Raw genomic sequence first — 288,358 nt, 5'->3', positions numbered from 1 at the left:
AATTCCATATCATTACATTTTTATGTGTGTGCAACTGTTAGAACTGTGCTAGAAAACCATGTGATATAAGTTCAAAAGCATTTAAAATTTCAGTAGTTTGAAATTTTACATATTTTTTAACTTCCTCAAAAATGCTAAAACATCTTTGTTTTGTTTTTTTTGTTTTTTTTTTGGGGGGGGGGGGGGGGTGGCATATACTGTATGTATGTAGTTTGGGTATTGAGAAGATTTTTATTATTATTATTATTATTATTGCCAAGATATTTTTAACTCTGACTTTAGACCACTTCTGTAGAATGGTCTATATATAGTGTGTAAAGTCTCATTTTGAAGATATATATCCTATTAGGCAAAAATACAAACAAGCAAAATTAAACAAAATACATTTTAAATATTTATTTATATATTTGTTGTTTTTATATTTCTATAATACATTTAATTCAACACACACTATATATTATAAGCAACACATAATACATACTATATCATTATATATACAGTTATTGTGTTATAAGATGTTTTTGTAATTGTTGTGTTTTTCTGGACTGTCAGACCTGAGAATGTTAGGAATTCCCAAGGTAACGTAGTTTTCACCTGTATGTCTGCTATAGAAGTACCCTAGAGTACTAGAGGAGTGAGAAAGAGAGGAGAAGAGGAGCACAGCGTCTCTGTAAAGGGTTAACTGTAGACAGTAAGTGACTCCAGATGTGCTGTTATTATTAATACACCAGCCTGATGAATTGGAAGGTACAATTTCAGGCGCCAGCCAAGGAGGCCCCGCACACGCTCACCCTGCCACCCAGCCACTGCTAACCCACCTCCGAACACTCGCTCGCTCGCTCAGACTGACAGACAGAGACACGGACAGTTGCTGCTTAATTACAGCAAACCAGCCTAAACGGCCTTCCCAGGCAAATTAACAGCAAGACGGGGAGATCCGGATTTCAGACTAATTGAATTGTTCCAGCAATTTAAATTTATTGCACCATTTGCCATGCTAACAACAGACATTTAATCGGTTCACGTACACACACACACACACACACACACACACACACATTTATCTAAGAGAGAAAATGTTTTTATATAGAGCTTATTATGACTACAGACTAACCCCAGACTTAAAAACAACAAAAATACAAATTATTTAATAATAATAAAGAATCATTTTTACTTTCAAGGTCCCCGCCAAAGGGATGTTTTGCCAAAAAATACAGCATGGCACTAGTGATGATACAATGTAAGCCATTTTTGGATAAAAGCATGAAAAAATGTAAACAGCCAAATAAGTAACATGATGAAAGGCATTATTGCATTACCAGGTGTTTTTTTGTAAATACAATTATAAAACTTTTTAAATATTTTAAACCACATTTTATTTATAATAATTTTTTTTAAGTTAAAGTTTTACTAATTTTGTTATTTTGTCATTTTTATTCTTCTTCACCAATTAATGGCTAGCAAATTTCACAAATCACATAAAAATGACAAATAATACACTCAACAAAACAACATTTTGAAGTAAAAAGACTGACTTTGTAAACTGTAAAATAATTAACCTTTTTTATTCAAAACTATGAAAAATATATATTTTTATGTGTATATAGTGTTAGTACTTTTAGTGTTAAAGTTATTATTTTAGTACCTCAACTTAAACCAGTGTTATTTCTTTATCATTTAAATATTTTATATTTTAATATATTTCAAATTAGTTTTTATTTTAGATTTAGTGTTTTATTTTTAGTAATTTTGTTGTATTTGACTTTTTTGTTGTTTTTGTTTGTTTTTTTAATTTTGTGTGTGTCTATATATGTTTTTATACATTTTATTTCAGTTTCATTGTATTTTATTATATGGTGTTAAACTATATAGGATATATATAAAATGTTGCATTACCAACAAACTGTAACTGAATACTATTTTATTATAGTTAAAGTTTATTTCAAATAAAAAAATAATTACATAAAAAAATATATATTATATATTAAAGTATCATCATCCACGTTACAATTGCAGTACATTACAGTTTTCTCGCAGTAATGTAGCGCATGAAACTCCAGGACTCAAGGGGGTGATAGAGTTCAATTCTAGTCAATAAGCTAGATGTGTTATTATTATTATTATTCAGATAATTGACATAAACCTTATAACAAGTTTTGACCAAGTAAGATTCTCGTAAGTCACTCGATCGGAAAAGACAGCAGGCCACAGAAGACATCAGTTTGCGCAAATAAACAGTAATGCCTGTTACAGCAGTGAGAATGCAGTGCATACTTTCAGAAACGGTTGTGTTTGTGTGCTTGCATTAAGTAGGTTTTGGGTTGAATATAAAACAGTGAATGAGCTTAAAGCTTCCCGTCTCCTCTGGGTGTAGTGTGTGTGTGTTTGTGTATGTGTTTCATGTGGGCTGTGGTAATTGAGCAAGACCACAATAACAGTGTAGTGCACGTTTGATAAGGGTCAAGTTCCTAGAAAACAGAGGCTCCCTCTTTCACGTCTGTCTGTTTCTCTCTCTCCAAAGACACATATTACCATATAAAGAGTAGCAGAAGAGGACTGTTTATGTGTGTGTGTGTGTGTGTGTGTGTGTGTGGTAGTCCACAGCAGTGCAGGGGCACCAGGGGACATACATGTAACTTATATATATGCCCCATCTGAGAAGACAAGAAGAATGTAGAAAAAAAAATCACTAAAGAGAGCCATTTAATAGCTTCAACAAAGCACTTTAGCACTTTAAGTAATCTCACAAGTGTCTCCTGCGAAGTTACAAATAAGATATCAACTGTCCCGTAAACTGTGCTCAGATTTGCTTAGGAGTTTAGTTGTGACTTTAAAATTAGAAATTAAAAGATTTATCATACAGTAAGGGTACAGAGTTATAAAATTAATGTAAACGATGTACAAAAATAGTAAGTTAAAGAGTATCAATTTAACCTCCCTTCTGTATAGGAAAAACTTTTGCGATATTAAAGAGATCTCGTGTGATTTCTTTCAGATTTAAACTGGCTCACATTTTGACATAAACTTATTTTGGAAGGTTTATACTCAATTAAAATAAAATAATTAATTTTAAAGGTTCAAACTTATAAATAAATAAATAAACAAACAAACAAAATATTTTATGTGGTCAGTCCAAACTCCTCAATTACCTAGAAAATGCAAAATGTAAAAATGTTTAACTTACTCAATTACCTTAAAAGTTTATAAATAAATAAATAATAATAAAAATCAAATTTAATAGATTAAATAATTAAATAAAGACATGACTGCATTAAGTGTTCCAGGGACGAAAGAGGAAGCAGAAATTTCTTTCTATGGCTATTTCTACTGACTTAAACTTCCTGTGGAAGGTACAAACTGTGCTCAGATTTATAACTTTATAATTATAGACCAATCTCTAATCTCCCTTTTCTGTCCAAGATACTAGAAATGGTGGTATTCTCACAATTATATTTCTTCTTAGAGAAAAATGGTATTTGAGAATTTCCAGTCAGGATTTAGACTGTATCATAGTACTGAGCAGAGATGGGACCAAGTCACACATGTGCAAGTCTCAAGTAAGTCTCAAGTCTTAACCTTCAAGTCTCAAGTAAGTCCCAAGTATTTTTTTCTTGGGCAAGTCAAGTCAAGTCAAGTCACAAGCTATGTCAAGTCAAGTCCAAGTCAAGTCACCTTAATATTGTTATTTTACCTGCAGAATCTGATCTTAATAAAGTTAAAAGACAAGATATAAGTAACTGTCAGTAAATTAAAATAATTTGGATTTGCATTGTAAATACTCATGTTCAGTAAAATACATCATGGAATTAAACAAAATTGTAACTTCTTAAAATTATTTATTTTTCACTTCTGCCAACAGTTTTTGAAATGTTTTACATTTTCAACATTGAGTCCATAAAAAAAAATAACAGCTAAACATCCAACAGACTCCTCTCTGAACACCTCTCTCTCTCTCTCTCTCTCTCTCTCTCTCAAACACAGTTTACATACAACATTAAACTGTTACATTTCTCCTCTCTGTCTCTCTCTCTCTCTCTCTCTCTCTCTCTCTCTCAGAGTATAGAATATAAATATGACGTAATTTTAATTGTTTCATACTTTTTTTTTATGTACAGTACAGACCAAAAGTTTGGACTCACCTTCTCATTCAAAGAGTTTTCTTTATTTTCATGACTATGAAAATTGTAGATTCACACTGAAGGCATCAAAACTATGAATTAACACATGTGGAATTATATACATAACAAAAAAACTGTGAAACAACTGAAAATATGTCATATTCTAGGTTCCTCAAAGTAGCTACCTTTTGCTTTGATCACTGCTTTGCACACTCTTGGCATTCTCTTGATGAGCTTCAGGAGGTAGTCACCTGAAATGGTCTTCCAACAGTCTTGAAGGAGTTCCCTGAGAGATGCTTAGCACTTGTTGGCCCTTTTGCCTTCTGTCTGCGGTCCAGCTCACCCCTAAACCATCTGGATTGGGTTCAGGTCCGGTGACTGTGGAGGCCAGGTCATCTGGAGCAGCACCCCATCACTCTCCTTCTTGCTCAAATAGCCCTGGATGCCTTCAGTGTGACTCTACAATTTTCATAGTCATGAAAACAAAGAAAACTCTTTGAATGAGAAGGTGTGTCCAAACTTTTGGTTTGTACTGTACATAACAAAAAAGTATGAAACAACTTAAAATACGTCATATTTATATTCTGTACTGTGTGTATATATATATATATATATATATATATATATATATATATATATATATATATATATACACACACAGTACAGAATATAAATATGACGTATTTTAAGTTGTTTCGTGCACTTCTCATGATTGGGTAATCGCGGCAGCTACATTAGTTTTTCTGATTAATTGTTTTGCTCTATGAGAAAAACAAGGTAACAAAATATTCGGGGCTTATGCCCCCTTAGCCCAGCCCTAGCGCCGCCCCTGGAATGCGTTTTTTTGACGGCCTGCTAGCAGATCATTAGGGGCCGTTCACATCACGTATTTTGCGCGCGCAAGTTCTTTATTTCCAATGTAGGCGCGCGGTATGCGCGCTCATAATGGAAGCAACGCGCGCGCGTCGCACCGCATCGAGTTAAAAACATCTAAACTTTTCAGAATGCCGCAAGCGCACCGCAGGTCATGTGACACTAACTAACCAATCAGCTTAATCCTTTTCCCGTATCAATGTTGAGAGCTCAGCTAAGATGAAGGAACAGCTGTTCATAGCTGTATATGGATTGCCATTTTGAAACGAATTTAGTAGCAGAGCTACTGCGAGCGATTTTTAGTGCATCAAATCCATTTATACTTTGCTGAAATTTCCGCGTCTTCATTGAGAGAGAGCGTGTCATGGATGCTTAGCAACGACAGACGCCCCAGGAGCACTTCTGCCCGAGCGCTTTGGAAAGAAGGAGAAAGCGGCGCGACTAGCGTTTTCCACGCGTTTTTAGGCGCGAACTATTGAAGACAAAAGCGATGACCCTCGGTACCTCTCAGGCTGACATGTTGATGTGATGTGATATCTGATTTAAGTGGGCGTGGTGTGTCGTGTGTGTAAGGTAGAGAGGACATGACCGATGATAGTGTCCTGATCCAGTCACGACGCTATTCTCAGCCTGCGCTCCAGCTGAGTAATCAACTTTATTTAAAAAAATTAAAAAATAATTTATATCTTTTATATTCAAACTGAAAACATAATGTGATTAACACTCAAGTCATTCAAGTCATCGTGTCTCAAGTCAAGTCAAGTCTCGAGTCTTTAACTTCCAAGTCCGAGTCAAGTCTCAAGTCCTAAAAATAGCGACTCGAGTCGACTCGAGTCCAAGTCACCAAGTCACAAGTCCCCATGTCTGGTACTGAGACTGCTCTCCTTAGAGTTACAAATGACCTGCTCTTATCATCTGATCGTGGTTGTATCTCTCTTTTAGTTTTATTGGATCTTAGTGCTGCGTTTGACACAATTGAACAATAGACTTGAACACTTTGTTGGCATTAATGGAAGTGCATTAGCATGGTTTAAATCATACTTATATGACCGCCATCAGTTCGTAGCAGTGAATGAAGATGTATCATATCGATCACAAGTGCAGTATGGAGTACCTCAAGGCTCAGTAATAGGGCCGCTACTCTTCACGCTTTATATGTTACCCTTGGGAGATATCATCAGGAAACATGGTGTTAGCTTTCACTGTTATGCTGATGATACTCAACTCTATATTTCATCGCGGCCTGGTGAAACACACCAATTTGAAAAACTAATGGAATGCATAGTCGATATAAAAAACTGGATGACGAGTAGTTTCTAGTAGTGTTAATTATAGGACCTAAAAACTCTGCATGTAATAACCTAAAACACTGTCTAAGACTTGATGGTTGCTTTGTCAATTCTTCGTCATGTTAGGAACCTAGGTGCGTTATTTAATCGCAACCTTTCCTTAGAAAGCCACGTTTCTAGCATTTGTAAAACTGAATTTTTTCATCTCAAAAATATATCTAAATTACGGCCTATGCTCTCAATGTCAAATGCAGAAATGTTAATCCATGCATTTATGACCTCAAGGTTAGATTATTGTAATGCTTTATTGGGTGGTTGTTCTGCATGCTTAGTAAACAAACTACAGCTAGTCCAAAATGCAGCAGCAAGAGGTTTTACTAGAACCAGGAAGTATGACCATATTAGCCCGGTCCTGTCAACACTGCACTGGCTCCCTATCAAACATCGTATAGATTTTAAAATATTGCTAATTACTTATAAAGCCCTGAATGGTTTAGCACCTCAGTATTTGAATGAGCTCCTTTTACATTATACTCCTCTACGTCCGCTACGTTCTCAAAACTCAGGCAATTTGATAATACCTAGAATATCAAAATCAACAGCGGGCAGCAGATCCTTTTCCTATTTGGCGCCTAAACTCTGGAATAACCTACCTAACATTGTTCGGGAGGCAGACACACTCTTGCAGTTTAAATCTAGATTAAAGACCCATCTCTTTAACCTGGCTTACACATAACATACTAATATGCTTAAAAGATTTTTAGACTGCATTAATTAGGTAAACCGGAACCGGGAACACTTCCCATAACACCCGATGTACTTGCTACATCATTAGAAGAATGGCATCTACGCTACGCACCTAGAAAGAGACCAGGACTTTGCTGCAGGCTGGAATTGAACTACTGGTTTTATCTGGTCAGAGGAGAACTGGCCCCCCAACTGAGCCTGGTTTCTCCCGAAGTTTTTTTCTCCATTATCACCTCTAGGTTGCTTAGTTGGGGTCACTTCATCTACAGCGATATCGTTGACTTGATTGTAAATAAATGCACAGACACTATTTAAACTGAACAGAGATGACATCACTGAAGTCAATGATGAACTGCCTTTAACTATCATTTTGCATTATTGACACACTGTTTTCCAAATGAATGTTGTTCAGTGCTTTGACGGAATGTATTTTGTTTAAAGCGCTATACAAATAAAGGTGACTTGACTTGACTTGACCAAAAGTCAGAGATCTCAATAGGATCTAAGACATTTCTCATTAACTGATCTGAGCTGCTCTTCATGTTCATTTGAAATCTCAATACTCTTACTGGAAGGTGCCTAGTGTCTGATACAGGTCTGTTTTATTTATCCTCGGACATTTTACGAGAAACACATGAGACAAAACTGACACTCAGATGACAGATGACTCAATTAAGTCTCTCAGGCATGAAACAGCAGCCTCTGAGAAACACGTTTTTCCTCCGCTGAGAGACACAGAGAGCTGGAGGGAGAAGATCAGCATGAGAGCGAGCTTGAGGCGGACGGCTGCTGTGTAAATCCCTCAGGATGGCTGGTGCCTGGCTGGCCGGAGGATCGCTTGATCCCGCCGTACAGAGCGGGACGTCCCTCTCAGGTTGCCTACCTCCCCCTTAAAACACACACAAACATAGAGTGTGTCCTGCAGGAGTTCCTATCAAGCCTCAGTGTTGCTGTCTGACACACACACACACACACACACACACACACACACACACACACAGAGCAGCATGGAGCCCAACATCTCCACAAGACAACCAGAAGAATGCCTCCCTCCCTCCCTCTCTCCCTCTCTCTCTCTCTCTCGTCCCATTGTGAGACTGAAGTTCAGGGATACCAGACAAATTATGCTTAATGGGAATGATAGCTTTGGCCCCGCTGCCAAAAGTGCTAAGCGCAAACCACAGCAAGAAATATACACACGTGAAGAGAGGAGATAAATGACACTCGCTTAGGATGCAGGAATTCTCATCAGGAGACTCAAATGAGATCTATTCTAGGTTATTGTAGGCATCATTTGACCCTCAGCTTTCAGCTAAAATGCCTTATTAGAAATGAAAAGAGCCAAATGACACAGTACAGAGTTAAACGTGAGATAACAGTGACCTCTCCTCACCTCAACTCTCCTCTCTGCTCCTCTCCTGTTCTCTCCTCACCTTACCTCTCCTCACCTCTCCTCTCCTCTCCTCTGCTCTGCTCTCCTTTCCTCTCCTCTCACCTCTCCACTCCTCTCCTCTCCGCTCGTATTCTCTCCTCTCCTCACCTCATCTTACCTCTCCTCTCCTCTCTTCTACTCACCTCACCTCTCCTGTCCTCTCCTCATCTCTCCTCACCTCTCCTCTCCTTTCCTTTCCTTTCCTTTCCTCTCCTCATCTTACCTCTCCTCTTCTATCCTCTCCTCACCTCTCCTCTCCTCCCCTCTCCTCATCTCTCCTCACTTCTCCTCTCCTCTCCTCTCCTCTCCTCACCTTACCTCTCCTCACCTCTCCTCTCTTCACCTTACCTCTCCTCACCTCTCCTCTCTTCACCTTACCTCTCCTCACCTCTCCTCTCCTCACCTCTCCTCTCCTCTCCTCTCACCTCTCCTCACCTCTCCGCTCGTATTCTCTCCTCTCCTCACCTCATCTTACCTCTCCTCTCCTCTCTTCTACTCACCTCACCTCTCCTGTCCTCTCCTCATCTCTCCTCACCTCTCCTATCCTATCCTTTCCTTTCCTCTCCTCTCCTGTTCTCTCCTTTCTCTCCTCAGCTCACCTCTCCTCTCCTCTCCTATCCTTTCCTTTCCTTTCCTCTCCTCATCTTACCTCTCCTCTTCTATCCTCTCCTCACCTCTCCTCTCCTCCCCTCTCCTCATCTCTCCTTACCTGTCCTCTCCTCTCCTCTCCTCACCTCTCCTGTTCTCTCCTAGTCTCACCTCTCCTCTCCTCTCCTCATCTCTCCTCACCTGTCCTCTCCTCTCCTCTCCTGTTCTTCTCCTCTCCTCAGCTCACCTCTCCTCTCCTCTCCTCTCCTCTCACCTCTCCGCTCGTATTCTCTCCTCTCCTCACCTCATCTTACCTCTCCTCTCCTCTCTTCTACTCACCTCACCTCTCCTGTCCTCTCCTCATCTCTCCTCACCTCTCCTGTCCTCTCCTGTTCTCTCCTCAGCTCACCTCTCCTATCCTATCCTTTCCTTTCCTCTCCTCTCCTGTTCTCTCCTTTCTCTCCTCAGCTCACCTCTCCTCTCCTCTCCTATCCTTTCCTTTCCTTTCCTCTCCTCATCTTACCTCTCCTCTTCTATCCTCTCCTCACCTCTCCTCTCCTCCCCTCTCCTCATCTCTCCTTACCTGTCCTCTCCTCTCCTCTCCTCACCTCTCCTCTCCTGTTCTCTCCTAGTCTCACCTCTCCTCTCCTCTCCTCATCTCTCCTCACCTGTCCTCTCCTCTCCTCTCCTGTTCCTCTCCTCTCCTCAGCTCACCTCTCCTCTCCTCTCCTCACCTCATCTTACCTCTCCTCTCCTCTCCTATCCTCTCCTATCCTCTCCTCTCCTCTCCTCTCCTCTCCTTAGCTCACCTCTCCTCTCCTCTCCTCTCCTCTCCTCACCTCATCTTACCTCTCCTCTCCTCTCCTCTCCTCAGCTCACCTCTCCTCTCCTCTCCTCTCCTCTCCTCTCCTCTCCTCACCTCACCTCACCTCACCTCTCCTCTCCTCTCCTCACCTCATCTTACCTCTCCTCTCCTATCCTCTCCTCTCCTCTCCTCTCCTCATCTTACCTCTCCTCTCCTATCCTCTCCTCTCCTCCTCACCTCATCTTACCTCTCCTCTCCTCTCCTCACCTCTCCTCTCCTCTCCTCTCCTCTCCTCACCTCTCCTCTCCTCTCCTCTCCTCTCCTCTCCTCTCCTCTCCTCTCCTCATCTTACCTCTCCTCTCCTATCCTCTCCTCACCTCTCCTCTCCTCTCCTCTCCTCTCCTCATCTTACCTCTCCTCTCCTCTCCTCTCCCCTCCTCTCCTATCCTCTCCTCACCTCTCCTCTGCTCCCCTCTCCTCATCTGTCCTCTCCTCTCATCTCCTCACCTCACCTCTCCTAACCTCTCCTCACATCATCTCATCTCATCTCTCCTCACCTGTCCTCTCCTCTCCTGTTCTCTCCTCTCCCCAGCTCATCTCTCCTCTCCTATTCTTTCCTTTCCTTTCCTCTCCTCTCCTGTTCTCTCCTCTCCTCTCCTCTGCTCCCCTCTCCTCATCTCTCCTCACCTGTCCTCTCCTCTCCTCTCGTGTTCTCTCCTCTCCTCTCGTGTTCTCTCCTCTCCTCTCCTGTTCTCTCCTCTCCTCTCCTCTCCTCAGCTCACCTCTCCTCTCCTCTCCTATCCTTTCCTTTCCTCTCCTCTCCTCTCCTCTCCTCTCCTCTCCTCTCCTCTCCTCTCCTCAGCTCACCTCTCCTCTCCTCTCCTATCCTTTCCTCTCCTCTCCTCTCCTCTCCTCTCCTCAGCTCACCTCTCCTCTCCTCTCCTATCCTATCCTTTCCTTTCCTCTCCTCTCCTCTCCTCTCCTCTCCTCTCCTCTCCTCAGCTCACCTCTCCTCTCCTATCCTATCCTATCCTTTCCTTTCCTCTCCTCTCCTCTCCTCTCCTCTCCTCTCCTCTCCTCACCTCACCTCTCCTCTCCTCTGCTCCCCTCTCCTCATCTGTCCTCTCCTCTCCTCTCCTCACCTCTCCTCTCGTGTTCTCTCCTCTCCTCTCCTCAGCTCACCTCATCTCTCCTCACCTGTCCTCTCCTCTCCTCTCCTCTCCTCTCCTCTCCTCTCCTCTCCTCTCATCTCCTCAGCTCAGCTCTCCTCTCCTCTCCTCTCCTCTCCTCTCCTCTCCTCTCCTCTCCTCTCCTCTCATCTCCTCAGCTCAGCTCTCCTCTCCTCTACTCTCCTCTCCTCTCATCTCCTCAGCTCACCTCTTCTCTCCTCTCCTGACAGCCCGGTATGCGCTGCAACCTGAACTCCCTCAGGAATGAAAGCTCTGAAATCTACAGCCAGCGCTTCGGGATGTTTGGTGCCACGGGACGACCCTGTGCTTGACCTGCAGCTTCTCAGCCCATTTGGTCTAACAGAGGGATGAGGCAGGAAGACAAATTACTCAAGAGCAACCTCCAAAGTTTAGATTTGGACTCTTATAAACTAGACTCAAGGCTACAGTCCTGAAGTACAAACACACTTATGCTGGAAAAAAGGTGATATTTATAATTCTGTCATGTTAAAAAAGATTTCTACTTCAAGTAAATGCAGTTCTCTGATCATTAATAATATATATTTTTTTAACTTCTAAAGAAATTGCTTTATTTTTATTGACTTTTTTTTCTTTTCTTTTTAGAGATTTTTGAGGTTGTTTTAGTTTGAACCCACAAACATTGAAGATCAATGTTAGAGAACAATTTATTAACACTTGATTGTTAAACTACTTCAGTCAGCGGAAGTGAGAGAAATATTTTTATTAAATTTGAAATATGGATATTCTTACAGAAACTCATGGATTCGTAACTTTATTCTCACTGTTGCCACGGCCGTCATGTTGTAGAGAAACGGTTTCATTGTGAAAATAAAACTTCTGTGTTTGGTCTTCCAAAAGAGGACACAACTAGAAATCAGTGGTTAAGTTGTATTTACAACACTGTTCTAGAACAGTTGAACCCAAATATTCAGATGTGTGCAGCGCATGTTGCGGAGGACAAGGACAGTCTGGTGCTTCTGACTCACAGCCTGCAAATAATTTGCTCATATTTAAAGAATTTGCCACTGATGTAGAGTAGGCTTGTTGTAAAAGAGCTATTTATTTATAATCGTTGAATTATATATTACAAGATATTGCTTTCAAAATAAAGGTCTGCTTACAAGACTTTTTTTAAATGCCAAATATTGAGTACATCAGCCACTAGTATGTATGGATGAAATTTAAAGAGTCTTGCTGTCATTGAAGCATGTTAAAAGCTGTGGCCAGACTATTGTTCTGAAGTCTGTGTGCATGAAACTCTGCAAATAAAACAGCCTCTATATATATTTCCATCTCTTCAGCCTCTATTTTAAATCAACAGTGTCCTTCATCCTCTGTGCACTACAGGCTTTGATTTATAAAGGGCAGAAAACAGACTTTATGAGAGATTGAATTTTCCAGTCATAATCCTTCTGTACAATCCAGTGACTGTATTCCAGCAATCACACACACATCTGTTTTAACGCTCAGGCTGCCAGCTTTGACTGACAGAGCCGCTGGTACCAGGCAAAGCCATCAAACGCTCTGAGCCAGGCAGGGGACTATGAAAACGCTTCTGCTTAAAATATCACTGAGGCCTTTAAAATCAGCCAACGAATGGCGAGTTGGTGGCGATACCTGCACAGGTCAGTGAGCCGAACGGCGAACACGCCACGGACAGGAGTGCTAGCAGACTGTCCAAACGCTGGAGGTTATTTGAGAGGAGAGATGGACACTGAGGTGCGAGGAACAGCCAGCACTGACAGATTCAACCCAAACACTCGTCTTTAGCTCACAATGATGACCATTAGACATCACTGTCCATTAGACATCACCCGAATCCTCAGGGAAACCTCACTAAAATCACATTTTTCAATAGCGAGTGATCTAACCAAATTAACCAGCGTTAAATATAACATTTTGATTAAATTGTGAAGTATATTCCCAAATATGAAAAATTCATAATAGATAAAACTAACATTTTAGACAGTACACTAAATAAAATAAATAAATATATGTGCGTTTTATTATTATATATATATTTTATAATTTTGTTTCTAATACCTCACCATTACTAAACATCACCTCTAAACATTCCTAAAATTAAAATTAACATTTAATTTATAAAAATATAAAATAAATGAATCAAGAATAGTTTTAATAAATAACAGAAGGCTGCTTCACCAACACCAAAAATAAAATAAAATAAAATGATAAAAAAATAAAATAAAACTTAATAAAAAATTAAGTAAAAAAATAAATAAAATATAAATAAATAAATATTCCTGCTCAGATTTCTGACTTTGATATCTTGGAAAATCTGTCCAGAATTTGAAACATTTGACACATTTTAAATGTAAAAGGTTTTTTTTCCTGTTGAAAAAAAAAAAAAAAAATCTAAGAAGCAGGAGACCTTAAACCAAAAGTGTCTATTTAATCTCCACAGAATCTCAAAGAGAAACAACTGAGAGCCAAGACACTGTCTGATTTTTGTTTCTTATGATAGTGTAGTATTTCCAACAGACGTTTGCAAACATTACCCAGTAAGGAGACACTAAACCTCAGGTTTCTATAGGTATCCAATCGTCTCTGCCACCGTCTCTGAGCTCAACCCAAAACAAACAGCAGCAGACAGCCACACACATGGCATATGCGTGTTCAATAAACACACACACACACAGTTTGAGCACTCTATAAACTCATACACACACACTATACAGCCGTTTCATAAACACACTGAATATAAAGCCACTCGACCGCGAGTGTGAACGCAGACGGTGAGCCACAGCCATCTGATCCCTGGCCTTCCATAAACACCACAGAAACAAACCCAGGCAGAAGAGGAGCGCTGAACAAACCCACAGACATGCTGGGTAATTCTTTGTCTGATAGTGCTGAAGCTTCAGTTAATGCTAGCTGTTCATGTCGTAGCTTCATTCATCTCGAGTCTCAATTTAACCATGAGAGGTCCAGTCGAGTCAGTTAGTGAATATTTGTTTCTTGGACATTTTCTCCTGGTTTAATGTCATTAAAGGCCTCCAATGTTGAGCTTTCTTACTTCAGAACACTTAACATCTCAGTTATAGATATCTCAGATATAGATCAAATAACAAAGTAGAATCAGGTTTCTTCTAAAACTGAGACAATCATTCATATATTGTTAAGGAATTCACTGCCTATATTCACAAAATGACACTTTTGTATCTTAGTGCACCATTAGTAGCTAAATTAAATTACATATTAATTTAAATTAAATTAATTATTGTTGTTGTGTAAAGCGTTTTTGGGATAAGTGAAATCTGCTATAAATAATCAAATAATTTATATAAATAAAAACATTATTATTATTATTATTATTATTACAATTTAAATGTATGCACTTTATAGCAGACACTTTTATCCAAAGCGACTTACAGTTCATTCAGGCTATACATTTTTACCTATCATGGATTCCCGGGGAATCGAACCCCCAACCTTGCGCTTGATAACGCAGTGCTCTACCAATTGAGCTACAGGAACACTTATTTACACCTTTTACAGAATGAAAAGTTGCTTTAATGCTACAATCCATGATCCATGAAAAAAAAAATATTAAGAACTTCATTTTCAGATCTGTTACTTTAGAGACTCAAATCTTGCCACAGTTTGAATCATCTGATGGGAGACACGTATGAAATTATCCATTCAGTTAACAATCTCATCGCTATCGAGGAGAAACACCCAAGCTATCCATGAGATTGTTAGATTTTTACTTCTTGTGATAGCGCTCAAACACATTTCATCGCCATATTCAGATTTTCTTTTCAGCAGTTGTTTGTACACATGCCCCAGTGGATCTGATGAAGCTCGGTCTGAGTTTCACAGCCTGGCTCTTCTCAGCAAAGCTATGAAATCTCTCTCTTTCTCTCTCTTATTCTTATTCTCTCTTAGTCATTCATCCCGTCTGTCCCTTAAATATGTCGTGTGGCCTCTCCATTCCTCATCTGCTGCCAGAGCTTTTCAGCACTCAGGACCTGATGAAAACCATGAACCGCCAAGATATTTCTTTACTTCTCTATGCTTATGCTCCCCAATAAAAATCAGTTTGTACTGTTATGATACAAAATTTCTGATATTGCTTATGTATATTTATTTATTATTTTTCCAGATTTAGCATTCCATAATGTCCAGTTGAGTCACTTTGTGGGTTGATTGATTGATTGATTGATTTGAAGAAAAATACATTATTATTCTAATTCTTCTTATTATTATTATTAATTGTATTATTTACGAAATGGAAAACATTGAGAGGGCTCGCATGAAGATCAAGCCAAGCAAGTCCAGAAGCATCTCTATCATCAATGGGAAGCTGTCAGACCACCACTTCCAAATTGATGAGGAACCCACCCCAACTGTCTCCGAGAAGACAGTGAAGAGCTTAGGTCGTTGGTATGATGCTTCCCTTAAAGACAAAGAGCAAGTGGAGCAGCTTAGGAAGGAGGTAGCCAGTGGCCTGGAGAAGACTTTACGGCAAAGGGATGCTACACCTGCCCATTTCCAGTCTGATAGAGCAGTACAAGTGTGCCAAAGTCAAACTGGAGATGATGCTACTGGATTTTCGAACGATCCATTTGTAGCCCAAGCTGCCCCCATCTTGGCCACCGGGAGGAAATGGACGCAGCTGGCTGCAACGGAGCAGCCAAAGGCAGCACTCAGACACAAAGACATCGTGGGGCGAGTGCAGGAGGGGAGGAGTGGTATTGGACTTGGGGACAGTACACCAGTGTGGAGCAAGGCCTCTCCATCTCAGAAACGCAAGATGGTGGTCCAGGAGGTACGTCAGGAGGAGGAAGCAAGAATGTGCACCCAAGCTGTGGCTCAGGCAAAGCAAGGGCAGTGGATGGCATGGGAAGGAGTGGAGAAGAGGAAGATCTCCTGGAAAGAGCTGTGGGAGATGGAGGCATTCAGGGCAAGCTTTACCATCAGGGCTGCCTACGATGTCCTACTTTCTCCCGCAAATCTAAGACAATGGCATGCCAAAGACCCCACGTGCCTTTTATGCCCAAGTCTAGCAACACTAAAGCACATCTTAGTGGGATGCAAGACCAGCCTCACTCAAGGCTGTTACACCTGGCGGCACAACCAGGTGCTAAAGTGTCTTGCAGCAGTGTTGGAAAGTCCTTCCTCCCCTATCACCCCAGTGGCAGCAAACACCATTTGTTAGGGAGGGTGAGCATCAAGCCAACCTCACCACCATAAGATCAGACTCTGGTCAGCTGGGCAGAGCACGGGACTGGAAGCTGCTGGCAGACTTGAGCAAGAAACTCAGCTTCCCAGCTGAAATCAAAGCCACCAACCTGGGCCCAGACCTTGTTCTGTGATCAGCTTTGCTCAAGCTTGTCTACATTATCTAGCTCACCATGCCCTGGGAGGGTGCAGTGGAGGAGGCCTATGAATGGAAAAGGTTGAGGCATGCTGAACTTGCATCCAATGCGCAACAACAAGGCTGGAATGTGAAATTATGACCATTGGAAGTAGGCTGCTGAGGGTTCATAGCCACCTCAACATCCAGGCTACTCAGGGAGATGGGAGTGCGAGGAAAGGCCCACCGGGAAGCCAGTGGCTATGGGTGAGGAGAAAAGACTCCGCCTGGGTCTTCAAGTGAGTTGATGGCACCTAGGGAGTGAACCTGGGACGCTGGGATTCACTGCTAAACCCTCTGGAGGTGTCGTGGGCATATCAGCGAAACACCAAGGAATGAGGGCGCCCACTTGACAACCCAAAGGATGCCATCACTCAATGGACCATCCCACGGAGTCTCATCGGAGCCTCAATTATGCATTAAGGGATATCAACATCAAGTCCTATACAACAGATCTTCATAGTGCCTTTCACATAACTCAAAGATTATTTAATAATACAATTCATGATCAAGGAAAATTAAATAAAATTAAATTAAATAAAATAACAAATTATAACAATATTGACATTTCACTAAAGCATTAGAGTGTAACTGAAGATACACCAACTATACCCTATAAACTAATACATTAAATCTAGAATGGGCGTCTATGATGATTATGATGCTGCTGCTGCTGTCAAAGGGCGTCTCCTCAAACAATAATGCATTTGTGCCATAAACCACCTACTTGGGCTCACTTTTCCACTTGAGCCTAAAGCAAATCGTGAAACCAGATGATCAAAAATACAATGCATACAAGCTGACTAAATACTGATGGATCACAGGAACACAACAAGTGAGTCAGTGGTTTCCCCTATGCTGGCCGTCCAGTCAGATAAGAAATGGCCTTTCCTGCTTTGATTCATGCCCTGTTCACTTTGACCTACAGATGGACGTCTTTGCAGGTGAGTGATTGTGAGATCAAACCAGCCCGGTTGTTTTGTGTGAAAATGACACTGCAGAATACAGAAAATAATGGACATGTGATGTGTCGTGACCGCATCACCACCTCAGGTCTGCATTATTTTTCTTATAATGCAACGGATCGTCGTCAATTATTCCTTATTTAAAATGAGTGAAATGCCAATCAGCATTCAGGAACTATCCGTGTGACATTAATCAGTGATTAACATCAAAACAATTAGGCAAATGATCAATCACTGAATAACATTGAATAAAATCCTCTTCATTATTCTTTGTGGACAGAAGGCTTCCGATGTTTGTTTGCTTATTTAATTAGCATGTTTTGGGCCTCAATTGGTCGTCTACACATCTCAGTTAAGCTACAAAACAATTATTGTGAAAACCTCCATGCAGACGTGGTGTGTTTGTCCTTGAAAGCCACAGATAAGTGTGTGTAAATGATCTGAGCTGGAGTGTGATGATCTGAGAGGAGTCTCTAATGTATCTGAAGCAGGAACCTGATCCCAAATATGTTGATTTTGCCTAATACGCTTCATAAATAAAGGCCGCAGGATGGGGCTTATCCCTCTCCTTGGGGTTTATGGGTCTAATGGAGAAGCTGTTGGTGACTGGTCACGGTGCTTCATGGTCTGGCGCGGGGCTTTATTAACTACCGGACAGTTTACTGAATTCCAGTTCAGTTCACAGACAGCTTTACTGTTGGCTCCAACCGCAGTCACTCAATAACAAACAGCCACGCAGAGCTGTTTACAGTCTGAGTCTTTACTGGCCACCCTCATACAACACTGACCTCCATTCTGTCTCACTCTTAAACTTCCTTCACTTCCAGATTCAATACATTAAAGGAAAAGGTCCTCCCTAAAATTAAAATTCTGTTTTCATTCCCTGCCCCCTCATGTTCTTCCAAACCTGTATTCTATGTTTCCTCGTAAATCTGAGTTTATATCTCGTATTTGAATCTTAATATCAATTCAGAATTTAAATCTCGCAATTCTGAGTTTAAATCTCAGAATTCTCAGTTTATATCTCAGAATTCTGAGTTTAAATCGCAATTCTAAGTTCAGGTCGTGCAATTCCAAGTTTAAATCTCACAATTCTGAATTGAAATATCAACATGTTTAGTTTTTATCTTGCAACTTACTCAAAACAACAATTCTTAGATTAAATCTCTCGATTCTGAGTTTAAATCTCGCAATTCTCAATTTTTATCTCACAAATTTGGAGTTATTATCTCACAATTGTCCGTTTAAACCACAAAATTCTGAGTTTTCATTTTGCAATTCCTAATGTTTTTATCTTACAATTCTGAAAAAAAAGATAAAAAGACACAATTAACTTTACATTTTTTCTGTATTCTGTGGCAAAATAGCTTCCATAATTAGCAGTAATGTACTTAAAGTCTATGGGCAAAAACATGGTTTACAGTCAGAAATCACAACATTATAGCACTCATTTCTTATAAAATGTGTATTATTTGAGCTGTAAAATTGTTTACATTTTATTTTAGTTGTGGCACTACTGTTCTAGGTGATTTATCACTATATAAAATGGCCTTTTCTTGTAACAAGTTAGAGTTACCAGGTTGATTTAAAGTAGTTCAAGTAATTATGTGATTTTAATTCCCATTCTGTCTCGTCAGCATGCATAATATGGCTTTTAAAGTGCAGTTATCTAAACATTTATTCGACTGCGCAGGGTACTTACATTAAACGTACCTCACTTTAACCACAATTTAAATGAGGGATGAGTCAAAACTATTGAACTTTGTCTTATATTTCTCAAGGAAAGCATACAGTATGTGCACATAATCAAAACACTGTCTGTCTGTCTGTACATGGGCAAAATAAACAAGTGCAACCAACCACTATGACATGACACGACTCTGGGTGGGATTCAATATATTCATACCAACAAATGGAAAGTTCATCCAAAAATGTATATTCTGTCATCATTTACTCACTCATTAAAGGTGAGTGCATTATTAACTGACCAATGTCTTCTTGGAGCTTCTAAAAATATATAATTAAAATAAAATAAAATAAACATTAAAAATAAATTTAAATAATAAGAAAAATTAAATAATTCTTAATCTAAAAAAAAAAAAAAAAAAAATCTGTAGGATTTCTGACTTTATCAACAAAAATTTCAATAATAGTGTTTCACTCAACTGCTCCCTTTATCATAAATTTGAAGAAACAATTATTCACTTATCTTTATCTTGTAAATATTTAATCCAAAGTGTTTTGGATTGACTGTTCAAACTTTATGAAAACGAATTTATCCCCAAACCTTTGTATGGGTCTTGTAACAAGACCCCTTTCATATTAAGTTTATAACTAATTTATTGCTATTTCTTTCACATTTTCACATTCATATAGTGAAGTGAAGTGAGTGAAGTGACATTCAGCCAAGTATGGTGACCCATACTCAGAATTTGTGCTCTGCATTTAACCCATCCGAAATGCACACACACAGAGCAGTGAACACAAACACACACACTGTGAGCACACACCCGGAGCAGTGGGCAGCCATTTATGCTGCGGCGCCCGGGGAGCAGTTGGGGGTTCGATGCCTTGCTCAAGGGCACCTAAGTCGTGGTATTGAAGGTGGAGAGAGAACTGTACATGCACTCCCCCCACCCACAATTCCGTCCGGCCCGAGACTAGAACCCACAACCCTTCGATTGGGAGTCCAACCTTTCACTTTCATTTCTATAGCACTTAACACAATACAGACTGTCAAAACAGCTTCACAGAGATTAAAGAAAGAAAAAGATAAAACTGGAGCTACCCAAACACTCTTGATTATAATGACTATTAATGAATTATTGCATAATAATTTATGAGTCATTAATAGCGGACACATCAGTAATTTTGCAGTGTATGAAGTATGCATTTAACATATGCGCATTTATATGCATTGCTCAAAGGCTGCTTGTTCTCAATTATGTTTCATTGAAGTATCAACTCTGTCTCAGATGATTATTATCAGATGATGAGAAACATCTGAGACACACGAGACTCCTCTTTTTAATCTCATGGTGCTGTTGGAGAAACACTTGGGCTGTGAATGAGATTACAGTAGCGCGTTACAGTAGCAGTCGTCTGGTGTTTTCTCCGGCCACAGGAGTAATGATATAATGGAGCTATCAGGTCCCTGTGGGCTCCGTCCTCCAGTGTTTAGAGGACAGAGACGTTCTGCTGTAATCATTGGAAATAGTTGCAATCAGACGGAGTGTCAGCTCTTATATTCGCTTCCTTATTTTTTTTTTTTTTTTTTGAGACACAGGAGAAAATGAATCTAGTTGCACATCTCAAATGACAGATTAAAAAAAAAAATTGAGAAAAACACACTGGATATTCATAAAAAGCGAGAGACTCTGATGCCCCCTTCTGGAGGAATTCTACTTCCTTTGCTTCACACACACACACACACACAGTTATAGAGATGAAGTTGTTTTATTAAATAAGTCTATGGCTACAATAAGACACCAATGGTTCCTAGTGACTGGTACCCTTATGCATAAGTTTAAAATCTGTTGTAACTGAAAAAAAAAGAAGAAGAAAGAAACTGAGGAAAATACTTGATCAGAGCACCTGACAACAACCCTTAGTTTGCTGCCAAAGACAAAGATGACCTGATGAAAGGAGGAACAACATTTTACATGCAGATTATAAGGAAATTGCCTTCATGTCATGACACCTCGCCGAATGCCATTCTTGACCAAGATGAACATTAATAAAGGCAGACTTGAACATGCTAAAACGACCTGTGGACTTCTGGAAGATGTGACCTGACTGGGATGTTCTGGACCCATCAGCGGTATGATTGGTGCAGAAGAACACCATCAACATGGTCATAAACAATTTTTTCTCATTAATCCAGCACAAATCCAGACGGAGACGCAAATGAGTTACCTGCAGAAACACTTTGTTTGCACTCCTTTAAACTGGCACCAGATCCTGGACTCTCTTCGACGCCAGAGCGGTTAAGATTTCAACAATGCAAAGCATATGCTTATGAAAATAATTACCTAACCTCGAGTTCAGGGGCTTCTTAGGATGCAGACAGAGGGGCCAGACGCAGTGCCGTGTAACGTTTGCAATTATAACCTCCATCAAACCTCACTGCATGCATGGAGAAAAAGCCTATTCAGGATCAAGGATGCCTGTTCCCAGAGGCCTCTCTGTCTGTAATTGTAATCTATTCAGAATCACGAAAGCTGCAGACGGGAAGGTTTCTGAGCGGAGTGCCTGTTCAGACAGACGGGCACCTGGGAAATCAGAGGAGGTTTTTTTAGACAGACCAGGAGAAATGTATCGCTTTTTGAAGCTAATTAGTCCTGCATATGACCAATCAGAAGAAATACAACAGCTGGCCAAGAAATATATTTGCCTTGCACTGGTGAAGGACAGCCGGTGGAAAGAAGCGGTGGAGAGCCTGATGTTATTCAAGAGGGCCATTTCAGGGACCAGATGTGGGACAAATATAGATCCTCCATCTCAGTTTTATCTTCAGGTCCATTGTTTCCTCCAGCTCATATTCACTCACATGCATTAAGAGCTCGACCAAGAAAAACACTAACAAGGGTTGATCTCACAGAGCCTGTCAAGGTTACATTCAAGAAATTATATTTTACATTAAAGCTATTTTTAGCACCAAGTTTTGAGCTTTGACATTATTTTATAAGTGGTTGTTATGAAGTTGCTTGAGTATTTTGGCTGGTTGCAAGTTTTGATTAGTTTCTATTCAGTTGCTAAGGTATTCTGGACGGTCATTCGGGAGTTTTGACAGGTTGCTAAGGCATTGCTATGCAGTTGCCAAGGTTTCTGGATCTTTGTTAGTTGTTTCGTTGCTAGCGCATTGCTAAGCAGTTGCTAAGGTTTTCTGGGTGGTTGCTAAGGTTATATGACAGTTTGCTATGACATCATGTAGTCACCTAGGAATTTTGTAGATCTATTTATATTTAGTATTTAAATAAAACAGAATTTATGCTGCTGTTATTTATGATAATTAAAAAATAATAATAAGAGTAATATTTATGAGAATCACCTTGGAAGATAATTGTAAAAAAATACAAACAAATTCAAAAATACAAAAATCCTGCAAAATTACAGTAATCAGAATTTGATGATAAATGTGCTGGACAGTCATGAAAATAAACGTTGAAGATGTGAAACTCGTCATTGACGGTAAGGCAAACTGATTTATCAAATAAATGTACCCCAAAAAAACTCTAATAATGTACAAACGAAAAATATTTCAGCTAGTTGCCACATTTTTCATTTTTTATTTAACTTGTACTCAGATAGGTCGATAGATCGATCGATAGATAGATAGATAGATAGATAGATAGATAGATAGATAGATAGATAGACAAGCATTTATGTTCAGTATTTAACAATTCTTATAAAAATAAAACTGCATTCCAAGGCAAAATACCAGTTTATTGCATGAAAACATTTGCAGTAATGAACAGGTGGAAGAAGTATGTAAAGGCAATATTTTTCAATGTTCGGCACTGTGAGTTTAAGAGGTAGATGTCAATAAAACAACAGAACCAGAGGAAAACAATACAGCGAAAGACAATGAAAGCACAACGGAGTCAAATATGATCTCGATTTCTTACTAATAAAACCAGGTCTGTAAACACCAGCAGATAATGATGCCTGTATTGCACCAAACACATCATTCATTCACCACAACATTCAGATTCATGCAGTCCCATGTAATGTTACATTTAGCATATTTGAACTGAAGAAATCTGACATTTAATAGTCTTGATCACAAGACAGATTTTTCATATCAAAATTATATTTTAACAACCACATTTTTCTGTGCAAAGCATTAACATGTAAACGATTTTGATTTCAGACATGAATACAGGCATAATATTGTCCATGCAAATGCTCATAAATATATTTATATTTCCTAGCAATTGTCATACATGTGATTTATGCTGGATCCTGATCATGTGGTTTCTGTTTTAAAGTATCTGCAAAGTATCAGAAATATAATTGCATTCCCCAATATACAGCAAGTTACATTAACAGGTAAAAACTGCATTAAAATCAGTGTGAACTTCAGTGTCCTGTCCATCAAACAGCAGTTAACTTCACCAGCAGAGAGCGCTGGATCACTGTAATCCATCTGAACCAGTCTGCAGAGGCTCATGGGAAGGAGCAAGGACACATTCAGCACCAGTACATGCTAACATGTCTTATGATATATACAGTAAGTGCATGACTGTGTTTAGTTGTGTGTTCAGAGCTATATTATAACTATTCAGATCACATACTGCGGCCCTCTTGCTTCCTTGGACACTTAATACTTACTGCTTTGAAATGTTTTTTTTTTTTTTAAAGAAGCCTCTTCTGTTCACCAGGGCTGAATTTGTCTGATCTAAAATACAGTAAAAATTGTAAAATTATTAATATATATTACTTATTAAATAAGAGTATTCTATGTGGGAATATGTTAAAATGTAATTTATTCCTGTGATGCAAAGCTGCATATACCTACAACACAAGGAAAAACAAAACCAACAAATACCAAGAAACACACCCACCCATAACACTCCCTATTTATAGTGCACCTTACCTTTTGTGGAAAATAAATGAGGGACAGGTGAGCACAATTAGTCCAACTAAGGTAACAAGAGGATGTGGTAAAGAGGAAACAAGAAGGAGGGGCTAAAGGAACACATGGCCGAGAAAATAACTAACAAGGCCATGTGCTGACACTAGACACAAGAAACAAACATAAAACAAAGTGACAGTGGATAACCCTGACACCAGGTTTAACAAGGTATTTTATTTCCAGTGTGAATGAATCTTTATCCAACCATATTAAATCATTTTAGAGACATTGTGTGCTTCCAGTTTTGTGGCAGGATCCTTTTCTGTTCCAGCATGATACAGAGCGACATTCATGTAGTCTGGTGTGGAAGAACTTGTCTGACCTGCATTAAACAGTCCCTCCAGAAAATCGATCGCCTGATTTAATGCATAATCAGCCAAAGGCCGCATATTTATGCGGGGTCGCATTTTTACAAATACGCCGCTCTTTTGCCGCATAAATTGCCGATTTCAGAAAGCGAAATATGCGGGCTAGCATGATTTCAGAAACTCACATATATATTAGCAGAAAGTAGAAAAATGTTGCGTTTACTTCACACAAGTAAAGCGCCATTTCGCCCCTATTGCCATGGGAACCTTATGAAGTGATGTAATTACGTGACGTGAACACCATCTGCAAACCCCGCGGTGAAACCAGGGTGAAACTTGAAGCGCGCAAATCATTCTTATTTGCCCAAAAAAATAAGCGCAAAAGAACACGCGAAGCAGTTTCCAGATTTGTTCACGCACTTTCATCGCATAAAATTGCAAAAAAATTCTGCATATTCCGTCGCATTTTTTTAGAGAACGTTCCGCAAAATCAAGGATTTTTGCCCGCAACAATCACAAAAAAAAATCCGCGTTTTTCTGGAGGGACTGAATAAACCCAGACCTGAATCTCTACTGAACTCTTACTCTTATGGGAGCAACTCCCTCAGTCCAGGTCCAATATCTAACATCTAAACATCTTCCCACAAGAGTGGAGGCTAGTGAGGACAAACGCTTTTGCATGTAAATGCTGGGCGTCGTACACATTACATCTGTGCAATAACAGTTTCATATTATAAAACACTTGAGTTCAAAACAAACTAATGTTTAATAGATTTCAGTTGATATTTGAACAAAATTACTACAATGAAAACACAATAAGCTTTAACCGAAAATAATAATAATAATAATAATAATAATAATAACAAACATTTTATTTCAAATAATTGCAGAGGCAACATTTCTTATTTTCCAACTTTATGTACTAAAATAACTATAAATAAAACAGATTTTAAATTAATAAAAACAACAATAAAAAAATATATTAAACATTATGAACAAATAAACATAATAAGATAAAATAAAAAATAAAAAACATTATTAAAATTAAAACAAAATACAATCAAATTTAGCATAAATAAAATATGTATATACATAAAATGAAACTTATTTCCAATAATTGCAAAGGCAAAATTAAATTTAACTCAACGCACTAAATAACTGCAATTAAATAAAAATATTAAAACTTGGAAATATAATAATAATAATAATAATAATATCAGTGACAAAAACACAAAACGAAATTACTAAAACTATAAATAATTATACAAAAATAAAAAATAAATATTTAAAAAATAATTAAATTATTTTAGCTACTTGCCCAAAACAAAAAAACAAAAAACGGTTATAGTTTCTCAATATGCTCACAGGCATGTTTTCCCAGTTCTGAGTGGTTCACGGGTGTAACTAGCATGAAAAAGATGACATATTCACCAAACAAGGGTGGAGGCGAAGGCGTTTACGTGTGATTGTAATCACAGGCGATTCCTGACTGATGTAACACAAACCACATTTCACCGCTCTGGTGGTCTGACCCAATATTCATACCAGTGAATAAAAGAAAAAGCATGAAAAAAATTACACAACACAGAGACCAGTGAAATTACACATCAGCCGGGGAAAACTACAGAGAAAAGAGACACTGAACATGACAAGATGTTCAGAAGAAAGAACCAAACAAGTCCTGCAGTTTGACTGAAGAGTTTATTTGAAGAAAACCTAAAAACCATAAATGCCTGTTAGGTAATCGAGAGCTGGAGCTCAGATTGTGCTGCTGTGTGTATAAAGCAGGGTTTTGGTGGGGTTTCTGGAGAGTCAGTCACAAACAAACACCCAGAGGAAAAGCGCTCATCCATCAGGACTGCAGCACAAACGCATGAGACTCTTCACGAAAGATCAGCTCAAACACGTGCATGTCTGGAGCCAGAGATGTGTTTCTAATAAAACGCCACTCCACTCCACCCACGCGCACACATTCATGCTCCATTTGTGTTTACGGGAAATACACCACCCTAACACGTCACACCTCAAAAACTAGTTTTCTCAATTATACAGTTTCTCAACAAATGCACTCTCATGCAACGACAAAACAGGTCAAGTATAAGAAAAAACGGCTTGTTAGGATACATAATGCAATTTGAAAGATCACAAGTGACACAGAACAGATATTTTGGACAGCGAAAACATTTTCATGTCTTGAACCGGAGCACAAACATGGACCGAAGTGATTTTTAAAGATGGTTTAATAGCTCCCAGATCCAGAGAACAGATCGAGCTCCGCAGTGATTTCCAACGTTAACTTCATGTAAACGGTCATTTCACGAAATAAAACACTCATAACACTTCGGAGCAAAACTCCTTCTTTAGCCAGTTCAGACCATCTGTTAATAAACTGCAAAAACAACTCGGAAAGTTAATACTATCCCAACCACAAGCTCATTAACATGCAACCACCCATATTGACATATTTACTATATGCATTTATGTATCTATTAATTTCAGCTAGTTACAAAGGCAATTTTTTTTTATCTAAACTTAAATTGGAATAAAGATAATAAAAAAAAAATTATACACACACATACACATTCTAACTTCTAAAAGAAAACACACACAAACAAAAATACTTAAACTTTAAAATTACATTTGAAAAAAAAGAAAGAAAACAAAGTAAAAAAAAAATAGATTTAAATTAATAATGGACTGCTATGAAATACTTAAATAACACTACCTTGAATATGCATGCTGACGAAAAATGACAAAAGTAAAGGTTTATGCAAGTAAAACAAATGTTTTAAAGAATTCAACAAGTATTTATGCTGTTTTGATGTTGATTTGTTAGAAAGAAAGTGAAAATAGTTTGCAAAGAAGAACAGAGGGGACTTAAATAAATAAATGAGGATTTTTTTTTACACTCTAACTAGAAATCAGGGGAAATGCTTCATGTTAAAATGCTACAACTTGTATGTCGGCCCCTTTAAAAAGCTTCATCTTTTTTAATCAGTGCTCTCTCCCATCCCATTTTAATTACTAACACTCAACAGTAATCAGCTACTGAGCTTTAATGATGCCAAAAAAAGAGATGGAGATCAAAGTTCAAACCTGCTCAGTGGACAGAAATCTGATCCAGCTAAACTATGACACATTTAAGCCCAAATACCCGCATATCTGAATGCATTTGACCACCAGCAATGGAAGGAACTTCAATATACGAAAAAAAGAAGAAAAAAAAAGTTTAGAAATAATCAAGCCCTATATGATGCATTTCAACTGGGTGACAGTTTATTTGAGCTCCATAAAGCCAAATGTGGAAATTATGATAATGCATTCACATTTATTTTTAATTCTTTACCCATAACAAAAGCCCATTTGAGCTGTTCTGCTCTAGAAATGGGTGTATCATCAACTATAACCTCTTCTTCAACCGGAGGAATCTGTCTTAAAATGCTTTACGACTCAAACTGAGATACAAACTAACTAAACTCTGAGGCGTGATGGAAGTGCTGGGAATCAACAGATTGCATGTCATCTGGATTACATAATCAGACTGCAAAAATTAAGTACTTGTAATAAGATTATATTGCACTGTAAATTACTTGTAATCAGACTACTCTTACTTTTTATTTATTGCATGATAAAATATTACAATTAAACAGTCTGACTATATTTTCTTAAATGTGTAATGTAAGGGATTACGTTATTAACTAAACTTTTTGTCATGACATTTGGAATAAAAAACTTATTACACTTTGTAAGTAATCTACCCAGCACTGAATGATGATTTCATGAAGGTGCTTGGCTGTGAAAGATCAACACGTCCCACTAATAATTACCTTTGACAGGCGAGTCCCACTGTCTCCTGTAGTTCAGATCCATGTAAACATCTGCGCAGAGATCTGGAGCACAGCTGGCCAGAGAACCCAACACTTTGTACTCATACAAACCTGTATCCTGCAGAACATGACAAGAAAGACAAATGCATCACAAACACGAGCCAGATCACATCCAGACCCTGTAATGCTGATCAAGAATCATGATAGATGACACATGTGTGCGCTGTTATTGATGCACGAGAGAGGAAACCCAAAATCCCGATGCATGCAGACAGGATCTCTTGAATGCATCAGTCATGCTTGCTTTTGCTTATATGTTTTTGCTTATAAATCACTAACATCTGGATATTTAATGGGTGAGCATGGAAGACATTTCAATGTTTGCATGTTACTTATGTATTTTAGAAAATGCTATGCAACAGATGCATAACACATTGTGTTGAGTATTATATAACAGAAACGTTTTGCCCTGTCACTAGATTCAGCCATTTTATTATGTGCAAATTTTATAAACTTGTTTGTTCACTTACTTTTTCAACTTCAGCGAATATTTGTCAGAGTTCATTTATTTTAAAAAGCCAATTTCTGAAATGGAAAAAGGAAACCTGTCATTTAACAGCGCATAAAGCAGTAAGTCCATTATGAATTATAAAGTAATTAGAGGAAAACTGTGGAAGGATAAATGGGGATCAAAAAGTAATAAGTGGAATAATTCAGACACTTAAAAACATCAATCATAATTAATAACAGAATGATTAATAAAACAAGACGATTTGAAGAACTGGCAAAATACTAGATGTGTATGTTGATTCAAATCAACAACTGCTAGAGAAAACAGATGTACCTTTGGACTTTTGATTCAAAATATTACAAATTATTAAAATACATGGATTATGACAACATGTGACAACTAGCCCCGGCCTCCTGTAGTATGCATTTTATTTTATACAACACAACAATGTTTTTTAGTTAACTTTTCCTTTAATACAAGTAACAAATAAATTTAGCTGCAGTAGGTCTAGGTCTAGTTTGCAGTGAGTTTAAAGCTTACATAATATATAATTGTATTATATTGTAGGCTATATGTTGTTCAATATTATATAGAATAATATATGACCTTTGAGCAGTTAATAATCACAACCACTGCATTATCTTAGTTATGTTATGTTGGCCTGTGATGTTTATAGATTGTAAAGCCGACACCTCCTCGCTTTGCTGCACTGTTTTGACCGCGTGTTCTGTCACTCATGCTATATTAACCTTGTTATATAGTCTGTATATTTGGACGTCCATGGTCCCAGTGAAGAGCTCCCAGCCCCCCTCAGCTCGACCCACGCCTGCTGGTGCTCCTCGTCGCTGAAGAGCAGAGACATGTTGCTGCTTCCACGAGAGTCATGTGTGCGCGCGAGATGACGTCAGAGCGCAGCTGATCGCGCGCCACGTGCTCACTGCACGACTTAACACTTACATGATTTTGATAGGGAATCGATATTTTATTTCCGTATTTTATACATGTAGATATATGAGCATCCAGTGTAAGCTTTTGTCGTATATATAATATACAATATAATATATAATGTATGAAATATCTTATAATATATTTCTAATATATGCATTTCAAATTTACTAATCATTCCGTTTTTTTTTGTTTTTTTTGTTTTTTTTTTGTAAAATCAAAAAATGCAGAAAGTTTCCTGTAAGTGGTTGGTTTAAGTGTAGGTAGGGCAACATAAAATACGGTTTGTAAAAACCATTACGCCTATGTCCTCGCAGTTCACAAAAACAAACCTGTGTGTGTGTGTTGTACCACAATTAGGGCATAATGTACAGTAAACGTGCCATAATCTCAAAATAAACACTGATATATAAATTATTTAAAATATATATTTAACATTTTATTTTAGATTTATATATCAAGATGTATTTAGATTTTATTCTAGTCAGTATTTAATTAACTTTGTATGTGCATGCAGCATTTTCCCCCAAATTGTATTGTGAACATCTGTAAATTATATTAATTATATTTTGTTTTAACTATGTTGTAACTAAGAGATAATGTACAGTCAAGCAGTCATTATCTCAAAATAAACCCTGACAGAGTGAGCAGGACGCTGACACGAGGAACAGAGACGTTTGTCTCAGAGCAGTAGTGTATGAGCCACAGTTAGTAACCCAAAACTGTGATACTCGATATCTCCAGACCAGCTCAAATATTTATACTCCACCACATTCATAACAGGCCTGTTAATTCATCAGAAATGGACAGCGTGTGACAACAGTTGTGAGTTTCCAAAGAGGACAAACCATACTGTATATAAACTCAAGTATACACTATACTATACAGCCAAAAATGACGTTTAAACTAAAGAACATCAAAGATTGTGTCAAAGATTATCAAAGAACAGTTTGGTAAGATCTGCGTTGTATGAACTCAAGCATTTCCTCTAGTTCTGCAGAACTTGGAGCCAAATGACGAAACTCTCCGTGGTCCGTGCTGTCAGTCAGACAGATCCGAGCGATGACCCTCACCGTGTGCTGCATCTGAGCAAAGATTTCCTCCGGGAAGGAAGACTGTAGACAACACCCTGTATCACATTACAAGACAAAAAGAAGGATGCTCGAGTCACATGTGTGTGTTTGAGAGCAGAGGGCAAATCACAGACACATTCAAATGTACGTTCACAACACACATGAGTGTTTGTGTATCTATCATGTCAGATATTGAAAAGAATATTGCATGTGCATTAATATCAATAAATATTTTAATATGTCCTTTTAAATGCCATTTATTTTCATTTATTCTCCAATAAATGTAACTATACCTACAAAAGTTGCTTTGGCTAAAAGTGTCTTGCACGTAAATAAATGTAAATTTGATTAGAAAATGTTGGTTGTTCGGCTGCTTTTGTAAAAGTGTGAAATGCAGTTGATGTTGATTTGAATGCACTAAAACCAAAAACACACATCATCAGCCATCTTCATTTTGGGATGCTTTTAAAACACTATTAAAGGAGAAACATGTGCTGGATATGCAGATAATTATTTTCCAACACACTTTACTTTTTAAAGCTAAGCGTTTAAACATAGACGAGAAAAATATGGGAAAAATAAACTCAGTACAGTTATTTATAATAATGTAGTGTTGTGTCAAGAGCATGGTATTTATATTTAAAGCACAAACTTTAAAGGAAAAGTTCACCTAAAAATTGTTTTTTGATGTAATGTACTCACTCTCAGGCCATCCAAGATGGAGATGAGTTTGTTTCTTCATCAGATTTGGAGAAATGTAGCATTACATCACTTGCTCACCAGTGGATGCTCTGCAGTGAATGGGTGCCGTCAGAATGAGAGTCCAAACAGCTGATAAAAACATCACAATTATCCACAAGTAATCCACACCGCTCCAGTCCATCAGTTAATCAGTTTTTTGGGTGAACTATTTTTTTTATTTTATTTTTTTTGACCAAAATCAATATACTCAACCAGAGTGATATAGTTTTATTTGCTCTCAATAAACTTTATTTTGTGACCAGCCATAAGAATATATAATGAAAGAAGATTATATGGTTTGTAAAAGACTCCATGAGATGGTTAAACCTGCCGCTTACGCTCCTCCCCTGAGTTCAGACTGAAGCAGTGTTAGTTCACATGGAGGAGGAGAAACACAGACACACATCTAGTGAATGAGTGCCACACACACACACACTCACTCAGTCTCTCACAGGAGAGCTTCACCAGCGGACTGCGTTTGGAGTCTAACGGGACTTTCACTTCTTCAGTTTGCTGAACAGGATCTTTAGAGGACAGGATGGAAAACACGTGTGAGGTGAATGACTTGATCCCGCTCTCAAGTTACCTTCATGCATGCAGCAAACTCTCCATGCATCATTAATTCACTCACATTTAGGATTTTAATGAGTAACAATTAGTTTGTATATCTGTAAATGTGTTGCTCATGTATCTGCAGCCTTCTTGCATGCAGTTTCTGACATACACCATAAAAACATTGTAAATAAAGCTAGATTTTCACAAGAAAATACTATTTCAGTCTTTCTAGTTAAAAACTGCATTTTTAATTCAGTGTCATTTAACATTTCTTCATAATTATTAATGAAATCTACTAGCAATTCGATCGAAAGCTGTATCCAAACCATTTTGTTTCATTGTATAATTGGTGAACAAGTATCAAAAACACATTTTTACCATTTTAATGTAAATGCACTAAATACTAAATAATGATAAAAACAACATTTTAAGTGACCAAAATACAAGCTTTAACATTTATAGTCAATTTCTATTACTATATAAAATACATATACAATCCTGCACAAATGCATTTAAACATTTGACCTTTTTCAAAATCAGATTTAAATGTAAATATAATTATAAAAACTGTATTTTAAGTGAAAACTTTTTAAGACATTTTAAAATAAAGTAATTACTATAGCATTATGAACAAACAAAAAACGTACTACAGCACTGAAGTATTAGACTGATATTTTATGACTTTTTCTATTTTTATGAGAGCTGATTATAAGCAAGATTTCAACTTAATGCAATTTTCAGATTTTATAAATGAGTCGCCCAGTCTAATTGGATTTTATTGTATTTGTACTGTATCATTGTATTGTGTTTTTGTTATAAAGAAGCAACGTTTCCACTCTGGATAGCAGTTTTCTGAAAAGTGCATGTTCAGTATAGGCTAAAAACTAATATGCAATGATATCCATCTCTTTCTACCTTTTTTATAATATAATTTACTATATAAGTCATTTTAAATTCAATTCTATTAAGCTGGCTTTACTTAATATTTTATACCTTAAAAATTTAGTTAAAATTAGTAAACTGATGAGTCAAAGTAAAGCAAAAACATGCTCCCATGACTTATTTATCATATTGTGTTTGCAGTGTATTGGGTCACTGAAGAAGACCTAAATGGTGTAGTATTGAAGTGAATCTAAATGGCACATGAGGGTTGAAATCCAGGCCAAATGTTGCAGCTGTAACGTGTATGGGTCAGAGCGAAGAGAGTCGCGGGCGTTTGGCAGATCTGCTGAGTGTCTTAAGAAAAAGCCCCTTGAGAAATGGCTGTTAATTCATACGGCGCTCGTGTTTCGGGGGCCGGTCTGTAATGCCATACAGCGAGCTCTCCAGGGAATGTGGCACTCAGCCTGTGTCCGCGCTCATAGAGCAGATCCGTGCGGCTCTTCCCGTCTGAAAACCAAAACAACATCCTAGCATTTACTCGCTCACACATCGCTCTTCTCAAACATCGAGTTAGAGGTTTGTTTAGATCAGTCTTCGGTGTGTAACTCATCATACATCCCATAAACAAACAAACCTTAGCAACCAGCCTAGCAACACATACACACACACAAACACCCAGAGCACTCTAGCAACTATAGCAACTCGCTAGTGCCATAGCAATCACCCAGGCAGGGTTGTTTTTGTCAGTATTATTAATGTTGTTATAGTATTTATTGATATTTTGAATTAGCTTAGATTTCTTTATATTTTCATATTTTGGTAATTTTGTCATGGTTTTGTCTTGAAACTAAAAAGCAGTGTTTCTCTTTATCATGCCTCTGTAAATAAACGTGCTGTTTGTCCTCTAGGTGTGGAAACGGTGAGGAAACACAGTGAACCGACACAGTAGAGACTGCGGCTGATGCCCCAAAATACACGGACCCTGGACTCTGCGATGCCCTCCGAGCTGGTCAAAGACACCATGACCATCCCCGGAGCTCCCGAGCGAATGCTGCAAGAGAAAACCAACAACAACGAGCCTCCTCAACTGCAGCTGCTGGCCGTCACCATTCCCCTGGTCAACGAGGGGCAGCTGACGGCGGCCACCGGCGGAGCAGAGCTGTCCTGCTACCGCTGCACCGTGCCCTTCGGAGTGGTGGTCCTGATCGCGGGGATCGTGGTGACGGCTGTCGCGTACAGCTTCAACTCGCACGGCTCCACCATATCATACTTCGGACTGGTGCTGCTCTCGGCCGGGCTGGTGCTGCTTGTGCTGAGCGGGGTTTGCTGGAAGCTGCAGATGGAGAGAAAGAAAGAGAGGAGACGAGAGAGTCAGACAGCACTGATGGCCCATCAGAGGAGCATCTTCGCCTGATTCGACACGAGCACAAACTCAGTAACCTTCATGGTGAACAAGTCAATGCATCACATTTGAGATGACGTCCAGATGTTTTGCTACAGATTGTAAAAAAAAAAAAGATGGACGACTCATCTCTGCTTCCTTTCACTGTAGAAAAGTGAAGCCAGGATGTCCCGCTGTCATCGTGCGCCGCTGACGTCATTTGGAGCCCAAGTCTTGCACGAACGGCTCTGGGAATGAGCGCTCGGGACAGTTAACCGAGACAGACTCGCAGCTGCCTGCGTCCAGATGTTCAGACACAGCTGCACCGCAACAAAACGATCTGCTTGAAACAGCTCTCATGTCCTAGTGTGTACTCGCTCATGCAGCACTGTAGCTACTTCTCAAACACCGGGTTAGAGGTTTATGTCGATCGCTGACACTACAGTGTGAAACGCAACACAGAAAAACACTCAAAACACAACAAAGCAGTGTCATGGCAATCACCCAGAATGCACTTAGAACCACTTACAACAACAACACCCTAACAATTACTCAGAACGCCCTAGCAACAGCACAGCAATTCCCTAGCAACTGGAATGCAGCTCTTAATTAGTATTTTTTTGTCTTGTATTCCATTACCATTTATGCTTAAAACAAGGAAATGATCTGTCAATCAGCTAAAATAATTTTATTTTTCTAAACCAGACAACTGACAGATTTTAGTTTTTCCTTTATTTTAATTTTTTCGGTTTTAAGCAGAAACTCACTTAAACACTCTGGAATCTACCTGTAACACTCTAGCAACCACATAGCAACACCCTAACAACAACTTAGAACACTGTAGACACATCAAAGCAACACCCTGGCAACTAACCCTAGCAACCACATAGCATACGTTTTGGCTTCTAAAAAAAAAATAAAAAATTCTCTATATTCTTATTTTCCCTTTGAATTCATATTATTTATTTTTGTCACCCCACGGACAGATATGTTTCTCTTATTTTATGCATATATTCACTCTATTTTGTTACATTTTCCAGAAAACCAGATTTTATCATTTAACGTCTCAGACCTCAGATCTTAAACCTTAAAGTATTTCTTTTTTTCTGTGGAACAATGAGAATATGTTTTAAAGAAATATAACTGTCCATACAATGGAAGTCGATGGGAACCAAAACGGTTTGGAATTTTCAGATTTTTAAAAACTTTTTTGAAATTTCAGAAATTTTTTCCCCATTGACTTCCAATGTATTTTTTTGTCCATACAATGGAAGCCAATGGGAACAGAAACTGTATGGCTACCAATATTCTTCAAAATGTCTCTTTTTACTAGGGGTGCTCCGATCATGATCGGCCGATCGTTAATGCGCAACTCGTCAGTAAAGCTGGTTTTCTAATCAGCGGTTAATTCCATCAGGTGCCTGATTTCACATAGAGCAGCTGTTACTACACAGAAGCGTTGTTAACTGAGAAGAAGCGCCAATAAACGCTGAAAATGAAGTGGATTTGCGCATCTTCTCTATTAACAACGGCTCTGTGTAGTAACAGCTGCTCTATGTGAAATCACGCACCTGATGGAATTAACCGCTGATTAGAGAACCGGCTTTACTGATGAGATGCGCATAACGATCGGCCGATCGTGATCGGAGCACCCCTACTTTTTACATTCTGCAGCATAAAGAAAGTTTGTGATGACATGAATGTTCATTTTTGGCTGAACTATCCCTTTAATATCTTAAATTATTCTTTTTTAAGAATGTTTAGATATCTGTTATGGAAAACAAGACCAAAATGTACGGTTAGCTGGGACGTGGGCCAAGGGCGAAAGCATCACAATTAAGACAAGTAACCACTGTGCAAACCCCAGAGACGGGAAGTGCCATATTAATCCATGGCTGCTCCCTGTCTGGGTGAATTAATGGTACGACAGCTTTGAGACATAAAGGAAAAGGGAGGAAAATGAGGAAATGTAGAACAATGATTTATTCTTCATCAAGAGTGTCTTTCTGACACCCAGATACTTTATATGTCACTTTTGTGAATGTACGGTACTTATATCACTAATATTATGATATATAAACAACAATGGGATGGAAAACCAGACGTTATTATGTTCTTTTATCGAATTTGTTTTGTATTTCAGACTATGAGGACAGACGAAGATGCTCTTATTTGAGCATTGATTTATGACTGTGTTACAGTATGTGAAGATGACAGTATTATGTCATTTTTGTGTATTTAATCATGGAAATTGTGAATTATTGATTTCAGGTGCTTATTTTTTTTTTAATGAATGAAAACGCATCTTAACAATTCAGTTTATGCTTGTAATTGTCATTCCTTAAAATATGTCTGTGGAAATGTTATATCTGTTAGATGTTGACAGAACTATTTTTAATAAACGCCTGTGAAAATAAAAATGTTTTATATCAATGGTTTCAAAACTCATTTGAAATTCAGTTGTAGACTGTAAAACTTAATAGCAATTGATGTATTAAAGCTGAATACACAGTTATAGTTGAATTTTATTAAATGCTGAATTTTAAAACAAACTGTTATGCTTTAAGTTCTGACTGAATGAGTGGTGTTTGAGTCATTTCATGTCTGCAGCTGGTTTAGAGCAGGCTGGCTTTCATTATTTATCCATTTACTTGTGCTGTTTGTTTGAAGTCGTGCAGTTTGGGTTTGGTCGAAAGACGCCAACTGAATGCAAAGAGCTTTCTCGTGTAAGATGTTGCGATTAAAACTTTCAATACTGAATGGAAGGAAATGTTCCTTTCTTTCTTTTACAATGAGTTCTGCTCACTCCACGTCTGCACTGTGCATTGTGTTTATGTGAATGCAATCAGATGTGTCTAAACTTCAGTGCATATGTGGCTGAGAATTTGAAAGGCAGATTTTTTTTAATGACTTTAAGTCAGCTTGAAATCAAAACTGACTTTATTTACTTTGCTAGAGCACATTGCTAGTCTTGATGTAAACACTTAATCCATTCAAGTTAATCCGCTGAAAAAAAAACTGTTTGTCTTTGTAATCTTTAATCAAAATCTGAACATTTACTTCCACTCTGGAATGGCATTCCTTTTCTGTTGACATCAGTTTGACTGCTTGGGCAGTATATCCTTAAACACACCCCTCAAACCATATTAACAAGTGCCGGCCGTTCTATCTGTTGAGGGAATATTCAGCCATACTGTTCGTTGCTGTTTACATTCCTCCCTGCTCCAACACCAACAACAGGAGTGGGGCACTGAATTAACTGTACCAGCTCACCCTGATGATTTTTTTCTCATCTTGGCTGGGGATTTCAACCACACAGACTTGAGTGTGTTCCCAAAAATACACCAACACATTAACTTTCCAACACGAGGTAAAAACATTTTGGATTTTGTTTACACCATCCAGAAAGGAGCTTACAAGGACCTTTACAGACTACAAGCCCCCACCACTGACCCGTGACAGCAACATTTCCCTGCTGAAATGAGCGGAACATTACTGGGCATGTACTGAGAGACCGTCCACTCAGCACTCACACATCTAGAGAAAAAAGACTCATACGTCGGAATGCTGTTTATAGATTTCAGTTCAGCGTTCAGCACAATCATCCCTCAGCAGCTCATTAACAAACTGGTCCAGCTGGGGCTCAACACTTCGCTGTGCAACTGGCTGTTGGACTTTCTGACTGGAAGACTTCAGGCAGTACGGGTCGGCTGCAACACATCCAGCACCATCACACTGAACACTGGGGTCCCCCAAGGATGTGTGTTGAGCCCCCTCCTCTTCACTTTGCTGACTCATGACTGCACACCGTCAAACAAATCCAACCTCTTTATTTAGTTTGCGGATGATACGACTGTGGTGGGTCTCACTAGCAACAGACATGAGACAAACTACAGGAGCTAGGTGAGCCGCCTGGCCAGATGGTGCATTAACAACAATCTTTCTCTGAATGTGGAGAAGATGAAGGAGATTGTTGTTGACTTCAGGAGAGTACACACTCAGCATGCTCCTCTGACCATCAACAGAAGAGCAGCACCAAGTTCCTGGTGTGCACATCACAGAGGACCTCTCCTGGACCGACAACACTGCAGCACTGGACAATAAATCACAGCAGCATCTCTACTTCCTCCGCAAATGGAGAAAAGCCAGAGCCCCGTCCCCCATCATGTGCACCTTCTACAGAGGCACCATCGAGAGCATTCTGTCGAGCTGCATCACTGTGTGGTTATGGACTTTAAGATTGAGCTAGATTGAACATTGCTGTTTGCTAAGTCAAACATCATTATTACTAATGCCCAATAGGTGGAAAAATCTAAGTGTAAGTCAAATCCAATTAACTTTTACATTTTTTTTCTTTATTTTTTATTCAGCTTTTAGGAAATCCACACCTATAACACATACTCAAATATTAATGCACAAAGTTGTTAACCACTCAGAAAACCATACTAATACCCTGGAAATTACCATGAGCATCCTAGCACCTGCATAGCAACCAGTCAGAGCACCTTAGACACATCAAAGCAACACCCTGACAACACCCCTGAACACCCTAGCAACAACACAACAATGCAAATAAAACAACAAAACTATCAGCGCTGAATTAAGTCTCTATAGGTGATCGCTTGTGGCCTTGAACTGCTCACTTCAACATGACGGTTTAAAATAGATGGACTTAGAGATGTATTTATAGGTAGCATTTAAATTGCTATGCGTTTCCCTGACACCAGACACTACAACTCAACGGTTTGTTTGCGTCAGAGGAGCATCCACAACACACTTCATCAGATTTGATGGCCAACGTCCCTCACAACCGAGTGGACACACAACGGACAGCAGATACGTCCTGACACCTGACACAGAGATCAGATGTTTGAAGCCCAGTAAGATGTCGTCAGGAAGCTAGAGAAAGTCCTTTAGAGAGACAGAAATAGACACAAATGACACCAGTGTTATTTTATTAATGCTTACATACAATAGTTTATTCAAATTTTGAGATAGTTTTTATTATTCTATTTTTCAGTTTCATTTGAATTAAATTTTTAGTAATTTTTGTGTATTTTTGTCCTTCATATTATACATATTTAAAGCTAAACCATGTATAATTTAGCTGTTTTTTTATTAGATTTTGGGGAAATTGTAACATTAATTGTGAAATTTTTTCTCAGAATTGCGAGATAAAATTACAACTGTAAGATAATGGTAAGTCTATTTTCCTCATAATTGGACCTAATAACTCGCAATTGCAAGTTTATATCTCACATTTTTTAGCAAATAAGTCAGAATTGCAAGATATAAACTCAGAATTGACAGAAAAAAAGTAACAATTACAAGTTTATATCACACGATTCTGAGAAAAAAAGTTAGATGTAAAATGTTAGATTTGTTTGGATCATTAGATGTAAACTCGCAATTGTGAGAAAATATTTATTTTTATTTATTTATTTTTTATATCTATATTCAGTAGTGGAAACAAGTTACATTACAGATTTATTCCGTTATTTTTAAATAGAATTGTTTTCAGATTTATTTAATTATTTTAATATAGTTTTAGGTTACAATTACAATAAACAAAAAGGGAAGTGCAAAATTAATGCATACATTATTTAATTTATAATAGCATCCCTTAATAGTCTATATCAAGATTTATTTATTTATTATTTATTTTATTTTTTACTCTAGAGGAGAAACATGAAATATCATGATCTTCTTCTCAACTGAAACATTTAATGTGAAGCAATCAATATATTTAAGAGATCTCATTTGGGAGTTGTGTTTATAATGTATAATAGTATTTCCACATCTGTCCTGTTTAGATGTCTAATATAAATCTTCAGTACTTATCCTGCTTGATCTGTCCGCTGCTTTTGACACAGTTAACCTCCAGATTTTCCTATCAACCCTACTGGCAAAAGGCATCTCAGGATCCACACTTCAAGGGTTTGAGTCTTACCTATCAGATAGGTCCTTCAAAGTATCTTAGAGAAGTGAGGTGTTCAAGTCACAACATCTAACTACTGGGGTGCCTCAAGGCTCAGTTCTTGGACTACTTCTCTTCTCTGTCTACATGGCATCATTAGGTTCTGTCATTCAGAAACATGGCTTTTCATACCACTGCTATGCTGACGACACTCAACTCTACCTCTCATTCCTTCCTGATGATCCGACGGTAGCTACTCACATCTCAGCTTGTCTAACAGACATTTCTTCCTGGATGATGGACCATCACCTTCAACTCAACCTTGCCAAGACAGAACTGCTTGTGATTCCAGCAAACCCATCGTTCCATCACAATTTCACCTTCAAGTTAGGCACATCAACCATAACTCCTTCAAAAACAGCCAGAAGCCTTGGAGTTATGATTGATGATCAGCTGACTTTCTCAGACCACATTGCTAAAACTGTCCGATCCTGCAGATTTGCTTTATTCAACATCAAGAAGATCAAGCCCTTTCTTTGGGAACATGCTGCACAACTCCTTGTTCAAGCTCTTGTTCTGTTCAGGCTGGACTATTGCATTGCCCTCTTGGCAGGTCTTCCAGCCAATTCTATCAAACCTTTACAATTAATTTAGAACGCGGCAGCAAGATTAATTTTTTAATGAGCCGAAAAGAATACACGTCACACCTCTGTTTATCAATTTGCACTGGCTTCCAATAGCTGCTCGCATCAAATTCAATTTTTACAGACTTTTAAATTAAATGTTCCCTCCTGGTGGAAAGACCTCCCCAACTCAATCCGAGCAGCTGAGCCATCTTCAAGAATCGTGTAAAGACCTTTAACTCTAGCTTGCTCTATTCTTTTTTATTCTATCTGTTTTCTTTTTATTTATTTTATTATTTAAAATCCCATGCTACATGTACTGTGTTAACCTAACTGAGACTTGTTATAGCACTTATATATCATTGCTATTTTTGTTGTTTGTGATTGTTTCCACTGTCTTCATCTGTAAGTCGCTTTGGATAAAAGCGTCTGCTAAATGAATAAATGTAAATGTAATGTAATATCTCAAACTGTGCTCAGAAACCAAGTTCTCAACTATTTATCCTCAAATTCTCTACATTGAAAAATGCACCGATCTTTATTTCTCCTTAAAATGTTTATGAGACAAAGTTGATGCTTAAACAAACCACAATAATTCAACTGAGAAAAAGACACAAAAAGAGCCACATCTGAGTTGATCACAGATTGTAATCTCAAATTACAAAAAAAATACAAGAAAAAAAGTATTGCTAAAACAGAAAAAAAAAATAATATTAATAATAATAATAATAATGAAAAGAAACAATTATAATGTTGACTAACCACATCCGGTCAAGCTTTTGTGAATGTTCATTAAAAATATTATATTTGTGAAGCTACATTTAAAGCTCTGCCCTGTCCTCGTGTACTGTAGCCAAACCTTCAAGGCATTTAATAAACAAAAGGCAGAGACAAACGTGGTTTAACTCTAGCATCTCACTGTTTAATTTGATTAAACTGACTCAGTCCATCTCATAGGAGCAGCAGGGGGTTCCTAAAAACAAGCCAAGATCTCCCTCTCTTCTTCTGGTGAAATATCACTGCTGTGACCCCGTGGACTCAGATTTGGGGCCAGGATGAGGGGTGGCTCTGTGTTTGTGTCTCAGCTTTTTCTTGACATGGAGTGGCATCCCACAACATCACTTCCTCAAGCTATATCATCACCTTACATGAGGAATCAGCAGATCAAACAAGCTCTCTGCTGCCAGTAGGGGTGGCACGGTTCGCTGAAAAAAACGAGCCGTTCGGTTCACCACACACGCGCTGGGACCGCGGTTCAACTTAAATCAGCAACAATAAAAGAAATCACTCACTGCTCTTGATTAAAAACTCTTGTAACTTAAATGAAGATAATTCATCTTAAGATAAATAATCTTTAATTTATACGGTCCAATATGGAGTGCTGTTTTACATTCGAGTACTTTATTCAATTTCTGTACCTAAAATCTTATGCTAGACCTAAGAAAAAAAAAACTGAACATCACTGTTTATTGTTTGGATCTTTAGTCTATTGAATTTATTTGTGTTGTTGCTTGTAGTTGGATATAATATTATTATTCTTTTTTTATTAGAAAGTACAGTTTTTCCATAAACATAGCCGAACTGTACAGAAACTATGACTCTAAAACTGTGAAACAAACTGAACCGTGAAAAATTTGATCCGTGCCACCCCTAGCTGCCAGCTATCTATCAATAAAAACGAAATAAATTAGATGTAGTGCTCTTTTATTTTTATTGCCAGTAATGTGCCAATAATTGTCAATTAATGAATTTTAAGAGTAACATTTAATACGTAACTGAAATCCCCACTTCTTAGCCTGAGATATGAAAGAGCAAAGTTAATAAAACAACAGAGCAATGGTCACAACAGTGTGTGAATCATCTTTTTCCTTAGCTTTTATAGGTGTCTGTTTTGGGCTCTCATCTGACCACTGTCATCAGTAAAATGCAGTGAGAAAGACCTTTACAGAAAGAGCTTTTATTCAGGAATGAAATACACCATGCTGAATTCCCTACAGCGGCTCTGCCCTTTAAACACACAATAATGTGAATCCCTTCTTTGCGGGAATGCTTTTGCCTGTCCATTAGCTTGCGAAAAACGAAATGTTATCTGTCACAGCAAAGTATCACTCCCGCTGTTTCTGAGCTTCGATGCAACACGACAGCCAAGAAAAACAGCCTGACCCGAGTCTGAAATGCACAGAACTGAACGGGAGGTGTTTTAAAAGCTAATAGATCTTCTTTAGTGTCTCTCTGTGAGACAGGAAGGCCAATTAAGCCTGTGAAAACTCTGCCGTTTAGCTGCAGGGATGGAAGATCTCAGCGTGGGATCGCTGTACTTCCTGTGCCAGACGGTTCCTGGAAGTGACACGACTCTGAGCAAGCGTACATTCAGGAGGAATGCTGATTAAAACATGTATCACTGATCTGAGCAACGTTACTGTCATCCATTTCACTTCATTCAGGGTGACTCCCCGGTTTGCTTCCTCTCTTTGATTGTGAATAAAAGCCAAGAAGACAAAGAACAGGAAGGAAGGAAGGAATAAGAGAAAGTGAGGTTTTCATTATAGGTTTCAAAATAAACTTGAGGCCTTTGACTTCATAGACCTCTGAACTCTCTGAATCGCAATCACGGTGTTGCAACAGTGATTCAAAAGAAAAAGCTGGCAGAGCTTTTGTGTCTCTGGTTGAAAGTTGAGAAATCGTGTGAAACCCGATGGAAAGAAAAGTTACCAAAAGAGCTTAATCGTATTGGCGAGATGGTCATCATACTAAATGGATCCTCCCTCTCAGATGCTTCCCCAGCGGAAATGAGCCCAATCTCGCATGTTTTCCTCCCTAAAATCAGTGAATCCACAGTATTGCAACAGTCAAGCATAATCCCATACACCACAATGAATAATACACAGTGATTTCTCAACTTGCATCCAGAAACATTTGCAAAGACAAAATCACAAAGGTAAGCTGTTTTGCTGAAATGTTGCTCTATGTAAACTAGGCTCATTTTCAATGTGATATATTCATAAAAATATAGCGCTATGTGTCTAGTCCAACATACACTACCGTTATGGGATTTGAATAGTGGTTCTAGATTCATAGGTCAATTACTTTACTCATTAGAGATCATTTTATTCTACAACACGATAACACATATTCATTCCTCAAATGCGAATTTTGACACGATTGTGTGAATTTAAATGCAAGTTGCTAAAAAATAACTACAACTAGAACATGGAAGGACGGCAGTCTGAAGAATTAGACAACCATAGATGCCTTATATAGCACCTTGTTTGCAAACAAACAACCAGAATTCAGAAGTGACCCACAAAAATAAGCTAACTGCCAAAGAGAGAGATTTATAGCGGCACTCAGAAGAGAAAACCATGTCAAATTTATTGTCATTTCCACAGACGCTGTATTAGAAACAGAGCAGATCAGAGTAAATCTGAGCATCGTTAACTGCTTTATTTTATTTTATTTTATTTTTTTAATTTGATGCAAAAATAGTATATAACAAAGTGTTATAAATATACACTACTTTAAAAAGAAATACTAACTTTGCAGGATTTGCGATGCTGATGATCAGTCTGTGAAGACGGTCAATAAGAAGTGTTGCAAACTGTAAAACTATTAGCGCTACAACCCACTGTTTGTATGACAATGAATTAAAGCAATGGAATAAATACCAGTTTGCAATATCAAGCAGCAACTAACTTGACTGTTTTTGTAGAGATAACAGCCCAGATAGCAAGAACCTTTGGGCCATATGTGGCTGATAGCTGTCACATATGTGCCAAACTTTAGAATTTGAGAGAATTTTCTTTTGGATGACTATTTGTATTGAGGTTTATGGTCCAGATGATAGCACACAACTGAGAGTCATATGTGGTTTGCTATGTCACACCGTGGAATACGTTAACTCGTGGTTAACCTTCTTTTGTGTCTTTTCCTATTCTTATTGGTGGATTAATGAAAATGTGAATATCTTATTTTTTTTTCAGTTCATATGAGTGAATAAAACTTTGCCATAAATCATAACTTCTTTTCCTACTGTCCAATAATCACAATAATCTTGTGTTTTTTTTGTTGTTTTTTTTTTATAAGAAACAAAGTCTCATCTTTTGATAAGAAACAAAGTCTCATCTTTAAAATTATGTATATTTTATCGGGAAATTCAATCGATAAAGGAAGTGAATGATAATAAAAGGCTTGCACATTGAAATTACAAGCCCTTAAAGTAAGTGGGCTTACCTGAAAAATAATGTGGGTAAAAAGTGTGCGATTCATTCATAGTAGGTTTCCCCGTGCATGTGTTTTTAAGGAGAGGGATATGCATTGTGGAGTCATTGTTTGCTGAGCTGGAATGTGGTTGTTATGTTCAACAAAATACGTACAAACAGAACTTTCAGGTGAATGGTAGTTTACTCAAAGAATTCCTGCGGCAACAGAACGAAATACGGTATAACTGTAAAGAATGCGCATCAGCATGACTACATGACAGTATTACTACAACAGATACTAACAATGAAGAACTGGTTAGGAACCACAACATTTACCCCCTTCCCACCATAAGTATGAAACGTAGCTTCAGAGTCCTGGAAGTGTCCTTGTCCTTTAAGTTGTCATAGGGACAGTGTGCAGGACGTGTCCTTGTCCTCACAGGGCAAGTTGTCATAGGGGCATCTTCTGATTGTGGACTCTGATAGCATTCGGTAATCACTTCCCGTCCGGTGACTATATCAGGATCCAGGTTTAATGGCAGATGAATTGGGTCCATAGATTGGTTCCGGTTTGGGCACTCTTCGAAAGAAACGGGCATGCCAGCGGGATCCATTAGATAGCTAAAAATTGACTGGCCCAAGCTGCCGTTTGACCTGGAGAAGCTCAGACAGGAAAGAGCTCAATTTATTGCTGCGATTTATTGCTTACTCAATCCTGTACTCGTATCTTTGTGGGCTGAACATAATGCTTGCTGTCATATCTGGCTCTCATGTTGTGCTGGTGTTGATGAAACCGTGTCCTAATTGAAGTGTTAACTGGGAGCTGATGATGTGGATGCAGCCTGCTCAATGGTAATTTTAGTTCCCTGTTAAGCATGAGACAGGCAGGGGACACTCCAGTGGTTGGGTAGCACGATAATGCAAGAGGGTCTGGAAGAGAGCAGCCTTAAATGGGAAACCTTGGGCAAGGTCTGCACGTATGCCATTTTGCAGACTTTGAATCAATCTTTCCACACCATCATTAGCTTGAGGATGGTAGAAGGCAGTTTGTACATGGGCTACCAAAGCTCAGCACCTCTGCTTCAGTTTAACTATCCTCACATTACCCTTGTGTTCCATTGAGAGCACCCACCCCCTAAGGGACAGATGAATGACTGCCTGGTGCCCCCGGGCAATGCATGTCTCACCCCAACATGTCAGTTCTGCCCTGACTCGGGAGAAAGGTGTCGGGTCAGTGTTCACCCGAGCTGGCCAGCCGTTCTGAATGTAAGTGCTGAGGGTAATGAAGAGAGGGTCTGCTGCAGACTCTCACTTAAGATCTTCAAGAGACACTGCGGCCTGTACTGGCTCATACACTAACTTCACAAGGTCACTCTCTATATCTTACTATGGCTGCCTGGCTGTGCTAGTTGGCTCTGGAGCTAAAAATGACAGGGAATCTGCAACCACGTCGTCTTTTCCGGGAGTGAACACCAGCTGGTAGTTGTACTGATTCAACCTGTCAGCCAATCAGGCCAATGCTTCTCTCTCTTCCACTGAGTATTTCTGTTCTGCAGTACTCAGACCCCGTGAAACAAAAGCAATAGGCCTTTCAATGCCATCATGCAGCTGTGACAGGACAGCTCCGACTGCTACTGCTCATGCGTCACATGTAACCAGCATGGGGCGAAGAGATCAGAATGGATGCAAGCTGTCCAGCTGAGGCTGGCACTGGATGGTTGAGAATGGCCTCTAAGTTGGAATGCAATGGTGACGGCTGTAACTGTAGTTTATTGTAAGTGGCCATATTAAGCAATGACACTTTAGCTCCTGTGTCAGGAAGCAGTTTTTTCAGGTGCACATCACATGTAGAGAAAGTGACTTAGTGAAGACCAGCTGTATGAATAACTGCAGGTGAAGGCTGCAAACTGGACTTTGATCTGCAACACCTTGCAAAGTGGTTGAGCTTTTCACAATGTCTACACTTTTGGCCAATGGCTGAGCAGTCCGGGGAACTTTTTGCATGATGAAAGGAGCCACAGTTGCCACGTTTCCATCTTTGTTGACTCCAGGCTGTGTTTGCCGGATGATTGCAGCTGCAGGCTGGAACTCCTCCTCCATGACTTTATATTTGCAGGTACAGAGGTGACTTCAGTTTTAGCTGCATTAGTGTCTGCAATTTTAGATGCACACTATGAAGCTTCTTCAATTTGGAGTGCCAAAGTGAGAGCCTTATAATGTTATGTTCAACAAAAGACATACAAACAGAGCTTCGGGTAAATGCTAGTTTACTCAAAGAACCTCAGCAGCAACAGAACAGGATACGGTACAACTTTGAAGCATGCACATCAGCATGACTTCATGACAGTATTACTACAACAGATACTAACAATGAAGAACTGATTAGCAACCACAACGGTGGTAAGGCTGTTATGAAACAATGGGTTTTTGTTTTTTAATGATTTCCATCAATGCTGTCTCCATGTTGAGCAGTACTGTTCCTGTGTGGCCAAACAATCGGCAGCAAGCTATAATCACAAACCATCCGCTGGGACGCAGAGCTTTGGCTCTCTCTTTCTCTGATCGATCGAACTGTCCTTTTTAACCCGCTCACCCATTGCTTCAAAAGTCTCTCTCTCTCTCTCTCTCTCTCTCTCTCACACACACACACACACACACACACTTCCTAATTAAACCCAGGAGTGCAGAGCTCAGGCCCATCAGCCTTTGTTCAACTTTCCTCTTCAGGAGTTCTCTCAGATATGCAGAGCTGTATCCATCTGCCTCAGACAGACATATCTCACAATGCCACAAAGGAGGAAATACGTCAAGCCTCCTGCACGGGAAACCAAAGAGCGAATTTTGATTGAAAATGATACCATTCAAATTCCTAAATAGGAATGTGGTAGTTAAAACTGCGTTTGGAAGCAATGTATCATGGTCGACATCAGTTAAACCGTAACACCAGTGGTATGCACGCGAGCATGAGCTCTTGGACTCTTCTGAAAAGGGAGGCAGGATAACCAGCTCATTTTCATTTAAAGGGGACAAACACACACAAAAACATAGAGTTTTGGCTCATTCCCTAAAAGTGGCAATTTCAATAAGCTATAAAAAATTATCTGTGGGGTATTTTGAGATACAACTTCACATACACTCTCTGGGGACACCAGAGGACAATTTAAAATATTGGATCAATGCATTCTATGGCACCTTTAAGTTAAATTTAAATTTATAAAGCCATATGAGCTTTAAACAGTAGTTCTGAATGAAATCTCATATTACATCCACCCACGATCTCTTTACGAGATTACATCAGTGTCCTCTCTGATCTGGACTGGGACACACTATTGAAATAAAATCAAAGGTAGGTTTTTAGGCTTTTGTGACCACTAAATAACAAGGGGATTTCGGTTTTGGTCTGCAGTGCATGGAAAGTCATGGCTGTCACCGAGGTGTTTTTCCCAGTGTAAATGATGTGAATTGTTGAGATGGTTCATGCAGGAAGTGTGAGGGTGTGTCTCGCTCAGCAGCTGCGGAGGGCAGGAAGCATTTAACGGTGATGTCATGAGAGGTACAGTCATCACAGCGCTAAGTTTCCTTTTGTCTCACCTCGGCCTGCTGTGAGAGAAGCTCACAGTTCATCCCTCAACCTCCAGAGATGCATTAAAGTGCTGTGAGACGATGGTTGAGGGTCTGTTATGTGTTTAGTCACAGGAAGACTGGTGCATTGATGAACACACAACCATCAGATAATTTACTTCTTGTCTGAAACAGTTTTACAGTAAACTCTTGTGAACCCTCATGACTTAAACACATTTCACACAAAAATGTAAGATACATTTAAAGATGCTAAGGGCCATTTCATAGTCAACGCATCTGTACGCATACGCGTCCCCGAGGCTATGCATCGTTACGCTTCGGCCGCCATTATGCGTCGTTGCGTAGCCAAATGTGTCGTCCAAGTTTTTGATACGCGGCGCGCCGATTGACGCAATACTATGCGTTGTCGGTGGGGGGCGACATTGCAAGTATTGTACATTAATTCAAGTATATTGTGTTTACAGAAGAAGAAGGTTTGAATACAATGGTGGGTGAAGAGGAAAAATGATGCGAACTTATACGTATTCATCCACATTTATACGATAGTTCATCAGCAACAGAATACACTCCTCTTCAGTTGCCATTGTGATCTGAATATCACGCGACCCGACTCTACTAATATCACCCGACTCTACTACCCCCTGTTGCGTGAGTGGTGTATTGCATACACGCATCACCCGTGACGCTTGCGTTCACTGTTTAGACTATGAAAGGGAGCGCTTCGCTCGCGTCGCTCGCATTGCTTGCTCGTTGACTAGGAAACGGCCCTAACAAGTTACTAAGGAACTCCTAAAGAGACATTGATGGAAAAAATATGAGATGGGATTTAAAAAAAACAAAAAAAACATTTGCATTCTCTTACAAAACTTCTTGTTCTCTTTGTTTTCGGATGCAAAAGATTTTCATTCTCTCGCAAACTGCATTGCCCAAAGAAACCGCAATCAGTTTGCAAAACATTTGTATTATTCAACAAAACATTTGCGTATTTCACGAAAAATTGTGCACTATCTCACAAAACTATTATATTGTCCCAAGAAACTCTGCATTTGCTCACAAACATTTGCGTTCTCTTGCAAAAATATCGGGTTCCCTAGAGAAACGTTGCTGTTTCTCGCAAAACTATTGCATCTACCAATTAATTTCGTTTTTCTGGCAAAAGCACTGAAATATAGTTTTTCCTCTCACCTCATATTATTTCCATCAAAGCAGTTTTGGAAGTGAATGTAAAGTTTCACAGGGGAGCGTAATACTTTTGTGAGAAAATGCAATAGCCCTGAAATACAAATTTCCCTCTTCTTTTGTTTTAACCACTACCCCTCATCACTCCGTAGGTTACTGTAGGCCACAGTGGGAGTGGGAGTATATGAGATCGCAGGGCGTTATTGGACAGACTCTAAATTATCTGTGAACATCCCTGCCTCCTCCACCGAGGGACGAGCGTGAAAAGGGTTTCAGGTGGAGATTTTAAAGAGAGGGTGTAACCAGGGCAAAATGTGTGACCATCGTAAGACAACTGAAGTGATGTCTTTAGAAAACTGCTTTTATATTTTATGCCACATACACACCATACAGTAGTAAAAATATCTCAATTGTTTCTCTTAGACAGCAGTGAAATTAAATGAAATTTATTTTTTTGCCGAAATTGCTTAAATTAACTTGTAACACTTATTTTTAAATTATCTGAGCTGCTATCCACAACTGATTACTGGATGACAACTAACTCTTTTCTTTGTATATTTGATTAGAATATAAACTGATACCTAATCTAGTCTCAAACAAACAGAATTTCTGATTGCAAACTATAATATAAAATGCTGTATATATGAATTATATAATATTTGTGAACATGCGGTTATGTGTTTCTCAATGAAAACAGTGTGTACATTCTGACGTGCGCGTTGAATGTAGGCCGTATGGCAGTGGATATGGGCTCCCAAAAGCAACTATGGTAGCAAGTGCCATCATGACCAATAGAGTTCAATGGAACTAACGACCAAAGTAAGCCAACGATGCTTTTGGGAAACGCACCCCAGATCGGTCTGCTTTGTCCGCTCAGTCCCTGACAAGAGGAAATGTGGAGTCCAGGGAGGAGTCGTTTCCCACACCCAGAAGAAGGGCTTTCGGCTGGGCTAACACAAACACTGCAGCCCTCAGGAAGGAAAGGTCCCAGACTCTTCACAGACCCAGTGACGTCACAGGTTTGCGTTCACACACGAGCACAAACATACACTCATTTTGTTTGTGGAGTTTTTTGAGTCAAATAATTGCTCTGAATTAATATCCAAAATCACAGGTTGAGCTTACTTGAACAATGTCTTCTAACTGTATTTTGTTCGAGGAAAGTCTTTTGATTCACGATACACAAAATGAGTCATTTAGACAGTTTTGCAAACCAGTTTGACCGATTAAATGACAAGAACTGACTAGAATGCATGATTCTTTTGTAATACAGGACACGAGTCGTTCTATTGAGACTTTGCAGTCAAGTTTGACCGATTCATTGAAAGAATCGATTAGACCTCATTCACAAAATGAGTAATTAAGACCACTTTGCAAACCGACTGATTCATTAAGTGGAATCGACTAGGGCCCTGTCCCAAGTGGCACCCTAAACTCTCAAATAGCGGTTTTCCCTCCGAGTCTGCACTTTCTGGACCTAATACCGCTTTAACTGTTGGGTAGGAGTCTTTTGCAGAGCTCGCTCCAGTGCGGACTCAGCAGTAGTGCGGATCTATGGCACATAACGGCTGCAAAGGGGGCGCTCGTGAGCACTCTTTTGAATGCTAAAATTACGAATGGGACACAGTACTGTCTCGTGAACTTAACAGACACACGCACTAAGCACCTGTTGTAAGTCTGCAAGACTTAAAGTGCACATGAAGTGTTCCATTTGGGACAGGGCCTAGTATGAACAATGACAAAATGAGTCATCAGGGCTACTTTAGGTCGATTCACTGAACGAATCGACTAGACTGAATGATTCTTTTGTGATCCACGAAACAAGTTGTTCAGACCGTTGTCTGAGTTGTTTGACCTTTTCTATAAAAATAATGGATTATAACAAACAATTATTTTATGATTTGCGAAATGACCCTTCAGACCGCTCTACCAACTGATTTGACCAATTCAGTCAAAAGAATAACCTAGAACGAACGATTCTTTTGAGATTCACAAAGCAAATCTTTCTGACAATTTTGTGAACCGATTCACTGAAAAGAATCAACTAGAATGAATAATTATTTGCGATTTGGGAAATAAATCCTCCAAACCCATTTTTCATCAGTATATTTGTATACAGTAGAAATATAATTTTTGGATGAACCATATCTCTGATAGAAACATGAACATTTGTAAAAAAAAAATTTTTTTTTTTATTTTTTACTTGGGCCAATAATAATACAAAAAAAATTAAAATAAAAAATACCAACCGTATTAATATGATACAAATCAATTTTACTGACTTTGGTATTGTAAAACACTTTGTAAAATAGGCCTATATTTTATTTTGTTTATTCATAAACAGATGCATTCTGTACTGGAAGGTGTGTGTGAACATTCAGAGTATAATGTTCAGTCTCTCTCTCTCATAATCGAATAGGTCTCGCAACCCATGTCTAATGGACCCATCTCCACAGTTCAGAATGAATAGGCTCAGAGCAGTTCACACACACACACACACACACACACACACACACACACACACACACACACAGCTCTGTGCTTCTCTCCTACAGCCATGCCAGACTCTCAGGAAAAACACATACGGCTCTTTTCAGTTCATTTGGAAATCTCTGACAATTCATGTGTTTTTGGAAACTGAACAGAACTTTCCAAGCAAACTGTAGATGTGTTTGTGCTTTTCCTTCCAACGAAGCTTACAAATGTTAGTTTATTGGGTCTCAATGAGTGTGAAATTGGATTAAGCAAAAGAATTTCAGTCTGGTAAACCCCTGATATCAGTCTTTTTGGTTTATCGTCATTAATGACCAAATGTCCTCCGACGCAAACTGCTGCCAAAGACTTTGAGAAAGCCTGTCTTTGACCTCAAGGAAATAAAATGCTTTCTAAGGGTTTCAAGACACTTTCACATGATTCATGTCAACGTTCCCTGTGAACTCTAGGGTAAGAAAAAAGCACACACACATGCAAGTCAGATGTTGCAATTCAGTGTTCAATTTCAGTTCTGACCCATAATGCAGCTGCCCTTTCTGTGCACAGCCAATGATTGCTGCACAGTTTGTATGAAAAATATCATCATACTACACACATTTTATGCAAATTAGTAATCGTGTGACGGAATTTGTTCAGACTGCTTTGCAAACCGATTTGACTGATTCATTGAACGATTCTTTTGCGATTCAAAAAACAATTGTTTTGTGGTCCAAACTGACCGACTCATTGAAAAGAATCGATTCTTTTTTACGATTCACAAAACAACCAGAGCTTTGCAGTCTAATTTGCTAATTTATTGAAAATAATCGAATAGAGCTTCTTCTTTTTTTAATTCACAAACCGATTTTACAAGTAGCCTAATAATTGTAAAATGTCACTTTCATGAAAACAATCAGGGAACTGCGAGAGAGGAAAAATGTATTTGGCACAGTAGCACATGGATGCAGGAACAGGAATAAACGTGACAAACTCTTTATGCGACAGGACGCAGAATTGGGGTACTGACGTGGAAGAGAGGGCGGCTTGGTTTATGCATGTCAGTCAAAAATAAAGTCTGAATTCTGACATTATCAAACCTGATATCCTGGAGGCTGAAGGTAAAACATTCACCGTCTCTCTTTCTGGAGTTTGGCACCACAGACAGGATAGACTCCACCAGCACTTCTGAATACACAAACTGATATCGCATAAAACATTCCTGCTTATTCATTAAATAAATGTCTGACTGCCTGAAAAACAGCTTGTTATTCCAAAATGCATGCACAGATGTTGTGGTGCCGCCGTCTCTCAAGAGTTTTCACTTATCAGTTTGATAATGTCTGCTGAGTGAATGAAGGCAACAATCTGCTCTTCAGGCCGAGAGCCATCAGAGCTCCTCTATTTATTAACAGTCATTAGTGGTGCTCATAGTAAAGTTAGTGATGTGATTAAACCTCCAGTATTAAGAACTAAAGTATTAAAGTGTCATGTTCAGTGGCTTTTGCATCCAAAATAAATCCTACATTTCATGAACTCATTGTACTTTCACTGCAGCATCGTGAATAACACAAGATCTTAATTCTGTTTTAGAAGTGCTTGTATCTGCTCGAAGCTGATTCACGTGTTCTTCAGGACTGAGGCCCTGTGAGCTCTTCTGCCCTCTGCTGCTAAGACATTGTACTGAATGCAGTGCTGTCACGGTCAAAGATCTGCACGAATTACACCAGTTCTCATCTGTAAATTCATCTATTTATGTCTGTCTCTGGCTGTTTGTCAGATTTAAATTCAGATTTTGATTTGCTAGGCCTTGTATTGCTAAAACATCTGCACCATTAATGTCCCATTTATTTCCCCCGATGTAATTAGCAATAAGAGACTGATATGATTAACAGGGTGTGGTGTTTTATTTTATTATTATTATTATTATTTTTTGCATTTGTCCATTCATCACCATAACATTTAAAAAATCTAATTCAACTAAATTATTTGTATTTAAATTAAAATGACTAAAATTCACCAAAGTAGTCTGTTTTTCTACAGTGTTTTAAGCATTAGAATGTATCTTTGTCCCTAAACAGGAAACATTTAAAGTGATTAGATAATTTGATTGCTGCATGTTGGTTTGTGTGTGTGTGTGTGTGTGTGTTTTCTAATTATTTATTTACAGTGAATAGATTATTTGATTAATTTGTTTTAAGTGGTTTCTTTTCTTCCTTTTTTTGCATTTTAGACTTTTTTATAGTTTGTTATTTTTAGATTTCAGTGCCTTTTATACATGCATATATATATATATATATATATATATATATATATATATATATATATATATATATATATATATATATATATATATATATATATATATATTTATTAATTGCAATTTGGATGCATTTTAGTTTATGCTCAGGTTGTCTTACATTCTTTGTTTCTTTGCATCTTCAAGCCTTCAGATGCATTGTAGTTTAGGCTCAGTAAGGGTTAGGGTTATTTCTGTTGTTTTAGTTGAGGATGACAACATTGTCTCTCTCTGTCATACGCCTGATAGATTAACGTGAACGCAGCTAAAACAGATGGTTCAATCCCTCCTCACAATCAAGATTAGGATTACACAGGAGCCCTGTGCTGTATTACACACACACACACACACACACACACACACACACACACACACACACACACACACACACAGTCTGTGTGACTTAAAGACATTAAACACAGAAAACATCTCCATCAAACCCTAGATTTCAGGCTGCAATAATGTTTCGCTGGAGTCACTGGAAAACCAATTTTATACATTAATTTATGCATTTACAAATATATATATATGCATATGTGTACAGTGATTTAAGTGCATGTATGAAGTCAATTCTCAACAAGATTTCTGTACCAAAAAACAAAAACAAAACAAAAAAATCCAGTTCTTTTGAACTTTATATTTATCCAAGATTTATATATTATATAATATATATTTTTTTTCTTCACAAGAATATGAAGAAGCACAGCTGTTTTCAACATTGATAATAATCTGAAAGTTTCTTGAGCAGCAAATCATCATATCAGAATGATTTCTGAAGGATCATGTGACACTGAAGACTGGAGCAATGATGCTGAGAATACAGCTTTGATCACAGAAGTAAACTACTTTTTACAGTGTATTCAAATAGAAAACAGTTATTTTTAAATTGTGTCTGTTTTAAGATTTGTACTATTTCTGAATAAATAAATGCAGCCTTAAAAACATAAAGGTCTAATGGACCCCCAACCATTAGGTCTATGTGTATAAATCTGAATATGAGATATAGTTACTTTCAGACTGGACTCCTGATTTCTTCATCCAGTCTTGTTCTACATACTGAAGAAGCTAAATGTAAGACGTCTGCCGTTTATTAAAGTATTTTTAGACCCATACACTGTTTTTATCGTAAAACACCACCCTTTTGATCTTTCTTTGTCCGTTAAACACTGTATTATCAGGGCGCTGTTATGCACTATTTTTATTTTGTCCTAATATTCAACTCATCTGCAAATGCTTTGGCAGTACAAACGTGTTTGTGATGCCAATAAAACACATTAAAACTGAAACAGACATAAGCTGTAAATGCTCTAGCGATACAGATGTACGATTATTAGTCAATGTGCCAATAGAGCACTGAATTGATTCGGGAGACAGACAGACAGACAGACAGTGAAGGAGAGAGAGACAGAACGAGAGAGAGATTTGTGTCAACTAATCCCTCACAGGTCTATCTGTGCTGATATACAGCTCACACTCCTCACGTCTCAGTCCTTCACCGTCCCGCCGCCAACATGAGCTTCATCGCTGACGATGTGGAGATAGACCCGGTCACCCTCAACCTCATCATCCTGATCGCCAGCTATGTCATCCTCCTCCTCGTCTTCCTCATCTCCTGCATCCTCTACGACTGCCAGGGCAAGGACCCCACCAAGGAGTACGCACCCGACCCCGAGCCCAACATCAACACCGCTCCCATCCGGCTGGTGGTCATGCAGAGTTCACCCGCCAATGCCAGGTGGGACCAGAACAAGATGATGACCAGTTATGATCCTCCTGGTGCAGAGAAAAAGAGTACTTTGGTCTGACAGACTGGAAGGAGACGGACTGAGAACAGCTGCTCAACAGCACACGTTATCTTTTCTATGTACTGTACATACACAAAGTGTATCTATCATTTTATAACTTGCATAAAACATCTTTTTTATAACTCATAACTTCTGTGCGAGATTGAATCATGTCAGGATTGGATTAGCAGGAGAAACAGTGAGTACAACAACAACAAAAAACCATCTCAATATCTCATCTGTTTTTCTTGAACAGCTTTGAGATTCAGCGGAGAACAAGAGGAGGTTTGTTCTCGTTCTGGGAACCGCAATCTAACATTAGTGTGCACCTAAACGATTCTTTCAGGATTTAATGATTTGAACACTCAGGGAAATTTACGGTAAAGAAATGCAGCTTGCCAGATCTTTACCGTAAACTGTAGCAACATTTTAGGACTGTACTCAAATGTATGGTAAATTAGTCTTACGCTGGGGATTTTTCACTGTAAATTATAAAATGATTGTTCGCATTTACTTCCAAAATTCTGTACATTTTACAGTACTGTACTGTAAAATTACTTAAAGTGTTCCCTGTCAACTTACACTCACTTATACTAATGTTGATTGTTTTTAAGAAGTCAAGGACAAAACTTTCTTAAAATAATATGTATTGAACATCCTTATTGATATTTGGTGTACATTCTCTTAATTTTGAGAGAAAACATTTTTAAACAACATTCTTGGAATTATGTTATTTGTACTTGAATGTTCTAAGAAATGTTTTTGTAAGCTTTAAACAAACGTTAAAATAACGTTATACTTTGAGTAGAAATAAAATTAGGACTTAATTTTAAGAAACATTTTAGTCACTTTTGAATAACATTTTAATCACAAAACTTTTTAAAATTTATAAAAAAAAATTGTATATGTTGGGTGAAATAAAGTTAGTAGAACAATATAAGAAACGTTTAAATAACATTCGAATCATGACGAAAAAAATAATAACTATTCAAACGTCCTTATAATATAAAAAAGGTTTGAATAATGTTAGTAATTGATAAATAAAGTTAGCAGAACGCTGTAAGAAACATTTATGTAACGTTTAAGACTGGACATTTCAACCGCTATAGAAACGTTAAAACAATGTCCTCACATTTTTATAAACTAAATTTGGGAGGAACTTATTAGCCAATTAGCAGGTGATAACAATACAGTCTTTTACATTAAAACTACAAACATTCTTAGCTAACTGTTGACTGTTTCTGGAGAAACATCTGAGACAGATCTGGTGTTTAAATGTGATGTAACAGACAATGTCATTAAGTCTCCAGAGCTATAAGAGAGCAAAGAGTCTTTTTGTTTGACCCATGAATCAGTGAAATGGAGGTCAGACGTTTCTGTGCCGGTGATTGGTTTATGAACATCCTGCATCTATTCTGAGTTGACGGCTCACACGCATTGATCTCATTGGCTTGTGGATTAGATTATGCATCAGGAAACCACAGCTGAGGTTGTTTAGAGGTTAAACTGAAACTTTTCAATGTTTTTCTTTGGATGTGCCGTGAGGGTTTGACTCGCTGTTTTGTCACAGAGGTCTTGACCCCATTATAGCCGCTGAGCTTCTCGTCATGCTACTACGTACTTACTAGCTATTTTTATTCTTCGTTTTCTCAGAGGGGAGACACTTAAATGAATGCAGGACATATATTACAGGATTAGATATTTATAAACACCTAAGGCATAAAATACATTTTAGAGATGCAACTAATTGTTTGATTAATCAGTTGGTGGAATGAAACCACACTTTATGTTTTAAAATGAAAATCTTGTCCTACAAACAAAGTGAAGGCTATAAAATGAGTAAAAATCTAAATATAAGCAATACATTATATGCAAAAAAAAGCAATAATAAATTTTATAAAATATTTAAATCATAACAATTATAATACATTTAAAAATATATAATGGATTTATAAAAATTACCCAACTTAGTCGTTAGTCAACTTCTGCCAGTGCTGATTATTTATTGATTAGTTGCTGCAGCCATAATTAATTTAATATGTTTTTGTTTTGTTTTTCTTCAGTAGTAACACTGTACTGTTAAAAGGTTTGTTCAGTAAGATTTATTTTTTAATACATTGATACTTTTAATACATAAAAAAATTATGTACCACCGTTTTCACAAAAAGATATGAAGCAAATCAGCATATTATAATATTTTTCTATAGAGTGCTTTCTGAAGGATCACTGAAGACTGGAATATTGATGCTGAAAATTGAGCTTTGATCACAGGAATTAATTGTATTTTAACCGATTCACATAGAAAACACTTCTTTGAAATTGACTTCTTTCAAAAGCCAAAAACCTTTTTAATTTAAAAACCAACTTTTTTTTTTACCAACCTCAAACTTTTGAACGGTTGTATAACTAGTTAGGATACTATTAATGCAAATTATGGATAGCATGGGACACTTCGGTGTGTAGGCCCTTATGCATCATTTATTCAAATAAAGCATCATAAAAATGCTTGCCAGCTCACAGCAGTGTTGATTAGATATGATAATTTAACACAATCATATTGCTGTTGAACCATCATTGACACACACACACACACACACACACACACACACAGCATTAGCTCTGTTAGCTAGAATAGAGTTTTGATTGGTATTATTTCAATGCAAGGGAACCACTGACTGAAGACAGACCTGGGACAGAAATAGGCTCAAGAGAGCATGCTTGATGCGGGACGGTCCTGACAGGTTCTGTCAGTGTTGTCAGGGGACAGACAGAGAGGATTCTGGGAGGTCAGTGCTGTGTTTGGGGCTCCAGGTCTGTCAGCATGTTTGTCCCAGCTCTATTAACTGCTATCATCTCCTCTCAGGCGGCCTCTTCTGTTACGTCACCGCGGTTCACTCTTACAGTCCATGAAAGAGTAATGAGAGATGTTTCCCTCAGGGAACACGTCGGGGTGTACTTTCATTTTCTAGTCCCTCCATACCTTTATCACTAGACAAGGTGAAAACTATTGTTTGTTTGGTGACTTTATAATATGAAAATTAGGTATACGTTACCATTAGGGTATCTAACCAAGAAAAAAATGGTTTTAAACATTTATGATTTGCATATTTTGTAACTTGACACGATGGCGAAACATTCTTAGAACAGTCAGATTTATTTTTGTTAGCTGAGGAGTTAAGTAATTTTTAATAATGTTAGCACTGAAATGTTATTCATTGCATTTCTGAAATTTTAAGTCGTCTCACGATTTTAAATATTACTATATTTGTTTCAGAATATTCTGAGAACCATCAAATGTAACAATCCCATAATTGAAACAATTATAAAATGGGATGTTCCCTTAAATCGGATAGTTCACCCAAGAATGAAAATTCTGTCATCATTGCTCAATTGTTGACGGGAACCATAGTCTGGAAAAACATAGTCAGTGGCTACAGTCGACTGTTTGGTTACCAACAATCTCCAAAATATATTTTGTGTTTAGCGGAAGAAATATGCTTAAACAGGGTTGTAAAACTGTAAATTAAAGTATTTTCATTTTTTTGGGTGAACTATCCCTTTAATATTTGCATAATACAGTATAGAACATTTAACATATGGAACTTCTAGAACATTCAGAAGTAACATTTTGAAAACTATTAGAAAAACGTTCTTAGATCATACGTTTGTTGGCTCCGTATCTTAATGTTTGCAGACAGGAACAGAAGATTTGACTGTAAATACGTCATGAAAGATTACAAGGAGGAAGAGAAGGATCAGCTTTCCTGTTAGTGTCTTAGTGTAATTCCCCTGGTTTATCTATCCCTCTTTACTTCCTCGAGCCGCACTGGATTTATTCGAGCATCAAGAGCATGCTGCTATGTTTTGGAGCCGGGCTGTTTTGGTTTTGACTACCACGCAATTATTGCAATTTGCATAAACGCACATGCTCAATTCTATTTCTGGTGCATTGTGGGATGTAACTGTACCACAGGAAAGAACCGTTCTGATGAAGGGTTTAAATGCAGACATATGGCCACTGTCAGAATGGAGTGAGAACATTTTTCTAACGTTCCCATTGAGTTATGACAATTTTATTTCTGAATGTTCTCAGAGCATTAAAAAAAAAAAAAAAAAAAACGTAACTTAACTTTTATGTATAAAAAAAAAAAAAAAAAAACACACCGTAAAGGAACGTCCAACTACACCGTTACAGAAAAAAATGACCATGAACAAAGTATTTGTGTTTACTTTTTAAGAACATTATTAAAGACCATGATAACTTTGAATGCATGTTCAATTAAGAATGTTTGCGCATAACGTTAAGAGAACCTTTCTAGAGAACCTTTTTTGGTAAGGTTCTCTAAATGTTACAAACAAACATCGTTTTAGTTATATTGATAGGATATTTGTTCAAAGTTATCTGGTCTTTAATAATGTTCTCAAAATGTTAGCACAGGAACGTCGTTTGGAATGAGTTTCTGAAACAGTTTAGTTGGAGTAAAGTGGTTTTTTTTTTGGTTTTTTTATACATTACTCCTTATTTCAGATGGTTCAGAGAACATTCTAAAAGTGACATTCATGTTTGCTAAATTCTAAAATGGAACATTCCCTTAACGATGTCTCTAACATTCACATAACCAAACATTTTAGTTTTAAAAATGTCCTAGAACATTCAGACGTAACATTTTCATAACTTTAATAAAACATTCTTAGAACATATTTTTCTTAAGAGGTGATTAGACCTTCAGTCAGACAGGCAAATCAGTCTGCAGTGCAGTTAATAGATGTTGTTACATGTTGACATGGTTCTGAATTATTACCATATTAATATTCAACAAAGTTCTTGCATGGTATACAACAGTAGCCTACTTTAAGGAAAACTATGATTTATGCTTGCACCAAAGAAAAACAATTTGACAGCTTCTCTCAGAACAAGAAAACTTCATTTCTGAAGGATGTTTCAATACAATTTTTTTTTTTTCCTGGAAAAGCCACGGTGGCTCTTCAACCAAACACACTGTTTCACATTAATATTGTGCAAATTTGCTTTCAGCATTAGTTGCAACATGTATTCCATCACATATTGTGTGTGTGTGTGTGTGCGTGTGCGTGTGTGCGTGTGTGTTCTTGTTTTTGTGACATATCAGGACACAACTCTGTATAATGACATGGGTATGACACAAGTATTACATGTCCCCATTTTTCAATTTCTCCATTTTTTTTTTTTTTTTTTTTTGAGAGAAAGGCACTCATAGCAATGATGTCAATTTGATGATATCAGAAGATCATAGGCGTACACCTACAAAACGGCAGATGGAGGTCTATAGTATCACCTGGTAAACCACATGCTTTGAAAGTGGATGATTAGTATGTCCATATACCATAGTATTTACATGCTACCCTAGGCTACTTGATAGTATTGACTATTAAATGTGTCCTTGGACACCAAAGCGGTCAGTGATTACCACATGCAAATACCATGGAGGTACTCCAAGGTTGCACATGTCCAGACAGAACATTTGAGAAATAAAAAGTAGCCTAAAGCTGGTATGCTGCTCACGTCATTAAGTTTAGGTTACAGTTACACTTAATAGTTATAGTTTTTGTCATTTGTCAAAGGTAAGGCGTCATTTGTCCTTTTCAGTGTCACTTCTAAATAACAGGACACACTCCGACAAGTATGGAAACTCTTTCGACACCGTACGCCCCCCTCCATTGTTTCGTCGAACAAAGCCTTATCATTCCCGCCGATGATTGGTTGAGCGCATCGACCGCCTCACGCCAACCGCGATCCCATTGGCTGAAGGCCCCGTCAATCAAGTGTGCCGAGAAAAAAAAAAATCTTAAAATGTACAATTCCGGCTTTACACTCAGGCACAGAAAGAGAGAGGGATCGGGCGCGAGATGGGATGATGTGACAGGACGGACTCTTACGGATGATTTCGGGTGTATCTGAGCAGTTGTGGTGGCACGGAAGCGTTTCGTTTCGACCGGGGATTGATTTTTTTTGTGAATAGGGATTTCGTCGCAGGCCTCGGACATCTGATTCATATTCATCATCTGATCCATTTACTGTGTGTGTATTCGTGAATTAGCGAGATGAAGAGGGTTAATAGTTTCCAGAGGTGAGTGCAGAGGCGAACGGGTCCGATTGCGATGCTCTGTCTTGTCTCTCAGTTAGTGCTGGTTATATCTTTATTCATAGAGGATGTTTGGTCAGAAACCATGGCATGCTTCATCTTGTAAACTATATCCAGAGATCAGATCAGATGCATCTTTATTGATTTTGTGCCATGTTGAGATCAGACAGCTCACTGACATACAGGCACATCCTCCTGTGATGCTTTTATTTCAATGCATGATCTTTATTTATGTGTTCAGATCATGCATACATAGCAGAACATGCATTTTACTCACTCTGTATTCTGTATTTAGAGACCATACAGTGCAAATCAAGCCAATAAGGGTTTATTGTCTTTCTATTTGGCGATCAAACCATGCATAGATTACAAATCATGTGTTTGTTGGCTATATGTTGTATAATCACAGATCATACCATGAACTTTGTTTGGGATGCAGGAATCAGACTATGCACTGAGAACAAAGCTCGTCCTGTGACCTGATCTCTTTATGCAATAACAGATGTTATTCCTATGCCATTAGTTGTTATTCTCTTATAGATGCATGCTTTATTCATGGATCAAAACCTAAATTAAGTTCAAACATGCCCTGTGGTCTGATCATGCCAGAGAAATGCTCAGTTTAGAGCTCAGACGTTGCTTTGAAATCAGATTCTCTATGCAGTCTGATTGTGGTTTTCTGGTCTGATATCTGCTCTCCAAACAGCAGCAGTGTCAGAATTGGGACACAGGGAATGCAGCATGGATACGGATGCATGTTTGTTTTCAGTGAGCATGCACACCATGTTTGACATCAATGCTGCATCCTTGAGGAGTTTAGGACTGAAGTAACACAAACGAGGAAACAGAATATGAGCTCTCGTCCTCCGGCTGGTGTCCGTGTGCTGATGGAGATCCTCATCAGTGATAGAGGAAGATCTGGGACTAGTGCTATCTACGCTCATAAACACATGCCTATGTTTTCTGTACATATTTTCCATTTATATTTTAGACTGATACAGAAGAATAAATGACAGACACTGTCTCTTAACAAGCATTTAATTGAGTCTAGATTGTTATCATCACATAGAAATGTTGGAGTGTATATTTTTTGGAAATATATTTGTCATGAAAACTTTCTGATCTAATGCTTCTGCATAAAATTATTTAATTTGTTTATTTGTGGTCACTACATTAGTCCTATCATTCCATAATGGCGTTTAATATCAGGAACGTAGTATTATGGTGTCTATTAGTATTTCAAATAAATTCATTAATTTTAGTATGGATTTTTTCAGTTTTTTTCCCCCCAGTTTTTTTCAGCTTTAGTGTTTGTAATTTTAGTACTTTGGCAATTAACTGGAATATTTATATTATTATATTATATTTTTTTAGTTAACATTTTTGGTAGCACTTTAGAGTAGGGTCCAATTCACACTAATAACTAGTTGCTTATTAGCATGTCTATTATTAACATATTGGCTGTTTATTAGTGCTTATAAACTACATATAATGCATGGCATCCATAATCCTGCCCAATACCCTAAACTTAACAACTACCTTATAAACTATTAATAAGCAGCAAATAAGGAGTTAATTGAGGCAAAAGTCATAGTTAATGGTTAGTTAATAGTGAGAATTGGACCCTAAAATAAAGTGTGACCACTTTTTTTATGCTCTCAGTTAACATGCATTTTTACAAATAATTTGTTAAAGACAAATAACACTGGTCCAAGCATGCATCAGATGGAATTGGTTTGTTACTGAATAGGAATGCACTGTTTGTTGTGTTTCAGGTTTATGAACACCCGTGCAAGTGCAAACTGCCGTTACCGGCCCACGTGTTACGAGCACGCGGCCAACTGCTACACCCACGCGGTAACGAACCTTCACTCTTTAATGAACACAATCACAGAGATCCACCTGAATGCTCATTTGGAGTCGTGAAGATGTGACATTCCTAATGTTACGTATGAAACGCTTACCTCTGCAGCTGCTGATTGTGCCGGCGTTCGTGGGGATGGCTCTCTTACACCGGCTGTCAGATGACCGCTGGGAGCGGATCACGGCCTGGGTCTACGGCATGGGTCTGATCGCTCTGTTCCTCGTCTCCACGGTCTTTCACATCATTTCCTGGAAAAAGAGCCACATGCGGTGTGTTTGCGGTCGGACAGCATCACACAGAACTGTGGGAGTGACATTTAGATGCAGGACTGAATCATTAAATTACTGTACCATGAGTTTCACTGCATTACAGGAAGAGGTTATACAAAAATATGATTAAAATCAACTAATCCTCAGGCCATTCAAGATGTAGATGAGTCTGTTGAGAACCGATTTGGAGAAATGGAGAATTACATCACATGTTCATCAATGGATGCTCTGCAGTGAATGGGTGCCGTCAGAATGAGAGTCCAAACGGGAGACAACGGGAGATTAACTTTTTCCATTATGGACTCATATATTGGCCAGAAGCAATGGTTTAAAGTTAACAACTATAATAACAGAAGACATTAACTGATGGACTGGAGTGGTGTGGATTACTTGTGGATTATTGTGATGTTTTAATCAGCTGTTTGGACTCTCATTCTGACGGCACCCATTCACCACAGAGCATCCATTGATGAACAAGTGATGTAATGCTACATTGAAAACCATTTAGTTGTTCTTTAGTATTCATGAACCACTTCAAAGAAAGCATCCTTCGTGTTTGATTCTATAAATGTTCTATTGATGAACTCTAATATTCATATAAATATCATTTTCTGTGTATATGGCAGACAAGCTCTTTACATGAACACTGTCTGTGTGTTTTCAGGACCATGGAGCACTGCTTCCACATGTGTGACAGAGTCGTCATATACTTCTTCATCGCTGCCTCTTACACACCATGGTACGGTTCTTCACACATTTCTGTCATATTTAAATCACTTCAGAGAATTCCAAAATTAAATGCATATTTATATTTAAATTATCTTGTCTTATTGGACACCATAACACCATGTTTGGGATCAGTACGATTTTTCTTTTAAAATGTTTTTGACAGAAGTCTCTTCTGCTCACCAAGGCTGCATTTATTTGATCAAAAATACAGTCAAATTGTGAAATATTATTACAGTTTAAAATAACTGTTTTCTATGTGAACATCATGTAAAATGCAATTTATACCTGTGATCAAAGCTGAATTTTCAGCATCAATACTCCAGTCTTCAGTGTCATATTATTTGAAATATCATTATTTCATAAAATTATAAATGTCTTAACTGTCAATTTTGATATATTTAATGCATCCTTGCTGAATAAAAGTATCAAATTCTTTCAAGAAATATTGGAGCGTGTAAATGAGGTAAATGGTAAGCATTCAGTACTATGGTACTTTTTCTAATGTTATATATGCCATATAGTCTTTGCCTCTGTGTAATGTATAAGCTTCTGGATCCACAAGCGATGCATTTCCTCCCTTAATGTTTAACTGTATCTCCTATCTAACAATCTTGCACTTGCAGAAGTACAGTCGTGCATTCACACGAGTCATTTTTTTCTCTTTTCAGCATGTTTCTGTGAAGTTATTGGCCTGATAACACATTTTTTGCTAGCAGTTAAAAAACTGTCATCTGACGCGGCCGCAGCAGTTGCACGCTTTTCTCTGCGAGCGTGAATAATACAGCGAGCTTTAGAACTCAAGCACAGGAGTAAAGTGAGATTTAACCCTTGTTAAAGAGCATCTTTAATTAACTTTGGCCGCTTAGGGAAACCGTACAAAACCATGTGTAACATAGAAACATCTTCACGGTATTACCGGTAGTCAAATATATTTATGTAGCATTTTCACATAATACACAATTTTTCAGAAAATCATGATGTTGATTTGAAATCTTCATGCATTATAGTTGCATTATAGTTGGAAAGAACTGTGTAATAATATACTTTACATTTTGCAACGAAATGAGCAATTAAACAGATTTGGAGATTTGCTATATAGTAAATATGTACTCATGTATCCAACTTTATATTATATGTATGAATGCTTATATTAAGTATAAAGTATCTGCAATATTATGTGCAAGTAGGCTAATGATCTATATTGAAGTTAATTGAGATTTGATGTATAGCACACTACGCCTCTGAATGATTTACTACAATATTTCCCTGCATTTGTTCAAAGAATGCCATGGTTTGTGTCTGACACTTCATGAAGATCAGACTGTTTGGATGCTGTGCAGTGATAACGAATCAGACGTGGCTGGTTTTGTTGGATCAGCAGGGTGTGTGAGTGTGTGTGTGTGTGTTACGGTTACACACGTGATGAGCACTGATGAGGATGTGTTTTTGTCCCAGGCTCAATCTGCGGGAGCTCGGGCCTCTCGCCGCTCACATGCGCTGGTTCGTGTGGCTGATGGCGGCCGCCGGGACCATCTATGTGTTTAACTACCACGAAAAGTACGTTTGACTTCAACTTAATACCTTTATTATGCTAAATTGATCATTAACACACGCAAAGTGTTTTTTCTATGTACAACTAGACTAAGTTGAATTTGATAGTCTTAGTCACATGCAGTATAGCCACCCAAGAGACGACATGTGTATTTCAAACAAATTATTAAATATGAAAATTATAATTTGTATTATTTGTTAATAGTTTTTTTTTATACAATTATTATTAATATACAGAATATTAAAATAAATAAAAAATGCTTAAAAGTGTTATGTGCAACACTTTAATTATGGGCAAGACTGATAATCAAGATGCACAGAGTGTTACATTTTTTTGTTTGTTAAATGTACAACTTGTTATGGAAGCCCATTTCTGCCAATGAATAAAAATGTAACTGACTTTTCCCTCAAAATTCTTTTTTTCCCATAATTGCATGATAAAAACTCGCAATTGCAAGTAAAAAAAATCATAATTGCGAGATACTTTATAAACTCACAATTGGGAGATATAAAGTCAGAATTGCGATCAAAATTCTGAACTTTTTTTCTCATAATTGCATGATATCAACTCGCAAATTTCTCAAAATTGTGACTGTCTCGCAATTGCGAGTTTATATCACACAATTCTGACTGTTTCTCAGAATCGCAAGTTTGTATCTCACAATTATGAGTAACTCACAATTCCCAGTTTGTATCATGCAATTCTAAGAAAAAAAAGTCAGAATTGCAAGTTCGTATCGTGCAATTATTAGGAAAAATGTCTTGTACGGAAAATTGTTTGTTTAAAAAAACGTTTTCGTTTTTATTCAGTGGTGGAAACGGGCTTCAGTCGCTTGTGATTTATTTAAGATAAGTGAAGTTATTTTACATTTAAAAGTCACACACAGCCACCCAAGTTATATTAAAATAATTATTAAAATATAATTTGTATTATTTATATTTTTTTTTAAATAAAAATAAATAATAATAATTATTTTTATATTCAAATATTTACCAAATACTTGAAAGTTTTATTTGCAATATTGGTTTATACGTCCTTTAATATATACAATTATATATTATATTTATTTGTTTTCAAGGTTTATTGCAAATAAGTAATTTCTTAAAGTGTAAATGGGTAATTAAACACACAACAGACAATGAACTCAATTACTAATATTTACCTGTAGAACTTCCTCGTAAGTGAAAGAGATGTTTGATTGTCATCATTTATTTGTGCGATAATGAAGTGTGTGTTTGTGCAGATATAAGTTAGTGGAGCTGGCGTTTTATCTGACCATGGGCTTCTTTCCTGCGCTGGTGGTGACCTCAATGGTGAGTCTGTGAGCTCATTTCCTGTTGAGCTCATCAACTTAATCTGATCCATAAGGCCAGGTGCTAATTAGCAGACCCCTAATTAACCTGACCATTTAAAGCTCATGTAGGAGGTGTCACTGCGGGGGATGTAAATATCCTAATTATATTGCATTAAGCATTAACAAACGGCTGTAAATGGCTGAATTATGGATGTGAAGGAAACGAATTGTTTAGTCAGCATGATGTTTGACGACGCGAGAATGTTCCCCTGAATGAAATCTGCCCAGCTTCAGTCCTCAGGCTGTTCATGTTAACCTGTCACACCTGACACATCCATCATCACTGTGAGGGAGACGATCTGGGATTATCACCGTTTAGAGTCACATCAGGTGTTTCCTGTAACTGACACTCCTGATTAGAATAGATCAACACCTGCTTTGTGGCCAATTAAAAAAAAAAAAAAGTTTAGGTTGTGTTAGACATATACTACATTAATTGAGAACAATGTAACAAGAAATCTTAGTAGTCCTAAAACACAATAGATTTCAATAACTTTTTTGACTTCTGGGTGAAATATAATCCAGGCATGGTTTGACAGGTTTTGTGAGATTCATCCTTTCAAGTATAGTATAAATACAGCACCTGTGCACAGTATGCATTATACAATACAATTAAGGTTTGGTGTAGTAAGCACACAAGGGTGCTTTGAAATTCAAACACTATTGAACTAAAACACAATCTTTGCTTTGGATTCATATGGCTGTTGGACACACACACACACACACACACACACACACACACGTCCCCTGTCACAGACACTGAGGCCACCTTGTGGTTGGGAGCAGTAGTTACACTTGGTTGAAAACACTTAGGGGCACCAAATAAAACTCCCTGCATTCAAAACTCAAATTTTCCTTTGGCTTTTGGATTATTTCAGAAAATAAGCTCTGTGACCAACAAAATGTTTTTCACACTAAGAAAAAAAATGGTTCTATTAAGAACTGAACATGCAAAGGTTCTTTGGGGAACCAAAAATGGTTATTCTACGGCATCAGTGTTCCCTTTTAAGCCCTTGATGGATGATTTTTGTCTGCTGTCAATATGTCAAATGTGTAAAAACACAACATTATTCACTGATTTCCATGTCAGTGACTGTGTGTCGTTCGTGTTTTGATCAGAATAACACAGACGGCCTGTATGAGCTGGCGTTCGGAGGCTTGGTCTACTGCCTGGGTGTCGTCTTCTTCAAATCGGACGGCGTGATTCCATTCGCTCATGCCATCTGGCACATATTCGTGGCTCTCGCTGCTGCCATCCACTATTACGCCATCTATGAGTACCTGTACCACAGTCCCTCGCTGGAGGACATCAGGGATGCTTGAGCACCACGCCTGCCTCCTCTTCCTCTTTCCTTCTCCATCACCAGAACATCTCAGCCGGATGCTCCGAACACTCACAGTTTAACAGAACGACCATGCAATGTTTACGGTTTTTCTAACCAACTGGAAGCAGTCAAGTGTGTGTGTGTGTGTGTGTGTGTGTGTGTGTGTGTCAGTCCTGAATGCACATTTGCCACAGTTGCAACTAGACAGCAATGTTTGTGTGTTTTCCCATTTTCTTCAGTATTATGTAAATATATTCTGCTGGAAGCAGATGAATTGTGATTCTTTTTAATATGCATTCAGTCCCACACTCACACTCAGTAGCAGTTTCAAATCAACTGTAGTGAATTACTTTTCTTCAATCGTGCAACTTTTGGTATCGAATCTATATTTTTGCATCTCAACTCACTGGGTTTTTACTTCAGATGTGCGTCTAGTTGTTTTCTACGAATGCGCTGGTGGTTTTCTACACTCCTGGCGTCTCCTTCCCCCGTGTTTCTGCTCTTTCAGCTCTTTTTTTCTATGCTGCACTTTTCTAACAGGAAGAAGCTCGTCTCTTTGATACTCCATTTGTAGGCTGATGGTGGATCGAAACGATGTTGAACGCTTCTCTGCACAACAAGGCTTATGATGCTTTAGGATGGTTTTTCTCACCGCCTGAACCACCTTAAAGACACACTTTGTGATGCTTCTCGATTTCAGCACAATATTCAATGGGTTTTTGATTAAGAAGTGTTAACCAATGACATTAGAATTGTCATGAATGTCACAATGCAAAAAAAAAAAAAGGGTTTTAGTTTTGATTCGAAGTGAAATATGACTCTAAAATGATCTTTACAGATTCCTGAAATCCACTTGGATATTGACAGTGTAATATTGGCGAATGAAAGATTTCTTTTTCAGCCATGATCTCTCCTGCTGAACAAGACGCTCACTGTCCCATCATGCACATCAGCTGTATGCCGCAGGATCTTTCCTCGCTCCCAGGACCTTCACTGGGTTCAGCAGGAGACGCTGTGACACTGTGAATGCGTGGGTTTCCATCACACTTTGACTTTAACTTTGCACTGATATGATATGAATCAGGAATCTTACGTATTGAACTGTTTTCACTCCAAAGCTGAAGCTTTTGTTTTGTAATAATTTCACTGTGCTCAATAAATGTCTGTTTTTTCTTGTTGGAATATCCATAGTAACATTTTTCATCCTGTAATTGAAAAAGAAAGTTAGGATATGAAGCCAGTTTTCTACACACTTTTTTTTTTTTACCTTCAGGTCGGGAATGCGGGGTATTCTTTGATGAGATGTGTTTGGACCGCATGAACCGAGTTGTTTCAATCCGCTCTTGTACTTTGGGACAGACTTTTTTTTTCAAATCTTTCTGCATCTCGTTTTGACACATAATTCTGCAGTGACCTTCTGAAAATCCATCTACTTAACCCCCTCTTACGCTTCTGATGTTCTCATCGCACATCATTCTGGTGCTGAGGTCACTATAAAGACTAAAGGTGTCCAACCAACACTGGATAAGTGTCTAAAGTGTTCATAAACGCAAGCAGAAACTCGTGTGTTTGTTCATTTCATCTTGTGTTTCACTCCATGTTTTTTAAATTATTAAAGAAATGTACCATTTAGAAACAGATACTTTACCAAAGTAATCTAACTAAAAAAGTAATAATATAGTATAGAAATAAGTTTAGAATTTGTCATTTTTTTAAAAAATTTACACCCCCAGATTCCAGATTTTCGAATAATTGTATCCCGGCCAGATATTGTCTGATCCTAACAAACCATACATCGATGGAAATCTTTATTTTGCCTTATGGCTGGTTTTGTGGTCAGGGTCATGTTTAAACTTTAAAGGACTTCACTTTTAGGATGAAAATTCAGACATCATTTACTCACCCTCCACTTGTTCCAACCCTGAATGAGTTTCTTTCTTCTGTTGAACACAAAATAAAACATTTTGGGAAAATGTTGGTATCCGAACAGTTATTGAGCACAATTGACTTCCATAAGAATTTTTTTATTTCTACTATGGAAGTCAATCTTGTTCGTATAACAACATTTCTGAAAATATCTTCTTTGTGTTCAACAGTCAACAAACGAAGACATGATTTTCACTCTGGAAGTCAACTACTCGTTTAAACCTGCGTGGTATCGTCTGTGGTAATTCAAGGCACTGGACTAAACCGGTTCAGTTTGCTTATAGCTTCCTTTCAGGACTGAGGTAGTGAATTTTACCCAAAGAGACATATTTCCCACAATCTCACTGCTGTGTCCTTCCCTGGAATACAGGGATAACTGCAAATATGAGCCATTAGAATTACATCTAATGAATATAAGATGATCTGTATATGTAGTCTATTGTCTATTGCACCTAGCAAGGAGAGAAACACTGGTGAAACACTGAAAACTGGGCTGGGTCTTCCTCACGCCCTTGGGGAGGCATGTTTGGGGGTCATTATTCACAAGAAGCAGTTTGTCTTAACCCTGGATTTATTTCGGTTTTGTACAGATAGAAACAGTCTACACAGGGCTTTTTACACGCATCTCACATCTGCATTTAGACCACAAACAGACATGAGGGGAAATTAAAAGAAACAGCATCATTTCATCCCCATCAATCCTCAATAATACAGATCTGTGCACATCTCAACCGGGGCAGTCGAGGACTTTTACTGTCTGCAGTGAGGTCACCAGCGCATCAGACGCAACTTCTGACCTGAGATCTGCCATCCCGGCTTTAAACCCTGCATCTTTCAATAGAATAAACAGAAGAATATAATGATCTCAGATCAGAAAAACTTTTACAGGACCTTCGAGACCAACCCAGTGACACAACAAGACATGTTTTTAACATTCAACCAAGCCAAAGCTCTCGGAGCTGCCGCAGTAAACATTCAATATCAACACTCTGCTGTGAAAAACACTCTCATATTAACTAAAAAAAGCATAGCCTTTAGATTTCCATTCAAAGAACCAAGAGCAATACTGTAAAATGATCTGCAATGAAACCCATTACACAGCATCAAGAGTGTGAGTAAGATTGAGAAAATTTAGCTCCTTCCTATTGAAAAAAACTAAAGCAAAAACTACTGATGTACAGCAATATATAAATATTCAATCCTTATAATGAGTTATGGTTTGAGGTCCGGCTGCTAGCGTTTCCTGAGACAGAATACTAAAGGCTATCTGAATACAAGGGTGCAGAAGGTTTTTAATGCCCAAAATAGAGGACATGATGACGGGTTTCCATTTACTCCCCGTATTATACTTCATAATATATCAAAACACTACGTCACTTAGCTCTGAATAATAGATATATAAAGTATGCTATCATATATTTCTCTTGCACTACTCTGGATTTGTTGTGCCTTGAAAATATTCAGACAGTATTATATAGGAAAAATACTGTACAAAACAGCTTATAGAATAGATTTCATATTATATATATATATATAAACATTAAAACTCTGTTTTATCAATAAATCTGTGTGCTGTATCTTTTGGTCTGCAGTAAACAAATTGATTGGGTTTCAACCACAGTATTTGAGACAACACCGTCCTGCTCAACGAACGCCTCAAAACCTCCTAAAACACATTCGTTCCAGTCATACAGCCGACAGTCACGCCGAGCTGCAGAACAGAAGGAAAGAACAGAAATCACTACAAATATCGGTTTGTACGGGGTTAAAAACAAATGAAGATTTTAAAACATGCTCTGGGTAAAAATAAGAAAACAAAAAGACCAATTTACAATTAGCTTTAGGCTGCAGCTTTAAAACAATATTCATGCTGAAATATCCAATAAAACAATTAACAATCAGGAAAAATTACTATACAGCCATGACAATAAGAACAGCTATAACAATATTAGTTATTAACAGCTGAATATTTTTGAAAAAAAAAAAAATAGAAAAAAATAAAATAAAAAAAAGAGAAAAAGAGAAGAAAAAGTCCATAAATATATCAGGCAGATTATATTGTAGGTAGAAACATTGCCCCAGATCAGATTGTGAAACACGCATTAGTGCAGGCAGAGAAACAGACAAATAAAAAATATTCAGCATTTCTGGAGGGAAAGTTTCCGCACTACAGCAGAAATGATGGTGCTATGCACAGGCTTTGCAGAAACTTTAGCTTACATTTCATGTGTTTTGCCCTCTGAGGAGTTTCAGGCTTATTGCTCCTTGGACAAAGCAGGAAAGACGCAAAAAAAACTACGCTGGTGTTGGTTTAAAATTAATGATGAAATAAAACAAACAAAAACTCACAGAATAGGAAAAGAATGAAACAAACATCATGTTCTGACGCTAGCTAGTGTTATACACACTTCACAGAACGAAAGGTGTCGCTGTGTTACAGCTATATAACTAAAATACATTAATATACACATTATAAAGAAGCTCTAGCAACAGGAAGTGGGCGGGGCTTCTGAGAAGAGGGGGCGGGGCAAGCGGATGATTGACAGACAGGAGGGTGTGCGGCAAGGAAAATATTTATCAGTCCGTGTTACAGGTGTATAAAACACTCAAGAGAAACCCATTTCCAGACAAACGATCCATCGTTGTTGAAGGAATACATGGACAAACAAAACAAATAAAAGGAAAGAGAGAAAAGTGAATGTGCGAAAGTACACAAGGATTTTTTTTTTATGAACAAACTGGGTTTGTAAAGAGAAAAGTGTTAAGAGAAACATGAACAAAAAAGAGAGAGAATTCGCCGCTTCTTGAAGAGGTGCTGCAGAAGTCCCGTTTGTGTATGTGGGCAGGGTTTGTGGAGGTGGGAGGGGCTCACAGAGGGCCGTGCCGTGCCTCGTATTTGGCCAGAACGTTCTTACAGCGGCCGAGTTCCTTCCGCAGGTCGGCCACTTCCTGTCGGAGCGCCGTGTTCTCTTTCTCCAGGAATCCGGCGCGGATGGCGATCTGGTTCTCTTTCAGCCGGCGAGCATCACGGGAGCGTTTGGCCGCGATGTTGTTCTTTCTGCGCCGTACCCAATATCTGTCATCCTGCACGGTGATGGAGGGAGAAGCAAATGAGAAACTATTTATTCTCACAAAATTCTGTTCGGAATTTTCACTTACGCCAAAATTCCATTAAAAAATTCCTTTAAAAACAAACAATTTTAAACAGTACAGGAATTATGTGTTGTTGTTGTTTTTACATTTTGTGATATTTATGGACGGATGTACAATTATTGCCAACAGATAGTCACATGACTCACGAGTCACGATTAACTCTTATGATCATAGTTGTTTTCACTGATATTTTCTCTCAGGTTTTACTGAACTTTAATATCAATGCATTACATATTATATATTATCTAATACTAAACTGTTTTTTCAACCTATTAAAGTAGGTACTTGTGATTATGTTTGAGTTTTATTAAATAACGCACGTAAAGCAAGTACTTTTACAAAAGAATTATAGATAATACATCATTTAAATACATGCATAATGTATAGTAAATGTCAATTTATAAAATTAAGGAAATTAAATAAGAGAAAAAACTGATTAAAAATATAATAATTATAATCATAATAGTAAAAAATTAAATGGGGTTTATCAAATAATAATAATAATAATTCATATTTGTGCAACATTAATTAATATAGAAATAGAAAAAGTGCATAGCAAAATAATAATAATAATAATAGAAAATAGAAACAGAATACAACAAAAAAATTAAATAAAAAAATAAAAACAATAAAATAAAATTATTAGTAGTATTGCAAAAAATTATTTTATTTTACTTTTGTTACACAAACATTTGGAGACACACAATAACAATAATACTACTAATAATATGAAAATCTTGTTGTCATTACTATTATTATACAAAAAAAAAAAAAAAAAAAAGTCACTTTGCATGTTTTAAGCTAGATCTACTGTAAAACCCGAATTTCAATCTTCCCAAGGCCCTGAATCTGCTCTGCTCTGTGCTTTATGCTTCGGTGTTTGTCTTTACCTTCAAGTCCTCTGGAATGAAGACCTTGCGTGCTTTCTTGATCATGGGCTGTGGCTTCAGCTCCTCTGCTGAGAATTTGCGTTTGCGTGGGTCGAAGATTTCCTGTCCCGGGACACTGGAGAGGGCGAGGTCGGCGGGGTCGGGCTCGTACCCGATCGGAACCTGGATGGAGTCCGGATCTATTGGACTGGGCGTATCACGTGAAGGGAGAACTGAAGAAGGAGAAAGAAAGAGAAAATCTAAAGTAATGATAATATTGACTTATCTTCACTGCCTTCACATCACCATTTCAAGCATCTGATGCATGCTCATGCTCATCTGACAAAACACTCGACTAAGAAAACACTTGATAAGATTATTCAAACAAAAATATTAAATATTATGTTTAGATTTTTTCTACAGTATGTCTAATAATAAATAATATTAAATTCATTATAAAGAAATATTAATTCATTATTCATTATTATACATAATAAATGTGCAATACCATCTCCTGAGCACTAGAGGCAACATGAACCCACATCTCACACACACACTTACACATCTACATACAAAATATTACTAAATAATAATTAATAATGATCACTAAAGACAATGCTATGTCTTATATGTGCTTCAATGTGGCCTTTGCATGATTATCTTTGGTGTCAATTTTCTCTAGTTTATTGCTTGACCTGCTTTTATGTCTTTGTAATTTGTGCCTGCTTGTCTGTTTCAATTTTGTACCACCTTGTTTGTTTGTCTAAGCTCTTGCTTAAGCCTTGTATTAATTGCAATGTATTTATTGATGTATGCCAATTAATAACTGGCTGGGGACTACAGCTGGAAATTAGCCGTAGAGGCTAAAGCTGCTCTTTTGATTAAAAGAGGTTGTCCACATTACTATAAACCAATAAAGTAAAGTAAAGTAAAGTAAAGACGTAAAACACAGGAGCGAGTGAGTGTGTGTATGTGTGTGTGTGTGTGTGTATGTGTGTGTGTTCACTAGTGAGGGATTAGACGATCAAATTAAACTCTTGAGTGAATTAAAGGTCATTAGACAGGAGCGGAGAGCCACACGTCCACACACACAATCCTACACAATCGAACACACAATAACACAGCTGTCTGACTCTGAATCACACATACAGTTAAACAACAAGCTGCTTCTCCTTCATGAGCCACAGCAGCATTAATACAAGGAACTGTACAGAAACACACAGCAGGGGTCAAAGGTCACAGCTGTAAGCTATGAATGCTAAAGCCTGACCAAACTCTCTCTCTCTCTCTCTCTCTCTCTCTCTCTCTGTGTTTGTGTGTGTGTGTGTGTGTGTGTGTGTGTGTGTTTCACTGTCTGATTACAAACAAGTAGACAGTAAATCATGAACAAATGAATCTAAACTGACCCGACCAAGACCTGCTTTATGACGGTCAAACAGCCAACGTGACTCAGGATTTTTATTTATTTATTTTTTTCTGAGTGAGAAGTAATGATAGTATTGACTTATCTTCAAGGACTTTAAATTATCATTCATGTTCATGTTCATGAGATAAAACCCTACTGAGGATACATTTTTTTCCAAATAATTTATTGAATATATTTAGATTTAATAATAATGATAATAATAATAATAATAATAATAATAATAACAAATAGTAATTAATAAGAAGAAAAATTCAAGACAAAAAATTATAACAAAACATAATGAAGTATTAATAATAAATAAAATATAAATCAAATGTTTAATAATAATAATAGTAAATGTATATTTTTATATATATTTATATAATCTTTAATCATAGGAACACGTTTCATTATATTTTTATTATATAATATATAACATGCATATTTATTATTTTTGATATGATATTAACAATCACCATCATAACAATGATAGTATAATATAGTATAACTAGTATAATTATAAATGACTGTTTAGGTTCTATATGTAGGATAAGAAATATCCAAGACAAAAATAATATATATTACATTAAATATTATTCATGCATAATACGATTTTACAGAAATCAATAATAGTAATAATAATAATAAATTACAATAAAGTAATCTATAATTATAATAATACATATAATAATTTATTTATTCATTATTTACTATATATAAAACTATGTTAACGCTATTAATAATTATTAGTCATCATTTATGACCATTTATGACCATCTATCTTCAAATAGCAGATAGAATAAAGAGAACAAAGAGAAAAGATTAGATTAAATCAGGCTTTGATTAAACATCACTTTAATATTCTCGTAGTCAGTATTTTGACTATAAGAGTGTGTGTGTGTGTGTGTGTGTGTTTATACTCTGTATAACAGCTCTGACCTCCACACAGCACTGACTGAATAAACCTCTTATGAGTCTCTATTGGTTCATTTCCGTCTCTCTCTACCAATCACAGAGCCGGATTTTTCCTTGAGGGGCAGAGGTGAGGGGTGGAGGTCTACTGACCAATCACAGGCCTCTGTCCGGATCGGTGGGCGGAGTCTGAGCGCTGACACAGTGAAAGCATATGAGCGTGACCGTCCCGTGAACCCTGGCTTTCACTTCCCAGTGGACGACTGCAGGATGAAGAAGCCCTAACAAGCTCTATTCTAACCAGTGATAAGACACAAAACCAACATCTGCCATAAAATAAGCAGCTGTAAATACCTCAGAGTGATTAAAATATATATATGCACACATAAAAATGTCTGAATGTCATCGCATTTGATAAGCAAGTGGTGTTCATACAGAAAGAGCTCAAGCACACACACACACACACACACACACACACACACACACACACACACACACATACACACACACAAAGAAATGACTAATGTATTGTAATCTAAGCCTTGATGAGCAGAAGAGACTTGTCACTTTTGGATGTGCCAGGAGATTGTTTCTGACCCCTGTGTAAGTTTATTATCACAACTAACGTCACTATCTCAATTTATTCTGGTACTCAAAGCTGATGAATAACCTCCAGCCGTCTACTATCTACTGCTAACAGTACATAAAGAGATCTGTCACGCACATCGAGAGCAAAGTCCGCTGCTGACCGCCGCTCACACTGCAGACATTCACAGTCACAGAGCAAGCTCAAGACAATGGCTTTCAGAGCAGAAACCACAAACATTCACAGTTTTTTTGTTTCAATGCTGTGAATCTGATTTGAGGATGCAGAATAGTAACATGAAATGGAAAGAAGCTGAAATAGTTGCATGTTACTGCTCTGCTGTGAATGCAGTTTTAGTAATGCATTTATTTATGTGGTTTTAAATTCACTAACAATGCTCGTTCACACAGATATCAAAAAACAAATCTTGTAATTAGCTTTAGTTAATACATTTATTCAAAATGTCATAATATATTAAATATATAATTAGATACATATAATAATAAATAATGCTTTATAATAATATTACATGATAAAAATATATTAGAAATATAAAATATAATATAAGTTATCTGAAAACAATCCTTAATTTACAAAGTTTTTTTATTAATTTTTTTTACATATAATTTTATTTTTATTTTATAAACCAAAGGTTGAAGAAAAAATAAAAATAAATAACTTCATAATTTATTATATATGTATAATATGACATACTTATAATGTTATAAATCAAATGATTGTATATTGTAAAAAGATTTACTTTTAATATTTAAAAAAACTACAAAATATTATTCAGTTCTCTAAAAAAACTAAACAAAAACATTTGAAAAAAAAAAGTTTCAAAATTTACTTAATTTACAAAGATTATTTAAATTATATATATATATATATATAAAATGTAAAAGTAAAAAATAAAATGCCAAATGTAGGCCTATACTACATATTAGAGAATGGTTGGTCAAAGTTAATTATGCAGGTGATGAATTACTGTGAACTGCAATTCAGTAAATTATCTTGTAAGTTTAATTAATATGCAACTCAAGTAGCAAAAGGAGCCATTTCTAAAATTAAACTTAAACTAAATTAAACTTTTGCTCAACTCTGCAAAAGCACGGTGACACTGCAGCCTATATCTCAAAACACAAATTCAGTTGTGATTACACTTTATCTGTGCCTTTCTCTCTCGTTTTCCCCTCTGCAAGCCTGTGTGTTTTGGGAGCACGTGAATCAGCACGACAGGCAATGTGAGTCTCCGCTGAGAACAGAGTGTACTTCTGCCGGACAAAACACAGACAGGTGGGACGGGCGAGCGAGGGGCGGGGCCAATGACGCAGAGCCCAATCAGAACGCTGGAAAGGAATGGGAGGGGCGTGTCATGCCTCGACAAACTCTCTCTCTCACGGCCGCATGTGTTGATCACATGGCAGCGCACGCTGCTTTGAGAACGCGGTGGCTTCACGTGAAATGTGTGGAACGGAGCCTGAACCTCCAGTCTAGACAGAACACACACACACACACACCCACACCCACCCGAGACGCGCATACAGAAATGTAAACACGCACTGAAGACACAGAGTGAGGGGAATCTGAGGTGAGACTGAGCTCTGCATGCGCCGACGGTCATATGGGTGAAGGTTTTTCATTCCCACTTCAAGGGAATAAAAGTGTAGAGTCTAGTAACCCTGTGCCAGATTCTGCCGGTCGCGTCCACACAGTTCCCCTCACGTCGGCGTTAAAATAGTAGCCTACTGTCTAGGATTTACTAAAGCCTCACAGTGAAGAGAAATAGCGCTGAAAAGGCCTGGACACATTTATATTTCCCCCTGACCTTACCATTCATGCATTTGTAGGAGTTTCCCTTTCTGACGCAGAACTCAAATGAAATCAAAACGAGTGGATGAATATTCTTAAATTGGCTAAAATACCACACAAATCTAAATAAACGGAGATAAATGTTATAATTATACAATTAATAATGTTCATTTATTTTTTTTCCCAGTGCATACTATTCATTGACACACATATGCAATATTTAGAAAAACACTTAATAAATCCTGACACTTAAATTTTATTTTACACTCAACTTCTCTCTCAATATCAAAAATGTCAATACAATTAAATACAGAAATGTATTCCTATGCATAATAAATTAATCTCCTAACAGTATCCTGCCCAGTTTATATTTCACTATATGATAATTATATAAATGTGTGTACAAGTTATAGAATTATATTATAAATTATAAACATTTTCAGATTTTAAAGAAAACAAAGACAGCTAGGATGGAATATTTTATGACTATTTTCAAGATAATTAATCACCTTTTCCCTCCAAATTCTAAATTCTACAATAATAAGAATAATATAATAATAATAATAAAGGTTTAATTGTAAATTATGTATATACCATGGCAGTTGTGTTTTTAATTTATGCTAAAATTAATTTAAAAGTTAATTTAAGAAAGTAATGTTTCACTAATGGAGTAATGAGAATTTAAGGTGAAAATCCAATAATAAAAATAAAAATAAAAATAAACAAACAAGCACAAAAACAATGTTCATTATGCTCTATTTTCTTTACGCAAAATGCAATTATTTTTACTTTTTTTTTTACTTAGTGTGTTTGTTTGTCTTTCAAAGCTCGCCCATGCGTGCTCAAGTACCTCTGTTACTAACATGATGAACTGTCTGTTTGGAGTTTGGTGTGTCAATAGGAAGATGGTTACATTCGTGACTCTAGAGTTTCCACCTACATTAGCCATAAAACATATGTGATTTACTGCAATAACTACATTTACACAAATTAAAGACATAACACGTTGTTAGAAATTGGTCAGATTTCTCATGGCAGGTTTAATGGCTGTAGGAGTGAATTATGAGTCACTGGTTCATGAGGGAAATTATGATCAATGTGACAGGTGACTCTGACGGCTCCTCAGGTGCGTTTCGGCCAGAGCTGCCACTCATGTTTGGGCAGATGCATTCATAGTCTGAATAATAAAATGCACATCAAGCATGTGCTGCAAACACAACCACTAAATGTTGTTTTATAAAAAAAATTATTTCGTGATTTTAAATGCATTTTTTTTTCAGTGCCTGTCAGTGTGTAATGCATTATCACTCTGAACCGTATCCGCATGTGCAAATTGACTTTTGTTTTCATTGCAGAAGTGTCACAATGATAAAAAGCCCCCAATATAAGCAATGCATGAATGCAATTTATACAGAATGAATTTATACAATTGGTCATAATATATAATAAATATATTTAATATTAAATACATATACTATGATATAATAAATTCAAGTGTTGCGTATTAAACATTATCATACATTTAATTCTATATTAAGAATACATAATTATATATTTATATATATAAAAAATCACTTGTAATTTTTTAATATTAAAATATGTGTAATAATGACAAAATATTAATCAAATTCCGAAAGGCGGCAGAGATAAAGCTCCCAACACAGCTGAGAGCACAACATGATCCGCAAACACCTGACCACATGGACTTCAACCAAACACACTGCAGTCGCCACTGAGCCAAGTCCAAGGAATCTGACGAACGCTTCGAAACTCACACTTCTGTCACTCAAAACTCCACAACAGACGCTTGAGTTTGGGTTATTGTGATGTGAATCTTTAAAGGTCAATAGAGGTCAGACAGAAAACACTGGTGATTAACCAAATCAGAAGAAGATGAACTTAGCATACACAGAAATAAGCATTGATGGTTCCATGAAGAACTTTTAACATCCATGGAAACTTTTAATTCCACGGAAGTTTCTTTAGAATCTTAAAGTGTTCTAAAAACGGTTCTTTTTTAGAATTGTTCACCGAAAGGTTCTTTTTGGACCCTGACATGGATAGTGTATGAAAAAACTGCATTTTTTTAGGAGCATATGTGAACAGAAAGCACAGGTTAGATGCTTCCGGATGTCATTTCAAGGCTCGGGTCGGTACCTGCTCTGCTGGGACTCTGGAGGCAGCTCTGGCTCACGATCCCGGAGTGAACAGACGTGGCCGTCCGGTTACTGAGATCCACCACTGAAGGTGTAGGCGGGGCGGAGGGGGGCTGCTGCTGCTGCAGGGGCTGCTGGGAAGGCTGGCTCTGCTCGCTCCCAGGGTTGGCAGGAATATTGTTCTCCAACAGAAACTCCTCTAAGTCCATATACTCTAGCTGGAAGTTGTCCCCATCGTACGGCAGGGTCTTGTCCCACAGCGTTGGCCCCAAGAAGGCGGACTGAGGGGCACTGAGAGTGTTTACGTCCTCTTCCAACTTCTTCTCCTTCTCTTTGTTTTTCCCAAACCCTGGAGAAAAAAGGCAGAGGCATTATTGTCTCTGTCACACCCAGAAATGTACATTTTGTCATCATTTATGCATATTTGTGTTGTGTTGCATGCTGATTTTAATAAAAACAACACTATAATAAAGTCATTTATCACCATAATTTTAATAATAATAATAATAATAATGATAATAAAGTAAAGAGACTTTATATATTACACATTTGTGTTGTTCCAAAACTGTTCTTAATTTATACTGATTTTATTAAATAAATGACTTTATTAAATTAATTTTACACTGTGATGCAGTAATGAGAATTTGGAGAAAAAAATGTGCTTAATTGTCTTCATTTCACAATTAAAATAATCTTAATAAAATATTATTTTTAAGTAAATCAGTATTATTCTATTATTATTGTCATTATTATTATTATTATTATCAATTACACATTTGTGTTGTTCCAAACGTGCATTTAATTAATGCCCAATTTATGTAATATGTTTTTTTTTTTTTCGTTTGTTTTTCTTTCACCAGCTGTTACTTTTATTGTGCATTTTTGTGACTTTGTTTCTCAGCCATGGAAAAGAGTGGGAATTTCTCAACATTTCTCCAGAGAAGAAAGAAAGTAGTTTTGGAATGCCACGAGAGTGAAGAACGCGGGTGAATTAATCCAAAACCAAACCAACATATTGAATGTGCACACACACACAAAAAAAGGATATCTCGCCAATGCATGACCTGCTTACGTGCATCCAAAATAAAATATCCTTTTATTTATACTGTAAACGGATGATGAGGACTGAGGGAGCATAAAACAATCAGAGACTCTCAGTAGCGCCACCTGTAGGGAACTATGAGTACAAATCATCTCCACTGCGTGCGAACCTCGATCCAAAAGTCCAAATAAAGTCAGTATCGGTTGAGTAGACTCTACTTATCCTTCCTCTCAGCGAGCAGATGCTTTAATAATGTGCAAAACAATCATTTTACGCAGGTAACATCATGCATTTAGGCAAAATCTGCTGCTCAATGGATTTGTGTTTGCGCGTTAAATGAATGCAATGCAATGCAATGTAATGAAAACATCAACATAAACATAATAATAAACATAAACTTACACCTAAAATCACATCAGAATTCAAATCAATTATACATGACAGCATGTATGCATGAGCAGGTACTGAAAAACACCGTGACATGACGCGCGTTTATGTGCAGAATGTAATGAAAGCAAAGCGCGCACCGCGCCTGACAGCCAACAACTGATGCAGAAAACCATTTAAATCTTTCTAAACATTCACCCACATTTACCTTCATCGTGGTGAAAGGGCAGCTTCATGGGGTTCTCCAGCAGGGATTTCAGGACGCCGTGGGTCGGAGGTAGGAAAGTTGGGTTTATAGGAAGAGGTCGAGACATCTTCTCCATTGCGTAAAGGAGAGATCAGTCTTTCTGAAGAAACGAAATAAAAAAAATAAAAAAGCCAACTTATAAAAGTAAAACCTCTGCAGTGGGGTGTCGGAATATAGCCCTCAGCCTGTGCGCAGCACCGATGAGCGGCGGCTCTCCTCGCGCGTCCGTGAGCTCGGCTGGCTGGAACGCAAAAGCGCAAGTGCTTCGCAATTCCATGTGCGAAGCCTGACGTCCGTGACGTCAATGGACAGGCCGAGCTGTTGAATAGAGCCCCGGCCAATGAGAGCTTGAGGGGCGTAGTCTTCAATCATGCATCGACACATTGTTGCTCGTGCATGATTTCATTCTTTTTGCGTTTCAAGATTATTACATTGTAACCACTACAATGCATTTACCTTGTGTTTTTAATAAACATTAAATCATTAAATTGTGAGAAAAACGGAAAAATTAAAAACAATAGGATTTAATATCATTTAACGATTCGAATTATTTATGATATATAATTCCAACGTGAAAATGGATTAAACTGATAATAAATATCAATCGACTTTTACTTGTATACTTTGTGTTTTAATCATCATTATTATTACTATTATTATTATTATTATTATTATTATTATTATGTCATTTTAATAAAATGTATTTCCTAATATTATTTTATTATTAATTATTACTAATTAGGGTCAATTAATTTGTATTTAATTTTTGTTTTGGGTTCATTTTATTTTTTATTTATTTCCAGTTAGTAATTTTAGCCCTTTGACTTGAACTTATTTTTAAGCTTTTAGTTTTAGTTCACAATAACAACACTTTAAGAGAGTGGGTGTGTCCCAAAACCTAGTAATCTGGAACTCTCTGCCTACATAGGCAGCTCCCTGTGTTTTTGAAGGACAGCTACAGGATGCTTCGTCGAACATTGCAGATACATCTAGAAAGTACACTCAGTCAGTGCATAAAGTACAATTAGGAAATCAGTTGAATTGAATTCATTGTTTTACATGAAACCCTCCCGCTTTGTACTGTCTCTAAACACAAAATCATCTTCTTGGAATGTCCAGTGCTCCCTCACTACACAGTAACAGCCAGTGCTAGTAACCAACAGTCATCTTTCATCTGAACAAGAACGTGCGGACGTGTGATTGGTGGAGCGTTGCATGCGCGGAACAGAACATCCAATCACAGTGAAGTTGGTGCACAACACGCTGAATTAAGGAACATCTGAGCAGCGTTCAGCCCTCGGCTGGAACTGACCTACTTTTGTCCAATAGCAGCAGCCAGTCGGTGATTCCGGTGAGATCAGTGCGGGCCACGGCACATTGAATGTCATGTGTTCGTGATCCCTGTAGAGTGAGTCTGTGAAAACAGCTCCAGCTCTGACTTCATGTCTGCACATTTACACTGATGACCACACCAGTCAGTATCAGTACTATCATATAAATCAGCACTGATTGCCTATTTCAGTGGTTCTCAAACCTCTCGATGAAGTACCCCCAGCACTGCATGTTTTGTAAGTCTCCCTGTATCTGACACACACACTGTTTACTGTCTCAAGAGCTGATGAGTTGAATCAGGTGTGATAGATGAAGGAGATACAAAATGTTAAGGGCAGGAACTCCAGGACAGGTTTGAGAACCACTGGCCTATTGATTCCCTGGATATAAAGTTACAATTATACAGTTTAAAGTGAGTGGTTTAAGATTATTTAAATATATCTACTTCCAAGCAAGTTCAAAACATGCACAAGTGGATGGGGGTGTGCGCGTGCACCGGTAGGAGTGTGAAACAGCGAAAGAGAGACAGAGAGAGAGAGAGACATGCTTAGTAATGGTGGCTGTTGTGACAACGCGTTCATGAAAGTAGGACACACACACTCACACGAGAGAAAGAATGAGCAGTGACAGTAGAGAAGAACAGATGCCATGACAACTGCTGAGAGAACAGCACTCATCACCATCATCATCGTACAGCAGCTGTGATATCTCACTGTATACACTAAAGATCTATCTATCTATCTATCTATCTATCTATCTATCTATCTATCTATCTATCTATCTATCTATCTATCTATCTATCTATCTGTCTGTCTGTCTGTCTATCGTCTGTCTGTCTATCGTCTGTCTGTCTGTCTGTCTGTCTATCGTCTGTCTATCGTCTGTCTGTCTGTCTGTCGTCTGTCTGTCTATCATCTGTCTGTCGTCTGTCTGTCTGTCTGTCTGTCTGTCGTCTGTCTGTCTGTCTGTCTGTCTGTCTGTCTGTCTGTCTATTGTCTGTCTATCGTCTGTCTGTCTGTCTGTCTATCGTCTGTCTATCGTCTGTCTGTCTGTCTGTCGTCTGTCTGTCTATCATCTGTCTGTCGTCTGTCTGTCTGTCTGTCTGTCTATAGTCTGTCTGTCTGTCTATCGTCTGTCTGTCTGTCGTCTGTCTGTCTGTCGTCTGTCTGTCTGTCTGTCTGTTGTCTGTCTGTCTGTCTGTCGTCTGTCTGTCTGTCTGTCTGTCTGTCTGTCTGTTGTCTATCTGTCTGTCTGTCTGTCTGTCTGTCTATTGTCTATATGTCTGTCTGTCTGTCTGTCTGTCGTCTGAATGTCTATCGTCTGTCTGTCTATCGTCTGTCTGTCTGTCTATCGTCTGTCTGTCTGTCTGTCGTCTGTCTGTCTGTCGTCTGTCTGTCTGTCTGTCTGTCGTCTGTCTGTCTGTCTGTCTGTCTGTCTGTCTGTCGTCTGTCTGTCTATTGTCTATATGTCTGTCTGTCTGTCTGTCTATCGTCTATATGTCTGTCTGTCTGTCGTCTGAATGTCTATTGTCTGTCTGTCTATCGTCTGTCTGTCTATCGTCTGTCTGTCTATCGTCTGTCTATCTGTCTGTCTGTCTGTCTGTCTATCGTCTATCTGTCTGTCTATCTGTCTATCGTCTGTCTATCTTTCTGTCTGTCTGTCTGTCTGTCTGTCTGTCTGTATATCGTCGATCTGTCTGTTTGTCTATCTCTCTGTCTGTCTATCTGTCTGTCTATCGTCTGTCTGTCTATCGTTTGTCTGTCTATCGTCTGTCTATCTGTCTGTCTGTCTGTCTGTCTATCTATCTGTCTGTCTGTCTGTCTGTCGTCTGTCTATCTGTCTGTCTGTGTGTCTATCTATCTATCTATCTATCTATCTATCTATCTATCTATCTATCTATCTATCTATCTATCTATCTATCTATCTATGCGTCTGTCTGTCTGTCTATCTATCTATCTGTAACAACCGCACAAAGGTCAGGGGAGGCAGAGACCCGCACAATCAGATGGCAGTTTACACACGATTCTTTATTACTTGTTAAAACATGACACCATGTCATAAAACAGATTAACCCCCTTTTTAGCCAAAATTAGCAAACATGCAAAGCGGACGAGCTCACGTTAGACGAGGAGGATACACAGGAAATCTTCAAAGATCAGTTTATGAGTCCACCTAATCAGCTTCTCCAATCTCGGTATCATCTTAAACAGTTACATCGGTCACAAGCTCTCCTAGCCCAAAGTCGTATCCCTAACTGTCGAAACACATGTACCCCACCACTGACTGCCTATCTTCACCGTCGGAGATACTAATTATCCCGAGCAGCCATCTAGCGTTTCCCCATCAGTGAGAGCTCGCGGAATCTCTCTCGAATAGAACTCAAACCATCCTTAAATAATCATCATCATCTCCTCCCACATCAACTGTACACTTCAATTTAATTAAGCCACAACAATTCATTCAAATTAAGGGGCGTGTACATTAATAACACCTAAATTCCTATCTATCTATCATCTGTCTGTCTGTCTGTCTGTCTGTCTGTCTTTCTATCTATCTATCTATCTATCTATCTATCTATCTATCTATCTATCTATCTATCTATCTATCTATCTATCTATCTATCTATCTATCTATCTATCTATCTATCTATCTATTTATCTATCATTTGTCTGTCTATCGTCTGTCTATAAGCTGAATATATCTATCTATCAATCCGTACGTCCATCTGTCTGTCTGTCCTCCAAACAAATCTAAAATCAAATCGTTTTGATCTCTCACACAGAATGAGTGCTGATGCTTGTGGGGTAACAGCAGCACAGATGGCCGATCTCATCTGTTCCCTGTCCTAAGAAATAAAATACGATGTGAAAGAAGCAGATTTGCTGCTGAGACTGCAATTTTAGTGACACGTCACCTACATTCCCTCCAGTCTCTAAGACCCACCAAATGACAGATTTCACAATTAAAGAGATTCACCAGTCTGATAGGAGTCCAGTGAAGCACAGTTGCCTAGGAATGAAGGCTAGGGTTGTATCAGTACCAAGGTCTAAATATAGCGAGATGCACTGACGGGAGTCTGTATTGAATTAAAAGATGCCGTGTTGTGTTAAGCCCACTCACTCCACCCACAGGTACACGACCCTCACGCTGGAGCGAAAGGCTCTCAGTCTCAGCTCCTGTCTTCTCCACGTTCCTTTCCCCCCGTCACATCCTCCAGCAGCTACTGTATTCATCCTGAAGGTCTGCGTGAATCACCTAGAGGAAAAAAATATAAGAATTTCCAAATTTCTAGTGGGAGTTCTGTGAATTAATTCAAGCTGTGGGCTATTTCCAACACATACCACAGATATTTAAATTATAATTGGCCAACATGTATGTAATAAACCATAACTGGAGCAATAAAAATCTGTATCTTTCCTAAACAGCTGCTAAAATCTCACAAATAATACACAAACCTTTGGTTTTAGAAAATAATTAGCAATTTTATTCAGCAAGGATGCATTAACTTAATCAAAAGTGAAGGTAAAGAATTAATTAATGTTCCAAAGGATTTCAAATGTATCATGATTTCCACAAAAATATGAAGCAGCACAGCTGTTCCCGACTCCAAACTTTCAAGATAGTGGCTAATATATTATCAGTATTACAGTTTTGACAAAATAATCTGACATAATCATCCAAAATATTTCACAGAACAAGACATTCGAGTCTATATTACATGTATTAAGTGTTCGAAGGCAGGCAAAAATGAAAGATACCTGTGTGCATAAACTATATTCTTTGGTCATGTTTCACGTCAGACAACAGAAACCTGAGATCACATTATTATTAGCTGAGGAAGAGAAATGGAGATGAAAATGGAGATATTATAGGTGCTTCACACTGTCAGATACGATTTCATTCCAGTAAAGCCTCCCGTGTAAGTTTTAATTGCCTCCTTCCTCAACGCATAAAAAGATGCTTTGTATTTGTTATTGCATTGTTAATAAAATACTGGATTTTTATTAAGATTCCCCTTCATGTGCACAAACCACATTTAAATCAAATGTAGTTTCAAATGAATTAACTGTATAATAAATGTTTTATTATAGTCAGGGGAATCCTTCTGCCTCCACCTAAGCTCCACCCATTCAAAAATGGTTTTTTTTACTAACTTGTTCAGGATAAAAGATTTCACGTCTGGGCAGCAGGTTTATCGAGATGCTTTTTCTTAACCACCTCCTTGTTTGTGGTTCTTTTAGAGGTTTCCCAAGTAAAGCATTTCCTTCATTCAAGCTCTCCATTTCCTTCAACAAAACCGCTTTGTTCCCTGTAGATATTTCTGTTCAGTACCTTCCCTTCAGTTTACAGGTAAAGCCACTCTCACAGTTATAATACAGCTAATAAGTTCCTACTTTCTGACTCATGAAAACATGTTAAGCATTCGAAAGGAAAATACAACAAGCTGTTATGTCTGATCTGTCTCAGCTGTGAAATCCAAAGATAATGCTTATATGGATATACAGTACTTGGCACACACTTGGCAGTTTGTGGTCATGATGGTCATTTTCAGATTAATTAGTCTGTGGTTAGTAGTATGACATGCAAATGTGTAAAAAAGATAACTACATTAACCACTGGAATGGCAAGGTTCACTCTCATAGGTGATGCCAGTTTTCATGGGAATTATGAAGGAACTTGATGAGTTTGACTTGGAGGAGTTTGTTTCTTCATCAGATTTGGAGAAATGTAGCATTACATCACTTGCTCAGCAGTTGATCCTCTGCAGTGAATGGGTGCCGTCAGAATCAGAGTCCAAACAGCTGATAAAAACATCACAATAATCCACAAGTAATCCACACCACTCCAGTCCATCAGTTAACATATTGGGGACACCTTTTTAACTTTAAAACTGTTGCTTCCGGATTAAATACAAGTCCTCTATCCATAATATTGCTTTCTCCAGTGAAGAAATCATCTGTTCTGAATCAGGAGAGAAATATGCATTGCAACATTTACAAGCAAAAACAGACCTCAGCAAATATGTTGGTGTTTTTTTATTTATGTGAAAGGACAACAGGAGATGAACTTTACAGTTGAAATGTCTTAATAGTGTATTTGTTTATTATAAACGCTTTTCACTTCACAAGACATTAATTGATTGACTGGAGTGGTGTGCATTATTTGTGGATTATTGTATTTTTTTTAATCAGCTGTTTGCACTTTCATTCTGACGGCACCCATTCACTGCTGAGCACCCATTGGTGAACAAGCGATGGAACTCACAATTGTACAATCTACATATTGGATGGCATGAAGATTAAATCTTAATTTTTTAGGGTGAACTGTTCCTTTAAAATGAGAATGATTTGATGTTACTTGAGTGTGTGTGTGTATGTGTGTGTGTCATAAGCAACTGAGACTTGACTGTAGACAAATGATTGCTTTGTGTGTGAGTGCATCATGAGATTCTTGGACTTGCTATTTCTGCCTGATGCTTTATCAGCGTGAAGAGTGTTTTTGACCAATAGAAATACTCCAACATCACACACTGAATTGTGCAATTGCACATAAACAGTCATCAACACATATCTGGGCAAATGTTGAGTAAAGTACTACATTACTTTATTACATAATTTTGGTAAAATTCTTAGCAAAAATTCTTTCAGTTTCATTACTAGAACGTTCGTTTAAAGTAATCTGATCTTCAATAACATTCCAAAATCTACAAAGAATGTTTATGGAAGTTTTTTTTTTTTTTTTTTTTAAGCATTGCTACACAGTTTCAGATTGTTAGGAGAATATTCAAAAGCAACATTCCCATAATGTTTGCACAATTATGAAACGGAACATTCCAGTTAACTTAATGAAAATGTAAGCAAAACGTTCCTAGCTGGGTAAATGGTCATTGTGTGTTCGCATTCAGTTGTTTGTCCTGATTGTATTTTAGTGTGGAGTTGATTGTGTTTCTATTTGTCTCTTCCCGTCTCTCAGGGGATGACAGAGGCAGGGCGGTCACTTCCTATGAGACAAAGAGAGAACACACAACTACAGATATTTTCTCTCTCGTACACACACACACACAGTAAATAAACTCCTGTTTCTGTGTTTTAGTAGCATCACAGCCTCATAGATGTAACAGACCACTGTAACAGATGTAACTCTTTCTCTCAGTCATCATGAGCGTCTGTGATCACATCTCTGTGACCGGCTGTGGAAGGACATGCAGTCCGACCCAGAGCTGCTGTTATGTAATATAATCCAGCACTTCTGCACTCACTGAAACCGTTCCGCTGCATTCCAGCAGACTCACGCTGAGATAGTAGACACAATAGACTCGACTGAAGTTCCTCATCAACCTCATACGAGATACAAATCATAAATGACATCTCTGTAATATTTCAACTGTATCTTCTGGACTGAGAGTTCTGCATAATCCAAATATTTCTACTGAGAAAACTGAGTGCTGAGAGTTTCGGGAGAGATCTCTCAAACTGTGCTCAGATTGTGTACACACAGACACACACAGTTCCCCAATACTAAATAATACTATTATTTATATAAAATATAATATAAATATTAATATTTAATAAACAACAACAACAGTCATCATAAATGTTGCTAGACAATTCAGTTGTACAAAGGCAGCGCTCTGACACCCATGACACAAAAACTGTATTATTTATACAATTATAGTGAATTTGGAATTGGTGTGAGAAATACTGCCAGCAAACTGATTCAACCAGTAAATGTTTGGAGTTCTGTTATTTATAATACTGCACTCCTCTTGGTCATTCAGATTTGAGAACCAGAAAGATCTATTGTGTGTTTATCATAAAAATTATGATTTCCAAATTGGGTAAGACAGAGGGAAACTCCGCATCTCAACACTCAGTCAGCAGAGCAGTGGATTTGATTACCTTTTCAGTTTTGTATTGAAGCTCGAGGTGAGATCGGAAAAGTGGGTTATTTTAGGATTTATTTGAACTGAGATCAGAGAGTGGAGAAGATGCAGATAATCCTGATTATGGAGAACATCTGACTGCTGCACAAAAACACACACACACACACACACACACACACACACACACACACACACACACACACAGTACTGTACTCAGCATCTCTCCCTTCACTTGTCAAATACCCTGCTCTTTACTGTCAGGGTTGGGGTATATTTTACTGTATAATCATGTGAAGGACCTTTTATCACGGTGAGAATGGGGGTAATAATTGGATTGAAAGTCACTCCGTCATTGCCATCACTGTTTCAGTCTCATGCCGACTGCAACCAGAAGTAAATGCAAATTAATTAGTTTCCCTTCATTTAAGATGATCCATCTGTCTGACATCTGAGGATAGAGACCTAGAGTCCAAAATGCACAGTTTTGCCAGTTGACTGAGAAAATGTAATAGCAGCCCATTGCTACTGGCTGTGAATCCATATATTACATTTACATTTAGTCATCTAGCAGACACTTTCATCCAAAGTGACTTACAGATGAGGACAATGGAAGAAATCGAAAAAAAGAGCAATGATATTTAAGCGCATAACAAGTCTCAGTTAGGTTAACACAGTACACGTAGCATGGGCTTTTAAATAATATAATAAATGAAAAGAAAGCATAGAATAGAAAAAGAATAGAGCAAGCTAGTCTTTTTCATTTTCTTACTTGTATAATAAATTAAAAGAAAATAGAATAGAAAAAGATTAGAAAGCTAGTTATTTTTTAAAAGAAAACAAGCAAATTAATAGACTGCAAGTCTAAAAGGCAGAAGTGTCAAATAAAGATGGAAGAGATATTTTTTAGCCGCTTCCTGAAAATGAATAGTGAATATATAAAACAATATTGTATTGTTCTTTTAAAATAACATTTTGTTGTGCCTGTGAAATTATTTTTTTAGATGTTTTTTTTTTTCATTGTATGCTTGCAGCGAACAGAGCAGATACTAGCTAGTACCAGTTTTTCTGTAAATAAACACCAACCAAATCCTGCTAAAAGACACGTAATTTCTTTAGTAATGTACTGTAAAATCTCTATAATTTAATTTACTCACATCAGGGTCATATGATTATGGAAGACTGTTTCTGCCTCAGACTAAGATATAAAATAAAATAAATAAATATTATGAATATTAATTATTATAATAATATCATTATAACTATTGTGAATATTAAGTAAAAAACAAAAATGGCTGTTTCGTTGTCTGTTGAGGAAGTACAGACACTGGCTTTACCTTCTTTCCTTGTTGAACGCAAATGAGACGTAAAACAGAGGTTAATGCTATTCATTTTCTGGGCCTGAAAAAGAAAACACCATTTAAGTATAATAACCACATTCCAAGTCTTCTGAAGTCACATGATGTTTTGTGTGATGAACAGACTAGAAAGTGTTCATTATTTGGATACATTTTTTGGCTCGCAATTCTCATTCAACTCTGAATACATGTTTGAACGAATCATATTTGAGATTTCATTTTAGCGTGAATCATTGCTATAATTTAGTTTTTTTTAGGGAACTAAGAAGATCTAAGGTTCTACACATGCAGTGATGCCATTCCTTTGGGATGAACACTGAAAAACAATGTTTAGTCACAAGAGTTCACGGTAAGTGTTATTACTTACAATGACTGTTTTACACTACAGGATAATCCAGCTCTGACTGGAGGGAGTGGGCAGTTAACCAGCCATTCACCCAGCTCTCTGGAAGATAAAAAAGCCAGACAACATACCATCTGAAACTCCTGAGAAAATTCAAGGTTTCCCCCAGAATCCTGAAAACTTTCTATATTGGGGCTATGGAAAGTATATTTACTCAGTGCATCATTTTGATTTGATCAAGATAATGGCGACCTCAAAGATCAATATAACGAAAACTTTCTAAAATGTCACATATAAATTAACAACAAACTTGAATAGGTCTTTCCCTTTACTAAAAACACACATAATTTCAACATTTACTAACCTGCTTTATCCCTATACAAAGCATGCTGGGAACTGGAAATCTGCACGGCTTTATTCCAAAAGACAGCACTTTAACGAACTAAACAAACTTTAGAAAAATATTTTTCCTGTTCTAACTAAATTAAGTTAAGGTAAATAACAGAAATGTCCAAGCTTAATTCCACTATATCAGTTTATGGTAACTAACTTTTTGCTTCTTTTTGTGCTCTTTCCATAACTTCAAATTATTACACTGATCGTGATCATTGATTATTGAGATAATCAGAGTGATCTGAATGTCCGTGAATGTTTTGTTCCTTCATGACATTGACAGGAACAGGAAGTTGATATCTCTCAATATCTGAGTTTGGCCCATGAGCGCTGCAAGATTTCCCAGCTTTGTGATAAAACAAAGATGTGAGAGGAGAGACGGGGAGGTGTGAAACGCCACACACTCCACTCAGCCAACAACCATCACAGACCGGAGATGCCGAGCTGCGTTTCCAGTCAGTTTCAATACTGATTTTTCTTTCTCTATTTTGCAACAGAAGAGTTTGATTCTGTAACTTACAGAAAAGCATTTATAGGAAATAAAATGCACAACATGAGCTCATTAACTTATGGCTACATGTATTTACTTATGAAATTATTCACTGGATTAAAGTCACTGTAAAACTAATTCCCTATCTGTCGGTCACTACGAGTTATGTCGAACGATATCTTCTCTGTTCCCTCCATCAGGGAACGAGGGTTATGTACGTAACAGAGATGTTTCTGAACAACAAACTTCATCTTCCTGTGTATTGAGATGCCTGATGTGGCCACCTAACTGGAGGCGGGGAGGAGCGCGGTCTATGGTGGCGGGGAGGACAAATTTGGAGTTGGACATAGAGAGGGATGACTTCGATCCTTGCTGGTCTGACCGATAGGGGAACTGGAGTAAGAGGAAACTGGGAACAAAGAAGATTCTGTGGAACTGGAAAATTACTCTTCAGAGGAGAATAGCTGGAGTTTATCAGGGTGGGACATGTTTCAAGGAATAGACCGGGATCATATGCCGAAAGAATTGCAGTGACAGTACTGAGTGATTAGGCTTCTCCCAAAAACTAAAACTCATTTAAACTAACTACTTACCAAACTAACTAACTAACTAACTAACTAACTAACTAACTGACTGACTGACTGACTGACTGACTAACTCTTTTATGCTCTATGACTATGATAATAATTTATGTATGGAAGTATTCATGGGGATATCACTTTAAACTAACTAACTAACTAACTAACTAACTAACTAACTAACTAACTAACTAACTAACTAACTAACTATGTCATGTTCTTTATCTAAAAATAATATTGTACTTACGGAATTTTCACTTTAAAACTAACTAACTAACTAACTAACTAACTAACTAACTAACTAACTAACTAACAAACTCTTTTATGTTCCATTACTATAATAATCATTTATGTATGGAAGTATTCACTGGGGAAATCACTTTAAAATTAACTAACTAACTAACTAACTAACTAACTAACTAACTAACTAACTAACTAACTAACTAACTAACTAACTAACTAACTAACTAACTATGTCATGTTCTTTATCTAAAAATAATCTTTTACTTAAGGAATTTTCACTTTAAAACTAACTAACGAACTAACGAACTAACGAACTAACGAACTAACTAACTAACTAACTAACTAACTCTTTTATGTTCCATTACTATAATAATCATTTATGTATGGAAGTATTCACTGGGGAAATCACTTTAAAATTAACTAACTAACTAACTAACTAACTAACTAACTAACTAACTAACTAACTAACTAACTATGTCATGTTCTTTATCTAAAAATAATCTTTTACTTAAGGAATTTTCACTTTAAAACTAACTTACTAACTAACTAACGAACTAACTAACTAACGAACTAACTAACTAACGAACTAATGAGCTAACGAACTAACGAACTAACGAACTAACAAACTAACTAACTAACTAACTAACTCGTATGTTCCATTACGATAATAATCCTTTATGTATGGAAGTATTCACTGGGGATATCACTTTAAAACTAACTAACTAACTAACTAACTAACTAACTAACTAACTATGTCATGTTCTTTATCTAAAAATAATCTTTTACTTAAGGAATTTTCACTTTAAAACTAACTTACTAACTAACTAACTAACTAACTTTAGTTTCCTGACAATCACCCTTCAACACACAAATACACAATTCGCATCACCGGTTACACCCAGGTGCATCTCAAGTGTCAGGTGTTGGTTGCCACGGTAACCCTGTGTCTGCCCTGTGTCTCGATGCACACACACACACACACACACACACACACACACACACACACACACACACACACAGGTTTTGAATAAAATCTCAATCTCCCAGCAGACTTATTCACACAGGACAACGTCTCATTACAAAGTTGCCATGGCGATATGTGCGCGCAGACAGATTCCCTATTGAGAAGAAAACAGATCGGGACAGACAGCACGCAGAGAAAATGAGTCTTTCATCAAGGCCAATAGCAGCGTCTGATTAGTTCCTGATTACTGTCCTTTTCAATGAGCCACAGTGTGTTCAGCTCATAAAGAGACAAGAAAGTGACAGATGTAATTGGGTTTGAAGTTTTACACCCACTGTCTTTCATTAGAGCTGGTTTGCCGTCAACAGGCCTAAAACGGTTTAATCTGCCAAAGAAAGACAGCTGGAGACCTGCTGCATGACCCACGAGCGCCACAGAACCCAGATGAAAGCAGACTGTAGAAATTATATTAATAACATTTTGTTCAGGACATTAGAAGTCACAGATATTAAAAAATAAAGCTGAAACTAGATCCAGTAATACAATCAGTCACGTATATCAACACATGCTGACAAGAGACAATAAATGTCTTTAGAAGTATGCTGTTTGATATATTTTCATATAATTGAACATAAGCCAGCCCAGTCCACTCTGTTATACACATGAAAACTGTTATCTGAGGCTGTTGTGACACATTTCTCTAGAGTCGCACGCTATGCCTTATCAGTGATTTATTTATGTTTTTACAGTGCACCAGCACTATATAGGAAGAGATAACAAGGTCAGAAATTAACAAGTGACATTTGCTCCCATATTTTTGTTAATTTTGAGGTTGCATAGGATTTTTCTGCATGTATGCATGCATGTATACCAAACATACATGAATACATTAAAAAAAACACAAGGACGATTGAATTGAAAGCTCCATGAAAATAAAAACAGTAATAGTATTTATATTTTCTATTGGTTTATCAAATTATTCACAGGTTTAATTCCCAAAAACTACACTAACTAACCAACTTATTTTTATATTACTAGAATATTCCATTACTTATCAAATTATTCTGGTCTATTATTAAAGAGGCCAATAAAAAAATAGTGGCTTATCAAATTATTCATAGGTTTATTCCCAAAGACTACACTAACTAACTAACAATGTTTCCATTTCTTGAATATTACACTGCAACATTATTTTACTGGAATATTCAAGAGAGTGCTTAACACTAAATAACTAACCAACTAAATAAATAAAGAGAAAAAGAAATACTTTGGAAGTTGCGATGTTCTGCAGCGTGACATGCACAAGCATGTTGCCTTTCTTCTTTTTCTGATTCTTTTGCTAAGGCTATTAATATGCATGCAAGTTAACTGAGAGGTTTCATGGGATAAATGGGTGCATGCTCAAAATCATTTATCACACCACAGCAATATTTAAAATTAAAATGTTGAATGAGTTTTAACCAGTTACAGTGCCTAATATAAGTACTTGACCATATAAGTTTGGATTGTAAAATATACTGATGTTGATTATAAAATCCCCATGGATATGATGTGCGTCAGCAGCCCTCCCACATCTCTAAATATCTGAGCCACTCTTGTTCAGAGTCCTGGGTAATTTCTGACTCTAGGATAAAGGATTGAGCTTTATTCATAAACTACCAGTGAATATCTTGGTTTATCTCAGTTGATGCCTGTATGATGACCTCTCATTATCTGCTAGTGTGTAAGTTTACAGTTCATTCTGAGATAAACGTACATCAATTATACAGTAAATCAACAACACTGCTCCATCTGTGAAAACTAAAGACGTCATGAAACTGCATTCACCGCAGATTAAAAGTGATATTCTCTTATCGTTTACCTCATGCCATTCCGATGCCATATATCTTGCAAAAAAAAAAAAAAAAAGGTCCATATTGGATTAGAGACACAGTAGATGTAACTCACATTGTTGAATTATGCACAATGTAAACAGAGACATTTTCTTTAGAAAAGAAAAATGGCTGCAAAATATAAAAGAGTGATTTTAAATGTAACTGTCAAACCTCATGGATTTGAAGTTTTGTATTCATTTATTTATTTATTTTTATTTAATTTTTTTGTAACATTATAATTGTCCTTAAAGTTGAATGTTTATGCATCCTTGCCAAATAAAAATATACATTTCTTTAAAATAATAATAATAATAATAATAATAATAAGTTCTTTGGGTCATATTCAGGAGTGTCAGCAGCTGATTATGGTCTGATGAATTTTCATGAAGGCAGAGAGATGAATGAACATTGTAAGCTGCTTATATAATATTCAATCATCATCAAAAAATATCTAAATAAAAATATAAACATAAAGAAATGTACAAATAAATACTTTGTAAGAGTCACTCTTGTGCTCTATTCCCTAACCAGTTTAATAAAGGCATAAAAGAATAAAGTTAATAAATAAACAAATAAATATAAATACATAAATACATTCATACACTTTTTTAAACATTAAATAGTATTCGTTTTTTTCTTTAATTTACATGTACCGTGTTACTACCTTTTTTTGCCTTATAACTTTTTTCAAATCAATCTATTCCTAATGCACCATAAAGACAAAATAATAATGATGATAATAATAATAATAATAATACATAAAAACCTGAGATAAGTACATTGCATAAGTATTCATACCCTTAACTCTGTACTCCAGATATTCACCTCTGAAGAGGAATTTTACCGTTCCACGGAATCTTCTTTCGTCCCAGAGCCAATTTCCTCTTACTCCAGTTCCCCTAACTCTTTTCAGCCTCAAGTCTTTTTGCACTCTTAGAAGAAATGGTTCTATATAGAACCTTAAAAGGTTCTATCAGGCGCTACGTATTTGGAACCCGTAAAAGGTTCTATAGAACCCTTTTTAAGGGTTTAATCAAAAGAATCCTTTAGGGGTTCATTCATGATTATTTCTTTTGTCCTTTCCGGATTAAATATTTCATAGAATTGACAAACATCAAGACCCTAAAATTTAAAAATTTAATTCACATAAAAAAGTCACCCATGAATACTGAAAAAAAGCACACCCAAAGTGCATAGAACTAGTCATTTATTTATATTAACAAAAATAATTACTATTACTGAAAGAATGCTACTGTAAAAGGCTTTAAATGTACAAATCAACATTAAAACACCAACCATTTAAAAATCTCATTAATAATGAAAATAGAGTTTCACCTACATCTACATATTACAAAATAAGTCCATTATACAATTACATTAATCTATCACTAATAAATAAAGCAAATATACAGATTCATCTAAATTCCCATCAAGGTTAGAACAACATCAAGTACCTCAAAACTACAAATCCATATTAATATAACTCACAATGTAAATATACAGATATAGAAGTACTTCAAATCTACTAATTCATATTAATATCACTCATGTGAATACATAGATTAAAATTCAGATCAACATTTCAGAACATCAGGTACTTCAAATCTACAAATTTACATTAATATCACTCAAAGAATTGTAATTACAGATTCAAATTCAGATCAGCATTTCAGAATAACATCAAATGCCTCATATTTACAAATTTACATTAGCACTATTCACATAATATCAAAGTATTATGTTAATTGATTATATACATTTTGAGCACTGTGACTTTTGGCTTCTGGAGAGTTTAAACAGGTATTGCTCAACAAAATTAATCATGTTAGTGATGTGCTTGGGGTATTCTACACTATGAAATAAGTAGCAAATAGGATTCGCGAATCATTTGAGTCCGTTCGGGAGTTCGGAGCGGGTTCGCGAATCATTTGAGTCAGTTTGGGAGTTCGGAGCGTGAATCATTTGAGTCAGTTCGGAAGTTCGGAGCATCATTTGAGTCAGTTTGGGGTTCCCGAATCATTTGAGTCAGTTTGGGAGCTCGGAGCGTGTTCACGGATCATTTGAATCCGTTCGAGAGTTCGGACCGGGTTTGCGAATCATTTGAGTCAGTTCGGGAGTTCAAAGTGGGATCGCATATCATTTGAATCAGTTTGGGAGTTCGTAGCGGGTTCGCGAATCTTTTAAGTCAGTTCGGGAGTTCATAGCGGGTTCGCGAATCATTTGAGTCAGTTCGAGAGTTCGGAGAGGGTTCGCGAATCATTTGAGTCAGTTTGGGAGTTTTAAGCGGGTTCGCGAATCAATTGAGTCAGTTCGGGAGTTCGAAGCGAGATCGCGAATCATTTGAATCAGTTCGGGAGTTCGTAGTGGGTTCGCGAATCATTTGAGTCAGTTCGGGAGTTCGTAGCGGGTTCGCGAATCATTTGAGTCAGTTCGAGAGTTCGGAGCGGGTCCGCGAATCATTTGAGTCAGTTTGGGAGCGTGAATCATTTGAGTCAGTTCGGGAGTTCGGAGCGGGCTAGCGAATCATTTGAGTCAGTTTGGGGATCACGAATCATTTGAGTCAGTTTGGGAGTTGGGAGTTGGGAGTTCAGAGAGTGAATATTTGAGTCAGTTTGGGAGTTCAAAGCGGGTTCGTGGATCATTTGAATCAGTTCGAGAGTTCGGAGCGGGTTCGCGAATCATTTGAATCAGTTCAAGAGTTCGGAGGAGGTTCGCGAATCATTTGAGTCTGTTCGGGAGTTCGCGAATCATTTGAGTCTGTTCGGGAGTTCAAAAAGGGTTCTTTCTTGTCATTATATAACCTTTTTAGCATAAAAGGTTCTTTGGAGTTGAGTATAGAACCCCAATGAACCCTTTTTTCTAAGAGTGTGGGTATAATTCCACAAGCTTTGCACATCTACATTTGGCAATTATCTGTATAACTATCTCTGTCAGGTTGGATGGGGGCCCACAGCTATTTTGGGGTTTCTCCAGAGATGTTTGAATGGGTTAAAGGCCAGTTTCTGGCTAGGCTTTCTCCATAAGCCACTCTTGCTGTGCATAAGGTTTGTCCTGTTGGAAGGTTCTACCCAGTCCAAAGTTCTGAATGCTCTGGACTAGATTTTTATTAAGACTATCTACATATTTTGGGGCATTGAGCTTTCCTTCTACTTTAAGGCAGGGATGGACTGGGACTAAAAAACGGCCCTGGACTTTGACTAGGCCCGGCCCAAAGCAATCAGCGCGCGTAAGCTCAACCTGAATAAACTACTGTAATCATTAAAAATGTAGCAACCTGAATATCACTTCTTAACATCATCTCTAGCAAGTAACTCTCTTTCTCCTCTCATGTTCCATACTTGGATCTGGATCTGCCTGTGGAACCAGCTCATCTTTCTGTTCCTCATCATCACTGGTGGCATGTTGCTGCATAGCTGTCTGGCTCACTTCTTCACTGCTGCTAATATTTAACTGTGAGGTGCTGCTGCTGGAATATATTGCTATATATTTCAGTTAGTTTGGGAAATTTAGCGGCTTCAGTATCTAAATTCCGCTTTTTTTTTTCTCTCACCTTCTCAGCCCCACCCTTTTCTTTCAGTTTTTTTTTCGTTTTACCCCCGGCCGCGTTATGCATATTGTTTGTTTGTTTCTATGCTTCTTCTATCTAACTTTAACGTAATTTCTTCCTACTCTTCCACTTCTTATTCTTACTTGGCGGCCACGGCCAGTGCAGCTGGCCTACAACTTAAAGGTGTATTACTGCCACCTACAGTACTGGAGTGTAAAACAGATTAGCGGAGGTTAAAAAACAGGTGATGATGACTGTGTGCGTGGCTGGTGGTGGGCCGTCCTGGAGTACCGGCCGTTCTGTGATTCTCCAGATCACACAGATGGCCAGTCCGCCCCTGCTTTAAGGAGTCCCCTAGTCCCTGCTGCTGAACACCTTCACAGCTGCAACCAACGCACTTTACTCCTGGGCAATCAATCAATCACCTTTATTTATATAGTGCTTTAAACAAAATACATTGCGTCAAAGCACTGAACAACATTCATTTGGAAAACAGTGTCTCAATAATGCAAAATGATAGTTAAAGGCAGTTCATCATTGAATTCAGTTATGTCATCTCTGTTCAGTTAAATAGTGTCTGAGCAGTGCCTAGTTTCCTCCATACATGCTTGGAACTGAGGTTCATCAGACCAGATAATCTTGTTTCCCACAGTCTGATAGTCTTTTTATTATTATTATTATTTTTAAATATGATTTAATATTATTATTATTATAAAGAGGTATAATAAAAAATAACAAGTTCAGTACAGAGTACCACAGGGCTCAGTTCTAAGACCGTTGCTTTTCACCCAGTACATGTTACCTTTGGGAGATATCATTAGGAAACTTACTTTCATCTTTTATGCTGATGATACTCAGCTTTTTATTTCTTCACGGCCTGAAAAAACTCACCAATACACAAAACAAACAGAATGCATAGACAATATAACAAATTTGGATGACTAATAATTTCCTGCTGTAGCACCTTTAATTCTTCTTTCTTCCAGAATCTCCAGCGTAGGGTCTCCGGTGGACAATTGTGGCAGCAGATGGCCTGTCCAGGTTGACCTAGAGGACACACTGCGCTCTGACGTATGATGGCACATGAGCACCCCAAAACACACACACACACACACACACACACACACACACACTCACACACACACACATACATACACAAACTACACCTCTGAATATAAAAACACAAAACAGTAAGACACGTATGCCAACATATGCTGCTCGCATGGGTGTTTGTGTGACCTTTCATCCCATCACCGAGTCAAATATGTTTGCATAGGGCCTCTTCTTCCCCCAACTTGCATTTCGGCTAATGTCTTTCGTTGCAAATTCAGAGTAATTAATCTAAAAATAAAGCCATTTGGCTGCTCATCTATCAAAATACCCTCTGCAAAGGCACAACACTGCTTTTCCCTGCCAACAGAGTGAGCGCCTACACAATCAGTGTGTGTATGTGTGCTTCCTTTAGATATTTTTGACTATAGCGGCAATGTTCCTCAGCTCCTCTGAGCTCTGAATGCCTACACCGCCCCCTCCACGAGAGAGAAAGAGAGAGAGACAGCAATGAGGAAGAGGAAAGGTCGTAGTCGTAGATGTGGAGGTTGTTGTGCTGAAGTTGTGAGCGTGTGGGCAGGTGAGATTGAACACCACGGGCTGCTCTTTTTGTTTTTTTACAAAAGAAACGTACACACAGATTGACAGAAGCATCTGAGTTCTTGCTGTGCAGACTGACACTATAAGCTGAATATGTGGGATACTCAAATACTCACCGTTTGAAAGCTGTATGACGTTCTGTCATCTGTGGAGCATAAAAGAGACATTTAACTGAATGTCCAAACTGTTCTTTTCCAATGTGGAGCTGTCGAGTCTGAAAAAAGATGAACACACCATAAAAGTACCATTAAATATGGACTATAAGCTGATAAATATATTAATATGAAAGCTATAATTACCAAATATAAAAACCAAGTGTGGAAAAATAATTAAAAAGACATTAAAAAGACCGCAAAATTAAATAATTGTTTCCAAAATTTAATTATTGGCTGTTATATTATCTTTGAATTAAAGTAAATTGCTAAAATATTATCTAGAAATATTTACAGCAGATTTAAAGTGGATTGTAATAATAATACATTATTATACATAAACATATTTATAATTTATATTTATAAATAAATTAGCTTATATGTTGTCATTGTATTGCACAAAACTGCTGAAATATAATTAGAAAATATTTACTTTAATTAATTAATTTTATTTATTTAAGCTGGCTTATCTAATGATTAAACTTCAAAGTAATTTATATTTATATTGTACTAGATAAAATTGCTAAAATACAAATCTAAAATATATACACACTTAATTTAGTGGTCTATGCAAAAAAAATAAAAAAAAAAAAATAAATAAATAAATAAATAAATAAATAAATAAATAAAATACTATAAATTTGCTATTAATTTAATATTTTGACCAGTCATGATCCAATATTTAAAATATATAGTAATCTTATTTAATATAGTTTACCTTATATTTTATATTACATTTATATTTTGTAAAATATTTTATCTGACATTTTTCTCGCATTTTGTCACAGATCCCTTTAAAAAAAGTAATAAAAAATATAAATAAATAGACCTTGCTGGAGGACAAAAATCTATTTGATTCACAAAATTCTGTTTTGATGAACATTTGTAGTCATAATATTTAAGTCTGACAGCTTGCAGCTGCCTTTTATGTTTAGAGAAAGAAAAACATGGCTTTGGAGTGACATGAGGGCAGGAAAATGACAAGTATTCTTTAAAAAGATGGGCTTTCAAACAGGGTTTAATACCACATGTACAGGTGCTGGTCATATAATTAGAATGTCATCAAAAAGTTAATTTATTTCACTAATTCCATTCAAAAAGTGAAACTTGTATATTATATTAATTCATTACACACAGACTGATATATTTCAAATGTTTATTTATTTTAATTTTGATGATTATAACTGACAACTAATGGAAATCCCAAATTCAGTATCTCAGAAAATTATAATATTGTGAAAAGGTTCCACATTTAAGACACCTGGTGCCACACTCTAATCAGCTAATTAACTCAAAGCACCTGCAAATACCTTTAAATCATCTCTTAGTCTAGTTCTGTAGGCTACACAATCATGGGGAAGACTGCTGACTTGACAGTTGTCCAAAAGACGACTATTGACACCTTGCACAAGGAGGACAAGACACAAAAGGTCATTGCAAAAGAGGCTGGCTGTTCACAGAGCTCTGTGTCCAAACACATTAATAGAGAGAGGCAAGGGGAAGGATAAGATGTGGTAGAAAAAAAGTGTACAAGCAATAGGGATAACTGCACCCTGGAGAGGATTGGGAAACAAAACCCATTCAAAAATGTGGGGGAGATTCACAAAGAGTGGACTGGATTGGGGTGCCATGTCATCTGCTGGTGTTGGTCCACTGTGTTTTCTAAGGTAAAAGGTCTTAGAGCACTGCATGCTTCCTGCTGCTCACCAACTTTATGGAGATGCAGATTTCATTTTCCAACAGGACTTGGCCCCAGCACACAGTGCCAAAGCTACCAGTACCTGGTTTAAGGACCATGGTATCCCTGTTCTTAATTGGCTAGCAAACTCGCCTGACCTTAACCCCAGAGATTTGTGAAGAGTACGATGCGATATGCCAGACCCAAGAATGCAGAAGAGCTGAAGACCAATATCAGAGCAACCTGGGCTCTCATAACACCTGAGCAGTGCCACAGACTGATCGACTCCATGCCATGCCGCATTGCTGCAGTAATTCAGGCAAAAGGAGCCCCAACTAAGTACTGAGTGCTGTACATGCTCATACTGTTCATGTTCATACTTTTCAGTTGGCCAAGACTTCTAGAAGTCCTTTCTTTGTATTGGTCTTAAGTAATATTGTAATTTTCTGAGATACTGAATTTGGGATTTTCCTCAGTTGTCAGTAATAATCATCAAAATTAAAGAAATAAACATTTGAAATATATCAGTCTGTGTGTAATGAAAGAATATAATATACATTTCACTTTTTGAATAGAGTTAGTGAAATAAATCAACTTTCTGATGATATTCTAATTATATAACCAGCACCTGTACATGTTGATTTCAATCTCAGCATGTAAAGGAGGTCAGTCAAGGTGAACAAGGTCGAGGTGTTTGTTTACCTGTGTCCCATCAGACGAGTTGAATTAAAGGTCATCAGAGTGACCTCACAAAACAGGAAATCATGTTCATACACCACCTGCTTACTCTCATGACTATCATTTAATGATTAGGGCAAGTGTGTTCCTGGTTTTTTGCTAACTAGGTCATTAACCACTTGCTCACATCTCATGATTCATGACTGTGTTAAAAAAAATAATAATATATATATATATATATATATTTTTTTTTTTTTATCTGATATTTACCCGTAAAAAAAAATGAATGAATGAATGAATTATGCATTTGAAGGACTATGTATCTGATATTAACACTATTTCACAAATAAATAGAAGAAAAACTAATATGTAAAGGTCTATCTGTTATTATTATTTTCTTTTACAAAAATAAATTATTAATTTAATAAAAAAATAACATTTAAAGGATTTATATCTGATATAAAAAAATATAATATATAATAATAATAATAATAATAATAATAAAACATTATTGCGATTAACATCATGATCTCTAAATTATATTTAAAAAAATATTTTTTTTTATTTAGAAAACTTTGTCTGATATAGACACTTTTTCATAAATACAATATAAAATAAATTTAAACACACACACACAGACAAATAATGTAATTTCTGATTAGTATTTTTTAAAAAACAACTTTTATACATTTTATTAAACTGCATGATATTAAAGCAAGCTGAAAATAGAAAACACATAAAAACTTGCAGTTGATTTTGTGATTTCTGACCGGTCTTTAAAAAAGCAGCTTGTGTTAGCAATCGCATTATACACTTATACACATGTCTATAACAAAATATAGCAGAATGGTTATCAAATGAAAGTAGAGCAGCTCATAACGTTTGAGAGGAAAGGTCTGAGCTATGACTGGTTTGCAGACTCTGGTTTGAGATGAAACGACACACGTGAGAGGCAGACAACTTCAGCAAAAGTCTTCAATAGCTCTCCATTTATTGTCATTCCTGTCTAATGGCGATACTGTATGTGAATTAATCTACACACACACACACACACACACACACACACACTATAATTTTTCTCGCAGGCGTCGAGCTGTTTGTATCATTAAAGCGCTGGCGATGGGTTGCCATGGGTACAGCTTAGGTACATCCGAATATTTCCACTTTGCATAAATCATTTCACAGCCTGATCAGATGGTAATAGATTTACATATGATGGAGAAAATATCTGAAGGGCGTCTGACTCACCCGGGTGAAAAACTCTTCAAACTCAGGTTTCAATGAAACGCTTTTCAATTTATTCTGTTTTTGAGTCACCTTTGCAATACTGATACGCCCACATACAGCCTGCATTCAACCAGCGCAGACAAATATATCAATTTAACTGAACACGTTATAACAGAAACTATGACATGTCAGAAAACGGCTTTTTTTAGTGTAGGTGTCACAACATCACATCATGTAACTAGAAATAATTCAAACACTCTTTAAGCAAGCCTCTGAATACTGCTTGATAGCGTGCATTTTTAAAGGAATAGTCCAGCTCAATTTATTTTTTATTTTTTTTGCTGAAAGTGAATGGGTGCCGTCAGAATGAGAGTCAAAACAGCTTATAAAACCATCACAATAATCCACACATCTCCAGTCCATCAGTAAATGTCTTGAAAAGAGAAAAACTGTGTGTTTGTAAGATGAAATCCATCAAGACATTTTTAACTTCAAAGCGTTGCTTCTGGCTTTCAACTAGAAGAACTAGTATATCTTTACTAAGTGATATCGCCATCTACTGGCCTGGCATGCAGAATGAAGCGTTTTTAGTTGTTTTCGTGGATCTGCATGAACAGGGATTGTTCTGACAATGTTGTTGTCTGTGTGCGAAACTTATAGTCGTATAAACATAGCCTAAGGTTTAAATGTCCAGAATGTTTTCAGCACTCTTCAGCCCAAAACCATTTTCTGGAAGCAGGAAGTGACCTTATTTTTCCTTTCCCATAATGCCAGGTAAAGCAGTCATAGTGACCAAAACATTTGAGTGAACACCACAGAGACCAGGGTGATTTATCAGTACAGAATGACTTCTTACCCATGGACGGGTCTGTAATGCATTTGGACACAGTTTGACAGTCAGTGCAAGCAGAACTTATACAGCTAAAGACTGCAACGGAGAACACCTTCTTCTTCAGTCGCCTTGCCACCCATTTTCTCCATAAAAAAGCATTTCTATAACCAGTTATACTCCATTAACAAAACAAACTAGCTCTGAGATGAATCACATCCACACAAATATGATTCAAGGCTAAATTGTTTATGAAAATAAGAAAACAAGGAATAAACTATTAACTATCGTGGATCAATGCTGATTCATTGATGATAAATATAAAAACAACACAGTATTGTTCACAAATTTGGCCTTTTTTATTATTATTAAATTAATACTTTAATCCAGCAAGGACAGATTAAACTGATCACTATTGTTTTCAACATGGATAATAATCAGAAATGTTTCATATTAGAGTAATTTCTGAAGGATCATGTGACACTGAAGCTTTGATCGCAGGAATAAATTATAATTATGCAACCTTATCAGATATATAGAGCTCACGGTACGCCATGAAAGATTTGTGTTATTGTTAAAGGTCTAGACAGAAAATGATTGGAATTTGACTTCCATAACCAGCATGTTTACTTACCATTAGTTTAGCTGCTAAATTATGCGAGGTAAGAGCCCTTATCATAATGGACGGCCAATGAAACTATCCACAAAAAAATGAAAATAAAAACCGAGTCGCATCAGCGCTATTTCTATTTGTTTGGGTGAATTTGCATTTAGAACTGAAATCAACAGATTATGATATTGAGTTTTCGGAAACAATTCATTTCAATATCAAACATTTGGCGGTAGCCATTGACTTCCACCCAATACTATAGAATCCAATGGCTACCACAAACCGTTTGGTTACCAACATTCTTCAAAATATCTCCATTTATGCTCAACAGAAGAAATAAACTCATACAGGTTTGGAACAAGTGAAGGATGAGTAAATGATGACAGAATCTACATTTATTTGGGTGAACTATCACTTTAAAAGTTCAAAAGGAGCGAAAGTCTTTCACGTTAATCTCAATGCTGTATATCAGGGAGATCTCATTTGTGATGTTCTTTCCTATGTGTCTCTGACACATGCTCTAAAAAGTAAGTTACACAGCTACGCTCAGGACTGGATTATTCCTGATGGCATGATGCCAGTATCCTTATTACGAGGAAACTATTACAGGGGCATCCGAGGTCTGAGGTTATGCAATCGCTAGCACAGGTTAGTAGAAACTGCAACAAATGCTTTACATGCATACCAGGTTTGTTTCCAAAGGCCTCAGAGAACGTACAACACAAACATGCAACCACACGGCGCAAACACGCGCAGAAACCATCGCATCAGCAAAGAGAACTAAACAAAATATATATCCCAGAGACTTTTGGTTCAGAGCCACAGGAAGTGAAACTCTTCAAACTATATGTGACCCCGCTGTGCTTTATTCACAGACACACAGTGTGGTTAACATGTGACCTCTGTTTTCTCACTTTCGTAGAAGTGTAGCCAAGGAAGCAGAAAGCAAAACACATCAAAGCAGAGAAGTGTAGTCGTATAAATAACACACAATATGTCTCACATTCTTTAAATATTAGTTGCATTGGATAAATTAGCACACTGCACAAAAATGCACCTTAGCGGTGTTTGATATGAGAAAAGAAAAATGCTCTTACTTTTTATAACTGTTACCTTTTATATTTTGGCCAATAGTAACCACAGTGCAATGCACTAGCAACTAAAAAAACAATAGCAATTGCCTAAATTGCGTCAGTAACCATGCAGAACGCCTTAACAACTCAATTACACTCAGGACACCCTAGCAAATGTTTACAAGTTAAAAACCACCCAACACTCCTAAACAACGACCTAGAAAACTGTAGCAGTCCCCTAGAAACCAGTCACAACCCAGTAGCAACCACCTGGAATTGCCTCAAAAACCATGCAACCAATTGACATCCTAAAAATTCAATTGCACTGTACTGTAACTCAGAACACTCCAGCAACTGTACAGAAACAGGGTAAAAACCACCCAAAACGCCTTAATCTTGCAAAACGCCCTTGCAACCACTCAACTATGCCCAAGTTATCACCCAAATTGTCCTAGTAACTGCATTGCAACATGCTAGAAATAGCCAGTACTCCCTGGTATCAACACTAATTACACGAGCAACTATATAGTAACATGCTAATGGCTACTTAAACACCTTAGCAACCACATAGCAATGTCCAAGGTAAAACACCTTAGCAATGCTCAAGTACTCATGCAAAACTCTGCTGGAATGCATCCTGGACTCCCTTGCAACCACCTAGCATGTTAACAGCTAGCTACTAGCAAGTGCATAGCACCACACTAGCGACCACCCAAAAACATGCACTACTAACACTATTAGAACATCTGTTCTTTGTATTGCATGAAGTGCACATGTTGCATGCTTTTTACTGATGTATTTGTAATGACATATGTTTTTTGTTTTTTTTCCAACACAATCACAAACTCTTTCTTTGGCCTCCCGGAGCTCTTTTCCTGCATGGACTTCCTCCGGCTGAGGAATGCAGCAAACAGCCAGAGAGGAAAGTACATTGGGTCATTATCAGAGGGAACGGAGCCATCGGGAGGGGAAGAGATGAGGTTTGGGAACAGTAGCGGCCTGCTGGGAATGGCACTCTGTCTGTGGAATGCAGGTCTGCTTTTAGCTGACAACCTTCAGTCCACAGAGCAGCAACTCCTGCTAATGAGCCATCGAGACACTGGCTGGCATGAGACTGCGAAACACACACACAAACATGAATGCAACAAGGCTTGGATGAGCATGCATCCTTGAGATTGCATTAAAGACCTCTACTCTCCTTCCCTCCCTCTCTCCCAATCTCCAATCAGCCCAGTTGCTGAATAATACAAAGCAAACACTGACCTACTTTTACACACACAGGGAACATGCGAGAATGAAAACCAGGAGTGGATCGGCAGAACTGGAACAAGAGCGCTTAGAGCGAGAGACCGGAGGGGTGGAGATGAGAGGAGAGAAGTGCGGTAAATCTGTGTTGAGTTCACTTGGGGTTAGTTTGATGCACAGGTGCAAGAGGCATCCTTTTGCAAAAGGTTACTCCTTTTCTAAGAAAAATGTTCAGTCAAGCCCCATTCCACATATTTCCATAAAGAAAGTGCTCTTCACCATCCCTTAAACATGCTGCTTTTTAACCAGAAACCACATTGATTTGTAAAACAAACATAAATATTATTTAATCAGCCTCTTGTTAATATCATGCAGTGGCCTTAATGTAAATTGATGATTCAATCCACACATACAATATTGATTTCAAGTAGACAGAAAATCATTATTAAATAAATTATATTAATAATATGCATTTTTATTATATATATGATAACATATGCATTATTTAGTTTGTCATAACTAATGTGCAACGTCACATCTAATCCAGCACATGTTGGACCAAAATTGAGATTAATGCAAAATTTAATTACTTTAGAACCTGTAAATAAAAAATATTGACTTTTATACACACACACACACACACACACACACACACACAAACATAACATGTAAGCATATTAAGTAGAAACATTGTGCCATTGTGAACAAGCTTAATTGTCTTTCAGGCCAAACATGATATCTTATTCTTTCTTCTGATTCTGTGCTTAAATCTGACCAGGACACATTCCTGACAGTGTTCACCATCAGCTCAGTGGACTGCAGTGGGTCTCAGGCTCCAGGTTTTCTGAGAGTTCATAATGTGATTAAACACGGCGACACCACAGGAGGGCCTTTCCTCTCCTGGAGCCAGTCTCCTATCCTCCTCTCTCGCTCGCTCACTGAGACACACACACACACACACACACACACACACACACACACACAGGCTCTCACACATATGTCAGACCATCCATCTGATCCACACACCGTTTTTCACCTCTCCCTCTCCTTGATTTTCATGCAGGAGGTGGGTATTTTCCATTCCATGCCAGGCAGCGCTCCAGACAAGATCAGACAGGCTCGTTCTGGGCTCCCCTGAAGCCAAAAACACATCCCTTGATCTCAACTCCACAGCTCCATTCACGGCTCCAGCTGGTTTCGAGTGGGCCAAAGTCTTTTAAACTTCTCTGTCTGCCATCTGATGAAGTAGAACAATGTGTCGCCCCATGCTGAGAGCGAGAGAGATTGAGAGAGAGAGAGAGATTGCTGCTCGAAAGAAATTCTTGACAGACTGTCAAGAACAGGCCGACAGACAAACAAGTGTTTAAACGATTGTGTGAAACACTGAATCAGTTCAACTCAAACACTGCAGCCAGTATCATCATGAGATGTTGACATTAGAGCCAGACATCAGACATGACTCAAGCCACAAGTGAGACCTTTTTACCTCTCTTTGAGTGAGAATCAAAGAAAAATCAGTCTAGGAAAGAAAGATCCGTTTCTCCTAGACAGAATGAGACCGAATGGGTATAAATCAGAGACTTTTTACTGAAGTCTAGATGATGAAAGTACCCTAGTAATCCCATTTGTGTCTCCTCTAGAGTTTCAGAAGGCCTGGAATCAAAACCTAAAGATCTCAGTATGATCTCATCAAATGATCCAAGCTGCTCAGATGTAAACTCTACAACTGCTGACTCATTTGGTTCTGTTTTAAATGTTCCCTTTAATTCCAAATGGAATCTGAGACAAAGTAACTTAAGGGTGGAATATGTTACATGACTTTATAAATCGGATTTTAAAACACTAGGCGTCATAACTTTCCTTAGTGTAGAGAATCTTTTAATAATCTAAAGAACCTTTTGTTAGAATGGAATGGAAAGGTTCCAAGGACGTTCAAGGTTCTTGAACCATCAATGCCCATAAAGAACCTTTATTCTTAAGAGTGTAGGCAAGAAAATCATGAACAGTTTCTGTTGTAAATCTTGTTTCTCCTAGACAGCAATGATATTAAATAGGAAAAACACATGGAGACTTCATCTTCTGAAAATGTGTCTCTGGGATGTAAGTGAGGAGTCAAGGGTGGTTCAGTAAATGATACCCCTGGCAGGACAGCGGGTCTCTAGTTTATTATAAACAGAGATGTGGTGCACTCTTACTGAGAACCTATCTTCCTGGTACACACACAGACACACAGACACACAGGAGGACTCATATGCATTCTTTCCATATGCACCTGCATTCTTTCCATCTCTCCATCTCAATAACCACTTCTCTGCATAAGCTTCAGGCACCATTATACTCAAAGAATGAATTGATGTAGCACCATTAAGAACAAAAATCAGACCAAAAACTAAATACGTTTTGGAAAGTATGCAAGGATAACGGAATGAAGCCATAGCAACAAACCTCATTAACTGAATGAAAGGTATTAGTCTTAATCAGCAATATGCATTCACACATATGGCTTCATTTGGATGCTTCAGCATGCCATTAATATAACACTGAATCGAAGAAATATGCTCTAGTGATGGCATTATGTAACATTAAGAGAACAGCTTCAATGTTTGTTTGTTTAACATATTCATTGAAAAGAACAGTCCAAATGAACCAGTTTGTGGAAATGAATCAGACACATCACTGTTAGTGACCAAATTAGCTCCATTGCATTGATAAGGTCTATTAAAGAGGTGTCAGAAATTTGTTATCAATTGTCAATTACCAACGCTTCTGAATCGATTCTTTTTGGAATAGACTCCCAACCCAATGCTAATCTTCTCCTGTTCATTAATTTTTTTCTGTTCAGTCTGTTGAAGTCAGACACAATTAACAACATGAGCACTGTTTCAAGCTGCTTGCCTTAAAAGCACTCTTTTGTATAAAGTGCTATAAAACAAAAGTGCCTTAAAAATTGCTTTTAAAGAGGAGTCAGTTGCCTTTGACAGAATCAATTCCAAAAATTTGAATTCCAACACCTCTTAAATGACTCTTTTTGGAATCGATTCCCAGCCTAATGTGATCTTCTAGGGTTAATTTCTTTGGTTCAGTCTGTTGAAGTCAGATGCAAGTAACATCAACACACTGGAGAGCTGCTTTACACTAGAAATTCGAGTTGCAATTCTAATTGAAAGTGAGACTGACACTGTTTTTTATTTTATTTATTGGTTCAAATCATTCTAAAATATAGTGCTATAAAGTGCTATGGAATTATTGTGACTTCATTTCACTATTTGCGAGTGACCAAGGGGCGATTTAGTGATTTAGCTCTATTGAACTGAAAAAGGCTATTAATGGGAAGTCGATTCCCTTTGACGAAGTCAGTTCCCAATTTTGGAATCAATTCTTGATTTTCAAACTCCTCTAAATATATTATTTTTGGAAATATGTGGAAATCCTTTACATTTAATTTCTTCTGTTCGGGCGGTCAAGGTCAAAAGCAAATAAAAACACTGGAAAGCTATATGGGGTAGTAATTCTATTTCAAAGCGACACTGACAGTGTTTTCATGTTTAATGCTGTAAAGCTGCTTACTTTAAAGCAATCTATTCTATAAAGAGCTATATAATAAAAGTGTCTTCACATCACTAGGGAGCGACTGATAAGTTAATAAATGATTTGCTCTGTTGAACTGAAAGAGGCTTTTTGTAGCCTTTTAATAGAATCGATTCTCGACTCCCAGTATCTCAGTCTTTTTTTTATCACTTCTTTTTTACATCGATTCCCGTTAATTTTTTTTTTTTTTTTTTTTTTTTGGAGAACAAAATACATTTCATCAAAGGGTCTGAGCAAAACCCACTTGGATCTAATTGGAATGTGTAGTAGGAAAGCTGCTGCTCTGTCTTTTGTTTGGTAACATCTACAGCAGTAGAAAGGCAGGAGAGCAGTGTCCTGAGAGAGGAGGCCCGGAGCAGGGGACAGTGTCCATGAGGCCCCTGGGGGTCTGGAGATTCTTGGATATGCTTATTCATGCAGGAGAAAGACATCACAGCCAAATGACAAGCCTTTCATCCTGACCACAGCCTTTCAGTGCAGCTAATGGAAACGGACAGAGAGAGAAAGAGAGAGACGGGGCAGCTTTAAGATCTTAAAACAAACTCAGAAGCAGCTTTTCAGTGGATGCTTGTCCTTGTGCTAACACTTACAGCAATGCACAGGTGTACAAAAGCACGACCAAGAACGCCATTGAGTGTCTGATGCAAACTGCACTTTTTCCAAATTAACTGGTTGTCTTTATCTGAGAGTCAATGGTTTATATCAGCGCACCAGCTGATATGTCATGTTAACAGTGCTTCAGTGAGCGCTTCTTAATTTCTCTGCATCAAATTTTCTACAATCGGAAAGATATATTTCTCTTTTATAGCTCTGTTTGATTTTTACATGTCAATCAGACCATAAATGGAGAGGTATCGGAATAAAGCTGCAAAACATACTGGACTTCATGCTGATTATAAGTCGTCTTTCTCTGCAGTGCTGTGTGTCACTATAAGTGCTTCGTGGCACCTGTCCATCCCACGCGGTGCATCTCTGGTCAAAGTGACGCGCGTGTGTGATTTCCAGCTCCTCTGAGGTCAGAACGTTGCTGCAAATTCAATTTGGAATTTTGGTGATGAGTGTTTGAATATTTGAAGTGTTGCCACGGCGATCTCCTGTAAACACAATCAAAACAGGAAGTGCCCCTTGTCAGATGCTACAGTACAGTCATGAGGCATTCTGCAGTTGATCCTGTATGTCTCAAGGCTACAAAGAGCCAGGCGATTTAGAATACAAACACTTTATGAATGGGATGCATTTAATTTACAGTAAGTAGAGATGTTCATGCAGTGCTGTGGGTTGGCGTGATAGAGATTTAAAGCAGATCTAGAGAGGCAGACAGAGAGAGCGAGGCCGCTCAGATTGGCTGACGAAAGATGTCACGGCATGCATAGATTTGCTTTGTTTCCGTGGGAACAGCAGACAGCTCTTGTTGCTGAGTAAACCTCATCAGGGGAAGTGTGTGTGACAGGATGCACGGTTGTGTGTATGTGTGCGTGAGCTGACAGAGAGCTGCGGTGAAAAATCACCAACATACAGAGTCACTAGGTTCAGAATAGCACATGACAAGACTCACACTATTTCTGCAGTATGTTTACTGTTATCAGCACGCAAACTCCTGTATGTACGAAAAATACTTATGGATTACTACATTTTTCAAAACATTAATTTCAATGCTCTCAACTTAAATGAATAAACAGGATGGGATATCAACTACAATTTTTTACTGCAATCTCATTTCGACTCACTATAGTACTATATACTAAACTGATGTTTAGTTTGTGAAGAAATCATTCTTGTGAAACTTTCTTTTTGGCGAACTATTGAACCAGCTCATCAAATCAGATTGATCCATCTTTAACAGTTTGCAGCTCAAGCAACACAGACCTACAGAAGTAATTCAATCAAAACTCACTTTTGGACTTGAATTTCACCTATCCTAGTGCACACACACACAGTAGTGAATAGTGACCCAATAAAAAAATACAGAGTAACTCTGTTTATGAATAATTTTCACCTTGTGGGTGATAACCATCTAAAAATACCACAAGCCACATCAAGCACTCAGAGCACCCTTGTATGCCAACAGTAGACTGGGTACTCAATGCTTAGATAATGTGTTTGTTCACAGTTCTCAATCATAAAAATACATTTTACTGGGTACATTTTAGTGTCTATATTAGGTACTTTCCTGTACTGAATGAAATACGCACACTTACAATAACTTCTTATTCTCATACTGCAATGCATTCTGGACCTACTGTTGGGTCAGCTTTTGTATACTACAATTAAATTACAATGCAAATCTAGGTGGACTGCTATCTAGGTTTTAAAAAGAGTAGTGGGTGTGTTGTGATATTAAACAATCAAATTGAAACTGTACGTCCGTGGGAAGGGAGGGATGAAATCGTTCAAGTAGATTTAGAGCTGTTCTTGCTCAGGTTGTGGATTCATTGCTCTATTTTCGGAGATGGATAAGTCGAGGACATTACAGTCTGCCAAAACAGCTCTTTGGTAAACAGTCATTGTTTATCTGCCCAGTCCTCCCCAAACAGCACAGAGAAAGAATTTCACCTCCTGTAATGTCGTGATGACTAATATTTCTGGTCCTAGAAAAAAGCAGCACAAATTGCTAAAATTGATTACTACTCCGACATTATTAATCAAAATTGTCAAAAGCCTAATGTTCTTTTTTTTTATATTATTATTATTAATGACTCTGTTCTCAATCCACATGCAAAAGATCAAATAATATAATCTTTAACACCCAAAATATTTTCACAGATTTTTTCTTAATAGTGACTCGAGACTCGAATTCAATATTGACACCCCCAAATCTCTTCCTTGCATTCTCATCTGGAGTGTTTTCAAACCCATCTCTTTGCCTGCCCTACAAGAAAAATTATTTCTCAATTAAAACCTACTTTTTGCTTATTGGATATCATTCCCTCTCCTATATATATAGCTAAAGAAGCCAAAACTTGACCCTGCTGATTCTTCAAATTATAGGCCCATTTGTAATCTGACTGTTCTTTCTAAAATTATTGAAAAAGTTATTCAATTCCTGTCTTTTCTGCTTCAAAACTGTGTCTATGAAACATTTTTGTCAGCTTTTAGAACATTTCACAGCACCGAGTCTGCTTTACTAAAGGTTTTAAACTATTTTTATTTGGTAACTGACCAGGGTGACCAGGGTGAGATGTTAGATCTTACTGCTGCATTTGACATGGTCGATCTTAAGATTCTTATCGCCCATCTCGAGTCCTATGTGGGAATGGCGGGAACAGTTTTAAGCTGGTTTAGTTCCTATTTAAAGGACAGGAGTTTCTTAGTTCGTCTTAGCAACCTCATGTCATCAGCTGCCAATCTCCCATAGGGGGTCCCACAGGGATCTATACTAGCTCCTACCCTTTTTTCTCTATATATGCTCCCATTGGGCTCTATTACAAAAGTACTGTTATCCTTTCATTGCTACACCAGTGACACCCAGATTTATTTGCCCCTTAAACACTAAAGTAACATCTATCTGGGCCCTCTAATAGAGTTTAATTTTCTTAATCTACATGAAAAGAAAACTGAAACCATATTATTTGGTCCCCCTAGTGGCATTCCCACAAAGTTTGTTAACGATCCCCACATCAACATTTCAAGCCAATACTCTAGTTAAAAACTTTTGAACTTTGAACTTTTTGATTTTCTGAATTTTGCTTGACAGTGAGTGGAAACTTCACAAATGCAGTGGTTAGATCCTGTTTTATTTTTTTATTATCTTTTCAAGATTTTGAAAGAGTGATTCAAGCTTTTCTATCATCACGGTTAGACTACTGTAGCTAAATTTATTGTGGAATGAACACTACTTCCTCGGCCCGTCTCCAGTTTGTCCAAAATGCGTCATCAAGACTTTTATTGGGCCTCCATAAATCCACTCACATCGTATCTGCTGCCTGTCCAGTTCAGAGTTGAGCTCAAAAAACCTAGTTTTTGTTTTTAAGTCCCTAAACAACTTAGTCCCCTCATATCTATCTGAACTTCTATGTCCACATAACCCTTCTCAAGCACTTCAGTCCGGTAGTCATAGATTGCTCAGTGTTCCCAGAGCCAGATTTACACAAAGAGGTGAACGTCCCTATGCTGTCGTGGGTCCTAAATTCTGTTCCGTTTCAAAGTTCATGTGACTTCTGTCATCTTGGTGCACATCTGACGGGACGACACAGAAATGTACAAGGAAACGCTAAAAATAGTTGAACAGAAGGAATCTATTACCATTTATCTTTACAGACTATTCGAGCTTCATTTGAAAGGAAAGAAAAAAAATTATTCATCCGTTTGTCTTTTGCTTCATTTATCTTTTGTGATTTGCAAAGAGGGAGTCTGACGGATAAAACCAGCCCTCTGAAGCTGATTGTTTTAATATCTCTGACAGAGAAGGAAATACTGTCTATGGCCTGGATCAGTGGTGTCAGGCAGATACTAACAGCAGTAGTGATACTGATAGTGTACTTACAGCCGGAACTAGTGTGTCTGATCAATCAACGACTGGCAGACGATCTGAACGAGTTTTACTGCAGGTTTGAAAGAACACCCATCACCTGCCCTGAACGCCTCCCCACACAACCATTCACACCATTCACAACTCCTGCAACCAGCCCTGAATGCCTCTCCAAACTACCGTTCACACCATTAACAGCTCCTGCAACCCATCCTGAACACCTCTCCAATCAAGCACTCTCACCATTCTCACCTCCTGCATCCCCCCTCTCCCCCCCACCTACAATTCAGATCAGCGAGGATGCGGTGCGCCAGGTCTTCCGGAAGCAGAAAAGGAAAAAAGCACCAGGCCCAGATTGTGTTACACCAGCCTGTCTGAAATCCTGTGCTGACCAGCTGGCCCCCATCTTCACACAGATCTTCAACAGATCGCTGGAGCTGTGCGAAGTCCCTTCATGCCTCAAACGTTCCACCATCATCCCCATCCCTAAGAAACCCAAAATTACAGGACTAAATGACTACAGGCCTGTGGCTCTAACGTCTGTAGTCATGAAGTCATTTGAAAAACTGGTGCTGGCCCACCTGAAGGACATCACTGGGCCCTTGCTGGATCCTCTTCAGTTTGCCTACAGAGCAAACAGGTCTGTGGACGATGCAGTAAACATTGGACTGCATTATGTTCTGCAACACCTAGACAGACCGGGGACTTATGTGAGGATCCTGTTTGTGGACTTCAGCTCGGCCTTCAACACGATCATCCCAAACCTCCTCCTGCCCAAACTAAATCAGCTCTCCGTGCCCACCTCCGTCTGTCAGTGGATCAACAGCTTCCTGACAGACAGGCAGCAGCTAGTGAGGCTAGGAAAATACACATCCAGCACCCGTACAATCAGCACCGGAGCTCCCCAGGGCTGCGTTCTCTCCCCGCTCCTCTTCTCCCTGTACACTAATGATTGCACGTCTAAGGACCCCTCTGTCAAGCTCCTGAAGTTTGCAGATGACACCACACTCATCGGCCTCATTCAGGATGGTGACGAGTCTGCTTACAGACAGGAGGTAAAAGAGCTGGCTGTCTGGTGCAGTCTCAACAACCTGGAGCTTAACACCCTCAAAACAGTGGAGATGATCGTGGACTTCAGGAGAAACCCCCCTGCACTCCCCCCACTCACCATCATGAACAGCACTGTGACTGCAGTGGAGTCATTCAGGTTCCTGGGAACCACCATCTCTCAGGACCTGAAGTGGGACATTCACATTGACTCCATCGTAAAAAAGGCCCAGCAGAGGTTGTACTTTCTCCGCCAGCTGAGGAAGTTTAACCTGCCACAGGAGCTGCTGAAACAGTTCTACTCCACCATCATTGAATCCATCCTCTGCACTTCAGTAACTGTCTGGTTCAGCTCAGCTTCTAAATCTGACCTCAGAAGACTACAGAGGGTAGTCCGGACTGCTGAGCGAATCATCGGTTCAACTCTCCCATCTATTCAAGAACTGTACTTATCCAGAGTGAGAAAAAGGGCTGTCAAAATCACTCTGGACCCCTCACATCCAGCACACTCCCTCTTTGAACTGTTGCCATCTGGTCGACGCTACAGAGCACTGAGCACTAGAACGACCAGACACAGGACCAGTTTCTTCCCTCAGGCAATCCATCTTATGAACAGCTGACAATAATGGCGAACACACTACACTTTATATTTATATACACACACACTTTATTTATCTAACACACATACTTAGTATACACTTAAATCTTGCACACAATATATATGTACATACATAACTTCACTTTGTAATATACCTGCCTACAATTGTCATTTGTATATTGTCATTCACTGTCTACATATTTGTATTTTTTATTCTTTTATTATGTGTTTTATGTTCTGTCGCTGTCATTCTGTTGTACTGCGGAGCTTCTGTCACGAAAACAAATTCCTCGTATGTGTAAACATACCTGGCAATAAAGCTCATTCTGATTCTGATTCTGATGCCCATCCAGAGCAAGCGCATTTGTATAGAACTGCACCTGGACTACAAGATATCATCCGACAGACAGATAGAAATCAACTCAATCTTGATGTCTTTATAATTTAAGGTCTTCTTAGGTGTGCACTCTGAAAGAGAAAGCACAGAGAGTGAGCACAGTGATGTGACAGCAAGAGAAAACACACATGCTTTCATGAATTTCCATGCTTAGACTCCAGATTCCATACTGTCACATAGTAGTTTTAAGTAGTTGTCAGTATGCAAGTATATACTGTACAGTATGCTTTTTGTTCATCTAAGACCTTTGAACCATCTGAATCCAGCTGAGCTCTCAGTGTTTTAATCCAGTAACCCGAAGGAGACTCTCTGTGGCGTTGACCTTTAAAATCTGTCTTTTCAGTGCTTTATCAAACACAGACAAAAAGTGTATAATATGCAGGTCTGCAGGAACACGAGAGTCACAAAACCACAAACACAACATCATGACTACAGAACAACTAAATTTAAGAAGTGGGACATGTTCACATTAGCGTCATAAAACCGCATGTAAACACTCCTGTGCAATGTGGTGACTTCCTCTTCTGAATCTCAGCTTTTTAAGCATCTTTATTTATTTATTTATTTATTTTGGTGATGACTGTCAATTTAATTTTTATTTATTTTAAAGAGATTTTCATCTGTCAGTATTGCAAGCACTCTAAATAGAGATGCAATAGTAGAGATGCAGATTGATAACTAATCTATATCAAACTTAAAATTATAAAAGACAACATTTAAAACAACTTATAGTGAACTTAAAACTTATGCATATAGATATACAGAAAATGTACCTAATAACTTGTATAGAGTTAAAACATAAAATAATTTATAGAAAATTCCACTTATGAAATATTTATAAAATAAATTTCAAAGAACTTAAAACTTTCAAATAAACATATAGAGAACTAAAGACGTACAGTATTGTTCAAAATAATAGCAGTACAATGTGACTAACCAGAATAATCAAGGTTTTTAGTATATTTTTTATTGCTACGTGGCAAACAAGTTACCAGTAGGTTCAGTAGATTGTCAGAAAACAAACAAGACCCAGCATTCATGATATGCACGCTCTTAAGGCTGTGCAATTGGGCAATTAGTTGAAAGGGGTGTGTTCAAAAAAATAGCAGTGTCTACCTTTGACTGTACAAACTCAAAACTATTTTGTACAAACATTTTTTTTTTCTGGGATTTAGCAATCCTGTGAATCACTAAACTAATATTTAGTTGTATGACCACAGTTTTTTAAAACTGCTTGACATCTGTGTGGCATGGAGTCAACCAACTTGTGGCACCTCTCAGCTGTTATTCCACTCCATGATTCTTTAACAACATTCCACAATTCATTCACATTTCTTGGTTTTGCTTCAGAAACAGCATTTTTGATATCACCCCACAAGTTCTCAATTGGATTAAGGTCTGGAGATTGGGCTGGCCACTCCATAACATTAATTTTGTTGGTTTGGAACCAAGACTTTGCCCGTTTACTAGTGTGTTTTGGGTCATTGTCTTGTTGAAACAACCATTTCAAGGGCATGTCCTCTTCAGCATAGGGCAACATGACCTCTTCAAGTATTTTAACATATGCAAACTGATCCATGATCCCTGGTATGCGATAAATAGGCCCAACACCATAGTAGGAGAAACATGCCCATATCATGATGCTTGCACCTCCATGCTTCACTGTCTTCACTGTGTACTGTGGCTTGAATTCAGAGTTTGGGGGTCGTCTCACAAACTGCCTGTGGCCCTTGGACCCAAAAAGAACAATTTTACTCTCATCAGTCCACAAAATGTTCCTCCATTTCTCTTTAGGCCAGTTGATGTGTTCTTTGGCAAATTGTAACCTCTTCTGCACATGCCTTTTTTTTAACAGAGGGACTTTGCGGGGGATTCTTGAAAATAGATTAGCTTCACACAGACGTCTTCTAACTGTCACAGTACTTACAGGTAACTCCAGACTGTCTTTGATCATCCTGGAGGTGATCATTGGCTGAGCCTTTGCCATTCTGGTTATTCTTCTATCCATTTTGATGGTTGTCTTCCGTTTTCTTCCACGTCTCTCTGGTTTTGCTCTCCATTTTAAGGCATTGGAGATCATTTTAGCTGAACAGCCTATCATTTTTTGCACCTCTTTATAGGTTTTCCCCTCTCTAATCAACTTTTTAATCAAAGTACGCTGTTCTTCTGAACAATGTCTTGAACGACCCATTTTCCTCAGCTTTCAAATGCATGTTCAACAAGTGTTGGCTTCATCCTTAAATAGGGGCCACCTGATTCACACCTGTTTCTTCACAAAATTGATGACCTCAGTGATTGAATGCCACACTGCTATTGTTTTGAACACACCCCTTTCAACTAATTCAACTAATTGCCCAATTGCACAGCCTTAAGAGCGTGCATATCATGAATGCTGGGTCTCATTTGTTTTCTGAGAATCTACTGAACCTACTGGTAACTTGTTTGCCACGTAGCAATAAAAAAATATACGAAAAACCTTGATTATTCTGGTTAGTCACATTGTACTGCTATTATTTTGAACAATACTGTATAATAGTTTATTGGTAACTAACTTAAAATAACTAAAATAGAACTTATGGAGAACTTATATAAAAAAAATGTACAGGAAATGTAAAACTTTAAAGAGAGCATATAATGTATTAATCCACATTTATCATGGACATAAAGCCCATTTGCTTTCTTTCTTTTCAAGTTCTCTATGAATACTCTAAAAGACTCACTTAATAACATTAATATATAACATTCATATAACACTCAGATTAGGTCGGAAAAAGAAAATAAGTAAAAATACTAATATAAAAAAGAAAACCCCTAGGAACATTTTCGAAGGTCCTCACCCCTGGACTCAAAGAGAGTGTGCTGTTCATGACACAGATGTCTGGGTCATTCATGATGCCCATGGCTGCACTGAGCCCCACAACCACGCAAACAGCTTTTTATAGCTCCAAAAGGAAATTAAACATGCCATCGGTTTGTGTTTTAGGGAATATCTGCTATAAAACCATTTATGTGAAACCTAGAGGCAAACAGGGATGTATTTATCCACTGCAACATAAGGATGTCTAAGTCAAATTGCAAAACCCCACAAAAAAGAAAAAGAGATTGAACTAAAAACATGTTTGCACAACAGAAGATTAAGTAACTATCTGATTGTTTTTTTTATCTCCTAAGATTCATTTCTTCCAGTAAACGGACAACGAATCTTTCTGCACTAAACTGACACCACATCAGCACAGATAACACCTCCTGCACTCAGGTGTCCAGGTGACAGTCAGCCTAATTTACATCATAATCTACAGCCAGGACTTCCTGGAAAACAGAGACTGTTGACAAGAGTTCCACTGAGACCCAAATACAGCCACAACACACCCGAGTGAAGAAGCAATTACACTGCTGATGGCAAAGACCCAGAATGCACCTGTGAGGCGGTCTGACAAGCAGGAGGACATCTGCTCTAAACCCTCTATAAGAGAGGAAGAGCATGATTACCAGAGAGAGAGAGAGAGAGAGAGAGAAAAGAAATATCTTCAAAATAAGAGAAATTATACAAGAGAGATAACCATAGGACTTTGGGCCCAAACTTGAGAAGCTTGGAGGTTTATTTATTTTAACTAGGGAGAAACCCAAGGGTTGCAGCAACTTGATGGTTTTTTTACAACTTCTACTGCTTATACAACTTATACACAGGGTTCAGCTGTCAAACCTCGAGTGTATTTATGACTGATGTGTGTGTTACAGATGTACAACACTGCCTGTGGCTTCCAGTAGTCACTGTTAATCCTGCGCTAACATGGAAGGATAGTGTGTGTGTGTGTGTGTGTGTGTGTGTGTGTTTGTGTGTACAAGCAGTTTGGCACAACATTGCCATTAGTGTCTAATTAAAGTCTGGAAACACAGATGTCTCTGTTCACACGCTTATTGATTAGAGAGCCTGTTTAGAAACAGCACACAAACAAACCTGCCATATCTGCTAACTAGAATAGTTAGTCTGGCAGTGAGCAGGTTTGTGCTGCTCTGATAACAGATGGATAAACATTAAACTTGCTTTGAAGAGCGGAAAATCTTGGTTTATGTCAAGTCGTGTAGAAACGGACCGTGTTCTTGGGTGTGTAATGAACAGAAACAACATGAAATAGCATTCATAACATTGAATATTGGACGCTGAAATAGCATTTACTTCCAGAATGTGGCATATTTGGGATATACAGCAATTTGACTTGATTTTATACATTGAGAAATGACTGAATGGTGAAAAGTGGATGTCATGTACGAGGATGGAATCTGTTTTTGGCTACTTGTTATTAGAGATGTTCCGATACCCTTTTTCTCTTCCCGATACCGATTCCGATACCTGGGCTCAGGGTATCGGCCGATACCGAGTACTGATCCGATACCTGGGTGTATATCTGTATATACAGCTGTATATACTACTAGCCCTGTGTAAATTGCTAGAATTTTTTTATGGTGTGCTTCAGACAGATCCCTCAATAAAACATGAACAAATACATGGTGAACTACTGTATTTATTACAGTATTTTTATTATCTAACATGAATTTGACAGTATTATTTATTTTCTTATGCAAAAAAGAACTTCAAATGCAGCCAAAAATCTAACACCGCAAACTAAAAAAGGTATTTAAGTTTTACAATATAACTGTATAAAAAAACTGCAACAAAAAAGATCTATTAATCAGATAATCTCTTTACAACAAAACAAGTAAAAAACAAGCAACCATCTAGGCATAATTATTATTATTATAGAGACGTATTATTATTACTGTAGGCTACAACAGTAGCTTTATATATTGTCAATTTACTCATGTAAACCAAACATTTATTTTAATGGGCTGCCATGAAGATCTTTGAGTGTCTGTGTTTATGATATGACAGTATTCTCAAATGAAACGGTAAATTCTCATGAAGTGACGGTTTATGCGTTTGTGTCCTCATGACACACAGCAGAGACTACAAAACAGCGAGCTCTCGCGCATCTGTGCCAGTCACCCACAGAGATGTAGATTTTGCGGGAGTAATATTTAAATAGTATTTTGCAGTTTAATATTCACAGACACTAGTACGGCTACTGTCTGGAGCCCTGCGCTTTGACTTACACGGAAGCGACTGAACGCAGCTGCCGGTACTGAATATACTCGAGAGTCTGTAACTACCGGTACTACAGAGACATACTGCTAACCACTGATCTATAATATAGTAGCGGCTTCACTGTCTTTTGGCAGTTTAGAATGTGATGAGTGATCCAGTCATATATAGATAAGGGCTGCTAACGCGTTTTCATTTCTTCTTCGCTGCTCTAAACAGGGGTTGCTTGTGGCAACACAGCACAACTTCCTGTGTTTTCAATGCATTTTGAGCAGCGAAGAAGAACCGTGCAGCGGTTAGGCAAAGCTTGCGGTCATAACTAGGTCTTTTTTAAGAAAATGGTATCGGATCGGTATATGGGTTCATGTACTCGCCGATGCCGATGCCAGAATTTGTTGTGGTATCGGAGATATTTCCGATACTAGTATCGGAATCGGAACAACTCTACTTGTTATCCAAAAATTTGGTCGGCCTCGATGAGATCAGGCTAAAAAGATAGTCGTGAAACTAGGTGAAACTTTTTTTTTTTCTTGAAATAGTGCATTACAAACATGCATTAAGTTAACTGGATCCATTATGATTTCATTTTTGAACAGAAGTTCTTTACATAATGACATAATTATGAGATTAAAAAAACAGATTCAAATTATGAGGTAAAAAAAAGTCATAAATTGACAAAAAAAAAATCAATTACGACAAATCGGAATTATGAGATAATCTAATTTATGAGATGAAAAGTCAAAATTATGAGATGAAAAGTCAAAATTATGAGTTAAAAAGTAAATTGGTATAAAAAGACAAATTTTCATAAAAGTCTAAATTATGAAATAAAAAAAATGTTGAAATTATGGCATAGTAATTCAAGTTTATAAGATGAAAAGTAGAAATGGACTTTGCTGGCTTGACAATTATGAGATAAAAATTCATACTGACAAAAAGCCTAAATTCTGACAATAACCAAGTCAAATTTATGAGATGGAGTAAAAATTACAAATTTAGTTAATTATGAGATAAAAAGTCATGACATAAAAAGTAACATTTTCACAAAAACAAGTATGATATAAAAAGTTTATCTCCATAACTAAGACTTTTTTTGTTTATAATTATGTTTTTTTTTTTTTTTATCTGATAATTTCAATGTCATAATTATGGCTTTTTATGTCGTAATACATTTAACATTTAACATTTAAGTCATTGACATTTTTAGAACATATCATTCATATGACTTCTCACAAATTCAATTTGTCATCATAATTATGTTTTTTTTTTTTGTCCATTTCAATTTATGATATCATAATTATATCATATCATGATTTATCAAACAATTTCTTATGTGGAGGATATGGGCTTCCATAAATTTGCACCTGTTCCTCTCACAAAATGATCACATGAATATAGTGCACCAGTTGTACTACTTTTATGTAACTTTGATGGTGCTTGGAGATTGCAATATTCACTTTGATAACGCTGAAAACAGAAGCTCAGACGTACTTGTCCTTGGGTTTTCACGGAGGACTTGGTACACTGGATTTAACAGAATAGTGAGAAAAACATTTATTTATATTGTGGAGTGTGATACTTCAAGGCTGATTTCAGTGCTTCGTCATACATCTGCTGCTCCGGAGCGCCTCTATGAGGGAGTCAATGCACCTGCAGCATCGCACAGGTTTCAATTCAAAGACCCAAGAACAAACACACAATCTGAAACACCACCTGCATCCAGAGAGAGCTAAAAACAGCTGATCTTAACCCAGCTAACCCGAGTCTTTCATAATGTAATCTCTCCACGATCGCTTCAGAGCCACTCGGACCCTGACCTGCACCCCGATGGGCACCAAATTACACACTCCCAACACAAAAGAGATTGTTGTTCGGCTTTGTGATTTCAAAATAAGGATCACAGGCGATCAATCAATGAGCTAAACGCTGAAAATAGCAGATGAACACTGGAGTGATTGTCAGCGGTTGTGGTTGTTGAGTGAGTTTCGCTGTGGAGGAGGACGGAGCCAAGACTAAAACTATCTTAACATCATCATTTATTACTTTCTGGATTTTCATGGGGAATTACTCACTTTTAAAAAATATATATATTATTTTTCAGTAATTTTGTAGTTTTTCAGTACAACCATCTAAACTTTGATGATACATTTATTTGAGACTCAAAATGACAGGTAATTTTCTGTATCAAAAATAAGTAAGTTTATACTTAAAATAATAAAATAAAATAAAAATAAAAATATGCCAATGGGATCAGAAATATTAACTTTAAAATTAATATATTTTAAAATATATTAATATATTTGTAAAAAAATCACTAGAGAACATTTCCAATAAACTGAGCTTTAAAAAAAATGTGGCTGTACAAGTCTTTACAACTTATTTATTTTATAATCAATCTTGATGAACTTCCCATAATAATAATAAAAAAATAATAAAAAATAAAATAAAATTGAAACTAAGTTAAATAATGGAAAAACATGTTGACATAATTTAGTTATCATATCATTATCTAACAGTGTACCACAGCACTTAATAAAAAAAAAAAAAAAAACTATATCAGTTTCACAGAGACATAAGCCAAATGTAGTGACGAAAAGCAAAAATGCCCAAACAAGGAATTATTGTAACACCAATTCCAAAAAGCCTTGGCAATATAAAACAATACTTTTTTCGTGAAAGTGATAACCTCATGTATCCTTGACAGAGATATATGAACTAAATTTATGGACCAAATCAATATTAACAATAAAGTGTTACAATGGCATCATGTCCAAAATACCTTGGGATTATTTTTTTGCAAGTTGATTTGTATCTAAAATATTTACGTTATTGATGTACAATACTGAAAATGAAATATGGTTCAAATGAAAAAAGAAAAATGGTATTCTACAAAAAAACAACAAAAAAAAAAACCACGCTATAGCACTATGTCAGTTAATAAAGTATAACCTCATTTCCAGAGACTAACTAAATGTAGTGACCTAGAATACTGAAAGAGTTCGGCCCAATCAAGAGCTTGTTAGTATAATCAGCTCGAGGCTGATCCCTCGCTGACCTCTGAGTCAGGGGCAGAAACAGGGTCCTGGGCTAGATGATGATCTAGATCAGCCACAGCACAAAACGACGATGCACACAGGTCTGGGACCTGCTTTTGCACTTTATTGTTATCAGGAAAATGACTATATGTTGCTACAGAGCCCAACAGTCAGACTGCAAGTCAATTTGGTTTGTAAAGCGCTTTTACAATATACATCATTTCAAAGCAGCTTTACAGGAAATCATTATAGATTTTAATATATCTTCATGCCTTATAGGTGCATTCATCAAATTAGAGGTGGGTGATAATATCCACATTTATATATAGTCAATCTAATATCTAAATTGATATACAGAACTGTGCAATGATAATGTGCAATTATAAACAATTATGGAGCCAAGATTTGCAATATAGCATATCGATATTTGCTATACATAGAAGTAAACTCGGATGTACTAGAAATCCAACTTTGGATATAGATAGTTCAAATTTTGCAACTACATTAACAATATACATACTGTATATATACACAAAATTAAGTGTTTGAGTTTGAGATTTGCTATATAGTTTATACAGTATGCAATTATATATATATATATATATATATATATATATATATATATACAACTTTGTGTAGAGAGAGAAAGCTATGCAATAAGTTAAAATCTTGCAATGAGATAGATAGATAGATAGATAGATAGATAGATGTGTGATAATTTATAATTTGCATTGGTTTTCTTCTTTGATGTAAATGCGTTTTTTTTTATCAATTATCCATTACTTCAATTGCAAAAGTTGCAGGTCCTCTTGATGTTTCACGCATACTGGAAAGCAAATGATTCGAGATGAAATATATTCACATTAACATTAATTTTAATTCAAAGTAAAAAAATAAAATAAAAAAAACGTCTAGTTCACAAAGTCTTTAATGCATAAAATGGGTCTGATACCTTAAACAGAGACGTTCAGCTCTAGACAGGAGCGGTGTCTGAACAGGTGTGATGGAGGCAGATGCTGGAGTCTGTCACTTCTGCTCTCGTTTCCTCTCATCAGCATCACTCACCGCCCGGTCGCCATGGCAACGCCTCCCACATCCGTGCTTCACAGTGATGTGTCCATTACAGCCTTAATTTACCTCCCACCATCTCTCTTTCCATCTTTCAGCGTTACCTCTGATCTTCTGCTGCTGCCTTTTCCCGCTGTCTGACTGACGAGGCTTGTTTGTGCGCATTACCATGATAAACACAAAGACAAGAGGAATATTTAAACTGAAACTGCACAGGAAACTCGACCCTGATGAACGGCTGAAGTGAAGGTCTCCGTTCATGGTCTCCTCTCTTTTATCTGACAGCCATCAGCCGCTCACTTCACTAAAAGAGTCTCATATTACAGGCACATAAGAAACAACATTTCTAGACCAGTTTGGTGTAAACATCACTGTTACGTCACTTGCAGCTGCGTGCATTGTGGTGGCAGAAAAACACTTGTCACAAGTGGAGGGAAACAGGTCAAACCCATGGAAGAAGAGGAAAGATGTGTTGTTGTGCCTTTGGATGTCAGAATCAGAATGCATATAGTTTTATAGAACACTGTCGACAAAGATTCCATTTAAAGCTAAATACAGACGTTCAAATGGACAGATCACACCTGCTATGATTCCCTGAATTTAAAACATAAATTTAATTTAAACAATAGGTCTATATAACATATGCAGTTCATAGGCGACATACTGTACTAGACCAACAGTTACAGCATTAAATAACCAACTATTTAAACATTGACCTAGTTTATCTCAGAATTCTTTTGGAAAATAAAAAATAATTACTCATCTCAAACTATTTTATCCAAATGCAATAGTATTTCAAGTGATTTTTAAGGCTTTCTAAGAAGACTTGTGTGTGATTAGAGCCAAATCTCAGGCTGTACGGATGAAGTGTGTTCACATTCAGCCCGTTAAAGAGGTCGAAACACAACAAGGAGAGGACGAGCCCCTCAGGAGGGCCGTGGAGGTCAATCAAATCATCTTTACTAACAGTGCGCTGAAGAAATCTGTACTCTCCAGAGAGCCATCTTATGAAGGGAGGTTAAAGGTTCAACTATTTTCAGTGTGCATGAAAAAAAAAAAAAATTTTTTTAAAAACAGCACATCTGTTAAGATCATCTGTAGGACCACACGACTTTCTCATGCACAAAATATATCAGCAGCACATACTGCAGCGCCACACAGTGTTCATCTGAGGAATGACACACTTCTGGTTTACACACTCATCCATCGTCCCATATTTTGGCATTATTTAGCCAAATCTGTATACAGCCCTAAAATACATTTTACTCTCCATTTAGAAACCTTTTATTTTAACTTAGCTTAAAAGAAAATAAATCTGCCCAATATTAAGCAACAAAACTTTTTTTTTTTAAATTAGCAAATCAGTATATTAGAGTGATTTCTGAAGGATCATGTGACACTGAAGAGTGGAGTGATGATGCTGAAAACACAGCTTTGATGACAAGAATAAATTATATTTCAAAACATATTCAAATTGAAAACAGTTATTTTAAATGGTCATAATATTTCATAATATTACTGTATTTTTATCACATAAATTCAGCCTTTGTGAGCATACAAGACTTCTTTCAATGACAATGTTAATAAATATCTAAATATTATTTTTCTATCTAGTTATTAATATGTATTTAATTGAAGAAAAGACAAGAACATCAAAAGAATAAGGTTTAAATTAATTTATAAAAAAAAAAAATTGACCCACTGAAGAAGAACAAACGTCAATCATATATATTTTTTGCTTTTGTCTGAAACATATATAATCCATCAGACTCCCTCAAATCATTAAGCCCACACCAATACAGCCTATAAAGAAAAAGGGAACGAAACGGAAAGAAACAGGGGAAAAGTAAACAAAAACAACAGTCTAATCAAGTGCAGACCCGGTCTGATTCAAAGCGGTTTCTTACATCTTGTTTTCTGTTCTGTTTAAATCTCCGGCTCGGGTACATCTGTCTGGTCCGTTACATGCACGCTGGATGAAAACAGTTCGACTGCACATGGAAGTGATACGTCCACTCCAGCACCTGGGTGAAAATATGTCGGTGTAACAAAGACGGTTTTGCTCAGATTTAAAAATAAACAGAAAAGGGAAAGCACGGGAAGGAAATACTCCACTGATACATTTTTATCCATCTTAGAAAAGAAACTACGCTTTGTTTCACAAAACAGAAAACAGACACAGTCCCGGATATCCACTTCTGCTCAAATATATATATTGTTATTATTAAGTCTATATCTGAAAACACGCCCTATGCTCCATGTATGAACAACAAAATACTGCATATTATCCACTACGACGGCTGGGGGATGCTGTCAGGCTAGCTGCCAGGAGTTCAGGAATATCTGACGTGTTTCTGAATATTTTGATCCCTTTGGCTCCACGTTCAGCCCTAGTATGCGCTACTTTTAATTTAATTTGTGGTTCATGGTGTGTAACTGCATTCCAGGACATCCTCTTGGCTTTCCACCTTCCGAGGTGGACTGCCAAACTTTGGAATGTTGGATCGGAGACCGTGTTCCGCCGTCAGCGGCAAAAACACACAAATATATAAATAAAATAAAATCGGGATTCCGCAAGCGGGAGTTCTGGAATTCCCAAGTGTGCTGTGAGCAACACACGAGTTCCGGAGGTTCTAGAATCCTTCGATGGGATCAACATCTGCACATCTGGAGGGCATCGCACCCACAAAGCCCACATTTTTCCCTAAAAATTCCCATGACTCCCAAGGAACGGAATCCAAGCCGATCGAACGCCTCCAAGGTCTGTAATAAAATGCCCAGTATCGGACCAGATGGCAGTTGCTCTTGAGTTTCAAGGTGTGAGTTTTTGTTCAATCAGGCATTCGAGTGATAAAACGGAAAACAGGCAGAAGGTTTGCTACAGAAACAGAGAGTAACGGATCGTATTTTATGCATTCGGTTCTTTTTTTGACGTTTTTTGCTTCTGTTCAAAGAGTTTTTGTCCAGGCCTTGAGTTTTGGCACCGTGAGCTGCTGGACGGAAGAGAAACCGGGATGAGAAAAGAGGAGACTAGAGAAGGAGGGAAGGAGGGGAGGGGAAGAGGTGGCTGACTAGTTGTGCTGCTGGTTGGTGGAGTTTGTGTTCGGGTCGGAGGTGACGTGGTGTTCCTCGTCCTGGGTTCTCAATCGTTTGCTCTCCGGCGGCTCGCTGCCGTTCTCTCCGTTCTGTCTCTTGGTGGGGAGCGAGGCGGATGCTGAGGCGTGAGCGGCCAACATGTGTAACGGACTCGACACTGGAGACGAACAGAGAGAGCTTTCACATCACCATTCTCTGCCTGACGTTATTATTAACACAGGATTATTATTCATATTTCTAAGACATAAATATCTCACTACTACTGTAAAACAACAGCACTGTAAATAAAAACATGATTTACCACGCGATACGTTTAAGAGTTCAAACATTAACATTAAAAGTCACTTTTTCTTCACTTCGATAAGTTACAGCGATTGTAAAAAAAATAAAAAATAAAATGAGTTGTAAAAAAATGAATGTTTTTAAAAATTTATTTTACTGTAGCAAAACTACATTTCCTATGCATTTTCTTCACTTTTGAGAGAGCTCATTAGAGCTAACTTTTGCATCACTCCAAAGGGTTAAAGGATATTTTAGAATAAATATATACATTATTTTATTAAAGTCATAATAATTGTACTTTCACTATTAGAATATCCTCACTTTCAAGAGTTAAAGTCTTGAGCTTTTATTTTGAGACAGACTGAGCTAGAGAAAAAGGGAACAAAAATGTACATATAGAAATGTAAAGCAAATATAGAAATATAATATAAAAATGTCATTTTCTACATTGATCTGATACCTGTGTTAGCCTGGCTCTGTATGGCCGTGGCGATGGGCACCACATGAGTGCCGTTCTGGGTGATGGTTTTGATTGGCAGCTGGTGCTGACCCAGTGGGGCTTGCTGCACTATGGTAACTGTCTGGAGGGGCGTGGCTGCAGTGCTGTTTTGAATGATCCTATTGGCTGAGCCTATCGAGCCGTGATTGATGGCAGGAACCGACTCTACCTTCACTGAAGACAGACAAACACACATTTTGTTAATAACATTATCTGTAGAAACTCAAACCAGGTCAAGCTTCTCAACCGAAGCTCTCACCTTTGACCTCCTCCCCGTTCTCCAGCGCTTCTGCTTTGACGGCGGGCTGCAGGTTTCCTCCACCGACAGCACTGACGGCCACCGCGGGGATCTGATGCACCACGTGCAGCGTTTGCATCAGCGTCTGCGCAGATGTGGAGGACGTGACGGGGGTGGCCACAGTGTACGTGACGGGTTTGATCGTCTGCGCTAACGACCGCTGGACCGCGATCAGAACAGGCTGAGAGGTGATGGGAGATGCTGAGAGAGAAGACAAATACACACTTCTGAACTAACTGATGCACAGACTCCGGTGAACAGTCTTATTACAGTATCACAGAGATCCTATTACAATTTTATCATAATTTTATTAAATGTAGAATATTCTGTATATATATATTTTTTTCAGTTATTTTTTTTTCTTTATATACTTAGCATAACAAAATTTTATTAACTATAATAACCTTGCCAATAATGAGTAATTTTTTTTGTTAAGGCCCACAACAAAAACACAAATACATTTTTTTATCATATTTAATTACATCTAAATGAGCAGTCTACCATTTTTATGTAAATTATGACAGATAGACAGACAGAGCGACATTAGACAGACAGACAGACGATAGACACAGACAGATGACAGACAGATGACAGACGACAGACGATAGACAGACAGACAGACGATAGACAGACAGACAGACAGACAGACAGACAGACAGACAGACGACAGACGATAGACAGACAGACGACAGACGATAGACAGACAGATAGACAAACAGACAGACAGACAGACGATAGACATATACAGATGACAGACACACAGACAGACGATAGACAGATGACAGACAGACGACAGACGATAGACAGACAGACAGACAGATGATAGACAGACAGACAGACAGACAGACAGAAAGATGATAGACAGACAGACAGACAGACAGATGATAGACAGACAGAAAGACGATAGACAGACAGACAGACGATAGACAGAAAGACAGACGACAGACAGACAGGTGACAGACACACAGACAGACGATAGACAGATGACAGACGACAGACGATAGACAGACAGACAGACAGAAAGACAGACGATAGACAGACAGACAGATGACAGAGCGATGACAGACAGACAGACGACAGACAGGCGATAAACAGACAGACGATAGACAGACGATAAACAGACGATAAACAGACAGACAGACAGACAGAAAGACAGACGATAGACAGACAGACAGATGACAGAGCGATGACAGACAGACGACAGTCAGACGACAGACAGACGATAGACAGACAGACAGACGATAGACAGACAGACAGACGACAGACAGACAGACAGACGATAGACAGACAGACAGACAGACAGACGATAGACAGACAGAGAGATGATAGACAGACAGGCGACAGACAGACGATAGACAGACAGACGATAGACAGTCAGACAGACGACAGACAGACAGACGATAGACAGACGATAAACAGATAGACAGACGATAGACAGACAGACAGACGATAGACAGACAGACAGACAATAGACAGACAGTCTATCAAAGTGTCACACAGATTCTTACTGATACTGATAATCTGTAATTATTTTGATAATAAAAATAAATTATAAAAAAAGTTCTATAAGTCTATAATTATATATCTATTATCATCAAAATCAGACCATCATAGATTATTATAGATGATAAATAACGTTAAAGCTCATGAATCTCAGACAGTAAAAGGTCAACACGCGTCAGTGTCTGAGCACCTGTGGTGTTCTGGGTAAAGCGGGTCTCTTGAATCACAGCTAGTTTGGGTTGGACAGCAGCGGGAGGAGCAGGGGGTGGTGCAGAGGCGGGCTCTGGCTCCATGGGAACAGGTGAGCCTTCCCGTGATAGGCTGTTGGGGGTCTGGGCGGCGCTGGAGTGGGCGGAGAGAACTCCTGAGTGATTGGGCGACGCCGGGGCACTCCTGTTATTACAGACCAACACATCAGGATGAGCTTCACGTACACCACCGGTCAGAAGTTTGAGGTCAGCAAGATTTCGTTTTATTCAGCAAAGAAGCATTAAACTGATCAAAAGTGACATTTATATTGTCAAAAATATTTCCATTTCAAATAAATGCTGCTCTTTTGAACTTTCTATTCATTAAACAATCCCGAAAAGAAAAAACTATCACAGTTTCCACAGAACTATAAAGCAGCGCAACCATTTTTCACATTGATAAGAAGAATCATAGGTTATAAAGGTGAGTATCATGAGCCTGACCTGGATGAGAGGGGTCCCAGCGGGGTCCTGAAGCACGGGACGCCCCGCGGCCGGCGTTTCCTGAATGCCTGCTCCACCAGTTTGCTCTCAGATGACGGGTCTATCCTCCAGAAGGAGCCCTTGCCCGGCTCTTCCTGTGAGCGCGGGACTTTGAGGAAGTAACGGTTCAGCGACAGGTTATGACGAATCGAGTTCTGAAAGAGAGAGATGCATTCATACTGCCAACTGACATCTTCAGCCGTCTGAAGCACAGATTCAGACAGACACGGTCATCAGATGTTATTTTGTGTTATTCTTCCTTTTAAACAAAAAGAAATTAAATAATAAATAAACAAGTAAATAAGTCTAACATTTTATATTTAATATAATTCTTAATCAGCCCAATCTAGATAATACTGATGTTATACATACACACACACACACACACAGACACACACACACATATATATAAAGAAGCTATAACAAAAATAATCCGCCTTATGAATAAAAATAGACAAAACTACAAAATTGCTAAAAATGCAATGTAAATATAAAATTAAAAATAACAAAAATATGAATATTTCAAAATAAATATTTTAGAATTATTGCGATATTTTCATAAAAAGCAGAGCATGCAGGACATTTTCTTGCATGCCTACAAAATGAGTTGAGTTTTGTTTTTTATGTTTTTAAATAGAGATTGCATCTCCCTGAGACTGATGACAGACTGTAACTGGGTGCAGCTCTGACCTGCCAGCCCTTGTCTGCCGTCCTGTAGTACGGGTAGTTCTTGGTGATGTGTGTGTAGATGCCGTTTAGTGTTAGCTGCTTGTCCTGCGCCAGCGTGATGGCCTGAACGATCAACTGAGCATACGAGTACGGGGGCTTGGAGTCGTCCTAGAGAAACAGAAGATTTCAGCTTTCAGATCAACTAACTCAGATTGAATCCAAAGACAGTGCACTACCTGACAAAAATATTGAATAAGTAAGATTTCTGGAGGAAAGAATCTCTTCAGTTCATCAGTAATAATGTGAAATATTCTTACTAATTTAAAGAAAGTGTACTGTGTGAGAATATATTAAAAATAATTTATTCCTGTGATCAAAGCTGAATTTTCAGCATAATTCCTGCAGTCTTCAGTGTCACATGATCTTCAGAAATCAGTCTGATGTTAAACATTTCTGATTATTATCAGTTGTGCCACTTCATACTTTTGTGGAAACTGAGATACATTAATTTTTTTTAAGATTCTTTGATGAATGTTCAAAAGAATCACAGTTTCCACAAAAAATATTGAAGCATATCAGAATGATTTCTGAAGGGCCCTATGAAATCCATTAATTTTTTTCCCCAAATTCTGTTTTTTCCATTTAAATTTTTCTGGATTCCATTTTTTTTCCTGTTTACATTTTTCTCTGTTTACATTTTTCTCAACTCCTTTTTAATGGTTACATTTAATTGTATTAATCAAAAAGCATGTCTAATTAATTAAAATCATAAAACATACATTTTCACAACAATTTATTAAAAGTTTAACAAACATTACATGTTTAGGGCACTATGAAATGTTTTAGTTTTTTCTTAACCATATGTTTTATTGTTACCTAATTCTGTGCTTTAGCATGTCTAATTATTCAAATGCATAAAAATAACTTAATTTATTCAAATATTTTCTTAAAATAGCCTCATGAATTTTTTTTTTTCTGTTTCAAATTCTGTTGTGTATTTACATTTTTCTAGTTATCAAATGAAGGCATAAAACATTCAATAAAATTGTTCTTTTAATTATTGAATATTTAGTTTTTTGGTAAACAAAGGGGGTTTACTATTAAAAATAAAACATGGAAGAAATGTTGTGTGATTATTCCTTTAAAAAAATCATGTTTGTTAAATTTAAGTAGTAGTAGTAGTAGTAGTATTTTACTGAACAATAGTAATACATTTCTGGCAAATTTTTCTCTTTAAATTAAACCAAACTTTTATTTTGACAAGTTGCCGTGAATACCTTTACAGTTCTGTGTATGTGATGTGACGCTAGTTTTACTCAAATCAAAAGAAAACAAAGTCATTAATTAACACAGACATGCAGAACATGCAGGATTCATATTTAAATAGACTTTTCCGGCTTAATATTTACAAATATTAGTCCATATCGCAATTTGATGCAAGTGCAATGACCTACTTTTGATTAATTAATTCAAAATTGGACAAATTCTGTGACATTCCGCGTTAAACTGTAAGTTCCGTTTTTATGACTGGATTCCCTTCTAAGTTTTCCGCATCACGGAAAGCAAAGGGCCCTACATGTGACACTGAGGACTGGAGTAGACTTCCTTCAGAAACATTCCCCATCTTCTGACTGGTCATCACACGTCTGCTAGTGTGAGGTTTATCAGTGCAGGACGTGTCAGTCACCTTTGGGCTGTCCCCTCCTGACGCCTCCTTGTCGTTCTCATTCATGAGCTGCAGGTCAGGCACGATCCTGCCCAGCCTGTAGCCGGACGATCCCGCACCACGTGGACTGGACGGACACGAGTTAGCAGCGCTGATGGAGAAACACAGAGAAATGCATTACACTCCAAAACCATCATCTGAAACCGAGTGGTGGAAACAGATGGACCGCGGGGAAGGAGGAAGTTTAATTTTCTATGCAGAACAGGAAACTGCCTCATTTGTGTGCCAGCCAAACTCAATTAAACCAATCAAATCGAAAGTGGCCCATAAAGGACACAGCTGCAGTCACAAACACACAAAACCACCAACTCAACAATAACAAGAACATCACCGTTTCTGCTCCAAATGCTCTTGAAATCTTTTCCAATACAGGAAAGATGTCATATCATTCATTAAAGGGATTACTCCTCCCCAAAATGAAACTTGTTGTCATAAATCACTGACCTCCATGTCGTTCCAAACCCGTAAAAGCTTCATTCATCTTTGGTACACAATTTAAGATATTTTGGATGAAAACCGGTAGGTTTGTGACTGTCCCATACACTGCCAAGTAAGTTACACTGTCCAGAATAGTATGAAAGACATCGTCAGAATAGTAATATTTTAACTTAAATTGTTTAGCATATATATATATATATATATATATATATATATATATATATATATATATAATCAGTGTAATCAGTTCACTGAATCTGACAAGTTTAATCAATCCACTGAAATTGCTTTTATGCTTTTTAATAAACTTGATAAACTTTATTCACATGCATTCTTGGACAATTACTTTTTTTTTTTTTTTATGTATTAATTGCAGTTTTCAGTCCTTACAAGGCGACGATACTTCTGTTCTGCCAATGGCAACAAATCAAGCTTTTGCATGCCAATTAAACAGATGCATCTAACCTAAATGGGAGATTTATTTTTATTTAGTCGTTGTTCCAATGCAAACTCCCATTCTTAATCTCTAGTTGAGTTGTGTGCAGTGGTAATTTTTGTTTGCATGTGCAAGGAAAAAGAATGAAACTTGGCCAAATAAAACGCACATTAAAAATGTTATCCGGCAATCTTCATCACCAACGAAATAATAAGAAAAACATTGTACATTTTTCACAAATTGCTTGGTCCATCAACCTAATGGTGTGTGTTGGTTATAATGTGTTTGCATCTAAAGGCGTGTGTTGGTTATGATGTGTGTGTGTGCTGATAATGCTGTGTTTGTACCTGATGGTGCCGGTGGGCGAGGGCAGGGGGCTCATGAGGTGAGCGATGTTATCGGGGATGTTGATGGTTAAAGGGGAGATCTGTGGCTGAACCGCTTTCACTGGAGACTCCGGTTCCTGTTTCTCACGCTTGACGCTCGCCAGCGCAGTGAATGTGATCTTGATGTTTGTACTGGGGAACCGAAACGTGCACCTGAGACAGAGAGAGAGAGAAAGTGCAACTTAAGGGAAATAATCTTTATAGATCGAAGAAGCATCTAACAATGAGATCTGTGGCCAAAACAAAGCTTCACGCTCCCAAAACACATGTGTGGAGCGTTTAAGACAGAGAAGAGTTAACACAGAAATACATTCAGCTCATGATTTGTAAATGAGTGCCAGTGAACAAGCACATTACAGGTTTTGCGTGCAAAATGAAATCAGAAAAACAGAGAAACTCACAGTTCGCGGTGTTTATATGTGCAGGCAGTTTAATAAGTGTAATCGGTTTATTAAATGCATGCAAACACTCTAAACGTGCCTCAATCAGAAGTTTCCTTTGGCTGAGACGACTGTGGTAATAAAGCTCAGGAGTATAAGCAGATCTCCAAGCGATGCTAAAATTAACTGCCCCTCGACGAACTACTATGTAGTGTTAGCACTACAAGCCCCAGGAGTAAACAAGTCACTACACCCACCAAAACATGACCAAACACAGCTCACAGAAACCAGTTATCTTAGCACTGCAAGAAGACAACACGTGCAATAAATAATAATAAAATGCATTAATAAATCACAATTGATACATTAATAAAGCCCTTCCTTAAAAAAGTGAAATATTAATATTGTTATATTTATTTTATAATTAATTCATAATAATATTATATTTTGATATATACAGATTGATTTTTCACTACATCTCTAAATATATTAAATACAATTAATATTGTTAACTTATATGCAATAGAGGTCGACCGATGTATCAGTCTTGCCGATTAATCGGCACCGATAGTTGATTGCTGGAACAGGCAGAAATCCATGCCGATAGTTTTCCAGGATGTGTCCATTGCTGGAGCGGCTGAGAAGGCTCGGTTTTCATTATACAATGGGAGAGTGGCCTCTAGTGGCTGAAATCACTGACAGCGCATGCTGTTTGTTTTGACACGTGATGCTGCACGCTGAACAGAGCGAGAAACTTCAGACCTGGATTTAAATGCCTCTGACAGAAAATCCTGCCCTGCCACAGGGCGCCATTCACATAGTTGTCCATTAAATTATATTTGTCCGTATTTTAAAATATACATTCTATTTATTTTTTTGTAAATAAAGCACTATTTTAGTTTTTGTTCAGTATCCATTTGAAAAACTATTGGTTAATTAATCGGTATCAGCCAGTGTGGTCCAACATAGCTATCGATATCGGCAAAATCTACTATTGGTCGACCACCTCTAATATGCAACAATATAACAATAGACAGCAACATTTACATACATTTTAATAAAAAAATATATATAAGAAACATGAAATACACGAGCATTTATATTAGCACTTTTGACGCAAACTTAATGTTGAATCAACTGTTTTGAATCAGTTTGTTGATTCCGACAGGCTGTTATATATTGTTATAAATTATTAATTATATTAATTATAATTATCAAGTTATTAAAACATTTCTCAGTCATAATAAACTTATCTGACATGTGTGCAATTTTATCTATTTTAATGTCATGCCTTTTGATTTCCAATTTCAGTTTATTTTTAATTTTGACTTATGTTATTTTGATTGTGTCTTTGAACTACTATTTTTGATCAGTTTTTATGTATTAATTTGAGTTTAAGTTTTATTTTCTTACAACACATCACCAACAATCCTTAACTTCTGGGAACGATTGCAACATTTTATTGGAAAAAGCAACAAAACAACCAACAAACAGTTTGGATGTCAATTAAACAGATGCTTCTTGTCTTATTATGAGTTTTTTTTATGCATTTAGTTTTCATTCCATCGTAAACTAAACATTAAAAACAATTAAATGCATGAAGAAAAAAAAAATACAAATAATCCTTCCAAATTTACTATAAAAAAAAAAAAATCACAAATATATTAAAATGAAATGAAAAATGCATGTACTCTTCTAGTCATTCTCAATTAGGTAAACATTGCAACAAGTTTTGAATTATTGACACTGCTGTAGAAAGGCTTACAACAATGATTTGTATATCAGTTTAATTCAGAAACATGCACTTATTAACCAAAGAAGCCAAAAGGGAAAGAAAACCTATCCAAACTGGTACATTTCTGTTCAGGAGGTCAGGAGCAGTGGATGAGGGCCGGTCTCTCCGCTCCGGCATCACGTCCATACGCTTGGCACTGGGCGATGCGTTTCTGTGCCAAACCTTGTGTTAAACTTTGCTCCATGCCCTTGCAGACTTGGCACACATGCACACCAATCACACCCAGCGTCTTCAATTATCCCCAAGTCCTGCTTCTTCACTAACAAACAAAAACAGGTTTCCATTCTGCCTTTGTTCAGGAACAGAGTTGACATTCATAGGTGTCTGAATTCTGGAATAAACACCGTCCCGAGTCAAGCTACGGCCAACATCTGGACTCAACTTTAAGAAACTAAATGCATGAGAAGAAAACGTGCTGATGTGAAATCAGATTCCACTTTTACAATACAGACAAACTCATCAGTCTACAAAGAGTAGATTGTCAATTTTAGTTCAGATAATATCAACTGTACATAACGTTATTTTGTTATGCATATTTAAACTAATTATTAAAAATAATAATAATAATAATAATCTGCCAAAAACACATTTATTGAAAAGCAAGCAACATTTTGCATCTCATTTAAATGGATCCTAATTGTTTAGTTGTTGAATTAAATTAGTCTTTGTTCCTTTGCAGACTCCTGTTTTCTTTTTTTTATTTATTTATTTATTTTTTTCATTAAACTAAATTCCAAATTAAGCTAATGTAACTTAATTACACTGGTGTTTTTCCAACCAAAACCACATTAGTATTAGCACTAGTTTATGCATTAACTAACATATTTATTAATCATTATTAATGTTGTAAAAATACATCCGTTTAGTGTAATTTTAGTATCTCTGAGATATGACTATTATAGTTTGTATGAAAATTTTGAATCAGTTTTTAGTTTTTTGTATATTTTCTATTTGTATTTAACATTGTAGTCGTTTTGTTGTGTGATTGTCATTAGCCCTATTTGGACGGGACTAGTTTTCTAAACTACGCTTGAGTTTCGATTCTTACCACCTGATGTCTGAGATTTTCATGCATCAGTTCGGACGGGACTAACATCTCCGTGTTTATTACAGAGGTGGGAGGGTCTGTTTTGTGCATCTGGGTGTCACACAGATCACATGCTGTGTATGCATGCATTGCATACAGTCGTTCGGATTGATTAATATTATTACACAATAAATACTAAATGGCTAGTATAGCAAAACCAAGTTAATGTGTGGTTTCTTTAGTTTAACTGGTTTACCTTTTCTTTTTGTAGTAGGCTAAACCCATGTTTAATTTTCATAAAGGTACATCTGTAATTAAAACATTATGTAACTGAGTGCATAAATGAACGTGAGTAATCTTACCTGATGCTGATATTACAATAGCCGGTATTAATAGTTAACGTGATCTGGCTCTTGATTTTATTATTGTTATTATTTTTATTATCATTTCTTTGCCGGGAAGCAAAGATATCAAACATTCTCTAACGACCCCCTGTAAAACTAGTCCCGTCCGAATAGGGCTTCAGTTTGAGTTTATATAGTTTTTATACATTTATTTCAGTTTTGGTTTTTAGTTAATCTTTTTAGTTAATTACACTAAACTAAATAAAAAATGTGAAATGTAGTTGAAATAAAATGTTTTTATATAAAATTTTATTTGATATATTTTATATAAATGTATATGAATGTTTTTTTCCCCACTACTGTAAACTCATGTCACTAAAGCTGGGCGATGCAGCTACATCTAAATCGTTTTTTTAGACGTTTGATGATGTTTTGTTACATATTTGTGTGTTGGAAAGAGTGAGTGACTTCTAACACTTCTGGAGAAGTACTGTTCATTGCTAGCTTATGTCAACTAGCATTAACAGCTGAAAGCTTGTGGTAAACTGAAGTCTCCACAGTGGGCAAATCTGCTCTTGATTATAGCCCAAGGAGAAATGTGCCACACAAACTACAATAAACAGTTCACTTCTAAACAAAAAGAGAACATTTTCCACATCCAACAAGACTCATGATATGAACGCCTCACGTTCTGGCATCATGATTTGTGTTGGAGTAAAACATGTGCACACTGGGCAGCAGTCATGAACGAGCAGCGCTTCATCAACAACATCTGCTGGACTTCTCTGAGTGACGAGTCTGTTCCTCGAGGTCTTGTTGATGTTCTACATGACACAGGAATTTACTGGAATTCCTCTCCAGTCCAAACCACAAAGTTTACTCAAACTGAACGGCTACATTTAAAAATATTCATGACTGAGACATTACACTAGAATGAAAACTGTGTCATCATTGACTCACTCATAAGCCCATAACCCATAAACCCTTGGTCAATCTTCAAAACGCAAATTAAGACACCTGCAAGTTTCCGGTCCCTCCACTGAAAGTCCAGCTAAACAAAACCTCGAAAAGGTCTGGGTGTTCGAAAAACGTCTGAAGATTCATTCAATTTTATGCATCAAAGATTTTAAAATATCTGCCAAGCAACTTAATTCAAATGGAAACAAGTTTTCATTTATGCCATTGACTAATTTTGTGCTCGTTTTAAGCACAAACTGACTTTTGTTCAATTTCCCATAAAACAAGACTATATTCTATATAACTATATACATTTTGCATCTCAAGTAAATGCATGCTAATTCGATGTTGAGGATAGAAAACAAGGCAGAAATACTGAATGAGATACATTTTTATTTATTTAAATAATTTGTTTTATTTTCAGTGCATGCAACATTTAATGCCACGACTTCATTCTTCTCTGATTTAAGACTTTTATAAAAGGCATTAATCTGTGAAAGGGGCGATTTAATCATTAATATTTTTTTAAGATCTTTTGCAGATCTGCAGAAACCCTGTTTTTGGATCTTCTTGGTTCTGGTCAGATGTGTTTTCAATAAAGTGACAAAGGTTTTAAAAAAAAATATGTTGCTTTCTTTGCATTTCAAAGATAAAAATAGATTCCGTTGCTTTATCATATCTCTTTGACCATCAGTATGTCCATAAAACACTCAGTATTCAGCACGGTTTATTTAATTATAAGACAACTCATTTACAAACTGAGATAGAGACACAATAGAAAGAAAAATAAAAGTTGGAGAAAAGTTAAAGTACTAGTTTTTAACAAATGAATTTCAGAGAAGAAAATAATCATTCTCACATAAAATGTTGAAACTCTTTCAGTAAACATTCATTAAACTTTGCCAGCTGTCTTTGTCGGATATCCAACAATTGTTCTGTTCATGCAAATTGTAATTTGATTATTCAGGATTGAATGTTAAATGTGTTTCTGCTCCAGGCAGCCATTCCAAGCACAATCTGTCATGGCAACTACGAGGAACTCTTTAAAACAGGAATGCTGGGATCTCAAAGCCTCACATTCCTCTGTTTGGGGCTGTGTGTGTGTGTGTAACCCGAACAGACTTGTTCCTGCATATCTCCTTGCATCTCAACTACAAAACACCAGAACACAGTTTTTACAAAAAGATCTTGCACAGGAAGCATTTAGTGTGTGTGTGTGTATGTGTATTCATTTTCAAAAAAATAATAGCTGAAAAGTAAAATCAATTCGATGCACTTTTTTTTTCAAGGTAAGATTTAAGACAAGTTAAATTAAATGTGTCCTTTTATTATTGCTTTGACAAAATGCTGCAGATGTCTTTGTGAAATTGAAATATAACATTAATAATATGCAAATATAGCACTTGCATTTTATTGCTCTATTGTTGGTTTTTATTGCTTGTATTGCCCTAGTTTGTAAGTTGCTTATATTTAAATTGTACATTTTATTCTAATGTAAATGTAAATAACAAAACTAAAACTAAATTTTTACAAGCCCCAAATCAAATTAACAATAATTTTCAAGGTTTTTTTTTTCTGTAAAGCTGCTTTGACTCAATGTTACAACGTAACAAATTCAATCAAATGCAACTGCAACATGACACATTGTTTAACTGCATTTGACATTAGTCAGTCAAATCACAGACACACAACGTCTAGGCCATCCTTAAAAATATTTTGGTTTGTAGTAACATTAATTAAAAAAAAATATATATATAAAACGGTAGGTCGGTCTATATTTTTCTTTTCAAGTTTACTTTTTTTTTTTTTTAAAAAAGGAAAATTTTGGTGATGACGTAGGTATGAATTTTCTAGAGGGACACCGTTGGACTAGTGTCTCGCACAAGAGAGCCGCATGTTTAGAAAGACATGTAAAATGAATGTATTTAATTTAAAAATTTAAAAAAAATATCTAGAGACTTTATGTTGGGTTTTTGTACCCCATCCCACTGCATCTCATGTTTTTAAATAAATAAATATTCTGTGTGACTGGATTTTCCGCCCTTTTTATTCACTATATAAATAAAGGCGACAGAAAACCGTTTCAATGTTACAACGTAACAGAGAAGGTCGTTAAAATCAATTTCCTGTTTTAGTTTTCGAAAATTGTGTTGGTTGGTCCAATCGATTCATGCAGTAGATTTTTGAACATAAAGTGACAGTCGACACGGTCACAGTTTTAGACAGGAGAAGGGATGGGAAAAGATCTGGGCACAGTTTTTCCAGAACTTCGTGCCAAGTTAAAGCTGTGTCGAGCTGTTTTAATTTTTTAGATGCATTATGGTGCCCAAACCCGTATGACTTTGAACAGTGACCGCAAACATTTTGTTTACTGCAGCCGCATCATTACCAAGCGTGAACCGTTGACTCTGACAGTGAATTTTTTTTTAAAGAAAGAACGTAGTCTTCGTTTGTATGTAGGCCTAGGCAATTTATACATTTACAATACTTAAATATAATTAATATAATTGTATTGCTTTTGGATTAGTTGTTTGAAGATTTTAAAAAAATCGGTTGGTCTTAACGCAAATTTACAATCGACAAATCGGTCGGACTAAAAGCAAAAAATAAAATAAGGTAGTAAGTCCTAAATTGACAGGGTCGGTCGGGTTACGGCAAACAAGAATATTTTTAAGGATGGCCTTATTAATGAAGAGATCAATGGCTGTTGATTGTTTTACAAGAAGACGCTTAGCTTTCTTTTATTGTCATCTTTTCAGGAGTGTGTGTGGCGTAATATTCACATTAAGCAACGGAAATTAATATAAGGAGCACTCAGGATCGCACCTTTTTTGTTTGTTTTGTTTTGTTTTGTTTTTTGTCAGGAGAGAAATCTTAGTTTATGAAATGGCAGGGAAAAACAGCTACATTGTTCATTTGCCATAAGGACAACAAAAAACATTTAAATTAAATAACTGAAGATACTAAATATGTTCGACTGTAAACTCTTAAAAAAGTAAACATTTTAAAAAAGCTACAGGATTAAAGGAGAACTAATCTTACTCGAAAACTCGATAACGTCATCTGCGGGGGTGTATGGGCTCAAAGACAGACCAAAGCTCCAAACCCTAACACTTTCCAGACAGAAACAACCCCATCCCCAGTGACTCACTGCCTTACAACAGGAACAAACTCTCTAGGCTGTTTTATAACAGATATTAAACCCTGACTCACTGCTCCAGCGGTCTAGTCTTGTCTCCAAACACTATGAAGGCATATTTGACATGTAAAATATTGATGAATAAATTAATAAAGTCATTAGCAAATGGTATGGGATTTTTAAATGTTATAAAATAAAATTTAATTATATAGGTGCGTGTGTATGAAAATAAATATTGCTGTTTATTGTTATATTACAGTGTTCCCATGGCTCAGTGCTAGAGCATTGCGTTAGCAGCACAAAAGGTTGTGGGTTCGATTCTCAGGGAACAAATGTTAAGGTAAAAAATTTTTAGCATGAATGCACTAAGTCGCTATGGATAAAAGCTTCTATTATATAAAATGTATTTTATATATAATATATATTATGGCAAATTAATATATGATAAACAATGTGGAAAATACTTTAGATTTTTACGGTCTTTTATCTGCTTGAATGCATCAGCTGTTAATGATAATAAATAATAAATAATGGCTCCTCTGACATAATTGAAAATATATATTTTCTTGTCTTTATCAGCATTTTTATCCATCTTTAGATGTCCTGGGAACTAAAGGTTCACTTAAAGAGTGAACTAATCGTCTTTCCCAACTTGAGAACTGAATCTGTGCCGATATCACGGACCATAACTATATCAGCATCACCTGGTCCTTGAGTGTAGTCTGGGATCCTAATCAATGCATCCTTATAAATGTTGTCTTATGTCTTGCACACATCCAATTTGATTTTCTTCATGAGTAACATGCAATTACATAGGTGGTGTTGAATTTTATCTTTAGCTACTTGCTTGCTTTCTTATGTCAACCGGTTAAGTAAAAATATGAATATGTAATAAAGTGCATACATTTTGCAAAATGCTCCTCTTTATAGTTATTCTGTTTCTAGCTGATTGGTTATTCTGAGGTAAATGATTGTTGTGTGGCATGATTCACAAGCTTTACTAAGACATTTCAGTAAGACGTACAAAATACCTGTTGATGTCCAATCATGATTGTTTTTTACTGTAGTAGTAAAGAGAAAGAAATCATGGATTCACGTGCTGCTTGAACTGAGGCGAATTGCTCTTGCATTAAATTAAAAGCACCTAAATGGTATTTATTGTTTGAATTTCGTTAAGAATTTGGGAGAATTTTTCAACTGATACTGTTTATTAAAGGTAACTGAGCACAAAGATTATTGTAATTATTCGACGGCAAGTGCACGACAAATAATGTCAGATACACAGAACAGACTAAGATCTTGATAACAAGAATTTACATTAAAAGAAAAGGAACTACACGCAATTTTTTAAAACACAACATGTAAATTTTAGTTAACAGTGTCAACCTTAGCAAAAATGTAACTCGCAAATGAATATTTTTGGTGCAAATGCGACTGTTTTAGGCATAATCTGGAGCTCTGAATTACACGGTGAATTGCCTGAAATGTCAAAAAGCCTATATAAAATGAGGATGCTTCTGACATTTCACCATGTTTGAATCCATTACGCAGATATTCCCTAACAAGGAGGACAAAAAAAACTTGAAAAACTTGGTTTCTGTTGTTTCCTCGTCATGACATCTGTGGAAACGATTGCAGCTCTTTGTGCTGACAGAGAGCCAATCAGAACAAAACTCTCCAACAATTAAATGCTCTTCAGCTTCTTGATCAATATTGAAACTCAGAGCGTCTCTACCTCCAACGTGCTGTCCATTATACTCCATACCAACCATCTGGACGTCCTGCTAGTCTCAGATTGGTTTCTTGCTAATAACAATATGTGGACGTGGCTCTTTTCTAATCTTCAGATAAGTGTCAATCTAATTAGCATAACATTTATAAACAAACTGCATAAATGCAGACTATAGGGCTGAAAATGGCTCTGCACAAAATTGCTTTTAAGGCTGGCACTGTAGGGTGCAACAGATTTGTTGTTATATTGAGATATTTGGGTCATGTGCTTAAAAAAGCAAAGGGAAAAGTGTGCACTACAGTCATGCTTGACGCTGTGATTTGATTAAATGCATAAAAAAAAAAAAAAAAAAAAACCTGAGATACAAATCTACACAGCAAAATCTTTCTGAAATATGCTGGCCGTGCAGCTGTGTGAGACGTAACACAAATCAGACAAAACAGATACTGCACTATCCAAAGGTCGGCTTCAGGATAATGTCAACACACCCAGATGTCCAACATCTTCTCAAGAAAAACAAATAAAGAAAAATGGAAACAGCTGACAGCAAACCTAACTGACTTTCTGAGATGCACCAAAAAAAGGCTATACAAAGAGTATATATGATGCATAGAGTCAGGATATAATGAATCTCACCATTTCAGTGGTTTTACACTCCAACTGAGACAAAACAACACTCATTAGTTCATGATAAAACACGCTTTTTCTCTTTCACGCACATTTCTGACAATTATTACAGGTGATATTTGCATACATATGTCTGAATATGCATATAAATTTGAAACGTAGTGAACTGCCTACCTAGACAGCATGTTTAGAGCATTGCTTAAGATAGCTAAAACTTCTGTACTTGTCTATGGTGCTTAAAACTGGTGCTGTGTGCACCTATGTTACAATACTGCACATGCATATGATGCCCAAAACTGCTGCAGCATGTGTGCCTGTGACTCCCAAAATGCTGCATGCATCTATTGTTCCCAAAAAATGCAACTACACTTTCATATTATGCAAAAACATGCATCTACGATGATGTACAAAAACACTGCACCTATAACACCCCAAAACTATTGCATGCACCAATGATGCCCAAAAATGCTGTTAGAGGTGCCTATGATGTCCAGAATATTGCATGCAATTATAACACCCCAAACTGCTGCAAGCATCTATGATGCACCCCAAAATGCAGCAGCATGTGCCTATGACCCCCAAAATGCTACTTGCACACGCTGTTGCTCAAAAATACTGCTACACATGCCTACAATGCCCCAAAATTGCTGCAGCTCGTGTCTATGCCACCCAAAATGCTGCATGCACCTATTGTTGCTGGAAAAATGCTGGCACACTTGCCTAAAAATGTTGCACATATCTATAACACCACAATCTGTCGAAAGCAATGACTTAAAAAAAATCTGCACACCAATGATGGCTCAGATATGCCACTACACGCGCATGTAAGGCTCTAATTTGTTGCAGCACGCACCTATGACACCCCCAAAAATATTGCATGCACGTATGGCGTCCAAAAATGCTGCACTCGCCTCCCGTGGCTCAAAAATCTCCATACGTCTGTCACGCTCCATGCACTTAAGCAGAAATTGTACGTGCATCGTTTAAAAACGATGTTGTACATGAAGCCCGTGAATGCTGTCTACTAAAGCAGCTCGCTAGAGTTTGAGACACAGCCCAGAGGCGCTGAAAGCGAAACGAAAAAAAGAAATGTGCACCACAAGGACACAAGCACGTGTTCCCGGTGTTTCATGACAACAACAACACTGAGGCCGATGATGAGCACGAAAAAGATAAAGGTTATATCACTCACACTCTCGGCAGCTGCAGGGGTGGCGCCCCCCGCCGCAGAAACACCCCGTCCACGAACACCCCGTTCTTCCCCAGACAGCGCAGATAGAACTCCCCCGAGCCCGTGTCCTCCGCTGCGGCGCTAAAGACCTCCAGGTGCCGGCGGGAGATGAAGCTCGAGTGGCCCATGCTCACGTCCACCGAGCCCTGCGACGAGTTCCGACCCACCGTCACCGAGCGCTTCTTCATCACATACTCAAACTCACGGCCCTCCAGGCGGGCCACCGCTGCCATCTTTATCTTTCAGCACACGGAACGGGACACGATTGATATGAATGGTAAATATGAAGAGGGAGGTGAAACGTTAAACGTGCCCGACCGGGGATACCAGCATCAGCGGCGGCGACTCGACCCACCGCCGCGATTCAGCACGGAGAGAAAGCGAACGGGGCAATAGCCAATCAGGGCGCGCTGGTGGAGAGGGAGCTGTGATTGACGGAGAAACCAACCAATCAGAGACCCATTAAAGGATGCGGTAATTCAATCGCAGCCAATGAGATTAGGAATATGGGTGATTTGGCGGATTGAAGGTCGGTTGCGCTGTGCCTCAAATGCTCAACACGCATGCACGTGGAGAGTTGTCAACACTGGACTGGAGATTTACCGTGCATTGACGTACCATGGTTTTATAATATAACAATTAATCACGTAAAATAATAATATGGTGAATATAGAATAAAATTATTATTTAACACAGTACTATAAAAATAATTTAAAAATAAACCGTTTAGAATCTTGAATAATTTTTATTTTTATAATGATAAATCGTAGTTTTCTTGATGCGTATCAATGGCTTTGGGAAATCGCAAGCGACTTTAATTTAACTGCAATTATTTGCCATTAATACCGGATCGCAATTTATATATAGAAACTAGAAATTTATCTCTGAGTGAAATAACCCCTAAAGATTCGCGGTAGGTTTGAAAATTGATGAGCTCAAGTGCAGAATCCCGTTGAATTCCAGTCCGCGTTTTGCGTCTCTCCAAGTCTGCAGTCGCCGATCCCCCATAATCCTCAGCGGCGTCAGCGTGTGTTTGGTGTATGGAGGTCATGAAAACAAACGCGTTTTAAGGCGCAAAAATGCCCCTTCCTTTACACAGCACGCAGAATGTCGTTTAAATCTCAAGCAGATGTAAATTCATTAAACACGTGAACGCGTACAGGGAGACGCGCGCACGTACTCGCGGAACATGTGCTTCTGTATGATGACGTCATATCTTCCTGTTGTTTGTAAACAGTGCTGCTGGTTGTAACCCGCCCGGGCGCATTCACACCCGATAACAGCTTCTAGAGGAACTACTGAGAACACAATGACTTTGACACTTGCTAAAAAGCACAATGTTTATTTATTTATTTATTTATAACTCGTATGCTTTTTGGATATGCAATATTATACTCCTAATTTCCACCCTAGAGCTGATACACCACAGTATTAGTTAGTTAGTTGTACTTTATTGTCCAGCCTTGAATGAAAATTTATCTTTGGGCTCGCTAGACACACAACGAAAATACAAAAGATCCACATTGACACAATCAAATAAATGCTTCATGCAACATCGCCTACATCAGTCCATTTTATTAAGAATTACTGTTGCATATTTCCTGTGACTCAACAGTAGAGAATTGCGCTAAGAGTACAAAAGGTCGTGGGTTCAATACCCAGAGAGCACGCTTTGGATAAAAGCATCTGCTAAATGTAAATATTTCCAGCATTATCAATTACTGCCATCAGGATCGTGTTATAGAGTTGCATTATGTTGAAGTAATCGCTACAAGAATTCAGTATAAATACCTGTATCTATTAGGATGTTAAATTGTAAGTTGTTAACTGTGATTGTTATGGGCAGTTTTGATTTCAAGACAAATTGCATGTAAAGAATAGCTTAATTTATATGACACATATGTTCGTGTATGCCCTCGGTGTCCAGTAATGACGGGCAGATTCAGAGGAACAGTTCCGATGGTGCGTTATGTCTTTACATTTAGCCAAAGTAAATGGTGGGTTATAATATTCTTTGCAAAAAAAAACAAAAAAAACGACTGGATAATTGTACTCGGTGTATATGAACACCGCCTATTACTGTCTTTCTACTTTACTCACTAGAGGGAGACGTTAAACTGTTGCAACTCCCTCAGAGATGAAAATGACAGAGCAAGCTACCGTTTATTGTTCATGATGTTTATATGAATCTCGTATAATGCATTTGAGCCTCTCAAATGACCACTGGACAAACATGCTGGTAAATGACACTCAGTCATATCGACACAAACCCTAAAACACATTTTGAGATGTTAACAGTACAAGCTGCATAATTGAAAACAATAATAGCACTCAATTTTTTATTATTAAGGGGCAGGGGCGGATAAAGCCTTGCCACCCCTGCTGCCACCCCAGTTGGCAACAACGAATTAAAGGTTATAGCCAATTTGAAAATTTACGAGCGCGAATCTTTCGTGATTCGTGATCCCGCTCCGAACTCCCGAACTGATTCAAATGATTCGCGATCCCCAAACTGACTCAAATGATTCGCGAACCCGCTCCGAACTCCCGAACTGACTCAAATGATTCGCGATCCCGCTACGAACTCCCGAACTGATTCGCGATCCCCAAACTGACTCAAATGATTCACGAACCCGCTCCGAACCCCCGAACTGACTCAAATGATTCGCGATCCCGCTACGAACTCCCGAAATGATTCAAATGATTCGCGATCCCCAAACTGACTCAAATGATTCGCGAACCCAATCCGAACTCCCGAGCTGACTCAAATGATTCGCGATCCCGCTCCGAACGCCCGAAATGATTCAAATGATTCGCGATCCCCAAACTGACACAAATGATTCGCGAACCCGCTCTGAACTCCCGAACTGACTCAACCTGTCAAAAAAAAAAAAATTCGGTATAACTTGAAGAAATTCAAACAGAGATATAGTACTATTGCACAGAAGAGTATGCTGTACTTCAAGTAGGCCTATTAGCTAATAATAATAGTTTATTAAAAAACACAGAAACTCTGATTACAACCCACCAAAATAAAAGTTTGGTCTAACTCAAAGAAATTATGTAAGGCATTGCTTAGTAAAATATACTTAATAAAGATATACTAAAACATTATTTTAAAGGAATATCACACAAGTTTTCATAGAAGTTTTAATTTAAGCTTGCCAAAACAATAACACCATATTTTTCAAAAACAATTTCTAAAAGTACATTTGTATTTGTGCCTATAATGCTTATTTATTTATTTATTATTGTCAGCTAATAAAACCTAGGCTTCATATGCACATATATTTATCATCAAACTGTGATAACTGTGACTAAATTCAGTATATATACATCTGCCATATGTTGCCACCCCTCAAAAATCCCTGCCCCCTTCTCGCCACCCCATAAATATTTTTCTAGATCCGCCCCTGTTAAGGGGAATAATAAAAGTTTTATGTTTATTCTGATGCTACATTTGCATCATTCAGCAGCCTTATAAAATTACAAAATCCACCCACATATTTGTTTAGAAATGGTTTGGATTGTTTTGTTTTTTTGTTGTTTGTTTTTGTTTTGCTTGTAAACTCTGCTTAATCTGTGCATATTTCACTCCTGATTCAGACAAGATGCCATTTTCACTGGAGAAAGAAATATTATGGATTATTTGCCTTAAGAAATGGCTTAATGATGGATTTGTTTCTTACAAACATGCAGCTTTTCATTTCTCCAGACATTAACTGATGGACTGGATTGGTGTGGATTACTTGTGGATTATTGTGATGTTTTTATCAGCTGTTTGGACTTTCAGTCTGACGGCACCCATTCACTGCTGAAGATCTATTGCTGAGCAAGTGATGTAACATTTCTCCAAATCTGATGAATAAACAAACCCATCTGCATCTTGGATGGCCTTTTCAGCAAATTTTCAAGCACATTTTTATTAAAGGGTGAACTATTCCTCAATATGAGCTTATGTAAAAATTGTGAAATATTCTTCATGCAAACTTAAAAAAAATATTCAGTTAATGGATTGTGTGAAATGAGAGACATGTTAATTCTAGAGAGCATTTGATGGAACAAAAATTGGTATACGCCCTGTGAAAAAGATGGGTCATTAATATTGTGGTACATTTACACCAAACGTACCAATATTTGGACTCGAGCACATCAGCATGTTTATGTTGGATTATGCAATCATATTAGTTTTCACATTAATTATGTGGACCATTTGAAAAGCAATCCTCATGTGATGAAATATGATTACATGTTTGGCTGGACTCATCTTCTGTAAGGTTTCTCTTTCTTTCTTCTCACACAAACATAAATTGCTTTTTGTGCTTCATTGTGGTATTTTCGGCAATCTACTGATGACCACCAGGATGCATGCTCATGGGTTATTAAAATAAAGAGCAGAGCGATCAATATTCAGCACTGCAGAAAGCCAACAATTACATTGGAAAGCTCTTACAGAAACCATTTAGGAAACCGGTGTAATATCTGTGGCTAACGACAGCATCCCACTTATGCAAAAATGGGATTTTGGCAGCTTTCACAAGCATTTATCAATTTATTTATGCTGCTTGTATTTTACATTGTATTTTACAGGTCATAAGAAATCTTATAATTATATAAATCATGCATAAGTATGAAAGACTGTTTCCACCCCAGTTCTTCTCTCAAAGCTTTCAGTAAAAAAAAAAAAATCAGAATTGTGAGACATAAAAGTAAGTCTGTAGTTATAGCTTGTCAGATCTCTGGGGGAAATCAGTACTATGCTTGAAATGACCAATGGGATCTTTTGTATCGGCTACAGGGCTTGGGAAAACAAACCTTGTCATGTATCTGTCCGTCAAAGGGAAGAAGCCACGCCCTGTTGCGGAGTACCAACCCCCATTTGAAGATAGTTATTTTCTATACACTATAATTAGCCTACCCCAAAGGGTAATCAATGCTTATGTGGCTCACCGTGAGCTACACAAGCCAAACAATAATCAAAATTATTACGATAACACAGGCTGATTAGAACAATTTAACATTTTGAAATGCTTTAATGCTGTTGACAGCTACTAATTCAACCCTAACCATGTTTATATTCACTGTGAGTGAACATGCATTTATAGTAGTCTTGGTTGCATTTGTTTTGTGCACGAGGGTGTTAAACTGTTCATGATTTTACAATTAGCTGCATTTTATTATTTGCATTCGGTATTGCTTTTAGAAGTTTAATCATGATGACAGTGGACTGCGTACTGACATCTGCTGGTGTGGATGCAGCATCACAGAAACTCACCCATGATCAATTTATTCTGCTTTCAAAAACTCTGACTGGGGATCTGTATTATTGGACTGGTCATATGATCTCCCCAAATCAGGGAAGAACCTCGTGCAAAATAATGCATCTCAATGCTGATGTTTAAACTTGCATATCCAGTTCATCTGGTTTTCAGAAAGACATCTCTGACCAGAACAAAAGCCTATAAGTGTCTCTGATTGTCACTGACCAAACAAAAACTTCACTTTATAAAGTTAAACTTATGTGTCACATTGACAATAACAACATCATATCAGGTCAGGTGTTCACGTTCAGCATCAACATTTGTTTGTTTTTATTGGTTATCCTGGTAATCGTGTCAAGAGCTTTTGTAAACATCTATATAAAGGAAAGATAGTGGAAAAGGAAAGACATCAATCATAAATCAATCATTTGTTTTCAATACAGTGCAGTAACCACAGTGTCAATGGTCAAGTTGAGGTTTACTAATGTTTTCTATAAATTGCATGACAGGGTCTTCCAAAAAGAGGCAGGAACCGTACATGATGCAAAAAATAGGTCTTTTCACGACCATGAAGTGATCATGAAAAATGGCAGAACTGGAAAAAAAAAAGGTGATCTTACTGAGGTAGCTGCAGTTTTGGAGTCATATTGTCCAATTCTTTGCTGTTAAAATTAATTGACAGGATTTGTTTTCTGTCACTCCACATTCATTCTCATTCTGGAAGCATCTTAAGATGGTAATCACTGTTAAAGTTTAAAATCCCAAGACAATGGTGATCCAGCAATTGTCTCCAGTAGGCCTTCTTGTGACACGTCATTCATGCTTTGTTTTAGTTACTCAGAAACTCCACGAGTCCTTTCGCTTTCCAGAAGTTAATTTAACTTCTCCAGGCCATATTTCTCCTCCAATCCTTGCTCACTTGGGCAGGAGTTCGCGGTACGGCACTGTCAGGTTCCCCAGATACCAAAAGATCCAAAACACCAGGCTGAGGAAGATGATGACTGGTCCGGACAGAACGAAAAAGTCCCAAAAACTGATGGGTGCAAAAATGCCAATGAAGAAGAGAACTAGTCCTACTACGTCGAACAGAATGGCCAAGAAGAGAAAGATAAAGCAGCGTCCCACTCTTTCCTTGCAGTCCATCTTGAAGAAGCTCAAGTAAGGAGAGCCGACGGATGTACGGCAGACTGATGGGCCTGAAGAACGAATGACAGGAACTTTCCCCCAACAAGACTTTTATAAAGCAGCTCACCCACATTCTTACGCAGTGCATTTCTTTGAAGGCAACTATGCAACCACCAAAACAAGTTAGACTGCCTAGCGAACGCCTACATAAAAAAAAAGTTCAAGACTTATTTTTATGCATATTCCTCAGACTGGTCTCATCACCCTGACAGTGGATCTGCTAGATAAACAAATGTGAACAGATTCAGATATTTCCACAGACAGAAAAAACCTTCATCAAAGCGCTGGTGCAGATGCAGCATTATACTGTAAGTTGTGCCGAATTGTTTACTCAGTTAAGCAATCCTCAAATACGAGTCACAGAGAGACTTTGCACATTTCAGGAAGTCGCTGAAATTGAGCCATTATTCAATTTGATGATTAACCCCAACATTCAAAGGTTAGGCCTTACAGCAAATCACAAACCGTATGATGTAGCAATAGTGACTAAGCAAACACCACGTGAATTAAACACAAATACAGTCATATGAGTGAAATGTGATTTAATTGTTTATACAAACTTGGGCTTTAAGTTTACATGCATTTCATATTGCAACGGTTAAAACAACAGCTACAGTATTGTGAGAGAAAGAGGGAGTATTTACAGTCAGGGTTTGTCTGGCATGTCAGGATCATGTGCTTTATATTTACATAAATGCAGTTTTTCCACATACAGTTATTTTCACATAACTCGCTCACTACTATAATATATAGCAAAATATACTTGAAAAAATAGATTTGATTTATTTGATTGATTTTTTTTGGCCTGGGTGCAGTATTAAATGTTTGTGTGCAAAGATGAACCAACAGGTCCCTTGAATGAACTATCAGTCCATTGTATTTGCGGTCAGACTGGTTTGGTCACTGCTGAAGACCAACAAAATGAAATGGCTCGACTCTGGAGGAGTTTGCATGAGCGCTCAGCTGCCACTTTGAAAGGGAAATGGATTCCTACAATGCATGATGCATGAATTTACAAATGAGGATGTGCAAAACCAAGCAGCATTTTACAACAACACAGTAACAAAAACACAAGTGCACATTACAACACACACTGAATGGGTATATATCAGAAAATATTTGGATATTTCGGGATTATCAAAATATCCATTTCTCCATTTCAAATTTGCCAAAACTTTTGCCAAAGCATTATTAATTTGGATAAATTTTTAGTAATGTGCAACGTATTAGAGTATAATGTTAGCCACCCTGCTTTATAAAAAACAGGCCATTGAGAATCTTCAACCCTGTATAGAGAAACACAACAGACAGCTGTGTTTTACTATATTAACGCATATATAGTACTATAGTACCATTTGAGCATCTCTATATGTACTGCTGATGGCAAATGTTTGAAGACTATTGAAGGTTCGTGGTTATTCAGTCATTGTTTTAGGACCTAGAAGAAGAAAACAGGCATCTTAAACTTTGGCGAGTAAGAGAAGTTTCTAATTCATGGATGAATTAGTGAGTTTGCTTCAATTTATACATGCATATGCACATCTAAAATGGAAATTAGTGGTCAAGGATGATGTAGTTTCAATGAATGGTGAAAATACTACAGAAATGATTGATGATACATGCAAGACTGTACATAACATGACTATACAAAAACTAATGCAATATGATATTATGTAAATAACCTAAAATAGGTTTAGATTTGCATTGTATCTTGGTAAACATGTACACAGCAGCTAAAATAGAAACACAAGGATGTTTGTTTATGAAAATGCCATGTAGCTTTGAACTGTGTAGAGTCATATACTGGGAGTTTATGATGTTGAATTGAATTGTACTCCAGTTGCTCTATTATTTGAGCGATTAGGGTTAATTTACCTCAACTCTTTTCACATCAGATCCTCAGTGCTCTCCGGCTGATCATCTGGCTTCTCCTCCTGAGGTTTTTCACCATCTTTGGTTGCAGCTGATTTTGATTCTGATTCCTCATACGTTTCGTTCTGGTAACAGGTGAAGTGATCATCTCCAGACTTTGTCTCCTGATTTCTATCTGATTCAGAACTGTCTTCGGACTGGGTCTGGTCAACGCTCTCCTCCTGGATTGGTTTGCAGGACTCCTCGTCCTCGTACCCTTGATTCTGGTAGCACATGAACTGATCATCATCTGGTTTTTCTTTGGATAGTTCATCACATTTGATCATATCCGATTCAAGATCCTGGAGTCCTGGGAAATAGGTGGACTTCCCCCATGTCACGTTTCGAACGGTGGAAGCTTTGCTTCCTGTTTTCTCACCTGTGCAAAAATAATATATAAGCTTCAACAGATCAATACACATAAATACAAGAGTGGGCACAGACTGGTGATGCTTATTTCATCATGTTTAATCTTAAATGTAATCATAAAATAAAAAAATTAAATAAAAAATGATTCGTGAGACGCATCAGTAAAGCGCTTCTCACCGGTGTTGTCCTTCAGGTGTGTTCTGGACAGTCTCTTCGTGAGCCTCCTCGCGAGCTCTTTGACGCTGTGCGCGGCGCTCGATCTGCTCTCCAAGCCCTCATCCTTCACCCTGATGTTCCCCACGTACCACACGAGCCACAAGGCCAGGCTGGCGAACAAGACCAGCGCGCCGGTGTGGATGAGGAAATCCCCGTAGAGCACGCCGTTCATCCGCACGTCACCGAATATCCCGACGAACAGCAGGACCACGCCGATGATGTCGAAGACGATCGCCATGACGAATGACGGCAGGCAGCTGCCGATGCACCTCAGCGCCGTCATCTTCGGCAGGAGGATGAGGAGGATGAGGAGGATGCTGCTGCTCCTGTCGCTAGCGGAAGAACTGTCGAGCTCAGGTGAGACGCACCTGGCGCACAGGGAGGGAACGCCCTCGTGACGTCACGCTGGCTGCACGGCTGCTAACGGTAGGACATTTGTTTTTGATAGCGGTGTTACCAACAAATTATGGGTTGACTTAAGTACCTGTCTCTAACCTTACAAATGTGTCCCATATCTTTGTCCTCAAAGACGTTATCTTTTATTATGAAAATCCAAAGCTGTTATTTGTTGAATGTTATACATTTTCTTATATTGAATGCAACATTCTTCATTCATAAACAAAAATGGCTTTTGTCTCCTTTTTCTTCCCCAGTTTTTCTTGTGGATCTGAACTCTCTTGTTTCGTCTCTTAGACTTACAAACAACTAAAAGAGTGGTTTTTAAAGTATTATGACAACATTTCCTAAATAATGTAAGTTTATTTTTTCACTTTTATGTATCTTAATACTATATTTTGACATGCAAATCCAGAATATTTTTATTTTACTTTACATTTTATTTTATGATCGTTTCTTGTTGGAGTGTGTTTATGTCTCGCTTCCCTGTTTTTGTATGTTTGCACAAGTTGTGAAAAAAAAGGGGGGAGGACTTCAATCCTCTTTATATGCTCCTTAATGACTGAAAAAAGTGTATTATATATGCATAGGTAGATATATATATATATATATATATATATATATATATATATATATATATATATATATACAGGCTACTGCTAATGATGTTGTTAAACATCATTTAATAAAAAAATAATAGTAGTTAGCATTATGTTCTAGTTATGAATTATTTATTTATTTATTTATTCATTCAAATAAGTTATATATAAGAAGAATAATGTGTTTGTGGGGGCTGTATAGGGAAACATTGCTATATGGTTGTGGAAAATGGTTTAAAAAAGTAGTATCTAGTAGTTAAATAATGATGATTTCAATGCACAGTTATTTTAGAAATTGATAGAGTTATATTCACGGAACTCAATGCATCCCAAAAAAGATCCCTATCATTTAACCTTACTCTCATCTCATGGAAGAGCTAACTCTACACTCTTCCCATTCCCCTTTCTGTAAAATACTGCTGTATTAACTTTCTAAAAAGAAGAAATAAGTTTGTTATTTATACACAAAACAACTATACTACAATATTAAACACTTTAAAAAATGTAATAACTGCAATCATATCATTAATGCTACTGTCTATACATTGAGTGAATTAAGGGTGATTGGGACAGTTTTTAGATTTCTGACGTGAGCAAGGTTTCTTGTCAGAAATTAAAATCATCAGCCAAACACATGATATATTTATGTAATACTGATATTATTTGAGGAGGAATCAATGTTATATTGTAATGTAAAGATGTGTGACACTTTTTCTGTAAACTAAGCCCACATTTTTTATTATTGTTTTTGGTAATGTTTGCACGTTTGGGACACAATGTCTGGGTGATTGGGACAGTACATTTTTATTTATTTTCAACTTTATTTCTCACTTCATAAATCCATTTCAATACAACACATGTAACTGAGGTAAAAGAAGGCTTGAGGTCCAAAAATCATTGAACACTAGCACTAGCAACTGATATTAGAGGTTGTGGTCTTTACCTCTCATGCTGGCAACCTGGGTTCGAGTCCCACTTGGAGCGAGTGTGAATAGGATCCCAGGATGGTTATATTGGTGCCGTGACCCGGATGGGAGTGAGTTTTAATGAGTGCAATGGAGGCCAGTGGAAGGTGCTTTGCAGGTTCCACGGACAAAATAAACTCATACAGGTTTGAAAGGACGTGGGGTTTTCAAATGATGAATTTTAATTTGTGGGTGCACTATCCCTTTAATACTGATTCTTATGCACTATATCCCACTATGCTGTTTACACAGCAACAGTAACACATGTATGTTTGATTCTGTGTCATGTTGCACAACCAAAAAATTTCCCTTTCAAATGTGAGCTCAAATCATTCAAACAAGAGACTTGGGTTTGTGTACTAAAGCTGCACGCATCTTTCTGGTCCAGTCATTTTTGGTGACTTCAGTTTCTAATTTCGGACACTTTCTGATCGGATGGTATAATGAGTGAAAAGATGCAAATTAGAAATATGAATAAATACTATAAGTAACAAAGAATATTTAAAAGGTTGCGTTACACATATCAGCTTAAAAAAAAGACAACAAATACATCTCTCACAGTAAATAAGAATTCGAGTCAATATTCAAACACAATTTTAATATTCACATTATGCGTACTGAGTTTTGAGCTCAGATCTGCATTGAAGCTACACACAAAGCAGACAGGTCAGTCACCACGCTGGTTAAACAGACTCATGGAGGAAAGCAGAAGAACTTTGTAAACTACATTCTTACATTTTCAGAAGAATGCATGGTTTCAGACCCAAGGGGAAAGTGTCCATCCTGCAGTCTCTGTTTCCTGCAGATATGGAGTCTATTCGATTTTTTGCCCGTTTAGTCATTCAAAAACAAGTTGTGTTCAATACATTTGTTCAGAATGCAATTTTTCCATTAAGGCAAGACACTACATGGGAATAGGGTGAAAATATTAAAGTATCCCCAGAAATGAAAATGAGGCATTATCTAATTAAGTTTGCATTAAAATGAATAGAATTCCAGAACAGTAACCTATAAAGCTAGGTTCAAATTTGTTGGCATATTTAGATATTTTTCACAGAGGGCATTTTGGATTGCTTTTATTACTCAATAAATCTGAAAATACTGTCAACAGGGAATACATATAAGAATAAAATGTTATTTAAATCAGGTGAATGATATTGAAGAATGAAACCTTCAATATATATATATATATATATATATATATATATATATATATATATATATATATATATATATATATATATGAATACAACTGTTAAGTTTGGTGTATGTAAGTGATGCCGAAGTGGGAATTTTTGGCTCATTTTGAGAAAACTTTAATGATATGAATTGTAATTGAAATCTACAGATGAAAATAGATAATAGATAAAGTGCAATAAACACTTAAATTGGATGTTTTTAGTATTATTATTATCTAGTTTTATGAATATTTTGAATTTGCAGTTTTATTTTTTATTTATTTGTTAATGTTTTTTATGTATTTTTCTTTAATTATTACTATTTATGTTAAATTAATTATTATTATTATTATTTAAATATATATATATATATATATATATATATATATATATATATATATATATATATATATATATATATATAGTTATCTAGTTTTATTTATTTCCAGCTGGTCATTTAAAAAACATATTTCTTTTTACTTGCCAACTTAAACTTTGTTTAATGTAAGTATTATTTATATATTATTATAGTTTTTATTAATATTTTAAATAAGCTTATATATATATATTTATTATTATTATTATTTAGTTCCAGTTAGTAATTTTAGTGATCCATCTAATATTTATATTTTATTTTAGCTTTATTTCAGGTAACACACACTTTTTAATAACCCTGCTCTGAAAGTAAGAAAAACAAAAGCTCAAAATCAGCTGTAGTCTCTTGCCTTACGTTCTCCTCATAGGTTTATGTGAGGCTTGTAGAGGTGTTTTGCTGCGCTCTGATCCCTCATTTGTCGTGTTACGGGCATCAAAACCAAACCCACCACCAGCACCATCAGCCCCAATGACAGCAGGGTGGGACCCAGGATATTTGTGGCCATCTTGGAGAAGCCAGCATGGTAAAGTCCACTCAACACCATCCCGCAGATCAGCACGCTGCCCCCGGAGGTCATGAGGAGGATGGCCTGCCAGTAGTACTCACAGTTTCCCGTTGTGGTGGGCTGCAGGGTCCAGGAGATCTTGTTGTGGGACAGGTTGAGGACTGTGCTCACGGTTGAAGGTGTGAGCTGCTCGCAGGAGTTTGAGCGTGGACCGTCCCTGAGAGGCAGGTGTTCTGGGACAGACGACATGTCTTCGGACATCCCGCACCCCTGCACCTCACGTGACCGCAGGGTAACAGCGCTGTGACACCCGGTCAGCCGAGCCTGTGGGAAATAATCAAGTGAGTTTTATCAATGAATTCAAGCATTCAGTCATACAAGCAAAAAAATAATAATAATACAAAAAATAAAAATAATACTAATAATAATAATTCATTATTATTAACACTGCATTTCCTAACATAGTAATACATAAATGTTAACTGAAATAAAATATTTAAATTGCCAAGGAAGCATTTCTCATTTTTATTTAGCTTGATCTGATATACTAAAATAAAAAATATATATATATATTGATATATTAAACCTAAATGATAAACACATAAACACAAACATATGTATACAAAACAGTTAAAAGGAAAACAGAAACTTTAAAAATAAAAACGAAGTTAAACTATTAATAAAAAACATACAGCTATATCTCAATAATATTAAAATAACATTGTTTTAGAATTGATGCAATAATTGCATTTTAATAAAAGATGATTTGTTTAGTTTGAATAACATGCACTGATGATTTTTTCAAAACACATTAAGGAATATGCTAATGATTTCATCCATCAAACCATCTTTTTTTCTCTGATGTATATTGTTCTTATTTTATGAAGATAATGTTTATGGTGTATTTGCCACTATCATGTAAAGGTGCTATGCAGAGAAAGTTTTTAACTGCATTGCTAGACTGCTGTTTTCTGTTTTTTTTTTTTTTTTTTTTGTCATGTAGAGACTCCTGCACCCTCGCTCAGCCATCATCTAGTTTCTAGATGTGGTTCCTCCTTCATTGTGCATTTGTGGGATTATCTATTTATTTTCTGGGGGTCCAGCAGGTGAAAATAGTGCATCTGATCAGTTACTAAAGTAACAGCACAAACTGTCCTCAACAAGATGTGTCATGCATGTCAAGACAACAAATGTTTAGTTTAATACTTAATACAGACATTAGTAACAGCTATTCTTTTCTTGGGAAACATCACTAATAAAGCCCAAACAGAATACCATAAACAATGTTGAAATGATAATAAACAACATAACAGTTACCAACAGTCACCCTACATTACATGCACTGTATTTCAGTAATACTGTAGAAAAATAACTGTTGAGTTTAAAGGGTTTTCAGGACCACACCCTGATGAGCTACTGAACAGAAAAATCATAAACAGCCCACATTATGAATATTACACTTCAGTGAACGTGAATTATGACAAAATTGCAATGAATAATTTCTGCATAATAAAAGATTTAAAAACAAATAAAATATATGGACATCATTTATGTACTTTAGTATATTGCTGGTCTTTCAGTATGAATGATGAAGGTTACAAAGCTACAGAATGAAAGGTCTTACCTGTCAGATGTGTGTCTGTGTGTGTGTGTATGTGTGTAATCGTGAGGATCCTCCTGAGTCTGATATCTGTCTGATCTGTCAGATGAGCATCAGTCCTGTCATCTCCTCTGCTATGAGATGTCCCAAGACCTCAGAATCATGTGTGTGTGTGTGAGAGAGAGAGAGAGTGTGTGAGAGAGAGAGAGAGAGAGAGAGAGAGAGGGGTAAAGTGCATTAGATGGACACTAAGTGGAGTTCTCACTCCTCCCACAACCCATTACCAACAAAATAAAAAAGACAAACAATAGAGCTACAAAAAGAAAGAACGATAGAAGAAACAACAGGCAGAGACAGACAGATAAACTCAATGACAGACAGACGATAGATAGACAGATGATAGATAGATAGATGGATAGATAGATAGATAGATGGATGGATGGATGGATGGATGGATGGATGGATGGATGGATGGATGGATGGATAGATAGATAGATAGATAGATAGATAGATAGATAGATAGATAGATAGATAGATAGATAGATAGATAGATAGATAGATAGATAGATAGATAGATAGATGGATAGATAGATAGACTGGCAGACAGACAGACAGACAGACAGACAGACAGATGCTTCCTTTACTCGCTTTGAGACACAAAACAGCTCCACTGCACAGAAGACTCCACCTCCTCCCGGCGACCAGGTGATGACGCTGGCCCCAGACAGGAGATCCTTCAGCAGGATCAATGTACACAAAGCTCCAGGTCCTGACAACATCCTTGGGCGTGTACTGAGAGACCGTGCAGTGGAACTCACTGATGCCTTCACAGACATTTTCAACATCTCACTTAGTCAGGCTTTTGTTCCCACATGCTTCAAAACTACCTTCATCATTCCAGTCCCCAAGAAGCCATCTCTTCAATGCCATCAGTGCTTTCTCTTCAATGACTACCATCCAGTTGCTCTTAACCCTATTCTCATGAAGTGTTTTGAATGGCTAGTCATGCACCACATCAAGTCTACCCTTCCCCCCTCCCTGGACCCCTTCCAATTTGCATATCGGTCCAACCGCTCGACTGATGATGCCATCAACACTACCCTCCACTCAGCACTCACACATCCAGCCAAAAAAAGACTCATACCTGAGAATGCTGTTCATAGATTTCAGTTCAGGGTTCAGCACAATCATCCCTCAGCAGCTCATTAACAAACTGGTCCAGCTGGGGCTCAACACTTCACTGTGCAACTGGCTGTTGGACTTTCTGACTGGAAGACCTCAGGCAGTACGGGTCGGCTGCAACACATCCAGCACCATCACACTGAACACTGGGGTCCCCCAAGGATGTGTGTTGAGCCCCCTCCTCTTCACTCTGCTGACCCACGACTGCACACTGTCACACAACTCCAACCTCTTCATTAAGTTTGCGGATGACACGGTTGTGGTGGGTCTCATTAGCAACAAAGATGAGACAAACTACAGGATCAGGTGGTGCAGTGACAACAATCTCTCTCTGAATGTGGAGAAGATGAAGGAGATTGTTGTTGACTTCAGGAGAGTGGACACTCAAAATGCTTCTCTGACCATCAACAGAAGAGCAGCACCAAGTTCCTGGTGTGCACATCACAGAGGACCTCTTCTGGACCGACAACACTGCGGCACTGGCCAAGAAATCACAGCAGCATCTCTACTTCCTCCGCAAATGGAGAAAAGCCAGAGCCCCGTCCCCCATCATGTGCACCTTCTACAGAGGCACCACCAAGAGCATCCTGTCGAGCTGCATCACTGTGTGGTATGGCACCTGCAACATGTCCTGCCGAAAGACTCTGCAACGCATGGTGAGAGCAGGTGAGAAGATCGTTGGTGTCCCTCTCCCCTCCATCCAGGACATTTATGGAACCCGTCTCATCCCTGAAGCCCTCTGCATCGCAGGTGATCCCACCCACCCATCACACAGCTTCTTCAGTCTGCTGCCATCCAAGCTCAGAAACCTCGGACTGAATGCCCCCCTCTGTGACTGGGTTCTTGATTTTCTATCATGCAGACCTCAGGTAGTGAGGGTGGGTCAGACCACCTCCAAAATCATCACCCTGAGTACAGAAATCCCACAATGCTGTGTTTTGAGCCCGCTGCTCTACTCACTCTACACATATGACTGTGTGTCCACTCACACCTCCACTTCTGTCAAGTTTGCGGATGAAACCGTGGTGATGGGCCTCATCTCCAACAACAATGAGGCTGCCTACCTTGATGAGGTAGAAAGTGTGACATCATGGTGCCAAACAAACTATCTCTTTCTGAATGTCAGCAAAACCAAGGGGCTGGTTGTGGACTTCAGGAGGAGGCAGCAGCGGATCTACACCCATCAAATACCTTGGTGTAAACATTTTCCGAGGACCTGACCTGGGCTAACCACATTCAGGCCCAAGTTAAAAATGCCAGACAACGGCTGTACCATCTGAGACTCCTGAGAATCCCCTGGAATCCTGAAAAATGTCTATATTGGGGCTATAGAAATGGAAACCCTTTGTTTAATCTGCTACAGTAAGGGAGATGGTTCCCCAGTCTGATGGTTAAAACGAGGAGAGGCTCAAGAGGAGTTTCTTCCCTCATGCTATCAGACTACTAAACATGGACATTTAAACACACTACACTTTAGAGACTCTGGTAGTGTAGGGTTACCCAATAACTCTCTGCACACTGCACTTTTTTAAGTAATCTTAACTATGCAACTCATCCTCACTGCATATTGTTTACATCTCTGCACATCATCTGTGTAGCATTTTCTTTGTAGCATCTCTACACAGCATCTGTGTAGTAGTTTAATATATTGTGTATATTTAATTATTTGTATCTCATTATCTTTTTTTATTATTATTTTTTCAGATATTTCATTATTTGTAATTAACTTTCTCTTCTTTTTTTCCGCACAGTCTGAAAAGAGTATGCCAAACCTACATTTCACTGGTTGTTGTATGTCATATAATTTGTACGTGACAAATAAAATCATCCATCAGGCTGTCAGGAAGCTGCACTCCCTCCCTACCTTGCCCCTCCCCCCTTTTTTCCCATGCAACACTGAACTCTTAACCTCAGTCCCACCAGACCCCCCCCCCCCCTCCCCTCCCCACAGCCCCCACAGCTCCCACTAACACTCTGGGACCTGCACCAGACACTTTGTGCAGCATTGGTCTGCTCACTACCTCGTTCAGCATTTAACTGACCTCATTCAACTACTTATTCTGTCAGTTTAAATAAAGAATTGCTCTCTGAGATTTTTGACACTTGAATCAGACTCAATATGCTCTTTTGCACTAGGGTCATTATATCCACACTGTTTACTTTACTGGTTTGCACTCTATCTGCCGTGTGCCTTGTGCTGCTTTACTTATCTTTATTTTGCATTACCTATTTGTTTATTTGTATAGTTGTGCTTTATATTTTATTATCCGTATTTAATAGTGTTATCTGTATGCCCCAAGCGTCTGAGAGTAATGCAATTTAAATTCTCTGTATGTATGTTCTTGTTCATGTGGAAGAATTGACTTGACTTGACTTGACAGACAGACAGACAGATAGACAGAGAGATAGAGAGATAGATAGATACATAGATAGACAGATAGATAGATAATACACATCTACTAAAGCATGTGTTCTCCCACAATTCATCAGTGATGGCGCTGCACTCAATTCATCAGTAATGTTGTTGTGGTTTTCCCATGATGCTCAAATGTCCCAGATGGCAAAGATCCACAGATTCTGGTGCAAGAGGACTTGATGGTATCATGATCTCACCTTCTATCTGTCAGGAAATCATTAATAAGTGGGTGATTAGGGCAGAAACATAATGTGGGATATCATATTCCCCATAGAGTCACATAGAGCTTCAGTGCAGGCATTGATTTTCATTCTGCTGTTCATAAGCAGAAGAATGATACGTTCCATCAGCTGCGTTCAGATAAAAGAAATGAATTATTCAAACACATTTATTTGAATGCTTCCCAGATATCACATGCCCTAGTGTTGCCTTAGTTTTGGCATATACTAGCACTAAAAAAATTATTAGATCTGATATTGTACATCTTGAAATATGGAATTCCTTGTACTATAATGCATATAGATAGATAGTGCAGTGCACTCTGGGAGAAAGTTCTCTAAAGAAAAGCGGAGAAAAGTGTTTGTTCATATGGTTTCTGCATGAGTTCTCAAACAGACATGACCCTGTATTCAGACACAATCCCCAATCGTTCCAGCTGAGCGGTGCAGGTCACAGAGAGTCACTTTTGCTGTGTTTGGGTAAAGCAAACAGTCAGAATGTTCTGCGGGACTGTTGTTATTGAGTCTACCTGCTCTGGAGAGAAGCACAAGAGAGCCATTACATTCACATCACAGGCGGAGCATGTGGAAATGAGATACATGCGAAAAAATAAGAAAAGTGTTCTTACTATTAAGTAACTGAAATAAAGCAGAAATAAAATTATAAATATACACAAATAAAATATAGATATTAGATGAATAACCTAAAAAAAAATGTTCAGTTGCCTTTCTAACTAACTGAAAAAAAAAAAAAGTTTGAACTACTTAATTTTAATCTAATTAACTTGGGTGTACAACATTACACAATAAACCGCTATATAAATGCATAATTCGTTCATTCATTCAAGCAATTCGAAGCAAATTCATTCAAGTGAATCAGATTTCCCAGCGCTCAACACTAGAGTGCAGAAGAGCTTTATTATTAACCCCAGCTCTGAATCTAAACAGCAGGAGAGTGATAGCCTGCTAGTTCACTCAAATCTACACTGCCTGTGTTCTCTCTGAAAGACATTATTCTGAACACATTGCTTACGTCTGGATATGAACAGTCTCTCTCTTTCTCTGTCTGTCTCTACACACTTTCACACATTCAAATGTGAGCTGTTTATCGACAACCTTAGAAATACCATCAGCCCTCCTGTAGAGCAGAACCAAAGCAATACAAGTCCATCTCTCCATCAAAACAAGAAGCCTATAAACTGAGCCACAGAACTTCAATGCTCCAGCTCACCCATGAATCGATCTGTCTGGTCAAAACCCGATTGATTCATTAATTATCTGAGAATCAAACCCATAACATTGATGTTGCTATTCTAGCTAAAAAGGGATTTTTAAAGTTATATAAATGTTAGGAAAAAATGCTCTTAATGTTTACAGAACGTTCATATAACTTTATTAAAAATGTGATATAGTAATAACAACATTCTCAAAATGTACTTATTTGTACTTTATCTTTTTTCTCATAATGTTGAGAAAACATTCTTAGAACAACATTTTTGTAACGTCTTCAAAATGTTTTTTTTATTTTTTTATTTGATGAATGTTCTAGTCAAAATAAGAAGACTGGTAACATAAATAAAAAAAAATAATGTAACATATTTTGGGTAAAAAAGTAGGGAGAATGTTCTAAGAAATGTTTTAGTAATCTTAAAAGTGACATTCTAATCACAACATGTTAAAACAATGTTCCACCAACGTTTTTATAATTCATTTTCATTCATTTTGTTCCCTGCGATAGCATCATGATCTACGGTTTGAGTTACAGGAATGCTTCTAGTTACCAAAGTAATGGGATTGTTGCTGATCCAAGCTGGTTTTCCAACTAATGACCACCTTGACCAGTTAAGGATGATTTTAAAGCAGGTGGGTGAAGAAATAATGGCGTAAAAAATATAACGGCACAGTCAGAGAGGAAGTGTCCAAATGCGAAGCCGTGTCCCGCAGAGATTAACAACATAAGTTAGGTTTAGATTGTAGTTAGTCTTGTGAGTCAGCCCAGGTCTGTGATGATAAAAGTCTTATGAAACCCTGCAAGCTTATAAAAAAACCTCCAGATTCTGTCAGGACCAAATTTCACCATCATTTTTTTTACGAGCCAGCTCGTTTTTATGAGCTATGTCAAATAAGCTGCTGTCATAGTGATCACATCTGACACGGCCATCACTTATGATGATGAACGGGCTGATGTAGAGCTGCTGGCTGTCATCTGTTTGGCTACTGCTAGTTTGGCTTCTTGATGAGTGATGTTTGCGTTCAGACCTGTTGGCATAGTTAACATAGTTAGAGGAAAACACATTTCAAAAACAGTCTAACACGACGATCGACAGGCAGCTACACTGATGCAAACGCAGTTAAATCCTCAAAAAATGAGAGAAAGAGGGGGGCCTTTCATGTTCCTCTTCACCACAACATGAAAAGCCCTGCAGCTAGACAGAAAACTCAATAAATCTGCTCCAAATCAGACAAATCACCCTGTATGCCAGAACTAGCAGTTCACAATCAGGCTTCGAACAGATAGCACGATGGAAAATTAGACCGGAACTTGGAAATTCTTAAAACAAACAAATCTAACACAGTGTTGTAGTACTGTACCTGTAAAGGCCCGTTCACATCAAGGACGGTGACCATAGGCTATTTTAATAGGCCTAATTGACTATGCGCACAGTTACTTCCTGGTTTTAGATAAGACAGCTCATTCATTTCTGGTGAACTGTCCAAACCAGCTGTGCTATAACGGGAGAGCACTTTCTATACATAACCCATTCATACTTTGAAGAAAAGTTTTGTTTGTGCAAGAGGAATGAACGTAGAATCCTGCCTGAAGTATTGTTTTTTTGCAAACAGCTTTGCAGCTTTTTCTTTCATGTCCAGTATGTCATTGATAAGGTTGATGGTCTTGTAAGATTTATCATATTTTGTTTAACTCTGAGATTTTAAAATGATATCACAAGAGGAAGAGTGTTTTCCCTGAATATCAGCTCCATTGAAACTCTTTATTAAACTTTTGTATACTATCAATATAACAAGTATATTTTAAGTTTGAATAATACAATACCTATTTTCTAATTTTGCTTGATGAAGAGTCCAAACAAAGCCACAGAAGAACGGTGTCCTACAAGCTACACACAGCAGCCTTATACTGAATGATTCACTTTATTCCTCACTGAATCAATCTGCCGTCGTCCTCTGAAGATACTCGCTGCCACCTGCTGCCTGATTTACTTTCATATTGTCTCTATATTCTAACTATATATGTATATATTGAAAACATTATGATAGTGTTATGCAATACAAATATAAATGCAACACTTTTGTTTTTGCCCCCTGAACTCAAAGATCTAAGACTTTTTCCATGTACACAAAAGGCCTATTTCTCTCAAATATTGTTCACAAATCTGTCTAAATCTGTGTTAGTGAGCACTTCTCCTTTCCTGAGATAATCCATCCACCTCACAGGTGTGGCATATTAAGATGCTGATTAGACAGCATGATTATTGAACAGGCGTGCCTTAGGCTGAACACAATAAAAGGCCTAAGAAAATGTCTGGCAGCAGAAAAAAAACAGAGAAATATAACCAAGGAAAACATGATTTTGTGCCCAAGTTAGACAATATTTGCATTAATATTTCAATGTTGTAGAATATGATTTTAAATGTGTTTAAAATTTGGATTCATGCTTATTATTTGTAAAAATGCGTTATTATTATTATTTTTTCAATCTGTGACCATTGTTTGCTATTTATAAATCTTGTACAATATATGTTTACTTGCGTTTTTTAAATTTAGTTTTCACGCTTGTTATTTCTTTATCTGTGACTGCAATACTTTAGGTGGGATTCTGATCCCAGAACGTCAACATATATACTGTTTCCACAAACATGAGTGTAAAAAATGACGCGAGTGAATCCACTAAATTGTGCACGAGTCATCGCTATGATTGACAGTCTGACAAGCTGATGTCAAAAGTAGAGCTGTGATTCAGACTAAATTCAGACTGATAAAACTGCAGCAGCAACAAATCTTTTGGCTGAATATATTCAGCAGCTTCTATGGTTTAAAATGTAAAAATGTGGTTTTTATATTAAACAACAACGATGATATTGAATGCATTATTATTGAATTATTATACCATAAACAATTAATTTATTTAATTTGTCATACTCTAGTAAAGTATTTAAATAATACTTTCTAGGCTGTTGGTGTCCGGGCTCATTTTTTTTTTTTTATTAAATTAGATTTTGTAACTTTTGCACGTGCTATAATTTATACTTAACTACAGTACAAGTACTTAATGTTGTTATAACAGTCATTTTATAATAAATCCAAAAGCAAAGGCTGAAAAATAAAAATAAAAATAGGGAGATGAAGAAGCAGCGAAATAAGTGATCCTCTGCTGCTATCTACACTGTAAAAAATAATTCAGTGGCTTAGTAAATTTCACAAAAATAAAGAGCTATATTAACTTAATAAAATCTTTTGAAATCATTTAAGTGATATTTTGAGTGGGTCAGATTAAAAATAATAATTAAAAATCCAACAAATAATTTCTCTAAAATTTACATATATTATTTAAGTTTATGTAATGAAAATAAATAAGTATTTAACTAACTAATTATATTTTTAATATACCTTCAATATTTCTGGTGAATTCTAATAGAAATATTTGATAATTATTTACTTGTACTGATCTGTTTTAGAAACTAAAATTATTAAGTATTTCCTACCAATTTTCCTAAATAAAGTTCCAGCTTAATAAATGAAAGTTTAAATAAATTGAGTAAATTTCGCGGCTAAAGTGATCACGTGTGCAGCTCCGCAGGAAAAAAAAAAAACTGCTTTCCTCAGCAGCGACGTCGACTAGCCATACACCTCACAACTCCTGGTAAGTAACGTTAGTCAGCTAATACTACTTACGTTTGTAACACTTTATTAAAAAGTTAATAATTATTAAGCATTTCCTAACAATTGTCTTTGTATTTTACGTCATATTCAACAAGTTTCGTAGCTTAATCGAAGTCACCTGAAGGACGGCTTTCCTCAGCAACGGCAAGGCCCGCACTCCTCTCATATTGTGGTACGTTATGTAATTTATCCAGCTAGTTAATACTAATTATGTTTGTAATGTTTAATTCAGAAGTTAATTATTAAGGATTTCCTAACAATTGTGTTTGTATTTTGCGTCATCTTAAGAAGTTTAACAAGTTTCGCGGCTCAAACAAGAGGCACCTGTCACTGAAGGACTGCTTTTCTCAGCTACGACGTGAACAGCATCACTCGAATTTCCTGTAAGTAACGTAGTCCTTTTATAACTATGTATATTTGCAATAATGTATTCAAAAGTTGATTAAACATTGACCGTGTGTACGTGTACATAACAGTGTAGTTTTCTAAGTTAGTTAGTGGGGCAGCCATATGTATGTTAGTTTTTTTTTTTTTTTTGGAGTGGGTTAACGTTCGTACTATTTGGATCACCGTTTATTTCAACCGCCATTTGAAAGTCTAACGATAAGTGTAACCGTGGTCCAGCAACTATACATGCCCAATGGAAAACGATTTTGTACAGGTTCCCCTTTGGGGTCAGTGGCTTGTCAAAAGGGAACACATCATTTATGAACTTTCAAATGACAACATTCTGTCTTGTAAAAAGCTGTCACGTTTTTGTAAAACATCATAATTAATACATGAACTCAGGTATGAGATCTTAAATCACCACTACAAATACTCCATGCAAAAGTATTTAAAATGGCGTGGACATAACATAGACTGGTGCGTTTTAATCAGCTCCCACTATATGCTCCGTTGTAAAATCATTCTAGTACACTGAAACTTATGACATACAATATCGGTCAAAACTTTGAAAACATTAAGCTTTTTAATGTAACAAATCCAGACCTAGTGGGTATTGAAGGACAGCCGAGGCTTGGTGAGGGGTACGTTGTTTTAATTGAGTGAACTTACTAAATTTCTTAAGAGTGTGTTTAAATATATTCATTTTGATTTGAATTAAGTAATATTTTTGTTCCCTGAAACAGATCAGTTTAATTTTCCATCCTTAAATAGTTTGATAGAAATTTCACAAATATATTATGTGTATTATAAATGAACAATTTGTTAGTCAAATACTAAATTGTTTTAGTGGAAAAAATAAAATATAACTGTACATTTTAGATAAAATAAACTGTTGTATTTTTAGTCAGTTAATATGTTTACATTTATGCATTTGGCAGACGCTTTTTTCCAAAGCAACTTACATTATTTCCTCAATAAAAGCCTATAGCATTGATTTACAGCATAGAAGCTCGCAGTTGGTCTCTTTTCATTTTTCTTTTAGGGTTATTGTTAAAAATAAATGTCCCTATGTAGAAAATTAACCTGTCTTGTTGTTAAGAAGAATGCTGTTAATTTTTGCAACTCCTCCCCCTAGTAAACTTTGTTTGAGATTTTACCTATCATATGGTCCAACAGAATGTTTGCTTCTTCAGGTGCTATTTGTTTTGTGTATTTGTCCCTTTCTTGTAACATTCAGGTTTGAATGTTAGCTCTAACCAGTTATCTTTAAAATTTGTAGGGTTCAGCTGATCTACCCATCTTCGTACAAGCAGAGTTGGCAGAGGAGGTCATAAAAATCTACATCCTTCGGGACAATGATGGGGCAGTCAGCGATGTAATCTTGGGAATCACAGCAGAGCCTGCTGCCATCTTTTGGGAGTCACATTGGACTTGAGATATCCCAAGACCCACAAATACAGGTCCTTCTCCAAAAATTTGCATATTGTGATAAAGTTCATTATTTTCCTTAATGTAATGATAAAAATTAAACTTTCATATATTTTAGATTCATTGCACACCAACTGAAATATTTCAGGTCTTTTATTGTTTTAATACTGATGCTTTTGGCATACAGCTCATGAAAACCCCAAACTCCTATCTCAAAAAATTAGCTTATTTCATCTGACCAATAAAAGAAAAGTGTTTTTAATACAAAAAAAAGTCAACCTTCAAATAATTCTGTTCAGTTATGCACTCAATACTTGGTCGGGAATCCTGCAGAAATGACTGCTTCAGTGCGGCGTGGCATGGAGGCGATCAGCCTGTGGCACTGCTGAGGTGTTATGGAGGCCCAGGATGCCTTGATAGCGGCCTTAAGCTCATCCAGAATGTTGGATCATGCGTCTCTCAACTATCTCTTCACAATATCCCACAGATTCACTATGGGGTTCAGGTCAGGAGAGTTGGCAGGCCAATTGAGCACAGTAATACCATGGTCCGTAAACCATTTACCAGTGGTTTTGGCACTGTAAGCAGGTGCCAGGTCGTGCTAAAAAACGAAATCATCTCCATAAAGCTTTTTAGCAGATGGAAGCATGAAGTGCTCCAAAATCTACTGATAACTAGCTGCATTGACCCTGCCCTTGATAAAACACAGTGGACCAACACCAGCAGCTGACATGGCACCCCAGACCATCACTGACTGTGGGTACTTGACACTGGACTTCAGGCATTTGGGCATTTCCTTCTGCCCAGTCTTCCTCCAGACTCTGGCACCTTGATTTCCGAATGACATGCAAAACTTGCTTTCATCCGAAAAAAGTACTTAGGACCACTGAGCAACAGTCCAGTGCTGCTTCTCTGTAGCCCATTTCCTGCACACGCCTGTGCACGGTGGCTCTGGATGTTTCTACTCCAGACTCAGTCCACTGCTTCCGCAGGTTCCCCAAGGTCTGGAATCGGTCCTTCTCCACAATCTTCCTCAGGGTCCGGTCACCTCTTCTCGTTGTGCAGCGTTTTTTGCCACACTTTTTCCTTCCTACAGACTTCCCACTGAGGTGCCTTGATACAGCACTCTGGGAACAGCCTATTCGTTCAGAAATTTATTTCTGTGTCTTACCCTCTCGCTTGAGGGTGTCAATGATGGCCTTCTGGACAGCAGTCAGGTCGGCAGTCTTACCCATGATTGCCGTTTTGAGTAATGAACCAGGCTGGGAGTTTTTAAAAGCCTCAGGAATCTTTTGCAAGTGTTTAGAGTTAATTAGCTGATTCAGATGATTAGGTTAATAGCTCGTTTAGAGAACCTTTTCATGATATGCAAATTTTTTGAGCTGTATGCCAAAATCATCAGTATTAAAACAATAAAAGACCTGAAATATTTCAGTTGGTGTGCAATGAATCTAAAATATATGAAAGTTTAATTTTTATCATTACATTACGGAAAATAATGAACTTCATCACAATATGCTAATTTTTTGAGAAGGACCCTGTACTCACTTGAGTTGTTCCAAAAACTGTTTCTTGAGCTGGATCCTCCAAAACTCTGTTAATGTTCAGAGGTTAAAAAATTATCTTCTTGCATAGTAGTGGTTCATGATCATCCCACAGAATGGGTATTCCTGATGGAAGTGTTTCTGTTATCAGATTAATTCTGTTGAAGGGATAGTTCACCCAAAAAGATGATTTTGTCATAATTTACTCTCCCTCAATTTGTCCCAAACCTGTACGAGTTTCTTTCTTCTGTTGAACACAAAAGATATTTTAAGTGAAGTGACGTGACATTCAGCCAAGTATTAAAGAGTGTTGGTTAACGCAGTTAAAGGTTGCCATTGATAGTATACTTTTTTTTTCCTACCATGGAAGTCAATGGCAACTTTCAACTATCTGTTAACCAACATTCATTAAAATATATTTTGTGTTCAACACCGGGGGGGGGGCGAGTACATTATGACAACATCATCTTTTTGGGTGAACTATCCCTTTAATATTGATGTAAGTGTTGCTTTTATTTTTTTTATGGTTTAATGTTGAGTGTGACTGCAAATGGCTGGTATGCACCAGGAACAAAGTAAGATGTCATTTCTCTTACGGCTATCGTATTTTACATGTAATCTACTTGAATACTAAGATGGATGAAATGTTTCATAAGGTTTAATCATTTCCCTTATGGCTACTTTACAGTTTTAATTTTTGCAATTTACTGGAATATTAAAATGGATAAGATGTTTCAAAGGTTGATTTTAGACTTTGTCTTATGTTTAATTGACAAATAAATTTTCAATAAAAAAATGTGTTTCTTTCTTTATTTGGTTTTATTATATTAATTATAAAGGGTAAATGGTGTAAAAAAAAAAAAAGTGAATGCAACATTTTGATAATTTATAGTCCAATATTAAGTTAAATTCACTTTTACATGTAGTAAATGTAGCACATTTTTTTGGTTAAATTTCATCCAATATTTCAATTATATCTACTCAATATTTTTTGTTTATTTTACATAGAATTACAGTTGTGGTGTTTTATAATTTTGATTATATCTAATTAATTTTATTTCTCATATAAAGTAATTCAGTTATTCAGATTTACTTAATTTTTTTACTGACAATTACTCAATTTAAACAGTATATTTCATTGATTTCACAGCTTTAAAATTTACTCAATTTTTTTGAGTGTAAAAATGTTTCACCAAAAAAATTGAGTAAATAATAGTTAAACTTTTTACAGTGTAGTTATAATAGCAATTTCTTGATATTTTCATCTTAAAAGTCTTTGTATTTATTTTTAGGTAAATTACTCTCTCTCTCTCTCTCTCTCTCTCTCTCACACACACACACACACACACACACACACACACACACACACACACACACACACACACACACTTTTATTTAAAGCAATAGCAAACACTGACTTAAATTTAATATTGACACCTACTAGAAACCTGAGCAATAACACAGAAATGTGCAAACGGAGAATGCAAGAGAAGGCGGGTTACATTTAATTGCTTAATGTGATATGAAAGAAAACAAACTATTCATGATGATTTATTCAAATTTGAATTATGTTTCTGGTGTTTGCTCTGACAGATTCTCTCGTCTCATGTTTCAGACATCAAAAACTACAGTTGATGACGCACCTTGCAGGATATCAGGATGTTTATTTCATAATTATTGTGTGCTGTGAGGATGTCGTGAGTAAACAGCTCATCATCTCTGATCAAACAGCAAACTTTTGAGTCTGTTTGGGTAATTAGGTAACTCTCACATCTGAAAACCTGCACTAGAGAAACACAGTGAGTCAGACAAGACTTTACAGAGAGCAGCTGCGATGAGCCTTCAACACAATCAGCTCTAACTGAAGTCACTGCATGGGGAAAAACAAGCAAGATTTAAAGAGATGAGAATGATTAATAAAACACAAAAACATCATTTGTGGATCAAAGCACCCTCTGTCTGAATGACATGCTCTAAAACATTTATGGAAAATGATAGGAGCCTTATCATCCATTTTTGTTTCAAAATTATTTGACGTATAGTAACAATAATAAGTTTCATTCATTCATGTTGGTATTTTGTAATGCATCTCCATGTGTTTTGCTCTTGTGAGGTTCAAGAAAAGAGTATTTCATCTTTGCACCTTCTTCTTCTTGCCTTGATAATATGTTTCTTGCCACAAAACACACATGCCTGTTTTAAGGTTTAAAATATGTGTGTGTAAATGAGGTGCAGGTGTGGCAAGGAGATTAGCTGATGAATGAGGTGCAGGTGTGGCAAGGTGATAGTGATGCAGTGACTCATGGGAGATGTAGTTCGGGTGTTGTGCAACAGTATGAGTGGTGCTAGTGTCCAAGTGATGATATAGTGACATCTGGTGGTGGATGGGTGGAATGGTCCTGAGTGGAGTGCCCTCTACTGAAGTTCATGGGCACTACAGCTAATGATCGTGACAGTATGACATCACACAGCTGTGCATCAGCTTTTGGAGAAATGTTGCATGACATCATTTGCTCAGCAATGTTGCAGCTTTTCACTTCAAAGGATGTTAACTGATCATCTGCAGTGGTGTGGATTACTGCATTGTTATCAGCTGTTTGGACTCTCATACTGACGGCACCCATTCACTGCAGAGGATTCATTGCAGTTGATGCAATGCCACATTTCTCCAAACATATTCTCAAACTCATCTACATCTTGGACAGCCTGAACTATTCCTAGAAAGCATCTATGACTTAAACAGACACAGCTGAAACTGTCTGAACTTCCTAAAAAGGAAAATGACACACTTCACCTTTAAATGCGTGTGAGGCTTTTGAATGCTCCAGACGAGTTTCCTCACTGCGTCTGCAATCTGGATCCTGAACTTGTCGTCCAGAATCTCGAGCTGGATCTGAACCCATTTACTCCTGTAATACACGTCATTCCTCTAAGAGCACAAAGGCCTCTGTCAGCGCTTACTGCGGTAAAGTCAGCCAAAGCAATAAAGAAGAGCTATTGGGCCAAAGATCCCGAACAAGACTCATTTTCTGTGTGGGAGAGAGATGGAGAGAGTATTACAGAGAGTTTCACAGCGCCATTGACTTTCAGAGCATCAGGACAACAAGAAAATAAACAACTTTACACTGATTTACATTGATTTTACCAGGGAAGTGGGGATTCTTGGGCCTGACACATGCAGAGCTTTCTCTAACTGTGGTAAAAGCACATATTGAATGGCTTTTTGGTTTCTTAAAGTAATGGCAACATAAGGAAGCTGCTAATGGTTCAACACTGTGAAAAAGCAATTACTTCTAAATAAAACATCAGGACTTTTTAAATCACACATAAGAACAAATGTCAATGATTATGAATCTGCATAAAAAACACTTTTAGGCTGGCTATAATCTCTCAAATATCATCTCAAGTAGCCTAACACAGTCTAAATAAACAATTACATTTTTGTTTTAATGCTGCTTAATGGATACAACTTTGTAAACTCCCATCATGCACTGCAGCATGAATATATAATGTGGTTACTTTTATAAGATGAATGACTTTATAATCTTAAATTTCCACTCAAACATCTTTGTTTTGCAAGCTGTTGTCTTCAGAGGCACGGAGTTCACATGTTAAACAATATGTAACAATGAAATGACAACAAATTCTGTTTGCATTCTCATACATTCATTTAGCAGATGCTTTCATCCAAAAGACAAACATCACGACAACATATGTATCTTTAAGATTTTGGGGGTGCTAATGATGTTTTGCAGCTAATGTAGAACTTGCTAATCGAACATCTATAGTTGCTTTGACAATTTATTGACTGAAGGAAATATTTGCATTTAGTGAATCAACAAATTAGCTAAACAATATAGAGGCTAAAGAGAACCTACAGAACTCATACTGCTTTATTTTACCTTTTACATTTTTTATTAATACTGGTAAATTATAGCAAAAGGCTGGAGTGGAATGAAGTTTTATAGTGAATGCATGAAATATTCACTTATATTCCAAACTTTTATTTTAAGGAAACATATAAACAGTGTACAGAGGTTCACCCAAAGCACTTTCTCTGTTTCTTCAGCATAATTAATGTGACCTGCTTCAGTCTGGACTCACTGTTGACAGCCCAGCAGGGTTTCATCACATGTCGATCCTGCACGGCTTTTAAAAGAAGAATTCAATAACAACAACAAAAATGTTTTATGTGCAGCCCAAAGGTCACAGTATTCTCAGCAAATGTGATGTTCAAAGCCCCATCTCTCTGAGTTCAATCCAGAAAGTGTCTTTCTCTTTCTTTACTTTAAGAGCTCTTGAGTCTTCCTCCTATACTCGTTGACCTTTAAATTTCTCATTCTTGAAATTTCATTGAATTATTTCAGAGACATTTTCTTTTTCTTTTGTGAGCGTTTTAGATAATGATGCACCTGTGAAGAAATATAAATTGCTGGAATACACCAGGCTGAAATAACCTGACGAAAATGTAACACGGTAACAACAGTTCTACAGCATTTTTTTTTTTTTTGTTTCCCCCACAGTAAAATCATAGTAAATTACAATGGAAAACATTATTACACTGATCTGCATAAAATACATGCTCTGTCATTTGTGACATTATTGTCTTATTAACCAAATCAGCAGTTTTCTACAATAAATGCAGTATTTTTTACTAAATAACATTTTCACTATGTTAAAGCTGCGGTAGGGAACTTTTGACGCTCTAGCGGTTAATAAACAGAACTGCTTGTGTCTTGCGGAAGAACATCGTAACCGGAACTACTTCTCTCTGTTTATGTCTATGAAGAATCACAAAGGTACTGGGTTACTCCGCCGCGGTATCCCCGAAGCAATCTAAAATAGTCTGAATATAAACACTTATTATAGGTGCACTCTAGTGATTCAGGACAAGCTAAAAACACGGTTTGGAAAATGGATTCATGGTGTACTCGCTTATTATGTTAATTTTTCTACATTTTGAACACAAACAAAGTTATGGACCGCAGCTCTGATTGGTTGTTTCTTACCGGGAGCGATGGAGTTTCTGCAAATGGCAATAGGACCACTGGGAGGAGCCAGAGGAGCTTGATTTTTTTCACAGATTATCTGTCTCATATTCTACAGTCAGGACATAATGACAGGTTTAACAAATATGTAAAAAATATATTTTTACAAAAGTTACCTACAGCAGCTTTAATTATTCTGTCATTTTTTTATTATAACATTATTTTCTTATATTCAATTCATTTCAAGTTTATTTGTATAGCACTTTTTACAATACAAATCGTTACAAAGCAACTTTTGCTTTGTAACGATTTATTCTGTTTCTACAATATTTAGTAATAGCTTATAAGTGTTGACTGTCAGTTTGTGCACGTTTGACAGGATTTGTAGAAAAATGTATACAAGTCGTAGTCAGCCAGACGATGATCACTATTAATATTATTAATAATGAATAATTATTATATGATGCAGTCACACATGTATCAATATTTGTTAGTTCTGTTGTTGATTCAGCGTTAGCATCATCTGATGTCCTCTGATGGTCAGCATCATACTGTATGGGCATTTATCAAATCATCTCTATTGCAAGAGTAACAATAAATATGGTATTTTACCATAGTTATTTGTCTGTAATTATTTCATCACAATGTTTTTTTCTTTACATATATATATTTTTTTTTTTTTACTGTCGTAATAATAAATGTGGTAACAAATATTTTTTTTTTACCTTAGGATTTTTCTGACATTTAAATTGCATTATTTTCTAACTTTTTGTGGCATTTGCCAAATGAACAGTACCTTATTAACAATTGATGTGAGATTTTGCACCGAATAATATTTGTATTATTATCAATTTTCAGTGATTGTCCTACCTCCCACCCCCATCAAATTATTTTCTTATTGTGTGTGGCATTTATTCTCAGTTAGGAAATCCCGGCTCTGTCATATTCCTCATTAGCATGCTCAGTTTGACTGCACAAGCGCTTTAATTACATGCACAGGTTAAGCAAAGATCAGCGTTTCAATACTCTGTCCTGGAGTCTGACCTGAGATCAGTGCGTGAAGCTCTCCAGCGGAGGAGGGTAAAGGTGAATCCCTCGGACGCTCACAGGATTGTGAAGGATCGATTCCTCCGTAAGCCCCTCAGAAGTTCCCAGCTTCACATTTTGTTTCTCATCTCTATTTCTACACCCACCCTGGGAACTGCGGAGATGTGTTCACCCCAGACCACCTCGTCCACAGACAATCATTTGGGTTACAAAGCACATTAAGCTTGCTCAATGAGGAAAAATTGCAAACACAGCTATATTTATGATCTAAAAACTTCTCAACAGAACAATTTAATCCCAGAGGTTTGTGACCCATAGAAAATTAACTGAAAATGCTAATTTAATTCAAACCCATAAGCCTTTCCTTCTTGCATTCAGCACTATATAGAAACATGTTTTTTTCTATTATAAAGAAAGTGAACAGTCATGTCTAAAAGTTTTGGCAGTGATATAAATGTATTTATTTTTTTCAACTCCGACAACTAATAAGGCAAGAATGGATCACCATCAGTCAGGATTTGCCAGAGTGAATTGCAGAGGTTATGAAGAACAAGGGTCAACACTTTAAATACTGACTCATTATTTATATATGTATAGCTTTTAAAACGTATATGCTCATCATTGTTTTTTCAGTCTACCATAGAAACCTGGAAAAATAATCTACAAATACTGAAGCAGCAAACTTTGCAAAACACCATGTATGTCACTGCCAAAACCTTTGACAAATTTAAGTCACTACATAAAATACTCACTGTAGCTCTAAAATCTAATTTTTGCATAAAGTTACTCAAAACATATTTCCGCAAAATGTATAGTATCAAGTAACCTAATCCATGTGATTCACGCACTGCAACACTTCTGAAGCTGAACAACAGCTTTACTTTCAAAATGGTCCTCTGCTGATGCTCTTAAATCTCATTTGTGCATAAAGTCACATTGCCATACTCACATTTAAATAACATCTGCAACAACATCAGACACCAACTGCCCCATAAACATTGTTTCTTACAATCAAAAATGCTTGTATGAGTTTCTAAAGGCAAATTCACACCGCACTGACAAATGGCAACAGACTAGTCTCTCAGAGTTTGTTGGATCAATGTGTTACCTCTGTCAGCATCTGATGGCGTTGGTTGGAGTTTATTTTCACCCGACTGTGCATGCTTAATCTGCATTTTTTGGGTCGTGGAACGTATGAGCAGTGTGAAATTATTTTTCAACAAACTCTGACATAATCTGACATGGCCATGAACTGTTGCCTGACGATGTGTATTTCACCTAAAACGTGCTTCACCCATGGCCTCTTTCATTTTATTTTCCGTCTTTTCAGGTGAAGAATGACATGCAAAAACATTAATAACGGTAAAATTTTGGTTGTGGTTACAGGATCATCAGTTTCGTTCCAATCATACTTACACGATCTACACCGGACGCGAGCGGCGTGGCACGACAAAATACAATCTATTGATTATAATCAGTGACTCTGTCTACACTGGATGAAGCACGATGTGACAACTGTCACGTCAGATGTAAACACGGTGTTACTTGACTCAAAGTTTGTTGGTGTTTGTTGGAGCAGTGTGACACAAAAGTTGTTTTTAATAAAATTCTAAATCCAACAGCCAACTTGTGTGCTGGCATTTGTATTTGAAATCTTGCTTTGTTCAAGTTAGTTAAACTGTTGACATGTTTACAGCAGCTGCCTGAATAACAGCACACCAGGTCTGATGGCACCGGCAATTGCAATGTCTCTAGGGATTTATTAGGATTCATAAATTAAAGGTATTACGCTAAAAGCAAGCAAAGGAGTCATTACATGCAAATTTCAGACAGCTACACTGATTCATTCTCACATTTAGATTCAATATTGTAGGTTTGTCTGTAACAAGCGCTTATAAAGGATTTGTGCAGCACAAGCAGTCTTAGTCATGTTAAAATAATTACCCTCAGTCCTGTCAGTGTCATATTGCTGGAAGCAGCAACATTTCACATTTCACGTTTTATTATAAAGTAGCATTTACACCCAGTGATACGCTGCATTATTCATTAGGCTCTCTCTCTCTCTCTCTCTCTCTCACCTCCTGGATCCATGGATCAGACCAACTTGGATCGAGATTCACCGGAGGAAATCACTGCTCACAACAAAAATATGATCAGCATTGAGGATAAGTTTTTTTTTATTTTATTTTTTATTTTTTTGTGAGCAGCAAATCAGTATATTAAAATGATTTCTGAAGGATCATGTGACACCGACGATTGGAGTAATGTTGCTGAAAATTCTGTTTTTATCATAGCAATCAATTACATTTTAAAATAAATTCACATAGAAAATATTTCAAATTGTAATATTTCACGATATTACAGTTTTTACTGTTTTATGGATCAAATAAAACAGACTTGATAATTGCAGTCATCATATCTGTCTGTTGCCTTTTTACAGTAAGGTTGTGAAGAATTAGAGGCATTTGTGGCAGTTTTTGTAAAGTATCAATAAATGCGGTGTCATTTTTATTATTTTTATTTTTTTTTTATTTTTTTTGCGGTAGCAGAAAATGTGTTTTGTACCAAATATAATTTTTACCATGGTAGTTTCTGTCCTTTTTATTACACCATTTATACGAATTAAACCTCTGTTGGCATAATCCAATATTCTAGAACAATAATATGGAACCTCATTAAAAATTACAACTATCCATTTCATAAACATAATTAAAAAATAAAATACCTGCAGCAAACATCTGGCCCTCATCAGTCGGCAGATGTGTTCCTAAGTAAAGCTGATGATGTTTCTGTTATTATGAATAATTTGCACAACAAGACCCGCCTTCCCTCTGAACACAGACCCGAGAAAACACAAGCAAAACCACCTTAAAAGAAAGATCAAACTATCACATCAAAGGAAAATCAGTGTTTACCATCTGTTACTGAACCAAGACTTTTGTCATCAGTTTTACAAAGCACCCTTAGTGAAGCAGCAGGAACTCCAGAGGTGTTTCAAAGTCTGTTTTGATGTCCGTATCTTAGCAGTTCTAATGTTTAAGCTAACGGCTTTGGGAATCTCCTACAGCAGGCTTCTCAAAACACGGACTGTAATACTTTTATGGAGTTCATTTGATTGTAGCACTTCAGGCTGTTGAGAATACACACACTGATCTCGTATTCATGAGAGGAGCAGAGATTACAAAGCATCCAGTTTAAGACACACAAAACATCTGTAATACATGATATAATAACCTCTCTCCATCAGACACGAGAGTCATTAGCTCAGATGAATAATCTGCCAATGTGTGAACATGTCTGCTGAAAACCATTTTAGAGATTGATAGCATTCTGCAAGATCAGAAATTTCATTTAGGATGTCTTTGAAAGTGTTTTTTTGTTCGTTTTTTTTTTTTTTTTTTTTTGGCCTATCCAACATTACAGGCGATAAAAGTGGCCATCTGGCCATCATGCTGATCATTTAACAGCTCAGAGTGAGTCCTTTATCCCTAAGATGTGTCAACAGAGCTGACATCCAATAGCTTCATTCAAAAACACAAGGCAAATATAACATTATAGTCCATGCAACCAACCCAAATCTTTCAGATCAGATTTGCATTTTGGGGGGATGTGGCCTTCTGCATTCACTCACGAGTGAATGTGTAAACAAAATTAATACTTGTCAAGCACCAAATGCAAGTAAAATGGCTGTGTTAAATTGAAATGGAGTGCACCATTACATGGTTTAAGACAAACTGCAAAAATGACAGTTGTTCCGCACATGAACATGTTGTTTTGTTTTTGTACATGAGCAGTATGACACGAGCACCTGTGTGATAATGCTTTATATCAGAATCGCTGCGTTCATACAACAGTTCGATGCCACAATTGTAAATAAGAGTAAATAGATAAGAAACAACCAAGGAGTGTCTTAAAAAACACATTTTGTATGTGGATTGCGGAGCTACTTCCTTCTGCCATGGAATCAAATCTCAGTTTGACAGTTTAATAGCTGAGCTCAACACTCACTCTAATTCGAAGAGAAGGGTCTGGCTGCATTCTTGCACTTGCACTCTAGACTTGCACTCTCAGACACTTGCACTTCCGCTAGTGACATCACTTGCAGCCTTTATTTTTTATATTTTGTTCTATTTATTGATAACTGTTTGTTTGAATCTCTCAACATTTTACAACAGTAGCCAGGTGGTGAAGACAAGAAAAAAGAAACTAAATTACAATGCCACTTGCAATCACTAGTTGCACTCTCCGCTACCTGTGACGTCACTTGCAATCAACACAAATCATGCATGTTGCCACCGGAGACAAGACGCTGTGGTGGTGATTAAACGATTAAACCTAATTAGTAGGCCTACTAATATAAAGGGTCCTGCAAGAAAAAGACAAGACCGGCAAATCCGTGGCCACAGAACAGCAGAATATGAACACAATGCACAAAGTCTTTCTTTAAGCGTTTTCCTCCTGTAGAAAAAAAACAAACACTTAATATGGCATAATCTATTAGGATACATTAAGTTCAATTAAAATACCAAATTCAATATGAACATGCATTATGAAATGCATTAAGTGATTTTAAAAGGATCAACTCCGTACAGACAGAACGCAGTGCGTTAAATTGTACATTAAACGTTTTCCTCCTATAAAAAATCATTATGAATAAAACACATAATGTAGCTTAATGGACAAAGACGGTGATGTAAACGAGTTGTAGACAGTTTATTCAATATGGAAATATGCTTAACGCGAAACTTTGCGTGTTGCGTTTATTCTGGGCTCACATGCTTGCCTGTACATATTAATTGTAATAATGTAGAGAAGCATATTGAGTTTGGCCTTTATCATCTTAGTCCATTATGTCCATTTTGTGGTATGTGAGGAAAATACGATATACATATTCATTAAATTAATGAACTGTTATTTTAATTTGATATTTTAATATCATCTTAATACATTAAGCCATGTTAAGGGTTTATGTTTTTCTATGGGAGGAAAACGCTTAGCGAGAGACTTTGCGCAAACGTCTTTTGGTCACGGATTTGCCGGTCTTGTCTTTTTCTTGCAGGACCCTGTACATTATAGTCCTAAATTAGTTTTCATTGTTTTCATCTTGTCTCCGGTGGCAACATGCATCATTTGTGTTGATTGCAAGTGATGTCACAGGTAGCGGAGAGTGCAAGTAGTGATTGCAAGTGACATTGTAATTTAGTTTCTTTTTTCGTCTTCGCTACCTGGCTACTGTTATAAAATGTTGTGAAATTCAAACAAAAAGTAATCAAAAAATTCAATAAAATAAATAAAGACTGCTGATGAAAAGTGATGTCACTAGCGGAAGTGCAAGTCTGAGAGTGCAAGAACCCTATTGGATTCGAAAACTTCACTTTAGAAATGTATTAACTAAGGAACGTTGAGTTGCTTCACTGAAAGTTTATTGTATCACTGTATTAAAAGTTCACTGTCTTATGCAGCATTGAGTATTATGAGAGAGAGCTGGACTGAGTGAGTACGATTATCCGCATCTTATACAGCATTCATTCTTCAGCTCAATCTCATATTCACAATAAAACATTAGTTTAAATGTTCACTGAGGAAAGCGATATCTTTGTCAAACTATCTTTCATCATATGAGGGGGATTTCTGATGACAGTGCTGCTCAGTGTATTTGTTGGCTGCGTGTGGTGTTGGAAATGAAAATAACTTCCTTGTTTACTGTTTCAGTCTCTTTCAATATAAAAGTCTTTACCGCTGACTCATGAAACATGGGTCTCTTGTCACCATCTCAAGGTGAAATAATACAACTGATATCACCATCACCAACACACACTTTTTCTCAACACTTAATGTTATCCTGTAATGCTACTATTCATATAAAATAAAATGTATTAAACAATATTTTATCTTAATTAACAAACCATATATTTGAAGTCTAAACAAGTACATTCTAGCCAAAAAACTATTAAAACTACATTGCGTGACACAAGAACAGTATTATTTGTAAAATTGTTGTGGATTTGGGCGTCCGCCATGACATTCGCTGTGAGAAATGTGGCAAGCGGAGTGATATAAATTGTGAAATGGCTCCCGTGTGATACTGGGTGAATAATTCATGGACCAGATACATATAGCTACACGCTATAAAAGTTTCCACCTTCAGCTTAAAAACTTAAGAATAATGTACCTTTCAACTTATGTATGCAGATACAGATGCAGTTTTATATAATTGTATAACTTTTGTTATATATATAATCTTATTAAACAAGGATGCATTAAATTGTTGAAAAGTGACAGTAAAGACATAATTAATATTGAAAATAATCAGAAACATTTCAAATTAGAATGACGGATCATGTGACACGTGATCATGTGAGTAATGTTTCTGAAAATTCAATGCATTCACATAGAAAACAGTTATTTTAAATAATAATATTACATTTTTTTTACTGTTTTTACAGCATTGCCTTTATCAAATAATTGCAGCCTTGGTGAGCAGAAGACATTATTTCAAAAACATTAATTATTCTACGTGGAGTTTTACATAGACTGTCTCTTTGCTCTTAACTAATTTGCAAGAAAAAGACCAAATCATTCAAATGTCATAGGGACAGATGCTTTTGTATTAAAAACAATACAAATAAGAGTTAAGGTTGGTAGTGAATAATGAAGATCATACTCAGTACTCAGATGTTGTGCTTATTAGGTCAGACCGTGGTGGTCTATGATGGACATGACCAGAGGCAAGATTTACAGGTTTCCATCCTCTCTTTCCACACTGACAGTTACTCCATCATGGGTCTGACAGGTGAGTCAATATTACAGCAACTAGTGTTGATATCCAGATACTGACCACACTGAATAAGGTCCGATTTCATCACCTAATGACTGTGTGGACAGTCAAGACTTACAATTGCAAAACATTCGGTGCCTGTTGGTAGACAAATCTGCTCACAAACAGCTGAATGACACAATTTACTGTTTCTAAAAAGCTTAAGTTAACGGTCAATCAAAGGAGCATCTTTCTAGCCACTGTGAATCTTTAAAATACATATCATACAAATCCTGCGGTTGAAAATTAAAAAGTGAAGAAGCTGTCAGAGTATCTCTTCAGCGCAGTTACACAAAAACACAGCCGGGTCATAAATTAATCACAAACACAGAAAAACATCAACTACAAGCACTGAAAACACAAATAAATGCAGTGATATCATTGACCGCTTTTGTAAAACCACATGGAGGAAACTGAGAAGCGGTTGTCTGGAATAAAATTAAAACAGAAGAATGTGTTTAAAAATCATATTCTGACTGGATGTAAAAAAAATAAAATTATGTAATAGTGTAAAAAATAAACTAACTAACAAATTATTTTATTTTTATTTTTTGTATTCAGTATTATGCTGCAAATACCACTGATAAAGTTTAACTTGCATTGAACCCCAGACTTTCCTTTAATATCCGTGTAAATGCAGTCTATTCTATCGTCAGCAATTTTCTGGTCATATATATATATATATATATATATATATATATATATATTTTTTTTTTTTTTTTTTTGTCATTTAAAAATGTTTAATCCACTTTTAATCCAACATTTATACTGAAAAACAGTTGCCAAAGCTTAAGACAGGGGATCTGTGGGTGACCTTCAGCAAATTATACGTTTAATTAAAACGTTATCTCTTGAAAAGCAAGACAATGAAAATTGCACAAATTCCCTTTAGTGTTGTGCCACACTATTGTAGACTATCATTGCCGTGGCAAAGCATCATGGGAAATCCTTGATGGACTGATAGTGAGTATTATAGAAATAATCAATCATGAAAACAAATGGAAAGATTATCCCTATTTAAAACTAGCAGACAATACGTACAAATGGCTGAATCAACCAAATTTATTCACCATTAGTCTACAAGTACAGATTAAAAAACACACACATTACTGTACACATTTGTGTCATCAAATATACTTTGGGTGGGTTGATTATACTAAAAAAATGTCTGAATAGAACCAATGAAAATGTAAAAAGCAACCCATAACCCACAAAGACAACTCACTGTTTAACTGCAGCTAACCGAGCATATTTACAAATCACCTACGCCGAATGAAACACTGTCACAGGTGCGCTAAAAACTCAATGACTGGCGTATCGTAGAGGAAACCCAGAAACCAAACAGAGATAACCCAGCTAACAAAGATATACTCTGAGAATTTTGCTAACGTTGCCTTCAAGTTACAATTATTTTTATTTCTGAACGCTCTCTATTATATCCAGGTTTTAATATGTTTAAAAAACGAATATGTTTCCTGGTTATATAAATGGCAAGGGAATATTCTGTTTTGTCATTTTGAATATTACTTTAGAATATTCTCTGAACATTCTGAAACAAATAGCATCATTTAAAAACATTTAACTAAAACGTTTCATTTGATCATTTCGCAAACATTAATTCTGAATGCTCACAAACATTCCAAAGTAACATCTGAAAAATGTCTTACTAAAATGTTTCAGAAAACATTCCACAAAGTTTCAAGACAGTTTCAAACATTCCATGAACAATGTATAAACAACGTTGTTTTGTGCTAATGTTTTGAGAATATTATTAAAATGCTTTATTAACATTAAGAACAACTATAAAATTTCAGTTGATAGAGCTTAATCTGAAAAACGTTAAGGGAACATTGCATTTTATCGTTTTGCAAACGTCATGGGAATGTTACTTCTGAACGTTCTCTGATATGTTTTTTTTTATTTGATAATATTTCACCAGATAACTTTGAATGAATGTTCTATTAATGTTACAGGTAGAACATTTGCTTGTAACTTTTTCAGAATGTTAGCTAAAGTTCTAAAATCGATCCCTGTTAGCTGGGAACATGACAAAGGAAAGAAAAACGACGTCAGTCATTTATTGTGCTTTTAAACCCTTTCCCCACTTCGATATCGAAACGGGACTTGTTTTGAGAAGAGGCACTAGCTAAAGTGCTAACATCAGTTTATATTCAACCCCTATCGCTATTGTTTAGGACTCAAGTTAGAAATCAAAAATCTATATAGGTTCTGATTCACTGTATGTATTAAAGTCAGTGCAGGTTTCGCAGCAGTTCTGGAAAAAATAGTTTCAGGTTTATAGTCCAGTGTTCACGTATGAAGCCCTTGCGTCTGCTCTACGTGCGAGAAGAATGTCTGGATCCTTCCCAATCCGACCCAGAATTGATGGAGAGAAAAGCTTGCGCTGGAAGCGGGAACGGGTCAAGGTGGGAGGCTTAAAAAAAACACCTGTCGAAGTGGGACACCACTGCAAACTCCTCCAGCTGGATTGTTTGTTGACATCATTCGCTCTCCCGTCTTGCTCTCTCAGACAGTTACTTCAGTCTTGCTAGCGGTTCTGTACTGATGATGTCCAGGTATATACTGCAGATGGTCCACCGTATGCATGCGGCGGTTGGCGAATGCCTGCCTTTTGTTGCCCACCTGCGCACTGTTCACAGTCAGTGTGTTGTAGGACTCGTTGTTGCTGCTGCTGGGGTGTGAATGCATCTTCATCATTTTGTAATGCCGGTCCATGACAGGTGTGGTAGGCACAAACATATCTATTTGCGACAGTGCCCGCGACATGGCCTTCTCCTGGAAATTGGAGCGCTGCAAGGACAGCATCTTATCCGGCGAGAGCAATGGGTCCTGGGAGTGCAGTCGGTCAGCCGACAGCAGCTGTTCCTCAGAGAGGATTCGCCCATGGTACGGGGACAGACCACCGGCGCCGCCGCTGTACGCCGACAGGCCGTAGTCCCGGTGAGGTTTGGAGTGGACCGGCGAGAGCACGTGGTCCTGGGACATGGCACGCTGCACGCGTTTGGGCTTCTGGCGCTGCATGGGCGGATCCACGTTCAGCTTGATCATGTGTGTCTGCAGGTTGCCGCCGCGAGGCGTCGGATCAGGTAAATGGTGCTTTCGGATGTAGTACTCATCATCCTTGCCACCTGAGAAAGAGAGAGCAGAGCTGTGTGGTTACCGGAATAAGCTAAAACAACTTAAAAACATTATCTTGTGCTTTACCAGAGATAATAAACATTAATACTAAAATAAGATTACATTATTTTTATCTCATCTTTTTCAGTTAGTAGTTATGGAGTGGAAAGCTTGTTAGTATATATACCGTATTTTCCAGACTATAAGTCACACTTTTTTTCATAGTTTGGCTGGTCCTGCGACTTATAGTCAGGTGCGACTTATTTATCAAAATTAATTTGACATGAACCCAGAGAAATGAACCAAGAGAAAACATTACCGTCTCTATACTGCTCAGTGCTCCTGTAGGCTACACTGAAGACATAGAGCGCCCTCTCGCTGCTGGAGATGGTAATGTTTTCTCTTTGTTTTTGGTTCTAAATAAATGCGACTTATAGCAGACATCCCAAGTCTCCCGGAAGTTCCGGGAGTCTCCCACATATTGAAAGCGGATCCCTGAGACCCGCAAATTAATTAAAATCTCCCGGAATCTAGACTGAGCGAAGGAAAAGCGCGCATGCGAAACAGATACTGTGTTTCAAACCGTGTAGCGCGCACGGCAGAGAGGGAGAGGGAGAGGGAGCGAGAGACCTTGTGTGTGTGTGCGAAGCGCATGTCAGACAGAGAGCATCCTGATTGGCCTGTTTCTGAAAATCAACCAATCAATTGTCAGTGTGGGCGGGCTTTTATCTCTTCTCCCGAACAAAATTAATCAGTTATGTCTATCTAGAAACAGGAGCACCATGGCAGAGGGAAAGTGCCACAAAAAAAAAAAAAAAAGTATAAGACACATTTTACGGCAGACTACACGAAAGTGTACCCCTGTCTTATATATGTGAAACATAATGACAGTCTTGCTCAAGCATTGCCCATGGGAGGTTAAATGATTGCAAAAGGCATGTTGAGGTGAGTTGACAAGTTTCATTTCATCTGCATATTATTCAGGCTAGTTGCCAAGGCTACATGAAAACAACAAACTCTTTAGACCTGTTTAAAGTTGCAATGGAAAATAAATAAAAGCAGTTTACATGAATTGTATAAGCAGATTATATAAATAGTAAAAGTAATCTACGTATTTAAACATAAATAACGAATAATTACATAGGCCTATAGCTTATAGAAATAATATTTTATGCTATATCTTTTAGGGACCACAACATGTTAGGGAGGCTAAGCGCAGGGAAGTTCTCCCATTCAGATAGGCAAAGTCTCACTGAGAAGGTGACTACAGCTGAGATGTATTTCCTTCCCTTTTTTGTTGGGGGGGGGGGGGGGGGGGGTTTCGGGATACCTCCCTGAAATGACTTTTTGCAGGTTGGGATGTCTGTTATAGTCCAATGCGACTTATATATGTTTTTTTCCTCGTCATGATGTATTTTTGGACTGATGCAACTTATACTCAGGTGCGACCTTTAGTCCGAAAAATACGGTATATATAAACTAATAAAAACAACAGAAAAACACAACAAACTTGTACAATTAATATACAAATGAAAACTTGAAAATGTAAATAATAAATACTATTATACTATATTAAGTATGCTAAAATAACACTGGATCAGAGTCACATAAGCAGAAAACAAACACAGAACAATCTCTGACTTATAAGAACTAAAGTCTGTCCTGAGTTGAATTGTATTACTTTGTTTGAAAAAACAAAACAACAACAACTGAAAAGCAACTCATGCCAAAGCTGTAAGTCCTGCAGAAACTATTTTGCTGATGTTAAAATGTGGCACTTAATTGTGTTTTTATGTCTTTGTTTCCTCACTTTCTCAGTTTTTATCGCTCTGTTAATCTTTTTCTTGTTTTTCTCAAAAATGGCACAGGAAACACAAAGTCTGAGTTGATGCTGCTATGAGCAGTCTCTCCGGATCAGGGCTATGTGTGTGTGTGTGTGTGTGTGTGTGTGTGGGACGTGTAGAGTTTGTTGAGGAGCAGATGAACTCAAGAACTGGGCACTTTTCAGAGATGCTGCTCTAGTTTTTTAAAAACTAAACAAATCAATAAATTTAACAACTTTCTTTACAAGATTGTAGTGTAACTAACTACTTTTCTTTAAGCTGTAACTGATGACAAGCTCCAGGTTTTAAGTAGCTTCCCCAAAATGGACGGCATCATTTCCTTTCTGAGCAGCAGTGGACAGAGACCGCAGCTGCAGATGAATGTGTTTGTGAGCGTTCAGTATGAGACCAGCTATTGATTCTCCACTGAACGGTTTATCTCGGAGCTAATGAAGACAGGATCCGATAGCTGGCCAGATTTACCATCACTGACAGCGCAGGCTTCTGGCAGACGCCGCGGCCCAACACACTCCAGAGGCCGAATGTGCCGATGTAAGGGCATGACATTAGACCCGAAAAGGTCAGGTGAACTGCCTACGGGCCAATGGTCACTCCAGACCCCAGAGCACAGTCATCAGCTCTATACAACAGCTTCAGGTCAGCGTGTGGTAATGCAATCTAATGCCACAGATGCCCAGTATACTGCTACTGGCCATCAGGGATGAAGTGCACTGGACGTCCCATCACAAGAGGAGGAGAAATGCTAATCTCTCAGGTCAGCTACACTATGAGCAACCTTTTTACTCTCTTACTTTTATTTATCATGCTAAATAACTGTCTTTATTACTCTCTCAATCTTTGAGTTTGCAGTTTAATGTTTAATCATTAACAGACGACCCATAAAAGCCAGCCCTTCCCCCCAAATAATAAATGCTGTTATACATTTCCCAATAATATATCTTAGCAAGATGATAGTTTTTATGATCATCTCTCACTCATCATTGAATTGCATTTCATTTCTCAAAAGATATGATGCAATGTGATACAATGATGACTGAGTTCCTCTGAAGTCATATTTGATCATATTTCCTATTTTAAAATGATTTTTTTTATTAAAACTGATGTTTGATTAATCAAGAATGTTGAAATAATATTGATATTATTCTTACATTTACTTAAAAGAAATCAGAAAAAACACATGAAGCACGAGCTGAAGATAGATGTTTGTACAATTAAAATTAAAGCAAAACTTGCTAAAACTATAAATCAGACGACAGAAGGCATGGACAGATTGTGTGCGATGGGTTTTTCAGCAGTGTTTTATCATGGTTATTATTTAGAGACTTTAGAAATGTGTGAATCAATTATGACAATCAGTTATAGAGTTCATTCTTTCCCTGCTTTGTGACCCGTCTCACTTATTAAAAACCTGACTAGTTGCTCTCCATTACTGCTCATTACTCGGCTCACAGCAGGTGAAGCCCTAAACTACAAACTGCCTTTGATTTAAGAAACCTACAGCATCATTATTTTACATCCTACAGCAATGAAGAACAACATTAATGCTCCAGAATGTCTATAACACGTCTACGTCTATTTATGTCTGATGTGTCTTTTTGTGATTTTTATAGGCTGTAAATCATGGCAAGTTTATTTCTTGCCCTTAATTCATGGTAAGATCGGTGTCCATTCAAAACTTCATTATTAATTCCCCTTGGTTTTCAATCTTGTAATTTTCTTCTTTCTGTGTTGAATGTCATTGATTTAAGAACTGCAGTGTCATCCATCTGATCATAATAGCTTTGTAATATGTTAACGCAGCATGTCAATACTTTCATGTTTCATTTATCCTGCCCTTTGCATTTAATGAAAGCCAGTCGGCTGGTTATTTTTCATTTAGCAGGTGCTTTTGTCCACAGTGCATGTGTTTCAGTCGCAGTCCCTGTGGGGATAAGTGTCCTGTGCAAGGGCACTGAAGTGACAAGCAGATCACACAAACTTTCTCATTTAAGAAACAGCCTCCTACAACCTTCGGATTGCACACTGAGATGTTTTCAACTCTCTTCTGCTCATCAAGGCTGCATATTTTTTATTTAAAAATACAGAAAAATAATAATATTACGAAAAATGATTAATTGCTATTTAGAATTTACTGCAGTCGAAACTTTAATATTTGTTAAAATATTATTTATTCCTGTGATTTTTCAGCATCATAACTAATCCTTCAGAAATCATTCTAATATGCTAATTTGATGCTCAAGAAACATAAAATTTTAACATACATTTTAACATATATTAAAAATAATAATAATAATAATTTAGAATGTTAATACTATTTCACAATATTAAAGTTTTACTGTAATTTCGATCAAATAAATACAGTCTTGTGAATTGGTCTTTAAATTTTTCATGTAAATTCTGCACATAAATGTATGAAAAGTATGAATCTCTCTCATCTCTCAGACAGAATGGACGATAACGAAGCGAGGAGTATGTACTTAAGTCCGGTTTCATGGCCATCTCGTAGGACGGCGGGAGGTGCGTGAGATTCTGGAAGGAACGGGAGAAGGACAGGTCGTACGGCTCGGTCTGGGATGTCAGGATGTTGTTCATCCTCGGCTTCTCTGCAGGGCAGAAAGGAAAATAAGAGGTAGAGAGAGAGAGAAAGAGAGAGACACAAAGATGAAACACATCACATACAAGAGAAAGTGGTTCCAGCTCTTGATTTAAGAGTGTTCAGATATTTGCACTGGACAACAAAACAAAAATACTGAGTAAGAAAATCAATGATTGCAGTGTAGAGACCAACAAAGAGATTGCAGACATGTAGAGATAAGCACAGAGAGACTGCACACAAACGGAGAGAGAGAGAGAGAGAGAGAGCGCACACATACAGAGTTCACCCTACATTCACAGACATCAAGGAAATGAGAAACTATACACATGTACAACATGTGTACTGCTTACCGTAGTATTCTATTCGGTGTCCTAACAAACCCAAGCGAGAAAAACAAAATCAGTAACTTTCTTTTGCATGCTTTTGATTCACGGTGTCACATATTGCAGGGTCATTCTGTGTCAAATCAACCTCATTTTAAAAACTAAAATTTTTAACATTTACGTTAAAACGTTAACGTTTAGCGTTTTTTTTTTTTTCTTAAGAAAGACAAGCATAAATAGTGATGAAAGCCAACATATTAAACGTTATGGATAAATATACCGAGTAACTATGTTGTAAAGGGCAGTCAAAATGGCAGTTTTGTTAAATTTAATAAGTATCAGCTGAATTACAAGTAACCCACATGTGGTTCCCTTTCGAAGGGAACTTCGACAATACGTCAACGACGCTATGGGGAACGCCTCAGGTGTGACAGGTGTCTGAAATCAAATATCAACTCACAGCAATCATGCTGACCGGCGACAGCCGTGAATCATCAGCTTGAATGATGAGCGTGCGACCTGGATATAAAAAGGGCGCCTTGAAACCATGACAATATCCTTTTCGTCTTCAGGGACTGTTTTGTCTGATTTAAACGTCTGCTTACAGCGAAAATGAAACGCACATCTAAGGCAAGTCCTAAAAATTTCGTGAAATGTGCTGACCCGTGCCCAAGATATTTGTCGCCGGGTGACACTCACGAGATGTGTGTGTACTGTTTGGGTGAAGAGCACGCACGGGATGCTCTTGAGGGAGCGTCCTGTGCAAATTGTGAGCGTTTTCCCATGAGAACGCTCCGCTCTCGTCTGGCTCTCTTCTCGAGGGAAGAGAGTTCAGCGTCTGGTCCTCGCGGATCGGGTCCCGCTCGTGCCGAGGCAGAGCGGCGACGCGCTTCATGGGGCTCCCAGATGGAGCTCGCTGACAGTCTCGAGGGGGGCGTTAACCTCTCGGACGCGTCATCGGCTGACGAGAGTGAGCTGCAGGGGGATGACGGAGACTTTTCTCCTACTAATACTGCAGCGAGTGCTCTTCGGGCCGGGCAAGAGATGGCTGAGGAGGATTATTTAGATCCTCAACCTCGTCAGCCATCCTGCCCCGTGTACGCAGAGTTGGTGGAAGTTATGGAGCGCGCCACTGACAAACTTCAGTTGCCATGGCGGCGCGCTCAGGGAGAGATCGTTCGCGGTCGTTTGGATGATCGGTTTCTCCCTGAACATAGACCACCAGCTCAGCAGAGCCTTCCATTCCTTCCTGATCTCCATTCAGAGATCGAGAGGGCATGGAAGAAACCGTACTCTGCCCGTATTCATCGACATCAGCAGGGTAACTTCGCTGATGTTGAGGGGATCGGTGAGTACGGTTATGTGTCGATGCCGCCCGTTGACGAGACGTTTGCGAACTATCTCGTTTCTGGGCGGGTGTCGACACTAAAAGCTCCGACTCTGCCATCCAAGCCCCTTAAAACCACGGCTCGCTTGAATGGCAGAGCGTACACGGCAGCAGGTCAGGCTGGTGCTGCCCTTCATACCATTGCAGTGCTCCAAGCCTACCAAGCTGACCTGCTGCAGGATCTCGACCAGGGGGCAGGGCTGTCCCCTGAGGCGGTCGCTGAGTTGCGCCGGACCACAGATTTGTCCCTCCGGGCAACTAAACAGACTGCTGCCGCGATCGGCCGATCGATGGCGGCGATGGTGGCCACAGAGAGGCATCTGTGGCTCAACTTGGTTGATATCGGGGAGAAAGAAAAGTCCCTTCTCCTTGATTCACCAGTTTCGCCTGCTAAACTTTTTGGCACCTCCGTTGAGGCGGTGGTTGGGAAGTTTAGGGAGGCGAAGGCACGCTCGGCTGCATTTAAGACCTGTATACCGCTGAGATCCGGGCCCCAGCCCAGGCAGGCGGGAGGACCTGGTCCGTCTTGGTCTGAGGACCGTAGGCAGGACCAGAGGTCTAGTGTCGCCTCTCGTGCCCCCCCTCCATGGAGGAGTAGGACACAGAGGAGGCGGGCCTCCCGCAAAAAGAGGGACTTAAGGGAGGTCATTCAGCACAAGCGCTGCAACGCTCAGCGGAAATAGGGTTTGATCTCCCTGGAGGGCCTTTTCTACCAGCCCTCTCCCTCTTCTTGACTCCCCAGGCGTTTACGTTACACCAGCCCTGGGGATGGGCCTTATGATGAGAACTATGTTCTGATGGCCCACCGTAGCAACTGGTTGATGTGAGCGCCTCTTTTAGGCATGTAAAAGTGGTGGACCCCAGATTCATTGAGAACTCTCTGGCGAGTCTTCACTCCGCACGCCGCAGGTGAACTTTTGGTTTGTAAAATTCTGTGTGTATAACTAACACTGATTGTATTTCTCTACAGACCCTGTTCCCTGTATAGACCTAGGGGGTCATTCTTAGAGGAGCAATTAAAGTATGGACTTTAGGGCCCTGAAGCCTCCCCCAGTTGGTGGCTAGAACGAATTAGGAGGAAGCTCAAAGAAGATTTGGCTTCTGTGCTGAGTATGTGATGGCCTTCCTGTCATAACATTTTATATGCGTGGTGGGCCACCGCTCATTTCTGTTTAGCCTCAGGGCTATTAGCCACCCAGAGGGTAGAGTAGTTGGTCTTCCTAAAAAAAAAAAAAAAACTTTTTTGCTTTAGGTTTAGACTGACGCTGGCGCTTCAGATAGATCTTCAGATAGATGTCCTGCCTATCGGTTTGTGACATTGGTATCCTGAGTACTCGCTCCCCTGAGCTCTGTTGGGTTTCAGTAGGTTGAGTGTTTTCACGGCCTCTCAATCAAGTAGGCTGTGGCTCCTCCGAGCCCTCAGGTAGATCTATGCTTGCAGGTCGGCCCTCATCCGGGCCGCCTCTGTAGCTGGCCTAGGCTATGCTAGGGATGTTGGAGGCGTGTTGCTAAGTATAGCTGCCACATTCATTATGTGTTAGGCTTCCTCCCCTTGATTTCAGCCTCCTCCCTTAAATGGGAGTTGTTGGCCAAGGCCCGCCCCTTTCTCTGCATTCAGGGGTGATAGAGTAATGCAGGGTGGTAGCTGAGGTAGGATCAGTCTAGCAGGGTTAGGCCATCTTTCGCTCTGCGAAGTGAGAGTTTGTCAGACCCTGCCGAACAGAGATGTTTTTTGGGCCTCTAGAGCTGGCTCCACTCAGCCCGTTGAGCTAATCGCTCGACCGATGGGTTGAAGTGGGTTGGCTTGCAATTTAGCCCCCCCGCTCCCCTAGGCTGAGCGCAGGACAAATCCCTGTCACCCTTTGGAGCCACTTGCAGGCCTGCTCCCTGTCTAACATTGCAGGGGCATATGGTTGTTACTCCCCCGCTAACTCAGGGTAGTTTTGAGTAGTCCATTCTCAGCTCTGTATGTATCTACCTCACACCACGATGGCTCCGGTTGAGCAGGGAGTTCTAAACTACATTTCATTCCGGTTTTTGAACTCTGCTCCCTTTGAAGCCAGAGCATTGCCATGGGCTGACGCCTTTGCAATTAGTAGGTAGGCCCCTAATGGGGCCTCCACTAGGCAGAATGGCGTATGTTGTACTCCCCTGCTATAAGGGTATTGCTATTTGCTGAGTACACTGCCTCTGGCAATGTGATTAGGTACCAGGATGCTGTAGCAACAGATTTCTGCCGCGAAGGCTGCACAGTTGGGTAGTAGGCCCCAGCAGGCCTCCTTGACGGAATAGCCCCCAATAGGGCTCCTAGGCCAGCTCACCTTCGGAGGTTGGCCCTGGTAGTTCGGGCAGAAGGCTCACTGCTGATTAGTAGGCCTTAACAGGCCTCCTCTGAGGTGGGTCGCAACATTGTGGAACATACACTTGGACAAAACTATAGGAAAAGTTTTTAATAGTATGGTTCCAGCAGTGTTCGGTAAAGTAGCAGAATAGACTCGCTATCAGCTAGCAGGCTCGACCAGGCCTCCCTGTTAGGCGAGTCCCCAGCAGCAGTTACATCCAGCTGATTAGACTGTTTCAGGTAGTAGGCCTCTTCAGGCCTCCCTGAAGGTGGGCTCCCACATTTTGTGGTGGTCAGGTAGTAGGCTTTACTAGGCCTCCCTGAGGGTTTAATCCCACATACTGTGGTTACTAGGTGGCAGGCCCCACAGGCCTCCCTGGAGTTGAATTCCCGCTTCTTTGAACTGTCAGGTAGTAGGCCTCATAAGGCCTCCCTGAAGGCAAAGCCCCAAAGACAGTCAACTGGACTGCCAGTCTGGCTCACTATCAGCTATGGTTTTCAGGTAGTAGGCCTCTCCAGGCCTCCCTGAAAGTAAGCTTTCCTGCACTGTGTTTATCAGGTAGTAGGCCTCACTAGGCCTCCCTGAAGTTGAGCTCCCACATACTGTGGTTGTCAAGTAGTAGGCCTCACCAGGCCTCCCTGGAGTTGAGTTCCTATTGACTTTCAGTTTCCACTTAAGGTGGTTAGCTGGTAACAGGTAGTAGGCCTCTCTAGGCCTCTCTGTAGGTGAACTCCCACATATTGTGGTTATCAGATAGCAGGCTTCACCAGGCCTCTCTGAAGGTGAGCTCCCACATACTGTGAGCTCCCACATACTGTGGTTGTCAGGTAGTAGGCCTCACCAGGCCTCCCTGGAGTTGAGTTTCAAATAACTTTCAGTTTCCACTTAAGGTGGTTATCTGGTAACAGGTCGTAGGCCTCTCTGTAGGTGAACTCCCACATATTGCGGTTATCAGGTAGTAGGCTTCACCAGGCCTCTCCGAAGGTGAGCTCCCACATACTGTGGTGGTCAGGTAGTAGGCCTCTCCAGGTCTCCCTGGGAGTAGTTTCACGGTGATGCTGGGTTTTGTAAGCTAGTGGCCGCTTACTTTCAGTTTAGCAGTCCTTAGCAGGCAGCTACCGAAGGTGAGCTTGCGCCCTGGCTCGGCTCAAGTTTTTATTCTCTGCTACGGGTTCCCTCCTGGAACCTCTTTATCCTGCTACAGCCTGGTTGCCTACCAGGTAGATCTTATGCTCCCCTCACTGAGGGTCAATGTGAGTATGTGGTCTCCTGAGTCTGGTCCGTCGGTCGTAGGCCTCTCATGAGGCCTCCCAGTTAGATCAGTCCTAAGGCCCTCACAGGCCTCCTCAGTGTTTTTGAAACACAAACACTGGGTAGATCCGTGGATCGAGTAGAGAAACTCCCCTCGCTGGCAAGGGTTGTAAAACACTACGCTGAGTCATACTCTCCAGGATATCCCGTCGCTGAGATCCGGGCCGAGTGGTTCACTGCCTGCTCCGCAGTTCCTCGGGCTGGATGCCTTCCTAAAGGCAAGTGTCCAGAGGCTCTGTCTTCGGACAGACAGGAAGTGGCCAGTCTGTAGTGTCTTATGTAGTGACACCAGGTCAGGCCTGCCTGGTGGCTTTTCAGGTGGTACATTCCCCTGAATAGTGACTGGCTGGGGTTCCCTCTGGTTCCCTAGCCACATTCCCTAGAAGGGACCCCTTCTAAGAAGTTGAAGTTGTGGTCCTAGGCCCTTGAGCAGGCCCAGGTAGACCTTTCACTAAACTATGTTTATGGAGGTTTTCTGTGGTATCATATAGCTTGGGCTATGACCGTAGGGAGTGCTGTCACTGACAGCCCTGTGTGACCTGAGGGTGAGTGGTTCTAGCGTTCACTGAATGCTGGTTCTGACAGTTGTCACTGCCATTGGGCATGCACTCCCTTTAGCATGGCGGCGTGGGTATTTCGTTCCCCATAGCGTCGTTGACGTATTGTCGAAGTTCCCTTCGAAAGGGAACATCTCAGGTTACAAATGTAACCTTGGTTCCCTGAGAACAGGGAACGAGACAATACGTCTCCCAGCCATGCCTCAGGGTCTGCCTGCCAAACAGTCCCTTCAGACGAAAGGATATTGTCATGGTTTCAAGGCGCCCTTTTTATATCCAGGTCGCACGCTCATCATTCAAGCTGATGATTCACGGCTGTCGCCGGTCAGCATGATTGCTGTGAGTTGATATTTGATTTCAGACACCTGTCACACCTGAGGCGTTCCCCATAGCGTCGTTGACGTATTGTCTCGTTCCCTGTTCTCAGGGAACCAAGGTTACATTTGTAACCTGAGACGTTTTCGACCATTGAAAATGCGTCAAATTTGACAATTCGCACATGGAGACACATTGAGATCCCCATATCTATGGGATCAAACCATACAGGACCTTAAACAATATGATTCCAAAAGAAAAGTTTGTTAAGAACCAAAATCTAGAAGTTTATTAAGATATCTTTAATACTGCTTGTAGGACAGACATGCAAACTTTGGACAAACAATATTTTTGGCTTTTAGACAGTTACGTTCTATGTAGCTGTTTTGACAGAAGGAAACAAGATGCATTTCTAGTTTTAACATTATTTGTTCAGACATTTCTCTTTAAAAGAAAGAAAGGAAAAAACTATCAGTCCTAAGCAAAGGGACCACATTAGGTTTTTGACAAATGGAAACATGTATAATTTACTTCTGGAGCCACATTGAAATCCCCATGTCTCTGGAATTGAACCATACTGGGCATTAAAAATGAAGATTACAAAAAAAATCTTTCTTAAGAATTAAAATCTAAAGGGATATTAAGATATCTTTAACACTTCTTGAGTTACAGTCATGCAGACTTTGGGGAAAACAACATGAAAAGTGCCTTTTCCCCATTTTTGAACTGTCACCATTGGCATATAATGCAAAAAAAGATGACTAAAGTCGACAGATTTAACTAATAGATGAACTAATATCTGTGTAAAAGCAACACAATGATGCAGCCATCTTTCTGAAGTCTTTTTTCCTTTCATGTAATTTGGCTCTGAATCTCAGGGAAAAATCATTTTGACCCCCATATATATATATATATATATATATATATATATATATATATATATATATATATATATATATATATATGTATATATATATATATATAAAATAGGGGATCAGTCAGTAAATGTTCATCAATGGCATTTCATATTTTGGCTTCCTTTTCATTCAAGATCAAAATCACATTTTTAGTCAGGGACCTCTGGTGGAGTTGACACAGAATATTATTAACACAGTGAGCTGATATGAACTGGTTTCGGTGATATCTAGCACACAAGGAGTGAATAAACTACCACGAGAGATGTGACCGATGTGTGCTGTGCTTACAGTCTGAAAACCTTCTTCACACTAAATCTAATTTGGGAAGACTAGATATAGTCAGAACAATTACAACTGTGGCTTTTCAATAGCGTCGGCAAACTGTGCAGATCCGATTAGCATAGATTAGCATAGACACAATCCTCCCTGCTAGCGGGGCCTGTTACAAGCTAAGCTTTTAATTTCCTGTCAAGAGGCTGCTTTTTTCTCAAATCCCTGCTTTTTAAAAAAATCCCAATCAAATTTGGGGTGAAAGGCGTCTCTGATCTCGAGGGCCGACGGGGAGTTAAGCATCTTTAGTAATGGAGATTATCAGCGCTCATCTGATGAGGCTAAATTATGAAAATCTTTTCTAGAGATAAAATCTAGCTCCATTAATGACTCCAATCCGATATTATATGCCACGTTCTTCACACTTCAAACCATCTGGATGTGGAAGACGCTGATAGTATCGAGATGTCATCATAAATCAATTAAACTCTGAGCTGCTTCTGAGCATCATTTTCATACTGCAGACGAAATGAACGACTGGACACAAAGATATCGAACAACTCACCGATTTTAGGTGTGTGTGACCCAGTGAGATCCAGATGGCTGGTGTAGTCGTGTGGATGGTTACCTGTCAAAAGAAAACCAAGGAAAAACTACTGTGGTTTAATGTATTCCATACTAATTCATCAACGTGACAGAGTCTGAGCCATTTTTTTTTTAAATCCCTTTAAAGACTCTGCATTCTCAACATTATTTTTTTCAGACTGGCAGATGTTTCTGGAAGGCAATGTGTCTTTGTTTACAATTGAAAACATCTGTACAGCACCTGAACGATGAGCAGAAATCCCCCGAGACATATCAAGAACACACACAGAAAAGTTTTAGAGAGCAAAACAAGATTAAATCAACAAGTACACCGTAATAACCGCAGCTTTTAGCCTTCAAAACAAATAAAGAAAATCTAATAAAAGCAATACTGCTCCATTCCTGCTAGACATGAAACTGAATTTAAAGGGGTCATGTGATGCGATTTCAAGTGGAGTGTTACAAGCTGTTCGTGAATAGATACGATCCCAAAAGTTGCAAAGACTCAAACCCAAAGAGATATTCTTTATAAAATGTAGGACTTGTCCATGCACTCCATGTCTACATCATTGTTAGGGAAAATTTGCATAACACTGCTCAAATATTCACACGTTTCGTTGTGAAAGCAAAGCTACTTTGTTTGGTTTTACCAAAAAAGGGCCTGACTAGAAATCAGTGGTAAAGTTGTATTCACAACACCGTTCCAGAACAGTTCAACCCAAATATTCAGATGTGCAATATTAATTGAATGTTGAAAACAGAATACAGGTTCGATTAAAATTAGTAATAACAATAATATTTTTATTCAGCAAGGATGCGTTAAATTTGTCAAAAGTGACTGTAAAAACAGTTAGAAAGGTTACAAAAGGTTTATTTTTAAAATAAATGCTGTTATTTATAACTTTATATTCATCAAAGTATCAAAAACAAACATTTTACAGTTTCTACAAAAATATTAAGAGTCAAAATAACGGATTATCAATAATAACTGATAATAATTGAGAAGCGAATCAGCAGATTAAAATGATTTCTGAAGATCACGTGACACTGAAGACTGAAGTAATGATGATGAAAATACAGCTGCGCATCACATGAATAGATTACATTTTACACTATATTATATTCACATATAAAACAGTTATTATACAATGTAATAATACTGTATTTCACTGTATTTTTGAACAAATGAATGCGGCCTTGGTGAATAAAAGGGACTTCTTTCATAAGCATTAAAAAAATCATAATTAATCCAAAGTGTTTGTGCTGCAGGTTGGGTTACAAATTTCAATACTTTGGTTTGTTTTGCTCATTTCCTTAACCCTAAGTACAAGTCAAAGCAATATTCACTGACATAGCAGCCGTGTTGTAATTGTAAATCAATTGATATTCATATTTACAGAGTGTCTTAATGTTCAGAGGGCTGGAATCACGCTTATGTATTTCCAAGGGCATGTCTTGGGGTTTTATATTATGCTCTTGCATTCAGCAGACAAATAAAAGCTGCATAAAATGCGACCCCGGGACACTTCAGTGTCATTTACACAATTAATCTCAATATCAATATCTCATTAGCAAATGACACCAGCATGAAAAAAAAAAAAAAAAAAAAAAAAAAAAAACCCCAGTGTTTATATGTGATTAACTTCGGCGCGTTCGACCGGGTTCAGTTTTCTGACGCAAATCAACACTGACAAGTTATCTGTTTATGATGATCTTAGTCTGAATTAAGCTTGTAAACAACAACGTGCATGTGATTTCGCTCTAAAACAAAGGTTTACTTCTCTCTCTGGACATCCGGACACACAGAGAAGAAAAACATGCCGTGCTCGGTGCTTTGTTGGCCCTGTGGTTTCTGGTGTGTGGATTTGAGGACCAAAGCAAAGCAGACAAGCACAGATGATTAGGTGCACATCTGCAGCAAAAAACACAGTCCAATTACTCAAAGCAGTGCCGTATGCTAAACCGCAGGACCACTAGCTGCTGTCCCGCTCAACCGGCCCGCTTTGATCAAGGGACCAATTATCCAGTCTTCACTTCGCCGCGTAAATGAACTTGTTTGGTGCTTTCAGACAGGAAACAGCTTTCCTCAGCTTCACACGGAAACCCACTTTTCATTAGGAATGACAGTGAAGAGGGAGTTTGAAGAAGAAATAACAAAAAAAGCTTTGCATGACGCCTGAAAACAGTTTCCTGAATGCGGAGTTTGTTAAAACCCTTGGAGTGTGTTTTGTGTTTCATCGCAGGTGCATGCAGAGACGTGATCAATTCGATTTAAATGGTGATCCGAAGCAACTTCAGCTGAACGTTCACACACTGTCAACCAACAGCCTTTCAGGGTTTCTGAATAACAGATCAATGAAGAACTACAGGTTCTGTCCACTTGATTTGGGAAGTGTTTAATATATTACTGTTTCTACTGTATTCTTGATCAAATAAATGCAGCCTTAGTGAGCAGAAGAGACTTCTTGCAAAAACATTTAAAAATCATGAATCTTTTCAGTGGTATATCAGTTCCTGAATTGGATTTGATTTAAAACTCCTCTTTTAATTCAGTGTATCGTCATATGCGCGTTGGCATATTTAATTCAGATTCAAATGAATGAATCTGAGAATTTGCCAATTAAACCAACCAACCAAACAAATAAAGAAATAGAAGAATATAATTCTCACTTAACTGCCTTACAACTTATGGTACTGTAGGTCTGTTCATAAAAGATTTGTTAAAATAACACAAAAAAATGCTGCTGTAATATGTGACTTGCACAATGATGCATTCTTTGAATTTCCATTTTTTGATGAAGTTTCACTGGCCTGATGTCAAAACAAAATGTCAAAGAGCCCCTCAAGCGCTGGGAGTTATTTCTACATCCTGTTGTTTCCCAAACAGAGTGAGTTCGCTGACAGAGGTCACGACCCTCGCCCTCTGAGTCAGTTATGTGAGACATAGACCGCCAGGACAAATTCACAGGGTCTGATTTCATTATTAATTCATGCATGAATTAGCATTTCAATTTCAAGACTTTAACAGCAGAATCACGACTGCAGAAGAGGACTGAAAGACATTCGAGCGCAAATGCATTTTGATAAATACCTCTTCAATGAATAGTTCATCCACAAAATAAAATTTGATAAAAATGCACTCATCCTCAGGCCATCCCTGATGTAGATGAGCAGTGCTGGGGAAAGTTACTTTTAAAAGTAATGCATTACAAAATTGCGTTACTCCCTAAAAAAGTCACTAACTACATTACTTAGTTACTTTTTATGGAAAGTAATGCATTACATTAAGTGATTGGTTTAAATATATGAAGTTCTATGTATAGCAAAAGTAAACTCGTCTGTACAGTAGAACATAGGAGTAGAAGGTTCACCACTCTTCAGCGCTAAAAAAAAATAAAAATAATATATATATATATATATATATATATATATATATATATATATATATATATATATATATATATATAAAAACAATAAAGCATAATTGTTCGTTTATCTAAAGACATTTTTGCGTATTAGTATGGTTGAACTGGATCATCAAAGGTCAGCAGCAAAGACATTAGTTAAGAAAATGGGATTAAATACAGTTGTGTTATTTAAAATAGTTAATTATTGCAGGTTTATGTCATATTCTGAGTTTGCATTTCACGGTTTTACTTCATGTTGAGGATTACTAAATCTGTTTATTTTATTTTTATTTTATTTTTATTTGCGAGTGGGATGAATAAATGCACATTCACATTTAGTCTAGAACAACATCATGTTCACACAGAGCACAATTTCTCCCAATATGCATGGGACAGGAAAACTGTCAGTCAATAAATGTGAGAACAAGGTAACTTCTTTTGAAAGAGTAACTCACAAATTTTGTTGTACATTAAAAATGAATGTGTTACTTTACTAGTTTAAAAAAAAGTAATCTGATAACGTAACTCGCATTATTTGTAAAGTATTGTTTCTTCATCAGATTTAGAGAAATGTAGCATTACATCACTTGCTAAGCATTGGATCCTCTGCAGTGAATGGGTGCCGTCAGAACGGGAGTCCAAACATCTGATAAAAACATCATAATTATCCACAGCACTCCAGTCCATCAGTTCATGTCTGGAGAAGAGAAAAGCTGTGTGTTTGTAAGAAACAAATCCACCAGAGATCTGACTCTCATTATGGATCCACTGCTGAGCAAACGATGTAATGCTACGCTTCTCTAGAGCTTTTCTGATAAGCAAACAAGCACATCTACATCTTGGATGGAGTACATTTTTCAACCATTTTTTCTTTTTAATTATTATATTTGTGTAAACTATTCCTCTAAGCAGGTTTAACACACCAGAAACTGCTATCTTTTCACAGAAGGAGATGCTGTTCTTTTCCAAATGCTGTCAAACTCCAGAAAGGACAAAAAGCATCGTATGAGAGAAACTTTCAGCAAATTACATTTGGGTCTGTTTCTCAGAAAAAAAAAACATGATTTCAGAAATGAGTTGAAACGAAGTATGCTTTTAGTTCTTTTCGTGGCTTGTCATACTCACATACGTTTGAACAAGGTCTGACAGCTTCTGCATTTGATCAAGGCCTGACTGTCATACACCATTTAAATGATCCATAAAGCTCAATACATGACAGACATGAGGATGAAATAAAACACATCGCTGCTGTGTTTATTAAAGATAGGCTATATCACATGAATTATGTGAATTCAGTCAAGCACATAAATGAATCTGTACCCAGAAAAAAGGCAGAGTTAATGAACTGACAGTGACAATACTCCCGAAGGCTTTCTGAAGTGTCCTGTGAGCGGCTGGTGGATGTTAATCAAACGCTGAGAGATCTCAGAGCGGCCGCTGACCTGATTCACATGAGCAGCGCTTCTGGGGAAAACACTCGGATCAAAGAGTGAAAGCACAGATGACAAAACAGGCAGAAATCAAGTCAAACTATTTCTCTAATAAATCATTTCTCCTTCATACTGTTACTTGTGCTGCGGTAGAACAATGGTAACTATATAAGCTACCTATCATAAAAATACACTTATTGATATAATGACTGGATTATTATGCTGAAACAATTTTACCCTAATAACTACACAAATGAAAGAGGAAATTATATTTTGCATAAGGGAAATGGTTTTTAGGACCTTTAGGAAGCATTTCACCATTTAAAATACTAATTAAATTACATCAATATTTTAATGCATCCTTGTTGTATAAAATATCAATCAATTGCATCCTTGCTGAATAAAAGAATCACATAGAAATTAAATAAATAAATAAAATAATGTAATGCAGCTTAAGATTATATTAACAAAATAAATAAATAAAAGTACAATTTAATCAGTATTAGTATTATTAAAACCAATAATTGTAGCAATAATAATAATAGACATAATAAACATTAATAAAAATAAGATCATATATATATATATATATATATATATGAAATCTTATTTTCTAATTTTAAGTAGTTTTATGTTGATATGCTAAAATACCTAGAACTAAATAAGAACTATTATAAATTTAACTAAAATTAAAATGAAAACAGAACAGTTTTATATCTAAAAAATAAAAATATGAAAACAACAACAACAATATATATATGCTTAATTTTCTTAACTAAACATTTTTTTTTTCTTTTATCCGTTTAATTTTGGACTGATACAATGAGATGTTTTCCATCAGGTGCACCCAAAGCAAATCTCCAGTTTGCTCTTCTACCAGGGACAATTTTTAAATTATTCGTAAAATTAACAGCACACTTCTCTTAAGTTAAATTTCATATTCATCACACAAGTGGACGAGGGAAGAGCGTTTAACCTCACACTGACACAGGAGAAGCAGCTGTCTGCAGCTTTAAGAGCAGAGCTCACATCCAGGCCGCTTTCTAAATGTGAGTGCCCTACATTGAGTGGTCTGCAGGGGAACAGGCCGTTTCACAGCTCTCAGCTGGCATCAGGGATTAAACTGCAGGGCTTTCAGACCAGCTCTCATTTCTGTCCCCAACAGATGGAGGAATCAACACACTTTCAAGTCAACAGCAAATCAAAATAGACCCCATTTACTTTCTTAATGTGCATTCCTGGTCACATCGTGCACAGTTCATCAGCACGGCATATTAGAGAAAACATCTGCCATGGTAATCCTATATCAAAACGTAGTAATATGCTTTATATATCTGAAACCTCTACAAGGTCATATGTTTCAAATCAACTGCTCCAACTCAATTCCTGTATGTAACGTCCACTTCTGACAATCCAATCAATCCCTGACGGATAAAATCAAGTCCTGTCATACTCCTTCTGGCTGAATGTCCTGTTTCTCTCAGAAAAATGTCAGATTACAGAAGTAATATGGCTTGAAAACAGCTTTTCTTGTTTCTAAAAAACAAGAGATACTTATACTGTACTTCAGGAAAGAAAGAAAGAAAGAAAGAAATAAAGAAAGAAAGAAAACTACATAAAACCACATAATTTAAACCACATAAACTTTATCTATCAATATTTGAGAACAGAAATACAATATATAATATGTACACTACCATTCAAAAAATTTGGGTCGGTAAAATGTTTAATGTTTCTGAAAGAAGTCTCTTTTGCTCACCAAAGGTGTATTTATTTGATTAAAAAAAAAAAAAAAAAATCTTTTCATTATTATTTTATGAATGGAAAGTTCAAAAGAACAGCATTTATTTGAAATGGAAAACTTTCATGACATTAGGAATGTCTTTATTGTCACTGTTGATCAATTTATTGCCTCCTTTCCAAATAAAAGAATGAATTTCTTTGACAAAAACACTTACTGACCCCAAACTTTTAAAACACTAGTGCAAGTACAGAAATGCGGTACTAAACATGCATTTTTGGAGCATCATTCATATTCCAGAACGAGACTCGGCTCTGTTTCAGTCGTGTTATCCGTCATTGGCACGTCGTGTCGTGGCGTGATGGAGCTGGGATCCGGCTCTCATTGTCTTGCTTGTAGAGATAAGCACAGATTTAATTGATGTCTTCCTCAATGTGAAAGAAGTAACATCATTCAAAACTGTGTTTATCTCTATGCAGTGATTCCTCCGGCCACCGGGGTGCAGCGTGAGTCGATGTGACGTCCTGAAGGAGCTTGAGGAGATTGAGTCAGGATGCAGGAGAAGCAACACATGATGTACAAGACAAAGCAACAGTAACGTTTAAGATACTTGATTTGCAGCCTTTTGTGAATATCACAGTGATTTTAAAGGAATAGTCCTCTGCAGTGAATGGGTGCCGTCAGAATGAGAGTCCAAACAGCTGATAAAAACACCACAATAATCCACCAGTTATCCATTGGTGAGCAAGTGATGCAATGCTATATTTCTACAAATCTGATGAAGAAACAAACGCATCTTGGGTGGCTTGAGGGTGAGCACATTTTCAGCAAACCATACTTTTTGGGGTGAACTATTCCTTCAGTGCACATGCTATTTGGCCACATACAGTAATTTCATTTCTCTGTTTCGCATTTCAAAAATGACATGGCCATCTGCTTTCTAAAAATGATTGTAAATAAAACAAAGATGCTTAGAGAATTTGTACAAGAAAATACAATTTCAGTCTTCCTACTTCGAAATGTCTTGGTTAATACGATGTTTTACTTGCCATTGTAATTGTTTGCTAAATTCACTAGTAATTTCTTAGTGAATGTTTTTTTTTTCAGTGCACATGAGAACTCTCTCTCTTCTCATTCAAACTGAGAGAAACGCACGGCACACAGAGCTGCAAGCTCAATCTTGTTCCCTCAACCCTGCCTCGTCTGGAAAAAAACTAAACCAAAAAAACTATTGGTCAAAAGATTGCAAACCGAGTGAATGAAACTCTCCGGCAGCAGGAATGATAAACTACTTTAATTCTGTGTGGCTTTATCAAAACTTTCCACACCAACACAACAAGTTTCCTTTTTGTTTAGCGGCACATAACGGAACAAGGACACAACAAAATACAAAGTGGATTATTTTCCTGAATTCTCATTGGCCCTTATTTTGTTTGATTAATTGCTTTGCATGTTTCCTCCCAATGAAGCACAAGACTGCACAGAAGAGGAATGAGATATAAACCGCTCTAATGAGGGAGAAATGTCAGGCTTTGTGAAGACGCCACAAACTGAAAAATTGCACCATAGGTCTGTAAATGACTTGCAATTATGGATTGCCTATGAATGTGTACTGACATTTCAGTGACTAGACTTGAATGCATAATTCAATGCATGCTTACATTGCGGCTGTTGTTTATTGTGTGATAATCACACAAAACCTGTCAAATACACTACTGGTCAAAAGTGTTTTATTTTATTTTTTAAAGAAGTTTCTTCTGCTCATCAAGGCTACACAAAAACAATAAAATTATTAAATATTATTACAATTTAAATTAACTGTATTCTGTTGTAATATATTTTAAAATTAAATTTATTTCTGGGATGCAAAGCTGAATTTTCAGGATCACGATAAATGTTGTGCTAGCAATGTAACATGCTAAATCATGCTAGCAACATGTTAAACTGTTAGAAATACGTTAACTCATGTAAGTAACACGTTAGATGCCAACAAAATGGTAAATCATGCTAGAAATAAGAAATCAATGCTTTACATCATGTTAAGAACATGCTAAATTGACGACAACTTGTAAGTCATGGCAGCAAAATGCTATATCATGCTATCAACATAGTAAATCATGCTAGCAGAGTGCCAAATCATGTTTGAAATATACTATAAACGTGCTAATTCATGCAAGGAACATATAACATAAATCATAGCAACATGCTAAATCATGTTAGCAACGTGATAACTCATAATTCAAACATGCTAGCAACATGCTAAAATCATGCTAGTAACATCCTAGCGAACATGCTACTCAGTGTAAACAATGTGGTAAATCATGCTAACAACATGTTAAATCATGCTAGCAAAATACTGAGTTTCCCTGACTAAAACCTTCGAACGTCAGGCTTTTCCAAGTTATTTTAAACTTTCAGACAACACTTAGTCAGGCCAACATCAGACTTTGTCATCACACTTGATCAGTCTAATCTAATTTCTCTGTCTTAAGTATAAAAAACTTATGAGTTACATACAGTAAACTGACACAAAACCTTGGAACAATGGTGTGTACATAACTCACCAATTTGCTTCATGCTGTACTTAATTATGCCAATGATATTATTCTCAAAAATTCTCAAAATTTTAAGGTGAAAAGACATTGGATGTTGGTCACGCAGTAGATCCATCAGGTCTAGATCAGTCACAGTATGTTTGATGGCGTCTCTCAGACATGATTTGTCATGTAGAGATGGACACACACATGTGTATCTCCTGTCGATATCAAATATTGATCAAACAACCAATGAAACATCCAGAAAAAACACTGGCAAGCCAAGCAGCAGCGTTCACATCAATAAACCACAATCAGCACCAGCTAGTCTAAGGTTCAGAGTCACGCCGATGCCAAAAAGAGATGAGTGGAGAAAGTCTGATGGCCTGGGGTGCGTGTGCGGTTCCTACTACGTAAGTTTGCGACACTTTTTGCGAATGTGCATTTGAACAATGGTTTCTGGAAACACCGAATCATTGAACATGTGTCCATAGTTGGCCAACGATGCTTTTGGGAAACGCACCCCTGGACGACTCTGGAAAGATGAAATAATCTAATTCAGATCAGAGAGCGACTGTTCTAGAGACCTCACAGGATTTAACCTAGTTTGTAAAATTAACACCTTCCACCCTGGAGATTTATGAGAAAAGAGCAAGATGTGTCATTACTGTCAAGACGCCTAATAATCAGTGACCAAGTCCTTTTGATGAGAACTGAGGCTCGAGTTTGTGTTGATTCGGAGGCAGGGATCTGTACGTGTGACCGAGACTAAGACAGAGACAGAGTTTCCTGATTCAGTCCACCTCAGACTGACATTTCATTATTTGTTTTAAATGTTACATACACTTTGATTTAATTTAGATGCATACAAATGTTTCATACGTTTAGCCCCGATGAAGGCTTGAGTGCCGAAACAAGGTTTTTCTCTAGCTCAGTTTTTTTTTTTCTTCTTCACAATAGTTTCAAGTACTTAGTTTCTCATTTTGTGAATATGTGTAATACAAATATGAATATAAAACTATTCAATTTGTGAAGTTGTTTAAATCATAAAAAAACATAAAAACTATAATAATCATAATAATCATAATATTAATAATATAAAATCATAAAAATTGTCGAGATGTTTAAATAAATCATATATAATAAATAATGATAAATAATTACATAATAAATAAATGCAAATATATATATATATATATATATATATATATATATATATACAAAAATAATAAATACAATTTTGTGAATATGCAACAAAATAACTTATACCTTCTAAGAAAGAAGGAAATAATAATAATAATAATAATAATAATAGAATACACATTTGTAATGTTGTACCAGAATAACTCTATAACACATATATATGGAAAAAAAGGAAATAAAATGTTGATCAATGAATCAATAAATATCAATAATATCAGTAATTATATATATATATATATATATATATATATATATATACATGTATGTATGTATGTATGTATGTATGTCTGTGTGTGTGTGTGTGTGTGTGTGTGTGTGTGTATTAACATTTATATGGGAACATTTGTGTTGCATATATATATATATATATATATATAATTAAATAAAATTTTGTGAAATTGCACCATAATAACTCTATAATACATTCATTTGGAAAATAAGAAATGCTTAAAAATATTATTATTAGTGCAGTACTACATGGTCCTACATATCTGACCTTGAACCGAATGGAGCATTATGTTTTTGAGCATCTGCCTTAATCTATCTGCTGTAATAAATGACCATCGATTGCTTGGGACATTTTCTTAAAAGCTCTTCCCAACCGCTTGCCAAACAGCCTAATGTAAAAGCTTTTTAAAAGCCCCACACATTCGAGTTTGACCTTCCAGTTACGTGACTTTCCAAAAACTGCTCTTTTTAAATAAGCCAGGTTATCGGCCACCCGCATATAGAGTCTGGTATGAGCCGATTGATTCATGAGGCCTAATCGAGTGTCTCTACGCCGCTCATCGACGTGGAGGAATGGAGGAATGGAGCCAATTAACTCTGGCTTTGGGAACACAGTGAAATCTGCCGCGCGTGACTGGCAGAAGCGTCCGACAAGCGTTTCCTGGCATTTATTATGAACTGTTTGATTTATGTGCTACTATCAGGCGCCCGGAGAGTGTGCATTCGTCCCGGACAGACACACAATGATGGAGTGGAGCGGCTGGACGAGGAGCTATACAGCGCTATTGATTACCTGCCTGTATTAGCACAGCCGCCCATAGAGATGAGAGACTCTTCTCAAACAAACACAAGCAGTCCAGCACAGGTAAGAACAGGCATTCATTAAAGGCTGCTGGCAGCGTGCCAAGACTTTAGTCAGAGGAAGGGCCACTGAAACACCTTCATTAGCATATGGAGGGAAATAATTGGGATCTGGAGCTGTGGAGTGGCTCAAAGCAGCGAGGGTCACGGCTGTTTGGGAAGCACCATGATGGATTTATTTAGAACAATACTTATCTATTTTTAAAAAAAGAAGAATTTTATTACAATTGAAAAGATTTTTCATAAATTGTTAATGCTTTGTGTCTTCTTTTGATTACCACTGTTTTAAATCCTAAATCCAGGAAAAAAAGAAAATAAAGTTTTCCTGAAAAAAAAAAAAAAAAAGATTGTTAAAATTTACTTAAACCAATAAGGAAGAATCCAGAAAAATAAAAACAAGAAAGCAGAGAATTCTGGAAAAATAAAACATTTATAAAAAAATGATTTTTTTTTTATAGTGCTCTAATTTGTAATTTTGTTTTGAATTCAGAGGAGAAAAAAATAAATAAACAGAAAGCAATTTCACAAGGTCCTACAAAAAAGTAATACATTATTCAATTGTTAAAGTTTTATCAATTTAATGAACTAAACACGCTTTATGATTGTCAACATTTAGTTAAAACTTTAAATGGTTTATAGAAAAAAATAAATGAAAAAAAGTGAGAAGAAAATTAATTAAATAATAATAAAAAAACAATACCCTAACAGATTTGATAGGGTCTTATTTACAGCCAGGTGTTTGTCAAAATAAAAACAAACTGTGAAGCTCCTTGAGCTCACAATGACAGCTGCTGGGGGTCTGTGGTGAAACAGATGTGTGAAACACAGACAAGAAGCGTTTCTTTGCCTAAAACTGTAATCAGGCGCTAAACGCTTAATTAGCCTCCAGCGGCAGCTCACATAAACACACACACACACACACACACGAGCGTTTGATTCAGCGTGACTACAGTCCTACTCTCTCCAGCAAGGCCTCTGGACTGATTCATGAATGCATGTTATTCTGACACATCAATAATTATGCATAATCACCAGTAATGATAAGACGAGTCATTTTAGTTCCAGATGCTGACTAGTCAAGCCGGCGTTCCAGTTGTGCAAATACAGGAGCTGAAAACAGCTGGGATGTGAAACACCTGCTGATCAGCTCCTGTATCTGTTTCTGTATCAGCTTAATAAACTTGTGTTTGATTTGACTAAAGGGTCACAAAAAATTCTGTTTTAACCTTTGTTCCAACAACACATCCAGCTAAAAAAAAAAAAAGAAAAAAAAAATATATATATATATATATTACAAAGTATTTTTATTTAGTAAGGTTTTTCTTTAGCAGTATATTTTATTGTCAAATTAAAATTTTCAATTCATTTTTTCATTTTCAATTCAACAATTAATATATAATTTTTTTTGCAACTTTTTAATGAAAACATTTAAACCATGTTTACAAAAATGTCTGTTTTAGCTACGTTTTTCTTTAGCAAAGTGTTTCATTGTGAAATATATGCCATATATTAGGTACAACATATTTAAAACAATTAATTTATGTTTTTAATTGCGGGAGAATTCTAAAGCTATAATGTAACTGCCACAGATTCTTAAGTCCTGTGTTCTCATTGGTTTCTTTGTCTGCTGTTTATTGTTGTGTCGATGCGTGGCTACCCTTTACTTCTGGATTACTTCTATGGATTTATCATTAAAGACTTTATTTGGATTTCTCCCATGTCATGCACCCAAACGTAACATTAACTCTATGGCATTCCCACTATGCAGATCATCAAACAGACTCTTTAATTTCAAAGCAGGGCAAAGAAATGTGTACGACACAAGCACTGTAAAGAAGGAGCGACAGCCCAGATCTGCTCCATCTGACACCTGAGATGAATGCTCTCTCCGAGTGATCTCATCGGTGTTACTGCGATTCATCTGATCGCGTCCCCAGGAGTCAAACACCTTTACCGGACACAGCATGAAGTGGCGGCCGATCACTGTGCCAAGCTCAATCCAACGAGCCACAGATATCAGGAGGCACACAGCTCGTCCCTGATAACCCCTGCTATTTCAGTCCGGGAGCGGACTATGTATGCTGCATGGTAATACATTTTATCTGTGCTTTTCAGAAACAAATATCTTTGACAAAAGGCTGGGCTTCTGTGACCTCGATCACACGTTTAAACGTGGAAACACAGCAAAGGACTGATTTATGCTTTATCGAATCAGACACTCAATTCACTAAATCTCTTTAATATCTCAATTGCTTCTCCTAGACACCAATATGATTAAATGCAAAGAAAATGGAGATTTTTGATTAAGTCTAAAAAATGTAATAAAATAATAACACAAAACTGAAATCTCACATCACTCCACTACTGTCTCAGAAGGGATCTCACGTTATATTCAATATTTGTTAGTATACTAAAGTCTTTCACCAGAGGTATCAATTAATTCAAAACAAATCCTCTAATTGAGATCTGATCCATGATCTCCATATTCCTGTCCTAAATTTTTGCTATAGTAGCATAATATTAATGCTAGAAAGTCTATGCATTTGGTAGCTAAATTTTTTAAATAAACCATTAAACCGCCCCTCATGCTCTTTCTCAAATAAATGCAACTTTCATGAGCAGAAGAGATTTCTTCCAAAAACATCCAAAAGCCTTAATTATTCAAACATTTGAACTGTAATGTACAGTATACTTGTATATACTGTATCTCGAATAAAGAAATACATCTAAGACTAACAATATCTAAACATAATACAACCAAGAACTCCCTTATGTGCAATGAAAGAGCAATAAAAGTTGATATATGGCACACGTGTCTCTATACGGGTCAGAATAATCTGCAATGCAGCGCCTCTGAGCTAGAATCCTGAATCGCTGCTCAACTTCACTCGCTTCTGAAGGGTAAATATACACATGCGTAACTGCACAGGTGCCATCAGATGCCACATGTTCCAGTTAAACACGAGCGACTAATGATTCACTTGCAAACGAGAGCAGAATAAACTCACACACCTGCCGCAAAAGCAACACTAATGACGATTTCATCTTGAACTCGCTGACACTTCAATTCACGAGAAGCGTTTCGGGTTTGTGTTTGGTGAATGAAGCAGCACAGGCAGAAAACATCACGTCCGAGCAAACTCCTCTGGCATTAGCGAACGGGCGATATGGTGTGATTATAATCACTTTGGCACACTTCCTAATGAAGGCGGACGTGTGATGGCACGACCTTCTGGACGGCTTTTCTCATTCACTTAAACGCTTCAGGCTGTTCGACTGCAGTCTTTCTAATATCAGAAACACAAGCGACATGATAATAACCTCATTTACATGAGACCTTGAGCTTTTGAGGGGAGAAGACAGGATGTAAATCAACCATGTGTCGCCTGTACTCTTTTATAAAAGAGGGTGAACGTGATGAACGTTTGCACAAGCCACATCTGCTCTATATATCATATAATACTGTATGCTGTCCACTTCTACAGAGATTTGATGGCTATTGAGTACATATTTAGTGCATATTGCTATGCTTAGTGCTTAGATCCTGGAATAGAGAAAAAGAAAACATGCACATCAAATACCGTTTGTGGTCTAATAACCAGTAATATCAGCTTTGATTGTACAGTGAAAGCATGCAATTTGAAGTTTTATTACTGACAGGGAGTGTAAGTGTCTTTTTCAAGGACACTACATTATGCAAACACAGCCCTCACCAGCGTTTATATGGGTACTTGAAAAGCTGTTTAAAACGGGACAATGGTATTTGAAGGACGAACCTGAGACATATGAAAATATGACAACATCCTAGCAACATACATGGTCAAAAACACTCATATTCATGTGTGCATGATTTGCATATATCATTTCCGCGCGCACAAGCTTTGGTAAGCGTGTTGGTTTAGCTCAGTTAATCTCCTCACCCGTCTCTAATTACAGTCAGAGAATGCAGTAAACTTCTCCTCCCACTCCTGACCGTCACGTCACATTTACCGCCCCGCTGAGAGGGGCGCACAGGACCCCGGCGGCCCTCGGGGGCCTGAGTCGGCACAGTTCACCCTGCTAAATTGGATCTTAAACGCAGATAATTGTTGCTCGGGTGAGAATGCAGCTATTTTCAAAGATGCATCGTCCACACAAACACCAGACAGTGATTCATGATGGTCTTTCAGGGGTTCGCAATTAATTGAAGCTGGTCCTGGTGGAGACACGGCATCGTAAACCACTGTGTACTTTACTTTATGTGCTCTACTTTCACTATTAGTATGCCGTTGTCATTAGAAAGGCAAGCAATAAACATGGTGGATCACAAATAAGGAAACTGAGCCTCTCATCATATTAATGTGCACTGTTACAGCATGACACAAGGATAACCATGCAGCACTCAACATTTCTGCACAGCATGGATTTCTTTGTGCTTTCAATCTATCTGCCTATCCATCCATCTATCCATCTATCTGTATGTGTCCTTGATAAATATGCAAATCCAATCTGACAAAGTAATGTTATTTAGTATTTTTTAAACAATATACTGAAAAAGAAAAAAAATGAAATTGCCATGAAATTTCACAAATCATTACAAAGAGACTGCAAGTAACATACTGAATAAAATGTCTGACCTAGAAAGACTTCATATTTAGTATTAGTATTTTAAGTTGCATTTTCTTGGAAGAAATACTCCAATAATCTTTTAATCTTTTAATCATTTACAACTTTGAAAAATCATATTAAAGTTAAAAATATATATAAAAAAAAGAAAAAAAGAAAGAGAATCTGAATGCATTAGGTTGCATTAAATTTGTATATATTCTCAAATTTTTATTTTTACAGTGCTGTAAAAAAATAAATAAATTGATTAATAAATAAAAATAAAAGCTGCATTTAGTTATATCAACTTAAAATAACTTAAATATCCAACTTAAGTAAACTAAAGTTAACTGAATGTATAATTTTAACTCAAGCATGAGCGCAACACATTACTAATTATTCTAATGTTACATTTTTAATTGTAATAAGTAGTTGCAGCAATAATTTTTCATAGTCAGTGTATGAATCTCTGACACACTACAAAAATCGTAAAGACGAGAAAAAAAAGAAAAGAAAAGAAAAAAGATTAAAGAAACCAAATGCACTACGAGAGCTGCTTATTTTACACCTGACCTCCTTCATTTGGTTGAACAGAGTTCATCGCTGCTGATCTCTTCCTGAAAGACCGACACAGATGTTCATGGGATAGTTTACCATGCTGTTCTCTTCTATTCTGTGGATATTTACCTGCATTTGATTGATTGTTTTCTTTCATTTACGATCAGCTTCAGTGCTGTAGATCTATATCTGTTCCCGTTTAAAGAGTGACGTGATATAAAGCCTGTGCTGTGATAAAAGATCAGGGAGATATTGGAGCTTGTGAGATTAATGTCAAACTTATTTTGGAGCTCCCCAATGCTCGCAGAACTTCTTATGAAATGACTCTCGGTAGGGCCGTTACCGCGTCCCGCCAGGATCAAGTACTTCTGGATTTGGGTTATTCCAGCCCTCCGACATTAATTTAATGTTTCATTTCGTCTGTTCTGTTAACATTAACACTATATTTCATTTCTATTACCTTTCTGTCAGAGATAAATTCAATTAAACGAGAAAACATCGTCAGGAAGATGACTTTGGCCCTGAAATAATGCAATTTTCCGAGATGTCTCTCATAAAGTTCTTTATGGGAAACAAAAACAGAGACACATGAGAACACACTGTTGACTTGCAGTATGAGAATAGAGCTATTAATATTGAGCTGCTGATCAACTGAGAATTCATTTTGAAATTAAAATTATATTTCTGAGTAGCAAACAGCTGCTGGATTCTCAAGAATCTTCTTCTTAGTGGCATTTTTTCTGATAATTTCATAATAAGAAATATATAAAATACAAATATGTTAAGATTTAGGAGGATGGAGTATAAAAGCAGCCTCATGTGGGACAGTACACAATCAGACTACATCAAAACCTGTTCATTTAAGAACTGCACTTCGAAATGTACTTACTATACTTGCTTACTATATAATATCTTTAGGAATAATCCCCAAGATTCATAATTGCACTTTTTTTGTGAATGTTAGGAATTACAACTAATAGAATAAAAACTAAGTTAAAACACTTAACTGTTATTTTGTACTAAAAAGTTTGATGGATGGATGGACGGACGGATGGATGGACGGATGGATGGATGGATGGACGGAGGGATGGGATGGACGGACGGATGGGATGGATGGAGGGATGGATGGATGGGATGGATGGATGGATGGATGGATGGATGGACAGACGGACGGACAGATGGATGGACGGAGGGATGGATGGACGGACGGATGGGATGGATGGACAAACGGACGGACAGACGGGATGGATGGTTGGATGGATGGATGGATGGATGGATGAACGGACGGACGTACGGACAGATCAGATGGATGGATGGACGGACAGATGGGATGGATGGATGGATGGATGGATGGACAGACGGACGGACGGGATGGACGGATGGATAGACGGACGGACAGATGGATGGATGGAGGGATGGATGGATGCACAGACAGACGGACAGATGGGATGGATGGATGGATGGACGGACGGATGGGATGGATGGACAAACGGACGGACAGACGGGATGGATTGTTGGAATGGATGGAAGAACGGACGGACGTACGGACGGATCGGATGGATGGATGGACGGACAGATGGGATGGATGGATGGATGGAAGGGATGGATGGACATACGGATGGATGGACAGATGGGATGGATGGATGGATGGATGGACGGATGGATGGATGGACGGATAGACGGACGGACAGATGGACGGAGGGATGGATGGACGCACAGACGGACGGACAGATGGGATGGATGGATGGATGGACGGACGGATGGATGGACAAACGGAGGGACAGACGGGATGGATGGTTGGATGGATGGGATGGATGGATGGATGGATGGACGGACGGACGGATGGGATTGATGGATGGATGGATGGATGGATGGATGGACGTACGGATATATGGACGGATCGGATGGATGGATGGACAGACGGACGGATGGGATGGACGGATGGATGGATAGATGGACGGAGGGATGGGATGGACGGACGGATGGGATGGATGGAGGGATGGATGGATGGGATGGATGGATGGATGGATGGATGGACAGACGGACGGACGGGATGGACGGATGGATAGACGGACGGACAGATGGATGGACGGAGGGATGGATGGACGGACAGATGGGATAGATGGACAAACGGACGGACAGACGGGATGGATGGTTGGATGGATGGATGGATGGATGGATGGATGAACGGACGGACGTACGGACAGATCAGATGGATGGATGGACGGACAGATGGGATGGATGGATGGATGGATGGATGGATGGACAGACGGAGGGACGGGATGGACGGATGGATAGACGGACAGACAGACGGACAGATGGGATGGATGGATGGATGGACGGACGGATGGGATGGATGGACAAACGGACGGACAGACGGGATGGATTGTTGGAATGGATGGAAGAACGGACGGACAGACGGGATGGATTGTTGGAATGGATGGAAGAACGGACGGACGTACGGACGGATCGGATGGATGGATGGACGGACAGATGGGATGGATGGATGGATGGAAGGGATGGATGGACATACGGATGGACGGACAGATGGGATGGATGGATGGATGGAAGGGATGGATGGACATACGGATGGATGGACAGATGGGATGGATGGATGGATGGACGGATAGACGGACGGACAGATGGACGGAGGGATGGATGGACGCACAGACGGACGGACAGATGGGATGGATGGATGGATGGACGGACGGATGGATGGACAAACGGACGGACAGACGGGATGGATGGTTGGATGGATGATGGATGGACGGACGGACGGATCGGATGGATGGATGGATGGACGGACGGATGGGATGGATGGATGGATGGATGGATGGATGGATGGATGGATGGACGGACGGATGGGATGGATGGATGGATGGACGGATGGACGGATGGATGGGATGGACGGAGGGATGGATGGGATGGACGGAGGGATGGATGGACGCACGGACGAACGGAGGGATGGATGGACGCACGGACGCACTTCACTGTTATTTTGAACTAAAAAGTTTGATGGATGGATGGACGGACGGATGGGATGGATGGATGGACAGACGGGCAGATGGGATGGACGGAGGGATGGATGGACGCCCGGACGGACGACAGATGGGATGGATGGATGGATGGATGGACGGACTGACGGATGGGATGAATGGAGGGATGGATGGACGCCCGGACGGACGACAGATGGGATGGATGGATGGATGGATGGATGGATGGATGGATGGATGGATGGATGGACGGACGGATGGACGGATGGGATGAATGGATGGATGGATGGACGTACGGACAGATGGACAGATGGGATGGATGGATGGATGGATGGATGGACAGATGGGATGGATGGATGCATGGACGGACGGACAGATGGGATGGATGGATGGACAGATGGACGGACGGATTGATGGACGGAGGGATGGATGGACGGAGGGATGGATGGATGGACAGATGGGATGGATGGATGGATGGACGGATGGACAGATGGGATGGATGGACGGACGGATGGATGGGATGGATGAATGGACCGGATGGATGGACGCCCGGACGGACGACAGATGGATGGATGGATGGACAGACGGATGGGATGGACGGATGATGTCTGTCTGTCTGTCCATCCATCCCATCCGTCCATCCCATCCGTCTGTCCATACTATCTATCTGTCTACTATCTACTATCTATCTGTCTGTCTATCTATCTATCTATTTCTTTGATGGACAGACACTGTCTGTCCATCAAAGAAATAGATAGATAGATAGATTCCATAGAAACACTTCAGAGTAAACAGAGCTTTATTAGTGGAAAAGATGCTGGTTGAAATATCAACAGTTCAGGATATTTCATAGTTCAGTTTGTATTTAGTTTACATATCTAGTTTATATATATATATGGATGGATATATATATAGTGAGAGAGAAAGAGAGAGAGAGAGAGAGAGGGAGGGAGAGCGAGGGAGAGTTAAGTTTAATAACCCTGCTCAGCACCTCCTATCAACAACCATTTGTTGAATAAAAAAATAGGACTACAGGACTTATTTTGTATCTAATTCATAAAAGCAGTTTTACATAAATTGCTGTAAATAAACGTATGTTCATGACTTCATCAAATGAACGGAACGTGATTAGGGTTATCATAACTCCTGATTACAGTTTATGAATCTCTTCAGTCATCTTCACGAGTGATGGGAGGTGTTTCCCTACGGCCAATTTATGATTACACTCCTTTATCACCCGCGCATTTCTCCACTTCAGTCTGCGACTTACTGAAGGCGTTTATCCACCCTGCCATTACACGATCTGTCATAGTTCATCATTTCCCCCGTAACCAACCGCTCTCAGCTCTTACTTCCCAGAGCTCCAGGCGCTGAGAGTCATATGCAGCCAAATCTCATCTCATTTAAAGCAGGGATCCGAGGTGAAGGTGATGCGTGCCGTTCCTCAGCATTATGAATGAACAGCAGTTTAATCTGCGAGTAGCTCCTGGCGGCCCCTGAGGGCCCCGCCGCTGGAAGTGCCCGTAGGACTAGCAGTGCATCATGGTAAATGAAGGCTTTTACCTCCTGCCGGCTGGGGAGAATGTCATAATAGAGTGTTTGATTTGAATAAATGTCTCTCTCTCTCGCTCTCCTCCAGCCAAAGAGCCACATTCGTCTTGTTACGCTGGTGAGATATTCGGTAATAGTGACGAATGAACTTAGATGCATGCAGCATGCTTTCTTAAACACACACTCGCACCTGCTCGTTCATCTTAAATATTACACTGCGCAGACACACGCTGCAAATTTCCTGCATGTTCACAGAGCTGCTTTCTGTCAACGGCCCACAGTCTCAATACATCTCTGTTTAAAAAACCCTTTCAACTTTCTAAACCTCTTAGTTTTATAGATAATACAAACCATATATATATATAAAAGTGAGATTTTTTCATGCTGTTTAATGTGGTGTGACAGATCGCTGTATCAGCTTCAGTTTAAGCGGCATGCGAGTCTTTCCGATTACAATAATGAGACAATAATGAGACCTAAAAAGAAAATATTTTCTGCATTTCATTTTTCTTCAGGGGACATGTACCTTACTTAACCATTTTCGACTAGATAATAGACAGAAACTAAAGAAAGTATTTATTATATTTTAAATAATAAAACTACACAATTCCTACACCTTAAATAATTCAAATAAAATTGATCTTATTTTAAGGGTGATTAGATATTTCTTGTAGATAAGACAAAAAAAAAAAAAATATATATATATATATATATATATATATATATATATGTATATATATATATGTATTGTATTGTTAATAATAAAAAAAAGAAAAAAAAAAGTTTATATTCTAGTAAAATTTATTCTGGAGTATATTTTAGTAAGTATTAACAAGCACACATTTAGTAACACAAGTCTTAATATTGCACATATTGTTTCATCTTCTAATATCATTTTTTTTTTTTTCTATATTTTCTAGGATGCATAAATGAAGAGTTTGGTTCCAAAACATGATAAACGGCATCCAAAAATAAATAACATAAAAACTAAATAAAGTTTCCACCAAAATCAGTATAGCATCTTGTCGGTATTGAAAAGTCCAATTTAAATTTTACACAAAATACGATATCTGCCGAGGTTATTCTCTCATGTTTTCTCCCTTTTTTTCCCAAACCACGACAAACGCCAGGTTCCCTTTTTTGCAGAATGCAATATATCCTCTCAACCAATCACAGCGCACCATTCCACACACTCTAGACAGTAATGATGACACTTTAATACTCCTGGCATCCTAGTTTTCCTCATCTACTTTATACTCTGTGATCAACAAACAAACTTAGGGCTGCATGATAAATCACATGTGATTGTGTTTTTGTTACGACGGCATATAGCACTAGCCAACTAAATAAATGTAACATGGCAAAGATGAATGCACTTTTGGAAGTTGAATGTAAGGGAAATGTCATTTTGTAATTTCTGTGGTTTAATGTGATGTTGTTTTTTATGTTCTTGTTCATGATTAAATGTTATTTTATTGAGTGTTGAGTGTTTTATTGAGCGCAATGACTGATTGAATTTGTTTTTAGTCCAGAGGCTGTATATAAGATGAGTATTGACCAAGTTCATATGTGGATCAACTTACTAGTTGTGTATTCTCAACAGTTTCAATATGAAAAATAACTTTTATACTGATAAAAAAAAATGCATTTGGGGGGAAATAAATGGTAAAATTTTATAATAAATCTTTGAAAATCTAAATCTGGATTTGTATATTTTATGTTATTATAACCTAAAGTTATGTGAAAGTTTGAGATAGAAAAAATGTTTTTCTTCTTGCCACTTTCTTGGTAAAGAAAACACATTTTTACTCAAATTAATCCAAATGGATTTATTGCATTTTGGAACCAAACTCTTCAAATATTCCTCTAGATAAAATAAATACACTAAAAAAAAAAAAAAAAAAAAAAAAAAAAAAAATATATATATATATATATATATATATATATATATATATATATATATATATATATATATATATATATATATATATATATATATATATATATATATATATATATATTATAAATAAAATGTAAAGTTTATAATATTTTTAATTAAAAAAATACAGTTTTTTGTTTTCTGACAAGATTATACACTTTCTAATATATAAATATTGTTTTTCAGCAAATATTATTTTCTCCTAGTTTTGAGCATACATTTAAGTGAGTTTTAACAAGCATGCATTCAGTGTGATCTATGCTTAACACAAGAAAATGTAAGATTATTCTATGAACCTTTACTAACATTTTAAGGATTTTTTTCTAATGATGTTTAAATATCTCTAGATATTTAATAAATATGGTAATTCTGTTTATAGCTGGTAATTAGCTTTATCTCAGGACTGTAACCGTCAGGAATATCATATCCTCGTTAAGACAGCTGAGTAAATGAGTGCAGATGAAATCTCAAGCTAAACCACCCAAACCTTCTCCAGTCGTGAGAGCTCCCAGACGGGTTCATTTACTCATTAACACAGGAAAATCTCTCTAAAGGCGTCAAATGCATGAGACAAGAAAGACATGATAGTGAGTGAGCTTCAATCTTAACATCAGCTAAATGAGATTTAGTCTTATACATCTATTATTACCGGCGTGGAGCAGAATAAACCTCAAAAATGACAACCAAGAGGAAATACAAAGTGATAGTGTAGTAGTAACAGAAATGAAGCTGAAGAAAATAAACTGATATTGTCTGTTAAAGATCTTCGCTAATGTGCTAATAACTCACACGATGCATTTCACTGATGGCGGCACAATGATTCGCATATGAAAACAACACATGCTCAAATAAGTCCAACTATGATTCTGTGCTCAGCCTCTTTCTTGGAAACCATTTCAATAGAAATCTGCATAATAACCCAAACAAACAGATGAACAAACAGTGCTGATTATTACAGCAGGAGTCCGCTACATCTCTTATCCAATTAATGATAATCAATGTTTCAGATGCCACCCGCACAAATTTCTAGTTCATATATATATATATATATATATATATATATATATATATATATATATATATATATATATATATATATATATATATATATATATATATATATATATATATATATATATATACACATTCCATTATATTTAAATAGCATTTTAAGGATCATGATGGAATAAAACATAATTTATCCATTCCAACTACATACTTATGCACTATTTAATGCCATTTTTATAGAATAAAGAGTCTGAGTAGAAAATTGCAACAAGAAGCAGCATACTGTTTTTTTTTTTTTTTTTTTTTTTTTGGTATTCTGAGTAAATTCACATCCGTTTCACAATACTGAACTACAACTGGCTGAGATAAAGATATGTGCTCTATTTCTCCAGACAAAATCAGTTAATATGTAAATTGATGATGTCATTATTATATTGCTGGACTAAAATCCAATGCATTAAACCAAATCCAGTGCTTTCCATTGCATTAAAAAAAAAAAAAACATTTGACCAACATTATTAACTTAACTTATATTATTAACTTAACTTAACTTATTTACAAATAATCTGGTTCTTCTGAAAAAGAATCACTCATTTACTGATCATCTGACCAACATTCATTCATTCATTCATTCATTCATTTATTATTTATTCACTTATTCCTATTTATATACATTTTTAAAACTCAATAAATGAGTAAGTAAATAAATACTAATAAAATAAGTAAAATAAAATAAAAACATGCTGGTCAGATGCCCTTTTCCTATCTAATTCAGAGTTTTTTTTACCACCGATTACTGATTTATAAACAAACAAACATGTTGGTCAGATGGTTATTTCTGTCTAAACGAACCGTTCTTTACCAGAATAACCACACATCCGTGTACTAAACCTTAAAATCTTCCCTCAGTAGATTCAGTTTCTCAGCACTATAACTCAAAGGTGTGTGAACAGAGATTTTAGACCCCTATACACACTGCTTGATTTGGTGTAGCAGTGTGCCTCAGTTGTGTTTTTATGTGACTGCACTCAATCTGTCATCTGGTCCTAATGACAGTCCAGTCTTAGAAAGAGAGCACTGCATAACTTTGTTCATAAAATCATCTGTTCTGTTCATTGTGTACATACAATGTGAGTTGCTATAGTGCCATTTATTATTACTTACACTGAGATATTCTTCAAACAGACTGAAAACAACGCCGCTAATGAGGCTTTCTGTGGTTTTTATGAGTGTACAGAGAGTATATATAGAGCATTATGCTTTCCTTTGGACTGTAATCTGCCTTCAGGAGCTCCACCGCCACCGAACATAACGCCAATTCAATCCCAGCCGGCCCTTTAATGCCGTAATTTGCTTGTGTTTTCTACACGGCCTGTGCTTTCATCATGTGTCTGCTTACTGCGGATATGACTTCCAGAGAGACATGGTCATTTCACAAGGTGTTGTGCTCCATATTGAGAATGCTGAATTATCTGCATGCATCATAGAGGTTTTTGCAACATAATACTGTTGTTTTTAAAGGAATGGTCCCTTATATTTATATCCCTTAAATAGCTTGCTAGTTTGTTTTTTTAGAGCCACAGTTTAGAAGTACTGTAGCTTGCTCATCACTGACTCTTTCGACTCTCTCGAGACTCTCTCTCATAAAACATGAATCTAAGCAAAAAAACCTCATCCAAACAACTGAGCATGTCTTAAAGAGTTTTCAAACACTGAGGACAGGAACATATCACGGCCAGAATGACCTGGTTTGGATGACCAGCACAGAGCTCTTTGACTGGACACTGACGCCTGCTCCTCAGACCATGAGCTCAATTCATTTCACAACGGGAGCGTCCCACCGGCTCTGTGTCTGCCGGGGGCCAGATCTGTTCAGATGACCACCTCCTCTGCGGTCAAGCACACCACATTCATGCAGAACAGCAAAACAAATCACTCGTAAAAATACAGGTCAACTCTTTAAAATAATGCTTCTGTTGGGATTTAACATCCATAGAATATCTTCAACACACAAAAGGTTCTGTATGGGAGAAAAAGGTTCTTTACATTATCCAAATGTTCTTTACACTAAAAAAAAGAGTTTATTTTAAGAACTGTTCACTGAAAGGAACTAAAAATGCTTCTTTCTATGACATTTGCTGCATAAAACCCCAAAGAGGGTTTTCATAGTGTTGCCATAAAATAACATCATAATAATGAATCTTAAAATAAACTTCTTTTCTCTTAGTGTGAAGTATGGAATGGGTCGAACAATAGATGGATGAAAGAATGATGGAAAGATGGAAAAATGGATGGAAGGAAAGTTGGAACAATGGAAAGATATATGGATGGATGGGTGAACAAATGGATTGTTGGATGGATGGATGGAAGGATAGATGGAACAATGGTTGGATAATGGATTGATGGAAGGATGGCTAGATGGATGGATGGATAGACAGATGGACACATTTGGTTCCCTAGCTAACCTTTCATTGAAAAAATTATTAAAAGGAATTAAAAATAGAACATTTACTTAATTGCTGCAAAAACATCTCGGTTACATATGTAACCCTTGTTCCCTGATAGATAGAATGAAGACATTATGTTGAGATGACATTATGGGTCTTACTTGGGATCCTTAATCATCTCTGAGTTTAAGAGAAAAGGCTAACAAGGATTGGTGTGTGGATTTTGCAAGTCCAGCCACTCGAAGAAGAGTATTTAAAGTGGTGGTGTGCATCAACTCATTCAGATTTATGTTGAGGAGCCAAGATCGTGCCCTGGCATTCAACAAGGGTTGTGGCAAGAGTACATACCATCTCCATTCCCCCCATCAACGAGACATTCTCTATCTGTAGGTCACTGCTATTTATGTTGTGCCAGAACACCAAGTCCCTGTGATCGCACAAATGCTTTTGATGAGCCAGTCATCGTTGTAGCTGAGGATCCGATTGCCCACTTCCTGCAATGGGACAAGTGTGCCCTCCTTGACTTTGGTAAAGACAAGGGTGGGACACGGACAGCCCAAAGGGGAGGACCTTGAACTGATACTCCCAACCTTCAAACTCAAACCATAGAAGCGGTCTATGTCAAGAAAGAATCGAGATGTGAACGTACACATCCTTCAGGTCGACCACTGCATCTGAGGATGCACTTCTGCATCAACATCTTGAATGGAAGATTGTGAAGGGCCTAATTCAAGACTCACAGATCCAGGATTGGCTGAAGGTCTCCTCTTTTCTTGGGCATGATGAAGTAAGGGCTGTAGAACCCCTGCTTTATCTTGGCTGGAAGGACATGCTTGATTGTGATAGCAGCGGTGCCATAGACAAGCGCTCACAACATGGGCATGAACCATTCACGGATGAGTCTGCCGCATACCCTAAGCCCTGAAACCACTGACAGCGATTGTTTCTGTCATCGGGGAACAGGAAACGACCACAGGAACAGCACATTTGTATACCTGTATGTACAGGGGAGCGGATGGGCATGCAAAGTGTACTCAGCAATCTCATTGGCCCTTTCTCTTAAATTCAGAGATCATTGGGGCTCCCAAGTAAGAGCCCTATGTCGTCACAACATAACTCGTAGTGACCGACATATAGTCAATCCTCTTTATTGGCTTCTAGGTTCTTCATGGAACCACAGATGTCAATAAAGGACCTTTATTTATTTTTGAAAGTGCACTAGAGAAACTAAACGAATGGATACTGCAGAAGAGATCTATAGAGAAGCACTATGGAACAGCAGGAGGAAGATTCCTCTGTCCACATACTGTGTGCAGGAGATCATTACGACTGACGCCACCTTCACCGCAGTGCAATTACAGGCTGTTTGTGCTGGGGACGAGAGGATGAACCCCATCAGCATCAAGAGAAAATGACATATTCCAACACATTTGTACATCTATAGCTCTGTACTCATTCAAAAACATGTGTGTGAATGTTTTTCTTAGTTTCACATACAGCGTAAATGGCGATTGTCTTTGACCTACAGGAGTGATTCACCTAATAAAAAGCTCTATTTAATTTCCTGCCCTACACACAGTTGCTGAAGCAGAGAAGATTCAACCATCATTTTAAACACAACATTATTCCCAATCCATTTACATCCTTCCCAACATCCATTGAAAGCTATTTTATCACTTCATTTTGGAAAATGGAGGCACATTTGTTATTGTCAGACTGTGTAAGTGTGTATCCTATAGTGTATTTTCTGTTTCTGTTGCTACTTTTTTTAAATAAAATAAAATAAAATAAATTAAAATAAATTAAAATAAATTAATAAAATAAAATAAAATAAAATAAAATAAAATAAAATAAAATAAAATAAAATTAAATAAAATTAAATAAAATTAAATAAAATTAAATTAAATTGGAAGCACATTTGTTATCGTCAAATAGTTTTGTCTGGGTATCCTAAAATGTTTTAATGTTTTTAAAATAAATTTAAATAACTTATCTTAAAAAAAAAAAGAAATAACATGTTAGTGTCAGAAACATTGAAAAACCAAAAAAAACAATTACTAGTCTTTGTGCATCCAATCCATTTATAAAATACAATAGCAACACAATTTGAGGAAATCACAAATGCTGAAGAATCAGTTTAATGGTTTAACACTTACAATAGAACATCAATAGTGAGGCTTGCCTTAACCACTGCATAAAAATTGTAGTTGTCATTTGTCATTTTATTATTTATGAAAGGTTATGATGTGTGAGAGTGAGTGAAACAGGCTCTCAAAACAACTTTTAGACTTTCGCTTTCAAAAAGTTCAGTTTAGTGCTCTTCATCAGAAATCTGGCTTCATGAATAATTCATGGATGTATTAATGAGCTTATGGAGCATAGTAAAGTAATGCAGCTCTTGAATGATGCTCTCTTCTTCTATAAAGCACACCAAATAAGTAACCCAAAATGAATGTCTAAGCTTGTCTGCGCTCAGAATCAATAATTAAACCACCGACCTGCATGACTTTCAAACTAAACATCCTGTATATACAGACACCAGCTTGTCCGGGGTAAGGTAAGCCAAAACGTTCCAAAAAGAAACTACTGGAACACTCAAAACTGCAAAATCACCAATCATAAAGACACTCATAAAGAGCAAGAGAACAGCATGCATCATCACAACTAAAGCTCCATCCTGGGAATCTTGGAATGTTCTTCCCTCAATGTTACAATGTTTCCATTTAGAACATATGGTGATGATATCATCAGCCTGTCCTTGACCTGAACTCTTCTAGAGAGTTCTAATAGTGATGTCACCTCTCAGCAGTGCATTTCACCTATAGTCTTCAGGAAACAAATGTACATATACTGTAGCTTTCAAACAATTTTTAAAATGTTTTTGAAAGATGCTGTGTCTGCTCACCTAGGCTGCATTTATGTCATTAAAAATACAGTAAAAAAAGTTAAATTCTGAAATATTTTTTCAACTGTTTTGTGTTTGAATATATATTAAAATGTAATTTATTGCTGTGATCAAAGCTGAATGTTCAGCATCATTGCTCCATGATCTTCAGAAATCATTCTAATGTACTGATTTGCTGCTTAAGAAAGATTTCTGATTATTATCAATGTTAAAAACAGTTGTAATGCTTCATATTTTTGTATAAACCATAATTTTTCAAGATTTCTGGATGAATGGAAATTTCATTAAAAAAAATAACATTATAAATACTTTAACTACAACTTCTTAGCAATTCGTTGCATCCTTGTTGAAAAAAAAGACAAATAAAAATGTTTAAACTATACAGATGCAAATTAAATAAATTATGAAATGAGCAAAAGTTACTTTGCAAATACAAAGGATGATAATTTATGAATCTGAGTAAACATTGATCTAAACATTATCATCAAATCTTTAAAAAATGAAAGTATTTCTGACATTTTAGTTAAAATGTTTGTATAGCTTTAAAACACCCAAATCCTAAAGTACTCCTAAAAGTAAACAAAATGAGCTTTTAGTCCAACAAAATCTTTCTACAGTCAAAATATCCCTCTATACCTGCAACCAACAAGTAATACCAAGTGGTAAATCTGTTATAAACTATTTAAAAACACAATCATTCACATTATATAGTACAGTACAGTATATCCAACATTTAGCTAATATTTCATGAGGTCTAAGACTGTAGATCATTTACAACTACACATCCATCTCCTGGTACACTGTAAAAATTCATATTTTATTTATTCATATATTGTTAAATTGGATATAAAGATTATTGGGAGTACATATGACAATAAAACACCATTTCAGTTTGTGAAATGACATGTTTAAATCAATGTGTTATTTGCTGTTTCTTTATAATTATTTGTTACATTAACTGGCAATTTCTAAAAGAAAGTAAATCCTTTTTTTTAATGTAAAGTAAACAGCATCAGTATTCAGTGGTGTAAGGCTGCTGCACTCAGGATGACGGTTCTGAATTCAGATGGCATGCTTGCATTAGTTAATGCTTCTTCTCCTTTCGGCCCATAATGCAAGATGCTATCAGTGGCCGAGGTGCGCTGATACACACACACACACGCATGCATACAAACACAGTCTGATATAACACTGTGCTTTCACTGAGTAAATAGCCGTCTCACTGCTGAATAATGCATTGAAGAGTCCGTCAGACTCCACTAATACAACCTCCACTACAGATATCCACAGTGCAAAGTTTAGATGAATTATTCTAAAGGAGCTTTAGGTTTGTTCACAGGGATTGCAAGCAGTAATTTAACCAAATATATTCAAAACATTATAGGAATAGCTCACCAATCCATGAAGGGAACAGATTTGGAGAAGTGTAGCATTACATCACTTTCTCAGCAATGGATGCTCTGCAGTGAATGGGTGCCGTCAGAATGAGAGTCCAAACAGCTGATAAAAACATCACAATAATCCACAAGATATCCACACCACTCATGTCCATCAGTTAATGTCTTGAGAAGTGAAAAGCTGTGTGTTTGCTAAGAACAAATCCATCATCAAGACATTTGAAATTGAAACCATTGCTTTCTAAAATAGTCCATAATCCATAATAATGCTTCTTCCAGTGGAAAAAGTCCATCTCCTGTTGTCTCTCACATCAAAAACCACTAACATATTTGTTTAGAACTGTTTAAGACTGTTTTTACTTGTAAATGGTGTTTGATCTTTGCATATTGCTCTCCTGATTCAGATTAGATGGTTTGAAATTAAAAACATCTTGATGGATTTATTTCTTACAAACACGCAGCTTTTCACTTCTTAAGACATTAACTGATGGACTGGAGTGGTGTGGGTTACTTGTGGATTATTGTGATGTTTTTCTCAGCTGTTTGGACTCTCATTCTGACGGCACCCATTCACTGCAGAGGGTTAATTGTGGAGCAAGTGATGAAATGATACATTTCTCTCTAAATCTGTTCTGATGAAGAAACAAACTCATCTACATCTTGTATGAACTGACATTTTAAGCAAATATTAAATTTTGGGCTCCTCTAAGAAAAACTAATTCAGCCAATAAATATTTACTTCACTATGACATCACACAAACAACATTAGATGACATCATAAGATTATATAAGGTAGTTTTAGAAACATGGTATATGACTTCAGTAAGTATGTAGGGAAAGAAAACACACACATATATCAAATATACTGTTAAAAGTCAATTGAACACCACAAGAACCCATCTGCATTTCAACTGGGTCCTGCAGGGGGTGCTTTATCTGCTTCCTGCACCACTCCCAGTACACCAGTGCAGTAATGAGGACACAGGGCAAAGGAAGCTGCTGTCCTTTGGACGTAATTTCACATTGTACTCTCTCTTTGGTCATTAAACAGGTAATCTTCTATCAGGAGCTTCCTTAAGTTTCCAGAGCACCATTTCAATCAGGGCCTCCTGACCTCATACTATCAAAGCAAACCCTTCCAACAGTTAACAGAGAAAAATAGAGCCTGGCTGCCTTTCAGCACGTGCATCAATGTGTGCCAATAATACATGGTCAATGCTGAATATTAAAAACGTTGAACGTAAAAAATAATTTCTAGATAATTTTCACAGTGCAAACTTTTTGTGCCACTAGAAAAGTTTTTTTCTGGTAAATTTTGATTTGGAACAACATGAGGGTGAGTAAATGATGAAGGAGTGTTCATTTTTGGGTGCACTATCCCTTTAAGACCCCGTTTGGCACAGGGTTGAAAAAGTCAATTCTTATTCTGAAGTCAAATTTAAAGATGCATTCACTGTGAATAACTCTGATGTTTATTATTCAGCATGTAACTGTTTCACAAATGAGCTGGATATGAGAAACCACTCTTGCATGAATGTCAACAGAAAGCTCACAGTTTGTTTCAGTTTTAGTGCAGTCTGCTGTTTTCTAGGACAATATTTCTCAATATTTATCACTATTTGTGAAGTATTTTTCTTTTCCATCCATATGCAACATGGATGGATGAAATGGATTAAATAGTGTGTATGTGAAAATACACACTAGCATTCAAAATGTTGGGGTCATTAGCATTTATACTTTTATTCAGTGAGGATGAATTAAATTGATCAAAAGTGACAGTAAAGACATTGATAATGTAACAAAAGATTTCCATTTCAAATAGATGCTGTTCTTTTGAACTTTTTATTCATTAAATAATCCTAAAAAAAATAATGGATTTCACAAAAATATGAATCTGCATGACTGTTTTCAACATTGATGATAATCATGAATGTTATGTGAAACAGCTATTTTAAATTGTAACACCATTTCACAATATTACTGTTTACATTTTTTATCAAATAAGTGCAGCCTTGGTTAGTAGAAGATACTTTCGAAAACAATATTTAAAATAGAGAAATGAAATTACATAAAATACAGAAATTAATCTATAAATAATAATATAATTAATATAATATGTAATTAAATTAATAACATCCAAATCAAATTAGGAATAAAAAGAGAGAATGGATATTTAGCATTATATTCCAGACAGGCTTCTACAATCATCAAAAATAATAATGAACAAAACACTGCAACAATAACACACTAACTAAATAAATGAATGAGATTTTGTCTCTTGCCATAAATAATTGTATGATTTAAAAAAATATATAAATAATGCAATAAGCTATTAAGTGGCTTATTAAAATATTCATATGTTGCAATAAATAAATATTCATGATCATACTCAAATATACTGGTTTCCCCAATATTTGTTATTTGTGAGTGTTATTTCTGTGCTCATTAGAGAACTGCATTGTTAGCAAACAGACAACATCAAACACTCTTGAAAAAAACACAGTAGAAGAGTCTAATGTTTAGATGTCTATGGAGAGCGTTCCCAATCAATCACTTATCAAATTGAAGTACGGAGCTGATATCTAGTGTTTATTCTGCACTCAAAAAGGGAGAAGCTTGACTTCATTTTGAGTAGTTTAAAAACATCCAAGCTAATCAATAAACCTAATCGATCACTCAGATGACTCTGGACGCCGGAGACATATTTCCCATTAGAATGACTTCAGTGTGGCATGACACCACAGCCGTCAGAAAGACCACACGAGCTCTGCAGATGTGATCACCAGACAGCCAGCCTGACAGACAGCTTCTTGATCTCTCCGCCATGTCGTTTAGACGGATGGCTCGGATTGGCCCAGCTCATTACCGCCTGACGTCTCCCCAGCAACACTGTCAAATAAATCTCCAGCGGCCCGCTGTCTGCCCCGCCCAGGTCGTGAATCACCATGACGATGAGGAGACGGACAGGTGGAGGTGTCTCTCTGGTCAAGGACTCCATACAGCATCCACTGCTAAAACTCTGATCTATCAATATTAGGGCTTATGGATTTCTCAAGTTTAAGTGATACTCATTTTGATGAACCGGTATGATTTCTTAAATCTCAAGATCTTGAAAAACTTTCATGAACTCATCTCAACCAGTGTTGCTAACACTATCTATCTATCTATCTATCTATCTATCTATCTATCTATCTATCTATCTATCTATCTATCTATCTATCGTCTGTCTGTCTGTCTGTCTATCTGTCTATCGTCTGTCTGTCTATCTATCTATCTATCTATCTATCTATCTATCTATCTATCTATCTGTCTATCTATCTATCTATCTATCTATCTATCTATCTATCTATCTATATATCTATCTATCTATCTATCTGTCTGTCTGTCTGTCTGTCTGTCTGTCTGGCGTCTGTCTGTCTGTCTATCTATCTATCTATCTATCTATCTGTCTGTCTGTCTATCGTCTGTCTGTCTAACTATCTGTCTATCTGTCTATCGTCTGTCTGTCTGTCTATCTATCTGTCTGTCTGTCTGTCTAGCGTCTGTCTGTCTATCTATCTGTCTATCTGTCTATCGTCTGTATGTCTGTCTGTTTAGCGTCTGTCTGTCTAGCGTCTGTCTGTCTATCTATCTGTCTATCTGTCTATCGTCTGTCTGTCTGTCTGTCTAGCGTCTGTCTGTCTATCGTCTGTCTGTCTATCTGTCTAGCGTCTGTCTATCATCTGTCTGTCTATTGTCTGTCTGTCTGTCTGTCTATCGTCTGTCTATCTATCTATCTATCTATCTATCTGTCTGTCTGTCTGTCTATTGTCTGTCTGTCTGTCTGTCTGTCTGTCTGTCTGTCTGTCTGTCTGTCTATCGTCTGTCTATCGTCTGTCTATCTATCTATCTATCTATCTATCTATCTATCTGTCTGTCTGTCTGTCTGTCTGTCGTCTGTCTGTCTGTCTGTCTGTCTGTCGTCTGTCTGTCTGTTGTCTGTTGTCTGTCTGTCTGTCTGTCGTCTGTCTGTCTGTCTGTCTGTGTGTGTGCGCGTGTGTTCTAAGTGTTTAGATGTGCTAAGTGTCTTGTGTGCTTGGTAACTACTAGTGTGAATTTAAGCCATTAAAAAGAGTCATTCAGGTGTAAAATATATAAAATATAAAATATTAATAATAAAAAAGTCAAAATATATTTTACATAAAAAATTTAAATGAAACAGAAAAAAAAAATATTAATAAAAGCTGTGTAGACAGATTAAAATGTACTGTGCCTGATATAAACCCAAATGAAATTACATTGAATCAAATCAAAATTGGAACTGAATTGAATCGACAACAGGAGCGCCAGCTCTCTGATATTATATTTTACTCCTTAACCCTTGTATACTGTTCATGTTTGTATTTAGATGTGCTAAGTGTCTTGAGTGTTTGGTAACTAGTGTGACTTTCAGCCATTAAAAGAAAGGAGTCATTCAGGTACTAAATATATGAACCTGTAGGACATCAGAATTGTTGAACGTTCAGGGATTCATGAAAGTGTTCAGGGTTAAGATTTTAAAACACTGTAAAAGACGTCAGCGTTTAGGTTGTTTCTCTTAAACAGCAATGAAATTAAAGAGCGCTGTGGGAAATGCTAGACATTGTTTCTGGGTGAAGAGTTTAAGGGCGTTCAAGAAGTGTTTGATGTGGAGATTGTCACTACAGATGAAGAAGATGATGTGAGCAGCGTTACGCACTTAGACAAGGTTATTTGACTTTCCACAGCTGTCAGTCAGACTGCAGTAATTGTCTAATGCTCATGGTGACGGGCAGCTGTTTGGATCTGACCGCTGCTCGGCACTGATCTCTGAAACACCAGTCTGTCTGGAGTCAAAACACATCTGAGCTCAAATACTGCCAAAGATATACCTTCTGGTTTGTGGGGTCACTTACAGACGACCGAAACGCATCTACTGGAGATGTTCAAATACAAGACAACAGCTGTAGAACAGTCCATCAGCTCAGACTGGACCAATGGGACTGACTTGACCTGCAACACATTCAAATGTGTTTGCCAGGGTTTTTAAAGATAACTAAAATTACATGCATAAAAACACTTTACACTTGAAATAAAATGCTGTATTATGTTATAAAATTTTAACTGAAATAAATCAATTAAGAATAATTTTATACTAAAATAAAAGTGAAATAAAAAATGTATAATAACAAAAATGACAAAAAAGAATTGCAATTAAAAAATCCTAATATTAAACAATAAAATAAAAATAAATACTGATTCAAAATATTAATGATAACTTTATAAACATGTATAACAAACAAAATATAATGTCAAAAACATACCACAAAAATACTAAAACTAACTCAAATTAAAACAAAAACAGAACATCTAAAAGTTTAAAGAGCCACACAGATGGGAAATCAAAAATGACCTGTATTACAGTGTATGATGTAGCTGTCCATCAGTGTAAACAATGTGCAAAGTAATTAAATCAAAAAGTACACGATTTATAAAGTTATTGGCTTCTAAAGTAAGGAGTCGACTCTGAATCGCTGAAACGAGTCGTTATAGATTTCAAATCTTTTGCCCATCTCTATGTACGTCTCTAGGAACACTTTGCATAATAATCTCCGCCTACCGTCTTGAGAGAAACGAACTCTGACCTGCCCCACCCCCACACACACAGACGCTCTGTTTGGTGTGATAGCATCATGTTGAGGAGACAGTGTGTTTTTAATTGTAAAGGCAAGTTTGTTTTATTTTCACTGCCAAAGAATGAAGATCAGAAGAACCAATGGCTAAAATTCATTTTTACCACAATACTAGAGCAGTACAACAAATCCCTTTTGTTGTGTTCACAACATTTCAGTGATGACTGCTTTTCTAATCTCGGTGAGTACAAGGCGGGATTTTCAAAGCGTTTGGCCATAAAAGAGGATTCATTACCAACTTTATTTAGACCAACAAGCATCTCCGAATCACAACGCGAACTATGATTATGAAGTTATGTGTCTGTTTTCTCCCAAGTGTCTTATCAGTATGTGTGCTGTCTGCAGCCTTTCTCTGCGCTGATCTTCATTTACAAACACGTCATTAAAATGAAGTGTAACTCCGTGAATACTCAACGAAGAGACATGAGAGAGATATCTATAGAAAGCTTGACATGTCTACTTTAAAACTAAACAAGTGCTGCCGAAAACAGATATTCTGTGATAAAGTAATCCATATGAAAACAACGCGATGTCTGTTTTTCACGTCTCCCTTCATTATATCTAATGTGACCATGCCCCCGCGCTGAACACAGCTTGAATACGCACACACAGAAGAAAAAGCAGCGAGACTGTTCAAGTTTTTTATTTTACTGTTTGCTTCGCGATGAGAGGAATAAGACATAATTCACCCCAAAAAGATGCTAACGCATTGTTTACCGTGGAGGTGTGTGCGGAACAACCAATCAAACCTGACTATGTTAGTTGACCAATCAGAACACAGTATGCTACCGAAAGGTGGGGTTTAAGGAAACTGAATCTTTTGAACAGCTTCGCGCGAACCGTTTGGGGATCTCTGAGAATCGAGGTAATTTTAAAATGATATTTTGACAAAATGACAATGTTTTTTAACCTTGGATGGATTTAAACCTGTTGTACAGGACTTATAAACAGTGATAGGAAGCTTAGAATTTTCATCTTACTGGCTCTTTAAATAATATAAAAACAACAAAGTTATTAAACATTACAACAAAATTATTAAAACAAACTAAAAATCTCAATGAAAACTATACAGATACATGTTTAAAAAATTACTAAAGCATAAACAAAATTTGAAAACTTTAAAAAAGTAAAAATAAATAAAAAATAGACATATAAAAAAAACGAATAAAAATGACAGAAACACACAGAAAAATAAGTAAAACTAACTAAAATTTAAATTAAAGCAAAATGATTTAGACATTAAACAAATAATAAAAATGTCAGAAATACACAAGAAAATTAATAAAACTTTAAAATAAAAAATAGAAATGTATTCAAAATATGAAAAATTGTAATAGTTATAGTATTATCTCGACAACACTAAAACAACACACACACACACACATGCAGAAAATAAATGAGAACACTGTGTAAAATCTCTTTCTGATGTAAATGTCAGTGGTGTTTGTCAGTGTGGAGATGTTCTGCATGGATCACTGGCATCAGGAAGAAAGTCCGATCACTTAGAAAAGCAACAGCACAAGTTTGTAGCACAAACACGTAATACGTGCGGGTTTACTGCAGTCATTAACTGTGAGCATGAATGTTTGCTGTATAATTAAAGCTCTAATTAACGCAGGTCAAAGGAAAATCCCAGGGTTTGAACAAAGAGACATTTCTCCTGGTTCAGAGTCAGATGCTATTGTTGAATTAAATGGTACAGTGGTTAAAAGGCTCACCATGGTAACATTAAAGCAGAGCCACTGCTTTCCACACAAGAAAACGCCATTTATCCTCCAAACATCTGTCACATCTGTTAATGTCAAAATCAGACTCAAATACATGCACAATAAACACAACCCAACATTCAACTTGAGACACCTCAGCATGTCTTCAAGACGGGACACTGCAAAACTGAACACCTTGTAACCAGCAAAATGCTTAAAAATGTCCCAAAACCAAGCACAAATCTAATCAAATTAAATTAAAATATGAAATATAATAGGTATAAATAAACAGAAACAAACTAAAAATGCAATATGGTAAGTAACTAAAAACACACAAAAAATATGAATGGTCTGAACACTAGACAGAAATGCATATAAATTGTACTAATAATTCACAAGTTATTGTTATTTATTATTATTATTTTTTTTAAGAAATTATTTTTTTTCAGCAAATATGCACTCAATTTGTCTAAAGTGTCAGTAAAGACATATATAATGTTACAAAAGATCTCTGTATCAAATAGACAAAACTCAGCTTTGCATCACAAGAGTAAACTATTTTACTATATATTAAAATATATCAATTAAAATGTTACAATATCTTAGTAATAATATTTCACAATATTACTGTCTTTACTTTATTTTTGATCAAACAGATCAAAGATTGGCACAAGAGACTTCTTTCAAAAACATAAACAATAAAAATTTTGAATGATAGTGTGCACATATATTATCCTTTAAATCTGATTAAATTGTGGTTCAAGTATTCATAAAGATGTGCTACAGTAAATCAGTTTGAATAAATTAGTTCTTATCAAATGAACAGAATTTTGGGACATTTTTGCTGCAAGTTTTTCCTTTCCTTTGCATTCATCACACAGTTGTTTGATAAGCATCAGTTCCTACAGATCCTAGATCATCTACACAGCATGAAGGTCACGTGTGAGCAGGAGGAGCGTGTGTGTGGTGTCTGAAGCACGATACATACTGTAGGACAGAGGAACGTCCAGATCAGCCTGCCATGACAGCTGCCCGAGATCATCTACAGAGTGCTGCGCTGCAAGACACAAACACACACATTAACACAGCTCTCGCATACAGCTGACGAACACACCTCACACACCAAACAGTCCTTTATATTCATTATCAACCATTTAAGCATCTGTTAAGCATCAAAAGTAGTGCTTAAGTTTTTTTTTTTTTTTTTTTTTTAATCAAATCAAAATATTGTTTAACTAAAAAAAAGTTGAACTTAATACTACTATTTACTAAGATTAACCAAAAAATAAAAAATGCATTACAAAATGTATAGACATATTTAAATAATAAATTAAAAAAGAGATAAGAAACACAACAAATTACTAAAAAGTTTACTAAAATTATAATGAAAACAGAAAATATAAAAATAAAAACTGATTAAAAATATTAATAAAAACCTAAACTGTATATGTAAAAAACATATACAAAAACTCATTAAAAATGCCAAAAATGTGAATATTAAATTAGTATTCAAATATGTAAAAAAAAAAAAAAAACCCATTTAATCCTATTTACTGCTGTAATGCAAAATAAACATAGTCTAAATAGATATTTGGCGACTGGTTCACATTTATTAAACGATAAGCTCAAAAGTAAAGTTGTTTCAGAAGCGAAGCTTATTAACATTTAAATGAATCATTTGAAAGGCAAACTTCAAAAAAATCATTCACAACAAGACCAGAATGATGCATTGAGAAAGTAAAGCGGCTCAGTTTTTGATTTCACGTTGACTTTAACAGGCTTTCAGCTAAAATCAGCGGAGAGTTTGAGGAGCAGATTGAGTCGCCTCTGGAGACATCTGTAAGGAAATTCAATCAGGTGGAATTAAACAGGGTGAAGATTAAGACCAAAGTGCATGAACCACAGGGCTTCAGAGCAAAAAATACTTAAGCAACTTATTAAACTTTTTCACCTTGAGAAAGCGCGACACGTGGGGATATTAACGATATTAACTATATCCACAAATCTGGCAGCAGAGTCACGCAATTAGCTCAATGGACAGATGATTCAACAAACTGATATCCTTTACTAGCCGAGCAAACCAAAGTGGTTATTTCTCATCAAAAAAATAACGTGTGATGTCACGATATTGTGATGAGGTCATTCATCTAAATGTTATTGCTTATGAATGTGGAAGCGGGTGGATTATGTTGTTGCAGTGTTAACAATCAGCCCGTGGTGCGCTGATTATGCCGCATTATGTGAGCTTTGGCGATTCACACAGGAGAGACAATGAGGAGCGGAGACACTTGGCAGCTGCTTTCTTTCAGACGAGCTTCCTCAGTCTGTTAATTAGCTTTAGGAAACATTATTATTGCACTGTCAACAGCTCAATCTCCCTCTAGGACATGTGCTCGGCAGATTAAACATTAATAAAAGACATACAGGGCTTTTATTCTGGAGGTGAGTATTGAAAAGTGAAGACATTAATATAAACAGTTTCAAAAAGTATTGAGCATGGAAAATGTTACTTATGTTATCAAACAGTGTAACATCAATTAAAACTACACTACAACTACAATTTGTTTTAATTTCAGTAACTTTTTGTGACTTTAGTAAAAACAAACAAACAAACAAAAAAAATTCACCTCAAAACCTAAAAAATACAAATGAACAAAGTATTTTGTTCAAATAATTTAATAATAATACATAAACAAATGACAGCTATATAGAACTGTAAGAAAACGAATAAAATGTTTTAAAATCTAAAATCAAATTAAAATTAAAGATAAAAATAAAAGATAATTTAATATAATAATAAATCACCTTAAATTACATCTACATTTTAAAATTTATATTTCTTTAATAATAATAATTTCTAGTACATTTTCTGAAACCTTTGTTTAAAAAAAATCAAAATACACCAAACCCTAAAACCCAACCTTAAATAAAAATAAGAAATATTGAAAAATATATATATACAGATATAAATTAAAGCTACATAACTCTTCTATTGAAAATATATTTAACATGTATATTATTTCTTTGAAGGCAAAGTTGAATTTCCACCATCATTACTCAGTCTCAAGAAACATGTCTGATTATTCTCAGTGTTTTTGTTGTTGTGTGATTACCTTTCAGATGGCTCCTGCCGAGCGTCACAAAGCCAGAGGAAATAAAGTTATGAATGTCTTGACCACTGCGGAAGTTTTCTTTTCCATAATGCCCTGCAAAAACAGACACAGCAAGTGTTATTAATGAAAACATTATCACTTTGTTGACATATTAGAGTTGACAGATTGTTCAGAGATTTTGAATCTCTTTTTATCACTCCAGAAATCAGAAAACATCAACTATTTAACAATAAATCTATTTTCAACATGTTTTTAGGAATGAAACATAATATAAATCAGGTGAATGGGGGAAATGTTCGAATGCTTTGGAACTGAACTGTTTGGTGTATTACTTTTTCATTTCATTTCCTGTCAGATGTCCTGTTTCACTGTATAACACTTGCAATATATTTTACGAGTCAGCAGAAAACACAATAAAAGGATGTGAAGTATAAACCAGGCGAATGATATATTAACAAACACCTCTGTACAAACCTTCAAAATATAGATAGGTTTGATCTATGTAAGTGCTGCTGAAGTGAAATAGATTACACTACAAGTAACATTTTCTTTCCTCTAGTTTTGAAAAGTTACAAGTTACAGAAGCAAAATCTCAAAATTGAGCAGTGCATAAAAACCACTGGTTTTGCCTGTAATATCTTGCCTTAATTACCCTTTATACCCCACATCTATCACATCACGGCCTTGATTTCATGCGGTTATTGAGAAGTAATCTCAGCCAGCATGCCATAGAAGGCACTCAGAGATGGAGGTCAAGATAGGGTGCTGCGTTAAGTTTTAATGGGGCAGAGGTTTTAGAGGTCACTACAACACTCTCAACATACACACCAACGCTCTCATCTCATATTCAAGCCTTGCTGAGGACACTGGAAAACCTTCACCGTCTTCCTCTGGCAGGTGAATCTTTAGCCATCTAATTGGACAGGACCAGAGCTGCTGACCTCAAGGTCATGGGACGGGAGGGTTGAGAGGTTTATGTGTCACTGTCATCTAAAGCTGAAGTGTTTAAACCTATAAAACTACTGTATCAAGTTTGATATGCAAATCTCTGAGGTCCCAAAAGGATCAACATGATCAAAACTTTGGTGAAAAACCTCCTGCACACAATCTACTACAATCCATTGTGATGTCACTCACAGATGATTGTGACGAATGCTGTGAAATATGGAGGAAGTCGTTAAAAGCACTGCTAAAGACAGCTGCCAGTCTGATAGATGTATTTGAATGAACAGACAGTTTAACCCGGTTCTCCTTATATGTGAACTTAACCTACATTAAACACTTCTCTTACAGATAGCTACAGACCTGTAGACCTCTCTCCTTCCATTCACAGCAAAAACCCTCTAAAGAGTTGTTTTCAACCAGATATCACGGTTTCTTTTGCAGAACAACAAACTGGACGCTAACCAGCCATGTTTCAGGAGTGGCCATTAAACGGAGACTGCACTACTGTCCTGCGGATTGCAAAAGCTGATTCCAAATCATCAGTTCTTATTATGCTGGATCTATCTGCTGCTTTTGACACTGTCAATCATCAGATCCTTGTGTTTGCCCTCTCATCACTGGGCATCACAGGGATTCCACTTCACTGTTTTGAATCCTATATTACTGATAGGACTTTCAGGATGGCTTGGGGAAGGGATGTATCCAAAGCACATCTACTTGTCACTGGGGTTCCTCAGGGATCAGTTCTTGGACCCCTCCTCTTCTCTATACACACACACAACACCACTGGGTCCCATCATACAGGCACATGGCTATCACTTCTATGCTGATGACACACAGCTCTATCTTTCATTTTAACCAGATGATCCAATGGTAGCTGCACAGATTTCAGGCTGCCTGGCGGACATCTCAGCTTGGATGAAAGAATATCACTTACAGCTCAACCTGGCAAGGACTGAGCTTCTTGTCTTCACTGCCACTCCAACTCTACAATATGATTTCTCCATCCAGCTAGTCTCTTCTACAATTACCCCATCAACTTCGGTGAGAAATCTTGGTGTAACCTTTGATGACCAGCTGACCTTCAAAAACCATATTGAAAAGACTGCTCGATCTTGCAGGTTTGCATTGCACAACATCAGAAAGATCAGGCCCTTTCTAACAGAGCAGGCTGCACAACTTCTTGTCCAGGCCCTTGTCATTTCTTGGCTGGATTACTGCAATGCTCTTCTGGCTGGACTTCCATCAAGTACAATCAAACCTCTAAAAATGATTCAGAAATCAGCGGCACAACTGGTCTTCAATGAACCCAAAAGAGCCAATGTTACACCTCTCTTTATCTACTTGCACTGGATACCGGTTGCGGCTCGCATCAAGTTCAAGTAATTGATGCTTGCATATAGAACAGCCACAGGCTTAGCACCCCCTTATTCCCACTCACTATAATGAATTTACATCACCTCCAGAAGTCTGAGATCTGCTTGTGAGCGACACCTCGTGGTACCATAACAGAGAGGCTCAAAATCACTTTCCAGAACATTCTCCTTCACCATTCCTGGCTGGTGGAATGATCTTCCCACCCCTATCCATAATACTGAATCCCTGAGAATTTTCAAGCGAAATCTGAAAACTCATCGCTTTCAAAAAGCATTTTAGTTTCTGAATAAATAAAAGAATAAATAACTAAATATATACATTTCTGACTATCATTTCATACGTCAAACTTTACAGGCTAACGTTATGACACTATGCCATTTTCCAGGATTAAGTGAGGTTGAATAAATAAACCATTTGAACGAACTGATTCAATAACATGAATCAAACTTCTCAAAGCTAGTGAAAAATGCTTTTCATAAGTGGAAAGTCACTCTTCATGCCTTTTACTCAATTCAAAGGAAAACCTAAAGACACACACACACACACACACACACACACACACACACAAAGAGAGATGCACAGACATGTTATTGCTCCATAAATCAATTGCATCCTGTGAAATTGTGTTGAAATATTTCTTGGTGAAGTTTTGAGGTAGAACTGAAAACGGTCAACACTAACAGCAAACAAGAGAGAGAGAGAGAGAGAGAGAGAGAGATTCAGTCTCTAATGTTGTCAAAAATGCCCTAATTTCAGGCGGTCTCTGATTTTGAGTCCTATATTCCCATTTTATGTTATTTATGGCAGACGAAAGACCATGCAGTGCTTTTTATATGGTAGCCACCATATGCGTCATGAAACATTAGCATCTTTGCTGTTTCATTAATACTATCCATGTTTTTATCTCCAAAATATCCATAGCAGAACAAAAAATGGATACAAATACATTGATGGCTCATATTGATATCTCAGATCTTGACTGCAGATTTATTCATGCAAGATATTTCAATCAGACATAATGAATCACAGGGCAGTGTGGACAATCAATACCCAAGTGTCCCTTTCTACATGAAATTAAACGCACGGGTGTCAAGATGATCCGGAGACAGTCAAACCAGAGATCAGATTGCATTAAGAAACTCGTAATGAGAATAGCAGATGGGACCATTTGCCATCTTCATTACTCTGTCTCTCTCTTTATATTTTCCTCACAGTGGCTGATCTGTCCATCACTGTGATTTTGGTACATTGCTGCGTGATGAAAGTTAATATTTAATAACAGTCTTTTATTAAAACAAGACCTTGTTAAACCATATTGTCTAATCAAACTGAGTAAAACTGAGCGAACATGCATGCTAATGTTTAATCTGAGAGATCTGCTTCATTTTAGCTCGTGATGCGCATCAAATCTTCATGTCCTGGATTAGAGGTTAAAGAGCCTGAAGCAAGTTTAAAGAGGCCATATCCAACAATTTTACCATCTCATATTCTAATCTTGTTTCCATTAATAAAGCCAGTACAAAAACATCCTCATTTAAGTATTTGACGACCATTTTCCATTCTATGACAGAATTAAACAGGCTTTTTTGTTACTGTACCTCTAACGTAACAAAACATTTTCTCCTCTCTTTGGAGTGTTGTAAGATCTTGGTGCACAAAGAAGATATGTGAAGTTGCAAAGACTAAAGTATTAAATCCAAAGAGATATTCTTAAGTAATGCCACCCAAATGTTCACGCAAAGAAAGAAGGCGTGGTTTCAGTAACACACTTAGTGTTGAAGCAGTCATGTCAGGGAGATGTGTGTGTATCTAGGAGAAAGCAAAAGCACTTTATTTAGACTTCAGAAAGTAGATGCATTTAGGCATCTACGATTACTTTCAACAGAACAGCATTTTATGGACGACTGTTTCGTGAACCTAGGAGAAGAGGTCATTCTGACTTTGCTACGATAATCTAATGCTTCTGAATCAGCTTCTGTAAGTATGTTTTGTTATTAGTTTCAGTATTTGCTATTGATTGTTCAGATGTGGGGTTTTATGCATTGTGTGTGTGTGTGTGTGTGTGAGACAGAAGGTCACACAGTGGAGTCAGTTGTCTTAACCGTCCTGGCTTGTGTTCTACAAACACATATGAGCTTCATCAATGTGTCTGTTACACTCGAGCTTGAACTGATGGTAAAACTAAAGACATTATTAGCTGTCTTTACATTTTTTTGAAAGATGAAGCTTGCGATTATGGAAAGGGGTGTTACATTTCCGGCAAGTGTTTGCGGTGTTTGGCCAATCACAATGCACTGGGTCAGTTCGCCAATCAGAGCAGACTCCACTTGTCGGAAGGAGGGGTTTTGTAGAAAATTACGCGTTTGAGAGGAGGGGCATATACCTACAATAATGTACAGTATTCGATAAATAATGTTATTTATTTAATTGTATTTTTTTACATTAAAGCATGTCAACATATTTTGTTACACCAAATACACAAAATAATTAGAGGTGCTCCGATCACGATCGGCCGATCGTTATGCGTATCTCCTCAGTAAAGCCGGTTTTCTAATCAGCGGTTAATTCCATCAGCTGCGTGATTTCACATAGAGCAGCTGTTACTACACAGAGCCATTGTTAATAGAGAAGATGCGCAAATCACGTTAATTTTCAGCGTTTATTGGCCCATCTTCTCAGTTAACAACGGCTCTGTGTAGTAACAGCTGCTCTATGTGAAATCACGCACCTGATGGAATTAACCGCTGATTAGAAAACCGGCTTTACTGACGAGATGCGCATTAACGATCGGCCGATCATGATCGGAGCACCCCTAAAAATAATGATCGTTAACCCTCTGGAGTCGCATTATGAGGCATCTTCTCCTGATAACCCAGAAAAGAACTTAAATTACACTTTCAGTTTTGATCGTACAGATAAGAGCAATACATCAATCGAATCTGTAAAGGGTCTACCTTTATTTGTAAAAGTAAATAGCAGGTGCTAACCTCTGCAAACTGATTTCTCATTTTTAAGTAATGAAATCAACAGAACATGAAACCCAGAAAGAAAAACACAATATTTCCCATGTGAAACGTGAAAAACTCAGTGTTATTATAACAATCCAATCAGCTACTTTAACATTTGTACAGTAACTGCAAGCATAAATTCAATTTGATTCAGTGATTCCTGGAATCAAGTCGGTCCCAAAACACTATTTTAAATAGGCATATACAGTAATGTGCTCACAACAGAAATAATTATATGCTATAAATCAGTGAATATGAGGTCTTAGACCGTATCATGTGATGATCAGAAGGAGAAAGGAAATCTAATACAGCATGTCCTTCCACCATTAAAAAGCTATTTAAACTCAGCTAGGGGTCATAAAGGGACTATGAATGCAAAAGCCTAATTCAATTTATATACCTTGGCACCAATAACAACACTTTCTCCTAGTTGACCAATATAAACACATGCATTATAATTGCATAATGACTTGAAAAACATATTTTGGTTTGTTTATAAATATGTAAACATGGTTTTAACATTTAAATGAATGTCAGTGTTATATTCATACATTTAGCTCTTCTTAAAGAGCTCTTCTGATTAAAATGAATGTATCGATTATATACATAAATTATAACAGGACTAACCCAAACCCTAATGGACAGAGGAGAGCCATTGAAGAAAAAGAGGTCACGGAGGTTAACCAAACACAGGGATGGACTTCCAGAGAAATGAAAGACAATCTCTGCACAGGAAATCAATAAGAGAGTCAAAAGAGATTGAATTTCTTTCAGCCAATTAATCAGACGAGCAAACATTCAAATTTCTTTCAGTTTGAAAGCTTTTTATAAACTATGTGCCCTATTTAAAGGCATTTAATCAATCAAAACAGACGTTTTATGGATCACAGGAGCACTTTGTCACCAACTCTCAGGAGATGAGAAGATCAAACACAGCAGCATTCCTCTGATGCAGTCACACACACACACACACACACACACACACACACACACACACACACACACATGTTAAGGAAGGATAAGATGACATAAGGTGCCCCCTTAAGAACAATGTTCATTTATTTTAAATTGTAACATATTTAGCTATACAGTATGAGTTTAGCATGTGCAGAATGACGATTTGACCCCTTTCACACAGACAGTCTTTACTGGTAAATTAAACCATTAAGTGATCATGTGTGAACAGGACTTTTTAAAAAATACCATTCAATTTGTTCTGCCAATTTACTGGTTTGAGAAGTAATAACATTAACAGTAAATTACCAGTAATCTGCTCTGTTTGAACACAGATTATCAGTATAAGCAGGCACGAGTTCAGAACACGTCTACTCTAGGCCAATCGTAACATTCGAACACATATGACACATTTACTCCACGCTGTTTATGGATGTCAAAGAAATGTCTAAAGTCGTCTAATAGGATGGCTCTGGGCCAAAAGCCACTGCGTGAATGTGAACATTTGACACAAAAATGTAAAACATCAACAAAAACACTGACCGCGTTTACCCCTTCATGTCTACAAACACAACACCGGGAGTCACAGTTGTCTATAAGTCATTTCCAGTTAATGATATCACAGAATTTACTGTTATTTTTTTATTGATGTGTGGTTAGGTTGCGAGCTCACTCGACTAAAAGTGTTGCATCCTCCTGTGTGTTGGCTCATGGCACCTCACCGACAGACATTTGTAGAGCTGTGGGCCTGTTCACTAGGTTCTTTAGCCTTTGTGTTGAACTGGTCTCCCACTGTGTTCTCACCTCAACGGTATAGCCTCAGTGACCGTGACAGACTTTCTGCTATTTCCCAAGTGGGTTGAAAGCACCTCTAAATCTTCCATATGCACCTAAACAGGTGTCTATATGTGTAAGTGTTTCTGAAACCTCCTTTGGGAAGGATGGGGCTTCTGCAATGTTCCTGTTTGAAGTGGAACGTGTACGTTTTCCCAGTATTATTTAATCTCACTTAGTTTAAGTGTTTTCTTGTAGCGAGCCTTGGGTTATACCTAGAGGAGCACAGGATGTTTGCACAGGACACTGGAAGGGGCAGCATCCATAGCGCTTTGGTAGGGATTCCCAATTTGTCAGTCACTGACGTGACGTCAAGAATGACAGACTGAAAGGGAACGTCTCGGTTACATATTGTAAACCTTGCTCCCTGAAGGAGGGAATGGAGACATCATGTCCCATTGCCACAGCTGCTGTACTACCGCTGAGCGGCCATGTCACCGGCTTGGCTCCTCAGTGAAAACCTTTCCAGCTAGCACACAAAATACCAGTTTTATGATTTATTGGTACTTTACTTTTATATCACAAGCTGCATGCTCACAAGTTTCTTTTGCACTTTAGTGAAATGATATACAGCGTGCGATGACACTTTTGCATGTGCAATTGAAGAGTTTGTGCAAAAAACATAGTATGTCTGACAGGACAAGATAGTTTGTTTTTCTGAGATGAGAGATTTCTTATTTCATAAGTTACAAAAATTAGGATAAAATAATGAGACTGTCATTAAGCCTGACAACATCTCATCTGAACACAGATACTATAATCGGGACAGCATGTTTTTCTCAGACAGTCTTTACTTAAACTGCAAAAAAATAATTGTTATTATTATTATTACTATTATTATTATTAAATACATAAAAAAATAAAATTGTTAACTATTTATTATTACAATTTAGTATTATTATTTATTAAACAAATTTTTTAATTACAAATTATTTTTATATTATATATATATATATATATATATATATATATATATATATATATATATATATATATATATATATATATATATATATATATATATATATATACACAATTAAATATATTTTCTTTTCATATTGTGATTGCATGAATTTAACTAATATGGTTTCTATTCAGTACATTATTTTATTTAGTATAAGTTAAAAATATATGACTGGGACATGAAAATATACTACATAGTGGAAATGACCCAGATTCAGTTAGCATCTGACATTAAAGCCATCAAACGGTTTGTTTATCAGTAATTCATTGCTGTCTTTTCCCAAGCTTTAATTAAACTACAGGACAGACTTTATAAATTCCGCTCTCAATGTTTGAGTCATGAATGCTTCAGCGAGTGAATAAACTTTAAACTCACTCAGACAAACACTAACATTCAGCGCTAATCCCAGCAGCTGACCTCATTCAAATACAGTTGGATTTAGTTTATTCACAAGCATTTTGAATATTGGTGTACAACAAGCCAACCCACTGATTAGCTCAAAAACATAAAAGACAGTACATCTGCATTAATGCTAACTCTGAACTGGAGTCAGTGAAAGTGTGTTTTGCCGGCGCATCAGAGGAGCGTGTTTGACTTTTAAATATGAAACAACTCAATCAAGAATTGCTCAAACATATCGGCGCAAATAAACTCCTGAGTATATGCACACATCCACACACTTAAGCCTCTTTCACATTGAGATTCTAGATAATACAGGTATGTATGTGTCCCGGCAATTGTTCCTGGATCATTAGATTTTGGTTCATTCACAGTGCCAGTAATCTGTGCATGTGTTCACACACAACCCGTAAAGTTCCAGTAATGACATGTGACATCAAGATGTGACGTGTAATGTATGAGTCGAAAATGCTAGGCACGTTACCTTTCATTAAAAAAATGGCGAATAATCTCAGCTTCAGTGCGGACAATGATGAGTTAACTGATCTCTGCTTCATTACAGTTTGCACATATTTTTTCATCGCGAATGTTGATCTACCTTCAAAACACCCAGTAAAAGAGTTGCACGATGAGATGTGTCATCACTTCGACAAACCCTTTATGCCATTGGTTCTGGTTTCGTTCAAACAAAGCTTGTTGAGTTCACACAGAAGGCAATCCAGCAATTTTCCGGGACCAATGTGCAGTGTAAAAGGCGCAATAGACAACTTTATATTTGCATTTATACGTTTGGTAGATGCATTTATCCAAAGCATACTGCATTGAAGGTATGCAGTTTATCAGATCATGCAATCTCTGGGAATGAAACCCATGATCTAATGCTGGGGTTAGGGTTAGGCACGTCAGCACAGTTATTCAGCACTGAATGGTAATGGTTGTCTGAGGTAAATGCTGTAAATTTACTCACTCACTGCATCATTCAGGACTCAAACCTTTAGAGCAGGGGTGGCCAAAAGTGCTTCAACCTTGATAAAAACTCACCGCCTGTGGCTTTCTTATAACACTTAGACCTTGATTAGCTTGTTCAGGTGTGTTTAATCAGGGTTGGACCAAAACTCTGCAGGACTGTAGTTGGCCATCCCTGCTTTGGTTGTCTTTTAAGGTTCTTTACCAGATCCAAATAAGACTTCAAACCAAATTATTTCGGATGTGAACATGCAGCACACCAGGCCAAATCATAGCCTTTTGCAATTTAAAAACATGAAGCCATATCACAATTTCAATTGCAGGCCTATTTAATTTAACATTTCATATCTTACTCATATTTGCCATTCATCAACTCTCAACCCCCATTTGCATTTGTGAAACCCTCCTCTACTGTATGAGGAACAGGTATACTCTTTTTAATTTGTAGACATATTAATAATCTCTTATTGAGAATAAACCATTGCCACGGTAATTTATTTTACATTTTTGGAACTTTCCAAAAAGAGTTCCATATTCATAAAAAAAAAGAAAAGAAAAAAAGAAAAAAGAATCCTTTTAGAACCACATTCATGTTCCATTTACATGGTAACATGGAAATTGTTATTCTAACGGTGACCTCCCAACAAATAAATAAATAAATACCACAGTAATAACATGGTACATTTGAGTTAGTTTGTAAAACATGGCATTTCCATTGAGAACACAGAAGTGCCGCCACCTACCGTGGTTGTTCTTGTTGTGCACTGGTGTGTAGTGGTTCTTGGATGTTCGTATAGGTGTGTTCTCTTTGGGTGAGGTGTCGATAGTGGCAATGTTTTCATGCTCGTACTGTGGTATGGGAACGGGTCCCTGCTGTCTCAAAATGTCCGCCAGTGCTCTGCAGGAAAAAAACAAAATGTCAATGATAATTGAACTGCTCTCAAAAAGACACCATCCATATTCAGCTCAGCTCTGAAATAAAGACTTGTTTAGTGTTTCATCCAGTTTAAAGATACAAACACATCAGTTCCCCCAAGAGGTTTAAGCCAATTTGCTCCTTTTATGCTATTGTTTCTGTTGTTTTCCCATTTGTAGAGGTTCTTGTCTCTTGTGACTGGCAATCCTTTTCTCTCTCTCTCTCACACACACACACACAACTTTAATTGTGCTCTGTGTTATAATGAACAGTGGAGGTTTAGTCTCTCAGGTTTTCGGGACCTTAGGCCTGCAAGCTCTACAGCAGCAAACAAAAGCCATTAATCAATGTTCCTCCTCAATATGGCATTAGAGCAACACACCCCACTCACACCAGCCTAATGGGATTCAAATTCTATTAATGTTTTTGCTCTTTGGCCCGAAGGACACGCTTTCTGACTAGAGACCCAACTGCCTCATGGATTTTCTGCGCAGCAGCAATCAGAGAGTCTGCTGGCTGGAGTTAATGGTGTTTTCTCAGTAATGCAGTTTTCGGAGCATGTGTAGTTATGTGGGGCTTCATCGGGCAAACTTTGTCATTCCAGACGGACTTTGTAACTTTGGGATAGTGTCGCCTTAGTGCTTAAAAAAAAGAAGTTGGAGACCAAAAGGATGATTAACTACAGTACATGTTTGCATGAGATCTGAGAGCTGTCAAGTAAAATAAAAGTAATGCAAAAATGCTACAGTAAAAATAAAAGTTCACTTACTCTGTATGGGGGAAAAAACATAACACATTTATCAAGGAATTTCATGTAATTTTACAACAAAACACTGTCAAATTCATCATGTTAATAAGTGAAAAACAACAAATCATCTTTGAATTTACCATGAAATTTACTTTTCCAGAATGGGGCTTCAAATTTTCACTCCAAATGAACTTTGTAACTTCAGGATAGTGTTTCTTTTCATGGTAAAATACCAAAATGTTGCAGGTTCTTTATTCATGTTTGCACATATTAAATCTCTGGTGTAAAGATGCACCTGGTTTCATCTGTTTCTGGTTTAAAATGGTTATAATGTGCAAAGAACAAATTAATTCATACAGTATGTCAATAAGATCTGAGAGCTGAAAGATTATCATAATTGTAATATTAAACGACTGTAAATATACTGTGGTAAGAGCTCCCTTACTCTATACAATGAAAACACATTTCATTTTATGTAATTTTACCACAAAATACAGTTTTTGTAAGTGAAAATGAACAAGTAATCTTATAATATACAGTAAATAACCATACAAATGACACACCCAGAATGGGAGCTTAATTTTTTCACTTCAGATGAACTTTTGATGCATTTGATGTAATTTTTGGATGGTGTTATTAAAGATTAAAACTGGTGACCAAAATAGTGTAGGTTTCTCATTCATATTGAATACACCGGTACATCAGTTTTGAAGTACATGCTGGTTTTAACTGGTTGGAATGTGCAAAGCATGAGATCTGTGAGCTACACTGTAAACATTATTGTAAATTTAGGGCGGATCTGGAGACTCGGGAGGCAATGGTGGATCCTCCATGGCCTTAGCTGGCTCGGCCATGGGCATATAGCGAGCTCTGGGGCCATCTGGAGATTAGCCCTCCCTGGGCTTAACTACGGATCAGGAGCCCGCCCTGGGTTTAACGGGGAAACAGAAGCCCATCCCGGGTTTAACGGGGAAACAGAAGCCCATCCTGGGTTTAACGGGGAAACAGAAGCCCATCCTGGGCTTAACGGGGAAACAGAAGCCCATCCTGGGCTTGACTTGGGAATCCATCCTGGGCTTGACTCAGGAACAGGAGCCCCTTCTGGGCTGAACTGGGGATTGGGAGCCCTCCATGGGCTATACTCGGGTACAGGAGCCTTTCCTGGGCTGGACTGGGGATTGGGAACTACCAGTTAAACACATGACACAATGGGACACATCCATATATATATATATATATATATATATATATATATATGTGTGTGTGTGTGTGTGTGTGTGTGTGTGTGTGTGTGTGTGTGTGTGTGTGTGTGTGTGTGTGTGTGTGTGTGTGTGTGTGTGTGCGTGTGTGTGTGTAGTTTTTTTGCTGGGGGGGGTTATTTGTCTATAGAATTTCTGTTACTTTTTATTTGAGTTTACGTTAAGAAACTTGTACGTTGTACGTCAATTCGACAATTTCAGTGCTTATTAGAACCAGACGATGCACTATAAAAATTAATAAACATTTTTTATCTCAAACCGGCACACATTAATGCGGCGGGATCCAGTAGACCCGGATGCCATCTCTCCTCACATAAGGAGCCTGAAATGGCATTTTAACTGTGTCAATGTCAGCGTATTTGCTCTGCCTTGCGGTCCACATCTCTGAGCACGCTGGAGAGACAGATAGAAAGAAAGAAAAAAAGAGAGATAGAGTGTGACTTTGGAAGAAATTATAATTAGTCTTTCCCTTCCAGGAGAGGGCCTTTTTTAACAGAAGTTCTCCACACGTGGGGGCGACCTGGTTTCACTGGCCCAGTTGGCTGTAAGGCTCGGAGCGCAGCGCTACCGTTTTACCTTCTTCAGCTCAAACACCACAGGACTGGGACGCTTTCAGGCCCTTACCGCCTGCTACATTAAATTACTTGAGTGGGCTTTTTTACTGTAGTTTTTATGCATCACACTCACTCATTTAGAGATTTAGAACAGTTTAACTTTATGCATCCCATCACGTCAAAAGCATTTGTGGCACAAAGTATATATTGTTTTAAAACTGTAAGACACAGAGAATAGTGTGAAATAATCATGCAACAGTCTTTTCTGTGTTAAGTTTTAGTCTTTTAGCTTTAAAGTGCCCCTATTATGCCATTTTTAAGGTTGCTAATACTGTTTTATGAGTCTCCTAAAACAGGTTCACATGCATGCAAGGTCAAAAAACATATTAGTTTTCTCAGAAAATAGATTTATTTTTACCTATTTCTAAATGATTCATAAACGACTCGTGTGAAGCAGTTCAAACAATCAGTCTCTAGACCCCTCCTTTTCTCAATGCTGAGATTGGTCAGATTGCAGTCATTTGTGATTGGTCCAGAGCTGTAGAAATTGGCTCTAGATTGACTCTACCGCATGTCGGAAACTAAACGCCCATTGACATGACGGAATGACAGCCCTGGAAACTTGTCAATACATAGAAAAAAAATGTATGGATTGTAGCTTACCAACTACAGCTGGAGTCTGATGATGAAACGGTTGAACTAGCAGATCGACAAGAGACTGATTCACAAGCACGACTGAAGCAGGACATTTCTCGGTGGTAAGGGTCAAGTGTTGACAAGTTTGTTGTAATTATGAGATGTAATAAAACAAATTTACTCTCACAGACATTATGCAAATGTGTTACTTTGTGACGTTGAGCCGTAACAGAATAAGATTCAAATTCCTGATGACATGTTTAGGTGATTGTGATTTTTTTTTTTTTTCTTGATAGACAATATCTTTATTATCGTGCACTGTCGGCTTCACAACTTTGCAGATAGTTTATGTTCACATACAGCTACACGACACACTCTGATCCTCATCAAAAGTCATTCAGTTGACTGGTGTTAATATATGCAAGATGGTGCTAACAGTAATTTGGGCCTAAGTGCTATCCTGTTTGCTCTAAAGACACATCCAAACATCAGTGTGAGTTAATTACATCCTCACAAACACCCAGATGCAGCCTCTGGGGATGGACGTGCACCGTTTCCCAACAAATCAAGGCAATTTTCCCTCATTCCAGCACATGAATTTGGTTGAATAGTGAGACATATGTCGGCTTTAGATACATGATGTAACTACAGTGTGAATTAGACACACTATAATTCAATCATTAGACACTCACACTAATTCACACTCTGGTTACATGTTTAAAACGCATGTAAAATGATCAGTGATTCAAGTAATGATGCATTTAAGCTAAATACAATTATTTTTGCCAGACCTGCCAATGGCAAGTGAATTTATAACCCAGAATGATCTGAGAAGACAAGACTCATGTTCCTGATAATGTCACCACCACGAAACAATTAGGCATAATAATAATAAAAAAAAAAAAAAACTTCTCAATATGTCACATCACTGCAATAAAGAGAAAATAGTTAAAATAGATACATGCTCTTTGATGAATCGACTAATACGTCTGTGTTTAAGATGAAAAACTCTTGGAGCAAGTAGTCTGAAAATGAAAGTAAACCAAATTTAAGTAGGCGAATCTCATTGCACAGTTCATTTCACTCCAGAATTAAAAAGAAATTATATTTTGCCTAAATAAAATTAGGTTTATTTCTAGGAGCTGATTTGGGAACATTGAATTAAGTTCAATTCAGTATAAAAAATTTACTGTGACATAAAACAATTTAAAATATAAATAATTTAAGATAATTAATTAATATATATGAATTAATATATTTATAAATATTATTTATTAACTGACATTAAAACAACTTTACCCCTTTAATATATGGGTGTAGGACTGCACGATGGTCACAAGAGGGTCCACTTAAAAAAAAATAAAAAAATAATCATAATTCCCTGCTGCGCCCCCCAGTCGTTTTACGCCCTAGGCAACTGCCTATGTCACTTAATCCAAGGGTCGGCCCTGCAGCAGAACATGCTTTAGACCTTTGACCTTTGTTTAGGATCATCAGTTCTAATTCGTGCAAAATGGGTCAATCAGAAGACTAGTTTATATCTGAAAGCAGCGAAATGGAGAACAATTGAAACAGAGCGCTCCTTCTGGGTAAAAATGTCAGGGCTCACTCAGATTGCATCGACACGTGTTCCTGAGGAGACTGATCAATACGAGGTGCTCGTTTCACCCGCGGAGGCTTTCAAACCACGGCCTCTCTGTCCCGCTGAAGGTCACTGGCGAATCTGCATGTGCTGAATGCAGCCACCATCTCTGTTAACCTCTCCCACCTCTCAGCCAACGCTCACACAGACCTCGGGTGCCCCAGGGATCTGTGAAATATACTGTTATTCAAACCGCAGCTTTTTGGCAGCAAGCTAATCTTGTGTTCCTCTTAAACCGCTCATGTACGGCTGTCAGGTTATAAAGCGTAAACCACCGAACCGGTCCGGGCAATCTGATTGGCTGATTTGAATGCTTTTCACTGAACACAAAAGACATTCTGTCCACTCGTGGCTGTGTTTGAGCTTCTGCCTTGACTGTGTTGTGGAGGGTTTAAAATGCTCTCGGGTATGAAAGGAATCACTATATGCTTATGGAGCTCAGGAAAGACACTTATTGCTAAAAGTGCAGGGTGTGAAAACCAACTCAACAACTGCTAAAGCAGATGGAGAGGATTCAGTATGGCCTTCCAGTGTTGTCGCATGACATTTGCATAGTTTCTTTAAATGGGGTCATGAACTGAGAAATCAAAAATCTCTTGCTCTTTTGACATTTAAGAGGTCATTGTACTACAGCTATAACTAAGAACTTTCACATTAGCCACATTATGATGTAATAGTGTGGCCAAACTCCGCCTCCACAGAAGAAGATCAATGCCTGCTTCTACATTACTGCCTCTTTAGCCCCACCCACCAATTCTACATCACTGTCTGTTTGGCTCTGCCCTTGATTCAAGTAGTGTAAATAACGAGAGAGACAAATGCAGATCTATGCAGAAATCAAGCGATAAAGATGTCCAAACACAACAAGATACAACAATTGCATTGCCTTCCTTCTCATCCAAACATTAGGAAAGAGTGGATGAACTTCATTTTTAGAATTTACTTTGCTCACATATGTTATAACAGCACACATTATAAAAATAGAGTTCCCAGTGAATAATGAACGGTCTACCAAAAAAACAGACAAACAAAAATTAGCTTATAAAATCTTGTTATGCTATATTATTGCCAAACATTGGATTAAATGTTTTTTTTTATAATTTTTTTTTTCTTTCACTTAGCACAGGTTTTGTATTTATTTTTGGAACTGCTGGATCGTAGGCCATCAGCTTTTGAGAAACATTTTCCTCAAATAATGCTTAAAACCGAGGTACATAAGCTCAGATCAAAGTCGATCTTTGACCGTAATGCTTAAAGAACACAAACTCACAAATGAGTAAACAGTAGTTAATTGCTATTTAGATTAGTGCAACTAGTGGCATACTGTATATTGGCACTTAAATATTGTAGTACATTATAAAACGGTATGCAATAATTATATATTAAGTGTAAATGAATTAATTGTCTTAATGTTAACTCATTTATATTCGGACGACACTGTTATTTATTGTTATCCACCTACAAAACAAGAAGTGCTTTGCATATGGTCTTTGATATTATTCAAGCAAGTTATTATACTCTAAAGTTGGTTTTAAACGTTAAGAAAACTAAATTTATGTTGTTATCAAATTCTAGATCTATGTCAGACACTTTGATTGCACTCTGGACATTGCAGGGAAATTTGATTACTTTAGTCTTAAGAGTATAAATATATGGCCATTATAATTGGCTCACATATTGATGATTTGAGAGAAAATTTAAGGAAAAAGATAGGGTTTTTCAAGAAACTTGTGTCTGCAGCGTTCTTATCAATTCTTGATTGGTCTTCTTTCCTCTTTAGATGCTGTGTATCATGGCGCCTTAAGCTTTATCACTGATTTTAAACATTTAATACATCATTACACTGTAGAGTTGGATGGTTCTCTCTCGCTGTTCAAAGGATGCATTGATACCTAACAGTTAATTTGAGCATCCCTACTGTATGATGTGATTTGTGACGTGAAAAGGGATAAGAACAAGTTCGGCAAGGGTGGATTTAAACTTTTGTCAATATCGTAAAAAGTTACTTCTATGCATATATATACATTAAGTATATATGTGTGTGCATATATGTATATACACACATACACACACACACACACACACACACAATGATTACAATGTTTTCATTTCGTTATCACATATATCTCATATATCTCTCTTTTGGCTGATCATTCCAGCAGGTGTCTAAGACAGCACAGCAGCATCAATATTTAAACAAAGGAAGACGACAAGCTGAGACACAGCAGGGGTTTCTGGGTAGCTGAGAGTTGGAAAGTCATCACACGGGAAAGATGAGATCGGACAAGACTGCAACTGCCTGCCCAATCACATTCCTGATAATGTCATCACATCCAGACAATTAGACGGTATCATGATCAAAGAAACATGACATGTCGCTTTAATGAGAGAAAACAGTTGAAAGAGATACAGGCTCTTTGATGAAATGACAAATATGCCTGTGTTTAAGATGAAGAGAAAAACTCTTGGAGCAAGGAGTCCAAAAGAGAAAGTAAGCAAATTCAAGTGTGTGAATCTTATTAAGAAAATTCCAGGTCAAGTTTCACTACAGAATTATAAGAAATTATATTTTGCATTAAAAAAAATATAGAAAAAATATATATTTGTTTCTAGAAGCTTTAAGAGTTCTTACATCTATTTAAGCACATTTTCCCCAAATGGAAATCTTGTTCAGACACAATATACATGTATTTTTAATGTTAAAATATAAATAATACTAATACTATGATGTCAAACAACTTACATCATACTGTACATTATTTACATTAAGTAAAATAAAGCCTATTTTTATCATATAAAAAACAGAACTGGAGGGGAAATGTGCTCAATTATCATAAAAAATGGTGAAAAAATGCTTTATTTTATCTGAGTCTCCCTCTCTTTTTGTGTAGGGGTTAAATAAGTTAGAAAATGAAAATGTTTATAAATGCTCAAAAATTTAAAATTAGCATTACATTTAGCTTTCAATTCAGTATATATATATTTTAAGACTTTGTGGAATTCACTCAAATAAGTTGAAAAATATAATTATGTAACACAATAGGAGTTGGGCTCTTTGTCGGCAGAAATGAGTCATAAGTAAGCTTGAATTACAACCCATGATCCATTTGAGCTAATCTGTTTTTATCCAGTATGAGGTAATCAAAATACTTTAGTCATCACTTTGTAATTATTCTCCATTATAACCAAAGATCATGAGGTCAAACCACAACCAAGCTATACTGCACTTCTTACAAAAACTCCATATTCCTCATAATGGATTCATAGTGAATCAGCCAGAGTGGCATGAGACAGATCTTGTCCCTCATTGACCGAGGTCTCATCTCTAGTCCTATACAGACATTCTCCTCAGACAAACCACATTTCATGCGCCTGTGCTCTTCAAACACACAAAACACACACAGCACATCAAGAAGCTTTCAGCCCGGAGCTGTTTCACCACATATCTGAGCCCCTGGGTAAACACTCATAATATATTTAACTGTATTTTGTTGCAAATTACCCACCATCTACACACAGCCTAAATGAAGCCGAGTGAATTCAAAGGATGGAAATGTTAAAACAAATGTTCTGGAACATCCTGTATCCTCACGACTCATTCTGTAGTACGAAACTTCACTGGAGTCTATGTGAGACAATAAGCAGCAGTGTTTAAACAGAATTAGAGCAAGGCTTTAAAGCACATGCAGTTAATGCAGAAATTTACTTTTGTGATTGCGAAGTACAGTCTCCCTTGAGTGTAACTCTGCTGCTGAGTTAACATTTGATGTTAATGTATGTCACAGCACAGTATACTGAGACGGAGGTGTCAGAACTGCAGCAAGCTGTTTCGGCCCAGATCCGGCCCACATCTGGCCCACGTCTGGCCCGCATGGATTTCTGCTTACTGTCTGGGCTGTTGCACTGTAGAACGATTCTTCTAAAGCAGATTGTGGAGACATTTCAATCATCAACGATCAAAAAAATCATGATATCGGAAACCCTAGTTTAGAGTCTCTAAATGTAACATTCAACACAATAAATCCAATCATTGAGTCACTGTGATCAAGGAAAGTCGAGCATCATAAAAGCATCAACAAATTCAGACTAAAGATTTTAATTGTAAGGGTCTCAGTGTATATATTACAGTGTATAATGGTCACAGACTCCAATTTATTTTTCTTCAGACTACGATTCCATCCAATTGGAGGAAATCAAGCGTGTTTGATATTTTGAGTTGATTTTAGAATGCCAATTGTTTCCAATTGTCATGCGTCTCCTAGCAACAAGGTGCATGATTATGTGTGTGTTTGCTATGAAGACTTTAAAGACTGGTAGTGTATGATTCTCAGTTGTTTAGTGTATGATGGCCAGTTTTTCTCTAACCATTTACACAGTCGGCAAGTGTATGATCCCTAGTGTTTTAAAAACCTGTTCAGAAGTGCTGTAGTGTATTCCAGCCTTACGTCCAATGGACTTATTTTATGGTGCTTTCTTTGGGCTCATCATCGGTCCTTGGTCACTTTGCTTTGGTTTCCATGAAAAAAGTAAGTCATATACATTTGGAACAACATGAGTGAATAACAACAGACATTTAAAAGTGGCGGTTCACTGTTTTTTTTTCTTTTTCTAGGCTTGATTGTGTTTATGATGTGCAGTCAAACATGTTTTAATACTTCGTAAAAAAAAAAAAAAAAAAAAAAATCATTATTTTTCATATAATTTACTGTTATTCCACAATGCACTGTCCCTTCTCTGAGAAATGCGCTGATCATTTCCTGATTTTATTAAGCCCCTTCCTCAGAAAACAGGCAATGGGCTCTTATTGGTTAGCTACCCCAGTGTGTTGTGATTGGCTAAACCGCCCCTAGTGCGCGTCTAAATGCCCTGCCCCTCACCTCAGCGGCATGTGCTACGGTTGTATTGTAAACAACAGGGTCGTTAATATCACTTATCAGTTTGTGTCTGGTTGAGAAGCAAAGGAAATTATTGAAGAGGATTGTGCAGAACCTGTGCCAGCATAGCTTTTAATGGTATGCCAATGTTTTTTTGTTTATTGTTGTTTCATACTTTTTAATACACTGTTATTTGTAAATGCTATTGCTTATGTTTGCTTTTAATATACGGTTTTATCCTGATTAAAGCTTTAACACAGTACGGTAGCTGCACGCGCATCCATGTTTAATGTTTCTCATAGCTTTGAGAAAATAATTGTATAATTGGAACAGTTCATTGTTGGAGCTGAGCTGAATGAGAGAGAGAGAGAGAGAGAGATGGAGAGCATGTGCATAGCAGGGGGACACGAGGAACAGTATTACGAAACGCTGCTTTATCAAATTGATTTGGAAACTTATGAATCCATTAGAATCGTAAGAAGACAGAACCGCGATTCATATATGAATAGATGTTTATATGCACCTCTAGTTTTCTCTTCTTCTTCTCGAAATAGTGCAGCATGGCCTCACCCTTTTTCTGTCTTTTCCCAAGTGCAGGGTTTATCTGGGTTTGTTACGTCACAAACCCAGGAAGTAACTTGTTCTACCAGCCATTTTTATAAGAATTAAACTGGAAGAATTTTAAAGGTTGATATCTACGTTTACACTGAACTTTCAGCTTCATAACTTTGCAGATATTGTTTATGCTCGAATAGAAACATTACACAGTAACTAACATTAAAAAAGTTATCAAACACCCCTTTAAATATGCCGCTCACAGGTTTCAACCGGCTGTACAGAATTTCATTCGGTCATCACAAATCCAATAAGCCTCATTGTGAGCGCCAACCAAACTCTTATCAGACTGCCTGAGCTTGACTCATATTTGAAACATGGATCAGTCTGATAAGAGAAGAGCAATGTGTCATCTTTAATACACTCAACAGCTCAGCACAGGAACAACTTTCCCCTTGTGAAGTGACTGGCTAAAATGGCTATGAAGTCAGTGTTATGTCATTTTAATGTGAAAATTCAATGTTCTCAGTTAACATTTTAACCTTTTTTAAGCTTAATCTAATCAATAAGCAATACAGATGAAACATGGTTGTCCTTCAAAAACCAAGAAACTCTTCTCCTTTTCGGCACTGACAAACCAAAGCACTATAAATCTGTCTTATTGATAAACTGCGCCATGAAGACCTAATTCCCCTCTACTACGACAGTTTCCAGTTGACCTCTATCTCAGCACAAGACTAATGAAATCCAGAACCAATCCCTCCCAGACGCAGACAAGTCCTAGATTTAATACAGTATGCAATTAACTATTAATATTCCATCTTAACACAGAACCCAGTGTTGAATTTGTTATCAAGACCACAAGGCTTTCCCTTAAGGTCTAGTTTATGTACTGTAGGTTTCAAAAGAAATGTGTTACAAGGTATCATTCATTTCCTTATTCAGTCTCTTACACTAAAAATAATAAATCACTCTTATTTTGTACACAGTCTGTGCTGTTCAAAGGGTTTTGATATATGATACTTTTAGATTTCTGTAAAACATACTGTGTTTAATCTGAATTCCCACATTTTTATCAAAATAAATTGATACTGAAAAGCTATGAACAAATGAATGTAAAAAAACAACAATAATAAAATAATACACCATTTTCATATTTTTGACACCAATATCCTCTTAAATTCCAACTTTGAGAATGCAATTGGGAGTTAATGGACTAATATACTTTGGGCAAACACTTTTCATTCAAAATGACTTTTCTGTTGATGGTTATCTATATGCTATATTTAGAAGAATAAAAGAAAAGGAAAAGTTGTAACATTTGCCAAGTGTGGTAACCCATGCTCAGAATTGGTGCTCTGCATTTAACCCATCCAAGTGCACACACAGCAGTGAGTAAGGAACACACACACACACGCACGCACACACGCACGCACACACACGCACGCACACACACGCACACGCACGGAGCAGTGGGCAGCTATTTGCTCTAGGGGGTTTAGTGCCTTGCTTAAGCCCACTTCAGCCATGGGAATTAAGGGTGGAAGAGAGCGCTGTTCATTCACTCCCCCAACCTACATACAACTCCTGCCAGCACTGAGACTTGAACCTGCGACCTTCAGGTTACAAGTTAGATTCTCTAACCATTAGGCCACAGCTGCCCCAAGTATGTTAAGAAAGAAAGAAAAAAAAATTCTTAAAGGGACAGTTCACCCAAAAATTTAAACCCTCATGTTGTCCCAAACCTATACGACTTTCTTTCCACTAAATAAAATGTTTTGAAGAACATTGGGGTCCAAATAAAAATGGACCCTACTGAAAATTCCACAGAAGAAAGAATGTATACTGGTTTGGAGCAAAATGGGTAGCTGAATAAACAATGAGAAAATCTTAAATATTGGGCAAACTATCCCTTTAATGTAAAACTGCACATTTCGGTAACCAGCCTTGGGGTGGTTTAACCAGCTACGTCGCCCCTTTAAAATCACTTTGTCATACTGCCAGTGCATTAACCCAAAGATTGAGAAAGCTAAAGACATGTCTTGGACTTACCTCTGGACATTCATTTCTTGAGGCGGTCTGGTGGCTTTATCATAGGCCACTTTGGCAGAAATTCCCAAGATGATAATAAGGGTGATGACTCCACAGGTTATGTAGACAGTGGTGTTGGTTTGGTCCAGTGCAGGGTCGTACGTGTCCCCTGTGGGTGCTGGTGAGGGCGGTTGGGTTTTGATCCAGTCGGGCGTGTTGTAGTTGGTGCAGATTCTCTGATCCACTCGTTGGGCTTTCACAGGACAGCAGAAGCGCAGGAAGCAGCTCCCGCAGCAATACCGGTGGTCAGTGTTGTTGCAGGCAAACTCTTTGTCGTACTGACCGCTCACGTCATAGTAGCCAAGACAGGTGTCATGGTCACCAACGATGGGCGCCTGGACTTGTGTGATCCGTCGGGTTGCCACTGTCGGAGCAACGGTGCTGTTGACCTCCTTCACCTTTGGGGGTCTCTTTGGAGGAGGTTTGCTCCGTTTGGCTGTGGATGTGCTCAGAACGCACAGCGGGTCTAGACAGACCAACAGAAGTAGGAGATGTCGTATCCCCATGGCTTCAGGTGGTGATGTGTTTCTCCTATTTTTATGATTTCTTCAAACCGGCACAGAGCCGCTTGTCATGCACTCTTGCAGGTTCTCCGTTCTCCATCTCCGCATAGCATCATTTCAACAGTCCTCCTTCCTAAGGCTCTCATTCTTTAAGGCATTTGTGCTTATAGAGTCAAAACAACAACTACGCAATGCCCATTTCACGGTGGCAGGATTGAGTGAAAAGGTTCTCAAACTTGAAATCTACTTGCTCAAGACTACATTATGTTAATCTGAAAAACAAAATATGAGAGAGAAAACCATTCAACTCTTCACAGATCATGTAGAAAATGCTAAGCTACATGATTTCAGCACCATGGACAGCACATACATCTATACATCAGTACGGATGTATCTGTTCTTAACAGAAATCAAAAATCATACTAGGTTACATATAAAGACTGTCACCACTACTTACAAAAGCCATGAATATTACATCTATTGGTGTGAATCTGTTGTGTAATTCCATAATATGTTGCATAAAATATATAAAAAGAAATTAAAATCCCTTTACAAGTAATCAGTGTTTACACATTCACATTCAAGAATTAACAAATAAATAAAAATTAAAACGAAATTAATTAATAAAATAAATATATAAACATAACAGTTCAGACATTCAAAAAAACTAATAAATTAATGTGTAAAAGCGAGGGGAAAAACTTATTATTTTAATCTTTTTCATTCAAATTTCCCGTTCCCTCTTACCCTCAAAAGATTTCCGTCAAATCAACCAAAACGTGTTTCACGTAGTAACGTTCAAATTAACAGGTTTTAACAATATAATTTAACATAAAGCAAAAGTCATTTTTAAAAGCCATGTCGGTAACAGATAGCCCTTAAGGTAAAGCCTGCGCATCTTTTTTCTTTTTCTCACTTTTACAGTGGAGCAGTGAGAATGAATACTCACACATTAAATTACAATCTACTCAGGTTACTTCATTCTACATTCATTCATGGACAAGCTAAAAGTGGATTTAACAATGGGGAAAAAAAAGAAAAAAATTGGACAGAACTTACGAGTCCAGTGTGCTCGACTCCGGGGTGTCCGTCACTGCGCTTCCGAAACGAACAGAGCTGAAAGAGAGATGCTCCTCCGCTCCGCCGTGTCCCGCCCCCTTCTCTCTCTCTCTCTCTCTCTCTCTCTCTCTCTCTCGTTTTTCTTCTACACGTCACTGGAAAGTCAGGTAATTACAAACAGTCTCGGGTAAACGCACGCCTGCTCATACCTGCAAGCTTCCTTTAACAACCTACACGACCTCTCAACAACTGCATTAGTGCCATGGACAGCATTTGAACACACAAGACATGTTCGTTCATCAACATTACTTTCAGGAAAACATATCACTTTCTTAAAACTGCACTCCACCTCCGAACTTCATCGCAATCTACAGTGTTTAAAAGGTGTATGTAAGCAGCGAATTATCATCAGGCATAGCCTGTAGTTCGGCTGTGACGTTGGCTTCTCTTTAATTTCAGACTCTAAAAGCTTACTCTTACAAACGATCAACTGTGTAAAACCTTTTTAAAATCACAAATATATAACTACATTTAATCTCACAATAAACATCCAGGAAGATAAACCAATCGATTATCGAAGATGGCCGTTATGACCGTTGACTTTTGAATTTTTTGCAGGCGCGCAAATTTCTGTGAAGGATTGGATGGTGCGTGCAAATATCAGGAGCAGGGGCTTAAAGAATAAAGAAACAACCAAGGCAGTGCTGTTCTACCGTGATTTATCATTATCAGCTGTATAAAGTAGGATTTACCATGTTTATCAGATATTATTAGCCTATAATTCTGCCAGCAATCAACATTCGGATTACAAATTATAGTCCCTGCATCCAGGGCCTTCCTCAGCTATCACTATATGATAGCCTATGCAAAAGGATGACACAGAACAAAACCTATAACTATAATATCAGTGTAGTGGAATCAGGGGATGTCGTGGCCTAATGGTTAGAGGGTTGGACTCCCAATCGAAGGGTTGTGGGTTCTAGTCTTGGGCCAGATGGAATTGTGGGTGGGGGTGGGTCAAAAACCACCCAATGACTGACATGTTAAGTGGGCAGTCAAAGTAGCTTAGGGGCATGGTTTTCAAAAATATACAGTGGAGATCATTATTAGAGAACAATCTATAAATACTTGATTTTTTTTTTCTGAAATATTGTTAATCGCCATTGCTCAAAATTTAAAGTGCCCCTATTATGCCATTTTTACTGTTACTTTATAATGTTTCGTTAGTCTCCTACAATAAGATTACATGCATACAATGTCAAAAAAACACGTAGGTTTTCTCAAAATATACATTAAAATCAGCACATTTTCAAGCGATTCTCAAATGATTCGTTCGAAGCAGTTCAAAAGCTTCAGTCTCTCTGAACCCCTCCTTTATGTAAGCCTGCTCTGCTCTGATTGGTCAGAGGGCCCAGTCTGTTGGGATTGGTTTACAGCATACAACAGTGTCATAAATGATATGCCTATTTAATTTAAAAATTATAATATAATGATGTTTATCTGAAAATATAAACATCTATTATTTATTATACTTACATCTTTTGATTCGGTGGAGCAGCTAGACCAAATAAACGTAATACTGATCCATCTTTCAGCAGCAAGTGTGGTGAATCCCGCGTTGAACTCCCCGAGATTACAGAAGCAGACGTCAGCAGAATTACGTGTTTGTGGGCGGGGTCAAGTTGTTTGCGGCCGGCCAATGTAGAACACAGGCTCACATTATGCAAATGTGTTACCCTGTGACATGTAGCCATTATGGAAGTGGGATTCAAATTACCAATTATTTTTCTAGGCTGTACAGAATCGATTCGTTATTTTGGGAAACAATAACTTTATTTATCATGCACTTCCAGCTTAACAACTCTGACAAGAGCGTCCACAGAAACGGTACATAATGTGATGCATCATGAAATGTAACTCAACTCGTTTGATATGCTGTACAGAGCACTGAGTTCAGCTGAGATCTGATACTTCACGATAACAAAATAATGAAAGACTGGCAGATAGATACAAGACCTAGATTTAAGACGTCTTAAGAAGCCAGAAAGTTCAGGAAAAGATTATGAAACCCTGACTCATCTTTATTGGGATGAGTCTTGAACTTGGATGTTTTGAACTGCAAAATAAAATAAAAAAAATCGAAATATAACAAAACGCCATGTTTTATGTCCCTAGCTTTAGGGACATAAAAACTTTGGTTTTCTTATTCATAATAATAATAATAATAATAATAAAATAAAAATTTATAAAAAAACTTTATTTCAAAGTAATAATAGAGCTGTCGTTTTAGTGGAAATGGAAACTGCACCTATTTCACAGGATGTCTCTCAAAAGTAAAAAGTGCATTTAATTTGCAGACACTGTTAAAACAGAAAGAGTTTGAGGAACCTGTCTCATTTTATGAGCTCTTTGGTCTGGAGGTTTGCAAACGAGTGCTGTCTTTCTGTCAATCAGCATGTATGAAAGAAACAGACGCATAGTGGGAGGACAGATTGCCCATTAGATTTTAACTGCTCCCTCAGAACTGCAACATCAGCAAAAAAAATAAAAATTCCCTGACAGGTAACGTCAGCGCTGACATTGGCTTAGGAATTATGAGGCAGAAATTTCAGCTCCCTGGAAAGACGTAATTAATCACAGAGGAATATTCAGCTGTGAAGATGGTGCGCCCACTCAAGCTGTTCCTCCACGGGACCTCCTATAGCTGCAGCATGCATACACCGCTGGACTGTGAACATTTCAGCATTGATAACTGCTTATCACTTGACTGATTAACTGAGAACAACTGCTGACTATTTCAAAAGTTCAAACTTCAGTCTTGTTGAAGAAATGATTAGTAATTAAAGCTCTGAGCCACAAGAGCGGGAATGGTAAAGTGATTTCACCAAGAGGTGTTCTTACAAAAGATACGACATGAAAAGCAGAGTATGCACTCAACAAATAAAGGTTTCCAAGGGAGGTTTACGAAGATTCATTTTAGGTTCCCTAAAGAACTCTTCTGTGAATACTTTTTAAGGATCCCTTTTTTTAGCATAAAGAACAATTTGAGAAAGAGAAACATCTGAGAAGCATATCCATTTAATTGTATTGCTGTCTAGAAGAAACAATTGAAATATTAAAGAGATCTCATTTCATTTGTCTTTCCCGCATGCTAGCATCATTGTGCATTTGAAGAAGAGCACAGATGTCCTCAGAGGAACCAGTGCAGTAGTCTGTCAGACTCTTTTCTGCAAGCTGAATGCAAATAGAGGCTTTGTTTTTCCAGCACAAAAGCCACTCTATTGCATTAGTGTACCCATGTACAGTAGGTGTTAGGCCCTGTGGTTTCATCAAAGACTCACACACTTGCTTACATCTGTCGAGAGATCAGATGTGGACACATGTTGCTCAGTATCTTGTAGCAGCAATGAGCCGGATCCACCGCAGAGTCCTTATGAGATAAGATGAGAGAAAATTAGCATGGTTTATCATCAAGTTCAGTGCTCAGAAACACTGTGTGTGCATGCGTGTGGTCTCAAGGAAGATCACAGTGGTGGATTCAAAGTTGTTAAACACAGCTGTGATCCGGGAACCAGCATCCCCTGAGAAAAACGTGTCCCTATGATCAGTGTTGCAGTTACTCAAAAAAATGAATTGGTTACTAGTGACTAGTTTCTTCTGTAAATTGTAATGAGACTACATTACTAGTTACTGCATTTGAAAAGTAACTTCACTACTTATTACTTTACTTTTTTAGGGCCCTATGAAATCCGTTGAATTTTTTCCCAAATTCCCTTTTTCCGTTTTAATTTTTCTGGATTCCATTTTTTTCTGTTTATGTTTTCCTCAACTCCTTTTTAATGGCTAAATTTAATTGTATTAATCAAATGCTTGCCTTTAAATTAAACCGGACTATAACGAATGAACAAACAATAATGAACGATCGTAAAATTACTCGTAGAAAACGCACTTAAGCGCTAAGATCAATTGTTATCTGGAAACCCGGCCCATAACTTTACACACAGGCAAACACGGCTTGTATAACGCAGGAAAGCGCGTTCCTATAGTCAGTGTTGGGCAGTAGCGTCGCTACCAGCAGCGAAGCTACTAGTTTAACTACATTTCTCAGTAGCTTGGTCGCAGTGGCGGCTCTAGACAAATTTGACTAGGGGGGCAAAGGAGGGGCCAGTGTTTAACCAGAGGGGCACATTAAAAATGGCAACATATTTTATTTAAATGTAATGCAAATAAATACAAAAAGTAATTCTTGAAAAAATCTACACAGTTATTTTATACAATTAAATTATGCTTATTTTAAATGTATTGTGCAGGCTAAAAATATAATAAGCTTTTAATAATCTTTCAGTGCGCAAAACCATGATAATATGAAACGCTTCAAGACTGAGCTCACAAAGTGATTTTAAGCATTCATAGTCAAATCCATGTTGAAGTGTGCAATGGATTTTTGTTGCAGTGTGTCTTTCCAGTAAAACAAAAAAAGATGCAAAAACAAAGTCCTCGACACGTTGAACCAGATGAGTTGGGCTTTTTGCTCCACGACTGTTTATTTACAGCACAGCAGACAAATGTGAACCACACACCAAACAAGGTATTGTAAGTACATGGCCATGTACTTACACTCTGAATTTAACTGACACAATGATCGGAAATGTTTGCTTTTCTGCAGATCAAGAAAAAAATAACTATAAAATTAGAGCTCTCTTTCAGAGAGAGATAATACCAATTCCTTACATAATACCTTATAGGAATAGCATTGTGGAGAATATACCTTGGGAGAAAGTATGGACCTTGCCTCATAGATATCTGTTTACCAACTGTTATGATCCTAGGTATTTGTTTTGTGTCAGTGTTTTGTATATATGTGCAGGGATTGGCTGTCGCTGGTGGAGTCTGATTGGTGGATCTACTGATTGGCTGCTTTTAAAAAGGTGGCACTTGCTGAAGAGATCGAGCTCATTCATGGCATTGGCTTGTTGGCGTGAAGAGCTCCGGATTCCTCCTTCCGTCAGCAGATCCCATAATCTTCTGTTTATTGTGTTCGTTTGTTTATGATGATTTAATCTGGTTCTGTCTTAGGAGCGTAGGGGTGTCCTGCCATTTACTTTGGTCTGGTTTGTGATTTGTTTATTTATAGTGAGTTAGGGAAGTTACTTTGTAATTTTGTTTATTCCCTGATTAGGTAATTTATATATGTTTGGTTATAAGTTTATTTTGTTTATTATTTTGGCCATGGGCACCCTGAAGTCGGTGCTCCTTAATTTAATTATTCTTTCCACTTTAAATAAATACTTTTGTGGAACTTAGTTATGTGTTGTTGGTGATCTGTCGGCTGGGGTTGGATTCCTGTTATTATTAATAAAACGCTTGCCAAGCCCGTCCTGATAATAGTGGACGTAACACAACAAAGTAAAATAAATAAAATTTAAGTTAATTCACAAATGTTACTCAACTAAAGTTAGACATTGACGTGAGTTGCTGTTTTTGTCATTCAAGAAGTCTTCATTCATTTATTTTGGCAATGCTCCTACACTGAAAAATTTTGGTCAGACTTTTTGGCTTTTTGTCAGTTATTTTGTAAGTGACTTCTCTTTTTGTTTTCATTTGGATTGTTTCACCATTCAAAAGAGAATAATGGAAAATATTGCATAATTTATGTTTCCTGATAGCTAAATTTCACATTTATAAACAAAAGTTTACTGGCTATAAACCTCTTTTTTCTTTATTCAAATTGGACAAGTATGTGGAAACTATACCATATCCCGACTTCAGAGCGGGTTCGCGAATCATTTGCGTCATTTGAGTCAGATCGCGACTTCATAGCGGGTTCACGAATCATTTGAGTCAGATCGCGATTTAAGAGCGGGTTCGCGAATCATTTGAGTCATTTGAGTCAGATCGCGACTTCAGAGCTGGTTCGCGAATCATTTGAGTCGGATCGCGATTTAAGAGCGGGTTCGCGAATCATTTGAGTCATTTGAGTCAGATCGCGACTTCAGAACGGGTTCGCGAATCATTTGAGTCGGATCGCGATTTAAGAGCGGGTTCGCGAATCATTTGAGTCATTTGAGTCAGATCGCGACTTCAGAACGGGTTCGCGAATCATTTGAGTCGGATCGCGATTTAAGAGCGGGTTCGCGAATCATTTGAGTCAGATCGCAACTTCAGAGCGGGTTCATGAATCATTTGAGTCATTTGAGTCCAGTGACGGTTCTAGACAAATTTTACTAGGGGGGCCAAGGAGGGGCCAGTGTTTAACCAAAAATGGCAACATATTTTATTTAAATGTAATGCAAATAAATACAAAAAGTAATTCTTGAAAAAATCTAGACAGTAGTTTTACACAATCTAAACATGTTATTAAAAACAAATTACTATTAGTACTCTTATAAAATTCAATCAGGCAGTCATACATTTCACAATTTAATATATGAATGTCAAGAATTCAGAAGTGTAGATATGTATGCTTTCACTACACTACACAGAAATAATATACAATTAAATTATGCTTATTTTAAATGTATTGTGCAGGCAAAAAATATAATAAAGCTTTTAATAATCTTTCAGTGCGCAAAACCATAATAATATGAAATGCTTCAAAACTGAGCTCACAAAGTAATTTTAAAAGCTTACGGCTTTTAAAACGTGTGTGATGTAACAGGCACAAACGAGTCTTTTAAAAACAGCAACAAACATAAAATACAAATACACAAAATAAAAGTTATTTTATGCAAATCCACAGCCTTTTTATCTACAAATCAAGCATTATAATGTGAGTATATAATATTGGAGAGAGTTTTACCATGCATCCTGCTGTAAATGGACGAGGTGCGCGCTATTTCTACTGAATGGAGAATGATTGACAGCCGCAGAGGAGGGAAAACAAGGTTTCCTTAAACTTTAATTTAATGATGTAAATAGTCTTCTGTCCATAACAATAAGCTATGGAATTGCTTCAGATGACCAAGTCACCCAGACTGATGTGGAAAAAAAAACGGGAGGTGCCAAAAAGGTGCGCTGCACTAATTTACCCGTATAGAACGTTGCGTCACATTAGTTCCGCTTTTGGCGCTCGCGTGTAAAATCATATTACTTTTTGTTCAGCACGGGGGTGGACACAGGGGTGGCTAGGGACATGTCTACAGAGGCACGGGCCTCCCTAGACCTTCGTGTAGAACCGCAACTGCTTGGTCGTAGCTTCGCTGCTTTCTGAATCAAATAGCATTTCAGTAGCAAAGCTCCTTTTTTTTACCAAGTAGTGCGGTAGCTTCCACACAAGCTACATTTTCGCAAGCATTTCTGAAGCTCAAACTCAAATCGGGAAATACAACTGCTAAGATCGCTGATCCTGGATCAGTAGTAACCATAGACAGTAAGGTAGTAACGCGACGGCGCCACTTCATCTTGTTCGTGTTTACGGTGGATAGCAACCAACCATCTTTATGATGCATTACCGCCACCTTCTGCTGCGGATGGTACCACTCCTTGGCCAGTCACGCAAAAAATTATTTGATGAAATGATGGCATAGGATGAGGTCGGAGAACAGTTAATCCCGAGGAGTGAGTCGCCGTGGCCGTACCTTGACAAGTACATGACACTGACCGAGATAACAGAGAGAAAATATGTTTTCAGATGCTGCTTGTAAAAATTATCAGGGTCCAGCCTGGCCATATCCTACGTGTAATATATATATATATATATATATATATATATATATATATATATATATATATATATATATATATATATATATATATATATTGGTACTGTTTGGAGATCTTGCATTTTGTTCTGCAAAGGCCTACAGTATATTAAGCATGCCCATGCAACAGGTGCATACACTTACATGTGCGCACATTGTTAATTACATGTATTTTGATTGTTTTTGTTGACAAATTGACAAGGAACACAAAACAAAACAAATAAACTAAACAATTACACCATCTGTTTGACACACAGTTTTGAGCACTGAGATAGCATTGATTTGTAATAAAATGTGTTCGACATAAAAATGTAATTTTAAAAGTAGCTTAGATTTAGACATTTCCCAGGGGGGTAGCTTCAGTGTAGTGAAGCTTCATTTACTGTAGAGTAACTGGTAGCTTAGCTCACTACATTTTCCAAGTAGCTTGCCCAACACTGCCTTTAGTCTAGTAAAGTAATGTAGTTACCAATATTATTATGAGTAATGTGTTACCCAAAACAGTAATATAGTTACTGTAATTCGTTACTTTGTAACTCGTTACCCCCAACACTGGCTATGATGCAATGTCAGTCAGTGACTAGTCGAAGTCTTCAGGGCTCCAGATATGGCTTAGGTCCTTCCTTCAAAGCAAGTCTGTGGGATTTTGACAGACATATTACCTCCAAAAAGCTGCATACTGAAGATTAATAACAGGAATTAGAAGTTAGTTCAAATCTCTAAGTCAAAGCATGAGCAACAGCAATAGCAAACACATCTAATAACCAGAGCATGTGAAAGCATCTTCAGAAACCCCGCAGTGGACGGCCTGTCGAACCCAAGGAGCGGTTCTGCTGCGTTCGCTACATGAATCAATTACCATTTCAGTCTAAATGTCACTGATCTGGACACTAGAGGAGGTGGGAGATGGGACTGAAAGACCAAAACAGAGATCAAGGGAGCAGAGCAGTTCTGTTCCCACAGGGAAGTGTGCAAATGTTGAGCCGACACCGTTTCTAGTGCGTCAAAGCTTCACCAAAACATGTCCCAGTCACATTTCATTGTAAAATCAAACAAAAGAAACCAGATATTAGATGTTGCATGATATATTTAATTTATACAAACACAACAGATGTGTGATATGCTTTAATTTTCTATAATGTTTCTAGAGCTGGTTTCCTGTAAAACGAGAGTACAGTATTGATCAGATAGCAGTCTGATTTCCATCTCTGCATCTTTATCCTGATGTTTTGTGGCCGTTTGACCCTTGGGGAGTTGCTCATGAGTTGTTGTAGGTCAGTGATGACATTAAACCTTCCCAAAGCCGTCCGTTCTCCACCTTCCATCCCTCTCTCTCTTTTTAATAGCTCCTCTGCTGCTCATTTGGTATCTCTCTCATCAAAGCTATTCATCAAAAGTGCAAGCGCAGTACTTCCTCTAATCAACCCAATCAAGCATTAAGACCCCGCCACTCTCTCTCTCTCTCTATCTCACACACACACGCACACACACACACACACACACACACACACCATCAGTTCGTTCCTGGCTTTCTGTATTCGTGCGTCTGTCTTTCTCACCTCTGCTAAATGGCACTTTTATAACAAGCTTTTTAATCTTTCTAGTTTGAAATGAACTTGTGCTGTTGATGTCCAAATCATATCAGAACATAAGAACAGCAGTTTCCATGAATTAAAATAAAACTAATGTAAAATAAAATATAAATATTAGATAAAAATAAATAAATAAATGCTTTGGCAAGTAACTGAAATAAGTTGAAATACTTAAATTAAAAAATTGAAAGCAATAAAAATTAAATAGAAATATTTAAAAAACTTGAAAAAATGAAATTCCATAATATATAAAAAATAATAAATTAAATCTATAAAAATACAACTACAAAATCAAACAAAAAATGTTAGTAATACTATAGTATATAAATAATACTAAAATAACACTGAAATAAAATCAGAGAAACAGAACTAAATTAGATCTAAAGCAAAACTAGTTTTGCGTTTTTCCTTCTACCAGCATAACCTGCAATCAACATGGTTTTAAAGTCTTTAACAATTCAAGACAGCATGAAAAAATGCCATCTCATGTACTCACTCCAGCCAGCATCCCAATATTGGACATCTGCAAACCCTGAAAGCTAATAAAAGTCTCAGGGTAACTTGAGATAGACTGAGATTTTCCATTCAGAAAGAAAGAAAAATAAAATAATGTCACTGGTTTCTCACAAGACTCAGATTTGAATTCTGTGACAAAGGGCAAGATATTCAGTTAAAAACTATCTAAAAATGGATTACTGTTTAAATATATGGCACTTTTTGCCGTCACGTTGTCCTGTTTGACAAAGGATGGACACAACAATAGCACATAGATTTAGAACAAGATGACAGTCAGTAAATAATGTCAGATTTTTGTATTGATTGTATTTGTATTGTTATTGTTATTGTTATTGTATTGTATTGTTTTTTTTTTTAAGTTTAGCAAGTTAAAAGCTAATTTTTAACTCGAGCAGAAGCAGATAGCGTTTACCTGAATGTGCAAAATTCCTGGAAAAGCGGGAATGATTATCCTTTGAGTAACTGCTAGTTGGTCAGACTAGTTCTTCCGATACAGTCTTAATATAGTGGCTTGTTTCTGCAGCTGGCCTGGGGATGTTTTGTTTCCTAGGTTGAAGTACATGATGCCTCTTTTGACTGTTTACACTGTTTTCTCGCTTCCTTGCTAGCAACCTTGTAAAATCGCCTTTCCGTGACGTTATTTGCAGCACTTTCCCTGCGGAGGTCAAAGGGGTCGTTCACAAAGAATGCCTTTTTGCTTTCAAAAACACAAGATGCATAATGCAGGGCAGTGGAATGGAAAAAACAAAAAGTCTCAAGATGCATTTTTTAAAAGCTGAACTTCTTTTAACTTGAACGCCTTGTTTTTATAATGCAGTGTCAGGTGCGAAATGCGGCAAAAGATGGGAGTGCAATGGTCAAACATGTACATCTAGCACATTTACATTAGAGAAACAGTCCTTTACTAAGTCCAGTTTACTATAGTTTACAGTTTTCATGAATTATTCAATTATTGACAAATAAATAATTAGGATTCTATTTCTAGGATTTACAAGACCAAATGCTATCATTAATAATTTAATAATCATTTCAATTATCATTAAGAATAATAATTTCAACCTTCACTACGGAGGTTTTTAACACCAAAGTATATTTATAATGTGCATAGAGTATGTTTCTCTTATCTTCTCTCTCTCTCTCTCTTCAGAACGCATCAAGTCATCAAGAGTAAAGCCAGAGCAGATGAATGGAAATAAAAGAGGTAGAAAAGCTTTGATTCGGCTCTGAGCTCAGAGTTTGGTTTTCCTGAGGTGTGAATTATGAAATACTTTCATAAGTTTTTTAACAGAAAAATAGGAGAGGTGAAGACAGTACAGACACAGGAGAATTACCCACAATGCTCCATTCTGCCCCAATTAAATAAGACAAATGGGCCGCATGCATTAGCCTGACACATCAAAATAGAGGGCATGTCACTCCATGAACCGGAAAGCCGGATCAGCTCCACAGCTGGTGAAAGTCAAGCAGGAACGCCGAATATTAGTCTGCAGCAGAGCGTTTTCTGGAAAGCTGTGTTGACGACGGTAAAGGAGAAACCAGAGACCCTTCAAAGCTTCGGAGACGGTCTTCTTCATCAGCCTTGGATGAAACCTGCAACGGCAAATGACGAGGAGCTTTAGAATCAGATGCAGAAAAAGAAGAAGAGACAGAGGGAATGCTGGGAAAATGTCTAATGACTCTGGGGTCATTGGAAGGTTATCAAGAGTGAAATATGAATTCATTAATTTCCAGCCAACAGAAGCCGAGTCTAAATCAAAACCAGAGAGACGAGGATAATGAAAAGAATAACAGACAGAATCTCAGTTTCTCTCCATCAGAAGTCATGACTAAAGAGAAGAACAGGCAGACGGAGCACAGAGCTCGCACTAAAACTCTGAATATGGTAATTATTAAATATTAATATGGAGTGACTAAGAGAAACTCCACTTTACTTATGTTACATTCATGCCATGATGAAAATACTGCAATTATTAGTTTGCAGCCTGAAAAAAAGTAAATCAGTGAGCATATAATATTGCTCATACATTGTTATTTTAGATGTACTAGTTTTTATAAATATTTTTATTTTTTTTAATTTATTTTTATTTCATTTTTCATTGTAATTTTCGTTAAATCTATTTTTTTTTTCTTTTGTTTTTATTTCATTTTTAATGTCTATTTGTTCACAGTCATGTTAAACTTAACAAATCCCTAACTGTACAGCAGTTTTTATACTTATTAAATAAACATTTTATTTAATGTTTTTATATTTTTTTCATTTTGGTTAGAATTTTAGTAATTGAGTGTTTTTTTTTTAATTATTTTTATAATATGTCTATTCTTTAAGAAAAAAGCTATTTTAAAAAGTTTTTCTCATTTTTATTTCAATTTTAGTTTTTTTTTGTAAAACAATTTAAAATAAATGAAAAGTAGATATGTTGGCAGCTAGCTGAAACATTTTTTTTTTTTTTTAGTTAACTTCAGGAATTCTGCCCTCCTGTATGTATATATTATAATAACTTGGGTGCATAACTCCCAGACATGAATGATACCACAAATAATGAGATTTGTGTGCCATTACTTTTCTGAGCAACCAATCTTAGCTTAAGATAAAGTGGGGCAAAAATACAGCATGAGCCATATCTAGGGAGCAGAATATCAGTTTTTATTGTTTTATTTTAAACTCTCTTGAATATATACTGGGTCAAGCCTTATTTTGGTTCTCAGTAGTGTCCAATTTATGAGGTACAAAAAAAGATAAAAAACTGTCAATGGGGCGGTATCCCTTAAAAGAGTACTCATTTGTACCTTATTTATGCCTAAAATATGCATATTGGTATCTTAACAGGTACATATTAGTACATACACTGCTTAATATGTAAAGCATATCTATTCTGTCACTTATGAAGTTACCTTTGCATTATGATGCTGACTTAGAAGGCTGAACGCTATGTTTTGGACAAGAACTAGTAACATCCTCTTTATCTTTGTGTGTTTTTCTCAATGGGAATCATCATCTTCTCAACATCACCTCCCAACAGTTTCCCTCCATGGGCCAGATGCATGAACTGTTTAGACTAGTCTTAAATGTTAGTCATTTTTTCTTCAAGTCTGGTCATAACATTTTAAATTTAAATTGCAAAATGGTGTAATTCTAATATCAGAAGTACAACCAATTACCATCGTCCACTGCAAGTTGGGGAAAATAGTTCTTAAGTCTTAAAACTCTTAACTAAATCCAAGTCTTAAAATAGTGGCTATGTTTATGCAACTAGCCCCAGGTCTTCTTTTTGGGATATTTACTCTTTCTTTAGCATTATTCTCTTTCTTTGTTCCCCCTCCTTTTGTGTAGGTATAATAACCCAAGTTTGACCCAAAGCTCAGAGGAACTCCAGAGGAATGGCTCTAACAACCCACAAGAGCCCAGCCTTTTTTCCATTCCAGCAAACCAGCAGAGAGAAGAGCGAGGGAGGATGAGGAGGCACAGGGTCACGTCCCCCCGATTGGACCCTCCATTCATCACGAGTTTCAGGATTGGCTGGTGCAGACGTGCGAGATCTGGAGAGAGAGCGTCTGAAAGGACAGATTTCTATCTCCTTTCATGTGTTAGAAATTGACTGAGGTTATCCTCAGGAGATGCAGCCACAGACACAGACTAGATGCGATCGATACACCCATTTAAAGAGAGAGTGTCAGTCTCCCTGAAGGAGGAGGACGACATATACAAACACTGACAAATGATGCCAGCCGCTCCATTTAGGCTACACACAACAGCCAACAGGATCAGGAAGTGCTCCCGCTAATTACACCTAACTGGGTTTTAATTGGGAAGTGCTGAATTGCTTGCTTCAGATTTTAAATGCTCTCTGGATTTAAAAGCCCACAAGGGATTCATAACATAAATATGGTTTACCGAATCATTGTCAAGTGCACAACCAAAATATCATTAAATGGCCAAATGGCCAATAACCTTCATTCAATGGATTTCTTGAAGTCCTGGATATTTTTGAAGGATGCAGAAGATGGAAGTACCTAGAATATAATCACATATAGTCAAAAATAAATGTACTTGATTACTTTGTTCATAAAGTAAATGTAAAACTCCAACCAAATCATGTAAAATACATACATAAAGAAATAAATGAAACCAAATGTTTAGTATGCACATTAAGGGTGTAATTGATTGCATAATTGATTTATTTTGTGCTTCTTGTACCCTATATATATATATATATATATATATATATATATATTACAGTTTACTAGAAATAGAAACCAGAAAATGCATAATACATTAATTAAAACTTCCTTATAATGAAAATCAAAACTGACGATATAAAGGCTAATTTAAAAAATATGAATGAACAGCATAATATAATAATATAAAAAATGTAATTGTTAAACATTGGAAATGAAAGCTTTAAAGGATATTTCACTAAAAAAAGAAATATTGAAGAAACCTGTATGAGTTTGTTTCTTCTGTTGAACATAAAAGAAGATCATTTTGAAGAATTATCAGAGAGAGAGAGAGAGAGAGAGAGAAATAAGAGTTCTTTGTATTTTGTGAAATAAATAGATTTAGAAATGCCAAGGCCAGCAAAATATAAGACTCATCTGTGACGTATTTTAGCTACACTTCCACCAGCACAGTAAAAAAAACAAGCTGCTCTTCAAATACAAAGAATATATATATATATTTATAATTATTATTTTTCTTCCTAGCAGGGTCATGCAGATTTCCAAACTTCTGAAATATGAATAAGCCTATATCAATCCATCCATCTATGTATCAAACCATCCATCTGTCCATCCATTCATCAATCTTTAAAACAGAATCCCTAAATTTGGAAATTTCCCAAATTCAACACACTTTTATTTTCTAGTTCTAGCTACATACATTTTAGTCCATTATCTCTGATTCAGTAGAATTTGGAATTTAAAGGACATTCGATTCTGAATTGAGTGCAATCCTGTCACAGATACATTCTGCCTGACATATCTCAATCATATTGCTCCACACCAGCAGAAAGAGACAGTAGCCCTGGGAGATTGGGAAATATAATAATCACATGTGGAAAAGAACTGTGTGAGATCAGGACTTTTATCTGTTTCCTCGTGCTTTTGGCAGCTTGCATCAGACATCCTGACCCAGCTGCTCCGGATCATGACAGTGCAATCACATCACTGACCCGGCTCACTTCATCTTTTCCTGCTCTCTTCTGTCTTCCTTTCTGCTCTCTCATCCCTTTAGAATCACTTTCAGTTCAGAAAACGCTCGGAAACGTTCACTGTGAATGAGGTGTGTGATATAAAGTTAAGTTCGTAAAAATGGAACAGCATTCATCTCAACAGTCCTTGAGCGGTCGTTGTTTTCAGTCGAGTTTGCGTTCAGGACCCGGAAGGGTTTTGAGCAAATCAAGGGAGGAACATTCAGTGGAAGTGAAGTGAAGTTTATTTGTAAATGAATGATGCAGTTATTTGATGCTGGAGGTCAAACATTTGATTTCTTTCTTTTCACAATAAGCACAAAGTGTGTGTGTGCATTTGAAGGGAAAGAAAGAAAGATGTCAGACTACTTCAGGTAAACTAGACGGATGAAGTAGCAGTTTTAACCGAGATAAACAGCTTCAAGAGGCTTTCTCGGTGTCCACAGATCAGTATCTGATGTGGAAGTTCAGTCTCAGGTAAGCTGTCACGGCTCATCTGATGAACAGCACACAGAAATGGCACGCTGAAACCCAATTTACCGGCTCTACACTGTATTTGGCAAGTTTACACATTCTGGGCATTTCTGAGGAGGAACTGGTCACTGCATTTGACAAAGTTTGCAAGGCTGAGTCTCTGAAAATGTGAGTTCTGTTTTGAGACTTTGCAGAATGTAAATGAGATATTCATGAGCCAAGGTTGGGCACAAAATTTACAAATCAAAATTCCCTTAATCTTTGGACATATAAGAGGTGTCCTCCAGTTGAGGACTCACAGGTCAGTGAGAATAAAACACCCTTAGTACCATTCTTCATCTGGCTATTACCTCCAATTCACAGAAACAGGCCTCATGCACCATCTAGCTGAACTGATTTCATCTTCTCCTGTCTAAATGCCTAAATGCTCTACTCATGAGCTCCCGACTCAAGCCAACATGCAGATAGCATAGCTGTCCAGTCAA

General features: G+C 37.4%; 8 protein-coding genes and 3 long non-coding RNA genes across 19 annotated transcripts; 5 read left to right on the top strand and 6 right to left on the bottom strand.

Annotated features, from left to right (window-relative positions):
* Positions 1-22,820: 22,820 nt before the first annotated feature.
* Positions 22,821-31,696, bottom strand: LOC127941887 (uncharacterized). The gene is made up of 4 exons (XR_008149164.1): positions 31,391-31,696; positions 29,420-30,744; positions 28,160-28,277; positions 22,821-23,787 (listed from the first exon to the last, which is right to left on the bottom strand). It is a non-coding gene; the product is annotated as an uncharacterized LOC127941887 (long non-coding RNA).
* Positions 31,697-31,825: 129 nt separating this feature from the next.
* Positions 31,826-35,204, top strand: LOC127941825 (transmembrane protein 100). Of its 2 annotated transcripts, XM_052537278.1 has the most exons (3): positions 31,826-31,985; positions 33,775-34,313; positions 34,419-35,204. In XM_052537278.1, exon 2 carries the CDS (start codon positions 33,828-33,830, stop codon positions 34,278-34,280), a length of 453 nt encoding a protein of 150 aa, XP_052393238.1. In that variant the 5' UTR covers positions 31,826-31,985; positions 33,775-33,827; the 3' UTR covers positions 34,281-34,313; positions 34,419-35,204. The 2 variants fall into 2 exon arrangements, with proteins under 2 accessions (XP_052393238.1, XP_052393229.1); XM_052537269.1 differs by having other exon boundaries at positions 33,775-35,204.
* Positions 35,205-55,344: 20,140 nt separating this feature from the next.
* On the top strand, positions 55,345-56,449 carry LOC127941848 (small integral membrane protein 36-like). The gene has a single exon (XM_052537298.1). The coding sequence runs from the start codon at positions 56,027-56,029 to the stop codon at positions 56,318-56,320; it is 294 nt and encodes a 97-aa protein (XP_052393258.1). The 5' UTR covers positions 55,345-56,026; the 3' UTR covers positions 56,321-56,449.
* LOC127941801 (monocyte to macrophage differentiation factor-like) lies at positions 56,352-70,690 on the top strand. Of its 2 annotated transcripts, none has more exons than XM_052537233.1 (7): positions 56,352-56,498; positions 64,197-64,278; positions 64,394-64,554; positions 65,219-65,293; positions 66,739-66,840; positions 68,079-68,148; positions 69,309-70,690. In XM_052537233.1, the coding sequence occupies exons 2-7, from the start codon at positions 64,201-64,203 to the stop codon at positions 69,510-69,512; spliced, it is 690 nt and encodes a 229-aa protein (XP_052393193.1). In that variant the 5' UTR covers positions 56,352-56,498; positions 64,197-64,200; the 3' UTR covers positions 69,513-70,690. The 2 variants fall into 2 exon arrangements, with proteins under 2 accessions (XP_052393193.1, XP_052393187.1); XM_052537227.1 differs by lacking the exon at positions 56,352-56,498 and adding an exon at positions 62,125-62,406.
* A 1,303-nt stretch (positions 70,691-71,993) lies between these two features.
* On the bottom strand, positions 71,994-84,301 carry hlfa (HLF transcription factor, PAR bZIP family member a). Its single transcript, XM_052537144.1, has 4 exons — positions 83,971-84,301; positions 82,335-82,682; positions 75,484-75,695; positions 71,994-74,524 (listed from the first exon to the last, which is right to left on the bottom strand). Exons 1-4 carry the CDS (start codon positions 84,083-84,085, stop codon positions 74,309-74,311), a joined length of 891 nt encoding a protein of 296 aa, XP_052393104.1. The 5' UTR covers positions 84,086-84,301; the 3' UTR covers positions 71,994-74,308.
* A 47,815-nt stretch (positions 84,302-132,116) lies between these two features.
* LOC127941682 (forkhead box protein K2-like) lies at positions 132,117-152,133 on the bottom strand. Of its 2 annotated transcripts, none has more exons than XM_052537032.1 (9): positions 151,713-152,133; positions 140,481-140,672; positions 139,221-139,350; positions 137,555-137,701; positions 136,826-137,067; positions 136,324-136,526; positions 134,592-134,831; positions 134,294-134,506; positions 132,117-133,708 (listed from the first exon to the last, which is right to left on the bottom strand). In XM_052537032.1, the coding sequence occupies exons 1-9, from the start codon at positions 151,982-151,984 to the stop codon at positions 133,527-133,529; spliced, it is 1,821 nt and encodes a 606-aa protein (XP_052392992.1). In that variant the 5' UTR covers positions 151,985-152,133; the 3' UTR covers positions 132,117-133,526. The 2 variants fall into 2 exon arrangements, with proteins under 2 accessions (XP_052392992.1, XP_052393001.1); XM_052537041.1 differs by having other exon boundaries at positions 136,826-137,019.
* A 6,591-nt stretch (positions 152,134-158,724) lies between these two features.
* LOC127941787 (uncharacterized) lies at positions 158,725-161,039 on the bottom strand. Of its 4 annotated transcripts, XR_008149141.1 has the most exons (4): positions 160,655-161,038; positions 160,073-160,487; positions 159,550-159,635; positions 158,725-159,187 (listed from the first exon to the last, which is right to left on the bottom strand). XR_008149141.1 is itself a non-coding variant. In XM_052537207.1 (3 exons), the coding sequence occupies exons 1-2, from the start codon at positions 160,974-160,976 to the stop codon at positions 160,084-160,086; spliced, it is 726 nt and encodes a 241-aa protein (XP_052393167.1). In that variant the 5' UTR covers positions 160,977-161,039; the 3' UTR covers positions 158,725-159,483; positions 160,073-160,083. The 4 variants fall into 4 exon arrangements, 3 of the variants coding, with proteins under 3 accessions (XP_052393167.1, XP_052393176.1, XP_052393152.1); XM_052537207.1 differs by lacking the exon at positions 159,550-159,635 and having other exon boundaries at positions 158,725-159,483; positions 160,655-161,039; XM_052537216.1 differs by lacking the exon at positions 159,550-159,635 and having other exon boundaries at positions 160,655-161,039.
* A 3,288-nt stretch (positions 161,040-164,327) lies between these two features.
* On the bottom strand, positions 164,328-166,462 carry LOC127941840 (phosphoinositide-interacting protein). Its single transcript, XM_052537286.1, has 2 exons — positions 166,337-166,462; positions 164,328-165,036 (listed from the first exon to the last, which is right to left on the bottom strand). Exon 2 carries the CDS (start codon positions 164,971-164,973, stop codon positions 164,569-164,571), a length of 405 nt encoding a protein of 134 aa, XP_052393246.1. The 5' UTR covers positions 164,974-165,036; positions 166,337-166,462; the 3' UTR covers positions 164,328-164,568.
* An 8,067-nt stretch (positions 166,463-174,529) lies between these two features.
* On the top strand, positions 174,530-176,894 carry LOC127941867 (uncharacterized). Of its 2 annotated transcripts, XR_008149161.1 has the most exons (4): positions 174,530-175,010; positions 175,126-175,202; positions 175,319-175,413; positions 176,697-176,894. It is a non-coding gene; the product is annotated as an uncharacterized LOC127941867 (long non-coding RNA). The 2 variants fall into 2 exon arrangements; XR_008149160.1 differs by lacking the exon at positions 174,530-175,010 and having other exon boundaries at positions 175,041-175,202; positions 176,697-176,887.
* Positions 176,895-191,115: 14,221 nt separating this feature from the next.
* LOC127941897 (uncharacterized) lies at positions 191,116-196,449 on the top strand. The gene is made up of 2 exons (XR_008149168.1): positions 191,116-191,217; positions 196,248-196,449. It is a non-coding gene; the product is annotated as an uncharacterized LOC127941897 (long non-coding RNA).
* LOC127941710 (protein shisa-6-like) lies at positions 192,290-272,494 on the bottom strand. 2 transcript variants are annotated; one of them, XM_052537068.1, is made up of 9 exons: positions 272,406-272,494; positions 270,805-271,618; positions 258,312-258,466; positions 248,122-248,214; positions 245,997-246,065; positions 206,807-206,869; positions 199,170-199,190; positions 198,701-198,826; positions 192,290-194,390 (listed from the first exon to the last, which is right to left on the bottom strand). In XM_052537068.1, exons 2-9 carry the CDS (start codon positions 271,347-271,349, stop codon positions 193,768-193,770), a joined length of 1,695 nt encoding a protein of 564 aa, XP_052393028.1. In that variant the 5' UTR covers positions 271,350-271,618; positions 272,406-272,494; the 3' UTR covers positions 192,290-193,767. The 2 variants fall into 2 exon arrangements, with proteins under 2 accessions (XP_052393028.1, XP_052393037.1); XM_052537077.1 differs by lacking the exon at positions 199,170-199,190.
* Between the last annotated feature and the right edge of the window lie 15,864 nt (positions 272,495-288,358).

This window comes from Carassius gibelio, chromosome A3, assembly GCF_023724105.1.
Source record: "Carassius gibelio isolate Cgi1373 ecotype wild population from Czech Republic chromosome A3, carGib1.2-hapl.c, whole genome shotgun sequence".
Taxonomy (NCBI): Eukaryota; Metazoa; Chordata; class Actinopteri; order Cypriniformes; family Cyprinidae; genus Carassius; species Carassius gibelio.
Note: the sequence above shows the minus strand (reverse complement) of the source record. Positions and strands in the feature narration are given on the sequence as shown.

Coding starts and splice junctions, on each gene's coding strand:
- LOC127941825 (XM_052537278.1), top strand. CDS start 33,828: ATGCCCCAAAATACACGGACCCTGGACTCTGCGATGCCCTCCGAGCTG.
- LOC127941682 (XM_052537032.1), bottom strand. CDS start 151,984: ATGGCAGCGGTGGCCCGCCTGGAGGGCCGTGAGTTTGAGTATGTGATG. Junction 137,068..137,554: donor CGGCAGACAAGGGCTGGCAG/GTCAGAGCTGCA, acceptor TCTGTGCTTCAG/ACGGCTGAAGATGTCAGTTG. Junction 134,507..134,591: donor GAACGGGGAGGAGGTCAAAG/GTGAGAGCTTCG, acceptor GTCTGTCTTCAG/TGAAGGTAGAGTCGGTTCCT.
- hlfa (XM_052537144.1), bottom strand. CDS start 84,085: ATGGAGAAGATGTCTCGACCTCTTCCTATAAACCCAACTTTCCTACCT. Junction 75,696..82,334: donor CCAGAGTCCCAGCAGAGCAG/GTACCGACCCGA, acceptor CTCCTTCTTCAG/TTCTCCCTTCACGTGATACG. Junction 74,525..75,483: donor TCATTCCAGAGGACTTGAAG/GTAAAGACAAAC, acceptor ATCACCGTGCAG/GATGACAGATATTGGGTACG.
- LOC127941801 (XM_052537227.1), top strand. CDS start 62,381: ATGAAGAGGGTTAATAGTTTCCAGAG. Junction 66,841..68,078: donor GTGTTTAACTACCACGAAAA/GTACGTTTGACT, acceptor GTGTTTGTGCAG/ATATAAGTTAGTGGAGCTGG. Junction 68,149..69,308: donor CGCTGGTGGTGACCTCAATG/GTGAGTCTGTGA, acceptor TGTTTTGATCAG/AATAACACAGACGGCCTGTA.
- LOC127941840 (XM_052537286.1), bottom strand. CDS start 164,973: ATGTCCGAAGACATGTCGTCTGTCCCAGAACACCTGCCTCTCAGGGAC.
- LOC127941710 (XM_052537068.1), bottom strand. CDS start 271,349: ATGGGGATACGACATCTCCTACTTCTGTTGGTCTGTCTAGACCCGCTG. Junction 246,066..248,121: donor CGGCAGGAGCCATCTGAAAG/GTAATCACACAA, acceptor TGTGTCTTGCAG/CGCAGCACTCTGTAGATGAT. Junction 199,191..206,806: donor GTCACACACACCTAAAATCG/GTGAGTTGTTCG, acceptor TGGGTTTGTTAG/GACACCGAATAGAATACTAC.
- LOC127941848 (XM_052537298.1), top strand. CDS start 56,027: ATGAGCTTCATCGCTGACGATGTGGAGATAGACCCGGTCACCCTCAAC.
- LOC127941787 (XM_052537207.1), bottom strand. CDS start 160,976: ATGACGGCGCTGAGGTGCATCGGCAGCTGCCTGCCGTCATTCGTCATG. Junction 160,488..160,654: donor ACACCTGAAGGACAACACCG/GTGAGAAGCGCT, acceptor ATTTTTGCACAG/GTGAGAAAACAGGAAGCAAA.